This window comes from Pristiophorus japonicus, chromosome 7, assembly GCF_044704955.1.
Source record: "Pristiophorus japonicus isolate sPriJap1 chromosome 7, sPriJap1.hap1, whole genome shotgun sequence".
Lineage (NCBI taxonomy): Eukaryota > Metazoa > Chordata > Chondrichthyes > Pristiophoridae > Pristiophorus > Pristiophorus japonicus.
The window spans coordinates 215370156-215616015 of record NC_091983.1 but is presented as its reverse complement, the minus strand read 5'-3'; the positions used below and the strand labels follow the sequence as shown (position 1 = coordinate 215616015).

The 245860-nt window shown below is 46.3% G+C and overlaps 2 protein-coding genes and 1 pseudogene across 2 annotated transcripts in view; all 3 read right to left on the bottom strand.

The window, feature by feature from the left end:
* rev3l (REV3 like, DNA directed polymerase zeta catalytic subunit) overlaps positions 1 to 5006 on the bottom strand; it is a 230759-nt gene extending 225753 nt beyond the window's left edge. The window contains exon 1 of the mRNA XM_070885791.1: positions 4816 to 5006. Within this exon, the coding sequence (XP_070741892.1) occupies positions 4816 to 4954 (139 nt within the window). The 5' untranslated portion in view covers positions 4955 to 5006. The remainder of the gene's footprint in view (positions 1 to 4815) is intronic.
* A 40092-nt stretch (positions 5007 to 45098) lies between these two features.
* On the bottom strand, positions 45099 to 45333 carry LOC139267505 (U2 spliceosomal RNA; annotated as a pseudogene).
* A 19676-nt stretch (positions 45334 to 65009) lies between these two features.
* Positions 65010 to 169036, bottom strand: LOC139267448 (E3 ubiquitin ligase TRAF3IP2-like). The gene is made up of 9 exons (XM_070885790.1): positions 168841 to 169036; positions 138105 to 139052; positions 103779 to 104022; positions 93532 to 93743; positions 92811 to 92899; positions 92195 to 92263; positions 89969 to 90085; positions 72516 to 72590; positions 65010 to 68838 (listed from the first exon to the last, which is right to left on the bottom strand). The coding sequence occupies exons 1-9, from the start codon at positions 168845 to 168847 to the stop codon at positions 68692 to 68694; spliced, it is 1908 nt and encodes a 635-aa protein (XP_070741891.1). The 5' UTR covers positions 168848 to 169036; the 3' UTR covers positions 65010 to 68691.
* Positions 169037 to 245860: the final 76824 nt, after the last annotated feature.

The following is a 245860-nucleotide window of genomic DNA, read 5'->3' as shown; positions in this document are numbered from 1 at the left end:
CCTCTAAACCTGCCCCACCCCCAATTATTTTAATTCTATGCCCCCTGGTTGTTGATGCCTCTGCTGAGGGAAACAGGTCCTTCCTATACACTATCTAGGTCCCTCATAGTTTTACACACCTTAATCAGGTCTCCCTCAGCCTCCTCTATTCCAAGAAAACAGACCCAGCATCTTCAATCTTTCCTTATATCCAAAATTCTCCAGTGCAGGCAACATTCTTGTAAATCTCCTCTGCACCCTTTCCAGTGCAATCACATCTTTCCTGTAATGTGGTGACCAGAACAGCACACACTGCTCCAGCTGCGGCCTAACTAATGTTTTATACATTTCAAGCATAACTTCCTTGCTCTTATATTCCATGACTCGACTAATAAAGGCAAGTATTCCATATGACTTCTTAACCACCTTATCTACCCTGGCCTGCTACCTTCAGGGATCTGTGGACTTGTGTGCTAAGGTCCCTTTGTTCCTCTACACTTCTCATATCCTACCATTTAATGTGTATTTCCTTGCCTTGTTAGCCCACTGTTCAGCTCACCTGATCAGTTCATTGATATTTTCCTGCAGTATGCAGCTTTCTTCTTCTTCTTCATTATCAATCACAGAGAATCATACAGCACAGAAGACCACACTAAAAAGTATTCAATTTCTCAAAAATATTCCTGAAGGGTACAGCAACAGTGGTTATGTTACTGGTCTAGTAATCCAGTGGCCTGGACTAATGATCCGGAGGCATATGCTCATCTGGAATAAAAAGCTAGTACCTGTATCAGTAATGGTGACCATGAAACGACCGGATTGTTGTAAAAACCCATCGAGTTCGCAACTGTTCTTTAGGGAAGGAAATCTGCCATCCTTACCTGGTCCGGCCCGTGACTGCAGACCCACATCAATGTGGTTGCATCTTAACTGCCCTCCGAAATGGCCTAGCAAGTCACTCAGTTGTATCAAACCACCAAGAAAGACAATAGGCATGGACTGCAGTGCTTCAAGAACACGGCGCACCACCACCTTGTCAAGGGCAATTATGAATGGCCAATAAATGCTGGCCTTGTCAGCAACGTCCACATCCCTTGAATGAACAACAAAAATATGTTGAAACCTGTCACGACATACAATTGACCTGTTATTCCATGATTAAGTGGTGTATCTTTGAGCCGCAGACCAAGATGGTCCACAAATGTCTCATGGCCAAATGATTCCAGATATGTGTTCAGGCATGGCAACAACTGGCCTCAGTGTCCTATGCTGGGAAGGAAAAACAGTCAGACACAAATTCTGCTCCCATCCCCAGTGATCTTTACTGGAAGCATCTATAGGGGCAGGTGAGAATATGGTAGGTACTTAATACCAAGACACAAGAATTGGTATTTATATAGAAATTACAATACGGAAGCACGTAATTTGACACAACCAGTCCATAATGGTATTTATCCTTCACACGACGACTTTTATTTATATTGTGCCTTTAACATAATAAAATGTCCCAAGGTGCTTCACAAGAGCATTAGCAAACAAAATTTGACACCGAGCCACAAGGAGATATTGGGGCAGAACCTTGGTCAAAGAGATAGGTTTTAAAGAGCGTCTTAAAGGGAGCAAAGAGCGGTGGAGAGGTGGAGAGGTAGAGAGGCTTAGGGAGGGAGTTCCAGAGCTTAGGGCCTAGGCTGCTGAATAAGTAATAATCCTAATTCCATGTGCATGCTCATATCTTTTTATTCCGCTTTCCTTCAACCGCCTATCCAACTTATTCTTGCATGTTGACGAGGTCTCTGCTTCGTTATTAACATTACACAGCCTCACAACCACTTGCTCTCTGCGTCATCATCATAGGCGGTCCCTCGTATCGAGGATGATTTGCTTCCATGCCAAAAAAGGATGAGTTCACAGGTATTTCAATGAAGGACCTAATATTCCAGGTCCCAAACTACATGTTGGAGGGTGGAAGATGCCTGTGGTGGATTTAAAAAAAAACGAGTGACGGTCGTTGCACACCAGCCACCACACGGGCTTGACAGAGCTAGGTCTTGGTCCAGTGGCAAGGATTAACCAAGACGACTGGAGACCAGCTCTGCTGCACAGACCTAGTGCGCACACATATTGCAGTGTGGGCTGGTCCATGTTGTCCCTGGGCCCCAAACTCACGACTCACCTGCGCCCCGATCACGTCGCTCCACAATCACTCGCCGCTCCTGCGCCCCAACCTCACACGGCTGCCCCGACCTGCAAGGACCATCAGCAAGTCAGGACCTACAAAAGGAGCAGCGTGCGGCCCAGCATTCGGAGCAGTGGCCCCAACCTGCAAGGACCATCACCGGGTCGGGGCCTACGGGGAGCGACGGCTGTGAAGAGGGCGACTGGATTAGACGTCACCAAGGTCCAGGTTGCTGATTGGAGCATGGGCAGGTACAGCAGGAGCGGCGAGGTTGGGGCGCTTTCTGGGTAAGGTATGAGAGAATCACTGCTCAGGAAACCTCCTCAGTCACAGCATTTAGGAGAGAAGCAAGAAAGAAAATAGGGGGAGAGAGGGGGAATACATACACAGAAACCACATTCTCTGATAATAAGAGTGACAATGGAGTTCTACAATTAGGCAAAGGAAAGCCAATATGGAGAAAATACACCTTAATCCAGTCTAGCAGTTTAGCAACTCTTTATAAAAAAAAAAGAGCAAAATACTTTGAGATCTAAAATCTTGGTACACCGCTAATAATACCTGTAATGCAATACAAGCAACCTTCAAGCAGCAGATTCAAACAAGCCATTCAGGCACCCAAAATATATCAATACCTGAGTTTAATCAGTCAGTAGTTACTGAATGTTACATGGAGAGGCAAGATTACCTGTCTTGAAATACAGGAATGGAGTAAACACATTCACAAATCAATTCGAATTATGCCTTCCCAACAGAATAAGAACCAAGCAAAAATTCACAAAAAAAGTCTTGCTCCAGTTGCAGAAGGATACACAGATTGTGCTTAAATTGGATAAGGGAAGTATTTTTAGGAAGTGGGGAAAAAAAAAAATCAATCTATTTCTACAACTCATTCTGATCTCTTCAGCCACCCTTCAATTTGTAGATAGCACAACGCAATATTTATACTAGCTGCCAATTTTTAAAATACAGCTGCATGCATGGACACGCAACCACTGACAAAATCAAAATTTCAATAGTTTCAAAAATTCCACAACAGCTTCAGCAGCATGGAATTCAGGAAAAGTTGCAACTTTGAATGACCATGCCCAAGATATGCTTGCACGTTAATGTTGCAAGATTGCAGTAACTATAACCCGCAAGAGCAAGACTTTAAAATGTATGAAAAGCACAAGTTCTCTCAAAAGCCTACTCTCATTTAGACATTTTAAACTCAGGAAATAAATGTTGGGATTCAGCAATTTCATACTATATGCATTAGGAAATGTCCAAAAATACACAGAACAAAATATAATCTTGAACTGCACTTTACATACTCAAACTACAAACCAATTTGTGCCCTAAATATTGTCACTCAAAAATGGTGACATTCAGTAAAATTAAATTTCCTTTGGAGGGGAAGGATGCAAAAGATTGAATTTAATCAACTGAAAGTTATTTCACCATTAGCAGTTTCTAATTTTCTAACTTCCACTTAGCAAAATATAATATATGTTAATCTTGAATAACTAACTAGTCTCTCTCAATTCACTTCAATGAAACTAGCTTAAGATCAAGATATGTTGCTGTAAGCATATTTTCTTCAGTTCCAATGCACACCGTTAATGCAAGAAAACTCAGATCAGAGCAATGTGCTAATCTGCAGTATTCAGAAAGTTATTCCATCTTCAAATGCTTCTCTACTTAAAAAGAGATCTTCCTAAGAGAAGGAAACACTGCCCTGCATTAGGATCATCAGGGAAAAAAAAACTGCATCTAAACAAAATACAAGAACATGTTCGAACAATAAGCTTCCATTCGGGGAGAATTATCACTTCAATGTAATTGTAAATATACAACTGACATCTACAACAGCAGAGCAGATCTATATTTGATCAACTGCACTGGGACTTTGACCAGTAAAATGATATGCAAAATATTGCGCAGTAAACATGGTGACTAAAGTCAACACTTATTTCCATCCATTGAAATAGTTTTCATACACACACACACACTATGTAGTATTTAACAAAACCACACCTCAATTGGTCTCTTTTTGGTGCAATAAGAGAGAGCATGGCTACCCGCTAGCTGTTATTACCACTTGAACCTCACAGTTACTATGCGAAAAATACAGCTTGTTCTATTCCCTACACCGTTTTGTAACGTTTCAACTATACAGGGAACTGCATGATAATTAAAACAAGGTGACCTGAGGCGGAGGGAGGGGGGGGGGGGGGTTGGAAAGAGAAGATTTTTCTTTTTTAATAAAAGATCTGCACAATTCCCTCCTTCCCCCGCCGGATACAGCTCGTTTCGACGATTTCTCCCTCCTGAACCGTTAGTTTAAAAACAGGAATCAAATCATCAGAGCACGGCTCTGACAACATGAAATCCCCCACGACATCAGCAGAGCAGTGTACCACCAATACACCAGTGTACGCCACTGCGGGTGGCCACGCACATTTTAAATATATCTATAAATATAATTATATGTACACACACACACGCTATATATACACACACACACACACAACCCTTCTTGATTCATGACTGCCTGTGTTTTACAGCGAGGGCTTCACAAAATGGCAAGCGCTCAAGCCGAAAGACCACAGACACCCCTTTGCAACCTCAGCAGGGAGCTACTGCAGTGCAACATCTTCACAACAGTTCAGACCTACCTGCAGCAGTTGGCCCAAAGATGCGAACCACGGGCACCCGGGTCACCTCATTCCCTCGGAATTCGGAAAAGCAGACATCTAGACCCTTGAGCGGGCTGGACATGTAGTAATCGGCAGTGACAATCCTCACTGCAAACATACTGACCCGATCCAAAAATGTTGTGCGTGAAATAAAAAGGGGGCGGGGGGGGGGGGGGAAATGGAGAGTTGGGGTGGGCGAGAGGAAAAAACACCCAAATACGGTTAACCACCCACTCCACAAGAAAACAATGTAAATGCTAACTGTCTCGGTGGCGGGCTCGCCTTTGTCGGTCAGGCGGTGTTATTTGCAGAAAATGAGGAGGAGGAGGATGCGGGCCTGGGCAATGCCTGTATCCATGACACTCTCTCCCCGGCCACTCATCCTCCGGCCACTGCCTGCAGCCGCCTCTCCCGCACCCACATTGCGGCAAGTCACTGTGCGCCAATCACCGCCTCGCCACCAACTGTCGCTCTCAACACGGTTGTTGTGGTTTTATATCTATATATAAATATATATACACAGAGAGAGACTCTGGTCCTTCTCCCGGCTCTCACTCGGAGCCACACACACACACCCCCTTCTCTGTCTCTCCCTTTAACCTCTGCGCAACTGTCAACCGCCACAGCTGCACTGCAGCAGCGCGCTCCCGTGCCCCGCTGTATGAAACCGGGAGAGGGCGGAGCCAGCCAGCCCCGTCGGAAGTCCCGCCTCCCCGCCCCTCTCATTGGCTCTCCGCCTCACCCCGCTCCGGCCGCCGATTGGCCTTCAAGAAGGAGGAGGAGCCAGCCCGCCCGTCAGTCAGTGCTCGCGCCCCTGCCACTCTCGACACCTCCTCCTCCCCCCCCGCCCCCCCATTGGCTGAAGGTGCATAATTGAGCGGCAGCCCTTCTGCCCGCTCTGATTGGCTGTCCCCGCCCCCCCACATACTCACCTTCCCCATTACCTTTTTTTTCCTCTCGCCTCCAAATAGGGGGTGGAGCGAGCTGCGTGATTGACAGGCGGATTGGCGCTGCAACTGCGGTTTGGTCTGCATTGACATTGACATTGCATTGTGTGGGGTGGGATAGGATAGGGCAGCAAGGTAGGAGAGAGCAACTGCAAGCAAAGCGGGGGTGGTTGCCCAGAGATCTAGTTTTAGATGAATGAGATAAACGGGAATGGGATAAATATAGCATGGGGAGACAGAACAATTTAAATACCGAAGCACCATCCACTGAAAAGAGCAAGCTGCAAAACTAGTGCCTGTCTGTATTGAAGCAGAGGGGTCAACAACCAGGGGGCATAGATTTAAAGTAAATGGGGGGGAGGTTTAGAGGGGATTTGAGGCTAAATGTCTTCACCCAGAGGGTGGTGGGGGTTTGGAACTCACTGCCTGAAAGGCAGAAACCCTCACCGCATTTTGGAAGTACTTGGATGTGTCATCGTCATAGGCAGTCCCTCGAAATCGAGGAAAACTTGCTTTCACTCTAAAAGTGAGTTCTCAGGTGACTGAACGGGAATTACAGTCTGTCACAGGTGGCGGACGTCAGCTCCCGAGGGAGTTCTCCCCGAACAAACCTTCCTCTGCTGCCATCCTTCACCTCTCTCTCCCTCAACCTCGCCCCCCCCCCCCCCCCTCCACTGTCGAAGCCTCTCTGGCCCTAACTTCGACCCCCCAAAGTATTTTTCCTACCCTAAAACCCATGCTGCAAGGGCCCACTGCCCATCCTCCAATCTCGACTTACTTGGATGTGTATTTAAAATGCCATAACCTAAGGACCAAGAGCTGGAAAGTGGGATTAGGCTGGATAGCTCTTTGTCGGCATGGACGCGATGTGCCAAATGCCCTCCTTCCGTGCTATAAATTTCTATGATTCTATGAAGGCTGTGTAAAGTCCTTACTCTACAGTATGAAACCACATGAGGCACATTCTGGGGACAAGGTCACTCTGTGACCTGCTCTCTTTATTCACAGGACTCCAAAGACAATGACCCTGCGTGGGACCTCCCTTTTTATACCTGTGTAATCAGGTAAGGAGTGTCTCCCACAAGTTCACCCCTTGTGGTCAAGGTGTGCATCTAGGTTGAGTGTATACAGTAATACAGTGGTGTTACATTGTGGTTACATACATGACAGGTTGTGTAATTGGTCAGGGAGCAATTTTAACCGAATCCATCCATTGAAAAACCAACAGGATCGGGTACAACACCCCGTCTGATTTTACTCTCCATTTACTTCAATATTTAATATTGGCAGGTGTGTAGAACCAGCATTCCACCTGACCCGAAATGTTAACTCTGATTTCTCTCCACAGATGCTGCCTGACCCGCTGAGATTTCCAGCATTTTCTGTTTTTATTCCAGATTCCAGCATCCGCGGTATTTTGCTTTTGTGTTTCACCTGATCCCGTGGGTTTCCCACCCAGCAAGTTTGGTTAAAGTTGCCGTGTCATGTGTCTGTTAGTAATTCAAACCCTGTTGCTTGCCTTTGCTTTAATTTGTATGTCGTATGCAACTCTATGGGTTGGATTTTGCAGTTTGCTGGTTGCACTCGCAATTGCCCATAGACTTTCTACAGGGATGTGCACTGGAACATACTGTAAATTACAGAGCTAAAAAGCGCAGCATCCTCCACAGAGCATCTGGGACCTGTATTAACAGGGCAAGCAATCAGATTGAAAAATCGTGAATGAAGAGCACAGAGTCTGCACCAGGAAGTCTAAGTTAAAATAGTGAATTCAATGTCAAAGCAGACACAGAAAACAAAATAAAGAAATAAATATGGGGCCAAAAATTGCGATCCGAAGCTTCTGAACAAATTTTTTTTTACGGAAGTACCTGGTAGTCCCAAAGGAACGAACACTTGTGCTCCGAGGCCAAGATGCTTAGCCCAGCACAGAGGCCCACGTACTCAGGAGCGTATACACATCCTGGGATCAGGTGGGTCTGGACGAGCAATCACAATGTAGTATTCTCATTCGTAATGGAAACTCTGAGCTCCCATTACGATCATTGAGAATACCCCTAACATCAAATAAAACTCGAATATAATTTTTTTTAATTAATAGAAATTGCATTATATTAAATGTTTTAGAGAAAAAAAATTAAATTAAAAAAAAATGTTTTAATAGTGTTAAAAATAAACTTACTTTCATAGACAGGGTTTTTAATATAAAAATAAGTAATAACATTTATTTTTTCTATCTATTAAAACTCTTACACTGGTAAAAGCAGGCCTTACCTGCTTTTACCAGGCATAAGAGTTTGAAAGACATTCGCTGTGCAGGAGTTGGGAAAATAGCCCAAATCTCTGCCCACAATGGTCCTTCCCCCGGGGATGCATGCGTCTTGGATCCCCTTGCCACTGGACCAAGACCTTGCTCTGTCAAGCTTGTGTGGTAGCGATGTACAAAGGCCATTTTGACAGATCGCATGCTTCGCGTGCCTAAACCCGGAATTTGCGGGGCCTCTTCGGGTGCATGCACACATCGTACACACCCGGAGAGGCTGCAATTTCAGAGATTAAGAGAGATAAAAGAGATAGAATGAGAAAGTTAAAATACTTTTATTTAAATAGATATATTTTTTTAAATCTCCAACAATAATTAAAATTTGAAGGAATGAGACTCCACACTTGTGCCAGACTGGTTGCATGGCAGAAATTAAGACTTAAAAAAAATTAATTCACAAGATGTGGGCATCGCCAACAAGGCTGGCATTTATTGCCCATCCTAATTGCCTTGAGCCGCTTTCTTGAACCTTAGAGGGCAGTTAAGAATCAACTACATTACCATGGGTTGGGAGTCACATATAGGCCAGACTTGGTAAAGGTGGCAGATTTTGTTCCCTAAAGGACATTAGTGAACTAGATGGGGTTTTACAACAATCCAGTAGTTTCTTGGGCATCATTACTGATTCTAGATTTATTTAATTAACTGATTTTAAATGTCACAGCTGCCATGGTAGGATTTGAATTTAATTACAACTTTGAATCATTAGTCCAGACCCCTAGATTACTAGTCCAGTAACATAACCACTATGCTACCATACCCCATACTTATTTGCTGTTAAAAGGGTACTTACACTGGAAGAGGACAGTAGGAGTATGTTTATGAGTATGTACTAGACCCAAACAGCAGAGCCTGGTCTCCAGTCGTCTTGGATCCCCTTGCCACTGGACCAAGACCTTGCTCTGTCAAGCTTGTGTGGTAGCTGGTGTACAAGGCCACCCCACATTTATGCACAGGCATCTTCCACTGTTTAAAATGAAGTTCGGGCCCTGGAACGGCAGGACCTTCATGGACAACATCAGCAGCAACAGACCGGAACACCGTACTGCTATTGTTGCCCGGGAACTCAGATGTTTCGACGTAGATATCGGCGCCCTAAGCGAGAACCAGCAGGAAGGGGAAGAGCTTAAGGAACAAGGTGGTGGTTACACCTTCTTCTGGAAAGGTAAACAGAAGAAGAACGCCGCCTCTATGGAGTGGGCTTTGTCATAAAAAATGAGCTAGTTGGTTGTCTCAGAGACTCCCCTTGCAGGATAAACGAACGCTTCATGACCCTTCGGCTCACCCTAGCCCGGAAACAGTGCGCTACGGTTATCAGTGTGTACACTCCAACACTGGAAGCTACAGATGAGACCAAAGAGGAATTCTACTCCAGCCTTGAAGAATCCCTGTCCCAAGTCCCAATGGGCGACAAGCTGATCCTCCTTGTCGACTTTAACGCCAGAGTTGGAAAGGACACAGACCTCTAGGGAGGTGTGATCGGCAAATACTTAGAACATGGCCTTGTCATAACCAACACCTTGTTCCATCAGAGAAACAAGTACAAGTCTTCAAGGCAACACCCTCGATCCGAGCACTGGCATCTGCTAGACTGCGCCATCATCCGAGCGAGGGACCGCAAGGACGTACGCATCACCCGTGCCATGACAGGAGCTAACGACTGTTGGATGGACCGCTTAATCCGATTGGTGATGTCCATCAATGTAGCCCCAAAACAACGGAGGCAACAGAAACAATGCCACAGGAAAATCAACGCTGGAGCTCTCAAAGACCCTGCTATGAAAGTGCTATTAACTGACAACTCCTAGTGACCCAGAGATGCAGAATGTCCACATCACCTGGTCTGCTCTCAAGGCCTCCATAATTAGCACCTGTGAAGAGACGCTCGGTCACTCGACCAGGAAACACCAAGACTGGTTTGACAAGATGACCAGGAGATCCAGGAGTTACTAAGCCACAAGCGCAAGGCATTCTTGAACTGGAAACAGCAAGACAACTCAAGAGCAAGAAAGCAGCTCTACAGATGTCTGAAGGCCGAGGTCCAACATAAAACTTGCGACCTGCATGGATTGTTTAGCGCAGTCAAGAGCACCCACGGTCCAAGCACCCAAGGCCCTACCTTACTGCTGGCCAAGAACGGTGAGGTACTCATTAACGACAGAGAGACAGTCAATGCCCGCTGGAAGGAGCACTTCAAAGATCTCCTTAACCGAGACTCTGTCTTTGACGTGAGTGTACTCAACTCCATCCCGCACCTCAGTACAATCCCAGCCCAGCATGAGATTGAAAAGGCCATCCAACAACTGAAGAACAACAAGGCCTCAGGAGCAAATGAAATCCTCGCCGAAGCACTAAAACATGGCGGAGAAGCAGTATTGGCATGAACACATAAACTAATTTCTCTTATTTGGAAGGAGGAGAGCATGCCACGGGATATCAGAGACGCCATAATCATGACCATTTTCAAGAAAGGAGACAAATCCGATTGCGGTAATTACAGAGGAGTTTCACTGCTGTCTACCACAAGGAAAGTCATCGCAAGAATCCTCCTCAATTGCCTTCTCCCTGTGGCTGAAGAGCTCCTCCCAGAATCGCAATGTGGATTCCGCCCACATGATCTTCACCGCACGTCAAATTGAAGCAAAAGGCGCCGAACACCTCGAGTCTTTTCGCCAGGAGCAAGCGGAGACCAAGCTTAAACAGCAGAAGGAGTGCACGACAACCCAAGCACCCCAACCAACCGGCCCTTCAACCACCATCTGCCCCACCCGTGACAGAGACTGTCGGTCCCATATCGGACTCATCAGTCACCCGAGAACTTATTTTTTAGTGTGGAAGCAAGTCATTGTCAACTCCACAGAAAGTTGTTGAGGCCAATTCACTAAATATATTCAAAAAGGAGTTAGATGAGGTCCTTACTGCTAGGGGGATCAAGGGGTATGGCGAGAAAGCAGGAATGGGGTACTGAAGTTGAATGTTCAGCCATGAACTCATTGAATGGCGGTGCAGGCTAGAAGGGCCGAATGGCCTACTCCTGCACCTATTTTCTATGTTTCTATGTTTCTAACTCCGAGGGACTGCCGAAGAAGAAGAACTTACACTGGAATGGAAATGACCTAATTTTTCTGCCGAGTTTCAGATCTATGAGACAAATTCAGCAACTTCTCGCTCTTCCATGTATTTGAAGCAAGAGTCAGGCGGTGAGATGCCGTTATCATACAGCTTCTGGAGCGGCAGGGCATCTCGTTCAGCTGATTTCCGCATTTATCTGCGCCTGTGCGGTTGCTGGAAGTTGCTGTCCCATTTCCACGTAAATAATGGTGAACGCTCTAAGCCTCACAGTTATTTCGACTGCAAAATCCGTCCCTTTATTATAGCAAGTGATTTCCTTGCTCAGTGGTAGCACTCTCATCCCTGAGTCAGAAGGTCATTGGTTCCACCCTCATTTCTGAGATTTGAGCACCTAATCTAAGGTGGGACTTCAGTGCTGCCTTTCAGTTGAGATGCCAAACCAGGTAGGTGTAAACGATATCATGGCATTTTTCGAAGGAGAGCAGGGGAGATATCTTGTTATTCTCGTATCCTTTTGAATAGGATGGACATAAAGAAGACCAGTTAACCTATCAAGCCTGTTGCATACAGTCATGGTGCAACTTATGTACACTATGATTGTCATCCACCAACCCCAACCCCCACCAGCCAACTATGCAATCTTCTGGGAGAGACAGAAACCCCACAAGGTTACAGTTCGGAACTCGTCCAGCTTCCTTTCCAACATTTGCAGTCAACCTGCACTCGTGAGCCGGCAACTTGATCCATAGCTTGATGATGCTCTGTGAACAGATAAATCTCATGAAATCTAACCTAGGTTTACGTTTATGTAAATTATTCTCATGTTTGTTTATCCTCGCTATTTTTTTCTTTATCCTTGATCGTACTGGAAATATATTCCAGCAGTAGCCTCATGGCACTGGTTGTGAACCTTCAGAGATTCATGTACTATGATGCCTAGGGCTTTAACCCGTTCAACAGCTTTAGGTTCACAACCCTACATGGTGTACATATGCTTGGTATTGGCTCTACCATCGTGCATAACACTACATTTATCTATATTGGCTGTAAAGCGCTTTGAAACGTACGGTGGTCGTGAAAGGCGCTATATAAATGCAAGTTTTTCTTTATTTTTATATCAAATCACATCTGCCAGACACGGCCCATTCCCCCATCGCATCAGAACTGCTGGTAATCGATTTTTCTCATTTAAGGTTCTAACATGTACACAAATATTTGTATCATCCACAAACTTGTGGACAGTTATCCTGATGTCTTTATCCAGATCATTGATAAAGATGGTAAAGAGCAATGCCCCCTAACACCAATTCCTGCAACATTCCACTCGTAACCAATCCCCACACATATCAACTGCCATTAATAGCAATTTTCTGCCTATGATAATGCAACCAATTCCTTATCCAACACAAAATCCCTGTCAGTTCCACATAGAAACATAGAAAATAAGTGCAGGAGTAGGCCATTCGGCCCTTCGAGCCTGCACCACCATTCAATATGATCATGGCTGATCATGCAATTTCAGTAACCCATTCCTGTTTTCTCTCCATACCCCTTAATCCCTTTAGCCGTAACGGCCACATCTAACTCCCTTTTGAATAAATCTAACGAACTGGCCTCAACAACTTTACGTGGTAGAGAATTCCACAGGTTCACAATTCTCTGAGTGAAGAAGTTTCTCCTCATCTCGGTCCTAAATGGCTTACTCCTTATCCTTAGACTGTGTCACCTGGTTCTGGACTTCCCCGACATCGGGAACATTCTTCCTGCATCTAATATAGAAACATAGAAACATCGAAAATAGGTGCAGGATTAGGCCATTCGGCCCTTCGAGCCTGCACCACCATTCAATAAGATCATGGCTGATCATGCAACTTTAGTACCCCATTCCTGCTTTCTCTCCATACCCCTTGATCCCTTTAGCTGTAAGGGCCACATCTAATTCCCTTTTGAATATATCTAACAAACTGGCCTCAACAACTTTCTGTGGAATTCCACAGGTTAACAACTCTCTGAGTGAAGAAGATTCTCCTCATCTCAGCTCTAAATGGCTTACCCCTTATCCTTAGACTATGCCTCCTGGTTCTGGACTTCCCCAACATCGGGAACATTCTTCCTGCATCTAACCTGTCCAATCCTGTCAGAATTTTATATGTTTCTATGAGATCCCCTCTCATTCTTCTGAATTCCAATGAATATAAGCCTAGTCAATCCAGTCTTTCTTCATATGTCAGTCCTGCCATCCCGGGAATCAGTCTGGTGAACCTTCGCTGCACTCCCTCAATAGCAAGAAAGTCCTTCCTCAGATTAGGAGACCAAAACTGTACACAATATTCAAGGTGAGGCCTCACCAAGGCCCTGTACAACTGCAGTAGGACCCCGCTGCTCCTATACTCAAATCCTCTCGCAATGAAGGCCAACATGCCATTTGCCTTCTTCACTGCCTGCTGTACCTGCATGCCAACTTTCAATGACTGATGTACCATGACACCCAGGTCTCATTGCACCTCCCCTTTTCCTAATCTGTCACAATTCAGATAATATTCTGCCTCCCTGTTTTTGCCATCAAAGTGGATAACCTCACATTTATCTACATTTGCCCACTCACCTAACCTGTCCAAGTCACCCTGCAGCCTGTTAGCATCCTCCTCACAGCTCACACTGCCACCCAGCTTAGTGTCATCTGCAAACTTGGAGATATTACATTCAATTCCTCCGTCTAAATCATTAATGTATATTGTAAATAGCTGGGGTCCCAGCACTGAACCTTGCGGTTCCCCACTAGTCACTGCCTGCCATTCTGAAAAGGATCCGTTTATTCCTATTCTTTGCTTCCAGTCTCCAACCTGTTCTCTATCCACGTCAATACTGTTGTATGTGTAAGTACTCTAGTAATGACTCCACGAGGTAAGGTATGGGACTTGAACTGTGTGACCTTAATCCATTTATTGCAGCTCCTGAGTGAGGATACAGTGAGGTATACTCCCTTTTATACTTGGTTACCTGCAGTGTGCAGGTGACCCTTAGGTCTCCACCAGTAGCACCCTCTGGTGGTACAGGTACAGTGTATACAGTGTGAAGATACATTCAGTGGTCTAATGTAACTGTGCATACATTATACATACACAACAAATACATTACCCCCAATACCATGTGCTTTAATTTTGCACACTAATCTCTTGTGTGGGACCTTGTCAAAAACCTTTTGAAAGTCCAAATACACCACATCCACTGGTTCTCCCTTGTCCACTCTACTAGTTACATCCTCAAAAAATTCTAGAAGATTTGTCAAGCATGATTTCCCTTTCATAAATCCATGCTGACTTGGACCGATCCTGTCACGCTGCTATTACATCTTTAATAATTGATTCCAACATTTTCCCCACTACCCATGTCAGGCTAACCGGTCTATAATTCCCTGTTTTCTCTCTCCTTTTTTAAAAGTGGGGTTACATTAGCTACCCTCCAATCCATAGAAACTGATCCAGAGTCTATAGAATGTTGCAAAATGATCATCAATGCATTCACTAATTCTAGGGCCACTTCCTTAAGTACTCTGGGATGCAGACTATCAAGCCCTGGGGATTTATCGGCCTTCAATCCCATCAATTTTCCTGACACAATTTCCTAATAATAAGGATTTTCTTCAGTTCCTCCTTCTCGCTAGATCCTCGGTCTCCTATTATTTTTGGAAGGTTATTTGTGACGACAGAACCAAAGTATTTGTTCAATTGGTCTGCCATTTCTTTGTACCCTATTATAAATTCACCTGATTCTGACTGCAAGGGACCTACATTTGTCTTTTTTTCTTCACACATCTATAGAAGCTTTTGCAGTCTGTTTTTATGTTCCCTGTAAGCTTACTCTCATATTCTATTTTCCCCCTCCTAATTAAACACTTTGTCCTCCTCTGCTGAATTTTAAATTTCTCCCAGTCCTCAGGTTTGCTGCTTTTTCTGGCCAATTTATATGCTTCTTCCTTGGATTTAACACTATCCCTAATTTCCCTTGTTAGCCACGGTTGAGCCACCTTCCCTGTTTTATTTTTACACCAGACAGGGATGTACAATTGTTGTAGTTCATCCATGTGATCTTTAAATGTCTGCCATTGCCTATCCACTGTCAACCCTTTAAGTATCATTCGCCAGTCTATCCTAGCCAATTCACGTCTCTTACCATCGAAGTTACCTTTCTTTAAGTTCAGGACTCTAGCCTCTGAATTAACTGTGTCACTCTCCATCTTAATAAGGAATTCTTCCATATTATGGTCACTCTTCCCCAAGGGAAGATTGCTAATGAATTCTCTCTCATTACACATCACCCAGTCTAGGATGGCCTGCTCTCTAGTTGGTCCCTCGACATATTGGTCTGGAAAACCATTCCTTATACACTCCATGAAATCCTCCTCCACCATATTGCTACCAGTTTGGTTAGCCCAATCTATATGTAGATTAAAGTCGCCCATGATAACTGCTGTACCTTTAGTGCATGCATCCCTAATTTCCTGTGTGATGCCATGCCCAACCTCACTACTACTGTTTGGTGGTCTGTACACAACTCCCACTAGCGTTTCTTATTCTCATGTTTAAATCTCTTCACAGCCTTTCCCCTCTCTATCTCAATAACCTCCCAGCCCTATAACAACCCACCACACCAACTCTCTGCCCCTCTGACTGCAACCTCTTGTGCATTCCCCCCTCATTTTGCTTTGCTAATGGTGGTCATGTTCTAGAATTCCCGCATGCAACCCCGTTGTCGCTCCACCTGCCTCCACTCCTTAAAGGTCCTCCTTAAAACCCATCTTTTAGGCCAAGCTTTGGGTCACTCCTCCTAATTTCCCCTTCTTTGGCTCAGAATCTATCGTTTTGATTATGCTGCTGTGAAGCTTCCTGGGACGTTTTATTACATTAAAGGAGCTCTATAGGTGCAAGTTGATGTGACGAGGCAATTGCAGAACTTACAGTCCAGACAGCTGAAGACACATTAATACAACGGTGGGATGAAGGGAGTTGAGAATTGGAAGAACGCAGAGTTCTCGGAGTGTTGTAGGGCTAGAGGAGTTTACAGAGATAGGGAAGGGCAAGGCCATGAGGGGTTTGAACACAAGTGTGCGAATTTTACATTTTAATTGTGTTTCAGCGAGCACTGGGGTGATGGGTGAAAGTGACTTGTTGCGAGTTAAAGAAAAGGAAAGAAAGATTTTCATTTGTATAGCGTCTTTTATGACCTCAGGACATCCGAAAGCACTTCGCAGCCAATTAAGTTATTTTCAAGTGCAGTCACTGATGTAATATGGGAGCCAATTTGCAGACAACAAGCTCTCACAAACAGCAATGTGATAATGACCATATAATTTTTTAGTGATGTTGATTGAAGGATAATTATTTGCAAGGATTTACGATCAACAGAGTTGTGGATGAGCTCAAGTTTATTGAGGGTGGAAGATGAGAGGCCAGCCAGGAGGCCCATTAGAATAGTCAAGTCCAGAGCTAACAAAAGCATGGATGAGAGTTTCAGCAGCAGATGGGCTGAAGCAGGGGCGGAGATGGGCGATATTATTGAGGTGTAATCTATCTTTGAAACGGATACTCAGTTCATCATAGGCAGTCCTTCGGAATCGAGGAAGACTTGATTCCACTCCTGAAGTGAGTTCTTTGGTGGCTGAACAGTCCAATACGAGAGTCACAGACTCTGTCACAGGTGGGACAGATAGTCGTTGAAGGAAGGGGTGGGTGGGACTGGTTTACCACACGCACTTTCCGCTGTCTGCGCTTGATTTCTGCATGCTCTTGGCGATGAGACTCGAGGTGCTCAGTGCTCTCTCGGATGCACTTCCTCTACTTAGGGCGGTCTTGGGCCAGGGACAACCAGGCGTCAGTGGGGATGTTGCACTTTATCAGGGAGGCTTTGAGGGTGTCCTTGTAGCGTTTCCGCTGCCCACCTTTGGCTCGTTTGCCATGAAGGAGCTCCGAGTAGAGCACTTGCTTTGGGAGTCTCGTGTCTGGCATGCGGACTATGTGGCCTGCCCAGTGGAGCTGATCGAGTGTGGTCAGTGCTTCAATGCTGGGGATGTTAGCCTGAGTGAGGACGCTGATGTTGGTGTGCCTGTCCTCCCAGGAGATTTGTAGGATCTTGCGGAGACATCGTTGAGATATTTCTCCAGCAATTTGAGGTATCTACTGCACATGGTCCATGTCTCTGAGCCATACAGGAGGGCAGGTATTACTACAGCCCTGTAGATCATGAGCTTGGTGGCAGTTTGGAAGGCCTGGTCTTCAAACACTCTTTTCCTCAGGCGACCAAAGGCTGCACTGGCGCACTGGAGGCGGTGTTGGATCTCGTCGTCGATGCCTGCTCTTGTTGATAGGAGGGTCCCGAATATGGGAAGTGGTCCACGGTGTCCAGGGCCGTGCCGTGGATCTTGATGACTGGAGGGCAGTGTTGTGCGGTGACGACAGGCTGGTGGAGGACCTTTGTCTTATGGATGTTTAGCGTAAGGCCCATGCTTTTGTACGCCTCAGTAAATATGTCGACTATGTCCACGAGCGCGGCTTCTGTATGTGCGCAGATGCAGGCGTCGTCCGCGTACTGTAGCTCGACGACAGAGGTTGGGGTGGTCTTGGATCTGGCCTGGAGATGGTGCAGGTTGAACAGGTTCCCACTGATTCTGTAGTTTAGTTCCACTCCAGCGGGGAGCTTGTTGCATACATATGGCAGGCAACCTGGTCCAAACCACAAGATATGGAAAAGTAAGCAAGATGACAATGTAGTCACATGACTGTTACCCGGAATAAATTTATATGTGGTATAAACACATATTCAGATGGTTTAAGATGTAGTCTCCAGTTTTCTGGCATGTGTATAAAATATTGATGCTTAGATCTGATGTATCTTTATTGTCTAGCATACAATTTACAAATACATATGTAAAGTTAATGGTAAGTTGGTTGACAGGAGCAACTGCATCGTTCTGATCAGTTTATAAGCTGAATAAGTCAAAATCATGGAAGCAATTTTGGCTCAAATTTACATTTTTATTTGCCCGGCACTAAATAGATCATAGTTGAATTTGTCCCAAGTCCACAGAATAAGTTAGTGCTGCCAAGCTCCTGCTCAGCCTGAGGATTGTGTCAGTCTCCCTAACACCTGTTCCATTTTGTGTAAGCCAAAGGAGCAAAGATGGAAGGCTTATGATTGATCGTGCAATTCACGTTCAATAGAAAATAACATTCAGAATGAAGAGCCCAGAAGGATCACCAATCTCACACCAAAAGAAGAGATTTTGACTACCAGAGATTATTACTTCATAGCAGGGCAGGAAAGGACAAGCAGTAGATATAAACATAAATAATGGCGAGGTCATTTTAAAAGAGATATTTGCTCATAGAATGATAAATTATGAAATGATCTACCAAGCAGAAACATACAGTTGTATGCTGAGAGAGTTCTTGAGGAATTGGACTGAATAGTCTTTTCTCATCCCTGACTTTTCTTATGTTATTAGGTTGCTCTGTCTTGCAGCTATCAAGATTTCTTTCATTAATAATTACTACAATAATCATGCAAAACTCTTCAAGTTATTTTTCCAGTCTCAAATGGTATACGCCAAAGAAGCACTTACAGATAATAATTCTGCTTTACCATACTGGGATATATAGTTTTCATCAGAAGAGGAAATTATGTGAACTTAATAGAAGTGTTTAAAATTGTCAATGGATGTGACAGAGTAGATAGGAATATACTGCTTTCAGTGGTTGTGGGGACTAGAACAAGGGTCATAGATACAAGATAAAACACAAGAGATATATTGGCTAAAGAAAGAAAGAAGAACAAAAGGCTTGCATTTATATAGCACCTTTCACGACCACCGGATATCTCAAAGCGCTTTACAGCCAATGAAGTACTTTTGGAGTGTGGTCACTGTTGTAATGTGGGAAATGCGGCAGCCAATTTGCACACAACAAACTTCCACAAACAGCAATGTGCTGATGACCAGATTATCTGGTTTTTTGTTATGTTGATTGAGGGATAAATACTGACCAAGACACCAGGGATAACTCCCCTGCTCTTCGAAATAATGCCATGGGATCTTTTACGTCCACCTGAGAATGAAGACGGGGCCTTGGTTTAACGTCTCATCCGAAAGAAGGCATGTCCGACAGTGCAGCACTCCCTCAGCACTGCACTGGAGTGTCAGCCTAGATTTATGCGCTCTAGTGGAGTTGGTCATTGAAGCAGAGATCATGTCAACATTTAAGATTAAGTTAGATATATGGTTGAAGGAAACAGGCATAAAGGAATATGGGAACCGAGGAGACACATCGAAGTAAGACTACTGATTGACTGAAGGATAAATACCAACACAGATTGGGTTGGACCAAATGATCACTTTCCATGTTAGAATTTCTATGTAAAGCAAAGATGACTATGATATAAAACCAAATGAAAAGTGTTTCATGAGTAGCTCAATCATTATATATGTGATCATAGATTTTTTTAAATTGTTAGATAACTTCCTAAGTCATCTACAAACTTCAGGCAACAGAGGGTCCAGACAGAAGGATTCAAATAGAGTAGATTGAGAGAAACTGTTCCTGTTATATATGTGGACTTGTATTTACTCTGTACAGCCACCAGAGAGCTCATCCCCTGGAGTCCCAAGGGATCCCATAATCCCTTGGGAGCACAGGTATTTAAGGAGGCCTCACAGGTTGGAGAGGCGCTCTGGAGACCTGCAATAAAATACTAAGGTCACACTTTACTTTGAGCTCACAGTGTTCAGTCTGACTCTTTCTCCATACATAACAACTGGTGATGAGATACAGATAGCAAACCCAAAGATGCAGAGAACAGTGGGCATCCTGGAGAAATTCTCGGAGGGAGATGATTGGGAAACTTTTGTGGAGCGATTCAACCAATACTTCGTGGCCAATGAGCTAGATGGGGAAGAGAGCGCTGCCAAAGGAAGGACCTCACCTTCTGTGGGGCACCAACAGTAAAGTGTAGTCTCATGAAGAATCTGCTCACTCCAGCGAAACCCACAGAAAAATCATACGACGATTTGTGCACACTGGTCCGAGAGCATTTGAACCCGAAGGAAAGTGTTCTAATGGCGAGGTACCGGTTCTACACCTACAAAAGGTCTGAAGGCCATGAAGTGGCGAGTTATGTCGCCAAGTTAAGATGCCTTGCAGGACATTGTGAATTTGAAGGACATTTGGAGCACATGCTCAGAGACATTTTCGTACTTGGCATTGGCCACAAAACAATACTTTGCAAACTTTTGACTGTAGAGACCCCAACCTTGAGTAAGGCCATAGCGATAGCCCAGGTGTTCGTTGCCACCAATGACAATATGAAGCAAATCTCTCAGCACACAAGTGCTGCTACAAGTACTGTGAACAAAGTGATGTTGTTTTCGAATCGTAACGTACAGGGCAGGTCACACATACCTGCAGCTGCACGTCTGTAGATGTCTCAGAGTCCACCATCAAGGGTGATGAATCCAAGGCCATTAACACCTTGTTGGCGGTGCAGGGGTGATCATCGTTTCTATTCATGCCGATTCAAAGGGTACATTTGCAAGGGCTGTGGAACAATGGGACATCTGCAACAAGTGTGCAGGCGAGCTGCAAATCCTGTTAAACCTGCAAACCACCATGTTGCAGAGTGTAAAGTCCTTACTGTACAGCATGAAACCACATGAGGCACATTCTGGGGACAAGGTCACTCTGTGACCTGCTCTCTTTATTTACAGGACTCCAAAGACAATGACCCTATATGGGACCTCCCTTTTTATACCTGTGTGATCAGGTAAGGAGTGTCTCCCACAAGTTCACCCCTTGTGGTCAAGGTGTGCATCTACGTTGAGTGAATATAGTAATACAGTGGTGTTACATTGTGGTTGCATACATGACATCACCTTCCACCCCCTCCCCCCACCCCCCGAAGTCTTATTGGGATCATAGGTTTAGTCTTTCAGGTGGTCTACGCTCCCTCGTGGAGCGCTGCAGTTGGGACTCTGGTTGTTGGACACTGACGTGAGTGTCTGTCACCTGTGGTGATTCCGGCCTATCCCTGACTGCAGGGACTGTGCATTCCTCTGATTACTCCTGTTGCTCGTTCACTGGCGGTGTTGTGAAATCCATCTCATGGTCTTCTTCAAGTTCCTCCGTGTCGGTGCTTGTGATATATTCACAGAGCACAAACACACACAGTTCCTAACATGGAGGCAGCTCTCTCGGAAGTCTCCGGAAGCTGCCTAGTTCTGTTTAATGATTAACTAGGCACTTGCAGTACACAATACATCCACATCCACAGTGTGGAGCTATAAACATTACAAGCTTACAGACATGACACTTTTCCCCCCTTAATGAAGAAGCCATCGTGACAAACATCATACATAACTTTTATGTTTCTACATAACACAGGATATGAACTTATTTTTTTTCCATATTAACAAATTTAACTTCACCACTTGTTTTCTGTTTTGAAGAGGATACCTTCGCTCTCGAACAGAACCTTCCAAACATGGTGTTGAATCTAAACTCATTCGAGGCTCATCCTGAGGAACGTTTACCTCCACAGAATTTCCTTGATTTTCATTTGAACTCACTCTAACTTCAGGCTCTTTGTTTTCCTGACTCGGACTCAGACTTTCATTCTGATTCTCTCCTGGATTTGTTTCCAGTACATTGAATTTAGGATTTGCTACTGGTGTATCAAAACTATCTGATGAGTCAGAAATAATTGAATCATTCCCACCTTCAACTCCTTCCATGTCTGTAGGTAAAATATGATCAATATGAACAACCCTAACCTGTCCATTATCAAACATCTTTACCAAATATGTGCAAGGACCACATATCGTCACCACTCTTCCTGGTAACCACGTCAACCATTTATGGCAATGGCTCTTCACTCTCACCTTCTGGTTTAATTTCACACTTCTCTCTTTTACTCTACCTTTATCATGATTCTCTTTCTGTCTTAATTGTGTCTCTTCTACGGACTGTGCCAAATTTGGCTTTAAAAACGAGAATCTGGTTCGTGGCTGTCGTTTGAGAAACAACTCTGTTGGTGTTCTACCAGTAGTTGCATGAGGAGTATTTCAATATGTAATCAAAAAATTAGCCAATTTGTGATCCAATGGCAACTGTCGTTTCCTTGGATTAGGATCTAACATTTGTTTTATGAGGGCACGTTTTATAATTTGTACAGTGCGCTCTGCTGCACCATTCGAAGCAGGATGGTATGGTGGAACCTTGGTATGTTTCACACCATTTTTGCTCGTGAATTGTGCAAATTCTTCTGAACGAAATTGTGGTCCATTATCCGAAACAATTTCTTCAGGGAGGCCAAAGGCAGAAAATAATTTTCGCAAAATGTCTAATGTTTTACTTAGAAACATAGAAACATAGAAAATAGATGCAGGAGTAGGCCATTCGACCCTTCGAGCCTGCACCGCCATTCAATAAGATCATGGCTGATCATTCCTTCAGTACCCCTTTCCTGCTTGGTCCCCTTAACCGTAAGGGCCATATCTAACTCCCTCTTGAATATATCCAATGAACTGGCATCAACAACACTCTGCGGCAGGGAATTCCACAGGTTAACAACTCTCTGATTGAAGAAGTTTCTCCTCATTTCAGTCCTAAACGACCTGCCCCTTATCCTAAGACTGTGTCCCCTGGTTCAGGACTTCCCCAACATCAGGAACATTCTTCCTGCATCTAGCCTGTCTAGTCCAGTCAGAATCTTATATGTTTCTATGAGATCGCCTCTCATCCTTCTAAACTCCAGTGAATAAAGACCCAGTTGATCCAGTCTCTCCTCATATGACAGCCCAGCCATCCCTGGAATCAGTCTGGTGAACCTTTGCTGCACTCCCTCAATAGCCAGAACGTCCTTCCTCAGATTAGGAGACCAAAACTGAACACAATATTCCAGGTGGGGCCTCACCAAGGCCCTGTACAATGGCAGCAAGACTTCCCTGCTCCCATACTCAAATCCCCTAGCTATGAAGGCCAACATACCATTTGCCTTCTTCACCGCCTGCTGCACCTGCATGCCAACTTTCAAAGACTGATGAACCATGACACCCAGGTCTCGCTGCACCTCCCCTTTTCCTAATCTTCCGCCATTTAGATAATATTCTGCCTTCGTGTTTTTGCCCCCAAAGTGGATAACCTCACATTTATCCACATTATACTGCATCTGCCATGTATTTTCCCACTCGCCTAACCTGTCCAAGTCACCCTGCAGCCTCTTAGTGTCCTCCTCACAGAACACACCATCACCAAGTTTAGTGTCATCTGCAAACTTGGAGATATTACACTCAATTCCATCATCTAAATTATTAATATATATTGTAAAGAGCTGGGGTCCCAGCACTGAGCCCTGCGACACCCCACTAGTCACTGCCTGCCATTCTGAAAAGGACCTGTTAATCCCGACTCTCTGCTTCCTGTCTGCCAACCAGTTCTCTATCCACGTCAGTACATTGCCCTCAATACCATGTGCTTTGATTTTGCACACCAATCTCTTGTGTGGGACCTTGTCAAAAGCCTTTTGTAAGTCCAAATACACCACATCCACTGGTTCTCCTTTGTCCACCCTACTAGTTACATCCTCAAAAAATTCCAGAAGATTTGTCAAGCATGATTTCCCTTTCATAAATCCATGCTGACTTGGACCAATCCTATCACTGCTCTCCAAATGCGCTGCTATTTCATCCTTAATGATCGATTCTAACATTTTCCCCACCACCGATGTCAAGCTAACTGGTCTATAATTACCCGTTTTCTCTCCCTCCTTTTTTAAAAAGTGGTGTTACATTAGCAACCCTCCAGTCCATAGGAACTGATCCAGAGTCGATAGACTGTTGGAAAATTATTACCAATGCATCCACTATTTCTAGGTCCACTTCCTTAAGTACTCTGGGATGTAGACTATCAGGCCCATGGGATTTATCGGCCTTCAACAGCGTCAATTTCCCTAATACAATTTCCCGCCTAATAAGGATATCCTTCAGTTCCTCCTTCTCACTAGTCCTTCGGACCCCTAGTACTTCGGGAAGCTTATTTGTGTCTTGCTTTTTGAAGACAGAACCAAAGTACTTCTTCAATTGGTCTGCCATTTCTTTGTTCCCCATTATAAATTCACCCGAATCCGACTGCAAGGGACCAACGCTGGTCTTCACTAATTTTTTTCTCTTCCCTTACCTATACTAGCATTTGCAGTCATTTTTTATGTTTCCGGCAAGCTTCCTCTCGTACTCTATTTTCCCCCTCTTCATTAAACCCTTTGTCCTCCTCTGCTGTGTTCTAAATTTCTCCCAGTCCTCCGGCTTGCTACTTTTTCTGGCTAATTTATATGCCTCTTCCTTGAATTTAACACTATCCTTAATTTCCCTTGTTAGCCACGGTTGAGCCACCTTCCCCATTTTATTTTTACTCCAGACAGGGATGTACAATTGTTGAAGTTCGTCCATATGATCTTTAAAGGTTTGCCATTGCCTATCCACCATCAACCCTTTAAGTATCATTTGCCAGTCTAATCTAGCCAATTCGCGCCTCATACCATCAAAGTTACCTTTCCTTAAGTTCAGGACTCTAGTTTCTGAATTAACTTTGTCACTCTCCATCTTAATAAAGAATTCTACCATATTATGGTCACTCTTCCCCAAGGGGGCTCGCACAACAAGATTAGTCCCTTCTCGTTACACATCACCCAGACTAGGATGGCCAGCTCTCTAGTTGGTTCCTCAACATATTGGTCCAGAAACCCATCCCTAATACACTCCAGGAAATCCTCCTCCACCGCATTGCTACCAGTTAGGTTAGCCCAATCAATATGTAGATTAAAGTCACCCATGGTTACTGCTGTACCTTATTTGCACACATCCCTTATTTGTTGTTTGATGCTGTCCCCAACCTCACTACTACTATGTGGTGGGCTGTACACAACTCCCATTAGTGTTTTCTGCCCTTTGGTATTTTGTAGCTCCACCCATACTGATTCCACATCATCCAAGCTAATGTCCTTCCTTACAATTGCATTAATTTCTTCTTTAATCAGCAACACCACCCTGCCTCCTTTTCCTTTCTGTCTATCCTTCCTAAATGCTGAATACCCCTGGATGTTAAGTTCCCAGCCTTGGTCACCCTGGAGCCATGTCTCTGTGATGCCAATTACATCATACCCGTTAACTGCTATCTGCGCAGTTAATTCATCCACCTTATTCCGAATACTCCTAGCATTGAGGGACAGAGCCTTCAGACTTGTCTTTTTAACACACTTTGACCCTTTAGAATTCTGCTGTAAAGTGGCTCTTTTTGTTTTTTGCCTTGGGTTTCTCTGCCCTCCACTTTTACTATTCTCCTTTCTATCTTTTGCTTCTGTCTCCATTTTATTCCCCTCTGTCTCCCTGCATTGGTTCCCATCCCCCTGCCATATTAGTTTAACTCCTCCCAAATAGCACGAGCAAACACTCCCCCTAGGATATTAGTTCTGGTCCTGCCCAGGCGCAGACCGTCCGGTTTGTACTGGTCCCACCTCCTCCAGAACCGGTTCCAATGTCCCAGGAATTTGAATCCCTCCCCTCTGCACCACTGCTCAAGCCACGTATTCATCTGAGCTATCCTGCGATTCCTACTCTGACTTGCATGTGGCACTGGTAGCAATCCTGAGATTACTACTTTTGAGGTCCTATTTTTTAATTTAACTCCTAGCTCCCTAAATTCGTCTCGTAGGACTTCATCCCGTTTTTTACCTATATCGTTGCTACCTATATGCACCACGACAACTGGCTGTTCACCCTCCCTTTTCAGAATGTCCTGCACCCGCTCCGAGACATCCTTGACCCTTGCACCAGGGAGGCAACATACCATCCTGGAGTCTCGGTTGCGGCCGCAGAAACGCCTATCTATTCCCCTTACAATTGAATCCCCTATCACTATTGCTCTCCCACTCTTTTTCCTGCCCTCCTGTGATGCAGAGCCCGCCATGGCGCCATGAACCTGGCTGCTGCTGCCCTCCCCTGATGAGTCATCCCCCTCAACAGTACGCAAAGCGGTGTATCTGTTTTGCAGGGGGCTGACCGCAGGGGACCCCTGCACTACCTTCCTTGCACTGCTCTTCCTGTTGGTCTTCCATTCCCTATCTGGCTGTGTACCCTTTACCTGCGGTAAGACCAACTCACTAAATGTGCTCTTCACATCATTCTCAGCATTGGGCATGGTCCAGAGTGAATCCACCCGCAGCTCCAGTTCCGCAAAGCGGTTGGTCAGGAGCTGGAGGTGGGTACACTTCCCGCACACAGTCATCAGGGACACCGGAAGCGTCCCTGATTTCCCACATAGTGCAGGCGGAGCATAACACGTGTCCAAGCTCTCCTGCCATGACTTAACCCCTAGATTGACTTAATTTGGCAACAACAATGCTAAAGGTTACTTACTGAAATAGAAAAGAAAATGAAAAGCTACTTACCAATCACCAGCCAATCACTTACCCCCTTGGCTGTGACGTCACCTTTCAATTTCTTTCTACTTCTTTTTTGTCTCCCCGCTGCAGCTGCACAAGCTCAGCTCACCAATGAACTCCCGACTCTGCTCGCACTCTGGGCCTTTTGTAGGCCTGCCGACGCTCCGACCCCGGAACTCCCACCTCACCAATTCCACACCGGGAACACCTCGACCCACTTTGAATGGCTATCAATCACAATGAACAATTGTTGTCCTTCTAACTCAGCAAAATCAATATGTAGCCTTTGTCACACCCTGGGAGGCCATTTCCATGGCTGTAATGGTACTGGTGGTGGTTGCTTGCTTACCGATTGACATGTCGTGCACTGACTCACAATGTACTCTATCTCTTTATCAAGACCTGGCCACCATAAATAACTGCGTGCAAAACTCTTGGTCAAGCACATTCCCAGATGCTGGTCATGGAGGTCTCCTAATAATTTGGACCTGAATTTATTTGGTATAACCACTCTTGCACCCCACATGATACAATCTTTATCGACTGATAATTCATTCCTACGAATGAAGAATGGATGTGTATCTTTGTCTGTTACCTGGTTTGGCCATCCATTTGCAATATACTCATACACCTTTGACATCACTGGGTCACGTTTGGTTGTTCTACCAATTTCTTCAGCTGTGACTGGCAGTTAATCAATGTATGAAAAATAAAACACTTCTTCCCTATCGGGTGTAACTTGTGATGGGGAAGACAATCTAGACATTGCATCAGCATTACTGTGATCAGTTGATCATCTGTATTCAATATCATATGTATATGCTGACAAAGTCAAAGCCCATCTCTGCATTCGGGCTGCAGCTAAGGTTGGAACTGGGGACTTTGGATGGAGGATTACTGTTAGGGGCTTATGGTCCGTAACGATGGTAAACTTATGACCATACAAGTATTTGTGAAATTTCTTCACCCCAAAAATTAATGCCAAAGCTTCCCTTTCAATTTGCGCATAATTACTGTCACTGGCACTGAGAGTGCGTGAAGCAAAAGCAATTGGTCTCTCCTCCCCACTACTTAATACATGAGAGATTACTGCCCCAACTCCATACGGAGAGGCATCACATGCTAGCTTAATCTCCTTAGATATGTCATAGTGAACTAACATGGTGCTTTCTACCAATTTGCTTTTACACTCCTTGAATGCTGTATCGCATTCTTTTGACCACTTCCAATAGGCCTGTTTTTTCAAAAGTTCATTCAGTGGATGTAATACTGTAGCCAAATTTGGTAGGAACTTCCTATAATAGTTCAAAAGACCCAAGAATGAACGAAGTTCAGTGACATTCCTGGGAGTGGGTGCATTTCTAATTGCATCCAATTTTTCCATGGTTGGATGTAAACCATCTTTGTCTACTCTGTACCCTAAGTACTCCACTGAGTTTTTAAATAACTCACACTTATGAGCAGACACTCGTACTCTGTCCTTCTCTAGCCGTTTGAGGACTTCATTCAAAATGTTATTATGAATTTGCCTATTTGGTGCTGAAATTAGTATGTCATCCAAATAACATACTACCCCTTCAATACCTTGCAAAATCTGGTTCATCACCCCTTGAAATATGGCAGGGGCGGAAGATACTCCAAATGGTAGTCTATTAAATTGATATAGGCCGAGATGAGTATTTATAGTGAAACATGACTTGGACTCCTCATCAAGTTCAAGCTGTAAGTAGGCATTCGTAAAATCCAGTTTTGAGAAGATCTGACCACCTGTCAGTGTTGTGAACAAATCTTCTATATTCGGCAATGTATTGGGGAGATTACTCTCTAGAACCTGGTTTACGGTTACTTTATAATCACCACACAATCTTACCTTACCATCAGAGTTAGGTACAACAACAATGAGTGTAGCCCAATTACATCTATCTATCTTACATATAATGTTCTCAGTCTGTAGTCTTTTGAGTTCTTACTCAACTTTCTCCTTGAGTGCATATGGTATGGAACGTGGCTTGTAGTAAACCGATCTAGCGTCCTTCTGTACCTTGACACTCGCCTTGAAGCCTTGGATCGGACTGCCCGTTTCGCAGAACACCTTCGGATACTGCTTGATAACCTCATCCGTTGATGAAAATCTCGCTTCCACACAGAAAATCTTACTCCAATCCAGCTTCAGTGAGCTCAACCAATTTCTTCCTAGTACGGCAGACTTGTCTCCTTTCACTACTATTAGAGGCAAGCTCTGAAATTGATCTTTATATTTCACCGGTATGGTGATACGACCTACCACAGGAATTTTCTCTCCCGAGTAGCCTTGCAGCTCTATCTTGGATTTCTCCAGTTGGAAATCACGCAATTTGTCGCGGTATAATGACTCCGGTACTACACTCACGGATGCACCCTTGTCAATTTCCATTGGTATCTTGAATCCCGCAACATCTATGTGGATTTTGATGCTTCCCGAATCGCTGTCCATTAACCTCGTGCTCCTGATGATGTGTAACTCTAACATCTCCTCGTCCTGTTGTTGTTCTTCCATGCTATGTAGTCTCTTTGGATTTCTACTCATAGCTTTGAACGCTGGACTCATAGCTTTAAAAGCTGGTTTACCCTTCAGTCGGCGTGCATTCGCAAGATGCCCAGTCTTCCTGCAGAAGAAACACTCTGCCTTCATGTATGGGCAACTTTGAGCAATGTGTTGTCCCAAGCACCTATCGCACGACTTCGACGCTCTGGTAGAATTTCCAGTTTCTGAGACTTTCGGCCATGCCCGTCTTTTACTTTGAACTTGAAGGTGATTTACCTCAGTTGACTGACAACCGTAATCATTATTTAATTCTCGGGAATATTGTTCGGCCATGCCCATCGACCTCGCTGTCTGACAAGCAATCTCAAAAGTCAAGTCATCCATCGTCAATAACTTCCTTCTGATCGCATCATTTTTCACCCCACAAACAAAACGATCCCGTAATGCTCGGTTTTGAAAGTTTCCAAAATTACAGTGCACCGATAGCTTTTTTAATGCTATGATGTAATCACCGATTCTTTCATCAGCTTTTGATTCCGAATCCCGAAACGATAGATTTCAGCAATTTCTAACGGTTTGGGATTATAGTGCTGCTCCAGCTTTGTTAAAATCTCTTTAAGCGATGTGTCCTTTGGCGCGTCAGGCACAAGCAGATTTACAAGGGTTTCGTATAATGCCGGACCTGCTCCCGATAAGAAGATCACTCTCTTACGTTCCAACTGGTTCTAAACTGAATTGTCTGGAACTTCGATTATGTTATTTGTAGTGAAATACATTTCTAGCCGATCCAGATATGCTTGAAACGTTCCCGGTCATGTCTATATTCCCCCAAATGTCCCAATAAACCTGCCATTTTAATCTCTAGCTGTTCACACCATGTGCTGTATTTTACCTCGGATTTTGTAGCTTTTTTCCAAAGACAGAAACTTCCAAAGTCTCTCTGTCGGCTGGCTGAATCCTTCACTAAAAAGATTTTAGCTTTAAATCATCCGAAAAATCCCATCTCAGTCGCCAACTGTGATATATTCACAGAACACAAACACACACAGTCCTAACATGAGGGTAGCTCTCTCGGAAGTTTCCGGAAACTGCCTGGTTCTGTTTAATGATTAACTGTGCATTATCATTAATGCAATACACAATACGTCCACATCCACAGTGTGGAGCTACAAACATTACAAGCTTACAGACATTACAGTGCTGAACCTTTTTTTTACTTGGTCCAGATGCTTACGGCATATCTGACCATTGTTGAGTTTTACCACGATGACCCTATTCCCCTCTTTGTCAATTACAGTACCCTCAAGCCATTTGGGTCCCATGGTGTGATTGAGGACGAACACAGGATCATTTATTTCTATACATCTCCCCCTCGTATTACGGTCATGGTACTCGTTTTGTGACTTGCGCTTGACCTCAACTATGTCGGTCAGGACTGGGTGAATGAGGGAAAACCGAGTTTTGAGTGTCCGTTTCATTAGTAGCTCTGCGGGCGGTACCCCTGTGAGCGAGTGCGGTCGGGATCTATAGGCCAGCAGGAGGCGCGATAGGCGGCATTGTAGGGAGGGTCCTTGAATCCTGAGCAAACCTTGCTTAATGACTTGGACCGCACGTTCCGCCTGGCCATTGGAGGCCGGCTTGAACGGCGCAGTCCTGACTTGGTTGATGCCATTGCCCGACATAAACTCTCGGAATTCGTAGCTTGTGAAACATGGGCCGTTATCGCTAACCAGGATGTCCGACAAGCCATGGGTTGCAAAGATCGCATGGAGGCTTTCCACAGTGGTGGATGACATGCATGAATTCAGAATGATGCACTCAATCCATTTCGAGTACGCATCTACCACAATAAGGAACATCTTACCCATGAACGGGCCCGTGTCGTAAACATGAATGCGTGACCATGGCCTGGTGGGCCAGGGCCACGGGCTGAGCGGGGCTCCCCTGGAGGCATTGCCCAGCTGGGCACATGTCGTGCACCTGCGAACACAGTGCTCCAGATCTGAATCAATCCCAGGCCACCAAACATGTGACCGGGCAATGGCCTTCATCAGCACAATGCCTGGGTGCTCGCTGTGGAGTTCCCTGATGAATGCCTCCCTGCCCTTCGGGGGCATAACTACCCGGCTGCCCCATAGTAGGAAGTCGGCTTGGATGGAGAGCTCATTCATCCATCTGTGGAATTGTCTGACCTCCTCAGGGCATGCTCTGTGTGCGGGCGCCCAATCCCCAGTCAGGACACATTTCTTAATCAAGGATAAGAGGGGATCTCTGTTCGTCCAGATTTTGATCTGGCGGGCTGTGATAGAGGAGCCTGCGCTGTCAAAGGCATCGACAGCCATATCCATCTCGGCATTTTGCTCCGCTGCCCCCTCAGTGGTGGCCAGTGGAAGCCTGCTGAGCGCGTCAGCGCAATTTTCAGTGCCGGGCCGGTGCCGGATGGAGTAGTCATAAGCAGCTAGTGTGAGGGCCCATCGCTGTATGCGAGCTGATGCGTTGGCATTGATGGCCTTGCTGTCTGACAACAGGGATGTTAATGGCTTGTGGTCCATCTCTAATTCAAACTTCCTACCAAAGAGGTACTGATGCATCTTTTTTACACCATAGACACATGCAAGCGCTTCCTTCTCGACCATCCCATATCCTCGTTCTGCGTGAGAGAGCGACCTGGAGGCATAAGCCACAGGTTGTAGTTGACCCTCAGCATTGCCCTGCTGCAACACGCACCCAACCCCATAGGACGATGCATCACATGTCAGAACCAATTTTTTTACAGGGGTCGTACAGGGTCAACAATTTGTTTGAACAAAGTAGGTTTCGCGCCCGATCAAAAGCCCGTTCCTGACAGTCCCCCCAAAACCAATCGCAACCCTTACGCAGGAACACGTGCAGCGGCTCCAATAACGTGCTCAAGTTCGGCAGAAAGTTCCAGAAATAGTTCAACAGTCCCAGGAATGAACGCAACTCTGATGTGTTGCAGTGCCTGGGTGCTCGTCGAATCGCCTCTGTATTGGATTCGGTGGGCCGAATCCCATCTGCGGCAACCCTCCTGCCCAGAATCTCAACCTCAGGAGCTAAGAACACACATTTAGACTTCTTAAGTCGCAGGCCTACCCGGTCCAGTCAGCGTAGCACCTCCTCCAGATTGTGGAGGTGTTCCTCGGTGTCTCGACCCGTGATGAGGATGTCGTCCTGGAATACGATCATTCCAGGAATAGATTTAAGCAGGCTTTCCATGTTTCGTTGAAAAATCGCGGCCGCTGATCAATTGCCAAACGGGCACCTGTTATAAACGAACAGTCGCTTGTGCGTGGTGATGGTGGTCAGTAGTTTAGATTCGTCGGCCAGTTCCTGGGTCATATAGGCTGAAGTGAGGTCCAACTTGGTGAACAGCTTGCCGCCTGCCAGCGTGGCGAAGAGGTCCTCCGCTCTCGGGAGCGGGTATTGATCTTGTAGCGACACCCGATTGATGGTGGCCTTGTAGTCGCCACAGATCCTGACAGAGCCATCCTCTTTTAGGACGGGAACGATGGGGCTCGCCCAGTCGCTAAATTCAACAGGCGAGATGATAACCTCTCTCAACAGCCGGTTCAATTCGCTCTCGATCTTTTCCCGCATCACATATGGCACCGCTCTGGCTTTGTGGTGCACTGGCCTGGCGTCCGGGGTGATGTGTATCACTACCTTAGTGCCTTTGAAAGCCCCGACGCCCGGTTGGAATAGTGAATTGAATTGTTGTAGGACTTGTGAGCATGAACTTCGTTCCACAGGTGACATTGCGTGAACATCCCCCCATTTCCAGTTCATCTCGGCTAACCAGCTCCTCCCCAACAGTGTGGGACCATTGCCTGGGACAATCCAGAGCAGCAGCCGATTCACTAACCCATTGTGTGTGAGAGCCAACATTGCACTGCCTAGCACCGGAATGATTTATTTGGTGTAAGTCCGTAATTGTGTCTCAATACATGCTAATTTGGGTCTACTGGCTTTAAGTGGCCATAGCTTCTCAAATTGCTGAACTCCCATGAGTGACTGGCTGGCCCCAGTGTCCAGCTCCATGTGTACAGGGTTTAATAAAACCCTCATCATCATTGGTGGCGTTCTGGTATATGAACTGTGAATATTCGCCACATGGACCCGCTGAACCTCGGCGACCATCGATTTGCCCCAAAAGTCATCCTGCCTCAAAGAACCCTCTTCTGGTCCATCCGCCTCATATATTAGTCTGGTTGCAGGCTTCCTGCACATTCGAGCTAAGTAGCCACTGAGATTGCAGTTCCTGCAGACAAACTGCTGAAATCTGCAAGATCTAGCTGAGTGTTTTCCCCCACACCTCCAGCATGAGTTAAAGTTTCCATGGTTGGGAACAAAGGGACTATGGCCAGGCATTCCACGCTGGCTGTCCCTTTGACTGCTCTTAAGTACCCTATTAGTGGGTGTCAATGGCCCCATCCCAGGCCGCATTATCCTCTGTGATGGCGTGAATGTCCGTTCAGCCTGCCATTGTCTCTGTTGCAGTCCTACTCTGGGGTCTATTGCTGCCTGGGGAATGTCGGACTGCCCCTGCCAGCCTGCGGGGCTCTGAGTCGCATTGATGATGTTGACTCCCTGATCCATCGCCGCGTTAGAGGCAGAATTGTGCGCGTATATTATTTTCGTCTCTTCCTCCCCCGCCATGAAAGTTTGAGCCATCAACACTGCCGCTTCCAAGGTCAAATTCTTGGTCTCAATTAATTTGCGGAAAATTCCCGCATGACCGATGCCCTCGAAAAAGAAGTCCCTTAGCATCTCCCCCCTGCAGGCGTCTGTGAACTTACAGAGGCTGGCCAAACGCCGGAGGTCCGCTACGAAGTCTGGTATGCTCTGTCCTTCACGACATCGGCAGGTGTAGAATCTGTGTTGGGCCATATGTATGCTACTCACCGGTTTGAGGTGCTCCCCGATCAATTTGGTAAGTTCTTCAAAGGTTTTGTCCGCCAGTTTTTCGGGTGCTAGTAAGTCCTTCATGAGTGCATAAGTCTTTGGTCCGCAGCTGGTCAAAAGGTGAGCCCTTTGCTTGTCAGCCGCTGCATCCCCCAGCCATTCTTTCGTAACAAAGCTTTGCTGAAGCCTCTCAACAAAATTGTCCCAGTCTTCCCCAGCACAGTACCGTTCCTCTGTGCTACCGGTGGCCATTCTCGTGGGCCGTGAATTCCCGTTTCTCGTCGCCAATGTAAAGTCCTTACTCTACAGCATGAAACCACATGAGGCACATTCTGGGTACAAGGTCACTCTGTGACCTGCTCTCTTTATTTACAGGACTCCAACGACAATGACCCTGTGTGGGACCTCCCTTTTTATACCTGTGTGATCAGGTAAGGAGTCTCTCCCACAAGTTCACCCCTTGTGGTCAAGGTGTGCATCTAGGTTGAGTGTATACAGTAATACAGTGGTGTTACATTGTGGTTGCATACATGACACAGAGGAGGACAGATCCACGGAGGATCACGATGAACCAAAGCCTCAGATCGAGGAGGCAGAGGTACATGGGCTGCACACATTCACCATGAATTGTCCCCCGATAATGCTAAATGTTGAACTAAATAGACTCCCGTTGTCAATGGAGCTGGACGTGGGCGCGAGCCAGTCCATCATGTGCAAAAAGACTTTCGAAAGATTGTGGTACAACAAGGCCTCAAGGCCAGTCTTAACTCCAATTCGCACGAAAAAAAGAACTTACATGAAAGAACTGACTCCTGTAATCGGCAGTGCTACCGTAAAGGTCTTGTACGATGGAGCGGTGCACAAGCTACCACTCTGGGTGGTACCGGGCAATGGTCCCACGCTGCTCGTCAGGAGTTGGCTGGGAAAGATACACTGGAACTGGAACGACGTCCGAGCGCTATCGCCCACTGACAACACTTCGTGTGCCCAGAGAGGGCATCATTTCACCGATCGAGTTCAACGAGTGGGCCAGTCCAATCGTTCTTGTCCTCAAGGGAGGCGGCATCGTCGGAATCTGTGGCGATTACAATGTAACTATCAATCGTTTCTCCCTGCAGGACCAATACCCACTACCAAAGGCCGACGATCCCTTTGCAACGCTGGTGGGAGGAAAGACGTTTACGAAGCTGGATCTGACTTCAGCCTACATGACGCAGGGATTGGAGGAATCATCGAAGGCCCTCACCTGCATCAACACGCACAAAGGTCTTTTTGTTTATAACAAATGCCTGTTTGGAATCCGATCAGCAGCAGCGATATTCCAGAGAAACATGGAAAGCTTACTGAAGTCAGTCCTGCACACCGTGGTCTTCCAAGACGACATCTTGGTTACAGGTCGGAACACAGTTGAGCATCTGCAGCACCTGGAGGAGATGCTTAGTCGACTCAACCGCGTGGGGCTCAGGTTAAAATGCTCAAAGTGTGTTTTCCTGGCGCCTGAAGTGGAGTTTTTGGGAAAGAGGATTGTGGCGGACAGCATCAGGCCCACCAACGCGAAGACTGAGGCAATCGAGAACGCACCGAGGCCACAGAACATGACGGAGCTGCGGTCATTTCTGGGACTCCTGAACTACTTTGGTAACTTCTTACCGGGTCTTAGCACACTGCTAGAACCACTGCATGTCTTACTATTAAAGGGGGATGAATGCGTTTGGGGCAAAAGCCAAGAAAATGCCTTTGTAAAAATGAGAAAATTGTTATGCTCAAATAAATTGCTTGTGTTGTATGATCCATGTAAGCGTTTGGTACTAGCATGTGATACGTTGTCATATGGCGTCGGGTGTGTATTGCAACAAGCTAATGATTCTGGGAAACTGCAACCGGTTGCTTATGCATCCAGGAGTCTGTCTAAGGCTGAGAGAGCCTACAGCAGGATTGAGAAAGAAGCGTTAGCTGTGCCTATGGGGTAAAGAAAATGCATCAATACCTGTTTGGGCTAAAATTCGAATTGGAAACTGACCATAAGCCATTTATAATCCCTGTTTTCCAAGAGTAAAGCGATAAATACCAGAGATGGGCGCTCACATTGTCCGCTTACAACTATGCCATCCGCCACAGGCCAGGCACAGAAAACTGCGCCAATGCTCTCAGTAGGCTGCCATTGCCCACCACGGGGGTGGAAATGGCGCAGCCCGCAGATCCAGCCATGGTTATGGAAGCATTTGAGAGTGAGCAACCACCCATCAAAACCTGGACAAGCCAGGACCCCTTATTATCTCGAGTCAAAAGCTGTGTGCTTCACGGGAGCTGGTCCAGTGCCCCAGTGGAAATGCAGGAAGAGATTAAGCCGTTCCAGTGGCACAAAGATGAAATGTCTATATAAGCAGACTGCCTTCTGTGGGGCAATCGAGTAGTGGTCCCCAAGAAGAGCAGAGACACTTTCATCAGTAACCTCCACAGTACCCACCAAGGCATCATAACGATGAAAGCGATAGCCAGATCCCACGTGTGGTGGCCCGGTATCGATGCGGACTTAGAGTCCTACATTCACAGATGTAATACATGCTCGCAGTTAAGCAATGTACCCAGGGAGGCGCCACTAAGTTTATGGTCTTGGCCCTCCAAACCGTGGTTGAGGGTACACGTCGACTATGCAGGCCCGTTCTTGGGTAAAATGTTTCTTGTGGTTGTAGACGCGTATTCCAAGTGGATTGAATGTGAGATAATGTCGGCTAGCATGTCCGCTGCCAGTATTGAAAGCCTGCCACTCATGGCTTACCCGATGTCGTGGTGAGAGACAATGGGCCATGTTTTACCAGTGCTGAGTTCAAAGAATTCATGACCTGTAATGGGATCAAACATGTCCCATCTGCCCCATTTAAACCAACGTCCAATGGTCAGGCAGAGAGAGCAGTGCAAACCATCAAGCAAGGCTTGAAGAGGGTAACTGAAGGCTCGCTGCAGACTCGCCTATCCCGAGTCCTGCTTAGCTACCGCACGAGACCCCACTCGCTCACTGGGATCCCACCTGCTGAACTGCTCATGAAAAGAGCACTTAAGACTAGGCTCTCATAAGTTCATCCTGATCTACATGAACAGGTAGAGAGCTGGCGGCTTCAACAAAGTACATACCATGATAGCGCAAATGTGTCACACGAGATTGAAATCAATGATCCTGTATTTGTATTGAATTATGGACAAGGTCCCAAGTGGCTTCCTGACACTGTCGTGGCCAAAGAGGGGAGCAGGGTATTTTGGGTCAAACTTTCAAATGGACTCATTCACCGGAAACACTTGGACCAAATCAAATTCAGATTTACGGACTATCCTGAGCAACCCAGTTTGGACCCTACCTTTTTTGATCCCCCAACATACACACCAGTGGCAACCAACACCACGGTTGACCACGAAGCAGAACCCATCATCCACAGCAGCCCAGCAGGACCCAACACACCAGATAGCCCAGCAAGGCCAGCTGCACAGCAGCCCAGCGAGGCCCCAGATTGACTCACAATGTAAATAGTTACACTATTAACTTTGGATGGGAGTGTAATTATATATGTGAACTTGTATTTACTCTGTACAGCCACCAGAGGGCTTATCCCCTGGAGTCCCAAGGGATCCCATAATCCCTTGGGAGCACAGGTATTTAAGGAGGCCTCACAGGTTGGAGAGGCACTCTGGAGACCTACAATAAAAGACGAAGGTCACACTTTACTTTGAGTTCACATTGTTCAGTCTGACTCTTTCTCTATACATAACAGTTCCCATTAGTGGAAGGGTCGAGAACCAGATGACACTAATTTAAGGTGATTGCCAGAAGATCCAAAGGCGACATGAGGAAAAACTTTTTTACGCAGCGAGGATCTCGAATGCACTTCCTGAAAGAGTGGAGAAGGCAGATTTAATCGCGGCTTTCAAAAGGGAATTAGATAAGTACCTGAAGAAAAAAAATTTGCATGGCTACTGAGAAAGGGGATTTGTACAAGCTGAAGCGCTCTTGCAGAGGGCCGATATGGGCTCGAAGGGCTCAATGGCCTCCTACTGTGCTGTGCTGAGGGAGTATGAGCAGCTAGAGGCTAAATTAAAAAGCAGAAGCACAAAGGTAATAATCTTCGGATTACTACTTGAGTCACAAGCAAATTGGCATATTGTCAATAAGATCAGAGAGCTAAATGCGTGGCTCAAAGATTGGTGTTTGAGAGTGGAGGGGGGGGGAGGGGGGGTGGGAGAGTGGGGGGAGGGAGGGGAGTGGAGGCGGGTTGGAAGAGAGGGGGGGAGAGAGGAGGGAGAGAGGGGGGATAGAGAGGGGGAGGGGAGAGGGGAAGAGAGGGGGATGGGGAGAGGGGGAGGGGGGAGGGGGGAGAGGGGGAGAAGGGAGGGAGGGGGAGGAGGGGGAGAAGGGAGGGAGGGAGAAAAGGGAGGGAGGGATTGGAGAGAGGGGAGGAGGGAGGGGAGGAGGGAGGGGAGAAAGTAGAGGGAGGCTGAACGGGCCGGGCCCGGCCGGGCCCAAGACTTCGGGCGGGGCCCGCCCCCAGCACCGGATTTACAGGTTGGTGGCGTCGGGTCGGGTCCGGGGTCCGGGGTCCGGTCCGGGGGGGTGGTCCGGTCCTAGGGGGTGGGGGTCGGGTCGGGTCCAGGGGTGAGTCGGGTCGGGTCGGGTCTGGTCTGGTCTGGGGGCGGGGGGGGGGGGGAGGAGCGCGAGTCAGGTCGGGTCGGATCCGGTCCGGGGGTGCGGGGAGCGGTTGGGTCCGGGGTCGGGTCGGGTCCGGGGGCTGGGGGGGGAAGAGCGAGTCAGGTCGGGTCGGATCCGGTCCGGGGGTGGGGGTGGGGTTGGGTCCGGGGGCGGGGAGAAGAGCGCGAGTCGGGTCGGGTCGGATATGGTCCGGGGGCGGGGGGCGGTCGGGTCCGGGGTCGGGTCGGGTCCGGGGGCTGGGGGGTCGAAGCGCGAGTCGGGTCGGGTCTGGTCCGGGGACGGGGATCGGGTCGGGAGGAAGCAGGAGCTGGGCGTGGGAGGCAGCCTGATCGATGCAGCCCCAGTGAGGCCATTCGGCCAGGGCTAGGGGCTGCGTGCTTCGGGCCCCTCCCACACAGTTTTGGGTGCCTGGAGCTACTGCACATGCGCGCCTACTGTAGCATTTGCAGAGGTCCCGGCACTGTTTTCAGCGCAGGGACCTGGTTCCGCCCCCCACAGCTCGTGCTACGCCATGCCCAACTCCAGAGGACCTGCAGGAAGCCGGAGAATTGGTAAGTATTTTTTAGGCGCACTTTATGGCGAGAAAAACGGGCATCCAGGTCGGGGCTGCGCTGTTCTAAGCGCGGCCCGAAACTTGGGCCCAATAATGGGAAACAGGGAAATGGCAGAGACTTTGAACAAATATTTTGTATTGGTCTTCACTGTAGAGGACATTAAAAACATCTCAATAATTGATAATCAAGGAGCTATTGCAGGGGAGGAGGGCGGGGGGTACTTAAAACAATCACTATCACTAGAGATAAAGTACTAGGCAAACTATTGGGATTAAAGGTGGACAAGTCCCCTGGACCTGATGGCATGCATCCTAGGGTCTTAAAAGAAGTGGCTGCAGAGATAGTGGATACATTGGTTGTAATCTACCAAAATTCCCTGAATTCTCGAGAGGTCCCAGCAGACTGGAAAATCGTAAATGTAACACCTCTATTTAAGAAAGGAGGGAGACAGAAAGCAGGAACCAAAGACCAGTTAGCTTAACATCTATCATTGGAAAAATACTGGAGCCCATCATTAAGGAAGTAATAGCAGAACATTTAGAAAATCATAATGCAGTCAAGGAGAGTCAGCATGGTTTTATGAACAGAAAATCATGTTAGACAAATCTGCTGGAGTTCTTTGAGGATGTAACGAGCAGAGTGGATAAAGGAGAACCAGTTGATGCTGTATATTTGGATTTCCAGAAAGCATTCGATAAGGTGCCACATAAAAGATTACTGCACAAGATAAGATCTCACGGGGTTGGGGGTAATATATTTGCATGGATAGAGGATTGGCTAGCTAACAGAAAACAGAAAGTCAGGATAAATGGGTCATTTTCAGACTGGCAAACTGTAACTAGTGAGGTGCCACAGGGATCAGTGCTGGGGCCTCAACTATTTGCAATTTATGTTAATGACTTGGATGAAGGGACTGAGTGTAACATAGCCAAATTTGTTGGTGATACAAAGGTAGGTGGAAAAGCAAGGTGTGAGGATGATGCAAATAATCTACAAAGGGATATAGATAGGTTCAGTGAGTGGGCAAAAATTTGGCAGATGGGTTATAATGTGGGGAGATGTGAAGTTATCCATTTTGGTAGAAAAAATCAAAAGTAAAATTATTATTTAAATGGGGAGAGATTAAAAAATGCAGTGGTACAGAGGGATCTGGGGGTTCTTGTGCATGAAACGCAAAAGGTTAGCATGCAGGTACAGCAAATAATCAGGAAAGCAAATGGAATGCTGGCCTTTATTGCAAAGGGGATGGAGTATAAAAGTAGGGAAGTCCTGCTCCAACTGTACAGGGCGTTGGTAAGCCCACACCTAGAGTACTGCATACAGTTTTGGTCTCCTTATTTAAGGAAGAATGCACTTGCATTGGAGGCAGTTCAGAGAAGGTTCACGAGGTTGATTCCTGAGATGAAGGGGTTGTCATATGAAGAAAGGTTGAGCAGGTTGGGCCTATATTCCTTGGTGTTTAGATGAATGAGAGGTGATCTTATTGAAACATATAAGATTCTGAGGGGGCTTGACAGGGTAGATGCAGAGAGGATGTTTTCCCCCATGGGGGAATCTAGAACTAGGGGGCATAGTTTCAGAATAAGGGGTCGCCCATTTAAATCAGAAATGAGGAGGAATTTCTTCTCTCAGAAGATCATAAATCTTTAGAATTCTGTGCCGCAGGTAGCTGATGAGGCTGGGTCTTTGAATATATTTGAGGTGGAGATGGACAGATTTTTGAATGATAAGGTTTATGTGGAGCGGACGGGGAAGTGGATTTGAGGCCAGGATCAGATCAGCCATGATCTTATTGAATGGCCTCCTCCTGCTCCTATTTCTTATGTTCTTATGTCCTTATTAACATGGATAGAGGATTGGCTAACTAACAGAAAACAGAGAGTCAGGATAAATGGGTCATTTTCAGGTTGGCAAACTGTAACTAGTGGCATGCCACATGGATCTGTGCTGCGTCCTCAACTATTTACATCTACATTAATGACTTGGTTGGAAGGACCAAGTGTATTGTAGCCAAATTTGCTGACAATACACAGATAGGTGGGAAAGATAGGTGCAAGTTATGAGGACACAAAGGGGTAGAAATTGTTGCCCACCCGAGATGGGGGGCACACACCCCGTTTCAATGGTTTTACCGCAGCTGTGGTTGAGGTCGCCTTTTGAGCGAAATTCCACTCTATGTCGTTTTATTTACTTGGATCCGGAAGTTGCTCTTAATGGGGGCGGTGACTGCACGATTGGGGTGGATCTGCGGCAGTGGCAACACCTGAGGGGCGGAAGTTGGGGGCGTTGTGGAGTGACCGCCGTGATGACATCATCACGGCGCTGCGTCACCCCGTCACTTAAAAGGGAGAGCCTTTGCGATTTTTAAACTTCGACCCACATGGGAGGGTTTCAGCTGGGCCAGCGGCCTGGCACCCAAGAGGGGGTGCCAGGCCGCCTGTTAGTGGCCCGGCTGAACCCGTGGGCATAATTGTCACGGCAGTCGGCCGACAATTAAACAAAACATGGCAGCAGCGGCAGTGCATCCTCCCCTTTAAGGGAAGCTGCATCGCTGTTGCAGAAGGCCACAGCCTCACTCAACCACTCAGGGAAAAAAACAGGCATTGCACTGCCGGATGGGCCGAAGATTTTCAGAGGGGAATGTCGCGCAAGGTGATGACACACTTAACATGGACCGGCAGCAGCAGAGCGGTAGTGGGGTGGGGGATCGGAACACTGCTGGAAAACCTTGGAAGGGCAACTGGACTATCCACTCCGCAGTGTGGCCGCCGATTTGCGGTGGTAACAGGCCTTAAGAAGAGTGACAATTTCGGCCCCAAAGAGTCTGCAAAGGGATATATAGAGGTTAAGTGAGGGGAAAGATTTGACAGATGGAGTATAATGTGGGAAAATGTGAGGCTATCCGCTTTGGTAGGAAGAACAGAGAAGTAAAATATCATTTAAATGGAGAGAGACTACAGAATGCTGCGGTACAGAGGGATCTGGGTGTCCTCGTACATGAAACACAAAAAGTGAGTATGCAGGTACAGCAAGTAATTAGGAAGGTAAATGGAATGTTGGCCTTTATTGCAAGGGGTTTAGAGTATAAAAGTCTTGCTACAACTGCACAGGGCGATGGTGAGACCAGACCTAGAGTACTGCATACAGTTTGGTCTCCTTATTTAAGGAGGGATATACTTGCATTAAAGGCAGTTCAGAGAAGGTTCACGAGGTTCATTCCTGGGATGAAGGGGTTGTTTTATGAGCAAAGGTTGAGCAGGTTGGGTCTGTAATCATTGGAGTTTAGAAGAATGACAGGTGATCTTATTGAAGCACCTAAGATTCTGCGGGGGCTCGACACGGTAGATGCTGAGAGGATTTTTACCCACATGGGGGAATCTAGAACTAGGGGGCATAGTTTCAGAATAAGGGGTCGCCCATTTAAAACAGAAATTTGCAGGAATTTCTTCTCTCAGAAGGTCGTAAATCTTTGAAATTCTCTACCCCAGAGAGCTGATGAGGCTGGGTCTTTGAATATATTTAAGGTGGAGATAGATAGATCTTTGAATGATAAGGGAGTCAAGGGTTATGGGGTGCGCACGGGGAAGTGGATCTGTGTTGAGGCCTCAACTATTTACAATCTATATTAATGACTGGGTTGAGGGGACTAAGTGTATTGTAGCCAAATTTGTTGACAATACAAAGATAGGTGGGAATGCAAGTTGTGAGGACACAAAGGGGTAGGAATTGATGCCCACTCGAGACGGGGCGTTTCAATGGTTTTTACCGCAGCTGTGGTTGAGGTCGCCTCTTGAACGAAATTCCATTCTATGTTGTTTTATTTACTTGGATCCGGAAGTTGCTTTTAATGGGGGCGGTGACTGCAGGAGAGGGGTAGATAAGCGGCGGCGGCAACACCTGAGGGGCGGATGTTGGGGGCGTTGCGGACTGACCGCCGCAATGGCATCATCACGGCGCTGTGTCACCCCTTCACTTAAAAGGGAGACCGTCGCAATTTTTAAACTTCGGCCCACTGGGGAGGGTTTCGGCTGGGCCAGGGGCCTGGCACCCAAGAGGGGGTGCCAGGCTGCCTGTTAGCGGCCCGGCTGAACCCGGGGGCATAATTGTCGGGCCAGCGTGGCAGTCGGCCGACAATTAACCAAAACATGGCAGCAGCGGCAGTGCATCCTCCCCTTTAAAGGAAGCTGCATCGCTGCTGCAGAAGGCCACAGCCTCACTCAACCACCGGGAAAGGACAGGTATGGCACCGCCGGGCGTGCCGAGGGTTTTCAGAGGGGAATGTCACCGTTGCGGGGGTAGATTGGCAGCGCGCATGACGATGACGCACTCAACACGGATCGGCAGCAGCGCAGCGGTAGTGGGGTATCGGGGCATTGCTGGAAAATCTCGGAAGGGCAATTGGGCTATCGGCAGCCATTCCACAAAAAAAAGTCGCCGGCCACTCCTCTCCGCAGTGTGGCCGCTGATTTGTGGTGGTAACAGGCCTGAAGGAGTGTGACAATTTCGGCCCCAAAGAGTCTGCAAAGGGATATAGGCAGGTTCAGTGAGAGGGCAAAGATTTGGCAGATGGAGTATAATGTGGGAAAATGTGAGGTTATCCACTTTGGAAGGAAGAATAGAAAAGCAAAATATCATTTAAATGGAGAGAGAGACTACAGAATGCTACGGTACAGAGGGAAATACATGAAATACAAAGTTTGTATGCAGGTACAGCAAGTAATTCATAAGGCAAATGGAATGTGGGCCTTTATTGTAAGGGGGATGGAGTATAAAAGCAGGGAAGTCCTGCTACAACTGCACAGGGAGTTGGTGAGATCATACCTGGAGTACTGTGTACAATTTGGTCTTTTTATTTAAGGAGGGATATACTTGTATTGGAGGCAGTTCAGAGAAGGTTCACAAGGTTGATTCCTGGGATGAAGGGGTTGTCTTATGAGCAAAGGTTGAGCAGGTTGGGTCTGTAATCATTGGAGTTTAGTAGAATGAGAGCTGATCTCATTGAAACATGTAAGATTCTGAGGGGGCTTGACAGGGTAGATGCAGAGAGGATGTTTCCACTCGTGGAGGGAAATCTAGAACTAGGGGGCATAGTTTCAGAATAAGGGGGCGCTCATTTAAAAGGGAGATAAGGAGGAATTTCCTCTCTCAGAGGGTCATGAATCTTTGGAATTCTCAACCTCAGAGAGCTGTGGAGGCTGAGTCATTGAATATATTCAAGGCTGAAATAGATAGATTCTTGAACTATAGGGGTGTCAAGGGTTATGGGGAACAGGCAGGAGAGTGGAGTTGAGGATCAGCCATGATGTTATTAAATGGCGGAGCAGGCTCGAGGGGCCTTATGGCCTATTCCTGCTCTTATTTCTTATGTTCTTATGCAATGATTCTGTAATTCTATGAACATCTTAAACCACTTTAACCATAGAGATGTGCTGTATATTTATTCTATACTAGTCAAAATACTGTAATATTTGCACTTGGGGAATGAAGACCAAAATAATCTTCAAATGAAGCTGAGTGAGAGGGTGTAGGATAATTGAACCAGAGCACATGGACATCATTTATTCCTCATTTTTAATTCATATATTCGGTCCTTATATTTGAATTTTTTATTATAAATTTTTTTTTTTTTTTTTTTAAATTCGTAGCCAATCGTTCCAATTCTTTGTCAAATCACAAACACCAGAGGTCACCTTGCACATGCCAAGGATCACTCTGCGCCAATGCTCTTAGCCAAAAGGCCTAGAGCCACTGCACCATTCCTGGAAGTACTGCAATACCAGGTTCGTGCCATGGAGGTGGATGGGTCAGGTCCCCCACACACCTCCATGGAGGTGGATGGGTCAAACCTCCCCACCCACCTCCTGTTTCCAAAAATGCAAGCATATACCTTCCTGACCAGGGAGAAACCACCCGGAGGTCATGGTGGCTGGTCAGAAACGGTACTACACTTGATCTTAGCCAAAAGGCCGAGAAGCGATTTTTTATTATAAATTCCTATGGCCATGTTCATAATGGAAAAAAGCCTTTGTAATTGTAATTACACTATGGTGCCAGCAGTGGTGATGCAGCACCTCCACAGGGTGGGGGAAGGGGGCTGTTTTCAGCAAATTGCACGCTGCCTGGCCAGTTTGCATCATAACCCTGCTTTCTAAGCCACTACCAAACTGATTTGACTTGATTTAAATTAATTGTCACTCTGTGCTTCTGTCTTAGTCTCACACGCTACACCATGGTCAGAATCTAGATACAAGGGACTGTGTGAGCACTCTCTGTGCCTGTATAGACGCAAAGAGGTTGAAAATCTGCTGATTGCTATTTTAGCATATTGATTAACACCTTGTGTAAAATTTTAGTACACTGATTAACACACTTGTGTAAAATTTCTATCTGCATAATATAATTAGTCATTAACCTATTTAAGATACAGGATGGTAACTTGTCAAAATAACTCCGATGTTAATTTTACATGAGTGCACTAACCAGTGAGCTAACAATTTTAACACCATATAGATTTATAATGAGACCAGTGCTGACTGGAAGTGGAAAATGTTTAAATTCTTTAGATATCGTAGAATCTTACAGCAAAAAAGGAGGCCATTTGGCCCATCGTGCTTGTGCCGGCTCTTTGAAAAAAACTATCCAATTAGTTCCACTCCCTGCTCTTTCCCCATAGTTCTGCAACTGGAAACATAGAAACATAGTAGGCCATTCGGCCCTTCGAGCCTGCACCACCATTCAATAAGATCATGGCTGATCATACAACTTCAGTACCCCATTCCTGTTTTCTCTCCATACCCCTTGACCCCTTTAGCCATAAGAGCCACATCTAACTCTCTTTTGAATATATTTAGTGAATTGGCCTCAACAACTTTCTGAGGTAGAGAATTCCACAGGTTCACAATTCTCTGAGTGAAGAAGTTTCTCCTCATCTCGGTCTTAAATGGCTTACCCTTTATCCTTAGACTGTGACCCCTGGTTCTGGACATCCCCAACATCGGGAACATTCTTCCTGCATTTAACCTGTCCAATCCCGTCAGAATTTTATATGTTTCTATGAGATCCCCTCTCATTCTTCTAAATTCAAGTCAATATAAGCCTAGTCAATCCAGTCTTTCTTCATGTGTCAATCCTGCCATCCTGGAAATCAGTCTGGTGAACCTTCGCTCACTCCCTCAATAGCAAAAATGTCCTTCCTCAGACTAGAAGATCAAAACTGTACACAATATTCAAAGTGTGGTCTCACCAAGGCCCTGTACAACTGCAGTAAGACCTCCCCTGCTCCTATACTCCAATCCTCTCGCTATGAAGGCTGACATGCCATTTGCCTTCTTCACCGCCTGCTGTACCTGCATGCCAGCTTTCAATGACTGATGTACCATGACACCCAGGTCTCATTGCACCTCCCCTTTTCCAAATCTGTCACCATTCAGATAATATTCTGCCTTCCTGTTTTTGCCACCAAAGTGGATAACCTCACATTTATCTACATTATTCTGCATCTGCCATGCATTTGTCCACTCACCTAACCTGTCCAAGTCATACCAGCACAAAAGAAGATGGTTGTGGTTGTTGGAGGTCAATCATCCCAGCCCCAGGACATCGCTGCAGGAGTTCCTCGGGGCAGTGTCCTAGGCCAAACCATCTTCAACTGCTTCATCAATGACCTTCCTTCCATCATAAGGTCAGAAGTGGGGATGTTCACTGATGACTGCACAGTGTTCAGTTCCATTTGCAACTCCTCAGAAAATGAAGCAGTCCATGCCCACATGCAGCAAGAACTGGATGACATTCAGGCTTGGGCTGATAACTGGCAAGTAACATTCGCGCCACACAAGTGCCAGGCAATGACCATCTCCAACAAACGAGAGTCTAATCACCTCCCCTTGATATTCAATGGCATTACCATCGCCGAATCCCCCACCATCAACATCCTGGGGGTCATCATTGGCCAGAAACTTAATTGGACCAGCCACATAAATACTGTGGCAACAATCGCGGGTCAGAAGCTGGGTATTCTGTGGCTATTTCCCCACTCCTCACCCTCTGCTGCCGAACTCCCAGAGCCAGGCTGAATATAGCTGGAAACTTGCACACATCATGTAAATGAAGCTGACTTTGCAAAATCAGGCCTATTCAGCACACTAATAATCAGGCAGGTACTAATAATATATTATCCAATTGATGAGAAATTCAAGGCCTGATTGGAAATTCTCAATTCATGCGTTAGTGGATGGGTGGGTGGAGAACATCATAGCTGGGCATAACTGCGTCCTCCCAGCCTGACAGCAACACATGCATTTTCAACTCAGGGCTATTGGATAATGATCAAGAGTTGGAACCCTCACTGATTTTTTTCTTCCTTAGCCCGGGGGCAATTCTAATACCTCCACTGCTACCCCAACTGAGACCACCTATTTCAGTGCAAGGGGCTGGAGTATAACGGTAGGGAAAGCAGGCTAAGTGAATTGGCAAACATTTGGCAGATGGAGTATAATGTTGGAAAGTGTGAGCTTATCCACTTTGGCAGGAAAAATTAAAAAGCAAATTTTATTTAAATGGAGATTACAAAATGCTGCGGTACATGAAAAACAAAAAGTTAGTATGCAGGTACAGCAAGTAATCAGGAAGGCAAATGGAATGTTGGCCTTTAATGCAAGGGGGATGGAGTTTAAAAGTAGGGAAGTCCTGCTACAACTGTACAGGGCATTGGTGAGACCACACCTAGAGTACTGCGTACAGTTTTGGTCTCCTTATTTAAGGAAGGATATACTTGCATTGGAGGCTGTTCAGAGAAGGTTCACGAGGTTGATTCCTGAGATGAAGGAGTCGTCTTACGAAGAAAGGTTGAGCAGGTTGGGCTTGTACTCATTGGAGTTTAGAAGAATGAGAGGTGATCTTGTTGAAACGTATAAGATTCTGAAGGGGCTTGACAGGGTAGATGCAGAGAGAATGTTTTTTCCTCGTGGGGGAATCTAGAACTACGGGACATAGTTTCAGAATAAGGGGTCACCCATTTAAAATGGAGATGAGGAGGAATTTCTTCTCTTTGAGGGTCGTGAATCTATAGAATTTTCTACCCCAGAGAGCTGTGGAGGCTAGGTCATTAAATATATCTAAGTTGGAGATAGACAGATTTTTGAATGATAAGGGAGTCAAGGGTTATGGAAGTGGACAGGGAAGTGGAGTTGAGACCAAGATCAGAACAGTCATGATCTTATTGAATTGCGGAGCAGGTTCTCGAGGAGTCAAATGGCCTACTCCTGCTCCTATTTCTTATGTTCTTACGTTCTTTCTGCAGCTTAGGGGGTCAGCCCTGGAATTTTCCTGGTCTGTTCGGCTCAGTGGCGACAAATGGTGAATTTGGCCACTACAACATTTTAGTGCCAGTTTTCGGGTCTGTGCATGGTCCATGAAAAAGGCAGCCACCGTAAGATTTATGCTCGCCCGATTGGATGAGTGCTGACCCAGAAGAGACTCTTAGGATCAGCATAGTGGTAATAATTTAAGCTAGCTCGAGGCCATAAAGCACCTGATGTTCAAAGTTCACTAAGGTTGGGGGGAGAGGTGGTGCGGGAAAGGGTACCTGACAAAGAATAACAAGAACATTTAAATGGAAATGCCATCTAAAAGGTAAGTGGTTGCACCTGGGGGCAGCCATTGAGTTAGCTTTTATAAAGGCGAATATTTTTGAGGTTCAAATATTCCTAGAAATGGAGACTGTGAGCTGGCGATGGAGTGGCACAGCACCCAAATTCTCTGTTGTTGGCTGGTGCCGTGGAGGTGATGCTGCAGTAAGAGGGTGGTTAATCTGTTGATCTCAGTCTTGAATATACTCAACGACTGAGGGGTCAATTTTCCCCAAAGCTGTTTTTTGGCGTACTTGAAGAGTTATGCCCATTTTTTGGGGATCAAGTACGCCAAAAAAAATCTTCCAAGTTTCCCCGTTTGATTTCTTCATTTTGGCGCCGCCTAGCCTGTCGTTTAGTTTTGGGGGTGGAGCCTTGATCTGCGCCAAAAAGATCGGGTTGCCATGGTAATCAGGGACACAATGCGGCTGAGGCTGGAAAGTGACCCTTACAGCCAGCTCACAGCAACCAAGCACAAACACCTTACGGCAACTTACCAAGCACAAGCATAGGCACATTAAACATTGCAGCATCTTACCTCCATTAAATTATTAAAAGTCCCCCTCCACCCCACCCCCCAATGCCAATGCTGGTCCCCGGTCCTATCCCAGGCCGGAGGGCCTTCCAGTTGCAGTGCCGATCCCCGCACCTATCCCAGGCCGAATGGCCTCCTAACCTATGGTCTACTCACCTATCCCTGGCCGAATGGTCTCCGGATGCCGGTCCCCACATCTATCCCAGGCCGAATGGCCTCCCAGTCCCGGTCCCCGCACTTATCCCAGGCTGAACGGCCTCCTCCCTCTCGGTCCCCACACATAACTATACCCGAAAGGCTTTCCCCCCTCTCTCCCACTCTCTCTTACCTCTCCTGCTGCTGCTGTCCCGGCATCTGCTGCGCTGATTTCCTTACCTGCGCGGATTTTCTTAACTCACCAGAAGGTTTTTCCAGAGGTCACATACACCGGCCTAAGAAGAACTGGAGTAACTCTGAGCTGGCCAAACTTGCCTAACCAGCCAGAGTTGGCGCGGGTGGCAGGTTACGCCTCCTTTGACTCAAAAAAAAACGAACCTAAAAAAATCGTAACGAACTGAGTTACGCTGGTGAAAATTGATTGGGGAAACTTGTAATTTTTAACTTCGGCCAAAAAAACAGCGCAAATCACTGGGGAAAATTGAGCCCTGAGTATTACAGCCATCATTGTATCCTAGGGATCCATCACAGAGCCCCAAGGAGTCATCAGCCTACCCTCGAGAGCAATCATATCACATAACCCCAGAGAGTCATCATTAAACCCTTGTGAGCCATCGCACCTCATAACCCTAGTAAGCCTACCCACTATCCGAGGGAGCTATCACACCACATTATCCTGGAGTATGGAGATCCACCACCTCAGCTGTGCAGTCAAGCTAACTTTTGTTAGACACAGGTCTGATATGATTATAAAACTATTCGTATATTTTTTTTACAGAAATGAAGACGTTGAAAGATTTAACAGCAAAATTAAGAAAATAAACCAATAACTTCTGAGATTGTACATTTACAAAAAAGCTCAGTTTTGAAAGCCAGTAGAATTAATTTTAGTCTCAATTGATTTTGAGCTGGCTTAAAGATAAAGCTGATTCCTAACCCAGCAGCAATTCTACAGTTCTCTGGGGTAATAAATCAACTGGCCACAAAAAAACGACATACCTACTGCCACAGATAAGGTTGCACAATAGGAATTCTGTGTGCCAGCTCAGGGGTAACCAAGCTCAGGTTTGGATTGGGACCCATTGTAATTTTTTGAATGCGATGGTTTATGCTTCATTGTTTTCGTAGAATGTCGAAATGTTCTCAATTTATAGGTCAACTTCAATTACAGTGAATTCCAGGAATCTTTCCTCACAGCGTAGCTTTATCTGTAGGGCTCGCAGCTACTTGTGCTTGTGAAAATGGGGAGTGTCAGTGCTGCAGAATGGAACACTTTTACATTCTTGCCACTATGGAGAGAAAAATTTCTTCCACTCGCTATGTGTTAGCAAGATCATAAACACATCAAGAAGATTTTGCAAACTTGTTTTTCTGGCAAAATCATAAAACCCTTTGTTTAGATTGCAGTTAACAAATTGCACTCAAAAGAAATCTCCCCACTATGGGCTGAATTTTTACTTTGAAGAGTTTGCCAACCGTGGCTAACAAGGGAAATTAAGGATAGTGTTAAATCCAAGGAAGAGGCATACAAATTAGCCAGAAAAAGCAGCAAACCAGAGGACTGGGAAAAATTTTGAATACAACAGAGGAGGACAAAGGGTTTAATTAAGAGGGGAAAAATAGAGTACGAGAGGAAGCTTGCCGGAAACATAAAAAATGACTGCAAAAGCTTCTATAGATAATTGATGTGAAAAAGATTATTAAAGACAAACGTAGGTCCCTGGCAGTCGGATTAGGGTGAATTTATAATGGGGAACAAAGAAATGGCAGACCAATTGAACAAGTACTTTGGTTCTGTCTTCACAAAGGAAGACACAAATAACCTTCCTGGATGTACTAGGGGACCGAAGGTCTAGTGAGAAGGAGAAACTGAAGGATATCCTTATTAGGCGGGAAATTGTGTTAGAGAAATTGACAGGATTGAAGACCGATAAATCCCCAGGGCCTGATAGTCTACATCCCAGAGTACTTAAGGATGTGGCCCCAGAACTAATGGATGCATTAGTGAAAATTTTCCAACAGTCTATCGTATCTAGATCAGTTCCATTGGACTGGAGAGTTGCTAATGTAACATCACTTTTTTAAAAAGGAGGAAGAGAGAAAACGTGTAGCCTGACATCAGTCATGGGGAAAATGTTGGAATCAATCATTAAGGATGAAATAGCAGCGCATTTGGAAAGCAGTAATCCAAGTCAGCATGGATTTATGAAGGGGAAATCATGCTTGACAAATCTTCTGGAATTTTTTAAGGATGTAACTAGTAGAGTGGACAGGGGAGAACCAGTGGATGTGGTGTATTTGGACTTTCAAAAGGCTTTTGACAAGGTTCCACACAAGAGATTGGTGTGCAAAATCAAAGCACATGGTATTGGGGGTAATGTACTGACGTGGATAGAGAACTGGTTGGCAGACAGGAAGCAGAGAGTCGGGATTAACGGATCCTTTTCAGAATGGCAGGCAGTGACTAGTGGAGTGCCGCAGGGTTCAGAGCTGGGACCTCAGCTCTTTACAATATATATATTAATTTTTAGATAGAATTGAGTGTAATATCTCCAAGTTTTCAGATGACACTAAATTGGGTGGCGGCGTGAGCTGTGAGGAGGACGTTAAGAGGTTGCAGGTTGATTTGGACGGTTAGGTGAGTGGGCAAATACATGGCAGATGCAGTATAATGTGGATAAATGTGAGGTTATCTACTTTGGGGGTAAAAACACGAAGGCAGAATATTATCTGAATGGTGGCAGATTAGGAAAAGGGGAGGTGCAGCGAAACCTGGTGTCATGGTTCATCAGTCATTGAAAGTTGGAATACAGGTACAGCAGGCGGTGAAGAAGGCAAATGGTATGTTGGCCTTCATAGCTAGGGGATTTGAGTATAGGAGCTGGGAGGTCTTACTGCAGTTGTACAGGGCCTTCGTGAGGCCCCACCTGGAATATTGTGTTCAGTTTTGGCCTCCTAATCTGAGGAAGGACGTTCTTGCTATTGAGGGAGTGCAGCGAAGGTTCACCAGACTGATTCCAGGGATGGATGGACTGACATATGAGGAAAGAGACTGGATCAACTGGGCCTTTATACACTGGAGTTTAGAAGGATGAGAGGGGACCGCATAGATAAAGAACATCAGAGCATAATAATTAGGAACAGGAGTAGGCCATCTAGCCCCTCGAGCCTGCTCCGCCTTTCAAAAAGATCATGGCTGATCTGGCCGTGGACTCAGCTCCACTTACCCGCCCGCTCCCCATACCCCTTAATTCCCTTATTGGTTAAAAATCTATCAATCTGTGACTTGAATACATTCAATGAGCTAGCCTCAACTGCTTCCCTGGGCAGAGAATTCCACAGATTCACAACCCTCTGGGAGAAGAAATTCCTTCTCAACTCGGTTTTAAATTGGCTCCCCCGTATTTTGAGGCTGTGCCCCTAGTTCTAGTCTCCCCGACTAGTGGAAACAACCTCTCTGCCTTTATCTTGTCTATCCCTTTCATTATTTTAAATGTTTCTATAAGATCACCCCTTATCCTTCTGAACTCCAACGAGTAAAGACCCAGTCTACTCAATCTATCATCATAATGTAACCCCCTCATCTCTGGAATCAGCCTAGTGAATCGTCTCTGTACCCCCTCCAAAGCTAGTATATCCTTCCTTAAATAAGGTGACCAAACCTGCACGCAGTACTCCAGGTGCGGCCTCACCAATACTCTGTACAGTTGCAGCAGGACTTCCCTGCTTTTGTACTCCATCCCTCTCGCAATGAAGGCCAACATTCCATTCGCCTTCCTGATTACCTGCTGTACCTGCAAACTAACTTTTTGGGATTCATGCACAAAGACCCCCAGGTCCCTCTGCACCACAGCATGTTGTAATTTCTCCCCATTCAAATAATATTCCCTTTTACTGTTTTTTTTTCCAAGGTGGATGACCTCACATTTTCCGACATTGTATTCCATCTGCCAAACCTTAGCCCATTCGCTTAGCCTATCTAAATCTCTTTGCAGCCTCTCTGTGTCCTCTACACAACCCGCTTTCCCACTAATCTTAGTGTCATATAAGATTCTGACTGGACTGGACAGGTTAGATGCGGGTAGATTGTTTCCGATGTTGGTGAAGTTCAGAACCAGGGGACACAGTCTTAGGATAAGGGGCAGGCCATTTAGGACTGAGATGAGGAGAAACTTCTTCACTCAGAGAGTTGTTAACGTGTGGAATTCCCTGCCGCAGAGAGTTGTTGATGCCAGTTCATTGGATATATTCAAGAGGGAGTTAGATATGGTCCTTGCGGCTAAAGGGATCAAGGGGTATGGAGAGAAAGCAGGAAAGGGGTACTGAAGGAATGATCAGCCATGATCTTATTGAATGGTGCTGCAGGCTCGAAGAGCCGGATGGCCTACTCCTGCACCTATTTTCTATGTTTCTATATTTCTATGAGTCATCCCCCCCCAATAGTACCCAAAGCAGTGTATCTGTTTTGGAGGGGGATGACCGCAGGGGATCCCGGCACTACCTTCCTTCCACTGCTGTTCCTGTTGGTCACCCATCCCCTATCTGTCTGTGTAATCTTTACCTGCGGTATGACCAACTCACTAAACATGCTATCCAGTGCCGCAATATGGTCTGTCAGGAGCTGCAGCAGGATACACTTCCCGCACATGTAGTCATCAGGGACACTGGAAGCGTCCCTGAGTTCCCACATAGCACAGGAGGAGCATGACAAGTGTCCGAGCTCTCCTGCCATGACTTAACCCCTAGATTAACTTAATTTGCCAACAATAATGATAAAGGTTACCTACTGATAAAGATAAGAAAAATAAAAAATACTCACCAATCACCAACCAACTGTGACGTCACCCTTTGATTTCTTCCTACTTCTTTTTTATCTTATCACCCTGCTGTAGCTGCACCAGCTGGCCTCCTCGACGTCCCACTCCGCTTCTCCGACTCCCCGCTGGCTGCTCTCGCCTGTTGGGCCTTTTGTAGGCCTCCTCGACATCCCACTCCGCTTCTCCGACTCCCCGCTGGCTACTCTCGCCTGTTGGGCCTATTGTAGGGCTCCTCGACATCCCACTCCACTTCTCCGACTCCCCGCTGGCTGCTCTCGCCTGTTGGGCCTTTTGTAGGCCTCCTCGACATCCCACTCCGCTTCTCCGACTCCCCGCTGGCTACTCTCGCCTGTTGGGCCTATTGTAGGGCTCCTCGACATCCCACTCCACTTCTCCGACTCCCCGCTGGCTGCTCTCGCCTGTTGGGCCTTTTGTAGGCCTCCTTGACGTCCTGCTCCGCTTCTCCGACTCCCCGCTGGCTGCTCTCGCCTGTTGGGCCTTTTGTAGGCCTCCTTGACGTCCTGCTTCGCTTCTCCGACTCCCCGCTGGCTGCTCGCGCCTGTTGGGCCTTTTGTAGGCCTCCTACCAAAGATGCGCTTCAAATGCCTGGTCAGATATGGAGGAGCCCTTCAATACGTACCAGCCAGGGTCTCCAGAATGATTGTGGCAGAAGTGAGGATTGGAGCTGCAAGATGAGCAAGGTGCAGAGTGCACAGCCTCTTTGGAGGAGGAAGAACCCGAGGATGAGGAGGGGGAGGAACCTGAAGTGGACATGGTACCAGCAGCGGTGCACATTGCTGCCGCGAGGCACGGGATGGCCTCATAGAATCATAGAAATTTACAGCACGGAAGGAGGCCATTTCAGCCCATCGTGTCCGCGCCGGCCGACCAAGAGCTATCCAGCCGAATCCTACTTTCCAGCTCTTGGTCAGTAGTCCTGTAGGTTACGGCACTTTAAGTGCACATCCAAGTATTTTTTAAATTCTGCCTCTACCACCCTTTCAGGCAGTGAGTTCCAGATCCCACCACTCTCTGGGTGAAGAAATTTCCCCTCATATCTCCTCTATACCTTCCCCCAATTACTTTAAATCTATGCCCCCTGGTTGTTGCCAAGGGAAACAGGTCCTTCCTATCCACTCTATCCAGGTCCCTCATAATTTTATACACCTCAAACAGGTCTCCCCTCAGCCTCCTCTGTTCCAAAGAAAACAGACCCAGCATCTCCAATTTTTCCTCATAGCCAAAATTCTCCAGTCCAGGCAACATTCTTGTAAATCTCTGCACCCTTTCCAGTGCAATCACATCTTTCCTTAATGTGGTGACCAGAACTGCGCACAGTACTCCAGCTGCGGCCTAACCAATGTTTTATACAGTTCAAGCATAACCTCCTTTTTTTAAATTATTATTATTTTTTTTTAATGTTTTATTCGTTGCCAATCTTTCCAATTCTTTGTCAGATCAACTTGTCAGATTACAAACGCCAAAGGTCACCTTGGGCCCATTCAAGGATCACTCTGCGCCAATGCTCTTAGCCAAAAGGCCTAGAGCCAAAGCACCGTTCCTGGAAGTACTGCAATATCAGGTTTGTGCCATGGAGGTGGATGTGTGCCCCCCACCCACCTCCTATTTCCAAAAAGCATAGGAGAACCACCTTCCTGATCCAGGGAGAACCACTTTCTGGTCATGGTTACTCCCCTGTCAGGTCAGTTACAAGCATAACCTCCTTGCTCTTGTATTCCATGCCTTGACTAATAAAGGCAAGTATTCCATATGCCTTCTTAACCACCTTATCTACCTGGCCTGCTACCTTCAGGGATATGTGGACCTGCACTCCAAGGTCCCTCTGTTCCTCTACACTCTTCAGTGTTGTACCATTTAATGTGTATTCCCTTGCCTTGTTAGACCGCCCCAAATGCATTACCTCACACTTATCTGGATTGAATTCCATTTGCCATTGTTCTGCCCATCTGACCAGTATATTGATATCTTCCTGCAGTCCGCAGCTTTCTTCTTCATTATCAACCACACAGCCGATTTTCGTGCCATCTTCTTAATCAGACACCCAACATTCAAGTCCAAGTCATTGATATATACCACAAAAAGCAAGGCCCCCAGCACTGAGCCCTGCGGAACAACCTTCCAGTCACAAAAACACCCATCAACCATTACCCTTTGCTTCCTGCCTCTGAGCCAATTTTGGATCCAACTTGCTACTTTGCCCTGGATCCCATGGGCTATTACTTTCGTGACCTGTCTGCCATGTGGGACCTTATCAAATCATATACACTACATCATACGCACTGCCCTCATTGAACCTCCTGGTTACCTCCTCGAAAAATTCAATCTAGTTAGTCAGACATGACCTTCCCATAACAAATCCACTGACTGTCCTTGATTAATCCATGTATTTCCAAATTAAGATTTATCCTGTCCCTCAGGATTTTTTTCCAATAATTTTCCCACCATTGTGGTGCTAAAACTCCCTTGTTGTCTATTTTCCAGCCCTTGTTTCCTTTGTCTTCCAAATTCACTTTCTACTTTTCGGCTGCTCAATTCCAGCTTTACTTCTCTCCCCACTGAATCTATTCTCTGGTTCCCATCCTCCTGCCAAGCTAGTTTAATTCCCCACTCCCAACAGCACTAGCAAACCTTCCTGCGAGCATACTGGTTCCAGTTCTGTTGAAATGCAACCCGTCCTGCTTGTACAGGCCCGATCTCCCCCTGAAACGGTCCCAATGTCTCAGGAATCTAAGGCCCTCCCACCTGCAACATCTCTCCAGCCAGTATTCATCTTCTCTATTCTCCTATTTCTGAACTCAGTAGCACGTGGCACCAGCTGTAACCCGGAGATTGCTAGCTTTGAGGTCCTGCTTTTTAATCTCTCTCCTAACTAAACTCAGCCTGCAGGACCCCATCCTTCTTTCTACCTATGTCATTGGTACCGCTATGGATCACGACCTCTAGTTGGTCACCCTCTCCCCCCAAAATGCCCTGCAGCAGCTCAGTGACATCCTTGACCCTGGAACCAGGGAGGCAACATACCATCCTAGAGTCACGTCTGCGGCCACAGAAACGCCTGTCTGCTCCCCTGACTATCGAATCCCCTAACACTATAGCTCTTCCACTCCTCTTCCCCCACCCCCGTGCAGCTGAGCCACCCATGGTGCCATGGACTTGGCTCTAGCTGCACACCCCAGAGCCACCATCACCCCCACAGTACTTAGAACAGAATACTGGTTGGAGAGCGATATGCACTCAGGGGATTCCTGTACTACCTGCCTTGGCCTCCTCTTCCGTCTGGTGGTCACCATTTCCTCTCTGCCTGCCCACTCTTAAACTGTGGGCTGACCACCTCTAGAAACGTTCTATCCACGAAATTCTCAGTCTCGTGGATGCACCGCAGTGACTCCAGCCGCTGCTCAATCTCCGAAAAGCGGTGCTCGAGTTTCTGTAGCTGGTCACACTTCCTACACATGTGGTCGTCCAGGCTACGCAAAGCGTCCAGGACTTCCCACATGGCCCAGGATGTGCATTCCATGGGACTGAGGCTGCCCTGCCATGCCTCTATTTAATAGATTAAGAACTAAGCCAGCAAAAATAAACTTAAAACTTAACAAAAAACACTCACCAGCTACTCACCAATCAGCTCCTTCCCTTGTTCCGACGTCACTTTTTCTACTCTGACGTCACTCTTTCGAAATCTGCCTCTGTTGAGTTGTTCCAGCTCTCGCTCGGCTCCCAGTTTGCTCCCGCTCTCCTTCCACTCAGGTCCGCTGCCTCCTCCGGTCTCGGGTCTGCACTCCGCGCTCCTTTTATCGCTGCGGCCGCTCTCGCTCTGCTCCCACTCAGGTCCACCGCCTCCTCTGGTCCCGAGCCTGATGGCATGATTTAGTTAAGTTGCACTCGTGCACCCATAAGGCACCCAGATGCTGAACCAACTGCCCCCTCCCCTCTCCCCCACCCCTGCCACCACCACCACCACAAAGCAGTCCTAAAATCACCAAACCATTCCTTACAAACTCATTATTCTTACCATTCACTCCAAGTGACAAGTCCACTTACCAGGCAGCAGGCAAAAATGGATGAGTTGGGAAAGTGGTGCAAAGAAATAATTTTATGTGGCTCAAAAATTCAACAGAAGCTTAACCAACTACCATTTTATAACATACCCATGAGCATCCCCTTGTGCATCTACAATTGTTTCATCTTTCTCGCCCTAATACTCCTCCATCGTGCAACTCCTGTGGCTTCAGCAGAGGTAGAGGCAGGCTGCACACTTCCCTGTTTTGACTAATTTGATACTTTTGGTAACGACCTCTAGGTTTTGGAGACTGTGAGGGTCGAAGCAAAGACTGCTCCTCCTGCAGCTGCCCGTGACTTCTCCTAATGATTTTTAACTTGGTATTACTAAAAGTGAATCAACAAGTGTATAGTTGCTATCCTGTTAAAGTAGACACAGGACCTAAGCCTACTGCAACAAAATGTGTGAAGTCCAAACACGTTCAGCTTTCAGGTTTCAACAAAAGGTGGTTACAAAAGACATTATTCATTCACGGAGGTCAGATAGCACTCAGCAGATATATTCTAAGGCTTGATTTTAATGTCTGTCTAAAGTTAACAGATATCATTAAAGCTAAAATACACAGACTAAAGGCCAATGATTAGCAGGGGCGTTGGATTCAAAGACTATTGTATGACTTTATAATGTGTGTCAAGAGAGTTCTCTAGGTTTTGGACTTTAGAACTGTCTGATGTTGACAGATGTTATGACTTTTTTTTAATCATTTGTGGCTTTTTATAAGATGGGGAACTCCCTTCTTCCCCAGCCCAGTGATTCAAAAATGTAAAACATAAGTCCCAACCAGGTTAAAATAATCACTGAAATGATTTTAATCTGCAGGTGCCGACAGGGTTTGCCAGGATGCTAAGCAACAATCAGTTCATTTATTGATGTCGCAGATTTGGATTCTGATTTCAGTGATCAGGGACCCGCGTATTGCACCACGAGCTACTGCCTCTGATCAGGTGCGATGCCGTAAAGGATTTTGATGGGGCTGCCTCAAACCGATCCGTGGGTAAATGTACCACATGGAGTGGTCCTTAGCCATGGAAATGAGAAATCCCCAGTCTGTGTGGAGTTAGTTGTCCACAAGAGATGATGATGATGATGACCATTGCCTCAGTGTCTTTGGGTTGTGTGCATGCGGCTGGGGTGGGAGAGGATTATCAGCCAAGTTTTGTGTTTTACTAACCTCTGCTGTGATTCACATTTGTTATGGGCACTGGATGAGGAGAGAGAGGTTTGAGCTCACTTGTGGTGTTGTGGCCTGGTGTCACTCATTACCCAGGTTTTCCCATAATGCAGCACTCACCCAAGTGGGTACTTTTGACTTCCTGGGCCCACAGAGCTGTATCCTACCATGAATCACCATCTTCAAGCGGAGATGAACAAAGGATGGAAATGACTGAAGTCATATCTGAATAGATCTGAATTACAATTCAGGTGTTTGCAAGGTTAAAATAGGTGGTTTCAGTAAGTTCTGTCAGATATTAAGCTGAACTGGTGTGGTGCAGCATATTGGAGTGAATGCCTGTACACAGGGCAAGTGATTTTCACCACTGATGGGGATTTTTAATGTAAAATTATTGGGCAAGTAATCTTGCAACACAGGTAAGTGTCACGATGAATGGAATAATTTGCCCGACTTATAGTCAACAAATATTTCACAAAAGTCATGATTCTGCACTCAGCTGTCTGACCCACCCAGTAATGCCAACTCTCACGAATTAATCGCGAGACATGTGTTTTTTAATTTAAATTTACTCCAACTCGTGATCTCGTGAGTCAATGCTGAAAACTCACAATATTTTCCTACTCTATTAATCTTCGCCACGCTGCCAATGATTGGCTGCTGGAACCCGTGGGTTAGGTCAAGGGTTATTTTCAACTATGGGTCCTGGGAGTGTTGGAGTGTATCCAGAGGACAATTGAGTACAAGTCGAGGCATACTGTTTTGTCCTTGAACAAGATCTTAGTCAGGCCATACTTGGGATACTGTGTCTAGTTTTGGTCTCCTCACATGGTGGGTGACATTGAGGCTTTGGAAAGGTTGCAGACTAATTCCCAGTTTAAATCATCTTAGTTATCAAAGAATTGGAACTGTACACTTTAGAGCAGCAAAGAGATGATCTGATTGAGGGATAATGAAGGGAATAGATAGTATTCCAGCTGACAGTTTGTTTCAATTAAATAGGTTAGGGAGGCCCAGGGATCACAATTTTAAGTTGTATAATGCCAGATCTAGGTTAGATGTCAGGAGGTGGTTCTTTTCCCACAGAATAGTGGATCTCTAGAACAGGCTGCCATCTCCTGCGGTGGATGCTGATTTGCAGAATTCCTTCAAGCTTGACTTGTTTCTGTCTGGGGCAGGTACGTATTGCAGGGAATTCAGGGCCAGAGTGATCTCCTGGACTAGTTTCGATTGCCGAGATGGGTCAGCAAGGAATTTGCCATATTTTTTTCCCCAAATTGGCCTGGGTTTTTTAGCTATTTTGATTGCCTCTCCCAGGAGTTCACATGGTTCTGGTAGGGTAGAGTGTATATATTGTGATGCACAGAGTATCGCAATTGTGTGGGACTGGCACGATGGACCAGAAGGTCTTCACCAGTCTGTCCTTGCTCTTATATTTGTTCCATTAATAGTCCCCCATGAGTTGGTTTGCCATCAGTAGTCTCCCCTGCATATTGAGATGATTGCAATCATAGAAACATAGAAACATAGAAAATAGGTGCAGGAGTAGGCCATTCGGCCCTTCTAGCCTGCACCGCCATTCAATGAGTTCATGGCTAAACATGCAACTTCAGTACCCCATTCCTGATTTCTCACCATACCCCTTGATTCCCCTAATCATTTTAGATACAAAGATTGGGCATCATTGGTAGCGTGGTTGGGAGAGTTGAACCTCTCTTGTACTGCAGCCTGTAATCTACCAGTTTTATCTCGGTAAGTTTTGTTTTTGATTGCTTCAGTGGCCCACTCACCGCTTTTAATAGAATAGAGGGAGTTTAGTTAGAACCCGAGGATGGGGAAATGAGTCCGCTGTTGCGTGGGCCGAGGGCGAGTCTGCCTTTTCCCGCCCTCCTGCCCGTCGCCTGGTGCGGAGCCGCTCGGGGCCCTGCCCTCCCCTCCCGCGGCCTTGCCCTCCCATGGCCCTGCCCCTGGCCTCCCGCGGCCCTGCCCTCCTGCGGCCCTGCCCCCCTGCGGCCCTGCCCCTGCCCTCCCACTGCCCTGCCCTCCCGCGGCCCTGCCCTCCCACTGCCCTGCCCTCCCGCGGCCCTGCCCTCCCGCGGCCCTGCCCTGCCCTCCCGTGGCCCTGCCCTCCCGCGGTCCTGCCCTCCTGCGGCCCTGCCTTCCCATGGTCCTGCTCTCCCGCGACCCTGCCCTCCCACTGCCCTGCCCTCCCGCGGCCCTGCCCTCCCGCGACCCTGCACTGCCCTCCTGCGGCCCTGACCCTGCCCTCCCGCGGCCCTGCCACTGCCCTCCCACTGCCGTGCCCTCCCACTGCCCTGCCCTCCCGTGGCCCTGCCCTCCCACGGCCCTGCCCTGCCCCGCCCTGCTCTCCCGCGGCCCTGCCCTGCCCTCCCGCGGCCCTGCCCTCCCGCGGACCTGCCCTGCCCTCCCGCGGCCCTGTCCCTGCCCTGCCCTCCCGCGGCCCTGCCCCTGCCCTGCCCTCCCGCGGCCCTGCACTGCGTGTGCCGTGCGGGTTGTCAAGAGCCTGGACGGCAGTGTTTCCTCAGTGAACGGGGCAGCAGTGGCATTGGGGAGGGGGCCGCCATCCCCATCAGTGGGGAGTGTGCACCGCGACACGCGGCCCTTGGAGGGCAGAAAGAGCGAGCCAGGCCAATGTCTGGGCCTGATTCAGGCCGCAACCCGTGTGGGATCGAGATAAGACACAGGGCGGGAGGGCTTCGGGGCTATCTGCCGCATGGCTACTGCCACCCGAGCTCAGGTCTGGTAACTCGGGCCAGGCTAGGGCCTGAACCCAGGCTCTTCCCCGCTCTTACATTAAGTAAGTACAATAAAAATGATGGTAAAAATATATGCTTATTTGTATAAAGTATTGTTGTACTGAAAAAAATATTCATTGTGTTGCAGGGGTTCCCCAATTATTTTTATAACATGGGGTGTGGAATCAAGAGGCCCGAGGATCGATAGAAATCGTTCCTAGTCCATATCTACATACTCGGGGTGAGCTGCCCACACTGGTAGTCCCTCCACGGGCGAAGACATCAATGCCAGCATCAGCCCTCAGGCAAGTCCCAGGAGGGGCTTGGCACGGCCTAGGGGGGTGGGTGGGTAGGGGGTGATCGTAACTCCTGCTTCCGTGGGAAGGTGTTTTTGATTTTTTTTCCCCCTCAAAACTTAGCTTTGGTTGGCAGCCGCAGGGACTGCATTGCATGGTGGTTATGTTGGGCACCAGGTGAAGGGTGCTGATAATTAAAAAAAAAATTGAAAAGCATTTTCAGGATGCAGTAATAGTTTTTGTAAAAGAGCTGAGATCTGTTTGAGATTAAATAAAGTCACTAATGAGGTTTATCTACAAACTGTCCATCTGTATTGGTTTATGTTTGAAAAAAATAGCAACTCATGATGTCTCACCGAAGTCTCATGCTTTTTAAGAGTTTGTCTCATGATTTATGAGACAGTGAGGTTGGCATTACTGTGGCCTACCTAAATTCAGATCTTCTACAGAACGGTAAAACCCTTCATACACCCAGAGCTCATTGTGTGTGGCTTGAGATGGAGCCTCATCCTGCTCATGTGAGGTTGGCGTTACCATGGAGAAGCCAACCTTTACCTTGAATTGAATTTTGTAACAGCATTCTTCAGGTAGGAGGAAAGCTTACATTCTACAGGATTGTTTGTGTCATTGAAAGAGCCTTTTGTTTGGAGATGTGTGCTCTCCTTGAGTCACCGACACAGAATCCTGACTCTGGTCGAGATCTGATTGCTGCCTTAAAACATAATGTTGGGGAAAATAAAAATCAGCAGGCATAAAATCTCACTATTATTGCCCTTTGGTGTCAGGTAAATCCAGGGTATAATTTACATTACTAGAATATCAACCATAAAATTAAATATATATATAAACCCAACCTATTAAACAACACTGTGGAACAGGAGGGAATGTGGAATTAATTAAATAGAAAGGTAATAAGTAAAATCTGACATCTTTTGTTTGCCATTAAAATGGCTGCAACATCTGCATGAACTTCCTGTTTACATTACAAACTCTTCCTCTTAGGCTGTCCCCCAGAGTCAAGGATGACTTGCTTCCACACTAAAATGAGTTCTAAAGTGACTGATGAGAGCAATGCGGGATCTACTCTGTCACAGGAGAGGCTGATGGTGGTTGGAGGGACGGGTGGGTGGGGTGCTTGGGTTGCCGTACGCTCCTTCCACTGTCTGTACTTGGCTTCCGCTTACTCCCGGCAAAGAGACTCGAAGTGTTCAGTGCCTTCTCGGATGCTTCTCCATTTTGAGTGGTCTTGGGCCAGGGATTTCCCCAGAGTCGGTGGGGATGGTACATTTTTTCAAGGAGGTTGTGAGGGTGACCTTGAAGCGTATTTCTGCCCACCTGGGACTTGCCTGCCGTGCGGTAGCTTGGAGTAGAGTGCTTGTTTCGGGAATCTAGTGTCAGGCATCCGGACCACATGGCCCGCCCATCGGAGCTGATCGAACGTGGTCAATGCCTCGATGCTGTGGATGTTGGCCTGAGAGAGAACGTGGTCAAAGGGGTTGGTGCACCTTGCTTGCCAATGAATTTGCAGGATTTTGCGGAGGCAGTGCTGGTGATACTTCTCCAGAGCTTTGAGGTACCTACAAACTAGGGCCCTGGTGAGACCGCACCTGGAGTATTGTGTACTTTGTGTACTTGAATATTTTGGTCTCCTTACCGAAGGAAGGATATACTTGCCATAGAGGGAGTGCAACAAAGGTTCATCAGACGGATTCCTGGGATGGGGGGATTGTCCTATGAGGAAAGATTGAGTAGACTAGGCCTATATTCTCTAGAGTTTAGAAGAATGAGAGGTGATCTAATTGAAACATACACAATTCTTACAGGACTTGGACAGGGTAGATGCAGGGAGAATGTTTCCCCTGGCTGAGGAGTCTAGAACCAGGGGTCACAGTCTCAGAATAAGGGGTCGGCCATTTAGGACGGAGATGTGGAGAAACTTCTTCACTCAGAGGGTGGTGAATATTGGAATTCTCTACCCCGGAGGGCTGCGGAGGCTCAGTCTTTGAGTATATTCAAGACAGAGATCGATAGATTTTTGGATATTAAGGGAATCAAGGGATATGGGGGTAGTGCAGGAAAGTGGAGTTCAGGTAGAAGATCAGCCATGATCCCATTGAATGGCGGAGCAGGCTCGAGGGGCCGAATGGCCTACTCCTGCTCCTAATTCTTATGTACAAAGCGGGAACATTTTCAATTACTTTTTAATATAAGATAGTCAATTTGCACAAATAAATGATAAGAGATTGTACAGCAAATAAAATTCCACCAGTTTTGCAAGTAGCACCCCTCTCAACACTACAGCACTGCGGTGACTAGAAGTTTCTGACGATGTCATCAACTTTTGCTCTGCATGAGCTGTCTCCCCTTTAAAAGCATGGTCACCACAATTTTTTTTTAATTTAAAGAGAGATTATGTCATGCATGTGATTTGCATCATCATGACAGCTGTAAACAAATTTTCTAAGTTTGCCAACTGCTTGTTCATGACAACAGTGTCCCATCAATCACTAAATCTGTCAATCTGTTGACACTGTTTGCGCATTGCCATGGCTGGGTTTTAGTCAGCGAATATGGGCATCAGGGATGAAATGTTCATTCCCATTCGTACCTGGTGGAGGAACCACCCAACCACCCATCTCAAAAGTCTTGGAAAACACAAATGTATATTTTGAGATAGTCTGTTAATTCTGTTTCACTTTTTTGATCATTTTCCCTCCTCTTCCTGAAGTTTGCCAGGGGCATACAGTTTCCTTGGCATTAGAGTGTCATCAGAGTTATCTCATCTCTCCTCATCTCCTCTATAGTTGATTATAGTAAATAATCTACAATCTGTATCAATGACTTAGATGAGGGAACCGAGTGCAATGTATCCAAATTAGCGGATGATATAAAGCTAGCTGGGAAAGTAAGCTGTGAGGAGGATGCAAAGGGATATAGACAGGTTATGTGAGTAGGCAAGGAGGTGGCCGATGGAGTATTTTGTGGGGAAATGTGAAATTATCCACTTTGGTTGGAAGAATAGTAAAGCAGATTTTTTTTAAAAGGTGAGAGACGAGTAAATGTTGGTATGCAGAGGGATTTGGGGGTCCTTGTACACGAATCACAGAAAATTAACATGCAGATACAGCAAGCAATTAGGAAAGCAAATTCCTAATGTCAGCCTTTATTGCTAGGGAGTTGGAATATAAGAGTAAGGAAGTCTTGTTGCAATTATATAGGGCTTTGATGAGACCATATCGGGAGTACTACGTACAGTTTTGGTCTCCTTACCTAAACAATGATATACTTGCCTTAAAGGGGGTGCAACAAAGGTTCACTAGATTGATTCCGATGAGGAGAGACTAAGTAAAATGGGCCTATATTCTCTGGAGTTTAGAAGAATGAAAGGTGATCTCAGCTGAAATGTATAAAATTCTCAGAGAGCTTGACAAGGCAGATGCTGAGAAGTTGTTTCCCCTGCTGGAGAGTCTCGAACTACAGGTCATAGTCTAAGAATAAGGGGTCGATCATTTAGGACTGAGATGAGGAGACATTTCTTCACTCAGAGGGTGGTGAATCTTTGGAATTCTCTACCCCAGAGGGCTGTGGATGCTCAGTCGTTGCGTATATTCAAGGCAGAGATTGATAGATTTTTGGGCACTATTGGAATCAAGGGATAGGGCGTGAAAGTGGAGTTGAGGTAGAAGATCAGCCATGATCTTCTGCAGGGAATCGAATACAGCCAGGGTGATCTCCTGGACTAGTTTCGATCGCCTGCATGGGTCGGAGAGGAATTTTCCCAGATTTCTTTTCCCCAATCGGCCTGGGTTATTATCTGGTTTTTGCCTCTCCCAGGAAATCACACGGCTCTGGTTGGGGTGGAGTGTAGAATGTTTCGGTGTAAGGGGTGTCGCAGTTGTGTGGGGCGGACTGGTTGGGCTGGGTGCTCTTTACCTTTCCGCCATTGTTCATTGTTCATAGGTGTATATGTAACCTTCAGGGCTGCTGACCGAGGGCTGAGTGGCTCTTTGTCGGCCGGTGCAGACACAATGGGCTGAAATGGCCTCCTTCTGCGCTGTAAATTTCTATGTTTCTATGACTTATTGAATAGCGCAGCAGGCTCGAGGGGTGTTATTACCTACTCCTGCTCCCATTTCTTGTGTTCTTACAGTGAGGTCAATGTAATAATGAAATTATCCAAAACCTACATAGCCGCACTTTTCAAAGATCGGAGAAATATGTGAAATGTTACTGAGCTGATTATTTTTTTTTTGCCTTTGAAGTTTTCTTCCCTCCCTCTTGAAGGTGCTGATCCTCACTGGTGTACCGTTCCACATGCACTGGCACCACCTCAGCCCAGTGGACAACCTTCAACTGTGAACTTAAAATGCCAGTGGAGCTAGTCAATAAAGGTAAGCCTGATCCAGTTCTCCGACATTCAGACATTTTTGCCAGCTGGGGGTTGCCGGGGGTTGTAGGAGGTCTGGATGCTCTTTCCCCTTTCCTTCACCTCAGAGTCACTGTAGTCCAATTGCAGCCCGTCTGAAACCAGCTAACGTGATGCGTGTCCTTCACTTTAAAAATGTATTGTTAGTATTTGTGGGGGAGTCCTAAACTAGGGGCCAGAAATAGAAGACAGTCACTAATAAATCCAATAAGAAATTCAGGAGAATCTTTGCCTAGAGAGTGATGCGAATGTGGAGCTCCCTACCACATGGAGTGATTGAGGTGAATACTATAGATACATTTAAGAGAAAGCTAGTTCAGTACATGAGGGAGAAAGGAATAGAAGGATATGCTGATGGGGGTTAGATGAAATAAGGTGGGAGGTAGCTCGAGTGGAGCATAAATGACGGTAAGGACCTATTGGGCCGAATGGTCTGTTTCTGTGCTGTAAAATTCGCTGTAACAAACAGCCCTGCGAGACTCTCCATCCAATTTTATTTCTCCGATCTTTGAAGGATATGTAGGTTTTGGATAATGACAGGTTTGGGGCCCAACTTTGGCACGCCCATGGTTGAAAGCCTTCTGACTCAAGAAATTGGATGGAGAAAAGGAAAGTAGCGGGCTGCACTTTGTTGATGATAGTAACTGTGACATTTTCACCAACTTTAAACTTGGTGATAGTGGTTAACAGAGCCGGCTATCAACTTTGTGATTGTTATCCTTCCTCGAGGGCTGGTGGCAGAGAGCTTGCCCTGGGGCTTGTGGCCAATCTGAAAATAGACAGCTAGGAAGAGGCAGCAAGCCCTCGGCTGATGTTCCTGATTCCGCTGTGAATGTACCACTGAGACCAATAAAGCTAGCTGAGTCTGCTCTGATCATTACCTTGGGCATCGTTCATCTGCTGTTTTTTTAAAAATCATGCGAGAGAAGTTTCCTGACTACTGGAAATACATCACATGAAGGCCATTGGCCAGCTTATTAACAATTTCTCCAAAGCGTATATTGCAGAAGTGTGCTTGGTATTACTCAAGAATTGTACAATGGGATTGTTGTAACAACAAAACACCTCTTAGCTCACTGGTCTTCTTTGGCGCAAAATTGATATTTTGTGCGAATTTGGATTTGGATGTAGTAATTTGAAGGATTAAAATGTTGGTGTAATCACGCTGTGTTAAATTTAGAAGGGTTTTTAAAAAATATCCACTTTCATCTGTTATCCCAGTGTTGAAGACCTTGATGTAGAGAAGCTTTGAGTAGGTTAAGCAACCAATTAACAGCATTACTGCAGAGTCTGCACCATTATACACCAAGGGAGATAACATTGACCTCAGCACTGGACCAGCTTGGCCAGACTCGGATTAACTACAATAACCTCCATACAGTCCACTTTTATCAAAATGTTTCTACTGAGGCAAGAACATCTGCTGCAAGTTAATTCAAGAAAAAAAAAGGAGGGTAATTAAGGCCAAGGACTTAAACTGGGACAGTATGAATGGTGGGTAATGGTCCAATTGGAGGAGCAACATATTCCTCTTCCCTCAGCAATCGGAGAAGGATTCGCTTCTGATCTCTTGGCCAATTGTAGATGTGTGTGTTCTGCAGCCAGTTAGGCACGTGAGCCTGCAATGAAAGGGAGAACGTTACAGAATGTACAAGGCAGCATAAGCTGATGGAAAACAACAGCATTCTCACCAAGTGAACTTCATTAAAGCAATGAAAAGCTGGGGTAGCTCTACAGTAGTAATAATGGGAGAAGGTTTCCCAAAGTTAGCTAATTGTAGCAAAATCAGAAATGCATTCTTTCGGTTAGCGCTTATGATCTCACCACAAGTAATGAACAGAGGAAATATTTCTCCATGATCTGTTGTTGTTTTTTACTTCTTTGACCTCGATTGTTTCTATAGCTGGAACTCCCTCCCTAAACCTTTCTGACTCTCTATCTCTCTTTCCTCCTTCAAGACGCTCCTTAAAACATTCCTCTTTGACCAAGCTTTAGGCCACTTGCGCTCGGTGTCAAATTTTTATCTCATAATACTCCAGTGAAGCGCCTTGGGACGTTTCACTATTTTAAGACGCTATAGAAATACAAGTTGTTGTTGTTTGTATTTTTCTTCTGTATGGGATTGTGTCATGTATCAGAAAGAGTTTTGTGACATTAAATTGGGGGCTAGCTGACGGAAAGAGGCAATTTTACTGAGAAAGGGTGAGCAGATGGAATATGTTTATAATGGGCCAAAAATTGTGGTCGGAGGCTTCCCGCAGGCGGACGCGTCCGGCCAAAATTTATTTTACGAAAGTACCTGGTGGTCCCGGAGGAACGAACACTTCCGCTCCGAGGCCTAGATGCGCAGCCCAGCGTAGAGGCCAACACATCCCATGAAAGTAAGCGCATCCTGGGATCACGTGGGCCTGGACCACCAATCACAATGTAGTATTCTCATTGAGAATAATGGTGAGCTCGATGGTGAGCTCCCATTACTATCAATGAGAATACCTCCAAAAACACAGAGACACAATACAATAAAAAAAAACACCTCACATATTTAAAATTAATTGAAATTGAATTGAATTAAATGTTTTAGGAAAAAACATTTTTTTTTAAATGTTTTAAAAATATTTTAATAAAGTTAAAAATAAACTTACTTTAATGGACAGGGTTTTTAATATAAAAATTAGTGATAAAATGTAACTTTTCTATCTTTTAAAACTCTTACGTGGTAACAGAGCATGTCTAGCGCTTTTACCAGGCGTAAGATTTTTAAAGTCATTTGCTGGGCAAAAGTTGGGCAATTAGCCCAAATCTCCGCCCGCGAAGGCTCATCTCCCGGGTAGGCACGTGATCTGTCAAAAGATACTTTGACAGTTCGCAAGTGCCAGATTTCGGTGCATGCGTTTTGCACGCCTAAACTCGGAACCCGCGGGCCTCTTCGGGCATGTGTGCACATCGTACACATCCGGAGAGGCTGCAATTTATGGCCCATTATTTTATTGGCGTTTGAATGTTTTTAGTGTTGATTTGTGTCGTATAGTGTTAATACAACCTCTTCTTACGTCCCTGTTAAGTGCTGCGGATGCTTTTCTACATAAAGGGTGCTATATAAATGCAAGTCGTTGTTGATAATAGTGCATTATATCGCTGTAATACTGGGGTTCACTTCAATGCCATGGTGTGTCCACAGAATGCTACAAAATGGAGATTAGAATGTCCCTAGATCTCCCAATCTCATCTCATTGTTATCACATTTCACAAAAATACTTTTTTGTAATATCCTCACTTCCATAGTTTCCCTAGCTCAGTTGCTCAGAACATTGTGGGTTCAAGTCCCACTTCAGCGAATTGAGCACAAAAATCTACGCTGACACTCCACTGCACTGTCGGAGGCGCAGTCTTTCAGATGAGATGTTAAACCGAGGCCCTGTCTGCTCTCTCTTGTGGATGTAAAAGATCCCACAGCACTATTTTGAAGAAGAGCAGGGAGTTATTCGCGATGGCCTGGCCAATACTTATCCCTCAGTCAACATCACTTAAAAAAAAAATGCAGATTATCTGGTCATTATCATATTGCTGTTTGTGGGAGCTTGCTATGTGCAAATTGCTGCGTTTTCTACATTACAACAGTGACTGTCCTTCATTGGCTGTAAAGCAATTTGGGACCTCCTGAGGTTGTGAAAGGTGCTATATAAATGAAAGTCTTTCTTTTTTTCTTTTACATTATACAGGATATGTGCTTTCTTCCTCATAATTCTTTTAATTAGAATAAATTGGTGAGCGGTTTTGTAAAAGTTACAAGCAAACAAAACTTATACGTGCTTGTTACCAATGTCGCACATTGTAATTTTAACCTTTATGTTTAGTTCTGTTTGCAATCATTTTCCTCTGATCTTATGAAGCAACAGCTACCAGCTAATTACAATGCTGGTTTCTTCCCATTGGCTCAATTTATCGAAAATCAGCTAATCTGCTGCTGGCTAGTTTGTCTAGCGATTTAACATCTTAATACCTCTAGTTTTGTAAGATTTAACTTAATTGAATTTAAAAAAAGAACTTGTAATTATATGTCATGTCTACAGGATGTCCCAACGAGCTTCAAAACCACTTTTGAAGTGTCATCACTGCTGTTTTGTTGAGAAAAACTTCCAGAGTGGTTCGAATGTGGAACTTGCTACCGCATGGACTGGTTGAGGCGAATAGCATAGATGCATTTAAGGAGAAGCTAGATAAGCACATGAGGGAGAAAGGAATAGAAAGATATGCTGATGGGGTTAGCTGATGCAGGGTGGGAGGAGGAGCATAAACATCGGCAGTGACGAGTTGGGTTGAATGGCTGTAAATTATATATAAACAAGGCAGCCACACTGCACACAGCAAGGCCCCACAAACAGCAAATGAAAGACCAGTTAGTCTGTTTGTTGGCTGAAGGGAGGAATGTTGGCCAGGACATAGGAGGACTTCCCTATTGTTTAGTGCCACTTGGTCTTTTTCATCCAACTGGGCTGATGTACTGGGATTTCAGTTTACATCTGTAAGACGCCACCTCTGACAGAGCAGAGCTCCTTCATATTCTCCTGGTACTGAATTGCCAGCCTAGATTATACGCTGAAGTCCTGTGAGGCATAAACCCATAAAAACCCTTCAGCTCAGAGGCGACAAGGCTACCATTTGAGCCAATCTGACATGGAAAAAAAGTCAATCCAAAGCAATGGTGACACGACAAGAGGGCATAGTTTCAGGCTGTGAAGGGTAGGTTTCGGATTGATGTCGGGAAATATACTTTTACAGAGGGTGACAGCTGGTAAACCTCAGCAGGAAGATGGGTTCAGCTCATTCAGTTATGAAACAGCTATATGCTTTGCTGGAAAGATAGTAAAATTGGTATTTTGGAAGGCTGACATCAAATGAGGCCAAAACTTATCCTGTGATCTACTAGTACAATAGTTTGAGTCATATTATTAAAATTCTAATCATAAAAGAAAATCAAGACTTAGTGTCCCATTATTTTCGGTTTGTTACATATTCCTGGAAAAGGCAGCGATGTCTGCCAAAGCTTAAAATAGTGCTTGATGTTGGAAAATTTCCCAATTAGGCTCAAGAAAAGTTGGTTTGTTTCCAGACTTAATGTTGTCCAAAGTTAATCAAAGTCCATTTTTTGTCAAATAGATCACTCTGGTCATGGGGGGCTTTAGCCCTTTTGTATAACGTTGCACACTGGAATTTTTAAAATTACAGACAACATCCCCTATGTATGTATCGATGTGCAGGAATTTGTAGAGCAAAGAAAACATCTGGCTTTACTTGCCTTGGTCGCATTTGCAAAAAGTACAGGTAGAAACCTAAAGTTCATGCTTGCTTGTTGTATAAATTCAATCTGCATCTGAAACAAGAAAAAACAGGTTTACTGCTCTACTCTGAAAAGACCAGAAAACATTTCAGTGCAGTGCATCACTTGTACAACAGGTTTCAATATTAATATTTCAACATTAGCCCTTCCAGATGGCAAAGGGCCCAGGAAATCAGAGAAAGCAAAAATTGGCAACAGCAGTCATCATCACAGGCAGTCCCTTGAAATTGAGGAAAACTTGGTTCCACTCTAAAAGCGAGTTCTCAGGTGACTGAACAGTCCAATGCAGGGATTACAGTCTCTGTCACAGGTGGGACAGACAGTGGTTGAAGGAAAGGGTGGGTGGGGAGTCTGGTTTGCCTCACGCTCCTTCCTCTGTCTGCGTTTGGTCTCTGCATGCTCTCAGTGACGAGACTCGAGGTGCTCAGCGCCCTCCTGGATGCTCTTCCTCCACTTGGGCGGTCTTGCGCCAGGGATTCCCAGGTGCCGGTGGGGATGTTATACTTTATCAAGGAAGCATTGAGGGTGTTCTTGAAACATTTCATCTGCCCACCTGGGCTCGCTTACCATGTAGGAGTTCCGACTAGAGCGCTTGCTTTGGGAGTCTTGTGTCGGGCATGCAAACGATGTGGCCTGCCCAATGGAGCTGATCAAGTGTGGTCAGTGCTTCAATGCTGGGGATGTTGGCCTGGTCGAGGACGCTAACGTTGGTGCGTCTATCCTCTCAAGGGATCGGGAGCGGATGGAATCCCTGCGGGGGCACTAAAGTATGGCGGAGAGGCACTATTGATATGAATACATGACCTCATCTCTCTCATCTAGACGGAGGAGAGCATGCCGGGAGATCTCAGAGATACAGTCATCATGACCATCTTTTAAAAAAGGGACAACTCCGACTGCGGCAACTACAAAGAGATCTCCCTGTTGTCGGCCACTGGGAAAGTCATCACTAGAATCCTCCTCAACCATCTTCTCCCCATGGCTAAGGAGCTCCTCCAGGAATCACAGTACGGATTCCGTCTGTTGTGTATGGAGAAAGAGTCAGACTGAACACTGTGAGCTCAAAGTAAAGTGTGACCTTAAGTCTTTTATTGCAGGTCTCCAGAGTGCCTCTCCAACCAGTGAAGCCTCCTTAAATACCTGTGCTCCCAAGGGATTATGGGATCCCTTGGGACTCCAGGGGATGAGCTCTCTGGTAGCTGTACAGAGTAAATACAAGTTCACATATATAACACCGTCCACTAAGGGGTACAACAGATATGATCTTTAAGGTGCGACAACTGCAAGAGAAATGCAGGAACAGCACCAACCCTTGTACATGGCCGCCTTTGACCTTACAAAGGACGTTGACACTGTTAACCGCGAGGGACTATGGAGCGTCCTCCTCCGTTTCGGCTGCTCCTAAAAATTTGTCGCCGTCCTCCGCCTGCTCCAGGATAACATGCAGGCCGTGATCCTCACCAACGGATCCACCACAGACCCAATCCATGTCCAGACCTGGGTCAAGCAGGACTGCGTCATCGCGCCAACCCTCTTCTCATCTTCCTCACTGCAATGCTCCACCTCACTCTCAACAAGCTCCCCGCTGGATTGGAACTAAACTACAGAACCAGTGGGAACCTGTTCAACCTTCGTCTCCTGGCTAGATCCAAGACCATCCCATCCTTGCATTTATATAGCGCCTGTAGCGTATTAAAATATCCCAAGGTGCTTCACAGGAGGATTAACAAACAAAATTTGACACTGAGCCACATAAAGAGATATTAGGACAGGTGAAGGTGGATTTTAAGGAGCTTCTTAAAGGAGGGGAGAGTTAGAGAGCTGAAGAGATTTTGGGTGGTTTTCCAGAGCTTAGAGCCTGGGCAGCTGACTGCATGGCTGACAATGGTGAAGCAATTAAAATTGGGGATGCACAAGAGGCCAGAACTGGAGGAGATCTCGGCTCGGGTCTCGAGAGTCATTGCGACGTGCTGCATGCTGAGTAATTTTATCTTGCAGGGACAGGTCCTCACAGAGGCCGCAGAGGACAAAGACCCCTATCAGGAGCACGGTAATTAGCAAGATGAGCAGCAGCCTGAGAAGATGCAGAGGACAACCCATTGCCACCTGTAAGACACATTCGTGTCATCTCATACAGGAGTCCTTCCCTGGACACCACATCTGGCCACTGCACTAACTGTTCTATCTACATCTACCCGCACCACAAGTCAGCCATCATTTACAAACCCATTGTATGAGGACAGCCAGCCTCTTAATTCTATTTGGACAATTCTGTTTACAAGCCGAGGAAAGTATCTTGGACAATCACTCTCACAACTAGCACTATGCGTGGCCATTGTTCCCCTCAAAAGAGTAACAGTAATGCAAAATCAGGTGAAAAAACAGTCAAAATGCATGAGGGTCACGGGTATTGGGAAACATCACATCACTCGCCATTTACCTGCTTTAAGAGGGAAGCTTATGTAAAAGGGTATAGTCATGACAAAGAGTAACTGCCAACTCAGAGTGATTGATGGTATTGGGCCAAGAGTGTCAACCACAAGAAGGATACTGCTGGCCACGAAGACTGGAAGTGGACCTGTGTGACTGCAGATAGGGCAGACTCAAAGGTAGATGATGTCACCAATGGTTTCCTTGCTTTTGCTGCTGAAGTCATAAACAAACTAAAGCTAGATTCTGCGAGCTGCGCATCGACTAAGTAGCATCCTGTTAAGGTAATTGCAAAGGGAAGCAAGTTTGTTCGGCAAATGCAGAGGACCGTGAAACTGAAAGCCTGCTACAGAGGTCGATTATGACGTACAGCAAGTGTGCACAGTGGGTCACAATCATGTGCAGGCACAATGAACCCAAAATGGGTTTCAATTGTTCTTCCATAGGTTAAAATAGGATGTCACTTGTCAGTTGTGATCAAACCCCACTAGGGTATTCTTGGAGTCTAGAGAAAATACTATACTGAGTTGATGTCGAAGCCAACAAGCTCGAGCAAGGAACTATCTGCATTGAGGTTGTACTAGTGAGTGACGTTTTCTGCACCGATAATGAAGCAGTTTGGTGAGGGGGAAAGAGGGCTGATGCTGTGATCTGACAATGGGTAGGGACGTATTCATAGTCGAAGCCTTGGGGCAAAAAGGGGGGAACTCCAAAGATCTGGGAGCATGGTGTCAGGACCAGTGAATCATCTGGGAGCTGCTCTATGAGGCTGATGAACAGGATTCTGTTTAAGACACAGATACCTTCGATATTTCAGAGCACAGTTATTATTTCTAGCCACAAGGAGGGAGATCTTAATGAACCCAGAAGTACAAAGGAATCTCATTGATATCAGTGGTTCAGAGTGGTGTTCTTGCGATTTTAAGCATGTCTACTAGATGCTCTGGAGATCCCCAGAATGATCAGAAAGCGATTGGCTGGATTCTGTTCTTATTAAGGCTAGATAATGCAGGTTGTGGCTTAATTCAATATAGCGTAGTGTCATAGGGGGATATTATGACATTATGGGGAATGGTAATACAGTGGTTAAGTGCAAAAGACAAGGCTAAAGTGATTGCAATTATCTTCAGCCAGAATTGCCGACTGTATGATCCATATCTGCCTCCTCCTGATGTCCCTGTGGTATATTCTTACGACATTACTAACATACACATTCTACAATGAGGAAATAATCATAACACAATAATCATCATACATAACTTGAATGGTTTACACAACAAAAGATTGGACTTATTTTGCCATATTTACAAATCAAACTTAACCACTGTTTTTCTGTTTCGAAGAGGATACCTTCGCTCTCGAACAGAACTTTCCAAACTTAGTGTCGAACTGAGACTCATTCTAGGCTGAGCCTGAGGAGAATTTTTCTCCAAGGGCAACTATTGATTTACATTTGGACCCTCTACAACTTCAGACTGTTTATCTGCCTGACTCTGACTCAGACTTAAATTCTGACTTTCTTTTGGATTTGTTTCTAGTACATCTAATGCAGGATTTTCTACTGGTACTCTACTTGTAACAAGACTATCTGACTCATCAGAAATAATCGAATCATTCCAATTTTCATCTCCTATATCTGCAGGTAAAATATGATCAACATGAAGAAACCTAACCGTTCCATGATCAAACAGCTTGACCAAATATGTGCGAGCCACCTATCTTCGCTACTCTTCCTGGTAACCACTTTATTCATTTATGGTGATGGTTCTTCACTCTAATCTTCTGATTCAATTTCACACTTCTCTCTTTTACTCTACCTCTATCATGATTTTCTTTCTGTCTTAATTGTTTTTCTTCTACTGACTGTGCCAGGTTTGGCTTTAACAACGAGAATCTGGTTCGTGGCTGTCGTTTGAGAAACAACTCTACTGGTGTTATACCAGTAGTTGTATGATGAGTATTACGATAAGTAATTAGAAAATTTGCCAATTTGTGGTCTAACGACAACTGCCGTTTCTTTGGATTTGGATCCAACATTTGCTTGATGAGGGCACGTTTTACAATTTGCACTACGTGCTCTGCTGCACCATTTGAAGCAGGGTGGTACAGTGGAACCGGTATATTTCACACCGCTTCTGCTCGTGAACTATGCAAATTCTTCGGAACAAAATTGCGGCCTCGTATCAGACATAATTTCTTCTGGGAGGCTATATGAAGAAAACAATCTTCTCAAATTATAGTGTTTTACTTGTGTTATTTTACGCATTGGAAACATCTCTACCCACTTCGAATGGCTATCAATCACAACGAAGAATTGTTGTCCTTCTAGCTCAGCAAAATCTACATGTAACCTCTGCCTGGAGGCCATTTCCATGGCTGTGATGGTACTGGTGGTGGTTGCTTGCTTACCGATTGACATGTTGTATACTGACTAATGATGTACTCTATATCTTTATCTAGACCTGGCCACCATAAGTAACTGTGTGCAAAACTCTTGGTCAAGCACATTCCCAGGTGCTGGTCATGAAGATCTCCTAACAATATGGACCTGAACTTATTTGGAAGAACTACTCTTGCACCCCACATGATACAATCTTTATCCACTGATAATTCATTCCTATGAATGAAGTATGGATGAATATCTTTCTCTGATACCTAGTTTGGTCAGCCATTTGCTATGTAATCAGATACCTTTGACATAACTGGTTTGATTGCTCTTCCAATTTCTTCAGCTGTGACTGGCATTTCATCAATTTTTAAAAAATAGAACACTTCTTCCCTAAGTGTAACTTGTCATGAGGATAACAATCTGGACATTGCATCAGCATGACCATCTGACTTAGGTACAACAATAATGAGTCGAGCCCAATTACTTAGATCTAACTTAGAGATAATGTTCTCAGTTTCTAATGTTTTGAGTTCTTGCTCAACTTATTCCTCGAATGCATATGGTACAGGATATGGCTTGCAGCAATCTGGTGCACCTTCCTTCTGTACTTCACTCGCCTTGAAGTCTTGGCTCGGACTGCCTGTTTCGCAGAGCATCTTCAGATACTGCTTGATGACATCGTCGTTCAATGCAAATCTTGTTTCAATATGAAAAATCTCATTCCAATCCAGCTTCAGTGATCCCAACCAATTTCTACCTATTAAGGCAGGTTTGTCTTCTGCCATTACTAAGAGAGATACGCACTGAAACTGTTCCTTGTATTTCACCAAATCCTACCACAGGGATTTGTTCTCCCGAGTAGCCTCGCAGCTCTATCTTCGAATTTTCCAGTACAAAATCACTCAACTTGTCGCGATATAGCGATTCCGATCCTCCGCTCAAGGATGCACCAGTGTCGATTTCCATGAGTATTCTGGTTCCTGCAACGTCTACTTGAACGAAAATACTTTGCGAATCGCTGTTTGATACCCTTGTGCTCCTGATGACGTGTATTTCCCGAACCTCCTCGTCCTGTTGCTTCTCTTCAATGCTATGTAGTCTCTGGGGATTTCTACTTATAGCCTTGAAAGTCAGTTTACTCTTCAGTCGGCATGCTTTCGCAAGATGCCCAGTTTTCTTACAGAAGAAACACTCTGCCTTCGCATATGGACAACTTTGAGCAATGTGTTGTCCCAGGCACCGATAGCACGACTTCAATGTGTTGTTACCTTGGCCAGTTGCTGAGGCTTTGGGGCCCAACTGCCTTTTACTTCTAACCTGCAGGTGATTCACCTCGGTTGGCTGACGACTGGAAATGGCACAAAATTCTCGGGAGTATTAGTCGGCCATATCCATCAACATAGCAGTTCACAAGCTAAATTAAAAGTCAAGTTAGGAGTTGTCAACAACTTTCTTCTGATTGCTTCATTTTTCACAAAGTGCTCAGTCCTGAAAGTTTCCGAAATGACAGTGAATGGATAGCTTTTTTAAAGCTACAATGTACTCACTGATACCCTTGTCAATGAATTGATCTCGTATTCCAAAACGATAACTTTCAGCAATTTCCAAGGGCTCAGGACAGTAGTGTTAGAATCTCCGTCAGTGGCCTGTCCTTCTGCATCACGGGATCAAGCACACTTTTCAGGGTTTCATGCACCTCGGGGCCTGCTTCAGTCAAGAAAATAGCTCGTTTTCTTTCTACCACCACCCGGTTACGGTTTTCATTGGGGACTTTGACGATACTATTGGTGATGAAAAACATTTTAGTCGCTCCACATATGCTCCAAACGTCTCTCGGTCGCTATGGAACTCACCCAAGTGCCCTATTATTCCCATAGGCACGGTCATCTGGACACTGCCAATGCCAACAGTGTGCTTGAAATTTACCTTGGATTTTTAGCTGTGCTGCAAAACAAAGAACCTCTCAAAGTATCTCTGTTGTTTGGCAGCAATCATCAACCGACACAAATTTCAGCGAGGGAATCCGATTATTCTATCTTCATTGCGATATATTCTTATGACATCACTAACACACACATTCTATAAGATGGCTCCAATACATCATGTGACTTTTATTGTATTTACATCAGGAGTTGCATTACCACAGTAGTCCACTAGGTGGAGCAGTAGTCCACTAGGAGGTGCTTTATATTACAGTCCCCACCATCACAAAAGCCAGTCTTCAGTCACTTCGATTTGCTCCACGTGATGCCAAGAAGCAGCTGAGCGCACTGGACACAGCAAAGGCTATGGACCCCTGACAACATCCCAGCTATCGTGCTGAAGACTTGTGCTCCAGAACTCTAGCCAAGCTGTTCCAGTGCAGCTACAACACTGGCATCTACCCGACAATGTGGAAAACTGCCCAGGTATGTTCTGTCCACAAAAAGCAGGACAAATCCAATCCGGTCAATTACCGCCCCATCAGTCTACTCTCAGTTATCAGCAAAGTGCTTGAAGGTGTCATCGACAGTGCTGTGAAGCAGCACTTACTCACCAATAACCTGCTCATTGATGCTCAGTTTGGGTTCTACCAGGACCACTCAGTTCCAGACCTCATTACAGCCTTGGTCCAAACATGGATAAAAGAGCTGAATTCCGGAGTTGAGGCGAGAGTGACTGCCCTTAACATCAAGGCAGCATTTGACTGAGTGTAGCATCAAGGAGCCCTAGTAAAACTGAAGTCAATGGGAATCAGGGGAAAAACTCTCCACTGGCTGGAGTCATACTTCACACAAAGGAGGATGGTTGTGGTTGTATCGAGGTCAATCATCCCAGCCCCAGGACATCACTGCAGGAGTTCATGAGGGCAGTGTCCTAGGCCCAACCATCTTCACTTGCTTCATCAATGAACTTGCCTCCATCATAAGGTCAGAAGTGGGGATGTTCGCTGATGACTGCACAGTGTTCAGTGTCATTTGCAACTCCTCAGAAAATGAAGCAGTCCATGCGCGCATGCAGCAAGATCTGGACGACACTCAGGCTTGTGATGATAAGTGGCAAGTAACATTCGTGCCACACAAGTGCCAGGCAATGACTATCTCCAACAAGCGAGAGTCTAACCACCGTCCCTTGACATTCAACAGCATTACCATCACTGAATCTCCCAACATCAACATCCTGGGGGGGGTCACCATTGATTAGCAACTTAACTGGACCAGCCACATAAATACTGCGGCAACAAGAGCAGGTCAGAGGCTGAATATTTTGCAGTGAGTATCTCACCTCTTGACTCCCCAAAGCCTTTCCACTATCTACAAGGCACAAGTCAGGAGTGCGATGGAATACGCTCCACTTGCCAACAACACTCAAGAAGCTCGACACCATCCAGGACAAAGCAGCCCGCCTGATTGGCACCTCATCCACCACCTGCAACATTCACTCTGCACCACCGGCGCACCGTGGCTGCATTGTGTACCATCTATAGGATGCCCTGCAGCAACTTGACACGGTTTCTTCGGCAGCACTTCCCAATCCCGCGACCTCTGCCACCTGGAAGGACAAGGGCTGCAGGCACATGGGAGCACTATCACCTGCATTTTCCCCAAGTTACACACCAACCTGACTTGGAATGCCAGCTTTGCTGGCGATGCCCACATCCCAGAACGAATTTTAAAAAAAATAAGGCTCAGGAGATATCTACTTTACAATACATTCATTTATTTGCATAAGACTTTCAGCCCAGTGTCTTGTTCAGTCCTCATGGAGAAGCTGAAAGCAACTGGAGCTCTTAGTCAAATCTTGGATTACTATCACTAGGGGGATAGTGCTGGTCAGGCTAATGGGACTCACGGTAGACAAGTCCCCTGGTCCTGATGAAATGCATCCCAGGGTATTAAAAGAGATGGCGGAAGTTATAGCAGATGCATTCGTTATAATCTACCAAAATTCTCTGGACTCTGGGGAGGTACCATCGGATTGGAAAGCAGCTAATGTAACGCCTCTGTTTAAAAAAAGGGGCAGACAAAAGGCAGGTAACTATAGGCCGGTTAGTTTAACATCTGTAGTGGGGAAAATGCTTGAAGCTATCATTAAGGAAGAAATAGTGGGACATCTAGATAGGAATAGTGCAATCAAGCAGACACAACATGGATTCATGAAGGGGAAATCATGTTTAACTAATTTACTGGAATTCTTTGAGGATATAACGAGCATGGTGGATAGAGGTGTACCGATGGATGTGGTGTATTTAGATTTCCAAAAGACATTCGATAAGGTGCCACACAATAGGTTACTGCAGAAGATAAAGGTACGTGGAATCAGAGGAAATATATTAGCATGGATAGAGAATTGGCTGGCTAACAGAAAGCAGAGAGTCAGGATAAATGGGTCCTTTTTGGGTTGGAAATCGGTGGTTAGTGGTGTGCCACAGGGATCGGTGCTGGGACCACAACTGTTTACAATATACATAGATGACCTGGAAGAGGGGACAGAGTGTAGTGTAACAAAATTTGCAGATGACACAAAGATTAGTGGGAAAGCGGGTTGTGTAGAGGACACAGAGAGGCTGCAAAGAGATTTAGATAGGTTAAGCGAATGGGCTAAGGTTTGGCAGATGGAATACAATGTCGGAAAATGTGAGGTCATCCACCTTGGAAAAAAAAACAGTAAAAGGGAATATTATTTGAATGGGGAGAAATTACAACATGCTGCGGTGCAGAGGGACCTGGGGGTTCTTGTGCATGAATCCCAAAAAGTTAGTTTGCAGGTGCAGCAAGTAATTAGGAAGGTGAATGGAATGTTGGCCTTCATTACGAGAGGGATGGAGTACAAAAGCAGGGAAGTCCTGCTGCAACTGTATAGGGTATTGGTGAGGCCGCACCTGGAGTACTGTGTGCAGTTTTGGTCACCTTACTTAAGGAAGGATATACTAGCTTTGGAGGGGGTACAGAGACGATTCACTAGGCTGATTCCGGAGATGAGGGGGTTATCTTATGATGATAGATTGAGTAGACTGGGTCTTTACTCGTTGGAGTTCAGAAGGATGAGGGGTGATCTTATAGAAACATTTAAAATAATGAAAGGGATAGACAAGATAGAGGCAGAGAGGTTGTTTCCACTGGTCGGGAAGATTAGAACTAGGGGGCACAGCCTCAAAATACGGGGGAGCCAATTTAAAACCGAGTTGAGAAGGAATTTCTTCTCCCAGAGGGTTGTGAATCTGTGGAATTCTCTGCCCAAGGAAGCAGTTGAGGCTAGCTTATTGAATGTATTCGAATCACAGATCGATAGATTTTTAACCAATAAGGGAATAAAGGGTTATGGGGAGCGGGCGGGTAAGTGGAGCTGAGTCCACGGCCAGATCAGCCATGATCTTGTTGAGTGGCGGAGCAGGCTCGAGGGGCTAGATGGCCTACTCCTGTTCCTAATTCTTATGTTCTTATGTCCAGGATGTGTTTTCGAGCTCCAAAATCAGCATAAACCTATCTCTCTCAAAAGATATGAAGCAAGGTTGTCCATCCCATTTATTGTCTTCATCAACAATCTGTTAGATGGCATCATAGGGATTGCTCTGGAGCATCTGTTCCACCACACCAGGAGATCCCTTCTTTAAATAGTGGAGCTTTGGTTTAATGTTGCATCCAAAATACAGCACTGAAGTATCAGGCTATGCTATGTGCTCAATTCCCAGAATGGGGATTACATAGACATAGAAAATAGGTGCAGAAGCAGTACATTCAGCCCTTCTAGCCTGCACCGCCATTCAATGAGTTCATGTCTGAACATGAAACTTCAGTACCCACTTCCTGCTTTCTTGCCATACCCCTTGATCCCCCGAGTAGTAAGGACTTCATCTAACTCCCTTTTGAATATATTTAGTGAATTGGCCTCAACTACTTTCTGTGGTAGAGAATTCCACAGGTTCACCACTCTCTGGGTGAAGAAGTTTCTCCTCATCTCGGTTCTAAATGGCTTACCCCTTATCCTTAGACTGTGACCCCTGGTTCTGGACTTCCCCAACATTGGGAACATTCTTCCTGCATCTAACCTGTCTAAACCCGTCAGAATTTTAAACGTTTCTATGAGGTCCCCTCTCATTCTTCTGAACTCCAGTGAATACAAGCCCAGTTGATCCAGTCTTTCTTGATAGGTCATTCCACCATCCCGGGAATCAGTCTGGTGAATCTTCGCTGCACTCCCTCAATAGCAAGAATGTCCTTCCTCAAGTTAGGAGACACAATACTCCAGGTGTGGCCTCACCAAGGCCCTGTACAACTGTAGCAACACCTCCCTGCCCCTGTACTCAAATCCCCTCGTTATGAAGGCCAACATGCCATTTGCTTTCTTAACCGCCTGCTGTACCTGCATGCCAACCTTCAATGACTGATGTACCATGACACCCAGGTCTCGTTGCACCTACCCTTTTCCTAATCTGTCACCATTCAGATAATAGTCTGTCTCTCTGTTTTTACCACCAAAGTGGATAACCTCACATTTATCCACATTATACTTCATCTGCCATTCATTTGCCCACTCACCTAACCTATCCAAGTCACTCTGCAGCCTCATAGCATCCTCCTCGCAGCTCACACTGCCACCCAACTTAGTGTCATCCGCAAATTTGGAGAGACTACATTTAATCCCCTCGTCTAAATCATTAATGTACAATGTAAACAGCTGGGGCCCCAGCACAGAACTTGCGGTACCCCACTAGTCACTGCCTGCCATTCTGAAAAGTACCCATTTACTCCTACTCTTTGCTTCCTGTCTGACAACCAGTTCTCAATCCACGTCAGTACACTACCCCCAATCCCATGTGCTTTAACTTTGCACATTAATCTCTTGTGTGGGACCTTGTCGAAAGCCTTCTGAAAGTCCAAATATACCACATCAACTGGTTCTCCTTTGTCCACTTTACTGGAAACATCCTCAAAAAATTCCAGAAGATTTGTCAAGCATGATTTCCCTTTCACAAATCCATGCTGACTTGGACCTATCATGTCACCATTTTCCAAATGCGCTGCTATGACATCCTTAATAATTGATTCCATCAGTTTACCCACTACTGAGGTCAGGCTGACCGGTCTATAATTCCCTGTTTTCTCTCTCCCTCCTTTTTTAAAAAGTGGGGTTACATTGGTTACCCTCCACTCGATAGGAACTGATCCAGAGTCAATGGAATGTTGGAAAATGACTGTCAATGCATCTGCTATTTCCAAGGCCACCTCCTTAAGTACTCTGGGATGCTGTCCATCAGGCCTTGGGGATTTATCGGCCTTCAATCCCATCAATTTCCCCAACACAATTTACCGACTGATAAAGATTTCCCTCAGTTCCTCCTCCTTACTAGACGCTCTGACCCCTTTTATATCTGGAAGGTTGTTTGTGTCCTCCTTAGTGAATACCGAACCAAAGTACTTGTTCAATTGGTCTGCCATTTCTTTGTTCCCCGTTATGACTTCCCCTGATTCTGACTGCAGGGGACCTACGTTTGTCTTTACTAACATGATTAAGAGTGAGAGTGCCATCACAGGATACTTACACGTTTTAACAGCTGTAACAGTTGTAACACAGAAGAAATGTGCACAAGAGCAAATTAATATACAGAATAACAAAACCATATGAACTTTAAACAAAGAAAGTTCCTGTTTTACTTTTTGCTCACAGTCAGTGCAGCATAATTATGACTGTGCGCAGGTAATTCAATACAAAAGGAAGCAATCCTGGGATGAGGGTGTTGCTGGCAACAGCAGCATTTATTGCCCATCCCTAATTGTCCTTGAGAACGTGGTGGTGGTGAGTCACCTTCTTGAACCGCTGCATTCTGTGTGTTGAAAGAACTCGCACTGTGCTGTAAGGGAGGGATTTCCAGGATTTTGACCCAGTGACGAAGAAGCAACGATAATATATTTCCAAGTCAGAATGGTGAGTAACTTGGAGAGGAGCTTGGAGGTGATGGTGTTCTCATGCACCTGCTGCCCTTGTCCTTCTCGGTGGTAGAGGTCGCGGGTTTGGGAGGTGCTGTCGAACAAGCCTTGGTGAGATGCTGCAGTGCATCTTGTCGATGGTACACACTGCAGCCACAGTACGTCAGTGGTGGAGGGAGTGAATGATTAAGGTGGTAGATGGGTTGCCAATCAAATGGGCTGCTTTGTCCGAGCTTGGTGTCGAGCTTCTTGTGTGTTGTTGGAGCTGCACTCATCCAGGCAAGTAGAGAGTATTCCATCACATTCCTGACTTCAGCCTTGTAGATGGTGGAAAAGCTTTTGGGAGTCAGGAGGTGAGACACTCGCCACAGAATGCCCAGCCTCTGACATGCCCTTGATGCCACAGTATTTATGTGGCTGGTCCAGTTAAGTTTCTCATCGATGGTAACCCCCAATGGTAACCCCCAGGTGGTTGATGGTGGGGGATTCGGCGATGGGAATGCCATTGACTATCAAGGGGAGGTGGTTAGACTTTCACTTGTTGGAGATTGCCTGGTACTTGTGTGGCGGGAATGTTACTTGCTACTTATCAGTCCAAGCCTGAATGTCATTTCAGGTCTTGCTGCATTCGGGCACGGACTGCTTCATTATCTGAAGAGTTCAGAAAGGAACTGAACATTGTGCAATCATCAGCAAATATCTCCACTTCCGAACTTATGATGGAGGAAAGGTCATTGATGAATCAGTTGAAGATGGTTGGGCCTAGGACGCTGCCCTGAGGAACACCTGCAGTGATGAACACCTGTATTGTGTTCAGTTTTGGCCTCCTAATCTGAGGAAGGACGTTCTTGCTATTGAGGGAGTGCAGCGAAGGTTCACCAGACTGATTCCCGGGATGGCAGGACTGACATATGAGGAGAGACTGGATCACCTGGGCCTGTATTCACTGGAGTTTAGAAGGATGAGAGGGGATCTCATAGAAACTTATAAAATTCTGATGGGACTGGACAGGTTAGATGTAGGAAGAATGTTCCAGATGTTGGGGAAGCAGGGGACGTAGTCTAAGGATAAGGGGTAAGCCATTTAGGACTGAGATGAGGAGAAACTTCTTCACTCAGAGAATTGTTAACCTGTGGAATTCCCTACCGCAGAGAGCTGTTGATGCCAGTTCATTGGATATATTCAAGGGGGAGTTAGATATGACCCTTATAGCTCAAGGGATCAAGGGGTATGGAGAGAAAGCAGGAAAGGGGTACAGAGGTGAATGATCAGCCATGATCTTATTGAATGGTGGTGCAGGCTTGAAGGACCGAATGGCCTACTTCTGCACCTATTTTCTATGTTTCTATGTCCTGGGCTGAGATTGGCCTTCAACAACTACAACCATCTTCCTTTGTGCCCGTTATGATTCCAGCCAGTGGAGAGTTTTCTCCCTGATTACCAGCTTTACTAGGGCACCTCGATGCCACACTTGGTCAAATGCTGCCTTGATGTTAAGGGCAGTCACTCTCACCTCACCTCTAGAATTCAGCTCTTTTGTCCATGTTTGGACCAAGGCTGTAATGAGGCCTGGAGCTGAGTGGTTCTGGCAAACCCAAACAGCATTTGTAAGCAGGTTATTGGTGAGTAAGTGCTGCTTGATAGTACTGTCCGCGACACCTTCCATCACTTTGTTGATAATTGAGAGTAGACTGATGGGGCGGTAATTGGCCGGGCTTGGATTTGTCCTGCTCATTGTAGACAGGACATACCTGGGTAGTTTTCCACATTGTCGGGTAGATGCCAGTGTTGTAGCTGTACTGGAACAGCTTGGCTAGAGGCGCGGCTAGTTCTAGAGCACAAGTCTTTAACATGACGGCCAGGATATTGTCAGGGTCCAAAGTGTTTGCTATATGCAGTGCGCTCAGCTGTTTGGATTAAATCGAATTGGCTGAAGACTAGCTTCTGTGATGGTGAGGACCTTAGGAGGAGGCCGATATGGATCATCCACTTGGCACTTCTGGCTGAAGATGGTTGCAAACGCTTCAGCCTTGTCCTTTGCACTCGTGTGCTGGGCTCCATCATCATTGAGGATGGGAATATTCATGGAGCCTCCTTCGCCCATCAGCTGTTAAATTGTCCACAACCATTCATAACTGGATGTGGCAGGACTGCAGAGCTTTGCTCTGGTCTGTTGATTGTGAAATTGCTTAGCTCTGTCTATAGCATGCTGCTTCTGCTGTTTAGCATGCATGCAGTCCTGTGTTGCAGCCTCCCCAGGTTGGCATCTCATTTTTCGGTATGCTTGATACCTGGAGAACTGCTAATGTGGTACCCTTGTTTAAGAAGGGAGAAAGGAATAGGCTGAGTAATTACAGGCCTGTCAGCCTAACCTCAGTGGTGGGAAAATTATTGGATCTATATTTAGAAAGTCAAGGATTAATCAGGGACAGTCAGCACGGATTTGTTAAGGGAAGATCGTGTTTGACTAACTGTATTGAATTTTTCGAGGAGTGTTGATGAGGGCAGTGCGTACAATGAGGTGTATATGGACTTTAGCTAACATAGAAACATAGAAAATAGGTGCAGGAGTAGACCATTCGGCCCTTCGAGCCTGCACTACCATTCAATAAGATCATGGCTGATCATTCCCTCAGTACCCCTTTCCTACTTTCTCTCCATACCCCTTGATCCCTTTAGCCATAAGGGCCATATCTAACTCCCTCTTGAATATATCCAATGAACTGGCATCAACAACTCTCTGCGGCATCAACAACGCCCGCCCAGTTTTGACTTTCTAGATCTGTTCTGAATTTATCCCATTTAGCACGGTGGTAATGTCATATAACACGATGGAGGGGACTTTCTAGATCTGTTCTGAATTTATCCCATTTAGCACGGTGGTAATGTCACATAACACGATGGAGGGTGTCCTCAGTGTGAAGATGTGATTTCGTCTCTACAAGAACTGTGTGGTGGTCATTGCTACCGATACTGTCATGGTCAGATAGGGAGATTGGTGAGGACAAGGTCAAGTCGGTTTTTCCAACATGTTGGTCCTCACACTACCTGCCGTGGCCCAGTCTGGCAGCTATGTCCGTCAGGGCTCGGCCAGCTCGGTCAGTAGTCGTGCTACCGAGCCACTCTTGGTGATGGACATTGTAGTCCCCCACCCAGAGTATATTCTGTGCCCTCGCTACCCTCAGTGCTTCTTCCAAGTGGTGTTCAACATGGAGGAGTACTGATTCATCAGCTGAGGGAGGGCAATAGGTGGTAATCAGCAGGAGGTTTCCTTGTCCATGCTTGACCTGAAGACATGAGACTTTATGGGGTCCGGAGTAAGTGTCGAGGACTCCCAGCGTCACTCCGTCCCGACTGTACTTCTGTGAGTCTGTCCTGCCGGTGGGACAGGACGGTTACGGAGGAATCTTGAATTTTGGCTGAAAGGTATGGTTCTGTGAGTATGACTATGTCAGGCTGTTGTTTGACTAGTCCAATTTTGGAACAAGTCCCCAGATGTTCGTGACGAGGACTTCTGCGGGGTCAACTGAGCTGGGTGTGCCGTTCGAAGGCGTTGTCGAGGTCCATGCCGGGTGGTCTGTCCGGTTTTATTCTTATTATTGTTTTTTGTAGCGGTACAACTGAGTGGCTTGCTCGGCCATTTCAGAGGGCCGTTAAGAGTCAATCACATTGCTGTAGATCTGGAGTCACATATAGGCCAGACCGGGTAAGGACGGCAGATTTCCTTCCCTAAACGACGTTAGTGAACCAGATGGATTTTTATGACAATTGGGTAGTTTCATGGTCACCATTACTGATACTAGCTTTTTATTCCAATTTATTTAGTTAACTGAATTTAAATTCCCCAGCTGTCATGGTGGGATTTGAACTCACGTCTCTGGATCATTAATCCAGTCCTCTGGATTGTTAGATCAATAACATAACCACTATGCTACCATTCCCAACAGTAGTGGGGTGTGTGGTTTGGTACCGAGTCATACAAACCAGGAAGGCTAAAGGTTCCATTCCTGGTCTGCACTGAATTAGCTGACCTCACTGCCTGCAGCACAATTGGTCTCCGCATTGCAGGCTAAAAATAATTAGCCAAGGTTTCTGTTCCTGACGGCTGTCCAGTGATCCCTGTTGGAATGTTCACACATCTGGACACTAGTAAGGTCAGGATCGGGCTTGGCTGTCTACACAGTTGAATAACCTGACTAGACATTTTCTGACTAGACTCGCACATGAAGATTGAAAATGTTGATGAGATTCCAAAAGGGCAGCACCTGTAGAACCATACCCTGCCAGGAGTCACCAGAGGAACAGTCGACATGGAACCATACCCTGCCAGGAGTCACTGCCTTCAGGAAAAGGAAGAAGAATATTGAAAAGAAAGATGGGACTGGTAGTGTTAGGTGTGAATTTCAAAATCTTTTTCTTTCCAGCTTTTGCCAAAGAAGTAATTTACCCCACCCACCTGAAGTCCGAGGCCTGTAGTCTAGATCTCAGAGCCGAGGATGTGAATGACTGCAATCCTGGGCTTTCTTTATGTAAAGTGTATTAACCCATATGATCCTACCGGAAGGTCTCTGCTTACAGAGAACCCAGGTCTTTGGCTTAAAATAGGCCATCAGTACTGAGTACACTTTAAACATTTAATGTAAGAATAGGTTGTACGTCCAGGAGCTCAAGGCCCGCTTTCTCACCATTCTGTGGATGTATTTTGTGTGCAAGCTGTGCTCGTCCTTTAGCTGCTCCGATTTAGTTCCCTCGATATCCTGCTTGTACTTTGGACTAATCGCTATTACAATCATCACTTCCCTCTGTAAGCAAAATGAGCAAAGCAATGACTCTTCTGTTATCCGGCTAAGACAGAAGTTCTATTGCTTTAAATGATAATGCAGCTATTCAACAAAAACAACTTTTATTTATATAGCGCCTTTAACATAGTAAAACGTCCCAAGGCACTTCACGGGAGAGTTATAAAACAACATTTGACATCGAGCCACATAAGGAGAAATTAGGGCAGATGACTACAAGCTTGGTTAAAGAGGTATGTTTTAAGGAGCGTCTTAAAGGAGGAAAGAGAGGTAGAGAGGCGGAGAGAATTAGGCAGGGAGTTCCAGAGCTTGGGCCTAGGAAGCTGAAGGCAGGGCCACCAATGGTTGAGCGATTAAAATCAGGGATGCTCAAGAGGGCAAAATTAGAGGATGGCAGATATCTTGGGGGATTATGGAGCTGGAGGAGATTACAGAGATAAGGAGGACTGAGACCACGGAGGGATTTGAAAACAAGAATGAGAATTTTAAAATCGAGGCTTGCTTCACCAGGAGCCAATGTAGGTCAACGAGCACAAGGGTGATGAGTGAACAGGACTTGGTGCGAGTTAGGACACAGGATGCCAAGTTTTGGATGACCTCAAGTTTACATAGGGCAGAACATGGGAGGCCAGCCAGGAGGTGCAGTAGAATAGTAAAGTCTAGAGGTAACAAAGGCATGGATGAGGGTTTCAGCAGCAGATGAGCTGAGGCAGGGGCGGAAGCAGGCAATGTTATAGAGGTGAAAATAGACGGTCTTAGTTATGCTGTGGATATGTGATCGTAAGCTAATTTCGGGGTCAAATACGATACTAAAGTTGCAAACAGTCTAGTTCAGCCTCAGATAGATGTTGGAGAAAGGGATGGCTAGGGAACGGAGTTTGTGGCAGAGACCAAAGATAATGGGTTCAGTCTTCCCAATATTTAGTTGGAGGAAATTTCTGCTCACCAGTACTGGATGGCAGACAAGCAATCTGACAATTTAGAGATAGTGGAGGTGTCGAGAGGAGTGGTGGTGAGGTAGAGCTGGGTGTCGTCAGTGTACATGTGGAAACTGACGGCGTGTTTTTGGATGATGTCGCCAAGGGGCAGCATATAGATGAGAAATAGGAGGGGGCCACAGATAGATCTTTGGGGGACACCAGAGGTAACGATGCGGGAGTGGGAAGAGAAGCCACTGCAAAAAGAATGGCGTTTTCATGCACTGTCACAATTTGGACATATCTTATCTAAGAGCTCCTGCTCCCTACAAGGATTTTCATATCTTTATTTTGAACACATATACAATTATAGATTGTCAAAAGTGAGACTAAGGCTACAATTTCAGTGAGAGGTTCAGCGGAAACAATTCAGAAGGCTGGTGGACATTATTACGACTTTTTATTGTGAATCATTTTGTTTGTAACACATAGCACGCTCACAATAAAATACAAATATTACAGGTTTCAGCCTCGGCTCAGTGGTCGCACTCTTGCCTTTGAGTCATAAGGTTATGGGGTCAAGGCCCACTCTAGAGACTTGAGCACATAATCTAGGCTGACACTTCAGTGCAGTACTGAGGGAGGTGATGCTTTACCGATGAGACATTAAATTGAGGCCCCATCTTCCCTATCAGGTGGGCATAAAATATACTCGATTTTAACCCCCCCCCCCACCATGATGGCGGGAGAGGGTTAAAAAAGAAAAACTTGTCCCCAGCCCACTGTGTACACGCCTGTTGCCGCATTTTGAGATGTCCGAGTGTCCCATCATGGAGAGGCAGGACACAGTGCAAGTGGGAACCCGATTTAAAAGCTGCAGTTGCTGGCCGGATTTCCCAGGGGTCAGGAAATGCGGCAGCAAAAGAGAGGCGGGAACTACTGGCTCCACAAGGCAAGTGCCTTTTACAGCACCCAATGCAGGCCAGGAGCAGCAGGAAAACTCCCGTCGGCACTTCAAGGAAGCCTGCGGACGCCCCCTCCGCCAGTTGCGGCCTCTCTCTCTGCCCTGCTGCGTTCACCGGCCTCGAGTCCTGGAGTGGGAGCCACATACTTCTGACTCAGGCGAGAGTGCTGCCACTGAGCCATGGCTGGTACCTTGCATTCCGACAGTGTACCAGCGCATTTCTGTACTTACATTAGTCAGGTAGCCTTCCATCCACTTTATGATGTCTATGCCACGAACTGAGTCTTCAAAAATATCAATCTGTAGGGCAATCGGAACTCAGGTTAATGATCCAATGTGACATCTACACAACTTAATAATCACAGGTCGCCATTATGTATGTGGTCCGTTACCAGGAGAATCTTTCTATCACAGGGTGGCAATGGTGCCTTCAAATTATGAATTCGAGGATGAGAATTGAAACAGCTTCAGGTGGGCCCTGTTATAAAGCAGGGTTGGTGCACCAGTAGCTTGTACCGTGCAGTGATGGGACACGGCTTTGAATCCATAAAAGATCACCATTCACATTAGAAATATGGATGTCTTATTTGTTGTTGCTTTGTTTCAAATTTTCTGTGCAACTGAGGTTTTTATTATCTTTGTGTCACCTCAACTACTTCTAAATTAAAAAAAAGACTCGGTTGGACTCAATACAGTTCAGTATGTCTCTCTGGGAAAATTCACCCAACATTACATTACTGTGACACTCCTTGGATAGAAGAACCAATGCTGCAGGTCCTAGTTGCCTTCTATACTAGTTCTGTAGAAGGAATACTGAGAGCGTGTTGGGACTGAGAACCTTACTTACTGCTGTCTCAAAGCCATTAATACGCAGGAAGTTCACAAAGATACGAATTTCGTTGGCTGTGTCCACAGAGTAGGTAACGAATACTTTTCCTATCAAAGGAAGAATAGATTCAGATAAACTACTCAACCCATTCCGCTTTCACCGCGGTTCTTGCAAAGCCATTCAAAAGTAGACAGATGTGATTTTCAGTACAATATGATCGAGGTCTGAGCATGCCAGTGACAACATTTCACACAGGAACTTGCATTTGTACAGCACCTTTCCTGTCTTCAGGATGTCTAAAACTGCTTTACAACCAATGTAATACCTTGGAAGTGCAGTCACAGTTATGGAGGCAAATGCAGCTGCCAATTTGTACATAGCAAGATCCCACAAGCAATGATAAGTGATCAGACAATTTTAACTGTGTATTGAGCGGGCAGCGAGTGTTGCGATCATGTTGCCTGCCCGCTGTCCCCACCAAGAGCTCCAAGCCAGTTTAATGCTCGGGGCCCCATTTCAACATGTATGACGATATGACCAAGAATGGTTATGCTGCTCTGTCCATTGAAAGGTTTGGCTAGGTTTTCACACTGGAACAAATTGAGAGGGAATACAAAGAGGAAACAAGCTCCCTCTGACTTTAGGCAGTTCTCCTCCAGCCCATTATTAAGTTCTATTAATGAACCCAAGCGAGTGCCTCCCATTGACAAGGGTAGAATGCGGAACATGCAGCACTTACTTAATGCGTCCGGCAGGTTAATTGTTCTCAGAGTACCGTGTTCTTCATTGCCACTGGCGGAAATGTCTCGTGCATTATAGGGCAGTGGACAAGCACGGGATATTTGACCTCTATCATGTGGAGAAAACACTTCATGCTGAGGGGCAACCTCAGCAAAAATTCCAGGCACCTCTCGGCTCATCCCTCTGACGTGTGCAGGATATAGATTTTCCCTAAAAGAGAGATATAATTATTTTTATCAGAGTTTCAACTGAAGCGATTTGTAACTTTCTTGCCACCCTGGTATGTTTACTTGTGCGCTAACATTCGCCAATGAGAAGAACTGTCAGTGAAGATATATCCTGAGATGAACCACGAGCTGAATTTTGAATGATTGTGGAGGAACACAAGCTTGCACTCTGGAGGAATCAACGGATATGGAGATCGAGCAGGAAAGTGGATTTGAAGTCGATGATCAGCCATGATCTTACTGAATGGTGGAGCAGGCTCGAGGAACCATACGGCCTACTCCTGCTCTTATTTCTTATAAATGGCTGTGCCATTAATGCATAGCTCTCAGTGCCATGAAGTGGGCCATGGATGCAGCTTCAAGCTTCAGTTTCCCAGTTATGGTGCATCAAGTCGGGAGAGATGTTGAGCACGGGCTGTGGCATCTCTCAGCATAGGGAGAAGGGCAAATCGGAGGGGAATGTCACTCCTGGGTGGTCAATTGCAGGAAGCATTACAGAAAAATTGGGCTACATATTACACAAGTAGAGTCTAATAATCAGCTAACACCATTTCATTATACAGTCAATCTGACTGAGAGATTGGTGTCTGACTCCCTCTCCTCATTGACATGCACACCATGCACACCGGTTGTCCTACCTGTTGATTTTTTATCGGCCTCATGCCTAGCTATCTCACATCAGTGACCGAGAGGAACGATGAACTAAGAAGTCTTTTTCACACCCCTCCTGACTAAGGTGGGAGAAAAAAGGAGGGGAAAACAAAAGACAAACGCGGATAAAACCCTTGCTTTTTCAAGCATTTCTGACCCCTGTCCTCTGGTTTTCATACACCAATTTTGGCCCCAAATTTCACTCAGGGTGCTGTAGCCCTCATCTCTTGGCATGGCTCAAAATGGGAACTGAGTGGAGTAATGCTCAAAACTGGGAGAAATCTCCTTCTGAGCTCATTGCCAGGAGCTGTGCAGCATTGGCTTCGCGATGGTCCTTCCGATCTTTTGCTCTGCCCTCCCCAAGCAAAATAACCGCCTGTCCTCCGCTCAGCATTCCCCACAGTGACGTGACTAAGGCCAGGAATCCCTTAGTGCAGGGGCTCATGGCTAGAAGTCCAGATCCCACCAATTCGTCCACGAGGCTGGTTCCCCAATGTGCCACCCCTCCACTTCGTATCTGAGAATTGTTGAGTGCGGGTGGCTGTCTCCGTCTACAGAATTCAACTCACTCTGGCCCAGCGCTGAAACACAACAGGCAATGGGCCCCTTTGTGAGAAAGGCTTATCCTCGGTGATCTCACAGACTATCCTGAATTTCATTTGCTTCAGGGTAACTGAGGTTTCAGTGGTGGTCACCGACAAACGTTAACAATTCGAAGAACCCCGTTTGTGAGAAACAATTACTTGTTGACTTTGGGAGTGCTTTACACTGTGGCGTAACTGTTTGATGTTTCATATAATGCACTGCCTCTGCTTTTCCTTCCTTAATTTTCTGCTAGATTCCATATCATTTTGTTGATTTTCTTTCCTTTATTCATGTTTCCTTTTTCATACTTGACTTAAAAGAAAAAATCTCTTTGTATTCCCTGCTTTCAGTCCATTCTTTATTAAGAAAGTGAAATTTTGACTGCCATTCCAGATAGGCTGGGCTTCCCGCCCACACACCTCACCACGGACAGTTTCCAGTTTCCAGCAATATTATAGATGGAAGAGCAAATACTAAAGTAAATATCCCAGAGGCTCGCCAAGAAAATTAAATAAAAAGTTACAAGGAATTCAATGTAACAATTTAAAAAAAATCGATTGCATTTTTTCAATGTAAAAAAAAAACATTATTATTTAGATAGTGAGGGCTGGTAAGATTAGGAGGAAGGTGCTGGGAGCACTCACTGAACCTGACAAGGAGGATGAAACCGTAATTCTGTTGCTGCAATGTCCGTTTGAGTTAGACTAAAACAAAGGTGAATGAGAGAAAGAATCATCACTAAACCAATACTACACTGCTCCTGGCAATGAGCCCAGAGGGACATTTCTCAGTTTTGAGCGTAGATTTATAGTAGTTGGTGGAAGGATTAGAAGGGAGATGAGGAAGAAGATTTTCACCCAGAGGGTGGTGGGGGTCTGGAACTCACTGCCTGAAAGAGTGGGAGAGGCAGTAAACCTCACCACATTTAAAAAGTACTTGGATGTGCGCTTGAAGTGCTGTGACCTACAGGGCTACGGACCGAGAGCTGGAAGGTGGGATTTGGCTGGATAGCTCTTTTTTGACCGACACGGACATGATGGGCCGAATGGCCTCCTTCTGTGTCATAATTTTCAATGATTCTATGATCACTCCACTCAGTTCCTGATTTGTGCCGTGCCAAGATGTGAGGGCTGAAGCATCCTGGGAGAAATGCTGGCCAAAATTGGTGTTTAGAGACCAGAGAAGCCTACACTGCCTACCTAAAATGGCAATTGGGGTCCTATTTACATCAGAGGACGACATCAATTTCCATTTTTAAAAAGTGCCTATCGCCTGAAACAGGCAATTGTGCTGTCGAGCGGCAGGATCCTCTGTTGGGATTTTCCGGCACCACACAAACCAAAGCATCTATTGTAAACTAGGGGAGGGGTCAGCCTGTGCTTCATTTGCAGGCCCTTTGACACTCCAAACTCACATCCAGAGTGTGGAGGAGTAGCTGTTTACCTGCTTCACGAGATACAGCAAAACATGCACGCAACTGCATAGTCTGAATGCATCGAAGATGCAGAGTGGTAACAGCCTGTTGCAGAAGTCATGCAGTTAACTTGGGAACTAGATGTAGCAGGTTGATTGTCAATGCAACCTGCTCACCACATTATTGCAAAACCATCAGGGATCATGTCGCCATCCTTCCTTTTAGCCTTACCGAAGGGGATTGCCAATCTATTTTCTACCAGCCATGAATGAGACGCATTTTGTTCTGGGAGCACTAGGAACTGGGTTGAGACTCATTTCACATGAGACCCTTTCAATCACCAGAGAGACCAGGGCCTAGCCTTTGCAGTCTTTCCCCTCCCCCAACTGTGGCACATCTCTGCTAGAGTGAGACTTCCCCCTCCTCCCCCGCGCCCCCGCCCCCCCGCCGTCCGACCAGGAGATGCCCCGCTGACCTTGGTCATATTTCCAGCCCGGTATCACTTGCATAAGGGAGGTAGCCTGTGTCAGGAATCATGTCATTATGGGGTTGGAGCATTGCAACGAAATAGGTAATAAACAGGATGAGGTCCTACAAGCTGAATTTAGGGAGCTAGGAGTTAAATTAAAAAGTAGGACCTCAAAGGTAGTAATCTCAGGATTGCTACCAGTGCCTTATGCTAGTCAGAGTAGAAATAGCAGGATAGCTCAGATGAATACATGGCTTGAGGAGTGGTGCAAGAGGGAGGGATTCAAATTCCTGGGACATTGGAACCGGTTCTGGGGGAGGTGGGACCAGTACAAACCGGACGGTCTGCACCTGGGCAGGACCGTAACCAATGTCCTAGGGGGAGTGTTTGCTAGTGCTGTTGGGGAGGGGTTAAACTAATATGGCAGGGGGATGGAACCTATGCAGGGAGACAGAGGGAAATAAAATGGGGGCAGAAGCAAAAGATAGAAAGGAAAATAGTAAAAGTGGAGGGCAGAGAAACCCAAGGCAAAAATCAAAAAGGGTCACATTACAGCAAAATTCTAAAGGGACAAAGAATGTTAAAAAAACAAGCCTGAAGGCTCTGTGCCTCAATGCGAGGAGTATTTGTAATTAGGTGGATGAATTAACTGCACAGGCAGCTATTAATGATTATGATATAATTGGGATTACGGAGACATGGCTCCAGGGTGACCAAGGCTAGGAACTCAACATCTAGGGGTATTCAACATTCAGGAAGGATAGACAGAAAGGAAAAGGAGGTGGAGTCGCGTTGCTGGTTAAAGAGGAAATTAATGCAATAGTAAGGAAGGATATTAGCTTGGATGATGTGGAATCTGTATGGGTGGAGCTGCAGAATACCAAAGGGCAAAAAACGCTAGTGGGAGTTGTGTACAGACCACCAAACAGTAGTAGTGAGGCTGGGGACAGCATCAAACAAGAAATTAGGGATGTGTGTAATAAAGGTACAGCAGTTATCATGGGCGACTTTAATCTACATAAACATTGGGTTAACGAATTTGGTAGCAATGCGGTGGAGGAGGATTTCATGGAGTGTATTAGGGATGGCTTTCTAGACCAATATGTCGAGGAATCAACTAGAGAGCTGGCCATCCTAGACTGGGTGATGTGTAATGAGAGAGGACTAATTAGCAATCTTGTTGTGCGAAGCCCCCTGGGGAAGAGTGACCATAATATGGTAGAATTCTTTATTAAGATGGAGAGTGACAGTGTTAATTCAGAGACTAGGGTCCTGAACTTAAGGAAAGGTAACTTCGATGGTATGAGATGTGAATTGGCTAGGATAGACTGGCAAATGATACTTAAAGGGTTGACAGTGGATAGGCAATGGCAGAAATTTATAGATTACATGGATGAACTTCAACAATTGTACATCCCTGTTTGGAGTAAAAATAAAAAGGGGAAGGTAGCCTAACTGTGGCTAACAAGGGAAATTAAGGATAGTGTTAAATCCAAGGAATTGCCATATAAATTGGCCAGAAAAAGCAGCACCTGAGGACTGGGAGAAATTTAGAATTCAGCAGAGGAGGTTAAAGGGTCTAATTAGGAAGGGGAAAATAAAGTATGAGTGAAAGCTTGCAGGGAACATAAAAACTGACTGCAAAAGCTTCTATAGATATGTGAAGAGAAAAAGATTAGTGAAGACCAATGTAGGTCCTTTGCAGACAGAATTATGGGGACTTTATAATGGGGAACAAAGAAACGGCAGACCAATTGAAGAAATACCTTGGATCTGTCTTCACTAAGAAAGACAAATAACTTTCCGGAAATACGAGGGGTTCGAGGGTGTAGCGAAAAGGAGGAACTGAAGGAAATCCTTATTAGTCAGGAAATTGTGTTAGGGAAACTGATGGGATTGAAGGCCGATAAATCCCCAGGGCCTGATAGTCTGCATCCCAGAGTACTTAAGGAAGTAGCCCTAGAAATAGTGGATGCATTGGTGATCATTTTCCAACATTCTATTGACTCTGGTTCAGTTCCTATTGACAGGATGGTAGCTAATGTAACACCACTTTTTAAAAAAGAAGGGAGAGAAAAAATGGAGAATTATAGACAGTCAGCCTGACATCGGTGGTGGGGAAAATGTTGGAATCAATTATTAAGGATGAAATAGCAGTGCATTTGGAAAGCAGTGACAGAATCGGTCCAAATCAGCATGGATTTATGAAAGGGAAATCATGCTCGACAAATCTTCTAGAATTTTTTGAGGATGTAACTAGTAGAATGGACAAGGGAGAACTAGTGGATGTGGTGTATTTGGACTTTCAAAAGGCTTTTGACAAGGTCCCACACAAGAGGTTGGTGTGCAAAATTAAAGCACATGGTATTGGGGATAATGAATTGACGTGGATAGAGAACTGGTTGGCAGACAGGAAGCAAAGAGTCGGAATAAACGGGTGTCATGGTACATCAGTCATTGAAGTTTGGCGTGCAGGTACAGCAGGCGGTGAAGAAGGTAAATGGCATGTTGGCCTTCATAGCTCGAGGATTTGAGTGTAGGAGCAGGGAGGTCTTGCTGCAGCTGTACAGGGCCTTGGTGAGGCCACACCTGCAATATTATGTTCAGTTTTGGTCTCCTAGTCTGAGGAAGGACGTTCTTGCTATTGAGGGAGTACAGCGAAGGTTCACCAGATTGATTCCCGGGATGGCAGGACTGACATATGAGGAGCGACTGGATCAACTGGGCTTGTATCCACTGAAGTTTAGAAGAATGAGAGGGGATCTCATAGAAACATATAAAATTCTGATGGGATTGGACAGGTTTGAGGCATAGAAACATAGAAAATAGGTGCAGGAGTAGGCCATTCGGCCCTTTCTAGCCTGCACCGCCATTCAATGAGTTCATGGCTGAACATGCAACTTCAGTACCCCATTCCTGCTTTCTCGCCATACCCCTTGATCACACTAATAGTAAGGACTTCATCTAACTCCTTTTTGAATATATTTAGTGAATTGGACTCAACAACTTTCTGTGGTAGAGAATTCCACAGGTTCACCACTCTCTGGGTGAAGAAGTTTCTCCTCATCTCTGTCCTAAATGGCTTACCCCTTATCCTTAGATTGTGACCCCTGGTTCTGGACTTCCTCAACATTGGGAACATTCTTCCTGCATCTAACCTGTCTGAACCCATCAGAATTTTAAACGTTTCTATGAGGTCCCCTCTCATTCTTCTGAACTCCAGTGAATACAAGCCCAGTTGATCCAGTCTTTCTTGATAGGTCAGTCCCGCCATCCCGGGAATCAGTCTGGTGAACCTTCGCTGCACTCCCTCAATAGCAAGAATGTCCTTCCTCAGGTTAGGGGACCAAAACTGTTCACAATACTCCAGGTGTGGCCTCACCAAGGCCCTGTACAACTGTAGCAACACCTCCCTGCCCCTGTACTCAAATCCCCTCGCTATGAAGGCCAACATGCCATTTGCTTTCTTAACCGCCTGCTGTACCTGCATGCCAACCTTCAATGACTGATGTACCATGACACCCAGGTCTCTTTGCACCTCCCCTTTTCCTAATCTGTCACCATTCAGATAATAGTCTGTCTCTCTGTTTTTACCACCAAAGTGGATAACCTCACATTTATCCACATTATACTTCATCTGCCATGCATTTGTCCACTCACCTAACCTATCCAAGTCACTCTGCAGCCTCATAGCATCCTCCTCGCAGCTCACACTGCCACCCAACTTAGTGTCATCCGCAAATTTGGAGATACTACATTTAATCCCCTCGTCTAAATCATTAATGTACAGTGTAAACAGCTGGGGCCCCAGCACAGAACCTTGTGGTACCCCATTAGTCACTGCCTGCCATTCTGAAGAATGTTCCCGTTGCTGGGGAGTTCCAGAACCAGGGATCACAGTCTAAGAATAAGGAGTAAGCCCTTTAGGACCGAGATGAGGAGAAACTTCTTCACTCAGAGAGTGGTTACCCTGTGAAATTCTCTGCTGCTGAAAGTTGTTGACGCCAGTTCGTTAGATATATTCAAAAGGGAGTTCGATATGGCCCTTACAGCTAAAGGGATCAAGGGGTACGGAGAGAAAACAGGAAAGTGTGATAGAGAATTCAAACAGACTGCATTTAGACAGGTTGAGAAACACAGACTCCCGTGTCTACGTGCGACTGAGCACATTGCATTTAGTCATCAATCAACTTGACATTTTAGAACCTTTGGGTGGCGAGCCAATTAAAGGTTAAAAGACTATCAAATGAGCCAATAAGGTCAAAGAAGGCGAGTTCTTTTCTCTAAATTGCACCAGGTATAAGTACAGCCATTTTGGCCATGTGATACCAGAAGGACAAAGACCTGGCTTAAAGCCAAGAGCTTGTTGCTGCTGCCAAAATAAAGTTACATTAAAACTACAATCGGAGTTCGTATTTCATTGGAAATTAAGAGATCTAACAAAGGGGTACTGAGGTTGAATGATCAGCCATGATCTTATTGAATAGTGGTGCAGGCTCGAAGGGCCGGATGGCCTGCTCCTGCACCTAATTTCTATGTTCCTATGTTTCTACAGTCCTTGTGTGGGAGAGATAGGTGGCTGGTGAGCTGTCTTAAAAGAAAGCAGTTTTTCTGGCTCGAACAATTTCGGTCAAATATGGGCCTGTGCTGGGCACAGCTGTGCTTTGAAACACACGGCTCTCTTCAATACCTGCCCCAGGGTTCTACTGGACACTTGGAGTTGTCCCGGCATCCAGCGTTCCTGGAGTGCGAATGGCAGAAAACATGGTGGAGCCCGCATCACCCATCTAGATCTAGCCAAACATTCCCCGGAGGAGGCAGAAAGCCGAGGCCCATACTTATAAGCATCCGATTTATATCTTATGAAAGATGCTGTCAGCCAAGTGATTGAAAGAGGAAGGGATACAGGGTAAGATGTGATCTAGGGGGACACAGATGAGCAAGGTGATGTTCTGAATAACATTAAAATGCATTGCAACATAAATGTGTCATGTGTCATTAATTCAGAAGATACGTTCATTTCATCAGTTTGTGCTTGATTTGAATCCAGGTCCTAAAGGTACTAAATCACTGAACCTCACAGGTCCTAAAGATGATAAATCACTGAACCTCACAGGTCCTAAAGGTGATAAATCACTGAACCTCACAGGTCCTAAAGGTGATAAATCACTGAACCTCACAGGTCCTAAAGGTGATAAATCACTGAACCTCACAGGTCCTAAAGGTGATAAATCACTGAACCTCACAGGTCCTAAAGGTACTAAATCACTGAACCTCACAGGTCCTAAAGGTACTAAATCACTGAAATGCCCAGGTCCTAAAGGTGATAAATCACTGAACCTCACAGGTCCTAAAGGTGATAAATCACTGAACCTCACAGGCCCTAAAGGTGATAAATCACTGAACCTCACAGGTCCTAAAGGTACTAAATCACTGAACTGCCCAGGTCCTAAAGGTGATAAATCACTAAACCTCACAGGTCCTAAAGGTACTAAATCACTGAACCTCACAGGTCCTAAAGGTACTAAATCACTGAACTGCCCAGGTCCTAAAGGTGATAAATCACTAAACCTCACAGGTCCTAAAGGTGATAAATCACTGAACCTCACAGGTCCTAAAGGTACTAAATCACTGAACCTCACAGGTCCTAAAGGTACTAAATCACTGAACCTCACAGGTCCTAAAGATGATAAATCACTGAACCTCACAGATCCTAAAGGTACTAAATTGTTGCACCACTCAGGCCCTAAAGATACTAAACCATTGCACTGCCCAGATCCTAAAATTGCTACAGCGCCCAGGTCCATCCCTGCTATTTTAAGCTAGTTGTTATTGTGTTGCCTCAGTCGAGCGTTTACATAACAACATCTGTGATAACATGTGCAGAACACAGTGAACTCCGGAATCAAACTAACTTTTTCTTTGCTACAAAATCCTGTTAAATAAGATTCTTGTTTTGTTATCTCCTAAATACAGGGAGTGATGTGTGCCACATTTCTAAAGCAAAATAGCGACATTTAAAGTAAGAGATTGGTTTAGACCTGAGGTAATGGACAATCTAAATTTTAGAGTAATTTACCTGGAATGTGTTATGTAATTATACCATTAAATATGCTGACTGAAGCTTTCACAGCCCCCATGATGGCTCGGCTGGTAAAGGCAGTGTGTAACTGTGCCAGGCAGACTAGGAAGGTGCAAGGTTAAACCTTCAGTAAGTGCTGAGTTGGCTGATATCAGTTGGAATGCAGCAGGGACATTACAGCTGGTTTCAGGAGCCCTGGACAAGGAGGAGGAAGAATACCAGCCAGGGTTCCGCTCTTGGATGCTGTATACCATCAAACCTAGCTGCGATGTCCATTAAAGCTCGAAAGGGTGACTGCATTCACTGTCTGGGTTCATACTTGAATAATGGCACCTTGGCCACAGCATTTTAGGTGAGTGGTGCTAGGGAAGCCACACTCCACCAGGAGTCAGTGCCGTCAGGAGAGGGCAGGGATGAAAAAGGAAAAAAATGCTTGGAATCTCCAGGACTTTCAGGCACTGAAGGTGCCAGCAATGTCTCGCAGGTTAAGTTCCAAATCCAAGTGGTTTTGGTCAATGTAATTGTGACATTCAATGAATTGCACACATACACACACACACACTACCAAGTTAAATACACCAAAGAGATGTGTCCAGGACACCAACCTGTATCTGTGAGAATAGCAAAGGGAGAATGGAGAAACAGCGAGACAAGAAACGTAGATAAAGAAGCGCGTGTGCACACACACACTCACTCACTCACTTACGAGCACACACACAGGGAAAGAGAGTAAACAGAAACACAGAGATGGGATACATACAGATAAAGAGATCGAAAACATGGAGTGACCAAGTGCAAGTTCAGTAACTGTACTCACCCAAATACTTGTGCTCGAGGTGGTCCTTGGATGAAGTTGCTTTGCATTCCTCCACTATAAGGATATCTTGAAAAGTACAGAGATGGAGAGTTAACCACTCCATATCCATAAGGCTGAGCGGGTGACATCTCTCTCACAGATATATCTTGGTTATATCTTATGGGTGGAGGAAAGGGACCACGGCGATATGCGTTGTCATAGCACTGTTTACATTTGCAGGCTGGAGGAGTGTAGTTCACACCATCTGGTAGCATAAAGAGATGCAAAAACAAATTGAGCTTTATTAACCGATAATTATTGGATTAACCAGTCAAAAATCATCATTTGCAATAGGTTTGCTTTCATTGTTGCTGCTGTGGACTTTTGCACAAGGAAATGATACCCCCCAATAATTGTTCCCCTTTCACTCCTTCCGTCCTGACTCGTGCTGCACTCCAGTTTGACAGGCAGCTTATCGAAGGGGCCACTGATCCTATGCAATCCCAGACAAGCACAGGTAGTTATAAGACGGCGAGAGGCATCACAGCCAAGCCCAATTCTGCAACATGCACAGTGGCCTGCTTTCCATCAATGGTGATCAGGGGTCCAAACACTGGTTGAGCTTTCCTCTTTCCTACACCAGGTAGGGCAAGGCCAAATGCAGCATCCCCACTGCCAAGCTACTTGGTGCTTCGGAGAATGAGGGAGGAAAATTCAGAGCAGTAATGAATTTCATAGTATTCATAGACTCAGCAGCTTAAGATGACTGCCCTTTGTATTTTCCTCTGGGAAAGTGCCCAGCCTCTGCTGGGTACCTCCAATTGTATCAGCATGGGGTTGAAAGCTTGACAGGTGGTCAACCCTTATATTAGGGTTTGTTGACCAAGTGTATTTGAGCACTAACGTTACCTGTCACTGTCCTATGTCACCATAGGATTACATGAGATATACAGCACAGAAACAGGCCATTTGGCCCAACCAGTCCATACCGGTGTTTGTATTCCACTCGAGCCTCCGCCTGTCTTTCCTCATCGAAATCGATCAGCATAACCCTCTATTCCCTTCTCCCTCACATGCTTGTCTAGCCTCCCCTTAAATACATCTATACTATTCGCTTCAACCACTCCCTGTGGTAGCGAGTTCCACATTCTCACCACTCTTTGGGTAAAGAAGTTTCTTCTAAATTCCCAATTGGATTTCTTGGTGACTATCTTATATTGATGGTCTCTAGTTATGCTCTTCCAAACAAATGGAAACATTCTCTCTGTATCCACTCTATCAAAACCTTTCATAATTTTAAAGACCTCTGTTAGGTCACCCCTCAGCCTTCTTTTTTCCAAGAGAAAAGAGGCCCAGCCTGTTCATAGAAACATAGAAAATAGGTGCAGGAGTAGGGCATTCGGCCCTTCGAGCCTGCACCGCCATTCAATGAGTTCATGGCTGAACATGCAACTTCAGTACTCCATTCCTGCTTTCTCGCCATACCCCTTGATCCCCCTAGTAGTAAGGACTACATCTAACTCCTTTTTGAATATATTTAGTGAATTGGCCTCAACAACTTTCTGTGGTAGAGAATTCCACAGGTTCACCACTCTCTGGGTGAAGAAATTTCTCCTCATCTCTGTCCTAAATGGCTTAACCCCTTATCCTTAGACTATGACCCCTGGTTCTGGACTTCCCCAACATTAATAAGAACATAAGAACATAAGAATTAGGAACAGGAGTGGGCCATCTAGCCCCTCGAGCCTGCTCCGCCACCCAACAGATCACGGCTGATCTGGCCGTGGACTCAGCTCCACTTACCCGCCCTCTCCCCGTAACCCTTAATTCCCTTATTGGTTAAAAATCTATCTATCTGTGATTTGAATACATTCAATGAGCTAGCCTCAACTGCTTCCTTGGGCAGAGAATTCCACAGATTCACAATCCTCTGGGAGAAGAAATTCCTTCTCAACTCGGTTTTAAATTGGCTCCCCCGTATTTTGAGGCTGTGCCCCCTAGTTCTAGTCTCCCCGACCAGTGGAAACAACCTCTCTGCCTCTATCCTGTCTATCCCCTTCATTATTTTAAATGTTTCTATAAGATCACCCCTCATCCTTCTGAACTCCAACGAGTAAAGACCCAGTCTACTCAATCTATCATCATAAGGTAACCCCCTCATCTCTGGAATCAGCCTAGTGAATCGTCTCTGTACCTACTCCAAAGCCAGTATATCCTTCCTTAAGTAAGGTGACCAAAACTGCACGCAGTACTCCAGGTGCGGCCTCACCAATACCCTGTACAGTTGCAGCAGGACCTCCCTGCTTTTGTACTCCATTCCTCTCGCAATGAAGGCTAACATTCCATTCGCCTTCCTGATTACCTGCTGCACCTGCAAACTAACTTTTTGGGATTCATGCACAAGGACCCCCAGGTCCCTCTGCACTGCAGCATCTTGTAATTTCTCCCCATTCAAATAATATTCCCTTTTACTGTTTTTTTTCCCCAAGGTGGATGACCTCACACTTTCCGACATTGTATTCCATCTGCCAAACCTTAGCCCATTCGCTTAACCTATCTAAATCTCTTTGCAGCCTCTTTGTGTCCTCTACACAACCCGCTTTCCCACTAATCTTTGTGTCATCTGCAAATTCTGTTACACTACACTCTGTTCCCTCTTCCAGGTCATCTATGTATATTGTAAACAGTTGTGGTCCCAGCACCGATCCCTGTGGCACACCACTAACCACCGATTTCCAACCCGAAAAGGACCCATTTATCCCGACTCTCTGCTTTCTGTTAGCCAGCCAATTCTCGATCCATGCTGATACATTTCCTCTGACTCCGCGTACCTTTATCTTCTGCAGTAACCTTTTGTGTGGCACCTTATCGAATGCATTTTGGAAATCTAAATACACCACATCCATCGGTACACCTCTATCCACCAACCTTTCTTGATATGTATACCCATGTATTTCTGGTAACATCCTTGTAAATCTTTTCCGTACCCACTCCAGTGCCTCTATATCCTTTATATAATATGGTGACCAGAACTGCACGCAGTACTCTAAGTGTGGTCTAACCAAGGTTCGATACAGGTTTAACATAACTTCCTTACTTTTCAATTCTATACATCTAGTAATAAACCCTAGTGCTTGGTTTGCTTTTTTTAATGGCCTTGCTAATCTGTGTCGCAACTTTTAGCGATGTGTGAATTTGTACTCCGAGATCCCTTTTTTCCTCTACCCCACCTAGACTCGAACCCTCCAAGTAATAAGTGACCTCCCTATTCTATAATTGACCAACCAAGGTCTGAGTCTATAAACCAAGATTACAAGTCAAGAAAATTATTTTAGTGTTGTGTATTTGATGATGCCTGGTACGTGTATGTATGTAGGGTATCTGCAGAAATCATGAAGTGCGCTGCAAGGACTTTACCAGGATTTCAAATGCTCATTGCTAGTTTTAGTTGTAGGGACAAGCCTAGTTGGGACTAGTGGAACCGACTCTTCTTAGCATCAATCAAACTAACTATGAATGATCCATTCTTCTTTCCTTAAGTCGTCTTCTTAGGCAGTCCCTCGGAGTCGAGGATGACTTGCTTCCACACGAATATGAGTTCTCAGGTGACTGATGAGTCCATGAGGGTCCTGATGTTCCAGGTTCCGAACTTAATTTTAAAGGGTGGAAGATGCCTGTGCGTGAATTCTTATAACGTGATGTGGCCGTTGCACACCAGCTACCATACGGGCTTGGTCCAATGACAAGGGGACCCAAGATGATTGGAGACCAGGCTCCGCTGCCTGGGCCTAGTCATCATCATCGTAGGCGGTCCCTCGAACGAGGATGACTTGCTTCCACACCAAAGGGGATGAGTTCATAGATGTTTCAATGAAGGGCCTGATATTCCAGTCCTGAACTCCAGGGATGGAAGATGTCTGTGCGTGGATTTTTTTAACGTGTGATGACCATTGCACATCAGCCACCACACGGGCTGGACAGAGCTAGACCTTTATCCAGTGGCAAGAGTTAACCAGGACCACTGGAGACCAGCTCTGCAAGCATATTGCTCATGACCTTCATGAGATAGAACTGGAAGTTGGTCACCATTTCAAGATAGATACCGATTCCAGGGACATTTGGACTCAGTAAACATCTTGTACGTGTTCAGTGATAACAATGATACTTGCTATGGCCCTGACTACTTGTCATTGTCCCACCATGATTCTGGACATTTCCTAATCATTTTCCTCAGTCTTTTGAATACAACTGATTCAATCTGGTGTGTGGCTCACACTCTAGATCACAATATAGGAGCCTTGGTAATCATACAGTTGGGCAATTCATAAACAATTGGGGTGACAGACTAGGTGATACAGTGTGGTTTGCACACAGTCCTCTCACCTCCAGAACTTGGACTCAATCTATCACACACTGAGGAGCTTATGGGGTCTTGCCTCTTGCCCATTAAACAATATGAATTTGAGTAGTCTCAACTCCATTTCCAGTGCCTTTCAGCCCCCATCGCAAAGCTCAGTAACTGACACTAAATTGTTGGTCTCACACGGAAAGGGTATGACTGGCCGGTGTGAGAAATGATTTATAAAGATTTAGCATAACTTCCTTACTTTTATACTCTCTGCATCTGTTTATAAAGCCAAGGATCCCATATTCTTTTTTAGTAGCCTTCTCAACTTGTGATGCCACCTTCAGAGATTTATGTACTCTCTGTTCCTGGATCCCTTTTAAGATTGTGAAACACGTATTTTGAGATGTTTCATAGAAACATAGAAAATAGATGCAGGAGTAGGCCATTCGGCCCTTCGAGCCTGCACCGCCATTCAATAAGATCATGGCTGATCATTCCCTCAGTATCCCTTTCCTGCTTTCTCTCCATACCCCTTGAACCCCTTAGCCGTAAGGGCCATATCTAACTCCCTCTTGAATATATCCAATGAACTGGCATCGACAACTCTCTGCGGCAGGGAATTCCACAGGTTAACAACTCTCTGAGTGAAGACGTTTCCCCTCATCTCAGTCCTAAATGGCCTACCCCTTATCCTAAGACTATGTCTGGACTTCCCCAACATCGGGAGCATTCTTCCTGCATCTAACCTGTCCAGTCCCGTCAGAATCTTATACGTTTCTATGAGATCCCCTCTCATCCTTCTAAACTCCAGTGTATAAAGGCCCAGTTGATCCAGTCTCTCCTCATATGACAGTCCAGCCATCCCTGGAATCAGTCTGGTGAACCCTCGCTGCACTCTCTCAATAGCAAGAACATCCTTCCTCAGATTAGGAGACCAAAACTGAACACAATATTCCAGGTGAGGCCTCACTAAGGCCCTGTACAACTGCAGCAAGACCTCCCTGCTCCTATACTCAAATCCCCTAGCTATGAAGGCCAACATACCATTTGTCTTCTTCACCGCCTGCTGTACCTGCATGCCAACTTTCAGTGACTGATGAACCATGACACCCAGGTCTCGTTGCACCGCCCCTTTTCCTAATCTGCAGCCATTCAGATAATATTCTGCCTTCGTGTTTTTGCCCCCAAAATGGATAACCTCACATTTATCCACATTATACTGCATCTACCATGCATTTGTCCACTCACCTAACCTGTCCAAGTCACCATGCAGCCTCTTAGCATCCTCCTCACAGCTCACACCGCCACCCAGTGACATGGTATGTAAATGCGAGTTTTCTTTAATCCTCGACTGCAACTTTTCGACATTTTCACTTCAAAAGGTGAAGTGGAGATTTATTAGAATGGTACCAGAGATGCAGGACTTCAGTTTCGTGGAGAGACTAGAGAAGCTGTGATTGTTTTCCTCCCCTGCAGAGAGCGTTCAGGGGTGATTTAATAGACATGTTCAAAATCATGAACGGTTTTGATAGAGTAAATAGGGAGAAACTGTTTCCAGTGGCTGAAGGGTCGATAACAGACGAGACAAATTTAAGATAATTGCCAAAGAACCAGAGGTGAGGTGAGGAAAATATTATTTATGCAGCGAGTTGTTATGATCTGGAATGCATTACCTGCAAGGATGCTGGAAGCAGATTTAATAGTAACTTTCAAAAGGGAATTGAATAAATACTTGAAGGGAAAACAAATTGCAGGGCTGTGGGGTAAGAGCAGTGGAGTGAGACTAATTGGACAGCTCTTTCACAGGCATGATGGGCCAAATGACCTCCTTCTGTGCTGTATCATTCTATAATTCTAAAGAGTTAATTTTGAACTGCAGTCATTGTAGTTATGTATACAAACATGGCAACCAATTTGCACACCGTAAGATTCAACAATGTCCATGAACTATTTTTGCCCAAATAAAGGTCAACTTCTCTGCTTTGGGTTGGATGCCCTTGGTCTTTGGTTGGAAACAAGAAGGGAGACAGAGCCTTATAGCTGATGGTACTGCATATTGGACCCTCCAGATGGCATTATCAATATAGTGTCAATATAGTATGCTTTCTTACTAAAAAAACCCACACGCTGAAAGATTTGACAGAAGCAAGCGTTTCATATCACGGGAGATGGCCTTAACATGAAGGTGATGTCCAGTATAGTAGCTCAAAGCACTTAATATCGGATATTATTTAGCTAAATCAGAATGTTTTCAAACATTTAAGCAGGGCACTGGAAGAAGACTAAGAATGTAAAGAAAAAAGATTTTGGAAGATAGAAAATGTATTGGAGAGGGTCATTTGCTAGACCAAATTAAACATTGAAAATATAAAGAGTACTATAACTGTTAAACAAGTAGCATTAGTTAAAACCACACAGTAAACGTACAGTATAACAGGGAAGCTGCAGTAACTCCAGCAACAGGATTATTTTCTCTCCATGATTGCGATATTTAGGTGAGCTACAGTGTAACAGACAGCAGTATATCCAGTTCTGAGGAAAGACCATCGACCTGAAACGTTAACTCTGTCTCTCTCTCTCTCTCCACAAATGCTGCCTGACCCGCTGAGTATTTCCAGCAGTTTCTGTTTTTATTTCAGACTTACAGCATCAGCAGTATTTTGCTTTTGTGCAACATCCCCACTGACACCTGGGAATCCCTGGTCAAAGACCGCCCTAAGTGGAGGAAGTGCGTCCGGGAGGGCACTGAGCACCTCGAGTCTCGTCGCCGAGAGCATGCAGGCAGCGGAAGGAGTGTGTGGTAAACCAGACTCCCCACCCACCCCTTCCCTCAACGACTGTCTGTCCCACCTGTGACAGAGACTGTAATTCCCGTATTGGACTGTTCAGTTATCTGAGAACCCACTTTTACAGTAAAAGCAAGTCTTCTTCAATTTCGAGGGACTGCCTATGATGATGATGCTACCTGACAAAGGCTGCATACCCTGACTCTAATGTCACCCTAAGAATAGACCTAACACTAGAATAACCTGTGGGATTTCTATATTTTTAGAAATGATGAGTTTATAACATTGTGAAGCAGTGAGTTTGACACGTCAGCGATTCCATCAGTTACAAAGGCCTTTAGTCGTGATGCTTGAGGCATATAATGACTTTAAACATTTTAATAAGAGAAAGAAATCTATTTGAAACTGGCAACTGAAGAGGGTTAATGAATTTTTTTTGATGGAAGCATGTTCCGTAAATAGTGGAGCGTGACCTTGAGCCCAGATACAATGCTATTCGTGTTCAGTAGTGGTGGTGGTGAGGAGGGGGGTATTTTTATGTTCCATTTAGGAGCGCCATAAAATGGCCACCGCCAGCTGGTGGCAGGTCCTGTGGTGGCCCCCATATTGCTATCCCCCTTTGCGTTGCTGGTAACTGGCAGCGCCCTGAAAAGAAATGGCGGTGTAATGCCGTCAATCAGCATGCAACCTCACCAACGCGAACTTTGACCCTAGCGCCGGGTCCTAAGCACGCTGACAGTGGCGATGCTGCAGCTCTTAAAGGGGCACACACATCATTCAAGTAAGTTTGAATTTCAGGGTTTAGATGGGATTTTTTTGATTCTATTAAAGTGGTGGCTTGTTGTAAAAGATGTGAAAAGTTTCTTTTAAAAGAGTGCAGGGAGTGCTGCTGGACGCTTGCAAGGACTCAGATGGTAAATGAAGGTCTTTGAGAAGACAGAACATGCTGCAATTACTCAGCAGGTCACGCAACATCTATGGAGAGAAAAACAAAGTTCACATCTCAGGTCAACATGCTGCCTGACCAACTGAGTATATCCAGCATTTTATGCTGTCATTTCACATTTCCAGCATTCGCTTGCAGAGGGAGGCACAGCAGAGAAAGTTGCAGAAGAAGAGGAAGCCAAAGAGGAGGAATCAGATGGAAGGATGCATCCCAGACAGCCTCCTTGTGGCCGGAATGGAATCATCCGACTGCGGTCCCACTGGCTGGGCAGGCCCCTTCTTCTTGTTGACCCACTGACTGGGCAGCTGCATTTCTTGGGTGTGTGAAATGAGGAAGGCACAAGGGTGGAGTTGTGGCGATGGGAGGGAGAGAAAGCAGAAGGTGTATGCCAGAAGGAGGATAACGTGCGAGGACACTAGCATGTTGTATCCTTTCAGCCCCACTGCTGGCCAAGGGCTCAACCATGCCCCTGCCAAGAATGGCCGGCACCACCTCCTCCAAGGAGTTGAGGTGAGGCTAGGAATGGGAGATGTGCCTCGTCATTAGTACAGAATGTTGGTAGGTGAGTGATTGGGGGTTGTGCATTGAGCAGTGTGTGAGGTTAGTGGTGCAGTTGGTAGGAGATGGCTTTTGAAGATGGAGTCACTGACCTTGACCCCTGGTCTGAGGCCATGAAGCTTCTTTGGGCACTGGAGCCAGGTGGTGTGGGCGACACTGCTGGCAGTGACGGCCTCGGTGATGTGGTCCCACATCGTTCTTTCTGGAGGGCCTCTTGGCCCCTGTGGGCGGAGGATCTCTCTTGCAGTGCTGACCCCCTGCACAAAGCTGGAGTGCTGCGTGCGAGACCCTCGGTGCCCCTTCCCTGGCTTGCTCACCCATTTGTATTAGTGCTGAGGCAGTTTTCCCATTTGTTGAGGTTAAGAAGGTAATGCAGCTTTAAAAGTTGCATATTCACATTTGGAACTTCTTTTAAATGTTGAATATTTTTTTAAAAGGGTTAAAAAATATATTGATTCACTGCATTGTATTTTGTATTTCTTCAGATCACACGGTTTCGGGTGGGGTGGATTGTATAAGTTGTGACACACGGTATCGCAGTTGTGTGGGACAGGCTCGATGGTCCAGGTGGTCTTTGCATGTCCGTCATTTTTCGCATGTTCGTATGTGCATGGCCCCTTTAATTGTCAGACCTCTTCATTACCCACAATGCCTTGCGAGCTCCACAGCTTCGCTCACAGAGGGTGTGGGAAGCTGCAACGCCAGACCTGGACAGAAACGTTGTCCTGGATCCTTCCACCAACACCGGCAACTTTGTTGGTGAACACAAATTTTTCTGATTTTGTTACGTATTTTGCACAGGAGAAAATCTTTCCCCGAGGCTCTGAACACAGTGCTCCACCACACACACCCGCGTGCTTTTAGTGGGCCCTTTATTTCAGAGAGATTGAAACAGCAGATCATGTCCATGTAGTAACAATAACATAGCAAAAATAGGAGAACTATCGTCAATCAATCTGCCGTGCCTTATCACACAGTTGTCATTCATCAGAGCTTAAATCAACTCCTCCCCTCACAATCTGGTTTCATATTACGGTTTCTCTGCAAGTGTATTGATGGCAACTGATAAACAGCCATCTGCGGAGCAGTGTACTTGCACAGAGCAGTATTACTTACACAAAGAAAGATTTGCATTTATATAGCGCCTTTTCACGACCTCAGGACGCCACCAAGCGCTTTACAGCCAAATGAGGTACTTTTGAAGTGTAGTCACTGTTGTTATGTACAAGAACAATGATTCAGGGGCATCAGCCTCATGTGAAGACAGTGGAAACGCTTTGCACATGTGTGGCTGAGATGACAGAAAAGTGGGCGGAGTCCACTACTCACATCTGCAACACACTGCAGGACGTTTCTCAAGACCGACCTGGTGGCTGTGGCAGCCCAGGAGTTTGCTGCCAGAGGATATTGGTGGCTCCAAAATGACCAGGCCAGAACAGCATACTTTCACAAGCTTCCAAGACCTCATTGGGACTCGCAGCTCTATGATGACACAGGCCAGTAGCACCATTGGGCGCAGATGCCACTGTCTCTCCAGAAGAAATTTCCCCTCATATCTCCTCTAAGCCTCCCACCAATTACTTTAAATCTAAGCCCCCTGGTTGTTGACCCCTCTGCCAAGGGAAACAGGTCCTTCCTATCCACTCTATCCAGGCCCCTCATAGCTTTATACACCTCAATCAGGTCTCCCCTCAGTCTCCTCTGTTCCAAAGAAAACAGACCCAGCATAAGAACATAAGAAATAGGAGCAGGAGCAGGCCATACGGCCCTTCGAGCCTGCTCTGCCATTCAATAAGATCATAGCTGATCTGATCATGGACTCAGCTCCACTTCCCCGCCCGCTCCCCATAACCCCTTATCCCCTTATCATTTAAGAAACTGACTATTTCTGTCTTAAATTTATTCAATGTCCCAGCTTCCACAACTCTCTTAAGCAGCGAATTCCACAGATTCACAACCCTCTGAGAAAATAAATTTCTCCTCATCTCAGTTTTAAATGGGCGGCCCCTTATTCTAAGATCATGCCCTCTAGTTCTAGTCTCCTCCATCAGTGGAAACATCCTCTCTGCATCCACCTTGTCAAGCTCCCTCATAATCTTATACGTTTCGATAAGATCACCTTTCATTCTTCTGAATTCCAATGAGTAGAGGCCCAACCTACTCAACCTTTCCTCATAAGTCAACCCCCTCATCTCCGGAATCAACTTAGTGAACCTTCTCTGAACTGCCTCCAAAGCAAGTATTTCCTTTCGTAAATATGGAAACCAAAACTGCACGCTGTATTCCAGGTGTGGCCTCACCAATACCCTGTATAACTGTAGCAAGACTTCCCTGCTTTTATACTCCATTCCCTTTGCAATAAAGGCCAAGATTCCATTGGCCTTCTGATCACTTGCTGTACCTGCATACAAACCTTTTGTGTTTCATGCATGAGTACCCCCAAGTCCCACTGTACTGCAGCACTTTGCAATCTTTCTCCATTTAAATAATAACTTGCTCTTTGATTTTTTTCTGCCAAAGTGCATGACCTCACACTTTCCAACATTATATTCCAACTGCCAAATTTTTTCCCACTCACTTAGCCTGTCTATGTCCTTTTGCAGATTTTTTGTGTCCTCCTCACACATTGCTTTTCCTCCCATCTTTGTATCGTCAGAAAACTTGGCTACATTACACTCAGTCCCTTCTTTCAAGTCGTTAATATAGATTGTAAATAGTTGGGGTCCCAGCTCTGATCCCTGCGGCACCCCACTAGTTACTGATTGCCAACCAGAGAATGAACCATTTATCCCAACTCTCTGTTATTAGTTAGTTAGCCAATGCTCTATCCATGCTAATATATTACCCCCAACTCTGTAAACTTTTATCTTGTGCAGTAACTTTTTATGTGGCACCTTGTCGAATGCCTTTTGGAAGTCCAAATACACCACATCCACTGGTTTCCCTTTATCCATCCTGTTTGTTACATCCTCAAAGAATTCCAGCAAATTTGTCAAACATGACTTCCCTTTCATAAATCCATGCTGACTCTGCCTGACCGAATTTTGCTTTTCCCAATGTCCTGCTACTGCTTCTTTAATAATGGACTCCAACATTTTCCCAACCACAGATGCTAGGCTAACTGTTTTATAGTTTCCTGCTTTTTGTCTGCCTCCTTTTTTAAAATAGGGGCGTTACATTTTCAGTTTTCCAATCTGCTGGGGCCTCCCCAGAATCCAGGGAATTTTGGTAAATTACAACCAATGCATCCACTATCCCTGCCGCTACTTCTTGTAAGACCCTAGAATGCAAGCGATCAGGTCCAGGGGATTTATCTGTCTTTAGTCCCATTATCTTACTGAGTACCACTTCCTTAGTGATTGTGATTCCTCCCCCCCTATAGCCCCTTCACTATCCACTGTCAACATCTCCAATCTTTCCTCATAATAAAATTCTCCAGTCCAGGTAACATTCTTGTAAATCTCCTCTGCACCCTTTCCAGTGCAATTACATCTTTCCTGTAATGTGGTGACCAGAACTGCACACAGTACTCCAGCTGCGGCCTAACCAGTGTTTTATATAGTTCATGCGTAATGTCCTTGTTCTTATATTCCATGCCTCGACTAATAAAGGCAAGTATTCCATATGCCTTCTTAACCACCTTATCTACCTGGCCTGCTACCTTCAGGAATCTGTGGACTTGCACTCCAAAGTCCCTCCGTTCCTCTACACTTTTCAGTGTCATACCATTTAATGTCTATTCCCTTGCCTTGTTAGACCTCCCCAAATACATTACCTCACACTTATCCAGATTGAATTCCATTTGCCACTGTTCCACCCACCTGACCAGTACATTGATATCTTCCTGCAATCCGCAGCTTTCTTCTTCATTATCAACCACACAGCCTATTTTAGTGTAATCTGCAAACTTCTTAATCAGACCCCTAACATTTAAGTCCAAGTCATCGATATATACCACAAAAAGCCAGGGACCCAGCACTGAGCCCTGTGGCACCCCACTGGATACAGCCTTCCAGTCACAAAAACACGCATCAACCATTACCCTTTGTTTCCTGCTTCCGAGCCAATTTTGGATCGAACTTGCCACTTTGTCCTGGATCCCATGGGCTATTACTTTCTTGACCAGTCTGCCATGTGGAACCTTATCAAAAGCTTTGCTAAAATCCATATACACTACATCATATGTACAACCTCCTGGTTACCGCCTCGAAAATTCAATCAAGTTAGTTAGACACAACCTTCCCTTAACAAATCCACGCTGACTGTTCTTGATTAATCCATGTCATTCCAAATGAAGATTTATCCTGTCCCTCAGGATTTTTCCAATAATTTTCCCACCACTGAGGTTAGGCTGACTGGCCTATAATTACTCTGTTTATCCCTTTCTCCCTTTTTAAACAAAGGTACAAAATTAGCAGTCCTCCAGTCCTCTGGCACCACACGTGGAGCCAGAGTGGACTGGAAAATGATGGTCAGAGCCTCTGCTCTTTCCTCTTTTACTTCTCTTAACAGCCTGGGATACATTTCATACGGAGTTGTTTCTGGTAGGGCATTCCAGCCTGTAAATTCCTTACCTTAGCGCTGGAATCGTGGCACAAAATGGCGGCTACCACTCGAGCACCCTCGAGTGCGGGACTCGGCGGCCGCCATTTTGGTGAGGGATTCGCACAACTTTCAGGTAAGTTTCCACTTAAGCTTTTGGACTGGATTTTTAAACTTTTATTGAAGGAGTGGCTTGGTGCAATACATGTTAAAAGTTTTTTTATGTGTGCAGGGAGACAGATAATGCTGCAAACGCTCAGCAGGTCAGGCAGCATCCGCGGAGAGGGAAACAGAGTTCACGACTCAAGTCGAGATGCTGCCTGACCTGCTGAGTATTTCCAGCATTTTATGCTGTCATTTCAGATTTACAGCATCCACTCGCAGAGGGAAGAGGAGGAAGCAGAAGAAAGGATGCAACCCAGACAGCCCCTTTCTGGCCAGGTTATCCAGGATGGAATCATTGGCCTGCGGTACCAGTGACCACAACCCCAATTCCCCATTCAACGGTAGTCCCACACCTTCCCTTTCCTCTGTTACTGACCATCACCGCACCCTCTTGGCCACAGTGATGAAAGAAAAGCCAGCTCAAAGCAAACTTTCCAATCTAGCTTTATACATCTATCCATCCAATATCACATCAAGACGTCCCTTTTACTGCCTTGTGCGTGCCTTTGCCTATCCTACTAATGTTACGCAGTGCTACCCCAGTGGCTGTATCATGGCTGGTGGAAGGCTGCTGACTTTCAGCGGGGTACACTGCAAATGTCCTTGCTGGTCGACCTTGAGGAGCTGGTGGCTGGGAGTGTCAAATCGAGTGGTGGTGTTTCTTCTTCTTCATTCTCCTCTCGCTCTTCTTGGTCAACCGTTGGCTGGGAAGGCTGAATTTCTTGGGTTGGTGAAATGAGGAAGGCACAAGGGTGGAGTTGTGGTGAGGGGAGGGCAGGAAAGCAAGAGGTGCATGCCAGAAGGAAGGTAACGTATGAGGATACCAGCAGCTTGTATACTTTTAGCCCCGCCGCTGACCAAGGGCTCAGCCATGCCCCTGCCAAGAATGACCAGCACTGTCTCCTCCAAGGGAACGAGGTGAAGCGAGGAATGGGAGGTGTACCTCGTGTTTGGTAACGATTGTTGGTGGGTGAGTGATTAGCCGGGGGGAGGGGGGGGGTGGGGATTCGTGCATTGAGCAGTGTGTGAGGTTAGTGGTGCAGTTGGTAGGAGATGGCTTTTGAAGATGGAGTCACTGACCTTGACCCCTGGTCTGAGGCCATGAAGCTTCTTTGGTCACTGGAGCCAGGTGGTGGGGGCGACACTGCTGGCAGTGATGGCCTCGGTGATGTGGTCCCACATCGTTCTTTCTGGAGGGCCTCCTGGCCCCTGTGGGCGGAGGACCTCTCCTGCAGTGTTGACCCCCTGCACAAAGCTGGAGTGCTGCGTGCGAGACCCTGGGTGCCCCTTCCCTGGCTTGCTCACCCATTTGTATTAGTGCTGAGCCATTTCTGTTAGTGCTGAAGCACTTTCGGCATTTTTCTTAGTTGCGGAAGGGAATGCAGTTTTAAGAGCTGAATACCCCGGCTTAAGAATTCTTTTACATGTTAATTTTTTAAGAAGTCAGTTGAGCGGTGAGGGCTAAAACATGCCTATTTTTACTTGATTTTTATTTTATCATTTCAGAAGTAAAGGGTTCTGGGGAGCGGGCAGGGAAGTGGAGCTGAGACCATGATCAGATCAGGCATGATCTTATTGAATGGCGGAGCAGGCTTTGAGGGGCCAAATGGCCTACTCCTGCTCCTATTTCTCATGTTCTTATGTAGAAGTCAGTTCCTCTTTAACAGACCAACACTGCTTTCTGAAATGACAACCTTGCTTTAAGAGCAGGCTGTTCGGGCTGCAATGACACCAGGGCCATGTTACATTGGGGCCTCCTGCCGAGACGTGCCCCGTGAGATTAGTGCTGGATTAATGTTAATTAGTCCCCAACGCCAGTTTTTCCGTCCTGCCGGAGCCACCATTTTCAGCGGCCATTCACACCCACCTGTGGTGACACGGCAGCTTTTGTGGCGTTCACAGATTTCTAGGCCTCCATGTCCTAACAACCCTCTGCATAAGAAGCATTTTTCAAACCCCTCCCTTTATGCTTTTGGTAATGATTTTAAATTTAGGTCTTTACTTAATTAAAAGTCTCATAATTCTGAACACCTCTTCACAACTTTCTTTGCTGTAATGAAGTAAAATTAGTACCACAACTACCTGAAGTATGTTTCTTACAGAAATTATATACAGAAGGTAAACAGGCCTTTCGGCCCAAACGGTCTGGGTTGTCATTTACTCCCCACGCAAGCAAGTAGTCCCAATCAATTTACCCACCCTGCTCCCATAGCCTTTCGTTCCCTTTTCCTTCATACATCTAGCCAATCAAATCTTCAATGTTATCGTTTTTCTGCCTCAACCACCAACCCTGGAAGTGAACTTCAGAGCCTCACAACTCTCTGTGTAAAATAGTTTCTCCTGCCCTCTGTTCTAAATCTCTTATATTTAATTTTGTATCTATGAACCCTTTGTTCTTCACTCCTCAACTGTTGAAAACAATCTGCTTCTATCTACACTGACGCCTCCCTTTATAATTTTAAACACTTTGATCATATTGCCTTGTATTCTGCATTGAGCCAATGAAAGAAAATCTATTTATTCTTCATGTTTATCTTTCCTTTTAAAGAAAGACTCTGTTAATATAGCGCCTTTCACGACCAACGGAAGTCTCAAAGCGCTTCTCAGCCAATGAAGTACTTTTTGAAGTGTAGTCACTTGTAATGTAGGAAACCCATCAACCAATTTGCGCACAGCAAGATCCCACAAACAGCAATGTGACAACGACCAGATAATCCGTTTTTGTTATGTTGATTGAAGGATAAATATTGGCCAAGACACCAAGGATAGCTCCCCTGCTTTTCCACAAATTAGTGCCATGGGATCTTTTACATCCATCTGAGAGAGCAGACAGGGCGTCGGTTTAACTTGCCATCAGAAAGACGGCAGCTCTGACAGTGCAGCGCTCCCTCAGCATTGCACTGGAGTGACAAGCTAGATTTTTGTGCTCCAGTTTCAGGAGTGGGACTCAAACCCACAACCTTCTGACTCAAAGGCTAGAGTGCTACACACTGAGCCACAGCTGACACGGCATATACCAGGCAGCATTCCAGTGAATCTGCACTGTCCTCTATCTAAAGCCTCAATCTTTTTCCTATAGTGTGGAGCCTAGTCTGCACACAGTGCTGAATCTAGTTTGCTATATTTCCCCTAATTCCATACCCCTCAATGCCCTCTCGCAATCTGCCATGTGATTCCGTGTTACTGTTAGATAACCGGCAATGAGCTGAATACTCAGTTGATCGAAGGTTTGGTGGTGTCAGTCGAGGACAAATTGTTGGCCAGGATATTGGGAAACTCTCTGCTTTTTGTCAAATAGTTTGACAAGATCTTTAAAGTGCAGCAGAACCACAGAATTAAGCAAGGCGGTATGTTGGTTTAATGTTTCCTCGAAAGCACAACAAATAATTCTCTAAATCGAAAGGTGACGTCACAGCCAAGGAGGTAAGTGATTGGTGAGTAGTTTGTCTTTTTCTTTTCTTTAGCAGTAAGTAACCTTTAGCATTATTGTTGCCAAGTTAATCTAAGGGTTAAGTCATGGCAGGACAACTCGGACACGTGTTATGCTCCTCCTGTGCTATGTGGGAAGTCAGCGACGTTTCCAGGGTCCCTGACGACTACATGTGCGGGAAGTGTATTCGCCTGCAGCACCTGACAGACCGCATTGCGGCACTGGAGCTGCGGGTGGATTTACTCTGGATCATCCGCGATGCTGAGGATGACGTGAATAGCACGTTTAGAAAGTTGGTCTTACCGTAGGTAAAGGTTACACAGCCAGATAGGTGATGGGTGACCAACAGGAAGAGCAGTGGAAGGAAGGTAGTGCAGGGGTCCCCTGCGGTCATCCCGCTGCAAAACAGATACACCGCTTTGGGTACTGTTGAAGGGGATGACTCATCACGGGAGAGCAGCAGAAGTCAAGTTTATGGCACCTTGAATGACTACGCTGCACAGGAGGGCAGGAAAAAGAGGAGGGCAGAGAAACCCCAAGGTAAAAAGCAAAAAGAGCCACATTACAGCAAAATTCGAAAGGGGCAAAGGGTGTTAAAAAGACAAGCCTGAAGGCTCTGTGCCTCAATGCGAGGAGTATTTGCAATAATGTGGATGAATTAACTGTGCAGATAGCAGTTAATGGATATGATGTAATTGGCATCACGGAGACATGGCTGCAGGGTGACCAAGGCTGGGAACTCAACATCCAGGGGTATTCGACATTTAGGAAGGATAGACAGAAAGGAAAAGGAGATGGGTGGCGTTGCTGGTTAAAGAGGAAATTAATGCAATAGTAAGGAAGGACATTAGCTTGGATGATGTGGAATCGGTATGGGTGGAGCTACGGAATACCAAAGGACAGAAAACACTAGTGGGAGTTGTGTACACACCACCAAACAGTAATAGTGTGGTTGGGGACAGCATCAAACACGAAATTAGAGATTCATGCAATAAAGGTACAGCAGTTATCATGGGCGACTTTAATCTACATATTGATTGGGCTAACCAAACTGGTAGTAATGCGGTGGAGGAGGATTTCCTGGAGTGATGTATTGGGGATGGTTTTCTAGACCAATATGTCAAAGAGCCAACTAGAGGACTGGCCATCCTAGACTGGGTGATGTGTAATGAGAAAGGACTAATTAGCAATCTTGTTGTGCGAGACCCCTTGGGGAAGAGTGACCATAATATGGTAGAATTCTTTATTAAGATGGAGAGTGACACAGTTAATTCAGAGACTAGCGTCCTGAACTTAAGGAAAGGTAACTTTGATGATATGAGACGTGAATTGGCTAGAATAGACTGGCGAGTGATACTTAAAGGGTTGACGGTGGATAGGCAATGGCAAACATTTAAAGATCACATGGATGAACTTCAACAATTGTACATCCCTGTCTGGAGTAAAAATAAAACAGGGAAGGTGGCTCAACCGTGGCTAACAAGGGAAATTAAGGAGTGTTAAATCCAAGGAATTGGCATATAAATTGGCCAGAAAAAGCAGCAAATCTGAGAACTGGGAGAATGTTATAATGCAGCGGAGGAGGACAAAGGGTTCAATTAGGAGGGGCAATATAGAGTATGAGAGAAAGCTTGCTGGGAACATAAAAACTGACTGCAAAAGCTTCTATAGATATGTGAAGAGATAAAGATTAGTGAAGACAAACGTAGGTCCCTTGCAGTCAGAGTCAGGTGAAGTTATAATGCGGAACAATGAAATGGCGGACCAGTTAAACAAATACTTTGGATCTGTCTTTACGAAGGAAGACACAAATAACCTTCCGAAAATACTAAGGGACCAAGGGTCCAGTGAGAAGGAGGAAATGAAGGAAATCCTTATTAGGCGGGAAATTGTGTTAGGGAAATTGATGGGATTGAAGGCCAATAAATCCCCGGGCCGGATGGGCTGCATTCCAGAGTACTTAAGGAAGTAGCCTTGGAAATAGTGGATGCATTGGTGATCATTTTCCAACAGTCTATCGACTCTGGATCGGTTCCTATGAACTGGAGGGTAGGTATGTAACACCACTTTTTAAGAAGGGAGGGAGAGAGAAGGTGGGTAATTATAGACCGGTTAGCCTGACATCAGTGGTGGGGAAAATGTTGGAATCAATTATTAAAGATAAAATAGCAACATATTTGGAAAGCAGTGACGGGATCAGTCTAAGTCAGCATGGATTTATGAAAGAGAAATCCTGCTTGACAAATCTTCGAGAATTTTTTGAGGATGTAACTGGTAGAGTGGACAATGGAGAACCGGTGGATGTGGTGTATTTGGACTTTCAAAAGGCTTTTGACAAGGTCCCACAGAAGAGATTGGTGTGCAAAATTAAAGCACATGATATTGGGGGTAATGTACTGACGTGGATAGAGAACTGGTTGGCAGACAGGGAGCAGAGAGTCGGGATAAACGGGTCCTTTTCAGAATGGCAGGCAGTGACTAGTGGGGTGCCGCAGGGCTCAGTGCTGGGACCCCAGCTATTTACAATATACATTAATGATTTGGATGAGGGAATTGAGTGTAATATCTCCAAGTTTGCAGATGACACTAAGCTGGGTGGCGGTGTGAGCTGTGAGGAGGACGCTAAAAGGCTGCAGGGTGACTTGGACAGGTTAGGTGAGTGGCCAAACGATTGGCAGATGCAGTATAATGTGGATAAATGTGAGGTTATCCACTTTGGTGGCAAAAGCACGAAGGCAGAATATTATCTGAATGGCGGCAGATTAGGAAAAGAGGAGGTGCAACGAGACCTGGGTGTCATAGTACATCAGTCTTTGAAAGTTGGCATGCAGGTACAGCAGGCAGTGAAGAAGGCAAATGGTATGTTGGCCTTCATAGCTAGGGGATCTGAGTATAGGAGCAGGGAGATCTTACTGCAATTGTACAGGGCCTTAGTGAGGCCTCACCTGGAATATTGTGTTGAGTTTTGGTCTCCTAATCTGAGGAAGGACGTTCTTGCTATTGAGGGAGTGCAGAGAAGGTTCACCAGACTGATTCCCGGGATAGTAGGACTGATATATGAGGAGAGACTGGATCGACTGGGCCTGTATTCACTGGAGTTTAGAAGGATGAGAGGGGATCTCATAGAAACATATAAAATTCTGATGGGACTGGACAGGTTAGATGCAGGAAGAATGTTCCTAATGTTGGGGAAGTCCAGAACTAGGGGACATAGTCTAAGGATAAGGGGTAAGCCATTTAGGACTGAGATGAAAATAAACTTCTTCACTCAGAGAGTTGTTAACCTGTGGAATTCCCTACCACAGAGAGTTGTTGATGCCAGTTCATTGGATATATTCAAGACAGAGTTAGATATGGCGCTTACGGCTAAAGGGATCAAGGGTTGTGGGGAGAATGCAGGAAGGGGGTACTCAAGTGAACGATCAGCCATGATCTTATTGAATGGTGGTGTAGGCTCGAAGGGCTGAATGGCCTACTGCTGCACCTATTTTCTATGTTTCTACGTTTCTAATGCGAAGGACTAAGTCATAATCATTATAGGCAGTCCCGCGGAATTGAGGAAGACTTGCTTGCACGCTAAAAGTGAGTTCTCAGGTGACTGTACAGTCTCTGTAACATGTGGGGCAGACAGTGGTTGAAGGAAAGGGTGGGTGGGGCGTCTGGTTTGCACACGCTCCTTCCTCTGTCTGCGCTTGATTTCTGCATGCTCTCAGCGACGAGACTCGAGGTGCTCAGCGCCCTCCCGGATGTCTTCCTCCATTTTGGGCGGTCCTGGGCCAGGGATTCCCAGGTGCCGGTGGGGATGTTGCACTTTATCAAGGAGGCTTTGAGTGTGTCCTTGAAACATTTCCTCTGCCCACCTGGGGCTCGCTTGCCGTGTAGGAGTTTAGAGTAGAGCGCTTGGTTCGGGAGTCTTGTGTCGGGCATGCAGACGACGTGGCCCGCCCAACAGGGCTGGTCGAGCATGGTCAGTGCTTCGATGCTGGGGACGTTGGCCTGAGCGAGAATACTAACATTGGTGCGTCTATCCTCCCAATAGATTTGCAGGAACTTGCGGTGCCAACGTTGGTGGTACTTCTCCAGCACTTTGAGATGTCTGCAGCAAATGGTCCATGTCTCTGAGCCATAATTGGCCGGGGGATTTGTGCTTTGTGCAGTGTGTGAGGCTAGTGATTCAGTTGATAGGAGGTTGCTTTTGAAGATGGAGTCACTGACTTTGACCCCTGGTCTGAGGCCATGAAGCTTCTTTGGGCACTGGAGCCAGGTGGTTGGGGCGACACTGCTGGCAGTGACGGCCTCGGTGATGTGGTCCCACATCGTTCTTTCTGGAGGGCCTCCTGGCCCCTGTGGGCGGAGGACCTCTCCTGCAGTGTTGGCCCCCTGCACAAAGCTGGAGTGCTGCGTGCGAGACCCTGGGTGCCCCTTCCCTGGCTTGCTCACCCATTTGTATTAGTGCTGGGGCACTTTTGCCACTCTTTAAAATAGTTGTAGAAGGGAATTCAGCTTTAAGAGGCGAGAGTGCTACACACTGAGCCACAGCTGACACGGCATATACCAGGCAGCATTCAGTGAATCTGCATTGTCCTCTATCTAAAGCCTCAATCTTTTTCCTATAGTGTGGAGCCTAGTCTGCACACAGTGCTGAATCCAGTTTGCTATATTTCCCCTAATTCCATACCCCTCAATGCCCTCTCGCAATCTGCCATGTGATTCCGTCTTACTGTTTGATAATCGGCAACGAGCTGAATCCTCAGTTGATCAAAGTTGATGGTGTCAATTGAGGACAAATTATTGGCCATGATATTGGGAAACTCTCTGCTTTTTGTCAAGTAGTTTGACAAGATCTTTAAGGTGCAGCAGAACCACAGAATTAAGCAAGGCGGTATGTTGGTTTAATGTTTCCTCGAAAGCACAACAAATAATTCTCTAAATTTAGACACGTTAGATGCAGGAAGAATGTTCCCAATGTTGGGGAAGTCCAGAACCAGGGGTCACAGACTAAGTATAAGGGGTAAGCCATTTAGGACCTAGATGAGGAGAAACTTCTTCACCCAGAGAGTGGTGAATCTGTGGAATTCTCTACCACAGAAAGTAGTTGAGGCCAATTGACTAAATATATTCAAAAAGGAGTTAGATGTAGTCCTTACTACTAGGGGGATCAAGGGGTATGGTGAGAAAGCAGGAATGGGGTACTGAAATTGCACGTTCAGCCATGAACTCATTGAATGGTGGTGCAGGCTAGAAGGACTGAATGGCCTACTCCTGCACCTATTTTCTATGTTTCTATGAAAGGTGACGTCACAGCCAAGGGGGTAAGTGATTGGTGAGTAGTTTTTTTTTCTTTTCTTTCGCAGTAAGTAACCTTTAGCATTATTGTTGCCAAGTTAATCTAAGGGTTAAGTAATGGCAGGACAGCTCGGACACGTGTCATGCTCCTCCTGTGCTATGTGGGAAGTCAGGGACGTTTCCAGGGTCCCTGACGACTACATGTGCGGGAAGTGTATTCGCCTGCAGCACCTGACAGACCGCATTGCGGCACTGGAGCTGCGGGTGGATTTACTCTGGATCATCCGCGATGCTGAGGATGACGTGAACAGCACGTTTAGAAAGTTGGTCTTACCGCAGGTAAAGGTTACACAGCCAGATAGGGGATGGGTGACCAACAGGAAGAGCAGTGGAAGGAAGGTAGTGCAGGGGTCCCCTGCGGTCATCCCGCTGCAAAACAGATACACCGCTTTGGGTACTGTTGAAGGGGATGACTCATCACGGGAGAGCAGCAGAAGCCAAGTTCATGGCACCTTGAATGACTACGCTGCACAGGAGGGCAGGAAAAAGAGGAGGGCAGAGAAACCCCAAGGTAAAAAGCAAAAAGAGCCACATTACAGCAAAATTCGAAAGGGGCAAAGGGTGTTAAAAAGACAAGCCTGAAGGCTCTGTGCCTCAATGCGAGGAGTATTTGCAATAATGTGGATGAATTAACTGTGCAGATAGCAGTTAATGGATATGATGTAATTGGCATCACGGAGACATGGCTGCAGGGTGACCAAGGCTGGGAACTCAACATCCAGGGGTATTCGACATTTAGGAAGGATAGACAGAAAGGAAAAGGAGATGGGTGGCGTTGCTGGTTAAAGAGGAAATTAATGCAATAGTAAGGAAGGACATTAGCTTGGATGATGTGGAATCGGTATGGGTGGAGCTACGGAATACCAAAGGACAGAAAACACTTGTGGGAGTTGTGTACACACCACCAAACAGTAATAGTGTGGTTGGGGACAGCATCAAACACGAAATTAGAGATTCATGCAATAAAGATACAGCAGTTATCATGGGCGACTTTAATCTACATATTGATTGGGCTAACCAAACTGGTAGTAATGCGGTGGAGGAGGATTTCCTGGAGTGATGTATTGGGGATGGTTTTCTAGACCAATATGTCAAAGAGCCAACTAGAGGACTGGCCATCCTAGACTGGGTGATGTGTAATGAGAAAAGACTAATTAGCAATCTTGTTGTGCGAGGCCCCTTGGGGAAGAGTGACCATAATATGGTAGAATTCTTTATTAAGATGGAGAGTGACACAGTTAATTCAGAGACTAGCGTCCTGAACTTAAGGAAAGGTAACTTCGATGATATGAGACGTGAATTGGCTAGAATAGACTGGCGAGTGATACTTAAAGGGTTGACGGTGGATAGGCAATGGCAAACATTTAAAGATCACATGGATGAACTTCAACAATTGTACATCCCTGTCTGGAGTAAAAATAAAACAGGGAAGGTGGCTCAACCGTGGCTAACAAGGGAAATTAAGGAGAGTGTTAAATCCAAGGAATTGGCATATAAATTGGCCAGAAAAAGCAGCAAATCTGAGAACTGGGAGAATGTTATAATGCAGCGGAGGAGGACAAAGGGTTCAATTAGGAGGGGCAATATAGAGTATGAGAGAAAGCTTGCTGGGAACATAAAAACTGACTGCAAAAGCTTCTATAGATATGTGAAGAGAAAAAGATTAGTGAAGACAAACGTGGGTCCCTTGCAGTCAGAGTCAGGTGAAGTTATAATGCGGAACAATGAAATGGCGGACCAGTTAAACAAATACTTTGGTTCTGTCTTTACAAAGGAAGACACAAATAACCTTCCGGAAATACTAAGGAACCGAGGGTCCAGTGAGAAGGAGGAAATGAAGGAAATCCTTATTAGGCGGGAAATCGTGTTCGGGAAATTGATGGGATTGAAGGCCAATAAATCTGATAAAGAATTTATCAGATTCACAACCCTCTGGGAGAAGAAATTCCTTCTCAACTCAGTTTTAAATTGGCTCCCCCGTATTTTGAGGCTGTGCCCCCTAGTTCTAGTCTCCCTGACCAGTGGAAACAACCTCTCTGCCTCTATCTTGTCTATCCCTTTCATTATTTTAAATGCTTCCAGAAGATCACCCCTCATCCTTCTGAACTCCAATGAGTAAAGACCCAGTCTACTCAATCTATCATCATAAGGTAACCCCCTCATCTCCGGAATCAGCCTAGTGAATCGTCTCTGTACCCCCTCCAAAGCTAGTATATCCTTCCTTAAGTAAGGTGACCAAAACTGCATGCAGTACTCCAGGTGGTATGTTGCTTCCCTGGTGCAAGGGTCAAGGATGTCTCGGAGCGGGTGCAGGACATTTTGAAGAGGGAGGGTAAACAGCCAGTTGTTGTGGTGCATATAGGTACCAACGATATAGGTAAAAAACGGAATGAGGTCCTACAAGACAAATTTAGGGATTTAGGAGCTAAATTAAAAAGTAGTACCTCAAAAGTAGTAATCTCAGGATTGCTACCAGTGCCACGTGCTAGTCAGAGTCGGAATCGCAGGATAGCTCAGATGAATACTTGAGGAGTGGTGCAGAAGGGAGGGATTGGTGGTGTCAGTTGAGGACAAATTATTGGCTAGGATATTGGGAAACTCCCTGCTTTTTGTCAAATAGTTTGACAAGATCTTTAAGGTACAGCACAACCAGAGAATTAAGCAAGGCAGTATGTCAGTTTAATGTTTCCTCGAAAGCACAACAAATAATTCTCTAATGCGAATAACTGAGTCATCATTATTATAGGCAGTCTCTCAGAATTGAGGAAGACTTGCTTCCACACTAAAAGTGAGTTCTCAGCTAACTATACAGTCCAATACGGGAATTACAGTCTCTGTAACATGTGGGGCAGACAGTGGTTGAAGGAAAGCGTGGGCGGGGAGCCTGGTTTGCTGCACGCTCCTTCCGCTGCCTGCGCTTGATTTCTGCATGCTCTCGGCGACGAGACTCGAGGTGCTCAGTGCCCTCTCGGATGCTTTTCCTCCATTTTGGGCGGTCTTGGGCCAGGGATTCCCAGGTGTTGGTGGGGATGTTGCACTTTATCAAGGAGGCTTTGAGGGTGTCCTTGAAACATTTCCTCTGCCCACCTGGAGCTCGCTTGCCGTGTAGGAGTTTAGAGTAGATCGCTTGGTTAGGGAGTCTCGTGTCGGGCATGCGGATGATGTGGCCCTCCCATTGGAGCTGGTCGAGTGTGGTCAGTGCTTCGATGCTGGGGACATTGGCCTGAGCGAGAACACTGACGTTGGTGCGTCTATCCTCCCAGTGGATTTGCAGGATCTTGCGAAGGCAGCGCTGGTGGTACTTCTCCAGCGATTTGAGGTGTCTGCTGTATATGGTCCACGTCTCTGAGCAATATAGGAGGGCGGGTATCACTACTGCCCCTAGACCATAAGCTTAGTGCCAGATTTGAGGCCTGGTCTTCAAACACTCTCTTCCTCAGGCGACCAAAGGCTGCGCTGGTGCACTAGTGGCGGTGTTGGAATGGGAGGTGTGCTTCGTGTTTCATAAAGAGTGTTGGTAGGTGCAGCTGAACCACAGGATTAAGCAAGCCGGTATGTCGGTTTAACGCCTCCTCAAAAGCACAGTAATTAATTCTCTCATACACCGTCTGCCATCACATGTCATGACCCAGCAAGCTAATCAATAAATCAGACCTGGTCGCCAGTTAATCTATCATTGTAGCTGTAGATGTTTCCGGTAGATAAGACTGCTAAAGCGTTTGTAGCTGCATTATGATCCGAAGCATAAGAGCACAGACTTGTGGCACTGTGGCATAACTGCCTTCATACAAACTTAATAAAAGTAGTTTCTCTGCAGCAAAAGTACAGAGAGGAACTGTTTCCAGTGGCAGAATGATCAGTAACCAGAGGTCACAGATTTAAGGTAATTGGCAGAAGAACCAGAGGCGACATGAGGAAATTATTTTTGCGCATTAAAAAATTATTCTCTGGAATGCACTGCCTGAAAGTGTGATGGAAAGAGAAATAACAATGTTTCAAAAGGCAATTGGATAAATACTTGAAAAGGAAAAGTTTGCAAGGTAATGGGGAAAGAGCGGGGAGTGGGACTAAATGGATCGCTCTTTCACAGAGCCGGTACAGTCACGATGGGCCGAATGGCCTCCTTCTGTGCTATATCAGTCTATCATTCTATGAGATTTCCAGTTAACCTATAACTAATTCAGTAAGTTTATTTTATTAACAGGTTACTCGCAGATTACTGGCAAAAGGAATTAAATATTTAAATTTCTATTAAATTTTCGATTAAAATTCTGTTTTAATGACAAATGGGAGAATGGCTGTTTTCCTCCATAATTAACAATTCACTAAAAAAAATCACATCCTCAGACGCAAAGCTGCTTGTCCCGCAATGTCATGCGTCTCGTCTTTTACTATATTTGTTAGAAGAAGGAATTCCACCTGCACTCTGCTCTCTCTGTTATTTCAGGTCCAAAGATTCATAAAGGTTCTGTGCTGGGGCCCCAGCTGTTCACACTGTACATTAATGATTTAGATGAGGGGATTAAATGTAGTATCTCCAAATTTGCGGATGACACTAAGCTGGGTGGCAGTGTGAGCTGCGAGGAGGATGCTGTGAGGCTGCAGAGCGACTTGGATAGGTTAGGTGAGTGGGCAAATGCATGGCAGATGAAGTATAATGTGGATAAATGTGAGGTTATCCACTTTGGTGGTAAAAACAGAGAGACAGACTATTATCTGAATGGTGACAGATTAGGAAAAGGGGAGGTGCAAAGAGACCTGGGTGTCATGGTACATCAGTCATTGAGGTTGGCATGCAGGTACAGCAGGCGGTTAAGAAAGCAAATGGCATGTTGGCCTTCATAGCGAGGGGATTTGAGTACAGGGGCAGGGAGGTGTTGCTACAGTTGTACAGGGCCTTGGTGAGGCCACACCTGGAGTATTGTGTACAGTTTTGGTCTCCTAACCTGAGGAAGGACATTCTTGCTATTGAGGGAGTGCAGCGAAGGTTCACCAGACTGATTCCCGGGATGGCGGGACTGACCTATCAAGAAAGACTGGATCAACTGGGCTTGTATTCACTGGAGTTCAGAAGAATGAGAGGGGACCTCATAGAAACGTTTAAAATTCTGACGGGGTTAGACAGGTTAGATGCAGGAAGAATGTTCCCAATGTTGGGGAAGTCCAGAACCAGGGGACACAGTCTAAGGATAAGGGGGAAGCCATTTAGGACCGAGATGAGGAGGAATTTCTTCACCCAGAGAGTGGTGAACCTGTGGAATTCTCTACCACAGAAAGTTGTTGAGGCCAATTCACTAAATATATTCAAAAAGGAGTTAGATGAAGTCCTTACTACTAGGGGGATCAAGGGGTATGGCGAGAAAGCAGGAATGGGGTACTGAAGTTGCATGTTCAGCCATGAACTCATTGAATGGCGGTGCAGGCTAGAAGGGCTGAATGGCCTACTCCTGCACCTATTTTCTATGTTTCTATCTTTGTTACCTCTAGACTACACTATTCCAACGCACTCCTGGTTGGCCTCTCATGTTCTATCCTACATAAGCTTGAAATCACCCAAAACTCGGCTGCCCGTGTCCTAACTTGCACCAAGTCCCGCTTACCCATCACCGCTGTGCTCGCTGACCTACATTGGCTTCCGGTTAAACAACGCCTCGATTTCAAAATTCTCATCCTTGTTTTCAAATCCTTCCATGGCTTCACCCCTCCCTATCTTTGTAATCTCCTGCAGCCCCACAACCTCCCCGAGATGTCTACGCTCCTCAGATTCTGCCCTATTGAGTATCCCTGATTATAATCGCTCAACCATTGGTGGCCATGCCTTCTGCTGTCTAGGCCCCAAGCTCTGGAACTCCCTGCCTAAAACTCTCTTTTCTCCTTTAAGACGCTGCTTAAAACCTACCTATTGTCCTAATTTCTCCTTATGTGGCTCGATGTCAATTTATGATGAAGCGCCATGGGATGTTTTATTACATTAAAGGCACTATAGGGTCTGGATTTTCGCTATGTTGCTGCCTCTGTTCGCGCCCCGGAGTTGCGGTAATGACGGTGGGAATGGTTGAGAATGTGTACAGAAGGATTGTGAATGTGGCAGAGGGATGGAGATAGGGAATCATGGGAAAATAGCTCAAGAAATGTCAAGATGCAGACAATTTCAGAATCGACAGAAAAAAAGGGGTTACTGAGAGTTGAGGTTAAACACGGGTCACGGGAAAGAAAAAGCAATCACGGATAGGAGAGGGTAACGTAATGGTTTTTACTGATAAGGAAGGATAATTTAACGAAGCTATAAACAAACTGACCTTGGGGTCAGCCCTAATTAGGAGACTTCCTCGCCTGCCATTGAACATACTCGGGGGGGGGGGAGGAAGAAAGGGAGTGGATAGACCAAGTGCTAATCAAATGTGTTATGTTTTGAAAATGTATAACTGCTGTGTTTTCGCGCTGTAAAGGGGCTTGTCCAGAGGAAGGTGAACAAGCTCTGACAGAGAGTAGTGTTCCTTTGTCTTGACAAGTCCCGGCCGGAGAATCTTCAATAAAGGTCTTTAACAGAAAAGGCAACAAGGTGTTCGTGTGTCAGTATATTCGCTGAAACAGATTGAGGGAAAAATAATCCGTATGAACATGGTTTCCGGGTGGGCAGCCAGCTCCTAGCAATCCGCCGGGAACTTAGTTGGCGGTTTTGCGCGGCTGCTGAGCAGCACCGCCTGGGAGCGTCAATCAGGTGTGCAACACCCCCGGTTTCCACAGTGCTTCTATTTTTGCCGACCTTCCAGCGCCCTGTAGCACGCTGTAGTGAGACCACCTGGAGCTGTCCCGGCGGTGGTGAGCTAAGTAACTAATGAGTGAGGTAAGTTTGATTGTTTTGTTTATTTTTATCTTTGCGATTTATGCTAATGTGGTGGGCAAGGTATTGGAAATGTTTTTAGTGTTTTTTGTGAAGATTTTTTTTTCCCTACGTAATCCTCTCTTAGGGCACTCTTTAGTAATGGATTTTCAGTTGCTCAGCCGGCCTTGAGCCCTAAAAGAGATGTGGAACGCCTCCCTTAGTGCTCCGCTCCACACTCAGGGTCCAGCTGGTAAATCTTGTGGCTGCACTCACAAACCATTTCCTGGCGCAAACTTTACCGCCCGGCCGCCATTACCGTCCCGAAATGACCAGAACCGAAAATCTTGCCCAAGTTGTTCTTGTTGTTCTTGTTGTTCAAGCCATGATTCTCGCGGAGCAAAATTGAACGGTGTGATATTGAAGACCAATGCTAACTCATCCGAAGTTCCTCCGCTTATTTTAACGAAGCTGCAAGTGCTTTATTTATATCTATTCTAAACAGGTTAACACCTTTGATAAAATTGCCCATGGAGGAATTTCATATGGAGGTATTTTGTCAGTAAAGCCACACAGTGCAATCTCACCGCCCTTGTTCTAAGGCAGGCCCTTCTTCCTGTACGTTCTTAAAATTTCTCTTCTAAAAAATTTATTTTTCTTTACTGTCTTGAGCTTTTTATCATTTCTTCTGATTTTTCTCTGATAACAAGTGTGCACTGGCTCTTCTGGTTCGCCCTGCTGCCTGGCGTTAAACTCCTATACAACTGGATCCTTCCTGGCCACCGTGGGGATATCCACCACGAGTGACCGAGCGTCTCTTCGCAGGCGCTGGATATGGAGGCCTTGAGGGCAGACCAGGTGCTGTGGGCACTCTGCGTCTCGAGGTCATCGAGGATCACCAGGTTGGCACTGAGGCGCTGGCTGTATAGGTCTTTGAGTACCCGCCATTGATTTTTCTGTGGCATCGTTTCTGTTGCCGTCGCTGCTTTGGGGCTATATTAATGCTAATAACAGAGCAGATTAGGCAGTGGTCTGTCCAGCAGTCGTCGGCTCCTGTCATGGCGCAGGTGATGCACACGTCTTTGCGATCCCTCGCTCGGACGAGGATGTAGTCGGGCAGGTGCCAGTGCTTGGAGCGAGGGTGTTGCCATGATGCCTTGTACTTGTCCCTCTGATGGAACAAGGTGTTGGTGATGACAAGGTTGTGTTCTAGGTTGTCAGGAGCAGGGTACCGCTAGAGTTGCTTTTCCCTACTCCCTCTCTGCCGATCACACCTCCCCAGAGGTCTGTGTCCTTACCGACTCTGGCATTGAAGTCGCCGAGGAGGATCAGTTTGTCGTCCTTAGGGACTCAGGACAGGGATCTGGGAATCCCTGGCCCAAGACCGCCCTGAGTGGAGGAAAAGTATCCGGGAACGTGTTGAGCACCTCGAGTCTCGTCACCGAGATCATGCAGAAAACAAGTGCAGACAGCGGAAGGAGCGTGCGGCAAACCAGACTCCCCACCCACCCTTTCCTTCAACCACTGTCTGTCCCACCTATTACAGAGACTGTAATTCCCACATTGGACTGTACAGTCACCTGAGAACTCACTATTCGAGTGGAAGCAAGTCTTCCTCGATTTCGAGGGACTGTCTATGATGATGATAATCCACCACATCAGGCTTTCTCGTGTTTGCGCGGGGGGATGGGTTCCCTCCATTGCAAAGTGTTGGCCGTGATTTATTGACCTAATAGAGAACTTTATGAAAGGGTTTGATAGGGTAGACGTGGAGAAGATGGTTTCACTTCTGGGGGATTCCAAAACTAGGGACCGTAAATATAAGATAGTGACTAATAAATTCAATAAGGAATTCAGGAGAATCTTCTTTACCTAGAGAGTGATTGGAGATTAGAGATGTGGAACTTGCTACCACAGGGTGTAGTTGAGGCGAATAGGACAGATGCATTTAAGGGGAAGCTGGATAAACACATGAGGGCGAAAGGAATAGGAGGTTATGCTGATAGGGGTAGATGAAGTAGGGTGAGCGGAGGCTTGTGTGGAACATTCACACACAGACCAGCTGGGCCGAATAAACTGTTTCTGTGCTGTACGTTCTATGTAGTATCTGAAGAAGAAACAATGGGTGGATGACTCTTACGAGACCGTGGTTAATCTCAGTATCCACCGAGAACCAGCACCTCCCCCCCTCACCACCCTCAAACATCAGAGGTGCAAGTTAGCTTGGGTGGCTCAGCACTTTCTTGCTCTTCCTTGACTGGTACTGAGAAAAGTGTACCACGCAGCTTAGGAACAATGAAAACATGCATGCAAAGGGGCCATGGTTAAATGGTACTACCCAGTGGGTGCAGGAGTTCCCAGCTTAGGTTTGTGCCATGCGTGGTGAGTCCCACAGCAATTTGTGGTCCAAAAAGCAAAGGCCGCTGTTAGCTTCACATTCCCCCTCATACCAGCAAACTTATAGCCGGGTAGACCTGCATGATGGCATTGACTGCACCCTCTCTCCATGCCTCTGGAACCTGTGCTTTTACTGGAGGGTGGGCTTCAGCCCCAAATAGGGCCAGCCGCCTTTAAAGCACCTCCAGCAGCAGGACCATCAACCCTTCAGCTTCAAAAGGAGGAGTGTTGCCCACATATCCCCGTTGTACCATCGTGAACAATTGGCCCAATTGTCTGTCGCCAACACAACTTCCCCTTTCATGGCCAGCTGCAGCCCTTTAAGAGCTGCTGCACCCCCACTTTCTCCACACCTTGGCCAAGTGTGCGACAGGCCAACCTTTCTGGGCAAGCTATTCATACGCCGCGGGATAATTCAAATTAGGGAGAGGGACTCCCGTCACAACATTTCCCACAACTGGCCTGAGGGCACTATCCTATTTTAGTCTGATTCACAAAATCAGGGCTCTTATGCCTATAACTTCTTTATTCACATTTTTAGCGATTTTCGTTTCTTTATGTTGAGCTTTTTCTGCCAGGACGCCTTGCTCTTTCATCTCTAACCCAAGTGGCCTTGCAAGTTCCTCACTTACCGGATGTGCTTTTCAGCACTAATGGATTTTAAGTTTTTGCTTGTCACTATACTCATTGCTTTCCTTGAGCTTCCAACCCTTAGCTTTGAACAGATCCTGTGGCATTCTTGTCAAGGCTATAAAGAAAGCTAATGGCATACAAGGTTTTACAGGAAAAGGTACAGAATATAAAAGGTGAAATGTAACAGTATTTCAAATAGTATGACTGCAATTGGAGCAGTGTGTGTAGTTTTGGGCTCCACACTACGGAATGGATGATGGGGCAATAGAGAGGGTACAGCACAGATTCATTAGGATGCCGCCCTGTTATGAGGAAATACAAACAATAACTTGTATTTATATAGCACCTTTAACATAGTGAAACATCCCAAGGTGCCTCACAGGAGTATTATGAGATAAAACATTGGATAAGGCGAAATTAGAACTGGTGACCCAAAGCTTGGTCAATGAGGTAGGTTTTAAGGAATGTCTTGAAGGAGGAGAGAGAGGTAGAGAGGCAGAAGTCCAGAACCAGGGGTCACAGTCTAAGGATAAGGGATAAGCCATTTAGGATCGAGATGAGGAGAAACTTCTTCACCCAGAGAGTGGTGAACCTGTGGAATTCTCTACCACAGAAAGTTGTTGAGGCCAATTCACTAAATGTGTTCAAAAAGGAGTTGGATATAGTCCTTACTACTAGGGGGATCAAGGGGTATGGGGAGAAAGCAGGAATGGGGTACTGAAGTTGCATGTTCAGCCATGAACTTATTGAATGGCGGTGCAGGCTCGAAGGGCCGAATGGCCTACTCCGGCACCTATTTTCTATGTTTCTATGAGAGGTTTAGGCAGGGAATTCCAGCGCTCAGGGCCGAGGCAACAGAAGGCACACATGAAATAGAAACATGAAGAAAGATGTCAGAAATTGAGGCTGTTTTTTTATTCAAACAGAGCAGATTATGGGGTGATATGGTGGAGGTGTTTAAAATTATGAAGGGATGGGACAGAGTGAATGGAAACAGAAGCCCTGATTGTACCTGTGGGCAAGGGGCGAACATGCTGGGGTGAGCATCAGGCTCGCTGACATGAGGCATGGGTCATTTTCAGCAGCGAGTGATTCACCGCCTGACTCCCCAAAGCCTTTCCACCATCTACAAGGCACAAGTCAGGAGTGTGATGGAATACGCTCCACTTGCCTGGATGAGTGCAGCTGCAACAACACTCAAGAAGCTCGACACCATCCAGAATAAAGTAGCTTGTTTGATTGGCAGCCCATCCACCGCCTTCAACATTCACTCCCTCCACCACCGGCGCACCGTGGCTGCAGTGTGTACCATCGACAAAATGCACTGCAGCAACTTGCCAAGGCTTCTTCGTCAACATCTCCCAAACCCGTGTCCTCTAACACCTAGAAGGACAAGGGGAGCAGGTGCATGGGAACACGATCCTGACTTGAAAATATATCGCCGTTCCTGCACTGTCGCTGGGTCAAAATCATGGAACTCCCTTCCGAACAGCACTGTGGGAGTACCTTCACCACACGGACTGCAGCGGTTCAAGAAGGTGGCTCACCACCACCTTCTCAGGGGCAATTAGGAACGGGCAATAAATGCTGGCCTTGCCAGCGACTCCCACATCCAGTGAATGAATTTAAAAAAAATTAGCTCCTGGGTCTCATTTAAATATACCAGGACCAACTCCCAAACCTACTCGGCGCCAATGATGAGAGGTCGGCCAGTAGGCGATAGTCAGACAGGAGACCCTGGCCAGGGACCCGTGGGAATGGTCCTCGGGCATCAGGCAAGTTGCGGTGGTGATGGTTAGCACTCCTGCTCTTTTTGACCCACAAGGAAACAGTTAAAAGATAAATTTAACACGTTTTCAGCCTTATCTCTTCCGGGTCTGATGCTCCTTTATGAAGGTTAAGCGGACATACAAGTCAAACTGGTGAAAGGTAACTTTGGGTCTGACATCAGAAGGTCGATCAGAGAGTGATCAACACTCGTACTGAACTGGGCAGAGTGGTGGAAGAGAAACCCTTGGATTATTTCAGAAACAACTAGATACAACAAGGGGACACTGTAGGCTTAGTCTGGATGGATGAATTAAGATGGGCTCAATAGCCTTACTCACCCATAAGTTTCTTGTGAATTTATTTAATTGCAGAACATTTAGGGGGAAGCTAGATAAAGACATGAGGGAGAAAGGAACTGAAGTTTATACTGCTCGGGATAGAGGAGGAGGAGGGGTGGAAAGAGGCTCGTGCGGAGCATAAACAGACCTGTTGGAGCAAATGGCCTGTTTCTGTGCTGCACATTCGATATAATTCTGTGCAACGAAAAATAGTTAACAACTGCACCTGTAGTTAAACTCTAAACAAGGCAAATTATTTACTTACATGGGATTTGCAGCTGTTGCAAAGCCTGCTGGTTTCTGTAGTGCGGGACAGCAAAAGAGTATGGAGGAAGATAGGCTGGTGCATTCGGGTAGGGAAACATTGGATACAATTGGGGCTCCCCCATTGGAAATTCCCAGGAGCGCAAAGGGCCGGGAGGCTCGAGGTCATTCAGTCCAGAAAGCAGTGGTCCAGGTGGATCCAGCTGGGCGATTCCAATGTCGTCTTGGGACTCGTACCCAGTGTCTTTGCTGGGCAATTCCAATTGGGGCCGGCACGCAGACGAGTTTGTTAGTGAGCCACTGGCAGTGTTTTTTGTTAAACCTTGAAAGGCATTGAGCAAACCCTTTTCAGTTTCCCGTGAATGGCCCAGATTAACTGAGGAGGCTCGGCAGTCCAAAGAACCTGGAAGTAAGCCCGCTTTCGCCTGCTCTTGGTTCTCAGGTCTGCTGCACGCGTCCCTCCTTCCCGAATGGTTTTGGTGGGCCATTGCTGCCAAGAACATGCTGGCGTCAGAGGAGCCAAAAGATGTGCCCTTCCCAAACCCTGAAGAATGATCAAGCTCATTCGCTGTAGCAAAATCCTTGAAGTCGGATTCCAGGGCCTCCCTGGGCTTCCTCTCAGCCTCCATGCACGAGGAATCGTACTGTCCACTGTTACTAATCAGCTTCTGAAACAGTGGGTCAGCTTGAGACGGATATAGGTAACGGGGCTGGGTAGCTGCCCTCAACTTCTCCATTGCCAGATCTGCGTTTCCCTCCGACATTTTACATGCAAGTGCGTGCCGAGCTGATATAGAGTCGCAGTGCCTGGCTTCAGCCTTTCCTGCATTGATGCTCTGTCTGTTCACCTCCAGCCTCTCACCGCAGTCGCCTTGCGAATATGCAGACTGGAGCCAGCAATGCAGATTCTCATCCACCTCCTCGGGCCTGCTGTGGGGGTCTGCTCGTGCTGAAAAACAAAAATTGAGCAGAAACCTGGTGAGCGGAGTGAGGTTACACAGGGGCCTTTTGGCACCGTTACTACTGAGTGTACAAGTGTGCAGTGTTCTTTGACTGTGCCGATTGAGAGGTTTCGTGTCACCAGCAGAATTCTACTGTTGGCCACACTCTTCCCCCTCTTCCTTTCCTGCATACACACACGCTCAGCTCAAGTGTAGTCCAGTTCGTTGGATATATTCAAGAGGGAGTTAGATCTGGCCCTTAAGGCTAAAGGGATCAGGGGGTATGGAGCGAAAGCAGGAGTGGGGTACTAAAGTTGCATGATCGGCCATGATCATATTGAATAGTGGTGCAGGCTCGAAGGGCCGAATGGCTTGCTCCTGCTCCTATTTTCTATGTTTCTATGTCACACATTTCCTCTTTCTACAGCCTCCTCCAGCTTTACAACCCGTCGAGAACTCTGCACTCCTCAAATTCTGGCCTCTTGTGCATCCCCGATTTCCTTCGTCCCACCATCGGCGGCCATGCCTTCAGCTGTCCAGGCCCTGAACTGTGTAATTCCCTCCCTAAGCCGCACTATCCCTTTACCCCTCTCTCCTCCTTAAAACATCCCTCTTTGGTCAAGCTTTTGGTCACATCTCCTAACAACTCGTTACGTGGCTCGGTGTCAAATTTTGTTTGATAACGCTCTTCTGTAGCGCCATGGGACATTTCACTACATTAAAGACGCTATATAAATACAAGTTGTTGTTGTTTTACTACATTAAAGGCGCTATATAAATACAAGTTGTTGTTGTTTTACTACATTAAAAGCGCTATATAAATGTGAGTTGTTATTTATTCATGTTACAATCCGTTCTTCAGAAGCCCCCCATTAATTCCCCAATCACAGGACGTCACGCTTTGCATGGTACTCCATGAAAGGGTGGTCAGGAAGAAATGTTGCTCGTTTGACCGCACCAGCCAAGATGCCACCCACCATTTCTGCAGCCCTTGGAAAATATATCTGGCAAGGGCCATGGAAACTTCGTGGTCTGGGTCAGCAGGGAGGCAAATGGTGAGCTGTCCATCCACTGCAGGGACAGTAACGGTCAGCGTTGGCCTGAGGCTTAGCTGGAGGTAGGCCGCAGTGCTGATCAGTACGCTGGTGCTGTGGAGTGACGGAAAGGCCAGCCCTCTTCGAAGGTATGTCATGCAGCACCACTTGGATTTTAGCAGCTATCAAAGAGGAAGTCTGGATGCATTGCTGCTCCATCACGTGTTTGCAGTCTCCTGCCTACATCTGGGTGTCCCTTTCCCTTCATATTGGCCTGCCACTTCTTAATCCCCAACCTACCCCAGCAATCTTGGCAAAGGCTGCTGATAGATTGACTTACATCTTAAATCCTTCCAGATGCTTTTCTGAATTTTTGTCCCCTACCTGTGACACTCTCCTTTAATTATCCCACCTTCCTCTAAATTTGAATAACACACAACTTACCTCTCCTACCACTGGCGTCATCCCTAGACCAATCAGAGTTTGCATCTTAAGTTGCAAATCATTATGCGATTGAGCTTGGAGAAGAAAATTCGAGTGTTATTTTCACTTAAGATTCGGGTGGGTATGAAAGCAGTCCAAACCAAATTATGAGTGACTTGCAGCTAAAGAAGAAAATTGGCCCCCCAAAGGTTTACACTGTGGAGCGCACAATGTATCATTCTGCTGCTAAGCCAAAGCTTTGGGTATTTGGCCTTTGCGCCTTAAAGCCGCAAGATCTGAATAGGCAAATATTTAAATTTGCAACTAAAAAAAAAGGTTCTGAAACACTTCATTCCTGGGAAGTGGGCGTTGCTGACAAGGCCGGCATTTATTGCCCATCCCTAATTGCTCTCGAGAAGGTGGTGGTGAGCCGCCTTCTTGAACCGCTGCAGTCCGTGTGGTGAAGGTACTCCCACAGCGCTGCTAGGGAGGGAGTTCCAGGATTTTGACCCAGCGACGATGAAGGAACGGCCGATATATTTCCAATTGAGGATGGTGTGTGACTCGGAGGGGAACGTGGAGGTGATGGTGTTCCCATGCACCTGCTGCCCTTGTCCTTCCAGGTGGTGGAGGCCACGGGTTTGGGAGGTGCTGCCCGAGAAGCCTTGGCGAATTGCTGCAGTGCATATGGTACACACTGCAGCCACGGTACGCCGGTGGTGGAGGGAGTGAATGTTGAAGGTGGTGGATGGGGTGCTAATTTTGTTTGTTAACACTCCTGTGAAGCGCCTTGGGACTTTTCTTTAACGATAAAGGCGCTTTGTAAACACAAGTTGTTGTTGCCTTTTGTGCCTCCACAGGCAGCTGGCCCAGATTATTTAGGCCTACCTTGGGCCGGCCTCGGGCACCGCGAGTTGAAGCCGCTTCACTGCCTGTGTGCTCAAAAACCACCCGGTCCCGACCAATTTCTATTCCCCCGCCTTTACATCCCTCCACCATTTTCTTAAACACTGTACAGTGGTGCACCGCCACCTGGTGGCAAAAGCAAAGTACTGCATGGAGAGATCAGGAAGAAAGCACCTTTCACCACCACTGGACGACCCAAAGTGCTTTACAGCCAATTAAATACTTTTGAAGTGTAGTCACTGTCGTAATGAGAAGCCTGTGGATGGGAGTCAAAATCCCCCATTGGTTGCACAGTGTCAGAAACAAATCCACGTAAACAAATAGTCCTAATTGTACTTATCCACCCTGTTCCCACATTCCTGGCCAATATTTAACACTAAAACAGACGATCTGGTCATTATCTCATTGCTGTTTGTGAGAGGTTGCTGTGTGGAAATTGGCTGCTGGTGTTTCCTAGATTAGAACAGTGGCTGCACTTCAAGACGTACTTCATTGGCTGTAAAGCGCTTTGGGACGTCCTGAGGTTGTGAAAGGTGCTATATAAATGCAAGTTCTTTTACTGGAACCCTCTACACTCTTGAGGCTCAGAAACTCCTCACTTGTGCCTGTCGGGGTTGATGCTGACAACAATTGCGCCTCGTAATTCTCAGTCGAACTTACCTGAGTGTAATGTGAGTGCAAAAAGCAGGAAACTTGGAGCTGCAGTGTCACTGGCCTTAATTCTAATACCTTTATATCGACGGGTGGATCGTGGGGAGGGCCATAAAGGATGAGGGGATTTAGACAGATTGATTTTGGAGTGGAAAACAGGTGTAAAGGACTTCCGTCCCATTTTGCTGCCAAAAAAGGTTTCTTGCTCTGATTAAACACAGAAATCACGCTGCAAACAGCAATGAAAATGTAGATCCCGTTGATTAATGGTCTCATCATGTTAGGTGTTGCCCCATTATACTCCATGTGTCGCATAACATTACACACATCTACAGGCACAGTACTACTGGAATCCTGAGACCACTCAGCATTTAATATATAACAGTTAACTGTGTCATGCCATGCAACGTGCAATATTTTATCAAGACCACAAACTCATGGCAACCAAATAAGTCAAATTCTGTTAGTTTCATGGCATTCTGGGAGTTTTATCAGTGTTTTGGGGATTACATTTTGCAACTATTCACTTTTCTGCAAAAAGTGTAAATCAGTGGCCTTGATTATTCTTTATTCCTAGAGCGCCTTTTATTTTATGGCTGTTCCTATGTTTCTGTATTTAAATTTATCTCTATCCTTTGGATGCACAGAAAAATGATATGGAAGATGTACCAGGTTAGAAATAGATACTTGATGTTTAGCCGTATGGAATGGGGGAGGATGCATTGGATTTAGTAGCGCTGAGGTGAGAAACACATTCCTATATAAATAATAATATCTTATTTATATCGTGCCTTTAACGTAGTAAAATGTCCCAAGGTGCTTCACAACAGTGTTACAAGACAAAACAGATAGATTTGACACCGAGCCACAAAAGAAGAAATTACGGCAGATGGCCAAAAGCTTGGTTAAAGAGATAGGTTTTAAGGAGAGTCTTAAAGGAGGAAAGAGAGGTAGAGAGGCGGAGAGGTTTAGGGAGGGAGTTCCAGAGCTTAGGGCCCAAACAGCTGAAGGCACGGCCGCCGACAGTTGAGCTGTTATAATGGCGGATTTCTGGAATTGCTTCCGATATCAGCCGTTATGTATTTACGTTAGTAATAATAACATTTGCCAAATTTATCTCTGAACTGGGCGCAAACATACACATTTTTTCATAACATATGAAAGCTGCTCTCATAGTTGTCAGTAATGCCTCCCCTCCTCCCACTTTAACAATAATACTCAAGATGCTAATCGAAGAACAGCAAGAGTTCTCCCTGTGTCCTGTCCAACATTCTTCTCTCAACTCACCACCGCCAAAAACAGATCAATTAGCCATTCATCTCGGTGCTATTTGTGAGATCCTGCTGTGCCCAACATGGTAGCCGTATTTACAAACATCACAAGAATGACTGCAATTCACTGTGGCCCATAAGTGAAAGTTCCTTCTTCAATATCAGGGACCGCTTTGAAAATTGGTTTCTTTTATGCTTTTACTGGGTTCATTGCCAGTTTACCATCCCACAGGTGAAAAGGAACTCAGGAAAGCTGTTAATGACTGCTGGGAGACAAAGAGAGATCTACATAAGCATGCCATCCAATTTTCTGTCCTTGGTCCTTGTGCAACAGTTTGCAAATTTAACACCCACATGTTCTTGCAGACAAGAAAGTTGTCAAGGATGTAACTTGCGGACGCTCGTACTCCCCCTAGCAAGATTCTACAACTTCAGTTATCACCACCATGCCACACTACTCCTGGATATCATTCCCCGGAAAGGTCTTTCTAAGAAACCTTTCTCCAGACATGGAGGCGGGTGCCAGCATGCTCAGCATTCTGTACATTTTCCTGTTAAGAGACCCCTAGATAAGACCTGCAGAAATCCAAATCAACCTTGCTCACTTTGGAAATCTGGCAGGAGGCCTGGAAGGTATTGGCAGTGCTCCTAGCCCTGTCAGCTCTTTATTTTTTGTATAAAAATTAATTCTCGGGATGTGGGAGTCGCTGGCAAGGCCGGAATTTATTGCCCATCCTGAGTGGCTTGCTTGGCCATTTTTAGGACAGTTACACATTGGTGTGGGACTGGAGTCCCATACAGGCCAGGTCAGGTAAGGATGGCAGGTTCCTTTCTTTAAAGAGCATTAATGAACCAGTTGAGTTTTTACGACCATCCAACAACCTTATGCTCACTTTTACTGACACCAGCTTCTTATTTCCAGATGTTTTAAGCCGAATTCAAATTCTCAAACTGCCATGATGGGATTTGAACTCGCATACCTCTTAATTACAAGTCCAGCAACATAACCACAACACCACAGAACCCAGGCACTGGAGCAGACTTCCCTCAGAATCTCAGCCCCTGTGGTTTCAACTTGTTACACCAGAGCTGCTGGTTGAAGTTTAGGAGCCCCTACAAATAACATACGGCTGCCTTTATTTGTCTTTTCTATCTGGCCACAACCGAAGAGCTCAAACTCACAGGAACCGCAACAAAGGCAACTGTCTGACAGCTGACCAGAAACAGACCATGCGCTGAAAATGGCTGCTGCTGAGGTTTGGGTCTGTGGCAGGGGAGGGCTACGGTTAGTGCACTGCAGAGACGCAGTCTGGGGGCGGGGGAGTGGGGGGGGATCTGTGAACTGTCAGAGAGTCTAACCACTCTTCCAGGAAAATGGTGGTCGCTGTATCAGAGAGCAGATAAACAAACCTCACAGGTCGCAGTGCACATTTCACCATTGCGGAGCTCCCTTCTCATCTTCTCTCTTACATGTGCCACTTATAGGGGAGGCTGAAGTGGAATTCCTGCCACAGATAACTCGACCTTTCCTCTACAACATCCATTTCCCCCCCATATATACCACAGGGCTGAAATTGTATCGGAAAAAGTATTCCTCAAACATTTTTACTAAGTTTGACAACTGAATATTTGTTTACAACTGATTGGGATGCTAGGCCACCTCAGAGGACATCAGAATCAACTGTGGAGTTTGGGACTGGAGCCATGGTGTGGGCAAGCTGAGTCCCTGAAGGACATTAATGAACTAGTGATAGTGAAAGAGGAGGTAGCAGAGATACTGGACGAGATAAAAATTGATAAAGATGAGGTACCAGAAAGGCTGGCTGTACTTAAAGTTGATAAGTCGCGAAGGATGCTGAGGCAGGTGAAGGAAAAAATTGCGGAGGTACTGGCCATAATCTTCCAATCCTCCTTAGATACGGTGTTGGTGCCAGAGGACAGGAGAATTGCAAATGCTATACCCTTGTCCAAAAAAGGATGTTAGGATAAACCCAGCAGCTCCAGGCCAATCAGTTTAACCTCTGTAGCAGGGAAGCTTTTAGAAGCTTTTGAGTGTATATGGACTTCCAAAAGGTGTTTGATAAAGTGCCACATAATAGGCTTGCCAGCAAAGTTGAAGCCCATGGAATAAAAGGGACAGTGGCAGCCTGGATATGAAATTGGCTCAGTAACAAGAAACAGAGAGTAGTGGTGAACAGTTGTTTTTCAGACTGGAGGAAGGTGTTCCCCAGTATTGGTATGAAGACCACTGCTTTTTTTGATATATATTAATTACTTGGACTTGGTAGTACAAGGCACAATTTCAAAATCTGCAGATGACACAAACCTTGGAAGTATAGTGAACAATGAGGAAGATAGTGATAGACTTCAAGAAGACATAGACATGCTGATGAAATGGGTGGACACGAGGCAGATGAAATTTAACGTGTAAAAGTGCGAAGTAATACATTTTGGTAGGAAGAGGTCTTCTCTGGTCTTCTCGTCTAGTGTCATAACCACTATGCTCCTTGGAACCATTTGGCTCACCCACCTGCGATCCCATACAGTGAAAGGCACATTGTACGATCTGCTAATCTCATTCATTCTTTTCCCCTTGCTACTATGATCATTGATCTGCAGTCTGTGATGTATTAGCTGATCTTAGCTGGGGGTAGGGGAATAGGGATATGTGCAAGATCCCTGTATCCAAAGAGTCAATTATTCTGATCTCCAAAGTCTGTTTAAGGGAATAACCTGCGACACTGAACAAGAATATCCTGTGAATTTGTAACAGAGTAAATGTGCTTGCATGTGTGGAATTGGCTCCATGGCCTACATCCCATTGAACGCACCAGCACTTCACAATGAAGACTTTTCATTCCATATGGAGACATGATTAGAATCAAGCGACGAGCTAATTGTACATTCACGAGTCAGACTCTCGTGAGAAAGGAAGAATCACTAGTCTTGTGATAACCAGAGGACACAGATGTAAGGAGATTGGAAAAAGAACCAGAGGTGACATGAGGAAGCATATTTTTCTTTTACACAGTGAGTTGTTGCAATCCTGAATGCACTGCGTGAAAGAGTGGTGGAAAGGGAATTGGATACATACTTGGAAGGGAAAAAAAGTTACAGGCTGTGGGGAACGAACAGGGGAGTGGTATCAATTAGATAGCTCTACCAAAGAGCTGGCACAGGCATGATGGGCTGAATGGCCTCCTTCTGTGCTGTATCATTCAATGATATTCTGACTCACAATGGCCGATGAGGCTGTTCCTCCAATTGTGTTGGTTGGAGTTACAGAGAAGCACTGATGGAATGTGGGAACAGGATCCCTGCTCACTTTCTTTTTTCAGGTTAGTGCATAGCTCAAGGAGATCAAGAAAGGGAAACCAGCTTTTTTTAAAAAAAAGGAAGAGGCAATTTTGTGATCAAATTGGGAAGGGTATCATAGGCAGTCCCTTGGACTTTCAAAAGGTTTTTGACAAGGTCCCGCACAAGAGATTGTTGTGCAAAATTAAAGCACATGGTATTGGGGGTAATATACTGACGTGGATAGGGAACTGGTTGGCAGAAAGGAAGCAGAGAGTCGGGATAAATGGGTCCTTTTCAGAATGGCAGGCAGTGACTAGTGGGGTGCCGCAGGGCTCAGTGCTGGGACCCCAGCTATTTACAATATACATTAACGATTTGGCTGAAGGAATAGAGTGTAATATCTCCAAGTTTGCAGATGACACTAAACTGGGTGGCGGTGTGAGCTGTGAGGAGGACGCTAAGAGGCTGCAGGGTGACTTGGACAGGTTAGGTAAGTGGGCAAATGCATGGCAGATGAAGTATAATGTGGATAAATGTGAGGTTATCCATCTTGGGGCAAAAACACGAAGGCAGAATCTTATCTGCATGGCGGCAGACTAGGAAAAGGGGAGGTGCAACGAGACCTGGGTGTCATGGTTCATCAGTCACTGAAAGTGGGCACGCAGGTGGTAAAGAAGGCAAATGGTATGTTGGCCTTCATAGCTAGGGGATTTGAATATAGAAGCAGGGAGATCTTAATGCAGTTGTACAGGGCCTTAGTGAGGCCTCACCTGGAATATTGTGTTCAGTTTTGGTCTCCTAACCTGAGGAAGGACGTTCTTGCTATTGAGGGAGTGCAGCGAAGGTTCACCAGACTGATTCCCAGGATGGCTGGGCTAACATATGAGGAGAGACTGGATCAACTGGGCCTTTATTCACTGGAGTTTAGAAGGATGAGAGGGGATCTCATAGAAACATATAAGATTCTGACGGGACTGGACAGGTTAGATGCGGGAAGAATGTTCCCGATGTTGGGGAAGTCCAGAACCAGGGGGCATAGTCTTAGGATAAGGGGTAGGCCATTTAGGACTGAGATGAGGAGAAACTTCTTCACTCAGAGAGTTGTTAACCTGTGGAATTCCCTGCCGCAGAGAGTTGTTGATGCCAGTTCACTGGATATATTCAAGAGGGAGTTAGATATGGCTCTTACGGTTAAGGGGATCAAGGGGTATGGAGAGAAAGCAGGAAAGGAGTGCTGAAGGAATGATCAGCCATGATCTTATTGAATGGCGGTGCAGGCTCAAAGGGCTGAATGGTCTTCTCCTGCACCTATTTTCTATGTTTCTATGTTTCCATGGACAAAGATGACTTGCTTCCACATGAGTTCACAGATGTTTCAATGAAGGACCCGATGTTCCAGTCCTGAACTCCAATTGAGGGCGTGGAAGATGCCTGTGCGTGGATTTTTTTAATGTGTGGTGACCGTTGCACATCAGTCACCACACGGGCTTGACAAAGCTAGGCCTTTTTCCAGTGGCAAGGGCTAACCAGGACGACTAGAGACCTGCTCTGCGACATGAACCTAGTGTGCACACATATCGCAGAGTGGACTGGCCCATGCTGCCCCTGGGCCTGGTACCACACTTCCGCCACAATCTCTTGCTGCTCCTGCATCACAAACATTTGCTGCACCTCCGTCACGATCCCTCACCGCTCCTCCGCCACAAAAACACTCGCCGCACCTCTGCCACGATTTCCCGCTGCACCTCTGCATTAAACATTCGCCGAACCTCCATCATGATCACCCACCAAATCTCAGCCACGATCCCTCATCACTCCTCCCACTCATCACAATACCCCATATATCGATCTCAGCCTGATCATCAAGGAAAGGCTGCTTTTCTGTATTTGTTCACCCAATAGAGCATTTGTAGTTCTGCCTTTTCAGGCAAGTGACATAACATGAAGCTGAGAACACATTTATATTGTAGAAGCCACATTCTGGCCCCAAGTTTCCGTCCACGCCGAAAACGATGCAGCCCCGAGCTGCACGCCTGTTCTTCGCGCCTAAAAGTGCGCAGGAAAAAAACTGCGAGATTCTCCGGCTCCTCGGAGCTCGAACTCAGCTTGGCGCGGCGCGCACATCACAGCGGGGGGCGGAGCCAGACATTCGCGCCGATTCTCTAAGCAGTGGGGGGGCGGGTCTAATTCAAATGAGCCAACGTCGTGCCGGCAACCCTGCACGTGCGCGTTGGAGCGTGCGCGCACGCGCAGTGTCAAACAAACATTGGCACTCGGCCATTTTTAAAGGGACTGGAGGAAAAGTGAAGATTTGTCTCTTGGACTCCTGGAAAGGCTTGTAATTTAATTTTTGTGATATGTTTGTGTGTGAGGGAGTGCTTTTAGCAGCACTGTTGAATAAATCACCTGCTGAAATCAGTGAGTTCAGCTTTTCACTGCTAAACTTGCAGAACCGGTGCTGCATTGGTGCATGCAAATTAAGGACTGCGTGTTTGGAGAAATAAGAGTGCCAATTCAACTTTGCAATGGATCAACGTCCACCAAGAACAAAGAATTTCTTGCATGAGGAAGTAGAGATATTAGTCAATGTAATTGAGCAGAGATGGCAGGAGCTAGATACCAGCAACAGAAGTCGCATAAAAGTGCCACCAAAATAAATGAAGAAACACTGGAACCAAGTTGCAGAAGATTACTGCGCAGTGGTGCATACCAGGAAATCTGGAAGTCAGTGTAAAAAGAAATGGCACGATCTTGGTCAAGTAGTTAGTGTAAGTAATATTTCCCATTTTTAATTTAAGCGTAATTGTAACCTGGCTATCTGTATGTCCCACCCTGCAGAAAGACGCACTCTGTAAAAAGTTATATTTTACTCTTTGCAGAAGAAATTGGCCCACAACAAAAGGGAAGCAACTCGGATAAGAGGAGGCATGCCCAATCTGCATCCACTGACACCCTTGGAACAAAGGGTAGCTGCTATGATGAGTCGTACATGGAGAAAAGCAATCGGTACAGCATAAGCTGGGCCCGCACGCGAGGAAGAGGGTAAGTCCTGAAAATGCATTGTGGCCCTTTAAATCAACCTGCTGCCTGGCCTGCTATGTGTGAGAGTACTCATGCCACCCACCCGGCCCCCTCCCTTGCTGTTAAACATTTGATTGTTCTGATGTATTTTGCAGAACATGAGGATGATGATGATGACGATGACGATGCTACTGCTGCCAACCCTGAGGATCCTGAGGATATAAAACAAGAACCAGTACAACCAGCTGCGGACGATCCAGACTGGATGATGGCAGCGATGACTGAAATGTCTGCAGGGGAGAGCTTCCAATTTAATGTTTATGAGCCCCCATCAAGAGGCATCAGAGTTTCAACCCCCTAACATAGGTCTTGGTTCCACCTTCCATGGTTTTGCTTCCGATGTTGTGGGTCCCAGTAGTGCTGCTGGTATAATGCAGCATTCTACAGTCAGTGCACTACCGTCCGAGCCTGCGCCTCCCTCTCGCATAGGTTCTGGTTCCACCTACTATGGTTTTGATTCCAATGCTGCAGGTTCCAGTGTTGCTGCTGATATCATGGAGCAGTTTACACCCATTCACCCACCATCCCAGCCCACGGCTCGCACTCGAGTGCTGCCGTCTGGAACACCGAGCGCCCCACCATCCCAGCCCGAGCCTCTCCCTCTAGTACTGCCATCTGCAACACAGAGCATCCCACCGTTTCAGCCCGAGCCTCTCCCTCTAGTTCTGCCATCTGCAACACAGAGCATCCCACCGTTCCAGCCCGAGCCTCTCCCTCTAGTTCTGCCATCTGCAACACAGAGCGTCCCACAGTCCCAGCCCATGCCTCCCTGTGTAGTGGTGCCACTTGCAACACCGAGCGTCCCACCGTCCCTGCCCGCGCCTCCCAGTGTAGTGGTGCCACAAGGCAGACCCAGGCAGAGGAGAAGGAGATTGGAGACACGCTCTCCTGAGATGCAGCGTGCAACAGATGCGGCTCAGGTTGTGGCATTGGGTATGGAGACCAATGAGCTTACCTGATCACTCATCGGTGGTGTCAGTGCAGTGGGTGAAGAGTTGACGGTCCTGATGGGAGAAATAGCAGTAATGACTCGGGAACTTAGGGAGGGAATGTCCGAGGGAGTGCAATCGACGGCACAGGCCGTCAGGGAGGGCATGCAAATGACGTCCTGAGGGCCTGGTTGAGATAGCTGCTGCAATAAGGGCACACAGCCCAGCCAATCAAATGACACCGCCATGAAGAAGTGAACATTCACTGAGATGTGGATGAGAGAAGGTTGCAGCCTTTCTTTGCTGCTTTTGTTCTTGTTCTTGATGTAGCTGTAGTAGCGTTTTTCAAATTGAAATTGTTTTGTCAGTTTTATAACTTTACAACTTATAAGGCTTCTTATGGTTTTTAAGTGATCTTATAGTGTAAGTGCTCTCACATTTTTTTGTATCTTATTTAATTTTGCACCTAAAAAGTGATCCTGAAGTTTAAGTGTTCTTCAGAGTGTAAGATTTTTCACATAGAAATTGTTTTGTAACTTTTGTAACTTTACAAGTTTATAAGTGATCTTAAAGTTTTTAAGTGATCTTCAAGAGTCATATTAAAAAGTATAGTTTGATACAACAAATATTTTATTAGTGACGTTAACTTTTCAATAAAATATTCCATTAGCACAACACAACGTAGGAACAACTGCAAAGAATAAACATGTCCATGCGCAACAGTGGTCGCAGAGCCCTCAGGCATCAGTAGTTGAAACGTTCACGGATGAGCTGCTGGCGGAAGGCTCGAGCAATCGTTAAAGGAGCACGATCGACGGCCCTCCTCCGACCTCGTGCTCTGGCATCAGGCACTTGCATGCTTTCCTGAGCGTCGTTATCATCCACATCCTGGTCTTCCGTAATATCATCATGCACTGGACCCTCACGTAGGTCTTCTGGTTCCACTACCAGCTCCTGCTGCCTCATGATGACTAAGTTATGAAGCATGCAGCACACAACAGTGAAGTGACCGACAATCTGAGGAGAGTATAGCAAGTGTCCTCCGGAATGGTCCAGGCATGGGAATCGCTGTTTCAATGTGCCAATGGTCCTCTCAATGATGCTGCGCGTCGCAATGTGCGCCATGTTGTATTGACGGTCAGCTTCTGTCCGTGTCACGCGTAGGGGCGTCATGAGCCAGGTGGTCAGGCCGTACCCTTTGTCTCCCAGTAGCCAGCTCTGCCCTTCTGGCTGCTGCTGAAACATGTCAGATATAACGCTGTCGCGTAGGATGAACGCATCGTGGGTGCTGCCAGGATATCTCGCTTCGACTGACATGATGCGCTGCTTGTCGTCACACACGGGCTGCACATTGATAGAGTGGAAACCTTTCCTATTCCAGTACTGCTCAGAATCCTCCACAGGTGCTCGCAAGGCTATGTGGGTACAATCAATGCAGCCCTGTACCTTTGGGAAGCCGGCAATCCTGAAGAAGCCCACAGCCCTCTCATGGATCGCTTGTGCGGTCATTGGGAAATTGATGAAGTCATTCCTTCGCGCATACAGTGCAGCCGTGACCTGGTAAATGCAGCCATGTATTGCATGTTGAGAGATGGCACACACATCTCCAGTTGTAGCCTGAAACGATCCCGAGGCATAGAAAGAAAGTGCAGCTGTTACCTTCACTTCAACAGACAGAGCAGTTGGCGTTCTGCTTCTGGGCTGCAAAACTGCTCTCACCATATCACAGATTTCAGTCTCAACTTCTCTGCGAAAACGCAGCCTTTTGACACAATCAGCCTCGCTCATGTCCAGGTACGAGCGCCTGGCTCGATATTGTCGACGTGGGTAAGGTCTCCTGCCCATCAACCTACAGGCTATGATGTTCCTGGTGCGGTGAGCTCTAATCAATTCTCTCCTATGCAGTGAATTGATGGCGAACCATTGCATAATACGTGGTGTTGACAATGCAGCACCCATTCTGCAAATTTAAGTACAAAACTGTCGATGTGGCTGCCTCTCCCTGTCCCTGGCCAAATGGCCTCAGTCCCCCCTCACAGCTCGAAGGCTGCTGCTGTATCTTCGGCTGCCGTCGAGCCACTGACGCCGCCCCTAAAGTGTGGCCCAATGGCCTCAAGCACCATAAAGAGCTGCGTGTGTCAGGTGTTGATTCTTCGGCTGCCGGCCAGCCACTGACACCGCCCCTTAAGCGTGGCCCAATGGCCTCAAGCCCCTTGGAAAGCTGCGTGCGTCGGTGTTGATTCTTCGGCTGCCGGCCAGCCACGAAGAGAATGAAGGCCTGCCTCAAGCACTGCAGCTCAGCTCGAAGCTTGCTGCCGCTGCCGTCGAGACACTGACGCCACACCGCTGCCTGTCTCCAACATGAAAGGCCTGCCTGAAGCACAGCAGCTCGAAGGCTGCTGCTGTTTCACACAGGTAGGAACATGGTTTATTTAATCTTTTCTTTGCTTATAAATTTTTATTCAGGTTGGATTTATTTGTATAATATTTGTATAAGTATAACTAAGGATTGATTGTAGAATTTAATGACTTCCCTTTCCCCTCCCCCCCCCCCCCATTCCCTACGCCTAATTTGTAACCTACGCCTGATTTTCTAAAGTGTAGACAAGGTTTTTTTCAAACGTACAAAAATCTTCACTTACTCCATTCTAAGTTAGTTTGGAGCAAGTTTTCACTGCCGAAACTTTGAAAACAGGCGTAAGTGGCCGGACACGCCCCCTTTTGAAAAATAAATTCTGTTCCAACGTGAAACTGTTCTAACTGACTAGAACTGGAGCAAACTAAATGCCGAGAATTCAAATTTCTAAGATACTCCGTTCTAAACCAGTTGCTCCAAAAAAAACAGGAGCAACTCAGGCCGAAACTTGGCCCCTCTAATTCTGACTTGTATGGCAGTGAATAATTGTTGCAAGATTTGTAACACAATGACAAAAAGCTTGTGCTATACCTTTCTTGTGACCCACATATCTACTTGTCTTTGTTCGACATTGGTTTTAAAAACCCAACTGTGCAGCTATTTCAATCTTTCATGACTTGGTTGCACTTTTAGTTCAGGGATCATGCCCTGACATCTTGTTTTACACAAACTATTTGGAAATTGTGCCCAGTTATGCTCTCACTAGTTCCAGATTAAGACCTTAATTTAGTTCTTCACAAGTTAACAAACCTCTCGAATATGGATTGAACTTTATTGGCACTAACTGCAACTTGCAGAATTGGTTATTGCAAGTAGTTTTATTTGCAAAACTAATTGTTCCAATTTTATTCACTGGGAAGGGTAATAAGGCGAGTGACATCTTCCAGTTCAGAATAGCACATCATAGAATCACAGAAACTTACAGCACAGACAGAGGCTCCTCAGCCAACTGTGTGAGTGCCGGCTCTTTGAAAGAGCTGTCGTGCTTAGTCCCACATCCCCAGTTTTTGTCCATATCCCTGTAAGCTCCTCAACTTCAACTAGCTGTCTAAATCCCTTCTAAAATTAGTGATGGAATCAGCTTCCACCACCTTTTCAGGAAGCGCGTTCCAGATCCCGACAACTCTCCGAGTGAAAAAGATCTACTCGCCTCCCCTCGAGATATTTTGCCAATGGTTTTGAATCCATGACCTCTGGTTACTGACCCACTCGCCAGAGGGAATAGTTTTTCTCCATTCACTCTATCAAATCCTCTCATCGTCTTGAAAACCTCTATTAGGTCCCCTCTTAACCTTCTCTGGCCTAACTTGTTAATACGGATTCTTTTTCCCTCAATCTGTTTCAGCGAATACACTGACACGAACACCTTGCCTTTTCTGTAAAGGACCTTTATTGAAGATTCTCCGGCCGGGACTTGTCACGACAAAGGGACACTCTCAATCAGAGCCTGTTTACCTTCCTCTGGACAAGCCCCTTTTCAGCGTGACACAACAACAGTTATACATTTTCAAAACAGAACACATTTGATTAGCACTTGGTCTATCCAATCCCTTTCTGTCTCCCCCCCCCCCCCCCCGAGTACGTCCAATGGCAGGCAAGAAAGTCTCCCAATTAGGGTTGGTGTCAGGGTCAGGTTAGTTATAGCTTTGCTACACTGTCTTCCCTTATCAGTAAAGAACCCAATTAGTTTCCCTTCCTCCTTATCAGTAAAAGCCATTACTTTTCCCCTCCTATCTAGGATTGCTTTCTTTCTTTGTGCCGCTTTGCGTCTTTCTCATGACCCGTGTTTAACCTCAATCTCAATTCTTGGTAACCCCTTTTTTTCTGTCGATTCTGCAGTCGTCTGCATCTTGACATTTCTTTAGCTATTTTCCCATGATTCCCTATCTCCATCCTTTTGCCACATTCCATATCCATCTACCACATTCGCAACCCTTCTTTACACATTCTCAAACTGTCCTAACTTTTCCAAGCTCTCCTCATAACTGAAGTCCCTCATCTCCGGTAACATCCTGGTAAACCTCCTCCGTACCTTTTCTAATGTCTTTCCATCGTTTCTGAGGAGCGGTGCCCAGAATTGCCACAATACACAGCTGAGGCCTAACCAGTGATTTGTTACATTATGATTGCTGTTTTGGGGATTCTAATGGGACTCAATAATGTCGACCATGACAAGCCATTTCACCTTGTCCAAAACAGTGGGACCAGAGGACACGGCCTGTGCTTGAAGGAGCGCAAATTCAAAACGAATCTGCGGAAAGATTGGCCTCGATTTTACCCCCTCCCTGATTTTAATATTTACGATGGCGATTCAGGACACAACAGACAGGGCCTTCTTAAGATTCAAAAGTCGTGGCCCGACGATGTAATTGCTGCCACAGTGTAAATTTAACATCCACCCAGGGGGAGTTTTGTGTTGTCTGTCGCCCGGCAAAAGCAACAAGTTGGGAGGAGTTGATTGGCCAGAAGAGGCCCAGTTAAGTTTTAAAACTTTAGCCTGTTCTGCAGCTCCCCGTGGGCCAGGAGGAGAAGGCGGCTCCCCCCACCAGCACCCCGGCCCTCCAATCTTCTCCAGCACCAGCAGCCCCATAGTCAACAGCCTACCCCGATTGCTGCAGTCAAATAAAACACGGCCTCGCTCGTCCACAGTGATTTGAGGGAATCTCCTCCGGCCACTGACTGCCGGGGATCACGGCAGTGGCCAAATTTCCATGCCCGCCAGATTGGCAATCTGTCGGGCTGTCGGCCGGAAGTCTGCCGTGATTTATTTAAATGAGGATACGGTACATGAGTAATTTGCAACATGACATTTGGTGAGAGTAGCATGTCTGAGAGCAACAGGTGACATTGGACCTCTGGTTCCCAAGCCAATCCAACTGCGCGGCTGTCCTCGCCTCACGTCTGGCTCTGTTGTAGACTAATTGACAGAGATTGATTGCTATGATTAGTCAACAACTCCATTCATGTATCATGTGACTACCGGGGTGGTGGAAGGTGAACTACACGGATCGTGTTCTTTTTCCATCTTGCAATTCTTATGTTCCTCCGCTGTTATTAATATGACATGATTCGCCAAGCATCCTTCGACAGCACCTCCCAAACCCGCGACCTCTACCATAAGGGCAGCAGGTGCATGGAGACACCATCACCTCCAAGTTCCCCTCCTGATTTGAAAGTATATCGCCGTTCCTTCATTGTCAGGTCAAAATCCTGGAACTCCCTCCCTAGCAGCACAGTGGGAGCACCTTCACCACATGGACTGCAGCGGTTCAAGAAGGCGGCTCACCACCACCTTCTCAAGGGCACTTAGTGATGGGCAATAAATGCTGGGCTTGCTAGCGATGCCCACATTCCATGAATGAATTATTTTTTTAAAATAAGGTTATTGCACAATATAATAAAGTTGGGAAATAACATTAATATGCTGCTCAACTTTAGTTCGGTATCCAATACCGTTAGCGCGGTTTTGAAACAAGTTCAACTTTCTAGAATCAACACTTGGACTCTATGCAGTGGGCAAGAATATTGCCTCACCCAAATACAAACATCAAACTGGAAAGCCTACAAAAGACCACTTTCTTCCAAAAGTCTTACTGTGAGAAGAGACAGTCTATGTACCAGGAATTAGAGTTCTAGGTGCAGGAGTCAAACATTTGCAAGTTTATTAAGAGTTAAACAACCATTCTCACAGACAACACATGGTAACGGTTTGCTGTAGAAGTTCCACGTTAGTCATCGAGCTGAACTTTCTCTTCCTTTTGCTACACCTTCTAACCTCATGTTAGAATCGCACCCTTTTCAAACACTATTATTTCAGATACATTCCATGACCTTTATACGCTCTGCACCAGTTGTTAACAAGAGGTTCCAGGGCCCAGCAGGAGCTGCTGGTGTTTAGATGAAGTAAAGCATAGATTGTACCTATTCGAGCTACACTACAGATAAGCATGCATCTGTCTCCAAGCGTGCAGGAATTGTGAGAAAGTTCGGATCTAAATGTAATCAACGTGTTGTTTAACCTCGAGATCAGGATGCTTATGAAGAATGTTTCGTCACGGTCAAAAATGTTCTACAGGTTTTTAAGCGTGGGTGCTTAATATAAAATTGATTTCTCACATGCTCTTGATCTCTTAACATTTACAATTTAATGTACTGTCTATGAAATATGTTCTGTAGAAGATATTTTCACCCCTTTCAATTTTTATTGTTTTTTAAATATTTAAGAAATAAGAGGAGTAGGCCATTCGGCCCCTCGAGCCTGCTCTGCCATTCAACAAGATCATGGCAGATCTTCAAGCACAACTCCACCTTCCCACACTATCCCCATATCCCTTAATTCCCTTAGTTCCCCAAAAATTATCGAACTATGTCTTGAATATACTCAATGACTGAGCATCCACAGCTCTCTGGGGTAGAGAATTCCAAAGATTCACAACCCTTTGAGTGAAGAAATTTCTCCTCATCTCAGTCCTAAATGGCCAGCCCCTTATTCTGAGTCTGTGACCCTGTGTTGTAGATTCCCCAGCCAGGGGAAACATTTTCCCAGCATTAACCCTGTCCAAGCCCCTTGAGAATTTTACATGTTTCAATTAGATGTTCTCTCATTCTTCTAAACTCTCGGGAATATTGGCCTAGTCTATTCAATCTCTCCTCATAGAGCAATCCCCCCTTTCCAGGAACCAGTCTAATGAATCTTTGTTGCACTCCCTCTTTGGCAAGTAAGGAGACCAAAACTGTATACAATACTCCAGGTGTGGCCTCACCAATGCCCTGCATAATTGTAGTAAGACTTCTTTATTCTTTTACTCTAATCCATTTGGAACAAAAACTAACATACCATTTGCTTTCTTAATTGCTTGCCGTATCTGCATGTTAACTTTCAGTGATTTGTGTACAAGGTCACCCAGGTCCCTCTGAATGCAAACATTCATCAGTAACTTGTGGTGTGCTCTGTGTAATATTTTAATGAGACTATTAGTTTTAGACTGACATTAATAGTCTGGTAGTGTGATACTTACCAACTTTTGCAGCAGGCAGGAGAGTGTGCTGGGTATCCTACATGGTCTTTAGTGAGTTTAACCATAACCAGAGGCTTTTTGTTAGTCCTCTGGCGCTCTGTGACCCTACGTAAACTAAAGGTGATCCGAAACTCAGCTGTCCGTGTCCTGACTCGCAGCAAGTCCTGCTCACCCATTACCCCTGTGCTCCCTGGCCTACACTGGCTCCCGGTTAAGCAACGCCGCGATTTCAAAATTCTCATCCCTATTTTCAAATCCCTCCATGGCCTCGCCCCTTGCTATCACTGTAATCTCCTCCCGCCCCGCCCCCCGAAATGTCTGCGCTCCTCTAATTCTGCTCTTCTGCTCAACCCTGATTATAATCGCTCAATCATTGGTGGCCAGCCTTCTGTTACCTGGGCCCCAGGCTCTGGAACTCACTGCCTAAACCTCTCCACCTCTCTACCTCGCTTTCCTCCTTCAAGACGCTGCCTAAAACATTCCTCTTTGACCAAGCCACCTGCGTTAGTTTCTACTTATGCGGCTCGATATCAAATTTTTATCTCGTAATACTCCTGTGAAACCCCTTGCGACGTTTCACTACGTTAAAGGCGCTATATAAACACAAGTTGTTGTTGTTGTACTATTCAGAACATGCACAAGATCTGCTTGTGGACGCAGTCCTTCTGCTGTACTTTCGTCACCATTCTTTTCAGAGAACTGGTGCAGCATTATTCCACTATTCAATGACCGTCGTAGGATAAACACTTACAAGCGGAGTCAAAAAATAATAATGGGATATTGACATTCCAGTCAAATGCTTTGAAAGAGAAACAGACAACAAATCTGTCGGTCAGTCTGTCCTATGCAGTGGACCTGTCAAAGTTACATGAGGTGACAGAGACACATTGGAAGAATCTTACCAGAGGGACAGAGAGATCTGGGGGTACAGATACACAGATCACTAAAAATAGCAACACAGGTTAATAAGGCCATAAAGAAGCAAACAAAGCACTGGAGTTCATTTCTAGAGGGATAGAATTAAAAAGCAGAGATAGAACTATAGAAAATTTACAGCACGGAAGGAGGCTATTTCGGCCCATTATGTCTGCGCCGGCCGACCAAGAGCCATCCAGCTTAATCCCACTTTCCAACTCTTGGCCCGTAGCCCTGTAGGTTACGGCACTTTAAGTACACATCCAAGTATTTTTGAAATGTGGTGAGGCTTTCTGCTTCTATCACCTTTTCAGGCAGTGAGTTCCAGACTCCCATCACCCTCTGGGTGAAGAAATTTCCCCTCATATCTCCTCTAAACATCCCACAATGACTTTAAATCCATGCCCCCTGGTTGTTGACCTCTCTGCTAAGGGAAACAGGTCCTTCCTTTCCACTCTATCCAAGACCCTCATAATTTTATACAACTCAATCAGGTCTCCCCTCAGCCTCCTCTGTTCCAAAGAAAACAGACCCAGCATCTCCAATCTTTCCTCATAGCCAAAATTCTCCAGTCCAGGTAGTATTCTTGTAAATCTCCTCTGCACCCTTTCCAGTGCAATCACATCTTTCCTGTAATGTGGTGACCAGAACTGCACACAGTACTCCAGCTGCGGCCTAACCAGTGTTTTATACAGTTCAAGCATAACCTCCTTGCTGTTGTATTCCACGCCTCGACTAATAAAGGCATGGAATACGTGGCTCTTGTATTGGACTGTTCAGCCACCAAAGAACTCACTTCAGGAGTAGAAGCAAGTCTTCCTCGATTCCAAGGGACTGCGTATGATGATGATGATGATGATGATGATGAATAAAGGCAAGTATTCCATATGTCTTCTTAACCACCTTGTCTACCTGGCCTGCTACCTTCAGGGGTCTGTGGAACTGCACGCAAAGGTCCCTCTGTTCCTCTGCACTTTTCAGTGCCGTACCATTCCCTTGCCTTGGTAGACGTCCCTAAATGCAATACCTCACACTTATCCGGATTAAATTCTATTTGCCACTGTTCTGCCCATCTGACCAGTACATTGATATCTGCAGTACATCTTTCTTCGTCATTATCTTTCTTCTTCACTATCAACCACAGAGCCTATTTTAGTGTCATCTGCAAACTTTATAATAATACCCCCAACATCCAAGTCCAAGTCATTGATATATACCACAAAAAGAAAGGGACCCAGCACTGAGCCCTGCGGAACCTCACTAGATACAGCCTTCCAGTCACAAAAACACCTATCAACCATTACCCTTTGCTTCCTGCCTCCGAGCCAATTTTGAATCCAACTTGCCACTTTGCTCTGGATCACATGGACTGTTACTTTCGTGACCAGTCTGCCATGTGGGACCTTATCAAAAGCTTTGCTAAAATCCATATACACTACATCATACTCACTCTGCCCTCATCGACCCTCCTTACCTCCTCGAAAAATTCAATCAAGTTAGTCAGGCACGACCTTCCCTTGACAAATCCATGCTGACTGTCCTTGATTAATCCATGTCTTTCCAAATGAAGATTTATCCTGTCCCTCAGGATTTTTTCCAATAATTTTTCCACCACTGAGGTTCGGCTGACTGGCCTGTAATTACTCGGTCTGTCCCTTTCTCCCTTCTTAAACAGAGGTACAACATTAGCAGTCCCCCAGTCCTCTGGCAGCACACCTGTAGCCAGAGACGATTGGAAAATGATGGTCAGAGCCGCTACTATTTCCTCTTTTGCTTCTCTTAACAGCCTGGGATACATTTCATCCAGGCCCGGGGATTTATCCACCTTCAAAGCTGCTAAGCCCCTTAATACTTTCTCCCTCACTATGTTTATCTCATCTAATATTTCACACAGATGTTATGTTAAACTTGTATCAAGGTTAGACCACACTCAGTACTGTGAAGAGTTCTGGGTCTCCATATTAGAAAAAGAATATAGAGGCACTGGACAAGGTGCAAAAAAGAATGCCTAGAATGATACCAGGTTATACCTATCAGGATAGATTAAACAGGCTGGGGTTCTTTTCTCTAGAAAAGTGAAGCCTGAGGGGTGACCTGATAGAGGTTGTCAAGATTATGAAAGGGTTTGATAGAGAAGACAAAGAAGATGTTTCCACTTGCTGGAGAGACCCGAACTAGGGACCATAAATATAAGACAGTCACTAATAAATCCAATAGGGATTTTAGGAAGAACTTTAGGATAAGCACATGAGGGTGAAGGGAAATGAAAGATATGCTGATGCGAGTTAGATGAAGAGGGGTGTAGAGCATAAACATGGAGGCATGGACCTGTTGGACCGAATGGCCTATTCCTGTGCTATAAATACTTAGTAATATTTTGTAATGCTTTGTAGCATCAGAAAGTAATTTCATCCACTTCCTGGGGCCTTGCGTTGTTCCGTCCTGTGGAACACTACCTGATATCTACAATGTTCTCACACCATGGGGAGGTGGGCCTCCATTAGTGCAGATAAGGAACATTCGACTGTAACATTTCATTTCATTAGTTTGTCCACATGAATTTGTCATGTCTATTTCAATGGAATACAATTTGAATACACTCTCTGACAAAAATATTGTTGACACTGTTTTTTACATTTTTGGCCAACCCCTTACTTCCCCTCCTCTCCTGACCGTTGTTGGATTCTGGTTGCATGGATTCCAGGCACTGTCTGGGACCTCACCAATGGGTCATTCTTCATGTGAGATCTTGGTCAGTAAATGTGGGATCACATCCCAGCTGAACTCCAAACCTTCGCTAACCCTTCACTGAAGTGTACAAGAGTCTGAGCCTTACACTAAGCATCTGTAAGGCAAAGGTTCTCTACCAACCAGCCCCCGCCTCACAGTACTGCTCCCCGATTATCAAGATCTGTGACAAGACCTTGGACAATCTGGACCACTTCCCATAGTCTGGGAGCCCACTATTAACAAGGATAGACATTGATGACGAACTCCAACACTGGCTTCAGTGTGCCAGTGTAGCCTTTGGCTGCCTGAGGAAGAGAGTGTTCGAAGACCAGGATCTCAAATCCGGCACCAAGCTCATGGTCTACAGAGCAGTAGTGAACTTGCCCTCCTATATGCTTCAGAAACATGGACTATGTACAGTAGGCACCTCAAAGCACTGGAGAAGTACCACCAATGCTACCTCTGCAAAATCCTGCAAATTCATTGGCAGGATAGGCGCACCAACATCAGCGTTCTCTCTCAGGCCAACATGCCCAGCATCGAGGCATTGACCATGCTCGATCAGCTCCGATTGTCCAAATGGTCCAAATGGCCACATTGTCAGCATGTCCAAAATTAGACTCCCAAAACAAGCGCTCTACTCCGAGTTGTGTCACGGCAAGCAAGTCCCAGGAGGGCAGAGAAAATGCTTCAAGGACACCCTCAAAGCCTCCTTGAATAAATGAAACATCCCTATGGACTCTTGGGAATCCCTGGCCCAAGACCGCTCAAAGTGGAGGAGAAGCATCCAAGAAGGCGCCGAACACTTCGAGTCTCTTCGTTGGGAGCACGCAGAAGCCAAGTACAAACAGTGGAAGGAGAATACGACAACCCAAGCACCCCACCCACCCGTCCTTCCAACCAACATCTGCCCCACCTATGACAGAGACTGTAGGTCCTGCATTGGTCTCATCAGTTACCTGAGAATTCATATTATTGTGGAAGCAAGTCATCCTCGACTTCAGGGGACTGCACAAGAAGACGACATCACAGCCCAGCTCAGTCGAATCTGGCCCACCTTGACTCAGCCCAGCCCATTCTGTCTTAGCCTGATATACACACACTTTCCAGCAAGGATCAATGGACAGGATCGGGATCAGGAGCCCCGCTGACACTCTCCTTTCCCCCTTCCGCCGAACCCCACCCAGGGCACTGAGGATAATTGGAGTGTACAGACCAGTAATCAAACCTAGGGCATTTTGGTCGATGTGGCTCAGATACCAATTTTGTTTATGCTTTAAATAATAAAATCTCACAGATTCAAGCTTTATTGCTATGGACTTGGGCACAAGGAAACACACTAGTGTAGGCCTTGACTTTGTGCAATAGTGCAAAACACGTGATAGTGAGTCATCAGCGCCTTTTATGTCTCCTGATTTTTATTTCCTTTGACAAAGAAAATATAAATCAGGAGTGATGTAAAATGGACTGCCGACTTGCTCTCACCTGTTTACACTAGCGCACAAAGTCAAGATTAAACGGAGTAGTGAAAGAACAACTATCATACTGAAGGAAAGACAGTATTGTTGCCAAAGGTAGAGCTTCAAAGAAATGTCTGTGCTGTCACACTGTGTCTATATGGAATCTTTGAACTCCAAAATGAATAGAATTTAATTAGTTTATTCAGAAATATGTTATTTGAAAGCTTTATTTCCAACTATAGCTTAGCAGTTTGCCCCTGTTTTATATTACCTATTGCAAACCTGCCTTTTCACTGCCGTACATGCATGGTTTTGATTTACAAACATAATAAATGGTGGGCAGGCTGACCTCACACATGATGCTGGTTCATCATGACTAGACACTTACGAGCCAACTCCCCCCACCCACACACACACAGACATGTTGTTGTGTATCTGTAAAGCATGCACTCCCATATTCCGCCACCAGGGAGCTCATCCCCTGAAGTCCCAAGAGATCCCAGCATCCCATTTAAGACCACCAGTGATAACACCAAACAAATCTCTCAGCACACAAGTGCTAGCAATGTTTATAAATTAACTGGAACTGTGTTTGCGAGCAGAAATGTACAGGGCAGAAACCACGAGTCTGCAACTGGCAGCAGGCCTCAGGTGACCCAGATGACTCAGAGTCCCCAACAAAGGACGAATGCAAGACAAATCACACCTTGTTGGCGTTGTGGAGGTTTCCATTCAGCCTATTCATGCCGCTTCAAAGGGTATGTTTGCAAGAGCTGTGGAACAATGAGCTTGCAAACGAGCTGCAAGCTCTGCAAAACCTGCTAACCACCACGTGGCAGAGGAAGATCGCTCCATGGTGGATCAAAGCAATTTCGAGCCTCAGAGAGAGGAGGCAGATGCTGAAGTACACAGGGTGCACACATTTTCAATGAAATGTGCACCTATAATGCTAAACGTAAAATTGAATGGCTTACCCGTAGCCATGGAACTGGACACTGGCGCTAGCCAATCCATCATGAGTAAAAAGATGTTTGAGAGACTGTGGTGCAACAAGGCATTCAGACCAGACCTGAGCCCCATCCACACAATACTGAGAACGTACACCAAAGAGCTTATCACTGTCCTGGGCAGCGCCATGGTCAAGGTCACCTACGAGGGCACGGTGCATGAACTGCCCCTCTGGATTGTCACGGGCGATGGCCCCACACTGCTTGGAAGGAGCTGGATGGGCAAAATCCGCTGGAACTGGGATGACATCCGAGCGCTATCACATGTCGATGAGGCCTCATGTACCCAGGATTTTAACAAATTTCCTTCCCTTTTTGAGCCAGGCATTGGAAACTTTTCCGGGGCGAAGGTGCGGATCCACTTGGTCCCAGAGGCACGACCCATTCACCACAAGGCGCGCGCGGTACCTCACATGATGAGGGAGAGAGTGGAAATCGAGCTGGACAGGTTGCAATGCGAGGGCATCATCTCCCCAGTGGAATTCAGCGAGTGGGCCAGCCCGATTGTTCCAGTACTCAAAAGTGATGGCACGGTCAGGATTTGCGGCGATTATAAAGTAACTATTAATCGTTTCTTGCTACAGGACCAATACCCCGCTACCTAAGGCAGACGATCTATTTGCGACGCTGGCAGGAGGCAAGGCGTTCACCAATCTCGACCTGACTTCGGCCTAAATGACCCAGGAGCTGGAGGAGTCTTCGAAGGGCCTCACTTGCGTCAACATGCACAAGGGACTGTTCATCTACAACAGATGCCCGTTTGGAATTCGGTCAGCTGCAGCGATCTTCCAGAGAAACATGGGGAGCCTATTTAAGTCGGTACCACACACGGTGGTCTTTCAGGACGACATATTGGTCACGGGTCGGGACACCGCCGAGCACCTACAAAACCTGGAGGAGGTCCTCCAGCGACTGGATCGCATAGGGCTGCGGCTGAAGAGGTCGAAATACATCTTCATGGCAACAGAAGTGGCGTTTTTGGGGAGAAAGATCGCGGCGGATGGCAATTCGGCCCACAGACGCCAAGACAGAGGCTATCAGGAACGCGCCCAGGCCACAGAACATCACGGAGCTGCGGTCGTTCCTGGGACTCTTCAACTATTTTGGTAACTTCCGACTGGGGTTAAGCACCCTTTTAGAGCCCCTACATGTGTTATAGCGCAAAGGTGAGAACTGGGTATGGGGAAAGAAACCAAGTAATTGCTTTTGAGAAAGCCAGAAACATTTTATGCTCCAACAAGCTGCTTGTATTGTACAACCCGTGTAAAAGACTTGTGCAAGCATGTGACGCATCATCGTACGGAGTCGAGTGTGTATTACAACAAGCTAATGTTGCGGGGAAGTTGCAACCTGTCGCCTATGCTTCCAGGAGCTTGTCTAAGGCCGAGAGGGCCTACAGCATGATTGAGAAAGAGGCATTAGCGTGCGTGTTCGGGGTAAAGAAAATGCATGAGTACCTGTTTGGCCTCAAATTTGAGCTGGAAACTGATCACAAGCCCCTCACATCCCTGTTCGCTGAAAACAAGGGGATAAATACTAATGCCTCAGCCCGCATACAAGGTGGGCACTCGCGCTATCAGCGTATAACTATATCATCCTCCACAGGCCAGGCACCGAGAACTGTGCAGATGCTCTTAGTCGGCTACCATTGCCCACCACGGGGGTGGAAATGGCGCAGCCTGCAAACTTGTTGTGTGCTAATCGCATAGTGCTTCCAAAAAAGGGCAGGGAGATGTTCCTCTCGGATCTCCACAGCACACACCCAGGTATAGTAATGATGAAAGCGATAGCCAGATCCCACGTGTGGTGGCCCGGTTTCGACTCTGACTTGGAGTCCTGTGTACGGCAATGCAGCGTATGTGCTCAGTTGAGCAACGCACCCAGAGAGGCACCACTAAGTTTGTGGTCCTGGCCCTCCAGACCATGGTCGAGGATCCATGTTGACTATGTGGGCCCGTTCCTCGGTAAAATGTTCCTGGTGGTGGTGGATGCTTTTTCAAAATGGATTGAATGTGAAATAATGTCGGGAAACATCGCCACCGCCACCATTGAAAGCCTGAGGGCCATGTTTGCCACCCACGGCCTGCCTGACATACTGGTCAGTGACAACGGGCCATGTTTCACCAGTGCCGAATTTAAAGAATTCATGATTCCCGGGATGGTGAGACTGACCTATCAAGAAAGACTGGATCAACTGGGCTTGTATTCACTGGAGTTCAGAAGAATGAGAGGGGACCTCATAGAAATGTTTAAAATTCTGACGGGTTTAGACAGATTAGATGCAGGAAGAATGTTCCCAATGTTGGGGAAGTCCAGAACCAGGGGTCACAGTCTAAGGATAAGGGGTAAGCCATTTAGGACCGAGATGAGGAGAAACTTCTTCACCCAGAGAGTGGTGAACCTGTAGAATTCTCTACCACAGAAAGTAGTTGAGGCCAATTCACTAAATATATTCAAACGGGAGTTAGATGAAGTCCTTACTACTCGGGGGATCAAGGGGTATGGCGAGAAAGCAGGAAGAGGGTACTGAAGTTTCATGTTCAACCATGAACTCATTGAATGGCGGTGCAGGCTAGAAGGGCTGAATGGCCTGCTCCTGCACCTATTTTCTATGTTTCTATGACCCGCAATGGGATCAAACATGTCACCTCGGCCCCATTTAAACCAGCCTCCAATGGGAAGACAGAGCGGGCAGTACAAATCATCAAACAGAGCCTTAAACGAGTCACAGAAGGCTCACTCCAAACCCGCCTGTTCCGAGTACTGTTCAGCTACCGCACGAGACCCCACTCGCTCACAGGGGTGCCCCCGGCTGAGCTACTCATGAAAAGGACACTTAAAACCAAACTCTCGCTGGTTCACCCCAACCTGCATGATCAGGTAGAGAGCAGGCGGCAGCAACAAAATGTAAACGATGGTCGCGCCACTGTGTCACGGGAAATTGATCTGAATGACCCTGTGTATGTGCTAAACTATGGACATAGTCCCAAGTGGATCGCGGGCATGGTGCTAGCTAAAGAAGGGAACAGGGTGTTTGTAGTCAAACTAGACAATGGACAAATTTGCAGAAAGCACCTGGACCAAACGAGGCTGCGGTTCACAGACTGCCCTGAATAACCCACATCAGACACCACCTTTTTCGAGCCCACAACACACACCCAAAGGATCAACGACACCACGCCAGACCAGGAAATCGAACCCATCACGCCCAACAGTCCAGCAAGGCCTGGCTCACCTAGCAGCCCTGCAGGGCCAACAACACGCCAGCCCAGCGAGGGCACAGCCAACACACCAGGACAGACATTTGTACCGAGGCGATCCACCAGGGAAAGAAAGGCTCCCAACCGCCTCACATTGTAAATAGTTTTCACTTTGACTTTGGGGGGGGGAGGAGTGATGTTGTGTATCTGTAAAGCATGCACTCCCATGTTCCGCCACTCTTGGGAGCACTGTATATAAGCCTGTTCCTCACTCTGGAGTGTCTTATTAAAGACTGAGGGCACTGTTACTTTCACCTCCCTGTGTGCAGCCTCATCTGTGTTAGGAACACAATACATGTAATTTGCTGGGAGAGTCATAAAACCAGAGTCAATAAGAGGAAAAAAATCTCAGGATAATTCCTCTGGGACCCCCTCAGGCCATTGAAACCGGAACAGGAGATCACATTGACCCTGTCTACCTCCACTGTTTGTCCACTAGAATCATAAAAATTTACAGCACGGAAGGAGGACATTTCGGCCCATCGTGTCCGCGCCGGCCGACCAAGACCTATCCAGCCTAATCCCACTTTCCAGATCTAGGTCCATAGCCTTGTAGGTTACGGTACTTCAAGTGCACATCCACGTACTTTTTAAATGTGGTGAGGGTTTCTGCCTCTACCACCCTTTCAGACAGTGAGCTCCAGACCCCCACCATCCTCTGGATGAAGACATTTCCCCATCAGATCCCCTCTAAACCTCCTACCAATGACTTTAAATCCAAGTCCCTGGTTGTTGACCCCTCTGCCAAGGGAAATAGGTCCTTTTTATCCACTCTATCTAGGCCCATCATAATTTTATACACCTCAATTAAACCTCCCTTCAGCCTCCTCTGTTCCAAAGAAAACAAACTCAGCCTATCCAATCTTTCCTCATAGCTAAAATTCTCCAGTCTAGATGAAATGGTATTGTTGTTTAGTAAAATGTAGAGTCCATTCCCTCCCCTCCAAACCGAACCTTGGCACAGGGCTCCTCACAAGACAAACACCACCTCTGGAATCAGGAAAATGAGCCAGTGTCACTGCTTGGAGGGCCCTGCCATATTTTCCCCACCAGTAGGAAGAGTTAGACGAGAAAGTTAAACAAACTTTGGGACAGGGTGCAATTTGACTGCCTATTTAAGATCTAGCCTGATGGGAACTCGATTCGGTTTAAAAATGTAACCTGTTTTTTTTAATCTGATGCATTGACGATTGAAATAACCAGAACTCCTTGTGCTTAAAATGGGGTTTCGATGAATCTCCCCCCTCTTCACTTTAAAGCTCACTGCTGACATTCAGCGGGCCCGTTGGTGTCAAAGCACATTCCCCGCTCGTATTAATAATATCCTTCAATAAAATACAATGGCTAAGAGTTCTGACCCAGGCTCCAGCAGCGAGTTGGGGTCTCTCTGTGTCCTACCTTGCATTGAAGCGGCGGTGAAGGTGGCGCTGATCTGCCCTGAGTTTGATCCTGTTGACAGCAGCAGGAAGCAGGAAGATCCCGCAGCAAAGCTGGGAACTGCCCCAACTCGCCCTATGCAAATCTGCTCGCCCGAAAATCCCCAGCGACCAAAGCTCAGGCAGACAGAGAATTACTGCAGCCCAGATCTTTGTAAACGGATCTTCCGTTTCCTCGTTTAGGAATCAGTCACACTTGGTGTGTACGTGTCGGGACCACTCCAAAAACTTTCTGTCAAACTCTCGTCCTCGTTCCGCCCTGCCCTGGGAGGGACAGAAATACACAGCGCTCCGGATTTTCTTTTTAAAAACAAAAGGTGATTATAATCCAAGCAGAACACCTTCCAACCGGAGATCAAAATGTATCGCTGGAGAAAAACTCGGCAACTGATACATTCTTATAGATACAAACAGACAGATAGACACAGACAGATAGACAGAGACAGGCAGACACAGAGAGATAGAGATAGACACAGACACACAGACACAGACAGATAGATACAGACACACAGACACAGACAGATAGATACAGACAGACATAGACAGATACAGACAGATAGACACAGACAGATAGATACAGACAGACACAGACAGATAGACACAGACAGATAGATACAGGTAGTCACAGATAAAGAGACATAGGTAGATACTGATAAAAAGATAGATAGATAGATAGATAGACACAGACAGATAGATACAGATAGACACAGATAGATAGTCACAGATTGACACAGATAAACACAGATAGATAGACACAGGCATGCACAGATAGATAGATATAGATAGACACAGACAAACAGAGACAAATAGACACAGACAGATAGACACAGACCGACAGACACAGACAAACAGAGACAAATAGACACAGACAGATAGACACAGACAGACACAGACAGATAGACACAGACAGATAGACATAGACAGACACAGACAGATAGACACAGACAGATAGATACAGACAGACACAGACAGATAGACTCAGACGGATAGACGCAGACAAACACAGACAGAGAGACAGAGACAGATAGACACAGACAGACACAGACAGAAAGATACAGGTAGACACAGATAGATAGACACAGATAGATACAGACAGATAGATCCAGACAGGTAGATACAGACAAATAGATAGATAGATAGACACAGACAGATAGATACAGGTAGACACAGATAGATAGACACAGGTAGATACAGATAGTTGGATAGACAGATAGATAGATAGATAGATAGATAGATAGATACAGATAGATACAGAGAGACACAGATAGATAGTCACAAATAGACACAGATAGATAGATACAGATAGACAGAGACAGATAGACACAGACCGACAGACACAGACAGATGGATACAAACAGACACAGACAGATAGACACAGACAGATAGATACAGATAGACACAGACAGATAGACACAGACAGACACAGATAGATAGATACAGATGGACATAGACAGACAAACCCAGACAGATAGACAGGCACGGACAGATAGATACAGACAGATAGACACAGACAGACACAGACAGATAGACACAGACAGATAGACGCAGACAGATAGACACCGACAGATAGATACAGACAGATAGGTACAGACAGACACAGACAGATATATACAGACAGATAGACACAGACAGATAGACTCAGACAGATAGACAGAGACAAACAGACAGATAGACAATGACAGATAGACACAGACAGTTGGGACTAGACTTTCCATGGGCTAGAACCTTGACTTTTTTTGCCTGCTTAATGCCCACTTAATGGCCATTTTACCGCTGAAATGACGTATAACGCCTACATATCACCCATTCTGGCACAAAATGAAAACTGATAGGCTTTTTTAGGAGACTTATCGGCAAGTGTTATTTTCCCAATGGGCTTAAAGCCGAGAAAAAAAGTCACCGCCCGCCCACTTTTTTGGGCAGAATCAGCAGAATGGGCGAATTCAAGGTCGACAATATCGCCCAGTGTTATTTTCCGAACAGAATTAACGGCAAGATTCAATATTAATGCCCGCCAACTGTTTTTTGTCGCAAAGAGCATATTTACTCAAACTAGCGGCCATGGTGATCGCCCATCTTCAATTTCACCACCTCGCACACATATCGCCCACAATATCGCTCGCTCAAAAAAACGCCCACAAAAAGTGGAACTAACCGGAACGAACGCCAGCAGTGTGGCTGGCATTTGTTAAATCCCACTCTTACATGAGGAACTGATATTGGAAAGATTTGACGGAAAGAGCACTGATGTGAGTGACAACGCTGACACACTGCTGTGTGTGTGCAGCTCAGACATCAATGGTGGCCATAATCTTACTGCCAGTTAAAGTTTACGTTGATTGGTGTTAAGTTGCATTTAACCCTTTCATAGTAAGGAATCACCAGCTATCTGAGACAATGCGCAAAAAAGTTATGTTCAATAACAAAAGTTTAATACCAACATTGGTCTGAAGTCATAAGTATCACAGCCAATAACACCCAACCCCACCCACACCCCGCTTTTTCCACCATTGACATCAATCACATGTTCAACATGTCCAGCAACACAGAATACAAAGGCAAAGCAGGAGTGTGGTCCCCAGCCCCCATACATTACAACAAATTGCATACACCCAGATGGAGATATAACATCGCCATCACCTGCGCACATGCACCTCACTTTCCTTCCCTCTTCTCCTTCTCCCCAACTCTACCCCTTCCCCTCCTCGCTCCATGGCGCCTGGTCGAGGAGCTCCTCAAGCGGTGCCTCATTGGGGGGAGGGGGGGGGATGAAGGCAGATGCGTTGGTTGCACCAGTACGGGAGCGGGGGGAGGGGGGGGGCAACATTCTCTGATGCAGAAGCAGGATCTTGGTTCTCATCTGGTGCAGAACCTCGGGGTGGAGTGCCGCGCTCTGGGACCACTGGGAGGGCTGTGGCAGCAGTGCTCCTGGCTATTGTGTCCAGGGACTCCGCCATGCGCGGAATGTACTCGTTCATGGTGGCCAGGTGTCGGGATATGCACCCCAAAGCTTCGATGAGCTGGTCACCAATGTCTACAGTCCTCCTGGACAACTGTACCATCTCTCCATTGTCATGTCGCGCTCGTGGAACAGACCTACCGTGCCGTCCTGGGTACAAATGGGGTGCCCTGTGGAGAGGTGCTTGGGGCCGGCACCTCCAGAGTGGAGGCGGGAATGACCGGAGGACCAATAGATGGCCTTGGGGTGGAATGGGTTCTGGAGCGTGGCGATGCAGGTTCTTCGAAGTCCGCGCTCTCGTCCATCGAGAACAGACCCAGCGGATTGACGGGTGACAATTGGAGCTTCTCAGCACCAGATGTAGTGGGATCGTCCGCCGACTCCTGCCCCATGCCCCCATCTTCTGGCCTCTGTGGCCTTGCCTGGGGCAGCGCTGCTGGCTGAGCTGCAAGACACAAATGAGGTTGTTAGAGGAGACGGGGGTGCTAGGGTGACAAAGTGAGTCCAGCGCTACACACAGCATATGCACGACGAAAGCACCACCATTCACAAATTCATCACAGACATCACATTTCATGACCATTAACACATTGTGCATTGCAATGATTTTCATTAGGCCAGCATTATTTCTATGACACTTTTAGAAATCATCTATCATATATGATTGGTCGGATATGAGTTGGTGTGGTATCTATTGACTTTACATCACACAATGGTGTAAGCTTTACTCACGTGGTTTCACTTCAGGGTCTGCAGATGCATCCGTGGCTGTCCGGGGATGCTTCCCCACGAGTGTGAGCATTCGCTCCTCCAGCTCAGTGATGTCGCTGGGGACTGATGGCCCCCCCACCCGTTTACCTCTGCATGGACCTCATCGTCGATAGCTTCTTCTGTAAAAGGTGACAGGACGAAAAGGCATGAGATCATTGCATGACATCATTGCTAGGTACTGTCACAGAGACTGATACAACACATAACCAACAGATGTAATCATGATTATTATCATTCTTTACCGAAAGACTTACACCATGACCGCAGGCTTTGACCCCGGTAAAAGTGAAAGACCTCACATCTGCTGATAGTCACTCATGAAAGTTACAAATCAAGTTATATAAATACATAAGTACATGTAAATCAATGTAATACTTACTCTTGCGGATCTCACAGGTCGTTCCATCGTTTGCGGCATTGATTGCCCTCACACACCTCGTTGGTCGCCGATGAGACCACCTCTGCTATCTCGGTCCATATCTTCTGGTAGGCCTTTGGGGTGGGCTTCCCACACCCTCCTTGTGTCAAATCACCCCAGCGTAACTCGACCTCCTGCAGGAGGGAGGCATTTTCTTCGTCTGAGAACCTGCTGGCTCTTTTGTGGCCTCCAATGAGCTCCTCTCCCACCTCACTGCTTCTCCAGCGTCAGTCTCCACAGCATGCTGTGTTGCCTCCTCTTCTCTCTCTATTACAGGGCAAATTCGGGCAAATATGTGGCTGGTAACAGCTACTTTTTGTTTGCCTACTTGCTGTGATGCTCTAAAGTCTCCCTCCTTCCTCCCAAAGCAGCCACACCACACCCAGCCATGCCTTGGTTGACTAGGGTAGCCACAGAGAAAAGAAATAACAGGTAGACTGCGCAGGGGTCTGAGGGAGACCATAGTAATCTCACAGACAGCCAGGGCAGCCAGAGGAAGGAAACAGTCTCGGATAGGCTGGAGTAATCCCGGTTGACTGGGGTAGTCACCGAGAGAAACCAAGAAGAAGTTGCAGGTAATCTGCGAAAGAAAAAGTGTCTCAGGGAGGCAATGGTGATATCAAGGGTGATCTCAAAGGCAACTAGGGGACTAGGGGAGAAACAGTCTCTGACAGACCGGAGTAGTCTCGGGTCAAATAGGTAGCCAAAGAGAGAAGCCTGAGTAACAGGAACCGCAGGTCACTGTGAGGTGGTCTCAGGGGAGACCAAGATAGTCAGGGAGAATTTCTCAGCCAGAGACACTGGAAATGGACTCACCACAGCAAAACGCGGTGGAGCCTGCGGCTAAGAGCAGTCATAGAAAGTCCATGGAGACCAGGTTGCTGCATATATATGCAACAAATTGGACATTTCAGAGCCATGGGTACGGGAAATGCTGCACTCTGGGGATCCACCAGAAAAAGCAGCAGAGTGGACAGTCAGTAGCAAAGGTCAAAAGAGAAGGCGGTTTGGCTTGGCACAACTGTTTATCCTCTGAGGGGCCAGCAACGCGAGAGGAGTGGCGGAGTCGGATAAAGTTCGGCGGCAGCGAATGGGAGTGGCGGCAGTCCGAGGAGGCAGCTGGAGCAGAGGCCGAAGGTAAAACAAAGAAGTAAAAAGAAATCGAAGTGTGAATTCACAGCCAAGCGGGTAAGTGATTGGCTGCTGGATTGGTGAGTATTTAATCTTTTTCTTTTTCTTTTTATTTCCTTATCAGTAGGTAACATTGCTGCCAAATTAAGTTAATTTTAAGAGTTAAGTCATGGCAGGAGAGCCCAGACCCATGTCATGCTCCTCCTGCGCTATGTGGGAAGTCAGGAACACTCCCAGTGCCTCTGACTGCTATGTGTGCAGAAAGTGTGTCCAGCTGCAGCTCCTGACAGACCGCATTGCAGCACTGGAGCTGCGCATGGACTCACTCTGGAGCATCCGTGATGCTGAGGATGTCATGAATAGCATGTTTAGTGAGTTGGTCACAATGCAGGTAAAGGTTACTCAGGCAAATAGGGAATGGGTGACCATCAGGCAAAGCAGTGGAAGGAAGGTAGTGCAGGGGTCCCCTGCGGTCATCTCCCTCCAAAACAGATATGTTGGGGGAGATGACTCATGAGGGGAAGGCGCAGCAGCCAAGTTCATGGCATCATGGGTGGTTCTGCTGCACAGGAGGGCAGGAAAAAAAGTGGGAGAGCTATAGTGGTATAGGATTTTATTGTAAGGGAAATAGATCGGTGTTTCTGCGACCGCAATCGAGACTCCAGGATGGTATGTTGCCTTCCTGGTGCAAGGATGTCTCAGAGCGGCTGCAGGGCATTTTGGAGGGGGAGGGTGAACAGCTAGTTGACGTGGTGCATATAGGTACCAATGATATAGGTAAAAAACAGGATGAGGTCCTACAAGCTGAATTTAGGAAGCTAGGAGTTAAATTGAAAAATAGGATCTCAAAGATTATAATCTCAGGATTGCTACCAGTGTCACGTGCTAGTCAGAGTAGAAATAGCAGGATAGTTATGATGAATACATAGCTTGAGGAATGGTGCAAGAGGGAGGGATTCAAATTCCTGGAACGTTGGAACCGGTTCTGGGGGAGGTGGGACCAGTACAAACCGGACGGTCTGCACCTGGGCAGTACTGGAACCAATGTCCTAGGGAGAGTGTTTGCTAGTGCTGTTGGGGAGGGTTTAAACTAATATGGCAGGGGGATGGGAATCTATGCAGGGAAACAGATGGAAGTAAAATGGGGGCAGAAGCAAAAGGTAGAAAGGAGATAAGGAAAGGTGGAGGGCAGAGAAATCAAAGGCAAAAATCAAGAAGGGCCACATTACAACATAATTCTAAAAGGACAAAGAGTGTTAAAAAAACAAACCTGAAGGCAATGTGTCTCAATGCAAGGAGCATTGGTAATAAGGTGGATGAATTAACTGCACAGATAGCTGTTAATGGATATGATGCAATTGGGATTACGGAGGCATGGCTCCAGGGTGACCAAGGCTGGGAACTCAACATCCAGGGGTATTCAATATTCAGGAAGGATAGACAGAAAGGAAAAGGAGGTGGGGTAGCGTTGCCGGTTAAAGAGGAGATTAACGCAATAGTAAGGAAGGACATTAGCTTGGATGATATGGAATATGTATGGGTAGAGTTGCGGAACACCAAAGGGCAGAAAACGCTAGTGGGAGTTGTGTACGGACCACTAAATAGTGGTAGTGAGATTGGGGATGGCATCAAACAGGAAATTAGGGATGCGTGCAAAAAAGCTACAGCAGTTATCATGGGTGACTTTAATCTACATATAGATTGGGCTAACCAAACTGGTAGCAATACGGTGGAGAAGGATTTCCTGGAGTGTATAAGGGATGGTTTTCTAGACCAATATGTCGAGGAACCAACTAGAGAGCTAGCCATCCTAGACTGGGTCTTGTGTAATGAGAGAGGAGTAATTGGCAATCTGTTGTGCGAGGCCCCTTGGGGAAGAGTGACCATAATATGGTAGAATTCTTCATCAAGATGGAGACTGACACAGTTAATTCAGAGACTAGGGTCCTGAACTTAAAGAAAGGTAACTTCGATGGTATGAGACGTGAATTGCCTCGGAAAGACTGGCGAATGATACTTAAAGGGTTGACGGTGCTTAGGCAATGGCAGACTTTTAAAGATCACATGGATGAACTTCCACAATTGTACATCCCTGTCTGACATAAAAATAAAACGGGGAAGGTGGCTCAACCGTGGCCAACAAGGGAAATTAGGGATAGTGTTAAATCCAAGGAAGAGGCATATAAATTGGCGAGAAAAAGCAACAAACCTGAGGACTGGGAGAAATTTAAAATTCAGCAGAGGAGGATAAAGTGTTTAATTAGGAGGGGGAAAATAGAATATGAGAGTAAGCTTACAGGGAACATAAAAACAGACTGCAAAAGCTTCTGTAGATATGCGAGGAGAAAATGATTAGTGAAGACAAATGTAGGTCCCTTGCAGTCAGAATCAGGTGAATTTATCATGGAGAACAAAGAAATGGCAGACTAATTGAACAAATACTTTGGTTCTGTCTTTACTAAGAAAGATACAAATAACCTTCTGGAAATGCTAGAGGGCAGAGGGTCTAGCGAGAAGGAGGAACTGAAGGAAATCTTTATTAGTCAGGAAATTGTGTTAGGGAAATTGATGGGATTGCAGGCCGATAAATCCCCAAGGCCTGATAGTCTGCATCCCAGAGTAGTTAAGGAAGTGGCCTTAGAAATAGTGAACGCGTTGGTGGTCATTTTCCAACATTCTATAGACTCTGGATCAGTTCCTATGGATTGGAGGGTTGCTAATGTAACAACACTTTTTAAAAAAGGAGGGAGAGAAAACAAGGAATTATAGATCAGTTAGCCTGACATCGGTAGTGGGGAAAATGTTGGAATCAATTATTAAAGATGAAATAGCAGCACATTTGGAAAGCAGTGACAGGATAGGTCCAAGTCAGCATGGATTTATGAAAGGGAAATCATGCTTGACAAATCTTCTAGAATTTTTTGAGGATGTAACTAGTAGAGTGGACAAGGGAGAACCAGTGGATGTGTATTTGGACTTTCAAAATACTTTTGACAAGATCCCCCACAAGAGATTAGTGTGCAAAATTAAAGCACATGGTATTGGAGTTAATGTACTGACATGGATAGAGAACTGATTGGCAGACAGGAAATGGGTCCTTTTCAGAATGGCAGGCAGTGACTACTGGTGTACCACAACGTTCAGTGCTGGAACCCCAGTTATTTACAATATACATTAATGATTTGGACAAAGGAATTAAATGTAATATCTCCAAGTTTGCAGATGACACTAAGCTGGGTGGCAGTGTGGACTGTGAGGAGGATGCTAAGTGGCTGCAGGGAGATCCTGCTGCAATTGTATAGGGTATTGGTGAGGCCGCACCTGGAGTACTGCGTGCAGTTTTGGTCACCTTACTTAAGGAAGGATATACTAGCTTTGGAGGGGGCACAGAGACGATTCACTAGGCTGATTCCGGAGATGAGGGGGCTACCTTATGATGATAGATTGAGTAGACACTGGGTCTTTACTCGTTGGAGTTCAGAAGGATGAGGGGTGATCTTATAGAAACATTTAAAATCATGAAAGGGATAGACAAGATAGAGGCAGAGAAGTTGTTTCCACTGGTAGGGGAGACTAGAACTAGGGGGCACAGCCTCAAAATACGGGGGAGCCAATTTAAAACCGAGTTGAGAAGGAATTTCTTCTCCCAGAGGGTTGTGAATCTGTGGAATTCTCTGCCCAAGGAAGCAGTTGAGGCTAGCTCATTGAATGTATTCAAGTCACAGATAGATAGATTTTTAACCAATAAGGGAATTAAGGGTTACGGGGAGCATGCGGGTAAGTGGAGCTGAGTCCATTGCCAGATCAGCCATGATCTTGTTGAATGGCGGAGCAGGCTCGAGGGGCTAGATGGCCTACTCCTGTTCCTAATTCTTATGTTCTTATGTTCTTATGAAAATGCATGGCAGATGCAGTATAATGTAGATAAATGTGAGGTTATCCACTTTGGTGGCAAAAACAGGGAAGCAGAATATTATCTGAATGGTGACAGATTAGGAAAAGGAGAGGGGCTACGAGACCTGAGTGTCATGGTACATCAGTCATTAAAAATTGGCATGCAGGTACAGCAGGCGGTGAAGAAGGCAAATGGCATGTTGGTCTTCATAGCGAGAGGATTTGAGTAAAAAAGCAGGGAGGTCTTACTGCAGTTGTACAGGGTCTTGGCCACACCTTGAATATAGTTTTGGTCTTCTAATCTGAGGAAGGATATTCTTGCTATTGAAGGAGTGCAGCGAAGGTTCACCAGACTGATTCCCGGTATGGTAGGACTGACATATGAGGAGAGACTGGATCGACTGGGCCTGTATTCACTGGAATTTAGAAGAATGAGAGGGGATCTCATAGAAACCTATAAAATTCTGTTGGGGTTGGACAGGTTAGATGCAGGAAGAATGTTCCCGATGTTGGGGAAGTCCAGAACCAGGGGTCACAGTCTAAGGATGAGGGGTAAGCCATTTAGGACTGAGATGAGGAGAAACTTTTTTACTCAGAGAATTGTGAACCTGTGGAATTCTCTACCACAGAAAGCTGTTGAGGCCAGTTCGTTAGATATATTCAAAAGGGAGTTAGATGTGACCCTGACAGCTAAAGGGATCAAGGGGTATGGAGGGAAAGCAGGAATGGGGTACTGAGGTTGTTTGATCAGCCATGATCGTATTGAATGGTGGTGCAGGCTCGAAGGGCTGAATGGCCTACTCCTGCACCTATTTTCTATGTTTCTATGAAAGCTGGAGGAGGAAAATATAAAGTTAAAAAGACGAGGTTTCTAGCTTCGAGAAAGAAAGGCAGAACCCGGGTAGGAAGGAAGAAATGGCGCGGAATAGCTTTGAATATTTACAATGCCAGGTTACTGAGGCTAAGTTCAACGAGCAAGTCCTCCGCGAAGAAAATTCCCGACTAGCAGAGAGAGCTGACAAAGCTGAGGGTCAGTTAAAAGATATAAAGGTGGCATACAGTGTCGCTCAAAATTGGGTATGTGAAGAAGCTGATCACGGGCCCTGAAATGAAAAAATCAGTAAGGTTTATCAGTAGCATTATCCGGGGCCAGGGGTATGGCTTGTCTTATGACACTGGGGGAAGTTGGGGTAGATTGGGATGAGGAGAGAAAGGAGCCCAATGATGGGACCCAGAATTGTGAGGGTTGGCCGGCTCCAGAAGTACCGGGACCACTGGGACCGATCAATAACTGTGATAAGGACGAATTGGCAGGAGTGAGCTGGGATATAGGCTCCATTATATAAGAATAAAAGTGTTTATTAATGATTAAAATTGATTCTGTGTATGTATAAATGTTAAAAGTGTAGATTTTTTGGAAAGGCCTGTTTGTGTTGAAACAAAATGAAAGCCCACAGTTTGCCAGCATGGGCTTGAGTTTTGTAAGAAACTAAATGGAAGCCCACAGAGCTGCCACATGGGTTTTGTGTATTGGAAAGGCATTTAATCTAATCAAGAAATGGCTGAGCCAGGCCAGACAGCCACATGCGTGAGGAGAGCCAATAAAGAACTGCCCTGGAACCAAGGTCCAATCCTGAGGCTTTCTGAGGGACAATGGCTTTTGAGAGGTTTAAAGCTCTCAGCCAAAGACTTTTCTCTCTCTCCTGAAACAACCAGCCAAAGGGAAGTAACGTATATCACGCGTTATTATAATCTCATTGTATCTATTGTAACTAAGGTGGATGTGCATGTATGTGTGTTTTTTTTAATAAACTGTTCCAATTGTTTTAGAAGAATTGTCTCACTGTCAAATGTAATTCCAGAGATTTAGAAATCTTACAATTTGGTGGAGAATGCGGGCACCTGGCAAGGCAGCTTTTTGATGATTCTTTTGAGCAATTGGAAATCTCGGGAGATGCGCTTCTAATCTGTGTTGCGAATTATAAGCTAGAAATGATTAAACGGATCAGGATAAATTCCGTCTTAAGGAGCGGGCATCTCGATAGTTGTAAATGTTTAAGTGGTGACCCACTTGTAGTTATATTCAAATCATCATATCATAGGCAGTCCCTCGGAATCGAGGAAGACTTGCCTCCACTCCCTGAGTGAGTTCTTTGATGGCTGAACAGTCCAATACGAGAACCACAGACCCTGTTACAGGTGGGACAGACATTCGTCGAAGGAAGGGATCGGTGGGGCTGATTTTCCGCGTGCTCCTTCCGCTGCCTGCGCTTGACCTCTTCACGCTCGAAGAGCTCAACGCCCTCCCTGATGCACTTTCTCCACCTCAGGCGATCTTCGGCCAGGATCTCCCAGGTATCAGTGGTGATGTCGCACTTTATCAGGGAGGCTTTGAGGGTTTCCTTATAACGTTTCCACTGTCCTTCTTTGGCTCATTTACCACGAAGGAGCTCCACATAAAGCATTTGCTTAGGGTGTCTCGTATCTGGCATGCGTACCATGTGGCCTGTCCAGCGAAGCTGATCGAGTGTGGTCAGTGCTTCAATACTGGGGATGTTAGCCTGGTCCAGGACACTGATGTTGGTCCGCCTGTCCTCCCAGGGGATTTGCAGGTTCTTGCGGAGACATCGTTGGTGATATATCTCCAGCAACTTGAGATGCCTTCTATACATCGTCCATGTCTCAGATCCATACAGATATTCAAAAGACACAGGATGAAGGGATCGGTCATGGACAGAAAGCCAACAATAAAAAGAAATGTTGAGCTAGTTTATCAAGAGAAGTTGTCCAAAAAGTTCCCGACACAGGACACAGAAGAATTAAAAGCACAGGCACGGCACATCCACGAGGGTCAACCTGCGTCATTTGGGAAGATGGTGAAACTTATCCAGGAAAGGGTAGATAAGGGAGAGATAAGGACAAAATGGGCAAACAGTCTTGTAGCCTTCAGTGCATTTTATTGTGCCCGGAGAGATGAAGAATTAATGAGACAGGATGCCAAAGTGATACAAGATTTGAAAGAATTGCAAGTAAAAGAGATTCAACTAGAAGAAAGAGAGATTCAAGGTATAAAACAACAAAAGGAAGAAGGCCTCCAACTTGTGAAGCAGTTAAAAGAGGGAGAAATACAGCATTTAAGACAAGAAATTAGTCAATTAAACCGTAGTATTAACACAGAAAGAGGGGCTGAACAGGCAGCTTCGTTGCTACAACAACAAAGCCTCTCAAATTTAAATGCCACAGCACCTGTTGTTGAAGCAAATGAAAACAAATTAGAGATAAAAAAATATAAATTGGAAAACTTGAGGCTCCAGCAAGAGATAGAAGATGATAGGGCAGCATTAAGGGAAGTGATTAAGAAGCCACATAGGGAGGCAGATCACTCCCAGTGCCAACTAGAAATAGCAAGGCTAAAAAGTAAGTTAGGGGAGCAGCAGGCCCTGGTATCCGCAGTAACACGGGGAGGCATAGCAGAGACAGCAGAAGGGGATGAGGAAGGAAGTCAGTATAATCCCCAGGAGAGTGGTGTAGAATGGGATACCTTGGAAACACAAGAACAATCGTAGCCGTAGTAACCACTTCTTCACGACGTAATGTGCACAGCCACATCACCAGTAACCATACCGACTCACGGCCCATATCTGGTGCTGAAGTCACGGCGTGTAGCCACGAGTTGGGGCCCATTAATGGGGATGACCCACTGGAAGTTAATAGGAGGTGGGAAAATTTCAGGAGGGGTCACCCCAAGTTGGAAGAGAGAGAGTTAACAGGAGTCCTCTTCTTGGCCTCTTCCACTTTCCTAAAAGATAATCTGCCAGACGCAGTCCTCCAGCCTGGCACAGCGGCCGATGCACTCATGACCGAGATCCTAAACCATTTAGGGAACCAAAACTTGAACTTAGTGGCTCTGCTTAATCAGACCAAGCAGCACCCAGAGACATCCTTCAATAATCACCTGTATGATGTCTATCAACATACGCAGAACCAGGCACCTGCAAATGTTACAGTAGGAACAAATCAGGAACAATTTAAATCGATGTTCCTGAGCCAACTCCACCCTTTAGTTAAAACCACCCTGGAAATAGCCATGAAGCCGACCAATCAGTGGACAGATATAGGGACCAGCGCTCAAGTAGCCTGGGAGATGGTAAAAGACCAGTTAAAGGGGAAGTCACCACCCACTGCAAATAAACCATTGTCAATGGTGGAGGGACCTCGAAACTACCCCTTTAAGGGACAGTGCTTTAATTGTAAGAAGGTAGGCCACCTCGCAAAAGACTGCAGCAGACCCAGACCAGCACCGAACCATGATGCAATGCATAGATACCTCCCGAGGGATGAATCCAAGCCCTCTGGGACAGATCAATTGATAACCCTCATACAAACACAAATTGCCACGGGGAGGATGCAAAATCATTTACTGCTGCACACAATGGCCGATGCACACTCATTAGAGAGACCCATTCAAGGATCGACCCGATGACAGGGTTCAGCCCCAAAGATTGGTCAGGAGTGGGGTTCTGACGTGATGGTAGAGGGAGATCAATAGTCCTTGTTGTTTTAAAAGAGGACAGGCAGCAGATTATGCTTATCGATACTGGCTCAGCCGTTACCATCATCCACACCTCATACCCTGAACGCCACGCAGAGGCAGGCAAGGGTTGTATGACCCTTAAAGAGTTTAACGGTGATACAACCACCGCGTATACAGGGAAGGCCACTGAATTTCAGTTGGGAGGCCTCACCTGTAAGGTCCCAGCGCCAATGCTGATGACTACCCCCGACGGAAGGTGAATTTTAGGGACTGATGTTTTGGATCAGTATGGTGTGATATATTATAATCAGGACTGTGTTTGGATGGGATTGAGAGATAAGACAGAAGTGATAGAAATTTCAGATGCTCACTCAGTTTTTGCTATTAAAAGGCCATCTGAGTATGACGCTCCGGGGAGCGAAAATGAAGTGGTGGCAAAACTAATTCAGGAACACCTAGCGGTGTTTGCCACACTGTGGAAAAATGGCAGGTGAATAATCTATTGAGGGACCCTCCCACTCATTCACTAAACAGTACCCCATCCCAAGGGAGAGTCACCCGTACATCCGAGTCACCATAAAATCCCTAGTCGAGCAGGGTGTTCTTAGGACAGGCACTTTCATGACCAATTCACCCACATGGCCGGCTAAAAAGCCTGACAGCAGCTGGTGACTGACTATTGATTACAGAAAGTTAAATTCTGTAACACCAGCCTGCTCACCAGTAGTAAGAGAAACTCCCACCTTATTATCTCAAACTCCTGCTGGTTCCAAGTACTTCTTGACCCTCGACATCGCCAATGGATTCTGGAGTATCCGTGTTAAAGGGGAAGACCAGTACAAATTTGCATTCACATTTGAGGACCAGAGCTACACCTGAACATGCCTGCCTCAGGGGTTCCACAATGCCCCCACAATATTGCACAAAAGAATGGCTTCAATTTTAAAAGACTTTTCCTGCCCTACCTGCTTGCTGCAGTATGTAGACGACCTACTGCTGGCAAACACATGGAGGAGCATCTGTCCCTTTTGCACAAACTTTTGACATTGTTGGCTCAGGCGGGACTAAAGGTGAATCCCCGTAAGGGTCAATTAGTAAAAGAATGGGTCAGCTTTCTAGGAGTGTCCATTTCTCCAGAGGACTCATCCCCCGTCTCTCACAAGGTGGAGATAATATAGCGACTGCCATTACCCATTTGAAAACAGCCCTACGATCATTCTTTGGTTTGGTGGGATATCAAAGGAACTTTATCCCAGGCTTTGCAGAGTGTGCAAAGCCCCTGTATGAGTTAATAAAACTGCAGGGTGATGAAATATGCCCAGCATGGACTGATTCCCACACCTAGTCGATGGCTAAATTAAAAACTGCAGTGATACTGGCCGCATGTCTGATCCCTCCTGATCCCACGCAGCCCTTCCATTTGGAGGTCGGGATCACAGAACAAAGCCTCGCTGCAGTTCTGTGCCAAACGCGAGCTGATCGTATCCTGCAGGGGGCAGAAAAGACGTATACCGCATGCGAGCATCACCTACTGGCCGTCTTCTGGTCGGTACATTACTTTACCTTTATTACTGGGTTACAGGCTACAATCCCGCACAGCGGACACACACCTCTGAAACTACTGATGAAACCTGGAGATTCGTTAGTTTCCTCGCAGCACCTCAGCAAATGGACGTTGAAATTTATGGAAAGAGACATTGATACCATTTCCAAACCCACCACCTTGCTGCCACAATTTCTGATCTATGACGGGGACCCACATGAATGTCCGTTACCGCTGATTAACTTTGAGACCCATCCTGTGCAGAAAGAACCCATACAGGGTGCCCCAGATGGCTACATCGATGGGTCCTCATATCACATTGAGGGGTTCCCTCACACCGGGTATACTGTGGTATTGCCAGAAAGAACCATCCAGCGACGATGCAACAGACAGTCTTCACAATATGCAGAAATTGCCGCACTTCTAACTGCTGTAAAGGAGACTTCAGATAGACCCGTGAATATTTGGTCTGATAGTGCCTATGCTATAAACACCATGCTCTCCCTGCCCCTATTCTACAAAAATGACTGGAGTACGATAGATGGTAAGGCCCTGATCCATGAGCCCTGGTTACACCTGCTCTGGTCATACCTGAAACAGCAATCCCAGCCCTGCTTCATAGGAAAGGTAGCAGCCCATAGAAAAGGGGGTCCACATAGTGAGGGAAATTCCAGAGCAGACAGAGCAGCCAAGGACGCTGCAATTGATGGGGAGATAGAGGATATAGCGTTGAGCCCTGCAATGCTGTTAGCAAGGCCTCCCCAACACCGAGATTTAAAATCCCTGCAGCAGCAATACTGGTCATATGCTGTTGTAAGATCCTGGCATGAGGAAGGCAGACCCCTTCCTCAACCAACAACCTGGGCTCCCAATACCATAACATACTGGTCCTACAAGCTGAATTTAGGGAGCTAGGAGTTAAATTAAAAGTAGGACCTCAAAGGTAGTAATCTCTGGATTGCTACCAGTGCCACGTGCTAATCAGAGTAGAGGGAGCAGGATAGTTAGAATAAATACGTGGCTTGAGCAGTGGTGCAAGAGGGAGGGATTCAAATTCCTGGGACATTGGAACCAGTTCTGGGGGAAGTGGGACCTGTACAAAAGGGACGGTCTGCACTTGGGCAGGACTGGAACTGATGTCCTGGGGGTAACATTTGCTAATGCAGTTCGGGAGTGTTTAAACTAATATGGCAGGGGGATGGGAACCTATGCAGCGAGACAGGGCGAAGTAATATGGAGTCAGAAACAGATGGTAGAAAGATAAAAAGCAATAGTGGAAGGCCGAGTAAACAAAGGCAAGAAACAAAAAAGGGCCACACTACATCATAATTCTAAAAGGACAAAGGGTGTTAAAAAAACAAGCCTGAAGGCTTTGTGTCTTAATGCAAGGAGTATCCGTAATAAGGTGGATGAATTAACTGTGCAAATAGATGTTAACAGATATGATGTGATTGGCATTACAGAGATGTGGCTCCAGGATGATCAGGGCTGGGAACTCAACATCCAAGGGTATTCAACATTCAGGAAGGATAGAATAAAAGGAAAAGGAGGTGGGGTAGCATTGCTGGTTAAAGAGGAGGTTAATGCAACAGTTAGGAAGGACATTAGCTTGGATGATGTGGAATCTATATGAGTAGAGCTGCAGAACACCAAAGGGCAAAAAACGTTAATGGGAGTTGCGTACAGACCTCCAAACAGTAGTAGTGATGTTGGGGAGGGCATCAAACAGGAAATTAGGGGTGCATGCAATAAAGGTGCAACAGTTATCATGGGTGACTTTAATATGCATATAGATTGGGCTAACCAAACTGGAAGCAATATGGTGGAGGAGGATTTCCCGGCGTGCATAAGGGATGGTTTTCCAGACCAATATGTCGAGGAACAAACTCGGGGGGAAGCCACAGGGTGTTGTGTAATGAGATAGGATTAATTAGCAATCTCGTTGTGCGAGGCCCCTTGGGGAAGAGTGACCATAATATGGTGGAATTCTACATTAGAATGGAGAATGAAACAGTTAATTCAGAGACCATGGTCCAGAACTTAAAGAAGGGTAACTTTGAAGGTATGAAGCGTGAATTGGCTAGGATAGATTGGCGAATGATACTTAAGGGGTTGACAGTGGATGGGCAATGGCAGACATTTAGAGACCGCATGGATGAACTACAACAATTGTACATTCCTGTCTGGCGTAAAAATAAAAAAGGGAAGGTGGCTCAACCGTGGCTATCAAGGGAAATCAGGGATAGTATTAAAGCCAAGGAAGTGGCATACAAATTGGCCAGAAATAGCAGCGAACTTGGAGACTGGGAGAAATTTAGAACTCAGCAGAGGAGGACAAAGGGTTTGAATAGGGCAGGGAAAATGGAGTACGAGAAGAAGCTTACAGGGAACATTAAGACGGATTGCAAAAGTTTCTATAGATATGTAAAGAGAAAAAGGTTAGTAAAGACAAACGTAGGTCCCCTGCAGTCAGAATCAGGGGAAGTCATAACGGGGAACAAAGAAATGGCGGACCAATTGAACAAGTACTTTGGTTCGGTTTTTACTAAGGAGGACACTAACAACCTTCCGGATATAAAAGGGGTCAGAGGGTCTAGTAAGGGGGAGGAACTGAGGGAAATCCTTATTAGTCGGGAAATTGTGTTGGGGAAATTGATGGTATTGAAGGCCGATAAATCCCCAGGGCCTGATGGACTGCATCCCAGAGTACTTAAGGAGGTGGCCTTGGAAATAGCGGATGCATTGACAGTCATTTTCCAACATTCCATTGACTCTGGATCAGTTCCTATCGAGTGGAGGGTAGCCAATGTAACCCCACTTTTTAAAAAAGGAGGTAGAGAGAAAACAGGGAATTATAGACCAGTCAGCCTGACATCGGTAGTGGGTAAAATGATGGAATCAATTATTAAGGATGTCATAGCAGCGCATTTGGAAAGAGGTGACATGATAGGTCCAAGACAGCATGGATTTGTGAAAGGGAAATCATGCTTGACAAATCTTCTGGAATTTTTTGAGGATGTTTCCAGTAGAGTGGACAAGGGAGAACCAGTTGATGTGGTATATTTGGACTTTCAGAAGGCTTTCGACAAGGTCCCACACAAGAGATTAATGTGCAAAGTTAAAGCACATGGGATTGGGGGTAGTGTGCTGACATGGATTGAGAACTGGTTGGCAGACAGGAAGCAAAGAATAGGAGTAAATGGGTACTTTTCAGAATGGCAGGCAGTGACTAGTGGGGTACCGCAAGGTTCTGTGCTGGGGCCCCAGCTGTTTACATTGTACATTAATGATTTGGACGAGGGGATTAAATGTAGTATCTCCAAATTTGCGGATGACACTAAGTTGGGTGGCAGTGTGAGCTGTGAGGAGGATGCTATGAGGCTGCAGAGCAACTTGGATAGGTTAGGTGAGTGGGCAAATGCATGGCAGATGAAGTGGATAAATGTGAGGTTGTTCACTTTGTTGGTAAAAACAGAGAGACAGACTATTATCTGAATGGTGACAGATTAGGAAAAGGGGAGGTGCAACAAGACCTGGATGTCATGGTACATCAGACATTGAAGGTTGGCATGCAGGTACAGCAGGCAGTTAAGAAAGCAAATGGCATGTTGGCCTTCATAGCGAGGGGATTTGAGTACAGTGGCAGGGAGGTGTTGCTACAGTTGTACAGGGCCTTGGTGAGGCCACACCTGGAGTATTGTGTACAGTTTTGGTCTCCTAACCTGAGGAAGGACATTCTTGCTATTGAGAGAGTGCAGCGAAGGTTCACCAGACTGATTCCCGGGATGGCGGGACTGACCTATCAAGAAAGACTGGATCAACTGGGCTTGTATTCACTGGAGTTCAGAAGAATGAGAGGGGACCTCATAGAAACGTTTAAAATTCTGATGGGTTTAGACAGGTTAGATGCAGGAAGAATGTTCCCAATGTTGGGGAAGTCCAGAACCAGGGGTCACAGTCTAAGGATAAGGGGTAAGCCATTTAGGACCGAGATGAGGAGAAACTTCTTCACCCAAAGAGTGGTGAACCAATGGAATTCTCTACCACAGAAAGTTGTTGAGGCCAATTCACTAAGTATATTCAAAAAGGAGTTAGATGTAGTCCTTACTACTAGGGGGATCAAGGGGTATGGCGAGAAAGCAGGAAGGGGGTACTGAAGTTGCATGTTCAGCCATGAACTCATTGAATAGCGGTGCAGACTCGAAGGGCCGAATGGCCTAATCCTGCACCTATTTTCTATGTTTAGCTACTGCCACTGACTCAGATGAGCAGTTGCTGATGTTCAAAAGAAAGCCAAATGCCTGCCCGGTGGTGTGTGTTCCACCAGAAGTGGGTCAGGAACTGCTCTCCCTCTTTCACTCCTACCCCACAGCAGGGCACTATTCGGCCTTGGTAACCTTTTATAAGGTAGCATCCACAGCTTGGTGGCATTCCATGAGGGAAACAATCAACCAATATGTGGCACGATGCCTACTGTGCCTGCAACACAATCCTCCCGCATGCACTAACCGAGCCTTGCTTCAAAGCACACCACCACCTCAAGGGCCATGGACTCACCTCCAGATAGACCTCATTGGGCCACTTCCACAGGCGCAAGGCAATTTTCAGCATGCCCTAGTGATGGTGGATCAATTCACTAAATGGATCGAAGCATTCCCCTGCCGCTCCAGCACCGCAATCACAGCAGCCAAAACACTATTGAATCATGTGTTTTGTAGGTGGGAAGTACCAGTACAAGTGGACTGTGATCAAGGTTCACACTTTACTGGTAAAATTTTTACACACCTGCAGGAAATGTTGGGGATAAAACACAAATTACATCTTGCTCACCAACCCCAGTCATCCGGAGGGGTCGAAAGGGGGAACAGGACCCTCCAGTTAATGGTAAAAAATTGTGCGCGAACCACCCCACTCAATGGGCTAACATGCTGCCAATGTGCTTAATGGCACAACAGGGGTCTCCCCATATCAGGCCATGATGGGGAGGCTCATGAGAACACCAGGCCAGCTAACACTAACAGGGATGAGTCCCCTGTCAATGAAAACATGTAGTTCTAAGTGGCTGGAACAAGATCAATCGATTTGTAGCGACCAAATTGGGGAAGTCAAGAAGACAAATTAAAAGGTACTTTGAGAAGAAAGTACGTCCCTTTAATATGAGGTGGGAGACCCAGTAATGATTCCAAATGATGGGAAAAAGAAGCTGCCTTTGAGCCCAGGTGGTGGGGACCGCATACGATCATAGACCGATTGAACCCCGCGGTTTATTTGATTCAGTTACCGGGGAAAAAGGGCATTAAGTACAAGAAGTGGTTTCACATTAATCAGTTAAAAACTGCCAAAATATTGCTCTGAACTTGTTTCCCACAGACCATGTTACAGATCCTCACGATTGTCAGGACGAGGGAAGATGGAGAAGTGGGAACTGCAGTATGACTCACGAAGATCATCAATCATCAATGTGCTTTGAGAAGCGACGGCGCACTGAAGATACGGGAAGGGGAGATCTCCGCTGGAAATGTGATTGAAGTATAATAAATCCCCTACATGGCCTACACCTTACGAGGTGGGGACCAAGTCAAGCCATCCACTTTTCTCTCTCTCCCTCTCAATGTCTATGATATGTGATCCCTGAGGAGATAAACCATATGAGGAGTCATTAAGGATATTTCCCCCTCAAAGTGGGGAGTTTGTAAGAATAAAAGTGTTTATTAGTGATTAAAATTGATTCTGTGTATGTATAAATGTTAACAGTGTAGATTATACGGAAAGGTCTGTTTGTGTTGAAACAAAATCAAAGCCCACAGTTTGCCAGCATGGCTGAGTTTTGTAAGAAACAAAATGGAAGCCCACAGAGCTGCCACATGGGTTTTCTGTATTGGAAAGGCATTTAACCTAATCAAGAGATAGCTAAGCCAGGCCAGACAGCCACATGTGTGAAGAAAGCCAATAAGGAGCTGCCCTGGAACCAAGGTCCAGCCGTGAGGCTTTCTGAGGGACAATGGCTTTGAAAGGTATAAAGATCTCAGCCAAAGACTTTTCTCTCTCTCCTGAACCAGCCAGCCAAAGGGAAGTAACGTATATCACTCTTTATTATAACCTCATTGTATCTGTTGTAACTAAGGTGGATGTGCATGTGTGTGTGTGTGTTTTTTAATAAACTGTTCCAATTGTTTTAGAAGAATTGTCTCACTGTCAAATTTAATGCTAGAGATTAGAAATCCTACAATTAACTCCATAGATAGTCCGTTGGATGTTAATAGACACTGGGCGGATTTTTGGAGGGGTAACCCGGAGTTGGGGTATGTGAACTTGAAGCAGATCCTCCTCAGTAGCTGCAAAAGCAGTTTTAGAAATTTGAAAGCTGATAGAAGGTGGTGCAGGAAAAGGTGAAACAAGGTGAGCAGAAGGACCCTGCGGGATCCAAAAGGAAGTACAAAGCATGGCAGGGAAGCATTGTGTTTACGTTAGTGCACCGTTTGTTTATGAGACGAAAAAAATAGAAAAGCATTTCTATGAGGGCTAAGAAGGTGAACCCGACACTTAAGCTTCTAACTTTCATGCTGAGAGAAATAAAACATAGAATTTGCTGCTATGGATGTTTGAGAAGTTATATGAAATGTGTTGTATGTGAAAGCTTGTCTGTGTAAAAACCTCTAATGGTTTCAGGGAGTATGTTTAAAGTTGTTTTTAAAAAGGCATGTGGATGTTTGTCAACCTGCACTGGTTAGTTTGAGATTGGTTTGAATTAATTTGGCGTTATTGAGGTTAATTAACCTGTTAAAACCAGACTTTTAGTATGGCCAGAGTGGAATTTAGATGAAGTAAAGCATAGATTGTACCTATTCGAGCTACACTACAGATAAGCATGCATCTGTTGCCAAGCGTGCAGGAATTGTGAGAAAGTTCGGATCTAAATGTAATCAACGTGTTGTTTAACCTCGAGATCAGGATGCTTATGAAGAATGTCTCATCACAGTCAAAAATGTTCTGCAGGTTTTTAACCGTGGGTGCTTAATACAAAATTGAATCCTCAATGCTCTTGATCTCTTAACATTTATAATTTAATGTACTGTCTAAGAAATATGTTCTGTAGAAGATATTTTCACTCCTTTTAATCTTTATGGTTTTCTAAATATTTAAGAAATAAGAGCAGGAGTAGGCCATTCGGCCCCTCGAGCCTGCTCTGCCATTCAACAAGATCATGGCAGATCTTCTAGCTCAACTCCACCTTCCCACACTATCCCCATATCCCTTAATTCCCTTAGTTCCCCAAAAATTATCGAACTCTGTCTTGAATATACTCAATGACTGAGCATCCACAGCTCTCTGGGGTAGAGAATTCCAAAGATTCACAACCCTTTGAGTGAAGAAATTCCTACTCATCTCAGTCCTAAATGGCCAGCCCCTTATTCTGAGTCTGTGACCCTGTGTTGTAGATTCCCCAGCCAGGGGAAACATTTTCCCAGCATTAACTCTGTCCAAGTCCCTTAAGAATTTTACATTTTTCAATTAGGTCACCTCTCATTCTTCTAAACTCTAGGGAATATTGGCCAAGTCTACTCAATCTTTCCTCATAGGGCAATCCCCCCTTCCCAGGAACCAGTCTAGTAAACCTTTGTTGCACTCCCTCTATGGCAAGTATATCCTTCCTTGGAAACCCACCCCGAAGGTTTACCAGAAAATTTGGGCTGAGATAGCTGAGGTGGTCTCATCGGTAACGCATGAGGTGCGTGAGGGCAACCAGTACCGCAAGCGCTGGAACGACCGTGTTGGCTCCGGCAGAGTAAGTATTACATTTACTTATATATTTATATAATTGGAATTGTAAGTGTAATGAGTAAATAAATTGAGATCTGATGTACTGCAGTTAAACTGGGAATGTTTAACTTAAAGCCTATGTTTACAGTGTACGTCTTTACATTAATAATGATAATAATAATAATGATAACATCTGTCAGTTATGTGTTGTATCAGTATCTGTGACAGTACCTAGCAATGATCTTATGCAATGATCTTATGCCATGTCGTGCTGTTGTTACCTTTTGCAGAAGAATAGGGCCGAGCAGTGGCACACGGATGATGTGTGAGCTGAGTGATCTTGAGGAGTGGGCGCTGGCACTGGTGGGGATCCACCCCCTGTCAGCCATGCGTGCAGCAGCAGAACCTGATGTGATGCCAGTAAAGAGTACACCATTGTGTGATGTAAAGTCAATAGATGCCACACCCACTCATTTCCGAACAATATATGATAGATGACTGATGGAAGTGTTATCTAAATAATGATGGGCTCATAAAAATCATTGTAATGCAGAATTTGATTATGTTCATGAAATGTGATGTCTGTGATTATTTTGAAAGCGGTAGTGCATATGCTGTGTGTAGCGTTTGAATCACCCTGTGACCCGAGCACCCAATTCTCCTCCAAGTACCTCATTTATGTTTTGTAGCTCAGCCAAGAGCGCAGTCACGGACAACACCACCGAGGCAAGGTGCGGATCCGACCTCGGTGGGGGAATCATCATTCTGGTGCTGAGGAGTCCTGAATCTCGCTCATGGAGCTGCAGGGTGCCCTCTCCACTGATGACAGTGAGAATTTTGAGGAGCCTGCAGCAACAAGCTCCATGTCAACTACACCAATGTTATTTAGTGCCCCTGCGGCCATGTCCTCCTCCACCGTAGAGGTAGCGGGCCCAAGCACTTTGCCGCAGGGCACCCCGAATGTCTCCATGCTGGCGCTGACCCAGGGAGTTTGGTTGACGCAGCCGGACTGCTCCACAGGCAGCAGATCTAAGCGGGGACATGGTTAAGTTGCTGTTACCGACTTTAGATCACGCAATGGTGTATACTTTACTCACGTGGCATCACTTCAGGGTCTGCAGCTGTCTGCGTGGCCATCCGGGGGTGCCTCCCCACTAGTGTGAGCACCCGCTCCTCAATGTCAGTGATGTCGCTGGTGACTGGTGGCCCCCCCAACCGTTCGCCTCTGCTTGGACCTAATCATCGATAACTTCTTCTGTAAAAGGTGACAGGACGACATGGCATGAGATCATTGCGTGATATCATTGCTAGGTACTGGCACAGAGACTGATACAACACATAACCGACAGATGTAATCATGATTATTATGATAACTATCATTCTTTACCTAAAGACGTGCACCGTGACCGCAAGCTTTGAGTACAATATTCCCGATAAAAGTGAAACACCTCACATCTGATGATAGTCACTCATGACTCTTACAAATTACATTATATAAATATATAAGTACGTGTAAATAAATGTAATACTTTCTCTTGCGGATCCCACAAGGTCGTTCCATTGCTTTCGGCATTGGTTGCCATCAAGCACCTCGGTGGTCGCCGATGAGACCACCTCTGCTATCTCGGACCATATCCTCTGGTAGGCCTTTGGGGTGGGCTTCCCACTCTCTCCCTGTGTCAAATCACCCCAGCGTAACTCGACCTCCTGCAGGAGGGAGGCATTTGCCTCATCTGAGAACCTCCTCGCTCTTTTGCGCCCTCCAATGTGCTTCTCTCCCACCTCACTGCTCTCGCCAGGTTCAGTCTCCACAGTGAGCTGTGACACCTCCTACTCTTCCTCCATTATAGGCACCATATTCGGGAAAATATCTAGCTGGTAACAGCTCATTTTTTCCCCAAATTTGCTATAAAGCTCGAAACACTCCCTCCTTCGTCTCAAAGTAGCCACACCACACCCACACACGCCTTCACTCCCTCTCAACTCCCCCTCTCTCCGTCTCCTTTTATGCGCATGTCATGATGACCCTTGACATCCTGAATCGCGGGAATCGAGCATTGCCATGCCGTTGCTAAGGACGGCGACACTTTACGGCAGAAGGTCAGCGAGATTTATCACTAACGCCCATTTCATATCCCTCGCAGTAACACCTAATTTTAAAAATGGAGACTAGGGGCTTTGAAAATGGGCGACAAGCCGGCGATCTCAAAACCCATTTTTACCACCCACGCCGGAAATAACATGCATTTTTGAGCGATCTGCACAAAAGTATCAAATCTAGCCCTATCAGTATTATACCTATTGTTCACAAATAATAAATTTACCTACTAAAACAAATAAAATAAATTCAAATCGTCCACAGTATGATAAGATGTTTGTTCTGATATTCAAATCCCCTTTAAATAACTCCAGGTTACATCAAAACTCCCCAGAAGTTGCAGCAGCCTTTTATATGTAACGACCTCCGACTTACAACATGGCGTCTGTACTGCTGGGCTAAGTTCAGGTGAGAGCAACTTTTTCCCAGCGTTTGATTCGGCGAGCGATATTTTAGGTGATATGTGAGCGAGATGCTGAAAGTAATGCTCGGCGATATTATGGGCATTAGTTTCCATTTTTCTGACATTTACGGCAATAAGTGAGCGATAAATGGGCGTAAGTTCCATTTTTTCCCTAAATGGGTGATATCTGGGTGTTATACCTCATCTCAGCATTAAAATGGACATTAAGTGGGCGGTAGCGATGCAAAACTTATGGAAATTCTTGGGCTAGACCCTCCACTTTTGTGCTTATCGCCCAAAAATGGGCAATATTTCCGGTGTGGGCCTTAAAAAAGGGTTTTCAGATCGCCGGCTTCTCACCCATTCTCAAACCACCTAGTCTCCACTTTTCAAAATGGGCATTACCACGAGCGATATAAAATGGGTGGTAGCATTACATTTTTTTGACCTTCTGCCATAAAGTGTGGCCGTCCTTAGCAACGGCATGACAACTCTTGATTCCTGCGATTCTGGAGGTCAAGAGTCATCATGACATGCGCAGAAGAGGAGACAGAGAGAGAGGGAACTGAAAGGGAGTGAAGGCATGTCTGGGTGTGGTGTGGTTGCTTTGGGAGGAAGGAGGGAGACTTTAGAGCTTCACAGCAAGTAGGCAAACAAAAAGTACCTGTTACCAGCCATATATTTGACTGAATTTGGCCTATAATGGAGAGAGAAGAGGAGGCATCACAGCACGCTGTGGAGACTGACGTTGGAGAGAGCAGTGAGGTGGGAGAGGAGCACATTAGCGGGCGCAAAAGAGCCGGGAGGTTCTCGGATGAGGCAAATGCCTCCCTCCTGCAGGAGGTTGAGTCACGCTGGGGTGATTTATCACAGGGAGGGTGTGGGAAGCCCACCCCAAAGACATACCAGAGGATATGGACCGAGATAGCAGAGGTGGTCTCGTCGGTGACCAACGAGGTGCGTGAGGGCAACCAATGCTGCAAACGATGGAACGTTTGTGGGATCCACAAGAGTAAGTATTACATTGATTACATGTACTTATATATTTATATAACTTGATTTGTAAGAGTCATGAGTGACTTTCAGCAGATGTGAGGTCTTTCACTTTTTCCGGGAATGTTTTACTCAAAGCCTGCCATCACGGTGTACGTCTTTATTATCATAATAATCATAATAATCATGATTAGATCTGTCAATTATGTGTAGTATCAGTTTCTGTGACAGTACCGAGCAATGATATCATGCAATGATCTCATGCCATGTCGTCCTGTCACCTTTTACAGAAGAAGCTATCTATTGTGTTCCTAACACAAAATGAGGCTGCACACAGGGAGGTTAAAATAACAGTGACCTCAGTCTTTAATAAGACACTCCAGAGTGAGGAACAGGATGCTGGGATCCCTTGGGACTTCAGCGGATGAGCTCCCTGGTGGCGGAACATGGGAGTGCATGCTTTACACAACATCACTCCCAGCCAAAGTCAAAGTGAAAACTATTTACAAGGTGAGGCGGTCGGGAGCCTTTCTTTCCCTGGTGGACCGCCTCGGTACAAACGTCTGTTCTGGTGTGTTGGCTGTGCCCTCGCTGGGCTGGCGTGTTGTTGGCCCTGCAGGGCTGCTGGGTGAGCCTGGCCTTGCTGGGCTGTTGGGCGTGATGGGTTCGATTTTCTGGTCCGGTGTGGTGTCGTTGATCTTTTGGGTGTGTGTTGTGGGCTCGAAAAAGGTGGTGTCTGCTGTGGGTTGTTCAGGGCAGTCTGTGAACCGCAGCCTCGTTTGGTCCAGGTGCTTTCTGCAAATTTGTCCATTGTCTAGTTTGACTACAAACACCTTATTCCCTTCTTTAGCTATCACCGTGTCCGCGATCCACTTGGGACCATGTCCATAGTTTAGCTCATACACAGGGTCATTCAGATCAATTTCCCGTGACACAGTGGCGCGACCATCGTTTACATTTTGTTGCTGCCGCCTGCTCTCTACCTGATCATGCAGGTTGGGGTGAACCAGCGAGAGTCTGGTTTTAAGTGTCCTTTTCATGAGTAGCTCAGTCGGGGACACCCCTGTGAGCGAGTGGGGTCTCGTGCGGTAGCTGAGCAGTACTCGGGACAGGCGGGTTTGGAGTGAGCCTTCTGTGACTCGTTTAAGGCTCTGTTTGATGGTTTGTACTGCCCGCTCTGTCATTGGAGGCTGGTTTAAACAGAGCCGAGGTGACATATTTGATCCCATTGCGGGTCATGAATTCTTTAAATTCGGCACTAGTGAAACATGGCCCGTTGTCACTGACCAGTATGTCAGGCAGGCCGTGGGTGACAAACATGGCCCTCAGGCTTTCAATGGTGGCGGTGGCGGTGCTTCCCGACATTATTTCACATTCAATCCATTTTGAAAAAGCACCCACCACCACCAGGAACATTTTACTGAGAAACGGGCCCACATAGTCGACATGGATCCTCGACCATGGTCTGGAGGGCTAGGACCATAAACTTAGTGGTGCCTCTCTGGGCGCGTTGCTCAACTGAGCACATACGCTGCATTGCCGTACACAGGGCTCTAAGTCAGAGACGTTACCGGGCCACCACACATGGGATCTGGCTATCGCTTTCATCATTACTATACCTGGGTGTGTGCTGTGGAGATCCGAGATGAACGTCTCCCTGCCCTTTTTTGGTAGCACTACGCGGTTACCTCACAACAGGCAGTCTGCCTGAATGGACAGCTCGTCCTTTCGCCGCTGTTCCGGCTTGATTATCTCTTGCATTTCAACGGGAATGCTGACCCAGCCCCCATGCAGTACACAGTTTTTTACTAGGGACAGCAGAGGATCATGGCTGGTCCAAGTCCTAATCTGGCGGGTAGCGACAGGTGAGTTATCATTTTCAAACGCTTCCATAACCATCAACAAGTCTGCGGGCTGCGCCATTATCAACAAGTTTGTAGGCTGCGCCATTTCCATCCCTGTGGTGGGCAATGGTAGCCGACTGAGAGCATCCGCACAGTTCTCGGTGTCTGGCCTGTGGTGGATGGTATAATTATACGCTGATAGCACGAGTGCCCACCTTTGTATGCGGGCTGAGGCATTAGTATTTATCCCCTTATTTTCAGGGATGCGAGGGGCTTGTGATCGGTTTCCAGCTCAAATTTGAGGCCAAACAGGTACTGATGCATTTTCTTTACCCCGAACACACACGCTAATGCCTCTTTCTCAATCATGCTGCAGGCCCTCTCGGCCTGAGACAAGCTCCTGGAAGCATAGGTGATAGGTTGCAACTTCTCCGCAACGTTAGCTTATTGTAATACACACCCGATTCCGTACGACGACGCGTCACATGCTAGCACAAGTCTTTTACACGGGTTATACAATACAAGCAGTTTGTTGGAGCATAAAATGTTTCTGGCTTTATCAAAAGCAATTACTTGGTTTTTTCCCCGTACACAGTTCTCACCTTTGCGCAATAACACATGTAGGGGCTCTAAAAGGGTCTTAACCCCTGTAGGAAGTTACCAAAATAGTTGAGGAGTCCCAGGAACGATCGCAGCTCCGTGACGTTCTGTGGCCTGGGTGTGTTCCTGATAGCCTCTGTCTTGGCGTCTGTGGGCTGAATGCCGTCCACCCCGATCTTTCTCCGTTGCCATGAAGACGCAATTCGACCTCTTCAGCCACAGCCCTACGCGATCCAGTCGCTGGAGGACCTCCTCCAGGTTTTGTAGGTGCTCGGTGGTGTCCCGACCCGTGACCAATATGTCGTCCTGAAAGACCTCCGTGTGTGGTACCGACTTGAGTAAACTATCCATGTTTCTCTGGAAGATCGCTGTAGCCGACCGAATTCCAAACGGGCATCTGCTGTAGATGAACAGTCCCTTGTGCGTGTTGATGCAGGTGAGGCCCTTCGAAGACTCCTCCAGCTCCTGTGTCATGTAGGCTGAAGTCAGGTCGAGCTTGGTGAAAGTCTTGCCTCCTGCCAGCGGCACAAATAGGTCGTCTGCCTTAGGTAACGGGTATTGGTCCTGTAGCGAGAAACGATTAATATTTACTTTATAACCGCCACAAATCCTGAGCGCGCCATCATTTTTGAGTACTGGAACAATCGGGCTGGCCCACTCGCTGAATTCCACTGGGGAGATAATGCCCTCGCGTTGCATCCTGTCCAGCTCGATTTCCACTCTCTCCCTCATCATGCCTCTGGGACCAAGTGGATCCGCACCTTCGCCCCGGAAAGGTTTCCAATGCCTGGCTCAAAAGGAGAAGGAAATTTGTTAAGAACCTGGGTACATCAGGCCTCATCGACATGTGATTGTGCTTGGATGTCATCCCAGTTCCAACGGATTTTGCCCAGCCAGCTCCTTCCAAACATTGTGGGGCCATCGCCCGGGACAATCCAGAGTGGCAGCTCATGCACAGTGCCCTCGTAGGTGACCTTGACCATGATGTTGCCCAGCACAGTGAAACGCTCTTTGGTGTACATTCTCAGTTTCGTGTGGATGGGGCTCAGTGCTGGTCTGAATTCTTTGTTGCACCACAGTCTCTCAAACATCTTTTTACTCATGATGGATTGGCTAGCGCCAGTGTCCAGTTCCATGGCTACGGGTAAGCCATTCAATTTTACGTTTAGCATTATAGGTGGACATTTCATCGAAAATATGTGCATCCTGTGTACTTCAGCATCTGCCTCCTCTCTCTGAGGCTCGAAATTGCTTTGATCCACCATGGACCGATCTTGCTCTGCCACGTGGTGGTTAGCAGGTATTGCAGAGCTTGCAGCTCGTTTGCAAGCTCGTTGGAGGTACCCCATTGTTCCACAGCTCTTGCAAACATAGATTTTGAAGCGGCATGAATAGGCTGAATAGAAGCCGCCACAACGCCAACAAAGTGTGAATTGTCTTGCATTCATCTTTTGTTGGGGACTCTGAGTCATCTGGGTCACCTGAGGCCTGCTGGCAGTTGCAGACTCGTGGGTTCTGCCCTGTACATTCCTGCTCGCAAACACAGTTCCAGTTAATTTATGAACATTGCTAGCACTTGTGTGCTGAGAGATTTGTTTGGTGTTATCACTGGTGGACATAAACGCCTGTGCTATCGCAATGGCCTTACTAAGGGTCGGTGTCTCTACAGTCAAAAGTTTTCGTAGGATGGTCTCGTGGCCAATGCCCAGTACAAAAAAGTCTCTGAGCATTTGCTCCAGGTAGCATTCAAACTCACATTGTCCTGCCAGTCGCCACTTCCTGACCTTCAGATCACTGGCACGTGTAGAACCGATACCTCACCATCAGCATGCTCGACCTCGGGTTAAGATGCTCCCGAACCAGTGTACACAGCTTCTCGTACAACTTATCTGTGGATTTCACCGGAGACAGAAGATTCTTCATGAGGCTGTAGGTCGGTGCCCCGCAGACTGTGAGGAGGACCGCTCTCCTTTTTGCAGCGCTTCCTTCTCCGTCCAGCTCGTTGGCTGAAAAGTACTGATCTAGCTGTTCGACATAGGCTTCCCAGTCGTCACCCTCCGAGAACTTCTCCAGGATGCCCACAGTTTGCTGCATCTTTGCTTTGGATTCGTATTCTCATCGCCAGTTATTGTGTTCTTAACTCAGATGAGGCTGCACACAGGGAGTTAAAGTAACAGTGACCTCAGTCTTTAATAAGACACTCCAGAGTGAGGAACAGGCCTCAGGGGCCGGCTTATATACAGTGCTCCCAAGGGATGCTGGAATCCCTTGGAACTTCAGGGGATGAGCTCCCTGATGGCGGAACATGGGAGTGCATGCTTTACAGATACACAACACTATCGATGATGAGGTCCATGCAGAGGTGAACGGATGGGGGGCCACCAGTTCCTAGCGACATCACTGAGATGGAGGAGCGGGTGCTTGCAATTGTGGGAAAGTGCCCCCAGACAGCCACGGATGCATCTGCAAACCCTGAAGTGATGCCATGTGAGTAAAACTTATACCATTGCATCCTGTAATGTCAATAGATGCCACGCCCACTCATATCCGAACAATCATTTATGATAGATGATTTCTAAAATTGTCATAGAAATAATGATGGCCTAATGAAAATCATTGGAATGCAAATGTATTGCTGGCCATGAAATGTGATGTCTGTGATGATTTTGAAAGCGGTGGTGCTTTTGTCGTGCACATACTTTCTGTAGCGTTGGACTCACCTTGTCACCCTAGCACCCCCTTCTCCTCTAATAACCTCATTTGTGTTTTGCAGCTCAGCCAGCAGCGCGGCCCCAGGCAAGACCACAGAGGCCAGAAGGTGGGGGCGCGGGGCAGGATTTGGCGGATGATCCTACATCTGGTGCTGAGGAGCTCCGATTGTCGCCCGTCAATCCACTGGGTCTGTTCTCCACGGATGAGAGCGCGGACTTCGAGGAATCTGCATCGCCACGCTCCAGAAGCCATTCCACCCCAAGGCCAGCTAGTGCTCCTCTGGTCATTCCCGCATCCACTCTGGAAGTACCGGTCCCAAGCACCTCACCACAGGGCACCCCATTTGTCCCTAGGACGGTGCCGACTACACGGAGGCCTCGTGGACGCGGCAGGTCTGTTCCACGAGTGCCACACAACAGTGGAGAGATGGTACAGTTGTCCAGGAGGACTGTAGACATTGGTGACCAGCTCATCGAAGCACTGGGGGGCATATCGCGACAGCTGGCCACCATGACCGAGTACATTCTGCAAATGGCGGAGTCCCTGGATGTGATAGCCAGGAACACTGCTGCCACAGGCCTCCCAGTGGTCTCCGAGCATGGCACTCCAACCCTAGGTTCAGCACCACCACTGCGAACTACAGATGAGAGCAAGGACCAAGATCCTGCTTCTGCCTCAGAGAATGTTGCCCCCTCAGCAACCCCTGCTCCCATACCCATCCAACCACCGCATCTGCTTTCATCCCCCCCCCCCGCCCCCCCCCCAAATGAGGCACCGCCTGAGGAGCTCCTCGGCCAGGCGGCGTGGAGTGAGGAAGGGAAGGGGCAAAGGTGGGGAGAAGAGTGCGGGGGAGGGGGAGGGAGGGGAAGAAAAGTGAGGTGCATGTGCGCAGGTGATGGCTGTGTTATATCTCCATCTGGGTGTATGCAATTTGTTGTAATGTATGGGGCTGCGGACCACACTCCTGCTTTGCCTTTGTATTCTGTGTTGCTGGAAATATTGAATATGTGATTTATGTCAATGGTGGAAAAAATGGGGTGTGGGCGGGGGTTGGGTGTTATTGGCTGTGATACTTATGATTTCAGACCAATGTTGGTATTTAATTTTTGTTATTGAACATAACCTTGTTGCGCATTGTCTCAGATAGCTGCACCATTACACACTGGTGATTCCTTAACATGAAAGGGTTAAATACAACTTAACATCAATCAACGTAAACTTTAGCTGGCACCAAGGTGATGGGCACCATTGATGTCTGAGCTGCACATACACAGCAGTGTGTCAGCATTGTCACTCACATCAACGCTCTTTCAGGCAAATTGTTCACGTAAGAGTGGGATTTTTACAAATGCCAGCCACACCACTGGCGATCATTCAAAACAGTTCCACTTTTTGTGGGCGGTTTTTTGAGCAAGTGATATTGTGGCCGACATGTGTGCGAGGTGGTGAAATCGACATAGGGCGATCTCATGGCCGCTAGTTTCGGTAAATATGCTCTTTACAACAAAAAAAGTGGGCGGGCGTTAATATTGAATCTCGGTGGTAAATCAGGGCGGAAATTAACGCTGGGCGATATTATGGGCGTTGATTTCGCCCATTCTGCTGATTCCGCCTGAAAAAAGTGGGCGGGCGGGAATATTTTTTCCTGGCGTTAAGCACATGGGGAAAGTAACACTCGCCGATAAGTTTCCTAAAAATGCCCGTCAGTTTCCATTTTGTGCCAAAATGGGCGATATATGGGCGTTACCCATCATTTCAGTGGTAAAATGGGCGTTAAGTGGGCGTTAAGCATGCAAAAGAAGTGGAGGTTCTAGCCAATAGATAGGATAGATAAGATGCAGACACAGATAATGAGAGATAGACACAGGCAAACAGATAGACATACAGGCAATGAGAGATAGACACAGGCAAACAGATAGACATACAGGCAATGAAGATAGACACAGGCAAACAGATAGACATACAGGCAATGAGAGATAGACACAGGCAAACAGATAGACATACAGGCAATGAGAGATAGACACAGGCAAACAGATAGACATACAGGCAATGAGAGATAGACACAGGCAAACAGATAGACATACAGGCAATGAGAGATAGACACAGGCAAACAAATATACATACAAGCAATGAGAGATAGACACAGGCAAACAGATAGACAGACAGGCAATGAGAGATAGACACAGACAAAAACAGAAAAGACTGGAAATACTCAGCGATCAGTCAGCATCTATGGAGAGAACAAACAAGTTAAGGTTTCTTGTGGCGATATTGAAGTTATTGGAATCTATTATTCAGCAGAGAGTGACTGAGCAACTTGGACCAATATGAAGTGATCAGGGAGAGCCAGCATGGATTTGTAATGGGCAAGTCATGTCTAATGAAACTAGTTGAATTTTTTGAGGAGTTAACGAACATGGTGGATAAGGGAGTGTCTATCCCTGAAGGTAGCAGGCCAGGTGGATAAGGTGGTTAAGAAGGCATATGGCATGCTTGCCTTTATTAGCCGAGGCATAGAATACAAGAGCAGGAGGTTATGCTTGAACTGTATAAAACACTGGTTAAGCCACAGCTGGAGTACTGCATGCAGTTCTGGTCACCGCATTACAGGAAGGATGTGATTGCACTGGAGAGGATACCGAGGAGATTTACGAGGATGTTGCCGGGAGTGGAGAATCTAAGCTATGAGGACAGATTAGATAGGCTGGATTTGTATTCATTGGAACAGAGGAGGCTGAGGGAGGCCTCATTGAGGTGTATAAAATGATGAGGGGCCTAGATATAGTGATTAGAAAGGGCCTATTTCCCTTAGCAGAGGGGTCAAAACCAGGGACCATAAATTTAAGGTAATTGGTAGAAGGTTTAGAGGGGATTTGAGGGGAAATTTCTTCACCCAGAGAGTTGTGGGGGTCTGGAACTCACTGTCTGAAAGGATGGTAGAGGCAGAAACCCTCACCACATTTAAAAAGTACTTGGATGTGCACCTGAAGTGCCGTAACCTGCAGGGTTGCGGACCTAGAGCTGGAAAGTGGGATTAGGCTGGATAGCCTCTTGTTGGCCGGCACGGACACGATGGGCCGAAATGGCCTCCTTCCATGCTGTAAACTTCTATGATGCTATCGGTGTTATTTATAGGGATTTCCAGAAGGCATTTGATAAGTTTCAACATAAGAGCCGATTTACAAAAATGAGAGTGCATGGAATTGGAGGCAACCTGTTGACATGGGTGGGGAATTGGTTAGGAGGTAGGAGACAGAGTAGGGATAATGGGAATGTACCTAAATTGGCAAAATGTGACTAGCGGTGTCCCCCAGGGGTCTACATTGGGGCAGCAGCCTTTCACTATATTTAACAGCAAGAACGAAGATAAAGGAGGAGCCCCCCAGGACCCAGCATGGCACCGGCAGACACGACCTGGTGGGGAACACCAGTAGCAGGAGCTGGCCACCACAGGCATCAGCACAAGCTAACCTGAGAAGGTGACGGAATCAAAGAGGGCGACAAAACCGGCGTCACAGGAGCCCAGGTAGCTGATTGGAGCAAGGTCAACCCAGGAGAGGTCGCCGAGGTGCGGGAGGCCCGGAGGTCGCCGAGGTGCGGGAGGCCTGGAGGTTGCCGAGGTGCGGGAGGCCCCGGAGGTCGCCGAGGTGCGGGAGGCCCGGAGGTCGCCGAGGTGCGGGAGGCCTGGAGGTTGCCGAGGTGCGGGAGGCCCGGAGGTCGCCGAGGTGCGGGAGGCCTGGAGGTTGCCGAGGTGCGGGAGGCCCCGGAGGTCGCCGAGGTGCGGGAGGCCCGGAGGTCGCCGAGGTGCGGGAGGCCCCGGAGGTCGCCGAGGTGCGGGAGGCCCGGAGGTCGGCGAGAGTGGGAGGAGCAGAGATTGGCGAGGTGCAGGAGGCCTGGAGGTCGGCGAGGTGCGGGAGCCCCGGAGGTCGGCGAGAGTGGGAGGCCCGGAGGTCGGCGAGAGTGGGAGGAGCAGAGGTCGCCGAGGTGCGGGAGGCCCGGAGGTCGCCGAGGTGCGGGAGACCCGGAGGTCGCCGAGGTGCGGGAGGCCCGGAGGTCGGCGAGAGTGGGAGGAGCAGAGGTTGGCGAGGTGCAGGAGGCCTGGAGGTCGGCGAGGAGAGAGGCCTGGAGGTCGGCGAGGTGCGGGAGGCCCAGGAGTCACCGAGGTGCGGGAGGCCCGGAGGTCGCCGAGGTGCGGGAAGCCCGGAGGTCGGCGAGAGTGGGAGGAGCAGAGGTTGGCGAGGTGCAGGAGGCCCGGAGGTCGGCGAGGAATGAGGCCCGGAGGTCGGCAAGGAGAGAGGCCTGGAGGTTGGCGAGGTGCGGGAGGAGTGGAAGTCGGCGAGGAGTGGCGGACGGGACCGGTGAGGCCCGAAGGTGGGAAGCGGCGAGGAACGGAGGTTGGGGCCAGCGAGGTCGGAGCCCAGGAACGGCGAGGTCAAGGCCCAGGAGCGGTGCAGCATGGACCAGCAGTGGGGTCATGACCCAGGGAAGGAGTAGCACGGGCCAACAGCGAGGTCATGAGACCGCCACTGCACCCTATAAGTCCCAGGGAGAGAGGACCTATGAGAACGAGAAAGGAGTACATTAGGAGAATGTTTGTGTGTGTATGTACTAGACCCATGCAACGGAGTCTGGTCTCCAGTTGTCTTGGACCTCCTTGCCACTGGACCAAGACCTTGCTCAGCTAAGCCTGTGTGGTAGCTGGTGTGCAACAGCCACCCCACGTTAAAAGAATTCACACACAGGCATCTTCCACCCTCAAAATGAACATCAGGAACATCAGGATCCTCATGGACAACCCCAACAGCGACAGACCGGAATGTCGCACTGCTATCATTGCCCGGGAACTCAGACACTTCGATATCGACATCGCCGCCCTAAATGAGACCTGGCGGGCAGGGGAAGGCCAGCTCAAGAACAAGGTGGTGGAGAGGTAAACTAGAAGAAGAACACTGCCTCCATGGGGTAGGCTTCGCCAAAAAAAATGAATTAGTGGGCCGTCTCAGAGACTCCCCTTGCAGGATAAACGAATGCCTCATGACCCTTTGGCTCACCCTAGCCCGGAACCAGTGCGCTACAGTCTTCAGCATGTTGGCCCCAATACTGGAAGCTACAGACGAGACCAAAGAGGAATTCTACTCCAGCCTTGAAAAATCCCTGTCCCGAGTCCCAACGGGGATTTGAGTATAGGAACAGGGAGGCCTTACTGCAGTTGTACAGGGCCTTAGTGAGGCCTCACCTGGAATATTGTGTTCAGTTTTGGTCTCCTAATCTGAGGAAGGACGTTCTTGCTATTGAGGGAGTGCAGCGAAGTTTTACCAGACTGATTCCAGGGATGGCTGGACTGTCATATGAGGAGAGACTGGATCAACTGGGCCTTTATTCACTGGAGTTTAGAAGGATGAGAGGGGATCTCATAGAAACATATAAGATTCTGACTGGACTGGACAGGTTAGATGCGGGAAGAATGTTCCCGATGTTGGGGAAGTCCAGAACCAAGGGACATCGTCTTAGAATAAGAGGTAGGCCATTTAGGACTGAGATGAGGGGAAACTTCTTCACTCAGAGAGTTGTAACCTGTGGAATTCCCTGCCGCAGAGAGTTGTTGATGCCAGTTCATTGGAAATATTCAAGAGGGAGTGAGATGTGGCCCTTACGGCTAAGGGGATCAAGGGGTATGGAGAGAAAGGAGGAAAGGGGTACTGAGGTGAATGATCAGCCATGATCTTATTGAATGGTGGTGCAGGCCCGAAGGGCCGAATGACCTACTCCTGCACTTATTTTCTATGTTTCTATGTTTCTATGATCCTTCTTGGCGACTTCAATGTCAGAGTTGAAAAGGACACAGAGCTCTGGGGAGGTGTGATTGGCAGAGGGGGGGGGGGGAAACCAACTCCAACAGTACCCTCCTCCTGACGAAATGCTTAGAACATGGCTTCGTCATAACCGATACCTTGTTCCGTCAGAAAGACAAGTACAAGGCTTCATGGCACCACCCTCGCTCCAAGCACTGGCATCTGCTCCATTACGTCATCGTCCGAGCGAGGGACCACAAGGACGCCCGCATCACCTGCGCCATGACAGGAGCTAACGACTGCTGGACAGACCACCGCCTAATCCGTCCTGCCATCACCATCAATGTAGCCCCAAAACAGCAGCGGCAACAGAAACAATGCCACAGGAAAATTAACGCTGGAGCACTCAAAGACCCCGCTAAGAAAGCCCTATTCAACCAGCGCCTCACTGCCAACCTGACGACTTCCAGTGACCCAGAGGCGCAGAATATCCACAGCGTCTGGTCTGCCTTCAAGTCTTTCATAATTACCACCTGTGAAGAGACGCTCGGTCACTCCACCAGGAAACACCAAGACTGGTTCAACGAGAACGACCAGGAGATCCAGGAGCTAATAAGCCGCAAGCTCAAGGCATTCTTGAATTGGAAACAGCACCACAACTCGAGAGCAAGAAAGCAGCTCTACAGACGTCTGAAGGCCGAGGTCCAACAAAAAACCCGAGACCTAAAGAACAGATGGTGAGTGGAGAAAGCGCAGGAGATCCAGTAACTAGCCGACAACCACGACACGCGAGGATTCTTTAGCGCAGTCAAGACCACCTACTGCTAAACACCCAGGGTCCTACCCCACTGCTGGCCAAGAATGGAGAGTTACTGATCAAGGACAGAGAGGCAGTGAGTGCCCACTGGAAGGAACATTTCGAAGATCTCCTTAACCGAGACTGTCTTCAACGTGAGTGTCCTCGACTCCATCCCGCAGCATGCTACCCGCCACCACCTCAACCCCAGCCCGCCATGAGGTTGAAAAGGTCATCCGACAACTGAAGAACAACAAGGCCTCAGGTGCAGATGGAATCCCCGTCGAAGCACTATAACATGGCGGAGAAGCACTATTGGCACAAATACATAATCTGATTTCTCTTATCTGGAAGGAGGAGAACATGCCAGGGGACTTTGGAGTGGAGCTAATTTTCAGAATAAACGGGAATCTGTTTAACCTCTGTTGCCTCCAGGCCAGATCCAAGGTTGTCCCATCCTCTGTCATTGAATTACAGTATGCAGACAATGCTTGCGTCTGCGCACACTCGGAGGCCGAACTCCAAGCCATCATCAACACCTTCACCGAAGCGTACGAGAGCATGGGCCTTACACTAAACATCTGTAAGACAAAGGTCCTCGACCAACCTGCCCCCGCCACGCAGCACTGCCCCCCGATTACCAAAATCCATGATGAGACCTTGGACAATGGGGACCATTTTCTATATCTTGGGAGCTTACTGTAAACAAGGGCAGGCATCGACAATGAGGTCCAACACCGCCTTCAGTGTACGTGCGGCCTTCGGTCACCTGAGGAAGAGAGTGTTTGACGACCTCAAACGCAGCACCAAGCTCATGGTCTACAGCGCAGTGATACCCGCCTTCCCATATGCTTCAGAGACATGGACTATGTACAGCACGCACCTCAAAGCCCTGGAGAAGTACCACCAATGCTGCCTCCGCAAGATTCTACAAATCCAGTGGCGTGATAGGCGCACCAACGTCAGTGTTATCGCCCAGACCAACATCCCCAGCATCGAAGCATTGACCACGCTCGATCAGCTCCCCTGGGCTACATCATCCGCACGCCCAACACGAGACTCCCAAAACAAGCGCTCAACTTGGAGCTTCGACACGACAAGCGAGCCCCAGGTGGGCGGAGGAAATGTTTCAAAGACACCCTCAAAGCCTCCTTGAAAAAGTGCAACATCCCCACCGACACCTGGTAATCCCTGGCCCAAGACCACTCAAAGTGGAGGAAAAGCATCCGGGAAGGCGCCGAACACGATCGAGTCTCTTCGCCGGGAGCAAGCTGAAGCCAAGCGTAAACAGCGGAAGGAGTGCACGGCAACCCAAGCACCCCACCCACCTGTCCCTCCAACCACCGTCTGCCCCACCTGTGACAGAGACTGTAGGTCCCGCATAGAACTCATTTTTAGTGTGGAAGCAAGTCATCCTCGACTCCGAGGGACTGCCTAAGAAGAAGAAGAAATGATTAAGGAATACAGACCCATATATCTAAGTTAGCTGATGGCACCAAGTTAGGCGTCACAGGGTAGATGGGAACAGAAAGTTGCAATGGGACATTGATAGATTAAGAGTTGGCAAAACTGTGGCAGATGAAGTTCAAAGTGGGAAAATGTAAGGTCATTCACTTTGGACCCAAGAAAGATTGATCAGAGTATTTCCTAAATGGTGAGAAACTGGGAACTGTGAATGAGTAGAGAGATTTAGGGGTCCATGTACAGACATTAGTAAAAGTTAGTTGACAGGTGCAAAAAATAATTAAAAAGGCGAATGGAATATTGGTCTTTCTCTCGAGGGGAGTGGAATATATTGGGTAGAAGTTATGTTACAGTTATATGAAACTCTGCTTAGGTCCCATTTAGAGTGCAGGTTGAACCTCCCTTATCCGGAATCCTCGGGACCTGGCCTGTTCTGGATAAGGGATTTTTCCGGACGAAGGGTGGTCACGTTAAATTGGATGGTACAGATACTGAGCAAGGGGATATCGGGGCTTGCTGGCTTGGGGCTGTGAGTGTGGCAAGAGATCATGGGGTGTGGTGGGGGGGTGGGGGTGGGGGCGCGGTGGATTGCGGGATCAGGCTAGCGATTGCGGGAGTCGGCAACGAGGAAGGACTTCAATTTGTTTATGTTGGAGTTCTACGCATGCGCCACCCGGTGGCCGGGAATGGTTCTGGACCAGGGGTGGTTCCGGATAAGGGAGTTCTGGATAAGGGAGGTACAACCTGTACTGTGTTCATTTCTGGGCACGGCCCCTCAGGAAGGATATATTGGCCTTGGAGCAGATGCAGCACAGATTCACCAGAATAACACCGGGACTAAAAGGGTCAAATTATGAGAACAGGTTGCATAGATTAGGCGTGTATTTCCTCAAGTATAGACGATTAAGGGGTGATCTATTTGAGGTGTTTAAGATGATTAAAGGAGTTGATAGGGTAGAGAGAGTGAAACTATTTCCTCTGATGGGAGAATCCAGACCAAGGGGGGCATAATCTTAAAAATGAAGCTAGGCCGTTCAGGGGTGATGTCAGGAAGCACTTCTTCACACACAGGGCAGTGTAAATCTGGAACTCTCACCCCCATAAAAGCTGTTGAGGCTAGGGGGTCAATTAAAAATTGCAAAACTGTGATTGATAGATTTCTGTTAGGCAAGGGGATTAAGGGATTATGGAACCAAGGCGGGTAGAGAGTTACGATACAGATCAGGCATGATCTAACTGAATGGCAGACAGGCTCAAGGGGCTGAATGGCCTCCTGTTTCTATGTACCTAGAACTGTCCTTGCTGTTGAGGATCCTGCCATTGGGTCACAATCTCACACTGCTTCATCTTTTCTGCTTTCATATTCCTGTGGAGAGAAGAAGACAGATAAATGCTATGCTTTTCCTTCTATCAACTTTTTCCTTGCCGTTCTGTTCATGTAAAGGTCTCTGCAGAGAGCGGGTGTCAGATCTTCGGTTTTGATGGTTGAATATTAGCACTTGTTCTGCACAAACTAACTATGGCTGCAGAACCCTCCACATCTCCTTCCTCATCCCCTCAGCTGGGTGCGATCCCAATCCTCTTTTCAACCTGCGGGGTTAATGGACCAAAGTCCGCCATTCCTCCTCCTGCAGCTTGTCATTCCCGTGCACAATGAGCAAATTGTTCCAGCATAAGAACTCTTGTACATCCAGCAATGTGGGACTCGGAGTTTTGATGTTATGGCATGAGGCATTCAATTCTCCCAAAATATTGAGAGTAAAAAACCTAAAAATGTATTTTTTTAAAAGACACGGAATCAGCTACTTGGTTAATTGAGTAATATCTCACAGGTGAGCTGACAAGGCTCACGGCATCACTTGTGAGCTATGGTCTGCCCTCCTATTAGTCTGTTAGAATGATAATAATATCCTGATCAGTTGTTGGCCCGGATCATTGGAGCGATATGTTATTCTCATGCGCTCCTAAAGCTCACTAGACTGAGAAACAAGAACCAGATCCTGAATCCCAATGGGACTGAATGCATCACACATTGTGTACCTGAACCTTAATGAAGTAATTAATGAAGTAATGTCAACTTCGTATATTGTTTGAAATAGACATCGACACTGAGGCAGGAATGAAAAGTGGTTCCAGTGATATCGTTGTGAAACTTTCTTTTTCACAGTGTTGTTTGTTCTATTGAACAAGATCCCCATCCATATTATATTAACAGCTGTGAGATTGCATGCACTTCCTGGTGTCACCCTGACCTCTTGTGCTGGCTCCCCCTCCCTCACCCGTCAGCCTGTTGTGCGCCACCTGTGTTTGCTACCAACCTGCTGTCTCCCCCGGCTATGTGGCAGCTTCTTTCCAAAGTGCTGGTGCGATAGCCAGATGAATAGTGCGATAAGCACTTCGACACGCGATTGCTGACCTGCTCTTGGAGACAGTGGTCGACAGGCAGAGGTAGCTGGGCAATGGGGGTCGGGCCTCGGGACAGCCATTTGAAAGAGTGCCAGTGTCAGCAGAACTGGAACCGGGATGGGCGAGGGGCAGCAAGGGAGTGAAGTGGCGATGGGCCCGGGCAGGGAAAATGATGAGGGAAGAGATCCGGAGAGTGAGATGGGGGGAGGAGAAAGAGATGGAAGACAGAGAGAGAACGAGAGAGCGATCATGGAAAGAGAACGAGATTGTGGAGAGTGAGCGCTCAGGGACAGACAGACACACCAGTCCTACCAAACTTAGCAGCACCCCACCAGTAGAATACCCAAAGCCAAGCACCCCTCCCCACTACTGCTAAACTGCATAAATGCTCCCCCTCTCTCCATAATTGCTGTACACTTCCTACCTATCCAGAAGAGCAAACATGTTCCCACCGTTTTCCTCTCCATCCTAGGCTTCAAAAAAGAAAAGTGATAAATATTAAATACATGGGTTAAAGAATATATCATAATCAAGGTCACTAATTGTCACTTTTCATGGGAAAAATGATCAGAGTTCTTGAATATTGTCACTTTTCATGGGAAAAATGATCAGAGTTCTTGAATTTGATCAACAAAACTCTGCTCCGGGTCCCAGAATCAGCCAACCTGATAGAACATTGTCCATTACATGCCTATCATCCCCGATGTTATAAAACAGATCTGCTAATAATGTGTGAAAAGTCTTACATATAGCGCACACTTCTTATAAGCATCACACTTACTTCCTGGCACACTGCATTATACCACAAAGATCTATTCGTAAAACACAAATATTGGCTGACATTACTGCACATGGTCTGATATGATGACAATGTTCGTAATGGACAATGAGCAGGCCATTATGTGCAAGAAGGAGTTCAATTCTTGTGTGTGATCGGTTTTACAGAAACATTTCAGGCAGTGGAGAGTGAACCCTGTGCGACAGAGGGTACGAGAATAATGCAGCAATATTTATTACTGAAAATAGGTCTCTCAATCGTAGGCTGCGCTGAGCACAGGATGGGCTGAACGCATCTGATGAATTACATAAGAACATAAGAAATAGGAACAGGAGTAGGCCATACGGCTCCTCGAGCCTGCTCCGCCATTCAATAAGATCATGGCTGATCTGATCATGGACTCAGCTCCACTTCCCCGTCCGCTCCCCATACCCCTTATCGTTTAAGAAACTATCTATTTCTGCCTTAAATTTATTCAATGTCCCAGCTGCCACAGCTCTCTGAGGCAGCGAATTCCACAGATTTACAACCCTCTGAGAGAAGAAATTTCTCCTCATCTCTATTTAAATAGGCAGCCCCTTATTCTATCATGCCCTCTAGTTCTAGTCTCCCCCATCAGTGGAAACATCCTCTCTGCATCCACCCTGTCAAGCCCCTCATAATCTTATATGTTTCAATAAGATCACCTCTCATTCTTCTGAATTCCAATGAGTAGAGGCCCAACCTACTCAACCTTTCCTTATAAGTCAACCCCCTCATCCCTGGAATCAACCGAGTGAACCTTCTCTGAACTGCCTCCACAGCAAGTATATCCTTTCGTAAATATGGAAAACAAAACTGCATGCAGTATTCCAGGTGTGACCTCACCAATACCTTATATAGCTGTAGCAAGACTTCCCTGCTTTTATACTCCATCCCCTTTGCAATAAAGGCCAAGATTCCATTGGCCTTCCTGATCACTTGCTGTACCTGCATACTATCCTTTTGCGCTTCATGCACAAGTACCCCCAGGTCCTGCTGTACTGCGGCACTTTGCAATCTTTCTCCATTTAAATAATAACTTGCTCTTTGATTTTTTCTGCCAAAGTGCATGACCTCACACTTTCCAACATTATACTCCATCTGCCAAATTTTTGCCCACTCACTTAGCCTGTCTATGTCCTTTTGCAGATTTTTTGTGTCCTCCTCGCACATTGCTTTTCCTCCCATCTTTGTATCGTCAGCAAACTTGGCTACATTACACTTAGTCCCTTCTTCCAAGTCGTTAATATAGATTGTAAATAGTTAAGGTCCCCGCAGTGATCCCTGCGACACCCCACTACTTAATGGTTGCCAACTAGAGAATGAACCATTTATCGCAACTCTCTGTTTTCTGTTAGTTAGCCAATCCTCTATCCATGCTAATATATTACCCCCAACCCAGGGAACTTTTATCTTGTGCAGTAACCTTTTATTTGGCACCTTGTCAAATGCCTTCCGGAAGTCCAAATACACCACATCCACTGGTTCCCCTTTATCCACCCTGTTCGTTACATCCTCGAAGAACTCCAGCAAATTTGTCAAACATGACTTCCCCTTCATAAATCCATGCTGACTCTGCCGGACCGAATTTTGCTTTTCCAAATGTCCTGCTACTGATTCTTTAATAATGGACTCCAACATTTTCCCAACCACAGATGTTAGGCTAACTGGTCTATAGTTTCCTGCTTTTTGTCTGCCTCCTTTTTTAAATAGGGGCGTTACATTTGCAGTTTTCCAATCTGCTGGGACCTCCCTAGAATCCAGGGAATTTTGGTAAATTACAACCAAAGCACTATTCACTACCCCTGCCGCTATTTCTCTTAAGACCCTAGGATGCAAGCCATCAGGTCCAGGGGATTTATCTGCCTTTAGTTCCATTATCTTACTGAGTACCACCTCCTTAGTGATTGTGATTGTGTTAAGTTCCTCCCCCCCCTATAGCCCCTTGACTATCCACTGTTGGAATATTATTAGTGACCTCTACCGTAAAGACTGATACAAAATATTTGTTTAGAGTTTCTGCCATCTCCATGTCCCCCGTTACTAATTCCCCGGTCTCATCCTCTAAGGGACCAACATTTACTTTCGCCACTTTTTTCCTTTTTATATACCTATAGAAACTCTTGCTATCTGTTTCTATATTTTGCGCTAGTTTACTTTCATAGTCTATCTTCCCTTTCTTAATAATATTTTTAGTCGTTCTTTGCTGGCTTTTAAAAGTTTCCCAATCTTCTGTCCTCCCATTAGTTTTGGCCACTTTGTATGCCTTTGTTTTTAATTAGATACCGTCCTTAATTTCCTTAGTTAGCCGCGGATGGCTATCTTTCCTCTTACGTCCTTTCCTCTTCACTGGAATATATTTTTCTTGAGAGTTGTGAAATATCTCCTTAAATGTATACCACTGTTTATCAACCGTCCTACACTTTAATCTATTTTTCCAGTCCACTTTACCCAACTCTGCCCTCATATCTTCATAGTCTCCTTTATTTAAGCTTAGTACGCTGGTTTGAGATCCAACTTTCTCACCCTCCATCTGAATTTGAAATTCAATCATGCTATGACCACTCATTCCGAGGGGATCCATTACTAGGAGATTCTGCTAGACACAAATGGAACACACAGAAAGGAATATTCATCGGGAGTGCAATGAGCAAAAATCCACCCAGCAGCTACCTGCGTGCTCACCTAACCTGTCTGCAGACCTCAGGAGCTAGACTTTCCTCTTCTTTTTCGGTGGTTTTCTCAGCGGTACAGATCGTTTTCGGCTGAAAACAACCCGGCGACTTCATTTTTTAAAGCGTTCCGCCGACATTTTCAAAATACCGCTGGGGAGCAGACTGCCCACGTGCACCGCCGAGAACACCGCCGAGAACACCGCCGAGAACACCGCCGAGAACACCGCCACCACCCGAGTTTTGGCTCAGCGGTGACCTGTAGTTAAGATCGAAAAAAACTGCCCACGAAAAGCTGCCGGAAACAGGGCGGTAGGTAAGTAGCCCTGCAAAGAAAGGTAAGTTATAGTGTTTCTTGTAATTCTTTTAAAATTCTTTTACGATTAAGTTAAAAAGGGTCTTGAGAATATTTTCTGAATTTTTATTTTTTGTTTCATTGAAAAAATATTTTTTGTGCTTTACCCCTGCCCTAGGCCCAACCGCAGCCTCGGTCTAAATTTGAGTAATTACCGCCCATTCTGGTTAAGAACCACCTAATTTGCCCAGGATCGTGTTTAACCGCCGAGGATCTACGTGTAAGATCCATTTTCTCGCTGGGCGGTATTTTTTTCCCTTTTTTATGCAATTTTTCGCCAGCGTTATCTGAAGAATCTTAGCTGTCTTTTTGAGCGGCAATCCGGTGGTGGCGGGCTTAAGGGAAAGTTTAGCCCCAGCTCTAGCAGCAGAGCATAACCTAACTGAGGAGATGCTCATTAAAGCTCTTAAGGGAATCATTTTCTCACTTCCAATTAGACACTATTGTTTTCCTGATTCTCAGGGGGTGGCAACTGTTGGTTTATGAGTTCCTCGACTCTTTCTCTACGCTTGGAGACCAAGTCTCTCTGGTGACAGTAAATTAGGGCAGTGCTTTATAATTGCGACTGAGTCCCAATTGTCTTTTGCATGAGCGAAAGACTGACTGGAAGTACTGCTGAAACTCATTGCTTACTCTTTGGGTACTTAGCTCTTGATATAGCCCGAAGCGCCTCTTTAAATTAATTCTGAAACACCAGGTGCTGCCGCAGTGAGCTACATTTCACTTCTGAATGATCACTTAGTGGATTGTGCATTTTAAGTATTGATATTGTCGTCAGTGAAATCATCAATCTCTCGCACAGAACAAAGTGAGCCTTTGTTTCACGAATTAACGCCCCACTTCAGAACCCAGAAGGGTTTAAGAAACCTAGCATGAATGGAAAACATTAGGGAGATCTTCAGTAGCTTTGAAGGTCTGATTAGAATAAAGCTGTTTGCTGATTTTTGTTACCTGTTGAATCACTGCCAGTCATTGTCGAGAGTGTACCAGGAAAGCCGCAGACAATCTCTCAAACTCCCTCCCTGGGAACAGACAAACATTTGGGTTTTATTTTATTGGCCATGGCATGTCTAAAACCGTCTTCGGCCATTAAACGTGACCCATCAGTGCTGGAACAGAAGAGAAACAGTTTACCGGATGGTTGCTGGGTATACAGGCAAATTGTTCCCAGTGGTTGTGAGCCCTCATTGCAAAACTACCGATAATTTGAGTGAACAAGTTGACAGTAAATTTGTGATCTTGTTGGAAGGGGCCACAAAGTGTGGGAAATAGCATGCTGGTGAAGTAAAAGGCTGGAATTGAAGCCCATTGTTGGGACAGAGGGAATGTCGTTTCCCATCCAACTCGTACTTTAACTGACCCGAGAGTGTTTAATGCTGACATCTGAAATGGGAAAACCGTTCCATTTCCCCGTGCTGATATGGTGGGATATTGAGCACTTCATACTTTGAATATGGTTGGTTCGATTGGATACTCTGCAGTGTGTTTCTACATTGGTTATCTTGCCTTCTCTTACTCTCTCTACTTAGTTAAGTCAGTCAGGTGTGGTTAAAAATAACTTCTGTCACCCCTGAAGTGACTTCATCCAGCCAACCACACTACAATTATTGAAAAGGCAGACTGTTGGGAAATAGACATTTTCTGAATAAAACAGCAAACAGTAAGTAACCTGCCATAGAAATCCTTTACTGTGGTTAGAGATATAATACAATGTTCTGAATAAAATATATAACAATTATAATACCTTTGAGAAAGTAGCCTAGAATTCTTGAAGAAGCATTTATATAGCGCCTTTAACATTGTAAAACATCTCAAGGAACTTCACAGGGGCATTTATCAAACAAAATTTGACACTGAGCCATACAAGGAGATATTAGGGCAGGTGATCAAAAGTTTGACCAAAGAGGTAGACTTTAACGGAGGAGAGTGAGAGGAAGCAAGGCAGACAGATTTAGGGAGGCAATTCAAGAGCTTCGGGCCTTGGCAGCTGAAGGCACAGCATCCAAGCAAACAGTTCCATCAGGGATAAAGGGTGGAATTTTATAATGCCAACCAAAAACACAATACTTAAGAAATGTTAAACTAATTTGTCACTTTCCCTCTTCAACAAACATGCCTGCAATGGGATTTAATGGGATATAAATTTGACTTGAAGACAATGGAAAATAAAAGCAAGGGGAGTGCAAAACTAGCTGCCCGATTCGCTGTCGCCTGCTTTGCGCAACTGCCCAAGACAACCATGTTTCTAAAGAACTCCTTATATACTGTATCTAAATTCAGGACTTGTCTATAACTATCTTTCTCACTTGACTGATAGTATAGTCCTTCCAGCATTTACATAAAATTACATATAATCTACACTACAGAAACCGTCCTTTAGACCCAACTGCTCTATTCTGGTGTTTATATTCCACACCAGTCTCTTCCCACGTTAATTACCTCTTCCCATCCTGCCCCCCTATTCCCTTCTCCCTCATGCATGCCTTGGCTCCCCTTAAATGTGCCAATGCCATCTGATTCAAGCACTCCGCGTGGCAGCGAGTTCCACATTCTAACCTCTCTCTGTATAAAGAGATTCCTCCCACATTGATCTGTTAGTTGTTACCTTATGTTTATGCTCTCTTGTTCTGGACCCGCCCACAATCAGATACTGTTTCTGCATGTCCACCCTAGCAAACCCCTTTATAATTTGAAAGACCTCTATCTTAGTCTGAGAAGAGAGCCCCAGCCTGCTCAATCTTTCCTCACAATTCTGGTAACATCCGTGTAATTTTTACTGCACTTTTTCCAGTGGTTCTATATCTTTTATGTAGCATGGAGACCGGAACTGCTCACGGTACTCCAAGTATGGTCTAAACAAGGTCTGTATAAAGTTAACATAACCTCCCTACTTTTATATTCTATTCCTCTAGCAGTGAACCCATTGTTTGCACTCTTTATGGGCTTATCAACTTGCGTTGCTACTTTTATTAATTTATTTGTCTGAATTCCCAGATCCCTTTGCTCCACCACCCCATTGCCTTCCAAGGAATGAATGGCCTCCTTACTCATTTTACTAAAATGAACCACCTCACACTTTGTTATATTGAATTGAATTTGCCATTTATCTGCCTGTCAGTCTGTTTATGTTTCCCTGTATTTTGGCGCAGTGCTTCGCATTATTAGCTGTACCTCCCAAATTTGATATCATCTGCATATTTCGACACCGTACCTCCAGCTATTGAGTCCAAATCATTTATGCACATTGCAAACAGCCGGTGGTCCCAGCACGGACTCCTGAGGGAAACCAAGTCCCACCTTTTGTCAGTCAAAGAAACTTCCCTTAAGTCCGATCCTCTGTTCTACAGCCACCTTTCAATCCATTCTGCTGCTTGACCCCTGACTCGACACGCCCTGACCTTTGTCAGGAAGCTCTAATGTGGCACCTTATTGACGGCCTTCTGAAAGTCCATCTATACCACATCCACTGCACTGCTCTTGTTTACCCTTTCGGTCACTCTGTCAAAATAATTCAACTTGGTTAAATATGACCTTCCTTTAAAAATTCTACTGACTTTTTATTATATTCTTGTCTCTGGATGTATTGTTATCTCATCTTTTAGTAAAGATTTAACTTGCTGGTTTTAGAACATATTTTTTCCTATCTTCTCTTGCTCGGATGCAGTTCTATACACAGTAATTTCTCTAACTGCAGTAGTTGCAGCAGAGCATGTCTCCAGTCGTCCTGGTTAACCCTCGCCACTGGATAAAGGCAAGCCCGTGTGGTGGCTGATGTGCAACGGTCAACACATGAATCCACGCACAGGCACCTTCCACCCCCTCAACTGGAGTTCAGGACTGGAACATCGGGTCCTTCATTGAAACATCTGTGAACTCATGTGGAAGCAAGTCATCCTCGTTCGAGGGACCGCCTATGATGATGAAAGATTTCCTACCACTGGTGCTAAGCTAACTGGACTATAGTTCCCTGGATGTGTTCTATCTCCCTTTTTGCACATCGAATTACATTTGCTGGCTGTCAGTCCTCAGGCACTATTACTTGGAGCTCCCATTACTATGAATGAGAATACTACATTGTGATTGGTGGTCCAGGCCCGTGTTATCCCAGGATACGCATATGCTCCTGGAAAAAGTGGGCCCCTACGCTGGACTGCGCAGCTAGGCTTCGGAGCCCACGTCTACGTTCCTCCGGGACCACCAGGGGCTGCAACAACATAGGGAAATTTAAAGCGTGAAGATCACCTGGGATCAGATCCCAGGAGATCCAGGCCCCATTCTGGAAGACTCCCGGGGAATTCAGGATGGGTGGCAACCCTAATTTTCCCACCAAACAGTCGCTGCACTTCAAAGTAATTGATTGTACGTGAAGTACTTTTAGGTGTCTCAGTTCAACAGAGTCAAGATCAGCATGTTTTGAGCACCCTCTCGTTGCAAATGCAACTATGACAAACAAAGGGAACATATCTGACTGCATTTAATGGACAAGAGTACAAAAGTCTAGTGTACAGATTACCAGCCCAAAATAACGTTGAGTTTAATGGCACACACCGTTCGCAATGTGTAAATTGGCCAGCAATTTTTGGTGAGTACGAGATATCCCGAGAGTTGTGAATCTCCACAAATTACTGAACGATTCGCTCCGCCGTTAGCCTCGCCAAAACGGCAGCTTGCCCTCAACCTCCCCGTGGGTTTCAAGAAGTTGCTGCACTTACGTATTAATTACCAATTAAACATGCTGCAGACAGTTAGAGCCGGAACGTATCTGCAAAGTATCATTTTAAGAACAAGATTCATGTTCCTGTAATACCACTCAACTTTTCCGACCCAGAAAGGGAACAATTTAAACTATGGAGTCTCATTCCTACAAGTAGTAAATTGTCGTTAGAGATTCTTAAAATTAAAAAAAAGTCTTACTTTTCCTTTCTATCACTTTATTACTCTCTCTCTCCAAATCAAATTTTCCCTCTCTTTTTTTCTCTTTCTGCACCTGATTTGATTCTAATTCACCCTCCTTCTCCATTGCCTCCCCCCCGGTTTAAAATCATAGAATAGAATCATAGAATAGTGCAGCACAGAGAGAGGCCATTCAGCCCATTGAGTCTGCACCAGCTCTTTCGAAGAAGCCTGGGTTGAGGAAGCAGAGCAGGGAACTGGAGGCTGCTAATGAAAAGGTTTGATCAAAATATATCTCCCTTCGCTAACATTAAAAATGTAACTGACATTGGGACACCAGAGCCGCACTTTATATATGTAAGGAGACATGTGCAGAATTCCACTGTGCCTGGCGAGAGGGCGATAGGTTTCTACCTTTATCTTTATATCTCATTGATTGGGGAGATAGACTGTTGGTCCCATTGTTCACCAAGGTCCCAGATGCCTGGTTGCCCTCACTGCGCTGTTCTCAGCCCGCACTTACAATGCAGAACGTCCTCATCACATCAACAGTGAGAATAGCGATTAAATACCTTTACCTGCCCACAGTCCAAATTAAAAAGTGCAGAAAACATCTTGGACCTATGTACAGCATCTCAAATGTCCAGTTTCTTATTCATAAAGCCACACACATTTGTGAGGAGGAAAAAGCCTAACTAACGGGCCATGTTGCGAGATGCCCCGCTCCAACAAATTCTGGACCATCATCTTGATAGACGCCAGCCGATTCCCCATGGTGCAGCAGGCAGGGAGCCAACAGTGTCGAAAAGTTTTACCTTGGTGTTCTTACAGAATATCATAACAATGCATCCTAAAATGGTGGCCAAGAGAAGCTGCTACATAAATAGAACAGAGCTTAATAAAAATAGTGGCACCAATTATCCATTAATAAAGACAGCAATGTGCGGCAATCAATGAATAGGTTAATACAGCATCGGGGCGGGGGGGGGGGGGTGAGGAGGGGTCGTGGGGGCACCAGTGAATTCATGAGAATTAGGCAGCAGTGAATTAACAAATTCATAGTCCAGAGAGCACAGCAGAAAATTTATAAAGCGCTGGGCACCAGAGAATTCATAAATTCATAGAACAACAGGCACACTAACAAATAACCTAATAGAGCAGTGGACAGAGAAATAAATGAATGCATTAATGGAGCATACGGTGCCTGTGAATGGCTACTTCAAACCTTTACCATCGCTGCTTCTTGCCCCCATGGCCATTACTGACTTTCACTGGTTAAAAAGATCCTTTTAATTTGCAAAGGCACTTGAACAGTAAACACTCTTTGTACAGTTTAATGAGTTTAAGTAAACCTAAGCAGCCCTGTGTTTTGACGTTCAGCAGCTTTTTTAAAAAACATTTGTTCCTAGGATGTCGGCATCGCCGTCAAGGCCAGCATTTATTGCCCATCCCCAATTGCCCTTGAGAAGGTGGTGATATGGCATGCTAGGCCAGTTCAGAGGGCAGTTAAGAGCCCACCCATGTTGCTGTGGGTCCGGAGTCACATGTAGGCCAGGTCAGGAAGGGCGGCAGATTTCCTTTCGTAAAAGGACATTAGTGAACCAGATGGGTTTTTACGACAATCCGATAGTTTCATGGTCATGATTACTGGCACTAGCTTTTTAATTCCAGATTTATTTCATGAACTGAATTTAAATTCCCCAGCTGCTGTGGTCAGTTTAGTCCAGGTCTTTGGATTACTAGTCCAGTAACATAACCAATATGCTACTATAACTCTGTTGCCATTACAAAGAATGGCCACTGGTAAGAAAGCTCCCAGGCAAAGCAGAGGGGTAGGTAAGTAGGGTAGGTTGGGTGGGATGGGGACAGGGAGGGGGGGTGATGGGGATGACTCATGGGTGGTCAACATCACAGTGAGGTCAAAAATAAATGGGCCAAAAAAAATCACAGTAGGGTCAAGGTGAATGGATCGAGGAGTCATTGGGCCAGATGTCAAAGGATGATATGAGGGAAGACAGGAGGCCCAAAGTGATACGCATGAGACCAATGATTAGATATTAAACACCTGATAAATAAGAACGAGGTCCCCAAAACTGGCAAAAAGTGCAGCCTGTTGTTAGGGGAAAGACTTCAAATTGGCAAGGCGGGGGGAGGGGGGTCCCAAGGTGCCCTGTTTACTGGGCATAAAGCAGAACATTGGATTTTAAACATCTGATGAACAAACCGTGCGGGAGCTGAGTTTTCAGTAGCTGCACAGTGCCACCAAGCCATCAGAGCGTGTCATCAGTGGGGACATTTAAAATGCTGCCCCACAATACCACCCAGTGGCCAGACCTGGGATTACATCCTTACCACAGATGCAGGAAAATGAAAGGAGAAGAACATGAGAAATAAGAGCAGGAGTAGGCCATGTAATACGATCATGGCTGATCTGATCATGGACTCAGCTCCACTTCCCTGCCCTCGCCCCATAACCTTTTATTCCATTATAGCTTAAGAAACTGTCTATCTCTGTCTTAAATATATTCAAAAGCCCAGCTTCCACAGCGAGGCACCGAATTCCACAGATTTACAACCCTCTGAGAGAAGAAATTCTTCCTCATCTCAGTTTTAAATGGGCTGCCCCTTATTCTAAGATTATGCCCCCTAGTTCTAGTCTCCCTATCACTGAAAACATCCTGTCAGTATCCACCTTGTCAAGCCCCCTCATAATCTTATACATTTTATAGAAACTGTTGTGTATCTGTAAAGCATGCACTCCCATGTTCCACCACCAGGGAGCTCATCCCCTGAAGTCCCAAGGGATCCCAGCATCCCATGGGAGCACTGTATATAAGCTGGCTCCTAAGGCCTGTTCCTCACTCTGGAGTGTCTTATTAAAGACTGAGGTCACTGTTACTTTAACCTCCCTGTGTGCAGCCTCATCTGTGTTCAGAACACAATAACTGGTGACGAGTATACGAATCCAACGCAAAGATGCAACAAACTGTGGGCATCCTGGAGAAGTTCTCGGAGGGTGAGGACTGGGAAGCCTATGTCGAACAGCTAGACCAGTACTTTGTAGCCAACGAGCTGGATGGAGAAGGAAATGCTGCAAAAAGGAGAGCGGTCCTCCTCACAGTCTGCGGGGCACCGACCTACAGCCTCATGAAGAATCTTCTGGCTCCGGTGAAACCCACAGATAAGTTGTATGAGGAGCTGTGTACACTGGTTCGGGAGCATCTTAACCCGAGGGAGAGCATGGTGATGGCGAGGTATCTGTTCTACACGTGTCAGCGATCTGAAGGTCAGGAAGTGGCGAGCTACGTCACCGAGCTAAGGTGACTTGTAAGACAATGTGAGTTTGATGGCTACCTGGAGCAAATACTCAGAGACTTTTTTGTACTGGGCATTGGCCAGGAGACCATCCTACGAAAACTTTTGACTGTAGAGACACCGACCCTCAGTAAGGCCATTGCGATAGCACAGGCGTTTATGTCCACCAGTGATAACACCAAACAAATCTCTCAGCACACAAGTGCTAGCAATGTTCATAAATTAACTAGAACTGTGTTTGCAAGCAGAAATGTACAGGGCAGAATCCACGAGTCTGCAACTGCCAGCAGGCCTCAGGTGACCCAGATGACTCAAAGTCCCCAACAAAGGATGAATGCAAGGCAATTCACACCTTGTTGGGATTGTGGAGGCTTCCATTCAGCCTATTCATGCCGCTTCAAAGGGTATGTTTGCAAGAGCTGTGGAACAATGGGGCACCTCCAACGAGCTTGCAAATGAGCTGCAAGCTCTGCGAAACCTGCTAACCACCACGTGGCAGAAGAAGATTGGTCCATGGTGGGTTAAAGCAATTTTGAGCCTCAGAGCTAGGAGGCAGATGCTGAAGTACACGGAGTGCACACATTTTCGACGAAATGTCCACCTTTCATGCTAAACGTAAAATTGAATGGCTTAACCGTAGCCATGGAACTGGACACTGGCGCTAGCCAATCCATCATGAGTAAAAAGATGTTTGAGAGACTGTGGTGCAACAAGGCATTCAGACCAGCACTGAGCCCCATCCACACGAAACTGAGAATGTACACCAAAGAGCTTATCACTGCCTTGGGTAGCGCCATGGTCAAGGTCACCTACGAGGGCACGGTGCACGAACTGCCACTCTGGATTGTCCCGGGCGATGGCCTCACACTGCTGGGAAGGAGCTGGCTCAGCAAAATCTGCTGGAACTGGGATGACATCTGAGCGCTATCACATGAGGTCTCATGTACTCAGGTTCTTAACACATTTCCTTCCCTTTTTGAGCCAGGCATTGGAAACTTTTCCGGGGCGAAGGTGCGGATCCACTTGGTCCCAGAGGCACAACCCATTCACCACAAGGCGCGAGAGGTACCTCACATGATGAGGGAGAGAGTGGAAATCGAGCTGGACAGGCTGCAATGCGAAGGCATCATCTTCCCAGTGGAATTCAGCAAGTGGGCCAGTCCGATTGTTCCAGTACTCAAACGTGATGGCACAGTCAGGATTTATGGCGATTACAAAGTAACTATTAATCATTTCTCGCTACAGGACCGATATCCGCTACGTAAGGCAGACGACCTATTTGCGACGCTGGCAGGAGGCAAGACGTTCACCAAGCTGACCTAATTTCGGCCTACATGACGCAGGAGCTGGAGGAGTCCTTGAAGCGCCTCACCTGCATCAACACGCACAAGGGACCGTTCATCTACAACAGATGCCCGTTTGGAATTCGGTCGGCTGCAGCGATCTTCCAGAGAAACATGGAGAGCCTACTCAAGTCGGTACCACTCATGGTGGTCTTTCAGGACGACATATTGGTCACGGGTCGGGACACTGACGAGCACCTACAAAACCTGGAGGAGGTCCTCCAGCGACTGGATCGCGTAGGGCTGTGGCTGAAGAGGTCGAAATACATCTTCATGGCAACAGAAGTGGAGTTTTTGGGGAGAACGATCGCGATGGATGGCATTCGGCCCACAGACACCAAGACAGTGTCTATCAGGAACGCACCCAGGCCACAGAACTTCACGGAGCTGCGGTCGTTCCTGGGACTCCTCAACTATTTTGGTAACTTCCTACTGGGGTTAAGCACCTTTTAGAGCCCCTACATGTGTTATTGCACAAACGTGAGAACTGGGTATGGGGAAAAAAAACAAGTAATTGCTTTTACGAAAGCCAGAAACATTTTATGCTCCAACAATCTGCTTGTATTGTATAACCCGTGTAAAAGACTTGTGCTAGCATGTGACGCATCGTCATACGGAGTCGGGTGTGTATTACAACAAGCTAATGTTGCGGGGAAGTTGCAACCTGCCGCCTATGCTTCCAGGAGCTTGTCTAAGGCCGAGAGGGCCTACAGCATGATTGAGAAAGAGGCATTAGCGTGTGTGTTTGGGGTAAAGAAAATGCATCAGTATCTGTTTGGCCTCAAATTTGAGCTGGAAACCGATCACAAGCCTCTCACATCCCTGTTCACTTAGCCTGTCTATGTCCTTTTGCAGATTTTTTGTGTCCTTCTCACACATTGCTTTTCACCCCATCTTTGTATCATCAGCAAACTTGGCTATGTTACACTCAGTTCCTTCTTCCAAGCCATTAATATAGATTGTAAATAGTTGGGGTCCCAGCACTGACACCTGCGGAACCTCACAATTTACAGGTTGCAAACCAGAGAATGAACCATTTATTCTGACTCTCTATTTTCTGTTAGTTAGCCAATCCTCTATCCATGCCAATATATGACCCCCAACCCCGTGAACTTTTATCTTGTGCAGTAACCTGTTATGTGTCACCTTGTCAAATACACCACATTCACTGGTTCCCCTTTATCCACCTTGTTTGTTACATCCTCAAAGAATTCCAGCAAATTTCATGCTGACTCTGCCTGACTGAATAATTTTTATCCAAATGTCCTGCTACTGCTTCTTTAATAATGGACTCCAACATTTTCCCAACCACAGATGTTAGGCTAACTGGTCTATAGTTTCCTGCTTTTTGTCTGCCTCCTTTTTTCAATAGGGGCATTTCATTTGCAGTTTTCCAATCAGCTGTGACCTCCCCAGAATCTAAGGAATTTTGGTAAATTACAACCAATGCATCCACTATCGCTGCTGCTATTTCTCTTAAGACCCTGGGATGCAAGCCATCAGGTCCAGGGGATTTATCTGCCTTTAGTCCCATTATCTTACTGAGTACCACTCCTTAGTGATTGTGATGTGTTAAGTTCCTCCCCCCCCAGAGCCCCTTGACTATCCACTGTTGGAATATTGTTAGTGTCCTCTACCGTAAAGACTGATACAAAATATTTATTCAGAGTTTCTGCCATCTCCATGTTCCCCATTACTAATTCCCTGGTCCCGTCCTCTAAGGGACCAACATTTATTTTAGCCACTCTTTTCCTTTTTATGGTTCCAATTTTGGCCAACCCGTTTTTTTGGCGCACTGACCCTTTATGCGGCGACTTTGTGCGCTGGAAAGGGCGCCAAAGAACTTACTTAGTATCCTGGCCCCTCTTCCGAGTGTTCCGGGTCCTGGCGCGGCGTCCATGGTGGAGTGGGAGAGGGGGGTGGGGGTGCGGAGCTACAGCCCTGTGCTGAAAACACTGCCGGCAGCTGTCCGCATGCGCAGTGGAGTCTGCGCGCATGCTCCTCGCCCTCCCAGCGTGTCCTGCAAGCTGTCAGCAGGACCCCATGTTCGCTGCCCCAAGCCGTGGCCTAATGGTTGCCCGTGTCTGAGTGCAGCCAGGCTGCCAGAACCCTACCCGAGATGCCGCCAAGCCCAGCCTTTACTCTCCCTCCCTCCCCAGTCTCCCGATGCGTCTTTGCCGGCCGCCCCTATCCCACGCTGAATGGCCTCCCGTACAGGCCGGCCCGCTGCCTTCCCCGGCCCAGGGTAGGATTTACTTCAAATATTTAATTGTTAACCAATTGTTTGCCTGAGTTCTTTATTTTTATTTAATTATTTTAACTTTTATTTGGAATATTCGCTGCTTGATGCTTGGGTGCAGGTCCTTACTTACTTACCTGCGTCGATTTCTTAACTGCCCGCAATGTTTTCAGAGCTGGCCACATACAATGACCTAAGTCGATTTGGTGTAAGTGTTAACTGGCCAAAGTGGCATAAATGGCCAAAACTGGCGTAACTGTCTGGGATACGCCCCCCTTTGAAAAAAAAATGGAAATTTAAAAAAATCGCACCTAAGTTACTCTGAAGCAAGTTTATCGGGGAACATGGGTTTTTTAAACTTACGTCAGAAAAACCAACTTAGTCCAAAAAAATTGATGCAAGTCATGGCCAAAATTGGGCCTCATGTATCTATAGAAACTCTTGCGATCTGTTTTTATATTTTGTGCTAGTTTACTTTCATAGTCTATCTTCCCTTTCTTAATTTTTTTAGTCATTCTTTTCTGGCTTTTAAAAGCTTCCCAATCTTCTGTCCTCCCACTAGTTTTGGCCACTTTGTATGCCCTTGTTTTTAATTGGATACCATCCTTTATTTCTTTAGTTAGCCACGGATGGCTATCTTTTCTCTTACACTCTTTCCTCCTCACTGGAATATATTTTTCTTGAGAGTTATGAAATATTTCCTTAAATGTACACCACTGTTCATCAACTGTCCTACACTTTAATCTATTTTCCAGTCCACTTTACCCAACTTTGCCCTCATACCTTCATAGTCTCCTTCATTTAAGCTTAATACGCTGGTTAGAGATCCAACTTTCTCACCCTCCATCTGAATTTGAAATTCAAATTCAGATGCAAGGATGCAAGGATGTGTCTATTTGTACTAACCTATGGAATTCAGAGTTGTTGATGCCAGTTCTTTGGATATATTCAAGAGGGAGTTAGATGTTGCCCTTACGGCTAAAGCGATCAAGGGCTATGGAGAGAAAGCAGGAAAGGGGTACTGAGGTGAATGATCAGCCATGATTTTATTGAATGGTGGTGCAGGCTTGAAAGGCCGAATGGCCTACTCCTGCACCTATTTTCTATGTTTCTAAGCCGTTTCACTGATTGACTTTCCAGACCTATTGCTGATTGGTCCCCTTGGAGGATAAGCCACACCCTGAAGTTCCTCTGGAATGTGTAACTGGAACTGCCCAGCCCAAGTTCAGAATGAACTTCCAATTTGCAAATCGATCCATTTTGACTTCAGAAGCCACCGAGGATAGATTTCCCCAAAAGCCACCAAGTTCCAGCCGAAGTCCCTCCACCAGCTGAAGTCCCTTACCCCAGCAATCCCTTCATCAGCTGAAGACCCTTATCCAAGCGTGACCTTACCCCGCGCCCACTCCCCCATAGATGGGGCATTGTGTGAAGATTGTTAAGATGTTTATTGGCTATGAAGTGAATAGTGACAGTGTCGTGACTTCTGGATTTCATCCACCCCAACGATGTCCCTTGTAACACACGCACCGAGCTTGCATGCACCAGGGGGTTGGAAGAACGTGATCCGTCCTCTGAGTTCCCTCTCTCCCCTCCGATCACCCCCCCTCCCCTCCCCAACTGTGTTTCTCTCTTCCCCCCCAGGCTCTCTCTCTCTCCCCCAAGCTCTCTCTCTCTCTGTCACCTGCACCCCTCACAGTTCCCTCTCTCTCTCTCTGACCCCCCGGCTCTATCTCTCTGCTCCCCAGCTCTCTCTCTCTGCCCCCCCAGCTCTCTCTCTGCCCCCCCCGCGCTCTCCCCCCCCCAATATCTCTCTCTTTCCCCCCGCCCAAGCTCTCTCTCTCTCCCCCACCCAAGTTTTCTCTCTCTCTCTCCACCCCCCACTCAAGCTCTCTCTCTCCCCCCACCCAAGCTCTCTCTCTCTCTCGGCATGGTGGGAGACTCGGGGGGATGCGTTCGGCTGCTTAGTGGACGCAACGTGGTGTTGGACGCATGCGTGAAAAGGGCTAGTGTAAATTGCGCTGGGGGGGGCGGAGTCGATGATATTTGTCCTAACTCTCGCTTCTGTGCATGCGTTGGGAAATGCATGCGCAGAAGGGAGACTTAGTGCAAATAGTTACTGCGAAAATTAAATAGGACATTTTGTCGTAGCAATTTACAAGGGTAAATGTTGACACCAAAGCATGACACTTGCAGCTCGCACATTATAGGGCTCCCACGATCTGATGCAATATTAATGGGCAGAAAATCACAGCCTGTTTATATGCAATTCCCTCTTTCTGGTGCAATCACAGAATCTTTTTTTCCATTCATGGGATGCGGGCATCGCTGGCAAGGCAATCATTTATTGCTCTCAAGAAGGTGGTGATGAGCTAGGCCATTTCAGAGGGCAGTTAAGAGTCAACCACATTGCTCTGTGGCCTGGAATCACATACAGACCAGACCAGATTCCAGATTTATTTGAACTCATGTCTTCAGATCATTAGTCTCGGCCTGTGGATTATTAGTGCAGTAACATAACCACAGTGCTACTGTAACCTGTGTGATTATCTCTGTAATATATTATAGTGATCCATCTAACAGGCCCATGAGCCTCAGATCAAACTTTTCTTGTACAGCTTGCTCTTGTCCTACCTGGAACCACCACTTCAATAGTAATGAACACGACGAAGGGTCGTCCATCCGAAACGTTAACTCCGCTTTTCTCTCCACAGATGCTGCCCGACCCGCTGAGATTTCCAGCATTTTCTGTTTTTATTTCAGGTTCCAGCATCCGCAGTATTTTGCTTTTGTATTAATTAACATGAAGTTGGTTGGAACTGCCGCCTTATGGATAACAAGCTGTTGAATGTTAATTTGAAAGGAAATAGTATGACTACCATGGCAATGAAGTGTGTGACACCGGGCCCACAGACATACACTGTGGAGTCAGTGCATCCCTCAAAATCAAACGTGGAACTGTTGCCGCTCCCTCGATAACCAGCAGGTTTATAGGAACTACTAGCCGAAAAAAGGCCAAGGTCCATCGAGATCACCTTCTACCATCCGGGTAGTCGCATGATACAGCGATAATGGAGTTGTTGACTAATCACGGCAATTAATTAGTCTACAACAGACCCGGACATGAGGCGAGGAAAACCCCCAGTCACCTTTTTCCTGCCAAGCATTCTACACGCATGTGTCAAATTACTCATACACTGTATCCCTATTCAGTGAATTTTTCAGCCATACGGACTGGGAATATTACAGATTTTTTTTTAAATGGAAGTACGCAGCAGGTCAGTCAGTACCTGTGAAGCCAAATGATGGGTCACGGCAGTGCAGTGGGAGGGGCTCAGAATACAAAAGGTTTATCAGGTCGTCAGGTCTGAGGCAGTGGTAATTACTGTACTCAGGAGAACTATTTCTGTGCAGTATGAAGGGTTGGTTGTCTCTGACTGATGAGCCTAAGTGGATTGGTGGCATGACTAAAGTTCAGCAACACCAAGATTGCAGGTCCAAAGAACTTGCATTTATATAACACTTTTCACGACCTTAGGAAATCCCAAAACACTTTACAGCCAATGAATCATAGATTCTCAGCTCGTCCTACGACCCCTTTCCCCATAGCCCTGCAGAAACATTTCTTTCAGGTACTTATCCAACTTCCTCTTGTAAGCCGTGATTGAGTCTGCCTCCTTCACCCTTTCAGGCAGTGCATTCCAGATCCTAATCACTCGTTGTGTAAAAAAGTTTTTTCCGATGTTGACTTTGGTTCGTTTGCCAATCACCTTAAATCTGCGTCCTCTGGTTCTCGACCCCTCTGCCAATGGGAACAGTTTCTCTCTCTATCTACTCTGTCCAGACCCCTCATGATTCTGAACACCTCTATCAAATCTCCTCTCAATCTTCTCTGCTCTAAGGAGAACAACCCCAGCTTCTCCAGTCTATCCAGGAACTGAAGTCCCTCATCCCTGGAATCATTCTGGTAAATCTTCTCTGCACCCTCTCTACGGCCTTGACATCCTTCCTAAAGTGCGGTGCCCAGAATTTGACAGAATGCTCCATAGAAAAATAGAAACATAGAAAATAGGTGCAGGAGTAGGCCATTCGGCCCTTCGAGCCTGCACCACCATTCAGTATGATCATGGCTGAACATGCAACTTCAGTACCCCATTCCTGCTTTCTCTCCATACCCCTTGATCCCTTTAGCCGTAAGGGCCACATCTAACTCCCTTTTGAATATATCTAACGAACTGGCCTCAACAACTTTCTGTAGTAGAGAATTCCACAGCTTCACAATTCTCTGAGTGAAGAAGTTTCTCCTCATTTCGGTCTTAAATGGCTTAACCCTAAGACTTATACTTTGATCCCTGGTTCTGGACTTCCCCAACATTGGGAACATTCTTCCTGCATCTAACCTGTCCAATCCCATCAGAATTTTATATGTTTCTATGAGATCCCCTCTCATTCTTCTAAATTCCAGTGAATCTAAGCCTAGTCGATCCAGTCTTTCTTCATATGTCAGTCCTGCCATCCCGGGAATCAGTCTGGTGAATCTTCGCTGCACTCCCTCAATAGCAAGAATGTCCTTCCTCAGATTAGGAGACCAAAACTATACACGATATTCAAGGTGTGGCCTCACCAAAGCTCTGTACAATTGCAGTAAGACCTCCCTGCTCCTATACTCAAATCCTCTTGCTATGAAAGCCAACATGCCATTTGCCTTCTTCACCACCTGCTGCAGCTGCATGCCAACTTTCAATGACTGATGTACCATGACATCCAGGTCTCATTGCACCTCCCCTTTTCCTAATCTGTCACCATTCAGATAATATTCTGCCTTCCTGTTTTTGTCACCAAAATGGATAACCTCACATTTATCTACATTATACTGCATCTGCCATGCATTTGCCCACTCAGCTAACCTGTCCAAGTCACTCTGCAGCCTCTTAACATCCTCCTCACAGCTCACACCGCCACCCAGTTTAGTGTCATCTGCAAACTTGGAGATATTACATTCAATTCCTTCGCCCAAATCATTAATGTATATTGTAAATAGCTGGGGTCCCAGCACTGAACCTTGCAGTACCCCACGAGTCACTGCCTGCCATTCTGAAAAGGACCCGTTTATTTCTACTCTTTGCTTCCTGTCTGCCAACCAGTTCTCTATCCACGTCAATACATCACCCCAATACCATGTGCTTTAATTTTGCACACCAATCTCTTGTGTGGGACCTTGTCAAAAGCCTTTTGTAAGTCCAAATACACCAATTCCACCGGTTCTCCCTTGTCCATTTTACTAGTTACATCCTCAAAAAATTCCAGAAGATTTGTCAAGCATGATTTCCCTTTCATAAATCCATGCTGACTTGGACTTGGTTCAGTTGGGGCTGAACCGGTGTTTTATACAGGGTCATCACAATTGCCACGCTTTTGTATTCCAGACCTCTCTTCATGAAGCCCAGGATCCCGTAAGCTTTTTTAATGGCCCTGCCACCTTCAACGATTCATGCACACATACCCCTAGGTTTCTGATCATGCACCACCTTTAGGATTGTACCATTTAGTTTATATTTCCTCTCCTCATTCTTTCAACCAAAATATATCACTTTGCAATTTTCTGCGTTGAGTCATCACTGCACAGGGCTGAAGTACGACTCTTTTCCTGACAACGGTCGCTAACTTCAAAGGTTTCCAGTAGCTCAACAGCACGACCAGCAGGACCTTAACGGTACTGCATGTGTTTGCAACACGTCTGCAGTGCCCACAGAATCAACAGAATACATGGGGGAACCTTGTTCCATTATTCATTTTAATTACTGCTAAAGGTTCTTTTTTTTAATGAAACCAATTATTTATTTTGAGTTAGAAAAATTAGAACATTAACATGAATTTTTACCCGCAATATACTAATTGTCAGCATGTGATTTGCAATTAAAGGTTCTTCCAAGAGCCAGATTGCAGGTATTACTGAGGTGTTGAATTTAATTGCTCGGAGTCGGTAGGATGCTTGTTGGGTATATAATTCGAGGGGGACTTTTTTCATTTGGAGCCCTAGCAGAGCAGGAAAGTTGCTTCCTGATCTCCCTCATGACTACCTCTTATCAAATCTCAGTGTTGCCAGTCATTCTGGTATAGAGGATACTTTACATTAGAGCTACTTCCCCCTCTCCCCATAATTCATCATCATCATAGGCAGTCCCTTGAAAGCGAGGAAGACTTGCTTCCACTCTAAAAGTGAGTTCTCAGGTGACTGTACAGTCCAATATGGGAATTACAGTCTCTGTCACAGGTGGGACAGACAGTCGGTGGAGGAAAGGGGTGGGTGGGGAGCCTGGTTTGCCGCAGGCTCCTTCCGCTGCCTGCGCTTGTTTTCTACATGCTCTCGGTGACGGGACTCGAGGTGCTCAGCGCCCTCCCGGATGCTCTTCCTCCACTTTGGGCGGTCTTGGGCCAGGGATTCCCAGGTGCCGTTGGGGATTGTTACACTCCCATAATTATATCCCTTTTAGCACACAACCTCAGAAGGGACACGAATTGCTCAAGTCTGACATTTCCATTTCTTGGTGTCTCACCGCAGTGATTTCCCAGAACAATGCCTGAGGTGAAGAACTGAGCAGAGTGACAGATCAAACCTGTATCCGCCGTCACCCCACCACCGCTACAGCGCTTAGTTACTTGAAAACCCATCATATACAGGAAAGAAAGGCACAATCAGAGGATGCTACAGTCAGCATTACAACAACAACTTATATTTATATAGCGCCTTTAACGTAGTAAAACATTCCAAGGCGCTTCACAGCAGCGTTATAAGACAAAACAGATCAATTTGACACTGAGCCAGATAAGATGAAATTACGGCAGATGACCAAAAGCTTGGTCAAAGAGGTAGGTTTTGAGGAGTGTCTTAAAGGAGGAGAGAGAGGTAGAGAGGTGGCAGGCTTAGGCAGGGAGTTCCAGAGCTTTGGGCCCAGGCAGCTGAAGGCACGGCCACCAATGGTTGAGCGATTTATAATCAAGGATGCTCAAGATGGTAGAATTTGAGGAACGCAGACATCTCGGGGTGTTGTACGGCTAAAGAAGATTACAGAGATAGGGCGGGGCGAGGTCATGGAGGGATTTGAAAACAAGGATGAGAATTTTAAAATCGAGGTGTTGCTTAACCGAGAGCTAATGTAGGTTGGCGAGCACAGGAGTGATGGGAGAGCAGGACTTGGTGTGAGTTAGGACACGAGCTGCCGAGTTTTGGATGACCTCAAGTTTACGTAGGGCAGATTGTGGGAGTGCATTGGAATAGTCAATTGGGAAAGTTATCGCTAGAGTCCTTCTCAACTGTCTTCTCCCTGTGGCCGAGGAGCTCCTCCCGGAGTCACAGTGTGGATTTCGTCCCCTACGGGGCACAACGGACATTATTTTTGCAATGTAACAGCTGCAGGAAAAATGCAGAGAACAACGCCAGCCCTTATACATGGCCTTCTTCGACCTTACAAAGGCCTTTGACACTGTCAACCGCGAGGGTCTATGGAGTGTCCTCCTCCATTTCAGATGCCCCAAAAGTTCATCACCATTCTCCGCCTACTCCACGACGACATGCAGGCCATGATCCTTACCAACGGATCCATTACAGATCCAATTCATGTCCGGACCGGGGTCAAACAGGGCTGCGTCATTGCCCCAACCTTCTTCTCAATCTTCCTCACTGCCATGCTCCATCTTACAGTCAACAAGCTCACCGCTGGAGTGGAACTAAACTACAGAACCTGTGGGAAGCTGTTCAACCTATGTCATCTCCAGGCCATGTCCAAGACCACCCCAGCCTCTGTCGTCGAGCTACAGTACGCGGACGATGCCTGCATCTGCGCATATACAGAGGCTGAACTCCAGGACATAGTCGACGTATTTAATGAGGCGTACGAAAGCATGGGCCTTATGCTAAACATCTGTAAGACAAAGGTTCTCCACCAGCCTGTCCTCGCCGCACAGCACTGTCCCCAGTCATCAAGATCTACGGCGCGGCCCTGGACAACGTGGACCATTTCCCATACCTCGGGAGCCTCTTATCAACAAGAGCAGACATTGACGACGAGATTCAACACCGCCTCCAGTGCGTTAGTGTAGCCTTCGGCCACCTGAGGAAAAGAGTGTTCGAAGACCAGGCCCTCAAAACTGCCACCAAGCTCATGGTCTACAGGGCTGTAGTAATACCCGCCCTCCTGTATGCTCAGAGACATGGGCCATGTATAGTAGACACCTCAAGTCGCTGGAGAAATACCACCAACGATGTCGCCGCAAGATCCTACAAATCCTCTGGGAGAACAGAAGCACCATCATTAGCGTCCTTGACCAGCCCAACATTCCCAGCATTGAAGCACTGACCACACTTGATTAGCTCCGCTGGGCAGGCCACATTGTCCGCATGCTAGACACGAGACTCCCAAAGCAAGTTCTCTACTCAGACCTCCTTCACGAGCCAAAGGTGTACAGAGGAAACGTTACAAGGACACCCTCAGAGCCTCCCTGATAAAGTGTAACATCCCCACTGACAGCTGGGAATCCCTGGCCAAAGACTGCCCTAAATGGAGGAAGTGCATCCGGGAGGGCGCTGAGCACCTCGAGTCTCATCACCAAGAGCATGCAGAAATCAAGCGCAGGCAGCGGAAAGAGCATGCGGCAAACCTGTCCCACCCTCCCCTTCCCTCAATGACGATCTGTCCCACCTGTGACAGGGACTACGGTTCTTGTATTGGACTGTTCAGCCACCTAAGGACTAATTTTAAGAGTGAAAGCAAGTCTTCCTCGATTCTGAGGGACTGCCTATGACGATGAGGAATAGTCAAGTCTAGAGGCAACAAAGGCACTGATGAAGATTTCAGCAGTGGATGAGCTGAGGTAGGAGCGTAGACGGGCGATGTTTCGGAGGTGGAAATAGGCGGTTTTAGTTATGCTGTAGATATGTGGTCGAAAGCTCACTTCAGGGTCAAACATGACACCAAGGTTGTGAACAGTCTGGTTCAACCTCCGAAAGATGCTAGGGAGAGGGATAGAGTTGGATAGGGAACGCAAAATTACAAGTTTAATGACTCGGTCCTTGGTACTATTTAGTTCTTACATCAGAAAACAATTGGACTTCACATAAATTTTCATTTTTCCTGTGCTGGAAATGAGAGAGTTTGACAATCCAATTTAGAACCACTCGGAACTTTAATGAGGCATATAATGATCACAACACAGCATATAATTACAAAACAAAACATCAAAATGTTGGAATTGCACAGCCAGTCAGTCAGCAACTGGTTCGCGTTTCAGAAAACCTCAGTGTTGTGATGAAGGATCAATCCTGAACTGTGACCTCATCTTTACCTTTCAGATGCCGACTGACCTGCTGTACCTTTCCAGTCCTTTCAGATTTTCAGTATTGACGGTTTTTCTTTTCGACTCTATCATGTAGCTACAGGTGTAATTCCTGGCATTATCAAGGGTTAACATTCACTTGGTCTCAATATAAGAAACACTTTAATACTACAAACATTAGCATCCCTTTTCCTCAGGATCTACAGGTTTCCCTGCGGCATTGCCCTGATATTTTGCATGGCTGGTGAGTCATAACAACATAAGAACATAAGAAATAGAGCAGGGGTAGGCCATTCAGCCGCTCGAGCCTGCTCCGCCATTTAATACAATCATGGCTGATCCGATCATGGACTCAGGTCCACTTCCCTGGCCGCTCCCCATACCCCCTTATTCCCTTATCGCTTAAGAAACTGTCTATCTCTGATTCAATGACCCAGCTTCCACAGCAATCTGAGGCAGCGAATTCCACAGATTTACAACCCTCAGAGAAGAAATTCCTCCTCATCTCAGTTTTAAATGAGCGGTCCCTTATTCTAAGATTATGCCCTCTAGTTCTAGTCTCCCCTATCAGTGGAAACATCCTCTCTGCATCCACCTTGTCAATTTAAAATCGCGTTGAGAAGGAATTTCTTCTCCCAGAGGGTTGTGAATCTGTGGAATTCTCTGCCCGGGGAAACAGTTGAGGCTAGCTCATTAATGTATTCAAATCACAGTTAGATAGATTTTTAACCAATAAGGGAATTAAGGGTTACGGGGAGCGGGCGGGTAAGTGGAGCTGAGTCCATGGCCAGATCAGCCATGATCTTTTTGAGTGGCGGAGCAGGCTCGAGGGGCTAGATGGCCTTCTCCTGTTCCTAATTCTTATGTTCTTATGTTCTTATGTTGTCAAGCCCCCTCATAATCTTATATGTTTCGCTAAGATCACCTCTCATTCTGCTGAATTCCAATGAGGCCCAACCTACTCAATCTTTCCTCATAAATCAACCCCCTCATCTCCGGAATCAACCTAGTGAACTCATCAGGGGAGGGCAGCAGCAGCCAAGTTCATGGCACCGTGGCTGGCTCTGCTGCACAGGAGGGCAGGAAAAAGAGTGGGAGCGCGATAGTGATAGGGGATTCAATGGTGAGGGGAATAGATAGGCGTTTCTGCGGCCGCAACCGAGACTCCAGGATGGTATGTTGCCTCCCTGGTGCAAGGGTCAAGGATGTCTCGGAGTGGGTGCAGGACATTCTGAAATGGGAGGGAGAACAGCCAGTTGTCGTGGTGCACATTGGTACCAACGACATAGGTAAAAAAAGGGATGAGGTCCTACGAAACGAATTTAAGGAGCTAGGAGCTAAATTAAAAAGTAGGACCTCAAAAGTAGTAATCTCGGGATTGCTACCAGTGCCACGTGCTAGTCAGAGTAGGAATCGCAGGATAGCGCAGATGAATACGTGGCTTGAGCAGTGGTGCAGCAGGGAGGGATTCAAATTCCTGGGGCATTGGAACCAGTTCTGGGGGAGGTGGGACCAGTACAAACCGGACGGTCTGCACCTGGGCAGGACCGGAACCAATGTCCTAGGGGGAGTGTTTGCTAGTGCTGTTGGGGAGGAGTTAAACTAATATGGCAGGGGGATGGGAACCAATGCAGGGAGACAGAGGGAGACAAAAAGGAGGCAAAAGCAAAAGACAGAAAGGAGATGAGGAAAAGTGGAGGGCAGAGAAACCCAAGGCAAAGAACAAAAAGGGCCACTGTACAGCAAAATTCTAAAAGGACAAAGGGTGTTAAAAAAACAAGCCTGAAGGCTTTGTGTCTTAATGCAAGGAGTATCCGCAATAAAGTGGATGAATGAACTGTGCAAATAGATGTTAACAAATATGATGTGATTGGGATTACGGAGACGTGGCTCCAGGATGATCAGGGCTGGGAACTCAACATCCAGGGGTATTCAACATTCAGGAAGGATAGAATAAAAGGAAAAGGAGGTGGGGTAGCATTGCTGGTTAAAGAGGAGATTAATGCAATAGTTAGGAAAGACATTAGTTTGGATGATGTGGAATCTATATGGGTAGAGCTGCAGAACACCAAAGGGCAAAAAACGTTAGTGGGAGTTGTGTACAGATCTCCAAACAGTAGTAGTGATTTTGGGGAGGGCATCAAACAAGAAATTAGGGGTGCATGCAATAAAGGTGCAGCAGTTATAATGGGTGACTTTAATATGCACATAGATTGGGCTAACCAAACTGGAAGCAATACGGTGGAGGAGGATTTCCTGGAGTGCATAAGGGATGGTTTTCTAGACCAATATGTCGAGGAACCAACTAGGGGGGAGGCCATCTTAGACTGGGTGTTGTGTAATGAGAGATGATTAATTAGCAATCTCATTGTGCGAGGCCCCTTGGGGAAGAGTGACCATAATATGGTGGAATTCTGCATTAGGATGGAGAATGAAACAGTTAATTCAGAGACCATGGTCCAGAACTTAAAGAAGGGTAACTTTGAAGGTATGAGGCGTGAATTGGCTAGGATAGATTGGCGAATGATACTTAAGGGGTTGACTGTGGATGGGCAATGGCAGACATTTAGAGACCGCATGGATGAATGACAACAATTGTACATTCCTGTCTGGCGTAAAAATAAAAAAGGGAAGGTGGCTCAACCGTGGTTATCTAGGGAAATCAGAGATAGTATTAAAGCCAAGAAAGTGGCATACAAATTGGCCAGAAATAGCAGTGAACCCGGGGACTGGGAGAAATTTAGAACTCAGCAGAGGAGGACAAAGGGTTTGATTAGGGCAGGGAAAATGGAGTACGAGAAGAAGCTTGCAGGGAACATTAAGACGGATTGCAAAAGTTTCTATAGGTATGTAAAGAGAAAAAGGTTAGTAAAGACAAACGTAGGTCCCCTGCAGTCAGAATCAGGGGAAGTCATAACGGGGAACAAAGAAATGGCAGACCAATTGAACAAGTACTTTGGTTCGGTATTCACTAAGGAGGACACAAACAACCTTCCGGATATAAAAGGGGTCAGAGTATCTAGTAATGAGGAGGAACTGAGGGAAATCTTTATTAGTCGGGAAATTGTGTTGGGGAAATTGATGGGATTGAAGGCCGATAAATCCCCAGGGCCTGATGGACTGCATCCCAGAGTACTTAAGGAGGTGGCCTTGGAAATAGCGGATGCATTGACAGTCATTTTCCAACATTCCATTGACTCTGGATCAGTTCCTATCGAGTGGAGGGTAGCCAATGTAACCCCACTTTTTAAAAAAGAAGGGAGAGAGAAAATAGGGAATTATAGACCGGTCAGCCTGACCTCAGTAGTGGGTAAGATGATGGAATCAATTATTAAGGATGTCATAGCAGCGCATTTGGAAAATGGTGACATGATAGGTCCAAGTCAGCATGGATTTGTGAAAGGGAAATCATGCTTGACAAATCTTCTGGAATTTTTTGAGGATGTTTCCAGTAGAGTGGACAAGGGAGAACCAGTTGATGTGGTATATTTGGACGTTCAGAAGGCTTTTGACAAGGTCCCACACAAGAGATTAATGTGCAAAGTTAAAGCACATGGGATTGGGGGTAGTGTGCTGATGTGGATTGAGAACTGGTTGTCAGACAGGAAGCAAAGAGTAGGAGTAAATGGGTACTTTTCAGAATGGCAGGCGGGGACTAGTGGGGTACCGCAAGGTTCTGTGCTGGGGCCCCAGCTGTTTACACTGTACATTAATGATTTAGACGAGGGGATTAAATGCAGTATCTCCAAATTTGCGGATGACACTAAGTTGGGTGGCAGTGTGAGCTGCGAGGAGGATGCTATGAGGCTGCAGAGTGACTTGGATAGGTTAGGTGAGTGGGCAAATGCATGGCAGATGAAGTATAATGTGGATAAATGTGAGGTTATCCACTTTGGTGGTAAAAACAGAGAGACAGACTATTATCTGAATGGTGACAGATTAGGAAAAGGGGAGGTGCAACGAGACCTGGGTGTCATGGTACATCAGTCATTGAAGGTTTGCATGCAGGTACAGCAGGCGGTTAAGAAAGCAAATGGCATGTTGGCCTTCATAGCGAGGGGATTTGAGTATAGGAGCAGGGAGGTGTTGCTACAGTTGTACAGGGCCTTGGTGAGGCCACACCTGGAGTATTGTGTACAGTTTTGGTCTCCTAACTTGAGGAAGGACATTCTTGCTATTGAGGGAGTGCAGCGAAGATTCACCAGACTGATTCCCGGGATGGTGGGACTGACCTATCAAGAAAGACTGGATCAACTGGGCTTGTATTCACTGGAGTGCAGAAGAATGAGAGGGGACCTCATAGAAACGTTTAAAATTCTGACGGGTTTAGACAGGTTAGATGCAGGAAGAATGTTCCCAATGTTGGGGAAGTCCAGAACCAGGGGTCACAGTCTAAGGATAAGGGGTAAGCCATTTAGGACCGAGATGAGGAGAAACTTCTTCACCCAGAGAGTGGTGAACCTGTGGAATTCTCTACCACAGAAAGTAGTTGAGGCCAATTCACTAAATATATTCAAAAAGGGAGTTAGATGAAGTCCTTACTACTCGGGGGATCAAGGGGTATGGCGAGAAAGCAGGAAGGGGGTACTGAAGTTTCATGTTCAGCCATGAACTCATTGAATGGTGGTGCAGGCTAGAAGGGCTGAATGGCCTGCTCCTGCACCTATTTTCTATGTTTCTATGTTTCTATGTTTCTCTGAACTGCCTCCAAAGCAAGTTTATCCCAGCAGCATGTAAGTTGGCTGCATTTTCTGTGTGCGTGCCAGCTTGGTATTTTTGTAGAGTGGGTGTGCTGATAGAATACTGCCAGATGCATATTATACACACAAGAGGTCAAATCGCAACTGGTTATTCAGGATGCACAATCCAGTATTGTGCAAATATAGACTTGCAATCTGTGTTAGATCTCAGCATAAGTTCAAGTGCCTGACGAACAGTTGATGTTCCAATAAATAGGATCAAAAAGAATCTTATAATTAATGCTGCAATAAAGAAAGGATTTGAATTTTTATAACACCTTTCATGGAACCAAAGAACTTCACAGCAATCAAGGAACTTTTGAAGCGTAGTCACTGTTATAATGTAGGCAAATGCTGCAGACAATTTGTGCACAGCAAGATCCCACAAACAGCAATGAGAAAAACAACAAGAGAATTGTTTTAGTGGTGTCTCCTCTCTCGGATACTCTGCCCTCCCAAAATCCCTACCCCAATCCTTCAATACTCGCTGACCTCTCTCTGACTCTCCTGCTGCCGTCCCACACATGACTCCCTCCTAGACAAGCCTACAGCTTCCCGCTGTGCCTCTCTTGGCATCCTCCGAAGGGCCCATCACAACACACGTCACTGCCTCTTTACGAGCAGCAACCCCAACTGTCCCATCCTACTCTCTCACCGACCTTCCCGCCCAGCGCACCCACTGGGGGCTACTCTTGCCAATTTGCTCCCCGTTCAACTCACCCTCACCAGCGCTGACCCTGTGGACACTGGCAGTGGGGCAGCCATCACTGACCCTCTCCGCATCTCCCTCCAGAATGTCCGTTTGCTTGAGAACAAGGCCCTTTCCATCCATGAGCTTATTGTGGATGATGGCATTGACATCATGGCCCTGACGGAAACCTGGTTGAGAGCCGATGACACCTTACCCTTAAATGAAGTGTCCCCGCCTAGCTATATCTTCCACCACTTGTCCCGCTCAGACTGCCGTGGCTGTCATCAGCAAATCACACCTTGGCCTGTCCCCTTACTCCTCCAGCACTTTCTCCTCCTTTGAGCATCTCACCTTATTCCACCCCTCTCAGCTCCCACATAAAATTCTCTCGTGCCTACCATAAAAATGTTAATCACTGATATTTCTTCACTGCTTTCCTCCCTCAGCCTCTGCACCAAACAACTTCTCATCCTCAGTGATTTCAACCTCCATCTCAATTCATCATGCTCTCTCTCCTCTGAGTTCACTAGTCTCCTATCCTTCCCTTAATCTCTCACTCCATGTAACTCCCCAACCCATATTGATGGCCAGCCCCTCGACCTTGACATCTCTCGTGGCCTCGCTACTCCAATTGTGTCAATTGCAGAAAAGGCCATCTCTGACCACTTCCTTGTATAGATCTCCACCCACATATCCCTTCCACCTCCCCCCACCAAACCTACCTCCTTCTGCATCCATCCCTGGAATAAACTCTCTCCAAACTCTCTGACAACTGCACTCCCAACTGTCCAGCCTTTGGCCCTCCATTCACCATGACATTTCTGGAGCCACCGATCTGCTCAATCACACCCTCACCACCACCTTTGATGCCCCAGTCCCTGTTAAAACCATTACTCTCTCTCACCCTGGCTGTTCCCCCTGGTACAGCCCTGATCTTCACTCCCTTAAGTCCAAGTGATGCAGACTTGAACGGATTTAGTGGACAACTGGTTTAGCCATTCACTGCCAGATCTGGCTGGACCACATAAAGCATTATCCTGCTCTTCTCTGCCAAAATTGGTCACTATTCCAGAATCATTCTGGAATGTAAAGCTAAACCCCGGCTTCTATTCTCCACTGCTAACCATCTTTTTCAACCCCTCTCCCCAGTCTCCACCCTCACCTCCGACAATAAGTGTGAGGAGCTCATGGACGTCTTTGTCTCTAAGGTTGAGACCATCCGTTCGGCTGCCTCTGCCTCGTCCCTTCCTTCCCCTAGCCCAGTGGGCCAAACTTCCTCTCAGGATCCCCCCTGTCCCCACATCTTTCTCCAGTTTCTCTCCGATCTCCCCATATGACCTCTCCCAGCTCACCCTGTCCATGAGACCCACTTCCTGCTCCTTTGACCCTATTCCCACCAAACTGCTGACCACCCAACTTCCTTTTCTGGTTCCCATGTTAGCTGACATTGTTAACGGTTCTCTCTCCTCAGGTACTGTCCCCCTCTCCCTTAAATCTGCCGTCACCACCCCTCTCCTAAAAAAAAAACAATCCTTGACCCCACTGTGCTTGCAACCTACCGCCCCATCTCCAACCTCCCTTTCCTCTCCAAAGTCCTTGAACGTGTTGATGTCTCCCAAATCCGTGCCTATCTTTCCCGCAATTCCATGTTTGAATTCCTCCAACAGTTCGGAAACGGCTCTCATCAAAGTCATAAATGACATCCTTTGTGACTGTAACAAAGGCAAACTATCCCTCCTCGTCCTTCTCGACCTGTCTGCAGCCTTTGACATGGTTGATCACTCTAACTTTCTCCAACGTCTCTCCATCGTCGTCCAGTTGGGTGGGACTGCACTCGCTTGGTTCCATTCTTATCTATCTAATCGTAGCCAGAGAATCACCTGCAATGGCTTTTCTTCCCGCCCCCACATCGTTACCTCTGGTGTCCCCCAAGGATCTATCCTTGGCCTCCTCTTATTTCTCATCTACATGTTGCCCCTTGGTGACATCATCCGAAAACACAGCGTCAGTTTCCATATGTACATTGATGACACGCAGTTCTACCTCACCACCACTTCTCTCGACCCCTCCACGGTCTGTAAATTGTCAGACTTCTTGTCCGATATCCAGTTCTGGATGAGCAGACATTTTCTCCAATTGAATATTGGGAAGACCGAAGCCATTGTTTTCGGTCCCGGCCACAAACTCCGTTCCCTAGCCAGTGACTCCATCTCTCTCCCCAACTTTTGTCTGAGGCTGAATCACACTGTTTGCAACCTTGGTGTCATATTTGACCCTGAATTGAGCTTTCGACCACATATCCACAGCATAACTAAGACCGCCTACTTCCACCTCCGTAACATCACCCGTCTCTGCCCTTGCCTCAGCTCATCTGCTGCTGAAGCCCTCATCCATGCTTTTGTTACTTCTAGACTTGACTATTCCAATGCACTCCTGGCTGGCCTCCCACATTCTTCCCTACATAAACTAGAGGTAATCCAAAACTCAGCTGCCCTAACTCGCACCATGTCCCGCTCACCCATCACCTCTGTGCTTGCCGACCTACATTGGTTCCCGGTTAAGCAACATCTCGATTTCAAAATTCTCATCCTCGTTTTCAAATCCCTCCTTGGCCTTGCCCTTCCCTATCTCTGTAATATGCTTCAGCCCCACAACGCCCCCCCACCCCTCCCCTGCCGAGATGTCTGTGCTCCTCTCATTCTGCCGTCTTGAGCATCCCCGATTATAATCACTCAATCATCGGTGGCTGTGCCTTCTGTTGCCTTGGCCCTAAGCTCTGGAATTCCCTGCCTAAACCTCTCTACCTCTCTTTCCTTCTTCAAGACACTCCTTAAAACCTACTTCTTTGACCAAGGTTTTGGTCACTTGCACTAATTTCTCCTTATGTGGCTCGGTGTAAAAAATATTTTTGTCTCATAATACTCAAGTGAAGCATCTTGGGATGTTTCACTGCGCTAAAGACACTATATAAATACAAGTTATTGTTGTTGGGGGGATTAATGCTGGCCAGGACACTGGAATAACTTCCCAGCTCTTTTTCAAATAGTGCCATGGGATTTTTTAATGTCCGCCTTTGAGGGCAGATTGTGCAACAGTTTACTGTCTCATCTGAAATACATCATCCCCGACAGTGCAACTCTCCCTCAGTACAGCACTGAAGTTTCAGCCTTGATTATGTGCTCAGGGCTCTGGTGTAGGACTTGAACCCACACAATCTTCTGATTCAGAGGTGAGAATGTTACCACTCAGCCAAGGCTGACACTTGCTGTTCTGTCAGATGCCACCAACATATTTCGTAAGTGCCATTTCCTGTCACATTTAGAAACCATATATATTAAGGATACTTGAGAGCTGAACTGCATTAATGCACAAGCTCTTCATGTTGACCCCTTGACATCAATATTGGAGATTTGAAAATTGGACAAGGGAATCTAAAAGTAGTACAATGTCCTGCATGACACATGCAATATTAGCCATTACAGTGCCCATGTTAACCAATTGCAAAACACACGTCCTTACTTTAAAATGCCTTCAGGGCCTCGCCCCACTCTACCTCAGTGGCCTCCTTCAGCCCTCTGTTCCTTCACTCCTCTGACACTGGTCTACTTCTAGTTCCCACACCTCTCCGTGCACCACCCTAACCCGAACCCCCAGTGGCCTGTTTTTCAGTAACCATACTTGCCTTATGGAACTTCTTACCTCCCTCAAACCCCTATCTTACCTCCTCCCCGCCTGCTTTCTAAAATCTGAAACCATTTCTCTTCACCCACTCTTTCGGGCCCGTCCCTAATTCCATTCTACCCATTTTTCTCCTGTTGCTTTTCTCCCTTCTGCTCTGGGAGGTGTTGTGAGAGCTCTCTCTGAGTGAGGAACACTGTAGAAAAAGTGAGTTAATGTGTTCTCCAATTGATGTTACCTTCTTGGACATATAGCTACTGTTAAGACAATTTATCTGTTTAATGACTTTCATATGATTGTCCATGTATAGTCTCTATATCTTCCAGACCCATTTGCATCAGCATCACTTTACAGCCTGAATTCTGCTCTTAATTGTACACCTTAATTTCAGACACCTTCTCCATGGTAGGGTTCAAAGGTCAGGTGACCACTGTCTTTGGCTTGGTGTGCTCTTGGACTTTCAGTTGCTGACCATCTCTTATACCATCCGGTCAAAAGCTAATTGACCTCAATTAAAAGTGCTCAGCAATAAATGTCAGCTGTGTGCTATAGAGAGAAAGAAGTTATTAAATACCACAATTTAAAAAAAGAGTACATTTAAAAAGAAATGTAAAATGCTGGAAACACCCTCACACTCGGGTCAGTCAGTATTAGTGGAGAGAATTGATGAGTTCACGTTTCAGGTGAATAAGCCTTCATCTGCTGAAACGCTAAATTACCTCTTTCCCTCCACACACCCTGACTGATTCCTGCATTATTTCTTTTTACTTCAGATTTCCAGCATCTGCAGTTCTTTAGATTTTTAT

Excerpts from the sequence above, each read along its gene's own strand:
- LOC139267448 (XM_070885790.1), bottom strand. Across the intron at positions 92,264-92,810 it reads TTAATGGCTTTGAGACAGCA|ATTGATATTTTTGAAGACTC; the intron begins GTAAGTAAGGTT and ends ATTGCCCTACAG. Across the intron at positions 72,591-89,968 it reads CAAAATACATCCACAGAATG|ATGCAGATTGAATTTATACA; the intron begins GTGAGAAAGCGG and ends TTCTTGTTTCAG.